Source organism: Nomascus leucogenys, chromosome 22a, assembly GCF_006542625.1.
Source record: "Nomascus leucogenys isolate Asia chromosome 22a, Asia_NLE_v1, whole genome shotgun sequence".
Taxonomy (NCBI): domain Eukaryota; kingdom Metazoa; phylum Chordata; class Mammalia; order Primates; family Hylobatidae; genus Nomascus; species Nomascus leucogenys.
In genome coordinates, this window is record NC_044402.1 from 106,148,549 (window position 1) to 106,436,906 (window position 288,358).

The window sequence follows — 288,358 nt, forward strand, 5'->3', positions numbered from 1 at the left end:
CATGCCTAGCATACATGAAGTTCTATAAAACTATTTTGATGAGTAAATAAAGCCTATTTCTCAAGATATTTTTAAATGTTTAGTCCCAGCAAACAGCCTTCTCTGACTTACTGCCCCAACCAGAATTCCCAAAGCAATGATGATATGGCTATGTGATCAGTCAGGGTTTTCAATCCCTGTCACCATTGGCACCCCTCTTAATCCATGGTGCATGCAGAATTTGCATAATAACTTATGCTAATTATTCTAAACAAGGCCATCCAGATTAGGAAGAGAAAGATGTGTTTGACTTATAGATGCTTGTGATAAGCAGAATAATGGCCCCCAAAGATGCCCTTGTCCTGACCTCCAAATTCTGTGAATATGTTACCTTAAATGGCAAAAGGGATGTTTGCAGATGTGATTAAGTTATGAAATTGGAGATGGATGGACGCAGAAGGTCAGAAAGGAGAGAAAATGCCACACTGCTGGCTTTGAAGATGGAAGAAGGGACCATGAGCCAAAGAAAACAGGCAGACTTTAGAAGCTGGTGAAGGCAAGGGAACAGATTAGCCCTCTAAAGCCACCAGGAGGAATGCAATTCTAACAACACCTTGCTTTTAGATTTCTGACATCCAGAACTGGAAGATAATACATTTATATTGATGAAAACTACGAAGTTTGTGCTATTTCACTATAGGAGCAACAGGAAACTAATATGACACTTTATACAAAAGACTTTCTCTGATGGAACATGAAAAGCTCAGAGGCATTGACTTCGCAGCAGGATGCCCAGAGAGAGCCATACCCCAGATGGAGAAAAGAAGCAAAGAAAGACTGTAATTTTTAAGAGAAATATTTAATACCATCCTCTGGTCTTTTTCATGATCAACTAGCAATGAGATCATTTGCCTCTGGTCACAGATTGTACCTGCAATTTCCAGTAAAAAATGTGTTCTTTAGAATATATCTAAGGAATATATTAGTTCCTTGAAAAGTTTCATTTTTGCTTTGTGCCAGGTCTTCCACTGTTTTTGTTGACTGTTATCTAAGTCTTTCATTTACATTTTTACAAGTTTACATAATAGTACCAACAGCTAACATTTATGGAGAGCCTTCTGTGTATCAGGCACTGTCCAAAGTATTTACATGCATTCAGTCATTTAGTCCTTCACAATAATTCTTTAAAGTCTCTACTGCCATTATGCCCATTTTTCAGATGAGAAAACTGAGGCTCTGAGAGGGTAAGTAACTTTCCCAAAGTGATACAGCTAGAAAGAGGAAGAGCCAGCCTTCAAACATAGGTGGTGTGGCTCTAGGGTCCATGAGCCTAAGCTATACTATCTTGCTTCTCAAAACACTTAACTTCCTAAGGGCCAAGACTCAGTGTTATTCTTTCTTGTTTATCTCCCCTACTTCTGCTCCACCATGCCTAGCACATTTATTGAGCACCTGTTATTATTAGTCCATGTGGTGGATACTTCCATGTACATTACTTCATGTAATCTACTACAACCTCAAGTGCCTTGTCCAAGGTCATACGAATACTGACAGGAGGAACCTTAAGCCTATGATCATTCCAATCCACCATGCTGAGTTTCAGAAATAAAGGCACTGGAGTTGGAGCCAACAAGCCTGATTTAAGGCTTAGCTCTTTTACTTAATTCCTAGCTGTATGAATTGTGCCAATCTCTTCACCACGTGGGCCTGTTGTTTCGCCTCCAAAATGGAGATGATAAAACCCACTGCTGTGGTTTGAATGTTTGTCCTTTCTAAGACTTATGTTGGCGTTTTATCTCCAATGTGGCAGTATTAAGAGGTGGGGCATTTAAGAGGCTCTATTAATTCATTCATGGATTGATGGGTTAATGAATTAATGTGTTACAGAAGCGAGACTGGTGGCTTTATAAGAAGAGGGAGAGGAATCTGAGCCAGCATGTTTAGTCCCCTTACCATGTGATGCCCTGTGCTGCCTTGGGATTCTACAGAGAGTCCCCATCAGCAAAAGGCCCTTACCAGATGCAGCTGCTCGTCCTTGAACTTCTCAGTCTCCATAACTGTAAGAAATAAGTTCCTCTTCCTCATGAATTACCCGGTTTCAGGTATTCTGTTACAAGCAACAGAAAACGGAATAAGACACCTATCTTGTCGGGAGGGTTGTAATCTTCCTAGCTCCTGCTGGATGGGGCTGGTGGGACACCAGAACTGGGAGGCAGAACTGGCCTCCCTCAAGGCAGTAGTGGGCGTCTGAGTCTGGCTGTTAGAGCAGAGCTGTGGGCAGTAGCTCCCTCCTTATGAAGCCGGGCTCTGGGCCTCCCCTCTTGCCTCTTCTGAGAGAAGTAACCATCCGGTTGGAGGGCCTGGAGGTTACTCCCTCACCGGGAGCGGCACTTTATCGCCTGCCCCGTCTCCCCTTCCTCATTGTTTCTCAGGGCTGGCTGCATGTTCAAAATCACTTGGGGAGTCTAAAGGGAATATGAACGCCCAAATCCTGCCTCCAATTAGTGAAATCAGAATCTCTGGAGCCAAGTATGAGTATTTTTGTTAAAGCTCCTCCAGTTGTACCAATGGGCAGCCAGGCTTGGGAATGCCAAGAGTAGCAGTTAAGAACTCAATCTTTGGAATCAATGAGACTCACATCTACTCACATCTATGACTCGCTACATGGTGATGGGCAAGTTACTCAAGTGTTCCTTGGCGACTAATTGGTAGAGCAGCATTTTCCAACCTTTTTCATGACACGGCACACAAAGAAAATAAGAATATTTGTAGAGCATCCCAGAGTAAATAAATGGGGCAGGGAGACCTTCTCAGACACTCTGGCCATCTTGAGATCAGAGAGGATCTGTATCTGTGCACACTTGTGCCCCTTTCAAAACAAGCTGGGAGGGAGGCTTTACAGAGAGGAGCAAGTGGGGAGATTTTTATCAAGTCAACTCACCATAGGGTATTAGAGCTAACAGGGATCTTAGTAAATGATATGTTCCAATTCCCTCATTTCACACTGAGGAGTAAACTGAGGCTAGAGAGGTGGGGTGACTCACTTGAAGACTGTGCTGGAGTGGTGTCAGCAATTGCCCTTGGTCAAAATCAAATGCCAGGCCGGGGGGCCGTGTTCCCTCCTGTTGATCACAGGGCAGCCATCAAAGAACCGCCCCCCTCCCTTGTCAGGGGATCTCACTTACATCATCCTGGATGACAGGTTGATTCATTGGCCCTACACAGCCCAGGAGGATGGCTGAGAGACAACCATCTTGAAGTGTGGGTGCCTATGGGGAATGACAGCGAGCAAGTTTCTTTGCTCTTTTTCTTTTTCTTTTCAATCTGGAAAGCTGCAATCAATGAGTGTGTGCAGAATTAAAGCCAGATTATAGGAACAGAGGTAAAATCAGAGAGACTGACAAGTCGACCACTCAGCATGCTGAAGTCATTTGTCTAGCTAGAGGATCGTTTTTCCCCTTGAGGTTTATTTAAGTTGTGGAATGGCTGAGGTTTGGGGGAGCTGTTAGGGTTCTGACACTGGAGCTGCTTTTGCACTGCTGATTTATAACAGACTCATGATGCTGGAAATGCTGGTTGCCCTGTTTGTATGCAGCCCAGAACCACCCACCCCCTCAACTCCACACCTCCATGCTGCATGGAGATGAAAATCCAGAATGTAAAATATGAAATCTGTTGGTGACAAAGAAGGGCTAGGAAGCCACTGGTTACAAGGGTTTGAAAGCGGAAGCCAGGTGCATTCTTTCCAGTATGGCTGCAGACTGTCTTTAAAACAGATGTCACCCGCTCCCCTGCCATTCTCTTTGCTTAGGGGAGGCGCAGAGTTCCAGAATGGGAGACAATAGGCATTAATATCCATTGGAATGACAGCTGTTTATGACTTGCTTTGCTCAGGACACGTGTCCCCTAAGCAGAATGATTAGCACTGCAGCAGAATACGATATTTGTGGGTAATCAAAAGCGAAAGGCAGATCATTTGGACTAATGGGAAGCAAGGTCCACGCCAGCCTTTCTGGAAGTTCCCACTAAGAATAAATAATAAAATGAGTTCATAGCAGTAGCCTCCCTCCCCCTCGTAACATGGTGGATTTGTTTAGTGTATCCTGGGAAAACTTACCTGCCTTGCCAGGGTGTTATGAGGATTAATTAATGTTTATAAAGTGCTTGGAATTCCACTGAAGAAAGGTACCTTGTCGATGCAAATTATTATCATTATATAGTGCCTTTCATCCCAGAATCTCCTAGTGCTTCCCCAACAATTAATTAAGCCTCACTACACCCCTGCGAGGGAGGAAAGCATCATTCTGTCCACACTAATACGGCAGAGTTTCTGCACCTGAGTCACAGAGTCTAATGTTCAAGTCGCCCTCCAGGAGGGAGAGAGACTCCATTAGTGAGCATCCCTAAGTGCTTCATAATACATGAGTTGCTAACAATGCAAGGCAAAGCACTATACACCCATACCTATGGCCATAAGGGCTTGTTTAATTTTGTTTGGTTCCTAATTGTCTGGGCTGCTTGTTTTATTTTTCTCCCTTCTTTGTAAAGCAATAAGGTGCTTGTCAGAGGAGAGCCCAATTAGCAACTGTAATGAGTTACGGTGTTTTGAGACACCTTCTAATCCTATTCCTTAGCATCTATCACTCCAGAAACAGGTTGCACCCTTCCCCTCACCATACAGCCCTCCCCCCGCAAAAGAAGTTAACTTATCTTTAGCAAAAATCATAAAGGATTTACTAACAGGATGGACAGTTAGACGCCGTGTTAGCAATCTGGAAGCTGCATCCTCGTCTAACATGTGAGCATCTTAAGTGTGTATTGTAATTCTTTTTTCATTACAAGTGCAGTAATTCATAAACACAAATCTCTTGTATTGGCTGCTTTTAGAAGGAGTCTGAAAATCAAGTGAGCATGTATAACATTGCAGGGGGATGGTATGTGCTGGAGAAATATCAGCCTGCACAGTCCTTACCAAATGCATTTTGAAACAGAACTTTTTGGCATTGGTTCTGTATAAGCTTTAAGACAGGAATTTCCCCACAAGGCCAACTTTCTAGTCATGAAAACCTGGGAAGAAAAATCATGATTTCCAACTCTAATTATATCTCAGAGGTTGAGTCATCATGTGACCTCAGAAACATTTCCTAAACTCACATAAAGCTTCCAATTTCTCTTGTGCACATCTCGGAGCTAGAAGACCCAGTTTCCCAGTTGGGTTGACCACTTACCAGTCATGTTACCCTGGACAAGTCACTAACCTTTCTGAGGCCCAATGTCTTCATCCATAAAATGGGAATAATGGTGGCTCCCCTAACCTAACCTATGTTTTATGTTGTATAGATGAAATGAGGTCATTTTTATGTGGGATTGCTTTGTAAACCATGAAAGCTATGTAAGTGTAAGTGACTGCTAATAGCAGGAGTCAAGTCATCTTAAGAACCCTGCAGTTATAGGAAGACAGACTTGTTCATAGTCATAAATCACACCGAGCAGTAGCCACCTCTAAGGTGTGGTGTGCTTATTATCTATGCTAAGTAGCACTGATAGGGAAGTTAGAGAGTTCTAAGACTGAAAATCTTCAGCATTATCAGATGGATTATAGAACACGGTTTTGTTGGTCTAGCCTTTCCCCATCTTACCCCACCCTGCCACCACCACCTAGTCTCCTAATTCCATTGAGGAATTATTTCCTAACACCATGTAATCCTGGTTGGACTTTTATGTGTGGAGTCTCCTCCACACCCTCATATAGGGTGGGCACCCAGGTTGGCCAATCAGAATATTCCGTCTTCTGGCCTAAGGGATGGGTGTCAACTCAAGCATGGCCAATTGGGGGTATTTTCAATGACTGATGTACAAGTGTTGGGAGAAAGTCCGCTGAAATTGCTAAGCTGGGAGGATGTGAGTTGTCTACTACTTGAACAAAGCCTGCTTGAGAGTGTCACCAAGCAAAGACAAGCTGAAGCAAGACAGAGATGATTACTGAGGACACATGTGTATGATTGGGGAATGGTTTAATGCCTTCACAACATTACCTGTGCTCTTGAATCAAACCGTGCCTTGACTCCTGATTTCCCAAGTATATAAGCCAATGAATTCCCATTTTATTTAAGCTAATTTGAGTTGAATATCTACTCCTTGCAATAGTAAAAGGCTTACTGATACTGTCATGAGCCGATGAAAAGCAGATAAGATTTATCAGTTCACCTTTGGGGGAAGGTGAGCCACATAAACGTAACCTTCATGATTAGATGAAGCAGTTGCTTTGTGATTCTTTTCATGGTACCTGTGAAGTGGATAGAAAAAATGATTTGAAATGACCTTGTTTTTCAAAGGGAATATAGTTGGCTTTCTCACATAGTCAGCAGAGCATCATTAGAAACTTGGGGTCCATTCTCCCTGCCTGCTTCTTATATTTAAAGTATATTGTCAACCAGTATCCATTTTCCTAATATTAGTTCCTCTGTTTGGGCTTCCCCATCTCTTTCTACTCCGACCGCATCAGAAGTCTTCATTCTCTTCTCATTGCTCTGCCATTTGCATCATATTCGCAATAGGGTTAGGTACTGCCCTGTGGATAGATTGAAAACTCTTTGGAGAAAAGTTTGGAACTCCTGAATGTTTAGTGCACTGCCTTATACATGATGGGATCTTGCATTTGCTAAATTGGTGTTGGATGTGACATACCACTCAGTAGATTTAAGGGAAGGCTAAAGCACAAAAGAATATTTTATTCTGAGATCAATCTGATTGGTTACACCAGCCAAAGCACTCAAATGTAACTGGTGTGTGTGGTGGGGGGTGTGTGTGCACATGCACGTGCTTTAACTCACAGGCTTTTTGTTGACTGGTTTGAGGTACATGCGTACTAGAGTGCATAGTTATAAGCTTCAGTTCTGGCACCCATCGGCCTGGGTTTGAATCCTCACACACTGTGTGGCTTTTGGGTGAATCATTATATAATCTCTCTGTGTTTCATTATTTTTATCTGTAAAAAGAACAAAAAACCCCTCATTATTGTGAAAATTAAATTGACTTGCACCAGTAGAGTAGCTAGAACAGTGCCTGGATCACAGCAAATACTCAATAAATTTAAGCTTGTATTATTATGAATGAACTCTGGCTTAGAGTATTCATTCATCTGAGTGTATAGACACAGAATCCAACAGCTCCTCTCTACCACACAAGGTGCACTTCGTATTGTTCTTGATTGTTTTGCCTGAGAGGTTCAGCTGCTCGATTCTCCATACTGGATCACCATCCTGTGGGGCTGGGCAGCAGGTGGCATGCTCATAAAAGCCTATCATGGTGTGTCACCACCACGGCAAGTCACAGATGGCGTCCTGAGACACCGTGATGCAAACCGGCAAGAGGAGACTGAGATATCCATCAAGCTTCCGTGAAGAATCACAGAGCTCCTCATTTATGTGCTTGTCAACATTTTATCCACGTTTATTACCATCGTGAGCGTTTATTTTTCCTTATCATGTCCCAGTGGTAGATTTTCAGTCTCTATAGTTATGGACATAAACTTTCACATTTTCACCAATTTCCTTCCCTGTCAGCCCTCTTCTGATCTGTATTTGCATCCTCTTTCTTGTGTGAGAAACATAGCTTGCTCACAAGTGTCGAATGGATGACACGTTTCTCATGGTAAGGCAAGTTTATATGTCCTCTGAGATCTCCTCAAGGCACCTCCTGACCTCCACGCACTTCATTCATAGAGCTTTGAAATTTGTTCAACTTGCTAGCAAGTCGGAGAGTATTTACAGAGCAGGGATGAGTCAAATGGGGAACATGAACAGATGGAGAAGAGCCAGTTGTTATGCTTCAAGTACGTTTCCCACATTGGAATGTGTCAAAGCCTGGCGGTATACATTGCATGCGAGTCACCCACATAGTATAAAACTGATTTAATTTACTACCAAACGCCTTCATTTTGCCATTACATAATCATAAATGTGCCCCCAAAGAGGCAGTGTTAGAACATAAGCCAGGGCGAAGAGCCAACCAGACATGAGTTCTAGTCCTAGTTATGCAACCTCGTTCATGTTCCTACAAATCCTCAGTGGCCTTTCAGATCTGTGACAGGACATACCTTGACACCACTCTGGTCTGTTGACTTGTCTGTCATTTACCTACCTGGTGAGCTGTGCGGTTTGGCAGCTAGATTCCTGGGCATGCTGGAGAGATACTGGGGAACTGACACTGGTGCCTTGAGATGTCGTGGCAACTCTCAGCTCCACCCGCCCCCACATCCTGTCTACTCTCTAGTGAAATTGCTGCTCTAAAAAAAGAGCTCAGAGCAGCTTGAGAAGGGCCTGGAGAGGATGGCCCTCCTCACATTTCCCCCCAAGGTCTTGCTGTTAAATCTCCCACAAGCTCTAAGAGCAAATTGTCAGTGATCCACTTACCCGGCCCTAAACACCTCAGCCACATCTACCCGGATGAAGGAAACTGCTTTCAGGGATAGATGCATCTCAAGAAAGTTGGCTATAAAATGGATTTTTATAAAGAGAATTCCATTTTCTCCTGGCTTCCATTACAAAATTGGAAAATTTGTCACACTGGAGGAAAGAATCCTCTCAGGAGACAAAAATGAACATTTGGGATGAGAAATTAATGTAAAGCCATAGCAATGACACGTCTCTCATTGGAACGCACCAGTGCCTGCTGGGAACCACCTCATGGTTCACTTTCCCTTTGAATCATTTCCAGTGTTTTGTGGAAGCGTTGGAACTCATGAACCTAATACACACTGTCAGTCCTTCCCCTCCCCCACCCAAGACTTAGAATTGTCTCCGTGAGCAAAGGTTCTATTTCCATGTTCTTGCATCTCACGGAACTTGCTACTGCTCACTCGTATTAGTTTGAATATGGCTTTAGGCTGCAACGTAACATTTTATTCATTCATTCACTCATGTATACCCCACTTCATTCCTATAAATAATTTGATGTGGCTTAAACGAATAAACGAGATAAAATGGTGTATTTGCATTTCAGATTTAATTCTACTTGTTTCATTTTTACTTGCATTTCAGATTTAATTCTACTTGTTTGCCCTAATTAAGTCAATTTTGACATTTTAATGTCATGAGCCATAGCATTAAATAATAAATATTAATCTATTGGAGCTGAAAGAGTCTGATAGGTCATCTGGGCTACCTCCCACCCAGTACAGCTTCCACCATAGCCTGTCCAGTGAAATGGAGTGGTCTTTCTACCCTGGCTCTATAACAGATCATAAGAAACTGAACAAAACTTTTCCCATCATGTGGTTCATGAGACGCCCTAGTTTAAGATCTGAAGCTTGGTGAGTTTCCCAGTAGGTGGAGAAGAAAAGTTCTATTCCATCTGGAAAGACTGTCACCAATTACCCAGATAATTTCCCACTACCAGGGCATAAACAGAGTTTATTCTCTCAGTAGCAATACCTGGGGCATTTCTAGCTTTTTCTCCTTTTTAAGGTTCCTAGAAAAGCAATAAGCCTTTGCTCTCTGAACCCTGGCTTTACGCCACCTCCTCACCTCCAGATGAAAACTGCTTATTTCATTGTCAGCCACACTTGATTCAGTGGAATTTCCCAAACTTTGTCCACAGAATCTTCCTGCTCCAAACTTCCCATTTGGGGGTCTATTCCCTGGGTTATTTCTGCTTTGAAGACTGTGTAATTGTGAATAAGGCACTAGGTCCTTCTCTTACACCCACAAGGGGTTATTCTGGCTTTCCCCTGGGAGTGTTGGGAGGATGTGGGCAGAGACATTGAGCTGACAGTTTAGCTGCCCAGCTGAGTGCCAGAGACTTCTGATCTCTCTCTGCCTATTCTGTGCGGGTCAAGGGCACCTTCTTCTGCCAGTGGCACACAATCCCTCAGAACTGTGAAAAGTGCCACCCGTAGCATTGTTCCAGCATCACAGGGAACATCCACATAATGCAAAGTTGGTGTGTCAGTCTGCATTCACTAGACTATGCTGCTGGAACCCCCAAACCTCAGTGACTTACAGCACAAAGATGCTGGGACTTATAGCATGGCCCGTCTGCAGCCCAGCTCTGCCCCTCACAACTGCTGGGGATCCAGGCTGATAGGGATCCCTTGGCTGGTACGTGCCATTGTCATGCAGAGGCAAAGAGCAGTGTCCAAACCTCATGATAGCTCTCCCAGTATCTGCTCATAAGTGGCATATGTCACTGTTAGGTTCTAGTGGCCAAAGCACATCATATAGCCCTGTCTGATGTCAAAGTGGTGGGGATGAACACTACAGCTTAGGGAAGCACAGATACTACTCTATCCAGCAAAGGAGAGATGTATAATCCTTTTGCAGCGAGAGAGGTGAATTGGGACCAATAAAGCAATCAACCTCAGTTGGTGACATTATAGTTTGGGGAAGGCTCCCATGGAGGAGCTAACTTGTTTACACCAATTATAACCTATCATAGAGTTTCACTGTCCAGATTTGGGGGGCATCAGCTCACTGTCGTTTCTTCCAGAAGCACTGAGCATCCTCCGTAAATTTTCCTGACCCTTCGTCATGCCACCCCCTTCACTCTCTGCCTCGCCATCCACACACGCTCCCATAGCACCTGGGTTTGCTTTTTTCTGCTCTCCCAAATTTTCTACCTCCCCTTCTTTTCCAGGCTGTTATCCTTCCCAAAGCCTCCTCTAGTGCCTAGAGGTGTGATACACAGATGTCCTTGCCTGCTCCCATTTCCTTTGCTGGGTGAGGTAAGGGGAGGCCTCAAGTCCTTATGGTGAAGGAAGGACGGCAAGACATAGCATGTTCTTGACTGCAGGAGGCAGCTTGCTTTCATTTGCTCTCGCTCTGAATTTCTTTAGTTATGATCACATATTTAACATAAATCAGGTATCTCACACTACAAGAGTTTACCTTCTGCCACTGGACTTCCCTGAGTTTATAGATGAGACTCATATTTTCCCTGCTAGCAAAGCTTCTGTTCCTTCTTTTTTGTTTATTTTTTATTTTTTATTTTTTTGGGGATGGAGTTTCACTCTTGTTGCCCAAGCTGGAGTGCAACGGCATGATCTCAGCTCACTGCAACCTCCGCCTCCCTGGTTCAAGTGATTCTCCTGCCTCAGCCTCCTGAGTAGCTGGGACTACAGGCATGCACCACCACCATGCCCAGCTAATTGTTTGTATTTTTAGTAGAAATGGGGTTTCACCATGTTAGCCAAGCTGGTCTTGAACTCCTGACCTCAGGTGATCTGCCCACCTTGGCCTCCCAAAGTGCTGGGATTACAGGTGTGAGCCACCGCACCCGGATCTGTTCCTTCTTATGCTAAGATGTTATCTGTCTCTTTCGCCATCTTTGGTTATGTATGCATTGCTTTCCTGTTAACTTTTCTCTGGAAGATATGCCCAGTGATTGCACTTTTAAGATTTCTCTCTCTCTCTCTCTCTCTCTCTCTGTTTCTGTGTGTGTGTGTGTGTGTGTGTGTGTGTGTTCCAGTTTCTATTTGTTTTCCCTGGACTGCAGTGGATAAGTAAATTCATTTCTGCCACTCAGTCATATGGGAGCCCTGAGCAGGGTATCATCCACATCTGCTGAACTGTCTCACCACCACCACCACCACCACCACCACCACCTTCCTCCCCTCTTCCAAAAGTGCCACTATTTCTTTATAACTCTCAGGACCATCCTCCTGCCCAGAAGATGCTCAGTACAGATGAACATTTTCAATCTTATGTCCAAGTGTGCTTCTTCTGGCATTGCACTGTTCCTTATTGTTGGTGCACAATTTCATAATTCTGTTTAAGCCCCCATATAATGTAGAGAAATAGCTCAGGGTTGTTGCCACACAATGACACTTCAAGATCATCTCCAAAACAATGCTTCTATGCACCAGGACCTCCATGGTTCCCTTTACCAAACTGTCTGTCTGTTTATTTTTAAATTTTATTTTAGGTTCAAGAGTACATGTGCAGGTTTGTTACATAGGTAAATTGTGTGCCACGGGGGTTTGGTGTACAGATTATTTTGCCACCCAAGTAATAAGCATAGTACTTAATAGGTAGTTTTTTTTTTAATCCTCTTTCTCTTCCCACCCTCCACCCTCAAGCAGGCCCCAGTGTACATCATTCCCTTCTTTGTGCACCTGTGTTTTCAATAGTTAGTTCCCACTTAAAAGTGAGAATATGTGGTATTTGGTTTTCTGTTCCTACATTAATTCACTTAGGATAATGGTCTCCAGCTCCATCTATGTTGCTGCAGGGTACATGACCTCACTCTTTTTTATGGCTGTGTAGTATTCCATGGTGTATATGTACCAAATTTTCTTTATCCCAGCATGTAGGTTGATTCCACATCTTTGCTGTTGTGAATAGTGCAAACTTTCTCTTTTTTTTTTTTTTTTTTTTTTTTTGAGATGGAGTTTCACTCTTGTTGCCCATGCTGGAGTGCAGTGGTGTGACTTTGGCTCACCTCAACCTCTGCCTCCCAGGTTCAAGCAATTCTCTTGCTTCAGCCTCCCAAGTAGCTGGGATTACAGGCATGCGCCACCATGCCTGGCAATTTTTTTGTATTTTTAGTACAGACGGGCTTTCTCCATGTTGATCAGGCTGATCTGGAACTCCTGACCTCAGGTGATCCACCTGCCTCGGCCTCCCAAAGTGCTGGGATTACAGGTGTGAGCCACTGCGCCTGGCCAAATAGTGCAAGTTTTCTATAGCTACTTAAAGAACTCCAGTTTGAACACTGCATACCCCGCCCAGTCTCCTCTGATGGATCAGACAAGGAGCTCCTCTGCCCCAAGCCTATGACTCACAGAATACTCTGGCAAGAGGGGGCCTTACCACTGGCCCAGATCAAGACCCTAGTGCAATTTAGGTAAGGAGTTGTCTTGGTTTCCACCCAGAAAGGTTATGACCTTTGACCCTCATGATGTTTGCATTCCTGCCCCTATGCCTAATCCTGCTGTTTGGGACAAAGGATGCTAACCTATAAATTGCTAGTTTCTTTCTTCCAAAGTATGGCCAACCATTGAAATCATATAAAGCCAACCACCTCATGAAAGAACACACATTGAGAGAGGGCTGTTTAAACAAATGTTTAGTGAGCTCCCGCCTCACAGAACCATGGAGTAGAATGAAGACCAGTCTTCTAGAGAGAACAATTGATTCCAACCCTTTCATTTTATAGAGGAAGAAACAGAAATCCAGAAAGTCAAGTAAAACTTGCTTGCCAGGCTGACGAATGACAGGAAGTAGATTTCTTATCTCTTAAAGCTTTGCCATGTCCCGCCTTAAAATAAGCACAGTAATTTTTTTCAGGAGACAACAGACTCACAAAGAGATATGTTTTATTTTTATTGCTGCATAATATTTGTCCATATTTATGGGTACATGTGATATTTTGTTACATGCATAGAATGTGTAATGATCAAGTCAGAGTACTTAGGGTATCCAGCACATGTATTTATCATTTCTGTGTGTTGGAAACATTTCAAGTCCTCTCTTCTAGTTATTTTGAAATACACAATACGCTGTTGTTAACTATAGTCACCCTACTCTACTATCAAACACTGGAACTGTTCTCACTGTCCATTTGTATCCATTAACTAACCTCTCTTCATAACCCTTAGCCTACCTATATATATTTCCTAGCATCTGATATCTATCATTCTACTTTCTACCTCCATGAAATCAACTTTTTTAGTTCCCACATGAGTGAGAACACGTGATACTTGTCTTTCTGTGCCTGCCATATTTCACTTAACATAATGACCTCCAGTTCCATCCATGTTGCTGCAGATGACAGAATGTCATTTTCTACAGCTGAATAGTATTCCATTGTACATATATGCCACATTTTTAATCCATTCAGCCATTAATGGATACTTGGGTTGATTCCATATCTTTCCTTTCCTTCGGATAAATACCCAGTAGTGGGATTATTGGGTCATATGATAGTTCTATTTTTAGTTTTTTGAGAACTCTCCATACTGTTTTCCATAGTGGCTTTACTAATTTACATTGCCACCAACAGTGTGTAAGAGTTCCCTTTTATCCACATCCTTCATCTGTTACTTTTTATCTTTTTAATAATTGGCATTCTAACTGAAGTAAGATATCTCACTGTGGCTTTGACTTGCATTTCCCTGATAATTAGTGATGTTGAACATTTTCTCATTTCTCAACATTCTTCAAAATCTCTCAAATTTGGGGCCACTTCTATGTCTTTTTTTTTTTTTTTCCAAGACAGAGTCTCGCTCTGTCACCCAGGCTGGAGTGCAGTGGCACGATCTCAGCTCACTGCAAGCTGCACCTCCCAGGTTCATGCCATTCTCTTGCCTCGGCCTCCCAAGTAGCTGGGACTACAGGTGCCCGCCACCACACCCAGCTAATTTTTTGTATTTTCAGTAGAGACAGGGTTTCACCGTATTAGCCAGGATGGTCTTGATCTCCTGACCTTGTAGTTCACCCGCCTCGGCCTCCCAAAGTGCTGGGATTACAGGCGTGAGCCACTGTGCCCGGCCTTTCTATGTCTTTTTTTGAGAAATGTCTATTCACAACCTTTGCCCACTTTTTAATGGGATTATTTATTTTTATATTGTTGAGTTGTCTGAGTTCCTTGTATATTCTGGATATTAGTCCCTTGTCAGATGAATAGTTTGCAAATATTTTCTCCCATTCAACAGGTTGTCTCTTTACTCTGTTTTGTTTCCTTTGTTGTGCAGAAGCTTTTTAGTTTATTATGGTCCTAGGTGTCTATGTTTGTTTTTGTTGGCTATGCTTTCGAAGTCTTAGCCATAAAATCTTTGCCTAGATTAATGTCCTGAAGTGTTTCCCCTATGTTTTCTTCTAGTAGTTTTATAGTTTTAGGTCTTACATTTAAGTCTTTAATCCACCTTGAGTTGATTTTTGTATATGGTGAGAGATAGGGGTCCAGTTTAATTATTCTGCATATGGATATCCAATTATCCCAGCATCATTTATTTAAGAAGATAACCTTTCTCCAATGTATGTTCTTGGCATCTTTGTTGAAAATCGTTTTGCTGTACATGCATAGATTTATTTCTGGGTTCTCTATTCTGTTCCATTGGTCTATGTGACTATTTTTATAGCAATACCATGCTGTGTTGGCTCCTCTACCCTTGCAATGTATCAGGTACTGTGATGCCTCCAGCTTTGTTCTTTTTGTTCAGAATTGCTTTGGCTATTTGGGCTTTATTTTGGTTCTATACAAACTTTAGGATTATTTTTTCTATTTCTGTGATAAATAACATTGGTATTTTGAAAGGGATTGTATCGAATCTGTAGATTGCTTTGTAGTTGTCATTTTAACAATATTAATTCTTCTAATCTATGAACATGGAATGAGATAAATGGAATGTCTTTTCATTTGTATGTGTCATCCTTAATTTCTTTCATTAGTGTTTTGTAGTTTTCCTTGCAGAGATCTTTTACTTCCTTGGTTAAATTTAGTCCTAGGTATTTTATTTTATTTTTTGTAGCTATTGTAAATGGGATTGCCTTGTTGATTTGTTTCTCAGTTCATTCATTTATTCATGTATAGAAATGCTATTGATTTTTGTATTTTGATTTTGTATCCTGCAACGTTACTGAATGTATCTATCAGATCTAAGAGCTTTTTGGTGGAGTCTCTAAGTTTCTTTAGCGATAAGATCATGTCATCTGCAAAGAGGGATAATTTGACTTCTTATTTTTCAATTTGGACACCTTTTATCTCTTTCCCTTATGTGATTGCTCTGGCTAGGACTTCAGGAACTACATTGAATAAGTGTGGTGAAAGTGGACATTCGTCTCTTGTTCTAGTTCTTGGATAAAAGGCTTTTGACTTTTCCCCATGATATTAGCTGTGGTTTTGCCATATATGGCCTTTATTGTGTTGAAAATGTTCCTTCTATGCCTAGTTGGTTGGGAGTTTTTATTATGAAGGGAGTGTATTAGTCCCTTCTCATGCTGCTGTGAAGAAATACCCAAGACTAAGTAATTTATAAAGAAAAGAGGCTTAATTGACTCATAGTTCTGCATGGTTGGGGAGACCTCAGGAAACTTAAAATCATGGCAGAAGGCACCTCTTCACAGAGCAGCAGGAGAGAGAATGAGTGCAAGCAGGGGAAATGCCAGACACTTATAAAACCATCAGCTCTCGTGAGAACTCACTCACCATCATGAGAACAGCATGAGGGCAACTGCCCCTCTGATCCAATTATCTCCCACTGCATTCCTCCCATGACATGTGGGGATTATGGGATTACAACTCAAGATGAGATTAGGGTAGGGACACAAAGCCAAACCATATCAGAGACAGATGTTAAATTTTATCCATTTTTGGGGGCATCTATTGAGATGATCATATGGTTTGTGGCCTTCATCCTATTGATGTGATATATCACATTTATTGATTTGCATATGTTAACCCATCTTTGTATCTCTGGGATAAGTCCCACATGATCATGGTATGTTATCTTTTTGATAGGCTGTTGGATTTGGTTTGCTGGTATTGTGTTGATGGTTTTTGCATCATATTCACCAGGGATATTGGTTTGTAGTTTTGTTGTTGTTGTTGTTACGTTCTTTGTCTGGTTTTGGTATCAGGGTAATGCTGGCCTCATAAAATGAGCTAGGGAGAATTCCCTCCTCTTCAATGTTTTGAAATAGTTTGAGGAGAATTGGTGTTAGTTTGGTAGAGTTTGGCGGTGAAACCATCCAGTCCTGGGCTTTTCTTTGTTGGGAGAGACTTTTCATTATGAATTCAATCTCAGTACTCATGACTGGTCTGTTCATGTTTTCTGTTTCAATCATGGTAGGTTGTACGTGTCCAGGAATTTATGCACTTCCACTAGGTTTTCCAGTTTGTTAGTTATTCATAATAGTCTCTGATGATCATCTAATCAAATGTATTATTTTGAAAAATAATTTTGAGACTCATTTCTGTGATATCAATCGCAATGTCTCTTTTTTGTTTCTAATTTTGTTTATTGGGTCTTCTCTCTTTTTTTCTTGGTTGGTCTAGCTAGCAGTTTATTGATTTTGTTTATCTCTTCAAGAAAGCCAGCTTTTTGTTTGATTGATCCTTTGTATTTTTTACATTTCTGTTTTGTTTAGGTCTGCTCTGATCTTTACTGTCTATTTCCTTCTATTAATTTGGGGTTTGGTTTGCTCTTGCCTTTCTAGTTCCTTGAGGTACATCATTAGATTGTTTAGTTGAAATCTTTCTACTTTTTTGATGCAGGTGTTTACTGCTATAAACTTTCCTCTTAGCACTGCTTTTGTTTTATCCCATAGATTTTGGTATGCTGTGTTTTGATTTTCATTTGTTTTAAGAAAATTTTTTTTTCCTCCTTAATTTCTTTTTTGACCCAATGGTTATTCAGAAGTATGCTGTTTAATTTCCACATACTGGTACAGTTTCCAAAGTTCCTCTCTACAAGAAAATCTTTGAAATATTCTGATTTTTGAGAATGTTGCATGACAAATAATGGCAACTTGTCCTTACTTAGATAGCAGTTGGTTAGTTGGTTTATTTAACTTAGTTCCCAGTGGAACTAGTGGAAATAACATTCAGTGGTTCTCCCCACCTAAGTACACCCTATCTTCTTGTGCCTGAAAGAGATCTGACACAGCAATAAGCAAGTTATCACCCAGTAGTGTTTCCCTTACTATCCAAGTAGGGCATGCCTGGGGCCATCCCTCCAGTGCTCACTGGCAGTCTATGTGTCTAGGTGTGTCTATGCTTACAGATACACTAAAGGAGGAGTTGTTTCTTTGCCTGGCCTCAACTATGCCCCAGGAGCAATTAGGTTCTTAGTAAATGCTATTGTAGGGTAACATGTTTTTACTACAGTGATAAATACATATATATATTTTTAATCAACATCCTGGTGACAAACCCCATGTTGGCCAGCTGATGCTAATTTGTGGTATGCTGCAAGATTTCTTTTGTAATCTATTCCTAAGTTCTTTTGCAGACACTTGAGTAAATAAACCATGTGGAAGAAAGGTAGGAAGAGCTGGAGTTTGGAGTCTGAATGAAGCCCTCTGGTGAGAGTACAGAACTTGGTGTCAGAAGTTTAGAGTTTAATTTCCTGCTCAGCCAACAACTCTTTGTGTGATAAATAAACTGACATCCCCGTACCCGTAGGCAGAAAGACTGTCTAAACAACTCTAGAGCAGGGGGGATCTGTTTATTTTGCAATTAGCAAAAGGTAAAGGGTCTTGTCTGAAACACTTAGTTAGGATACCAGACTTGACACTCTTTCCACTGGCTGTGCGTGCCTCCTTCTTTAAACAAACCTCCCACCATCACCTTTTGAGAGATTCTGAGAATTTAAAAAATTCTAACAAATACCACAGCAGCATTTGTTCAAATTGACTTTTAAAAATCACTTTCATTGGATCCAGGGTTTCTTCTAACATGTTACCCTTGGAAATGAAGGATCAAGATATGAAAGCCATCGTAACAGCATTTCTGATGGAATCGCCCTGGTGAGGATTTTTTAAATAGTAGCAGAGGAGGCTTTGATTTCTTCCCGTCACAATGTTGCAAATGAGCCTAAATACAGCTTTGCATTTGTTTAACTGAAAGCTGCCATTTCTCAGTGTCAGTTGGGTGTTGTATCTCAGAATGACAAGTGCTGTTAACTTCAGCTACCAAAAAAAAATTACCAATCTTAGCATATCTTCACCAGAGTATAATTGTTAAAATGATTCTATGAGAGATTCTGCAAGAAAAAAAATGTACAAAAATCGGAATTACTTGGGGAAATGGATGGGATGGATTTGCATTTGATATGACTTACAGTTGGCAAGGTGAGGAAAAGCATAAATACATTGAATTTCCCTGACCTGGGCAAATTCATCACTAATAACAGGAGTAATAATAACAACAATACAAATAAAGATCATAGAATGATACAAAGGCCTTTCAAAGATTTTTACACATTTTTGTCTAAATAATGGTTTCAGAACCAATTTCAAGCAACTATACTTAGTTCCATGTCAATCTAAACTTATAGGGTTGATCAATTCTGGAGCCCTTAGTCATGTTAAAAATTTGGGCTCCCTTCAAATAGTGCCTTTTTTAGATTATTTACATTTTGATTCACAAAAATGTGATTTTCTATATCATATCTCAAAAGTACAGTTTTGCATAAGCCAAGGTGCCCCTTAATAGAAACATGACTGTGTTATTGGTGCCTTCTGGATAAGCAGTTGCCTCTCATCTAGAGTGCCGGCTTACTGATGCTGCTTCTTCGTATATATATGTCTGCCTCATTGGGGAAGGTGGGAGGGAATGGATTTAGAAGATAGGGTATAGCGCTGCTAAACTCTAAGTCAATTTGCCTGACCATGTATTTTCAGGCAATTAAGGAAATACACTTGAAAGTTAACTCATAGGAATGTGCATTGGGCACTGAGCAAGGTCCATTGACTCATTTCTTTCTTAAGGATGATGTTTCATTGATTCCTCAATGGGATCTCCTTGGTCTGGTTCTCCCATCCCAATGGATGTCAACAAGGGTTCCTGGAGAGGAAGGATGGAAGACTTGGGTCATCTATTCTCTAATCAAATGTATAATTAAAAAAATAATTTTGAGACTGAGAAGCCTACTACTTAAGCCATAACTAAGGAACAAGTGTGCATTAAAGTAAAATTACTGGCACGCTAAAAAAGGTGGCTTAAGAAATCAAAACTCGCAAGGCCAGGGGAATTCTTAGGAAGGCAGAATTATCTGGGTCCTCAAGGAAAAGAAATAGAAAAATTTCTGCACTAATTCTTTTATTTCTTTAAACAGTCTAGAGGTTTATTGAATTACAGTTATAAGTAAGAAAAAAGCAGTTTGCCTTTCTTGGGGAAGAATATTTTAAGCTCTTATTTTTTTGCTTCTAATATTAACAGAGTTTCTGAGAATTCTAAGAAAAGGCTGTTCCTAGTATCACAAAAAGAAAGGGCAATAAAATTTTGAATTTGGTTTATACGGCTGGCATTTAGGAAGATATAGTAAATTATTTTGATGCATTGACTGGTAAGTTTTTTGGTGATTCATATCAGGTTGCTGTATTTATTTTAAGACCTAGTCTATAAATTTCATTTCCATTAATTCAAAAAACATTTATCAAGCACCAATCATGTACCTGAAACTGAGTTAAACACTGCGATTCTCTGATGAGAGCAATACTACTATTTATTTAATGATAAGTAAAATCAAATAAAAACTACGCTACATTAGGCCCTTGCTATAAAAATTTAATAGAATCAGAGTTGGAAAGCTTAAAAATATTTTAGAGGTCATCTAATCTATAACAACTCATTCACACAAAAGTATATTTTACATGGGACCCAGAACAGTTGTGTATGTTTATATGTATATTTCATATATATATATCCTTTTATATACATATTATATATGTATGGATATATATATATATCCTTTTATATACATATTATATATGTATGGATATATATATATATGTATGTACAAACCAGTTTCCTGAAACAATACATACTCTTATTCTGATTTATTACATTAAAAATGCTGATCACAATTCTCTAAATTGATTTTATAACCCATTAACGAATGTCAGTCTGAACTCTGAAAAACACTAATGTGACACAACAGCACGACCCCTTATCTTAAAGATGAGATTGAGCCTGAGCCAGGTTACTTGCTTACATTAGAGCCTTGGTTAGTGGAAGGGCTAAACCAGATTTCCTGACTGCTGGTTTCCTGGTCTATCACATTATCTTATTTTCTTCTTAGAACTCGTTATCACCATCTGAAATGATCCTGCTCATTGCTGCCCTGAGTGTTATCTGTCTCTCCCTTAAGGAAGTGAAGCTCCTGAGAACAGCCACCTTCACAGATGTACTGGCTGTTATTCCACTCATGCAGAGCTTGGCATATAGCATATGTTCCATACATTTTTTTTTAAATCAACGAGGGCTGTAAATTGGACCCTGCTTTCTATCAAGTGTAGATTCAATTGAATAGTTTGGAAGGGTCATTGCTGTGGAATAACAACCTGCCTTTTATGAGGGAGGAGAAAGATGAAACGATGTACCCAAGGAGCACACAGCATCAACACAAAAGCCAGAACCAGAGTCTAGGTCTCTTGACCCCTGTTCAGGGCCCTGAGTTCCCTATGATATGTTGTCTTATACTTTTAGTCTAATAATATTATTAAGTTGACTTGCCCCAGAATACTCCTCTCCCCTAAAGTGTAACTCTTTCATTTTCTTTTTTCTTTTCTTTTCTTTTTTTTTTTTTTTTTTTTTGAGATAGAGTCTTGCTCTGTCACCCAGGCTGGAGTGCAGTGGCGTGATCTAGGCTCACTGCAACCTCCGCCTCCTGGGTTCAAGCGATTCTCCTGCCTCAGCCTCCTCAGTAGCTGGGATTAAAGGCACCTGCCACCATGCCTGGCTAATTTTTGTATTTTTAGTAGAGATGTGGTTTCGCCATGTTGACCAGGCTGGTCTCAAACTCCTGACCTCAAGTGATCTGCCGCCTCAGCCTCCCAAAGTGCTGGGATTACAGGCGTGAGCCACAGCGCCCGGCCAACTCTTCCATTTTCTAAGGAGTAGGGGAGCTCAGTGTTGGAGAAGCCACACTATTTATGAGAATACTGTCAGTCAAATACAGCAAGAGGAACACATACTTCCAGGTGTGTTGAAAGGTCAAAAATTACATTTATTCCTTCTAAGTTATAATCAAATGAAATGAGAAATCAAATGGGAAATATTTTCACATCCTAGATCCTTGCCAAATTCTAGCAAAGAAACACAAAGTCAAGTAAATATGTAATTTAACTTTAGGGTACTTTTTAAAGGGAAGCAAATTGCTTCTGGTCAGAGATTTTTGTTTGGACAAGTTTCCAGTATGAATTTTAAAACATTTTAGAAACTAAACTCTGGGAATCCATGTCACAGAAAAGGGGAATGAGAGAGAGAGAGAGGTGGGATTAGAGACAGCTTCTCACTTTAAGCTACAGGAGAAACCTCACATTCTGGAAAATGACCACTGTTCAAAATAGGTCAAATTGCAATTTACCGTAATTCATCAAAACTCTAACGGCCACTGGAGAAAGCCCCAGCTTGATCTGGCGCAGGACTTAAGGGTACCATACCCAAAGTGGACTCTACCCATCTTGGATCTTCAGTAAATATATGCGTCTAACAAATGTAACCAAGAGCCAGTGCCTTTGATCCCAAAATAAAAGTTTTCACTGAATTTTGATGAGTAGCATTGGGCACAGAGTTTGGGGCAGCTTGGGGAGTATTCTACCTTCTGAATCAGATTCAGCAAATAATAAATGGAGGCATATGGTCCATGCTTTATCTGGTGACTCTAGACCAGAGTTTCCTAAAATTGTTGTCACTTTTTTAAAGGTGGGGAGGGAAAGTTTGGATTAGAAAGCGAGGACAAGATACTAGCTAAAAGTGATCATATTTATTGTGCTCTAGAAACAATTTCCCATTTAATATTATTCCAGCATAAATGTTGCCCCTGCATTCCATCCACAATGCAAAACATCAGGGAACGGAGCTCCCATGAGAGCTTGTTTCTGCTTAATGTACCCTGGGGAAAAGCCTAGACAACATTAAAGCAGTAGCTAGGAGCTTTAATGAAGTTAGCCTGCTGAAACCAGGGGAGGTATGCCCGAAGTACACCTGAAAGCACTTTGATTACGGCATCGGCTTCAAAAGAAGCCCCTTCCTTCGTTTTTTAGCTCTGCTGCCCTGAGAAATAGAATTACACCTTTATATTCAGGTTAATTTTGCTGTCTTGCTGAGGCCTGAAAGCATTTCTAAGCATTCTGAAGATGTAAGGGAAGCGGGCTGTTCCTCTCCATCGTGCCCGCCACATAGCAAGCCCAAATGGACAGAGGGTGCTCAGAACCCTTGTTTGAAACAGGTCCTAAGAATGTAAAGTCCAGCACAATAAATGCCTTCCAGTTCTGAAAAAGATAACTTCCTACTTTCTGCTAACATTGAGTCAATCGGGTTCCACAGGTTTGCTTTAAAAAAAAAAACAAATCAAACCAAAACAAAACAAAACCTCAGATAATCCCTGCCCTTCATAAGCTATCCCTCCCCAACACACGCGCTGCCTTTAGCTTTTTAATATCACCACCTCGCTCTCCATTTCCTTTTGTTTTATAATGCTTGTGTTTCTTTCTTTCTTCTTCTTCCTCTTTTTTCCATTTCTCTCTTTGGCTAGTCTCTCTGCTTAGCAAGCCTTTCATTTCCTTTTGCATCTGTCTTCCTCTAGGATTTTAGTTCCTCATTTGTGCTTGTCGTTTCCTTTTCTGGTCACAGCTGCCCCCTAATGGTTTTCAAGATCATTACTGCTTTGGACTAGAGGAAAGAGGGAGGGAAAGAGCTAGAGAAGGAAAGTTAGAGAGAAACATAAAATGTGTCTTTGCTTTTTACTTTGCAATACTGTCTCAATATCTCTGGAAGAATATGCAAAACCTGCATCAATGGGGATGAAGTGAACTGGAAAACTAAGGGACAGGTATGAAGTTTGTACAGGATACTTTTTTGTGTAATTTGAATTTTTAAAAGATGTATGTGTACTACTTATTTTCTTTTTTATTTAATTTTGAAATCAATACATAGTATCTGAGTCTGGAGACTGAAGAGGAGACTGCCTCTATAAATGATTTCTTGGTTGCAGCAGAAAGCAAGCGCCATTCCAGCCCCCTCCCCATCAGCGTGCTCATCCAGATACTAAGGGTTGATTGGCAGCTCAGTAAACTGTGTAGGAGTAAATATGAAGGACGAGAGTGGGAACTAATGACTATGGTGGGTGTGAATTAACCCACCCTGGAGTCTCCTCAATAGCAAAAGGTCAGCTCCCTGACTACTGCCTTTCCATCAAGACTTTCATGCTCAAATTAGCAGCTATTGCCATCATAATGTAACAATCACCTGACATGTAGATGTCTAATTAAGGCACCATAAGTCACAGGTTACAAATTTGAAAACAGCAATAGCAACAATAAAAAAATCCCTTACAAATCTGTGGGGGATTTGATAGGGTACATATGCATGTGAATGAAGGCAAAGTAATGTGCACTCGTGGGTGGAAGATTCTTCAAGTTTCCAAGAAAATTCATCTATGAATTCAGTAAGAGAATGGGAATTTTCTCTTCAAAATATTTCTGAATGATTAAAAATTTCATATCGTAGCCCTAAAATATCCAATCGCATAACCTATAAGTGCTATGACATTACAAATAAATTCTTGGCCTTTGGTTGTGATTACCAAGTGGAATCTGTATTTTTATGATAGGCTAGAAAAAGCCTTGTTGAAAAATATCTCCTCAAAAAGCCCTGCCAAGATGCCTGACATACTCATTAGCACTCGCTGTTTGAGAAAAGTACCCAATGCAAATACTATGATGATGGAATATCCATTGAAGCCCCATCTATAGCATTAACAGTTTAAGGATAAAAGAGCATTAATTTCAACTTGCTTGGGTTGGCCTATGGAATTCAGACTAAAACCAGTTTTAAATCCATGAGCGAGAATGGGATTAGGAAACAGTCACAGCCAAAACTCAAAACCAGACAAGGTTAAAAATCATTCAAGTCAACCCATCATTCTGTAGGGGAGGAAAGTGGTTCCAAATTGGTTAACAGAATTTTCAAGGACACCCAAGTAGAGACTGAAGGTCCAGCTGCCCTGTCCTCAAGGCTTCTGCTGCCCCCACCTGCTTCTCTGCGGTGGTCTCCACTGACAAGTGGAGCTGAGGCCCGAAGCCAGGAGAGCATCATAAAGACCCTGACTCCTGGTGAGTGCTCTGGGAAAGTCATCTGAGAGAGCGTAGAAAGAACACAGGCTGGTAGACAATAATGTGAACGTAAGCTAGCCCTTCTCTTCCTTAGCCAAACCGACAGTGAGCATTTTCAAATGCTGCCTTGGTCATCAGAACTTCTGCTGATACTGGGGTTCCTTTCTTGGCAAACAAGTATGGTAACCACAGAGATTGATAAGGGTGTGAATTTCTATGGGTTTCTATGGGAATTATTCAGCTCTGGTCTTTTGATTCTGAAGCTGAGTTGTCCAACATGGTAGCTGGTAAGCACATGTGGCAATTTACATTTAAATGAATAAAATTAAATACAACCTACAATTCAGTGACTCACTCACACTAGCCACATTTCCAGTGCCCAGTAGCCATGTGAAAGCACAGAGACCACCGTCCTTGCAGAAGATTTAATGGAGAGTGCTGTTTTAAGGGAGAGCGTTGACTGGGTCTTTTCGATACACTTATGCCTCAAAGGTAGAAAAATTAATGTAGCGTAGGAAGATCAGACTCATGCGAAAGCCAGGCAAACTGGAAGAAGCAATAGGGCTTCTTTAGGTTCTTTTTCCAAGGATTCCAGGGAGGTCCGAATGAATTTTGCACATTTTGCTGCTGCTTTTTAAATTTTGTCTCATAAGGGCCCCTCCTACCAGATCCAGTGTTTGTGTCTGAGGAAGAAATGAGATATACACACAGTATGGAGTGAAGGAGATTTCAATATTTTATGGAAATCTGTAAGGATTCCAGAAACCCACCAAATAGAATATACTAGAAATATCAATTTAGAATAGAAATGTCAAATAGAAACTACTGGGCAATATTCAAGTACGCTGAAAAAAAAAAAGTTGATTGTTTAAAAGGCGAGTAAGAAAAAAAAAAAACAAAAAAAAACCTTAGTGACCAGAAACCTGGACTTTGACATCAAACAAAAGAGAAGATAATAAATTAGGACCTATTCCATTTTAACTGAAGCTTTGCTTCTGAGACAGATGTAGCTAAACCTTAACTAGGGCAGTGTGGTAAATTACAGATTAACATGCAATTATGCCTTAGATCTTTCCTTTTTCAGGGTGAGAGCTTATTGATGTTAGGGCTCCGATAAGGGGAAGCACTATGTGACACGTGATATCTATTGTGGAAGCATGAAACTTCTGGAGCTTTTAGATCCTGTGTTCCCGAGAGGCAAGACCTAAATCTCTGTCTTGCTCGCATACCTCTGGCATAGTCATGCATCCATGAACATTTCATAAGTACAGTGGGATGAACACAGATGGAAAAGCATACCTGAAACGAACTTCTAGTAACCACCAATGGTTGAGTGGGCTGGTGGTGAAAGGTCTGGCTCCAGCTCATAAACCCATCAGCCGCTACTTTGAACAAGTCCCTGCAAAGCTCCTGCCTGCATGAGGCGAGGCTTTTGGTGTTTTCAAATTGGCTCTCTGCAGTTGCTGCTAAAGGTCACAGGTAAATCCAGGAATTCCACCACTGCAGCATTTTCGAGAACTTGTTCTTGGTGGTTTTTCCAAGAAACCTGAAACATCTGCCCCATATTGAAAAGTACCCAGAGAGGAAACGTGAAGGAATACTTGTCCAGGTTTCCTTCAATGGAAGAGCGCTTATGGAAGGCTGAGTGTAAATAGAACACATCAGATCAGAAGTTCCCAACTACTGGTCTGTGGGGGCTTTGCATCAGAATCACCTAAAATGTGTGTTAAAAATACAGATTCCCAAAGACCACTCCAGACCCAAGGAATTTCATCTGCAGGAAAATGGTTCCCAGGGATCTGAATTTTTAACACATGCTCCAGGTGATGCTGGTATACCCCTAAGGTTTGGGACTGTCTAGCTAGGAACACTTAACTTTCCACGGGGGTGTGGCTTGGCAACAGCTTTCTCTTAGCATCATTTACCAACCTGTTTCATGTTCCCCCACATCCCTTCCCGTCAAAGGAATGGAATGTGGGGTGGATTATCTAGTATTATTTTACAATTAAGGATAATGACATGAAACATCCTAGGTGAGTCAGTGATGTGGCCAGGAATCTCAGCTTCGCTAATTAGCTATCTTCTAGTCAGCTCAGTGTTTTTGTTCACAAACCCGATTTTTGACACTGGCCTTTAGGTAGGCAGGCTTCCCTATAGGCCAGGGATATGGACTCACAAAATACTGAAAATCACGGTGCCTACCTAGCTCTTTACTACTATACCTCTGGTGGAAACCAAACCAACTGCAGTCAAACCCTGAGATCCCAGTCTAGAGGGAAACAAGACTGGCAGGTCTGAACCAGTCCCAGTGTGAAGAATTTCCCTAAAGATTTGTTTTCCATGTGGCACATGTGAGATTTGTGTTTAGTTCCCAAGAGTCCTTGGAAGTCTTAGGTTAAAACAATTCTAAGCCCTCCCTGGGCCGGTGGGGTCTTGTTCAGAGTAGGCTGGGGAAAGATCGGCCTCACTCTAAATCTTCTCTGGTCTGATAAGGGACTTTGAACTCCTTGGAATTAAAAGCACCACCAGAAGTGTGACCCTAGGTGGTGTTACCATTATTTATTGAGTGCTGCCCCCTAGAGGATTAAAAAATGGTCTGGCCGCTTGAGTCCCCAGAGATGGAAACCTGAGACTCACTCTCTGTCCAACTGCAGGAAATGAGGCCTTCACTCAAGGGGAGTGGGAAGTCTTGCAGCCCTGGTACAGGGGACTCCCAGGAAGTAAGTGAGCGTCCCCCGTAGGACACCGCTGAAAAATGAAAAGTTATAGTATGGGCAACCAGGTCCAGGAACAAAAGTGATTCTGACTTTTCTGTAATCTGGAAGCAGCCTAATGGGGACCTTCATCCCTGAGACCCCAAGACCAGAAGTCCAGGGTTGTCATTCTTACGGTTCTCCAGTGGGCTTAGGTTTACTTTTTCTCTCTTCTTTCCCCCTTTCACAGTGCCCTTCACCTAAACCCTGGCTACATTATTCTCAGAAACAGGAGTCTCCCACATTGGGCACTGGCTAAAATGGTTTGGCATGCCTGGTGAGTGGTGGGGAGAGGTGATACTAAATGGCCCTCTCTATTCAGGGACTGTCACTACAGATAGTGTTCTTTGTCCTTAGATTAGCATCTTGGCAATGACATAAACCGGGATCTCTGCTTAAGGTTAATAATCCAAACTGCTCTTTTACTTTGTTAAATATTTAAGGCTTGGAGTCATTCTTTACAATTGAGCTTTAAAGAGGAGAAATGTAAATCTGGAGTTTTTAATAATGTAGATGTGTTCTCAAGCCTAGAAAGGAAGGAAGAAGGAAGGAAAGGAGGGAGGAAGAGGAAGGAAGGAGGCAAAGAGGGAATGTAAGGTAGCATTTAGGCTAGCCAGGAGACATGCTCCCTGGAAGAACTCAGAGGCCTCTGTTCTGTGCCTTTCCCAACCAGGCATCTGAGATTAACAGTGTGATACTCAGCCTGCGGGTTTCCACTCTAAAATCCCACCCCACCCCCCAACACAGCTTGGCTCAACTATTTGCAAATCACTTCTGATTCAATTTTGTTTTGGTTATCTCAGTGTAAATAACAGTTAAGTGGGAGTTACAGATTTTTCAAACACTAAAAGTGATAAACAAAGCTAATGGGCAAGTCCAGATAAGGAGGGAAACCACCCAGAAGAATCCACAACTACAAGCCAAGAAGAAAATGGGTAGTCAGGTGTGTGTTTCTTGTCACTGAAACTGTATTTTTCTTAATCTACAGAAAATTTTACTTTCTTAATTAAAAAAAATCTTAATCTGTAAACATCTTTCCGAATTTTCTTATTTTTCATATACCTCTTTTGTGGCATAAAATGTGTACATGTGCAGGGTGTAATTTAGGCTGTTTCGGTGGGAGTCTTTATGATAATGTAGTAATAGGTGTCTGGTGAAGCAAGACAGTTTGGAATCCACAAAGCCATTCTCAGAAACAAAGATACAAGTGTTTCCCCAACTGTTAGCTTGCAGTTCCCTCTAAACAGTTTTCACGCCTCCATTTAAAAATAGTTGGCATAATGATGTTTTCTTTCTCTGGGCTTTGTGACCACGTTTCCATGGGGGAAAATGTGAATAGACGTAGTTACAGTAGCATTTGGATGAGACGCCTTCAAGCATCTATACTTTTTCAGGGGAACTTGATGGAATCCAATTTAATTACCTGAAGAAATTCTTTGCTGAAGAAAGTCTTTCCTCTTTTTAGGATAGTTACAAGTTAAAGGCGCAGGGGTAACGAAATCCCAACCCAGAGAGGAGCAGAGCATGTTTGGGACATAACAAAGGATCTGAGTAGTAAACGCAGCGAGTGTTTGGGGTTTTATTCAGACCCGGCTGACGGTGTGTGTCGCCGCCACGCACCGCTGCCTGTTCGAACGCATGGCTGAGCTGCCGACCGGCTCGCTACCCCAAACACCGTACGCCACCCAACTCCTCTTGTAACGCCATTGCGCGTGGCATTGTGTTGGGTTCCGCGTGTGTGGCATCGGAGTCGTGGAATTTACGGGGAACAAGGCTTTTCCCCCCTTCCCCCCCGAGGTCTCCCTCGGGTGGGGGCGACACGGCCAAGGGCAGCGCGCCCGCCCTGGGGGTGCCTGGGGGCGCTTCTTCCCCAGGGCGTTACGCACCGGCGGCCCGGCGCGGAGGTGCGCGAGGGCGATCGGGAGATGCGGGGCGGGCGAGGGGCGGTGGGGTGGGCGCCGCCTTAACTTCGATCCTGCGGCGGCCGGAGAGAAGCCGCCGCCGCCCCGCCCGAGCTGGGTGCCGCGGCACTCGGCTCTGCGCCGCGCGTCTCCGCGGCTGCCTCTTTAATCAGGAACACAGAAGGGGCGGGCCCTGAGCCGGCGCGTAATCGGATAGCTCTGCCGCGGCTCTGACATCCACATGCTGCTCGGCCTGAAAAGGCAGTGGGGAGCCGGAGGGGAGGCAGAGATCGCGAGCGAGGCACCAGCCTGCAGCCGGCCACCAGCACATCCTCAGCCGCGCAGACACTCGGCGAGGTGGAGGTGAGGGCGGGCGCCAGCGAACTCGGAGAGGGGCTCGCTCACTCCCAGGCGATCCCAGCCGCCGCCGCCGCCGCACCAGCAGCAGCAACAGCAGCAGCAGCTTCCTTCCTCAGACTCCCCTCGAGAGGCTGGCCAAGCGGGTGTAGCCGTTGGGGGAGGCTCCCGCCGGGGGAACCCGGCGAGGACAAGAGCAGGGCGGCCACCTTCCACTCGGGCTGTCCGGCGGCGGCTGCCTCCGCCCGCGTGTCCGTCAAGGGTGCCGCGGGATGTGTCAGTTTACGCCTCTGAGATCACACAGCTGCCTGGGGGCCGTGTGATGCCCAAGGCAAGTCTTGGCTTTAATTATTATTATTATCATTATTGTTACGCTTGGCTTTCGGGAAATACTCGTGATATTGTAGGATAAAGGAAATGACACTTTGAGGAACTGGAGAGAACATATATGCGTTTTGTTTTTGAGAGGAAAACCGTGTTCTCTTCCCGGCTTGTTCCCTCTTTGCTGATTTCAGGAGCTACTCTCCTCCTGGTGAGGTGGAAATTCCAGCAAGAATAAAGGTGAAGACAAGCCACCAGGACTCAGGAGGGAAACGCTGACCATTAGAAACCTCTGCATAAGACGTTGTAAGGAAGAAAATAAGAGAGAGAAAAACACAAAGATTTAAACAAGAAACCTACGAACCCAGCTCTGGAGAGAGCCACCTTCTCCAAAATGGATATGTTTCCTCTCACCTGGGTTTTCTTAGCCCTCTACTTTTCAAGACACCAAGTGGGAGGCCAACCAGGTAAGCCACTGAAAGTTTTTTCTATTTATTGCAACATGGTTTCGCCTTTAAAAGCGACCGCTAAAGCAGGAAGGCCACGCAGAACGGCACAGAAGAAGGCTCCCTCAGTACTCAATCATTTAAAGAGAGATCCCAGACGGCCCTTCCTACACCACCACGGCTGCTAAAACCAACTTTCCTCTCCTGCTAGGAGTGTGTGTGTGTGTGTGTGTGTGCGTGTGCGTGTGTGTTTTGAAACAGAATTTGGCGGTGTTCAGATGTCACATATGGACTGAATCAAAGGTTTAAAAATACAACAAAGCCTTTGCATTACAGTTTTTGGGAATTTTTTTTCCCTGTCTTGAAGCAGAACACATCTCCCTTGAGTTTCTCCAACTAGCCAGTGAAATATAAATCATTTGCATTCCCTCCACTTAGCCACATTAAGCAATGTTAACTGAAGGGCTTGGGAAAGACAAGAGTTTAGTTTTGGTTTTCAGATGCTGTAGATGCTTTGGAGAATGGCTGGTTATGCCTCAGAATCATAAGGTTCAGGCTGGTGGAGCAAGTTGGCTTGTGGCTGAGATAGGGGCTTGGGGTTGGGCGCTGCTGGCAACCAAGACGGTTGGTCTCTTCTCTCTTCATCCATGTGTTGTCTGGGAAAGTAAATCATATGTTCTTTTAGAAATTACTATTAGCTAAAACAAATTGCAGGCCCTCGAAGGTCTCTCACTCTTGTGAAGTGGTTAGAAACTTTTGAGTGGAATTTGTTCTCAACCACTGCCAAAAAGGGTGTGTGGACAGGCTGCTGTGGAGATAAGCATTTCGAGGCCCAGAACAGTCTGGGGACCGCATTTGTGGGGAGCGGCAAGGGGTATGCTCTGGAAAGGGGAATCCATGGGGAATGCAGTGGGGTTTGTGCTTCCTTCTGGGACCACTCTCTAGAGTGAGCCTCTCTACCCCACTGACGACAGTGTCTGGAATCTAACAGCAAAACTCTTAGCAGCTGCTACAGGTGATTGGAGATGGAGAAGCCATCTATGGAGGAAATGGGTGAAAGAAAGGCGAAAAAGCCTTCCTGAAGTGCCCTCACCCAAGGCACTTGCAAGGTGATGGCGGCAGTGGTAGGGCTAACTCTGCAGCCTCCTGGGCATCCCCAGAACATCAGCTAGTGGGTCCTAGCCTTGCATCTGGTACTGTCACCCTTCCTTCTCCTCACGCCCCCCCACCCAGCACACACACCACTTTAAGCTTGGGCATTTATTTGAGGGGGGAAGAAAATTCAGAAATGCCTTTGCCACCCAGATCCGCACGTTTGCAGCTCTTTCTTTGCCATAAGTGGTCTTCAGGGCAGCAGCAAATCCTACCAAAGGGATGGGTGGGGGTCCCACTTGGGGAGATTTTCTGGGCCTCCCCCGTTCCCTCTTGCCTTATCTCTAAATTCCCAGCTTGAAGCGGAATTAAATTACCTCTCACAGACCTGGATGCTGCGTAAATTATGTATGTTTGTGTGATTCGCTGTGTGCGTGTGTGCACGCGCGCGCGCGCCGTGAGGATGCCCACAGTATATTATGTATTCAGACACGGACTCCGGTAGGCCCCAGCGCGCGAGCGCGCACACACTGGCACTCACACTGGCGCGCACACACATGCAACTTCAGGTTCCGTGTGCTGTGCGGAGCGGGAGGGGTCGTGAAGACTCAGGGGCCATCTCCTACCCCAGATGTTCGCACATCTGTCCCCGAGCGCTGCTTGGAGTGTATGTACGTGTGTGCGCGACACCCGCTTGGACCCACTCCCGCTCTGCCACCTGCCTCCCGCGCTCTCTGCAGAACCCCCTCCCATCCCAACAGTGCTGCGTCACTTCCAGAGAAGCACAGAGGCGCGGAGTTCGGGGCAACCTCGGACCCGGGGTGGGATCTCAGGGTGGGATTCGAAGCTGGGACCTTCCAAGGACCTCCAGCTCCCCAAAATGCAATCTCAAGCCGTGAGCTGCTCAGACTTTCAGGCGGAGCAACGCACTGGCACCCGGGCAGCCGGCAGCGGGTGGCCAGGGCGAGGCCAAGCTACACCTCTGACTCACCCGGTGTGCGCCGGCCGGGAGGGGAGCCTGGTTCAGCCGCCGCCGCCGGCGACAAGAACCAATTCTGGGAAGGAGCAAGATGGGGCAGAAGGTGCGCGCGGGGGAGCAACTGAGCGAATAACACGGCGGCCGCGGCGCGCGGCACCTTGGGCTGGCGCGTGGCTGGGAGGCCGCATGGGCGACGCGCACCAGGCTGCCCCTCTCCTCACTGCGCCGCCTCGCCAGACCGCAGTGCAGCCGCTAGCCTGTCTCCCTCCCTGCCCCGGGCGCCCCCGCCAGTCCCCTGCGCTCCGCTCTGCGCGGCAGGCTCGCCGCGACCCCTAGAGAGACGGCTTTGAGTGGCGGGAGGCCGAGGCCGGCTGGCTTGGGAATCCAAGCGCTGGCCCAACTGGGTGATAGGAAACTGGGGTGGGATTTCGGAGAGGAGGGCGGAGAGAGGCGGGAAGCAGCCAGCTTGAGCCGCAGGAATGCGCGCAACTTGCACAGCCTCTAGAAGCGCGGCGCGCCCAGCGCCCGCCGGTGCGCAGGAACAGGTGAAGAGCACGCGGCGCGCGGCCATCCACGTGGTGGGGACGTGATAGCCCCTCAGCTCTCCTCCTAGCCCTCCCTCCCCTTCCCCGCCCCCCAGCGCCGTCTCTAACGCCGCATCGATTTGTTTGGGCTACGCAGCAGAAACAGAGCCCAGCGATCCATAAACATTCTATTAAGCAAAAATATTCCCAGCGAAAGCAAAACCGAGGCTGAAGCCTCCGCGAAGTTGGCCGCCTCCAACTACTCCATGCTTGTGCTCTCCTCCTCCTCCTCCTAAGGACACCCCCAGGGAAAAGCCTGCGGCATTTCCTCAACGCTGCCCGATGCCGGAAAGTTAGGTCTTGGCTGCAGCTCCGGTCTCCGGAGAAGCCTCTGCCTGCAGTCGCCGGCGGGTTCCCGCCTCCCCTCCCCAGCCGCCTCGCTCTTTGCTTTTCCACGTGAGAAAAAGAAATATTCACGGCCGATGCTTCATTTTCACTGATTGATTTCTTTTTAATATCAACACAAGTTAATGGAGGCAAGGCGCGCTGTGATTAAAGGGCTACCCCCGCCCTTCGACTCCGGCTGGCCGCGCTGCGGGTCTTTCTCACCGGGTCTTTCCCACCGGGTCGCAGGCGTCCAGCTGCTGGGTGGCGGGCGTCGGTAGCCCTAGCGTTTGGAGGTGGGGGAGGGATTTGGGAAGGACTTCTCGCCCCTCTGGGAATCATCTGGGTTGGGGAACCGTCGGGAATCAGCTTTCCGGACCAAGTTTTAGGGGATCTGGCCCATATGCGTTGCGGCTTCTGCGGCTCCGGCTGAATTTCTTCTGAAGGGTAGGAGATCCACGCTCAGGTTTATTGGCGTGTGCTCCCTGCTCGGCTCCCCTCCCTCCACTTCCTTTCCTTTCGGTTTCAGACAGAGAGGAGAGCCCCCTGGCGCTAGCCATTCCCGATCAGCGCCCACTACGAATGTCCCCTTTGCTAGAGTTAATCATGATCTGCGGGGGACTGGGTTTTGCCCAGAAAATCATTCAAGTCCTGACAATGGGTTTCTTCAAATGGTGGCAACTCCCAACCCTAATGTCCCCACCTCCGGGACACATCGCTTGGGGCCAAAAGAACCCAGACCCCATAACCATCTACCCCTCCCCTCCTCGTCTGGAGAGCTTTGATCTATGCTTGGGTTTTAACGCCATTACCATGGACACGCGCAGATTCTCGGTCAATTCACCCTTCCGTCTGGACTGGATGATCAGATAAGAGGTGTAAATTGGCTGTGGGAGACAGGTCTGGGTTCAAACAAATCCTGAAAGAGAAGCAATGACGGTCTAGGCGCCGGATAAGGGTTTGAAGTGTTTCTTTTAGCCTGTCTCCCCAAAATGTGAGATGGCCATTGGCGAGCATAATAATTTGCAAGTAAACTGTAAACTCCTAGATTTTACGCAGACGGCCTGCTCTAGGCTCTAGGGATTGGTCTCATGCCCACATTAAATGGGTGCCCAGTAAACGTTTCCCCCGTGATCAGCTCCTGGAGGTAGGGAAGCTGTGGCCAGTTGCCAGCAGAGCACACAGTGCAAAACAGTGGCAAGAGGAGCACTCCCCAAAGGGCCCCGGGCAGGCCCCTACTTGTCCAAGTGGTGCCTGGTAGAATTGTGAATGCGCGAGCGCACATCAGGTTTGGAGTTTTATGTCATCCCATAGAGCCCTCAGACATTAAGCCACGGAGCACTCAACTGGCAAAATGAAAGATTGGAAGGCTGCAGTGACTGGAACCCAGGCTACCCAGACAGGACTCCTGCTGTCTACCAAATGGCTCTGATCCCCTGCTGTTGAATGTATCAAGTCCACGTTCTGCAGCAGAAAGGCCAGTTCCTATCTTCCAGGCATAGAAAAAGCTAGGAATCCAAATGCCAATTCATATGCAGTGAGGCACAAATACAAATAACAGTGAGGGAGGGGTCTGGGGTCAGTGAGGAGAGACACCAGGGACCAGATGATTCTGGGGACCCTGGTGTTTTTCATTTCACTCAAGTCTTCCTTAAAGCAATCAAGAAAATGAACTGACTCAGGGTGACCTGAGTGTAAGACAATTCTGAGTTGACAGAATTCAAGAGCCAGGTAAAGAGGTTTCCAAATATATTCTCCAAAGGTCCAGTTTGGAAAGACTTTAGGAACTTGAGCTGAGATCTTCCTTTTTTAAAAGATAGAGCAAAAGCAGAATATCTTTTTAATTTCTTGAACTGACAAGAAAGGACTTGAAAAGTGACATCTGGGCAATGGCTTGTAGTGTTATTAACATATTTGAGATATTTTATTATCTGACCATCATTTGCAACTGGATAATCTTTGAGGTACCTTCCTTGAGTGGCAGATAAGTATATTGATCACGAGAAGTTAGTCTTTGTACTGTTCCTTCCGGGTAAGGACTTGGCTATTTGCTGGTTTTTGTTTTTTAATTAACCCATTTCTGGAAGATGCTGCAGAAGTTTGTCCTGGAGATCCTACAGTATTTTTCAAAGCTTTATCTGCCTTGATGAGCAATGGCCAAAGGCTTAATGGTTTCATTGCCTAACAGGATTCAGCGGAGTTGGATTCCAGGACACAGTGGCCTTGTATCATGGCTGGCCCTCCAGGAGAAAGCATCTTCTAAAGGTTTAGGAAGCTGTCAAGTTTAGATAAGGCTGAGCTCCGATCCTCTGGGACCTTGGTTGTATTAATAAGGAGAAATTAATTTTTAACCACTGGGAACATTGCCAAATTATGTGACCTTTGGCAGACCAGCTGTGCTATAAAAATAAATCCCCCATTTCTGAAAATGCTACTCCTATCCAGTAGAACAATAACAATGTGGCATTTAGGATAGAGAAGAGTAGGATTGAGAAGAAAGGAGAGAAATAGGAGTTGGCAAAAAACAAAACAAAACAAAAAAATGAAAAAACCCTTCAATGTTGTGATACATGGTTTCAGACCTGAACGTCCTATATCCATCACCCCTCCTCCCCGGCCCCATGCCTAGGGTTTCCAGAACACAGGAAAGAGGGCCAGGATGACAAGGAGCTGAGTGCCTGTGTGTACAGGGAGTGGAGAAGGTGTTAAGTGCTTCCAGCCCACTCACACCCCAGCCTCAAACACATCTCTCATTGTTCACACAGACAGAGTACTGGCACAGGCAGAGAAAAGGGGGTTTTCAAACAGGCAAAATGTTTGTCTTTTCCTAAATGCTACCAAGTAGGTTTGCCACTGAGAAGTTTTGTGGGGATCATCCCTGGCCTTCCCACCTTCTGAAACACGGGAACTAGACTGCCTGGGTTTAGAATCTAGCTCAGCCACTTGCTGGCTCCATGATCCAAGTATCCTGTGTGATCAGATACTTAGTCTCTGTGCCTCAGTTTCCTTGTCTGTAAATGTGTTTGGTAACAATACCTACTTCATAGGGTTGTTAGGCTATGTCAGATTATGTAGAATACTGTTTGGCACATATGAAGCCTATTCTGAAGTCACTGAGTCTTTAAAACTGTTTCAGTGGGGTTAATGGAATCTCGTGATCATAGAGAGCACACTATAACCACTGTGGTAAGTTGATTTTTATGAGAATTTAAAAATAATTCTTATTCTCAGTTCTTCCACCACCAAACCTCTGTGTTTTGTGAGCACCATATTATCTCTCGCCACGCTCTTCTTCAGAGAATATTCTCTGCTGGGTTCTTATCTTAGATTTATGTCTCCCTTGCATTTTTTTCCTCCTTCTTCTTCTGTTTTCAGTATTCTTACCTCCTATTTTCTTTTTAATCTCTCATTTCCTTTCCTTTTCCTCCCCTTCCATCCTTCAACACTGAGAGTGTGCTCAGCAGGGAACACTGTGTTTAAGGCGCTCTCCCGAATGTGTAATAACTTCTACTCTGGCACTAAGGCCCTTCAGCAGCTGAACTCAAAAAAATCATCATAAAGACAAAATAGCTTTTACCCAGCAAGACTCTTAATAATCCCATTTCCCTCTGGGTCTTCATAAAGGAGTCATTATCTAATCCAGAAAAAAAAGGAGGGGCTGGGAGTAACAAAAGAGAAGCTCTCAGTAGCGCAGAGTGCACGAGGCTGCTGGCCAGCTGAGTGCACGTGGCCGTGGTACCCTGCTCCCGCCTCCACAGATCCTGTGATTACCAGTAACCAGTTCTGGAGAGTCTTTCAGCAGAGAAGATAATGGGAATTGCAAATTACTAGACCGAATGCTAATAATAATTGTTTGGATACAGGGGAAAAAATAAAACAGATGTGCCCCAAAGGCATTCTAGGGGCTAAAGAAAGGAAAACAAGGAGGGGTTGAGTAAAGAGAGGTGGGCTGAAACCAAGCACAAGAAAATCCAATACCAACAAATGGCTTAGTGATGAAGTAATAGTCAGCATCTTCCTGGTGGTAGAGATAACCAATATTTAAAGTTGCCTTTGGAAGTGTGGGGGTTGGAGTGAAGGGGACAAAACCCCTGAGATAAATTAATTTTACTAATATTAAAATTAAAATGGCCGAGCGTGGTGGCTCATCCACCGTACTTTGGGAGGAGGAGGTGGGCAGATCACCTGAGGTCAGGAGTTCGAGACCAGCCTGGCCAACATCCAAGATCCCATCCCTGCTAAAAATACACACACACGCACACACACACACACACACACACACACACACACACACAAAATAGCTGGGTATGGAGGTGCGCGCCTGTAATCCCAGCTACTCGGGAGGCTAAGGCAGGAAAATCACTTGAATCTGGGAGGCGGAGGTTGCAGTGAGCTGAGATTGTGCCACTGCACTCTAGCCTGGGCGACAGAGTGAGACTCCATCTCAAAAAAATAAAATAAAATAAAATAAAATGTGAATGTGCTTTGAACTTTATCATTATTATCTGCTATAGGGTGTTCTAGCAGACATAGTTCACACTAACGCTACCTTGACCTACTTGTGACTAGGTATTATTATCCTAGACCAGTTATTCAAACTCTCAATTCACCACTAAGACGCATTTGCACTTAATAACAGCTGGGGGTGGGGAAGGAAGGGCAGTAACTGTGGCCGCAGAATAATTTCTGATAGAACTCTCAGAGTCTGTCCTATCTGGTGATACTTTCGACGTTCCTTTGGTCACTTCTTAATTGGTTAATTCACCAAATCTCGATGAGTCTGACTTTTGGGAAAGGCTCTGGTTTGATCCTGTAAGACTTGCCAAAGATGGATCAGCAAGGAGTCATGACCTCAAGTTGCTGGTGGCTCAGTAGACTGGATGAGGCCCTCCGGAACTCTCACACATCTCAGAAGATGCTAAAGAGCTTCAGCCTCTCAGATGCACGGAGGAGAAAGACCACTCCCAGTATGGGAGAAGAGAAAGGGCAGAGGCAGCCTGGAGTGAGAGGGTAGGTGGGATTTAGAGCAGAGAGGGGAAGGGGAAGATGTGAGTAGAGAAATGGATGCTGGGTTGGTTTGGGGAACACTCAGAAGCTGCAGTTTAGAATGTATGGTGGGAAATAATTGCAAACAAGATTAGAAATAATAGCTTGGGCTCAATTCAAGGCCCAAATTGCTAGGCAAAGAGGTTTGGGTTTCACTTGCTAACCAATGGGGGAGCCATTGATGTTTCAACATAAGCTTCAGTTAATCAAAATAAATGAAGACAATATTATATTACCTTTTTTTCTCCTTTGGTTTTTGGAGAGACCTCAAAATTATTCTTCTGTTTCCTTCCCCAAATGTCTCCTAAAATGGTCAGGAATTGTAATCCCAGATCTCTCATCAATGGCATCAAAATTGCATTTGCAATGAGGGCTGGAAAAGAGCGGACATAAATATAAACTAATGACATTATATCGGCTGCCCTATTGGAATTGCATTTGTTTATGATATAAGATGACAAATAACAAGGTTACCACAGGTGGCATGACTCGAGGTCAGGAGAGGTAATCGCATCAAACTTACATTTTACCAATTAAATGAGGCTTCATTTTTAGAATCTAGATTGAGGGGGGAGATGTTCTAAAGGCCCCAATTTCCAGTTCTCTCCTAAGTGAATTCATTGGAGGTGTTTTAAGAGAGGGGATTTGCTTTGTTCTTTATTCATTTCCAAACTCATATGCTGGCTTCCTCTCCTGCTCTCTGCTTCCCTCTCTCCTTCCCTCCTAGACGGCCCTTTTATTCAGATTTTGAACTTCATCATTGCAAAAGTTCAGAAGGATTTCCATTTGCTGTGCCTTCAGGAGTGCATCATTCACTGCCACCAGTCTCCATAAATTGAGTAGATTGCATCCCTTCCCAGTTGCCTTAGGAAGTGGTCAAACAGCCACATTCCTGGGCTGATGGATTGGCTCATTTCTTCCCAGCTTAAGCCAAGATACAGATTTTATGAGACTGTCTTGTGACAGGCTGAAGTTGCTTTGAATAAAACAAAATCCAGCCTCAGCTCACATAAATAATTCTTAAAACGCAGCTTATCCCGGGTTGGTGAGCAAAATTTGGTTAAAACCCTGAGCCAACGACTTAGATGATCTGGGTGAGGGATTCGAAGAAACTCCTTTTGGTTTTTCTTTTCATGCATCACTGTTGTTGACATGCTCACACACAGAACTGTGTATCCATAATATTTATAAATATGCAGCCACAGACTCAGTTACAAAAAGAAACTCGTGTTAGTAGACCTGATGTGATTAAAGGAGACATTTGAACTCCCCATAATGCAAGACAGACATGTTTTCTGAAGAATCCTGCAGTTTTGTTTCAGGCTTACCAAGCAGATAGAACAGGGGTAGCACCTTGAATAAATGTCTTATTGTCTAGGAGGGTAGAGAATCTTTTGAATTTTTGGCTCAATGTATGGGTTATAAGATCTATTCCTGACCTCATTATATGGGCTTTGGATTTTAGCACTGGAACTGACCTTTAGAATCACCCCTCTCATTCTATAGATGAGAAAACGAAGGCTCAGAGTTGTCTACTGGCTTACCCAAGGTCACACAGCTTGCTAGTGGTGAGGCTAGACTTGATTACTAGGCTTTTAAATCCTGCCAGTGCTATTTCTAATAAACTTCCCGGTGGAGTAAGCGGCAAGGTGACAACCTCCTTTCTTTTTAAGTAGAGCAAAGAGTTTCTTCTTTGCCTTGCTACCAATAATTAAATGAAAACAATGCTGTGGAAATAGGGACAGGTTGGGATGATGCTGTAGATAAGAAATAAATTATAAAGTAGATAAAGTGTATTATTTTCAGAGGAAATGAGACCGATTGCTTTTCTCCACTAAGTGCCCTCAGGTATACATAGGAAATAGATGTCTCCTAGTCATCTGCTCTTTCTCTTTTCCATAGCATGTTAAAGTAACAGGGAATCGAGATGCCCCATTTAGGGGGCTTCAAACCATGTTCCAGGAAGCCCCAGTGGACTTGCGGAGAAGCCCTTCTGAGCTGACGGCAGGAACTAGGAGGCTTGGACACTACACTGCTTCTGGCCACCTCCCTCCCAGCATCCAAGAAGAGCTCCCTTTTGTTTTCTTTGTACATGGGAGGTCTAGGTAGAGTTTTGTTCAAGAAAAAAAAAGGTACTTCAAAAAAACAAATAAATTTGAAAGCTACACACCTAATTCAGTCCATTCATTGAATTACAGTTTGTGAAGCTGAGCCCTAGAAAAGTCAAATTGAGTGAGTTAAGAGCTGGGTGCCATCTCCCATCTTTCTGCTAATGTCGATCCATCCCTCTCCTGGTAACCCAGTCCCATCACCCCAGACTCACCTTTTACAACAACTGGGCCCTCTAATCCCACATTCAGCCAATGGCCAAGTTTCCCTGGTTTTGCCAAGGACTTTTTCCTTCAGTTCAGCTAAAGTGAGGGATCTGATTGGTCTTTTACCAAGGTGTCGTGAAGTAAGCTATAGTAATCAGATTATTCACTACAGTCAGGCTTCAGTATTTAGCAAATATTATTGTCAAGTTCAGGTTATACAGTGTTCCTTTAAAACAATGCCAACTACATTTTTCTAGAAGGCAGACCAGATTTCTAAGAGATCTTCTTTTCCCATTCTTAATACTTCTGAAAAATTAAATATTCACAAGGAAAGTGATTGGGTTCTGTAGGAAGGTGAGTTCCTAAGTGAAGGGGTACAACATCCCTTGGCCTTTTCAGGGCTACGTTACCCCTAGGCAGTGGCAGATGGTACTTAGGCTACCAGCAAAACAACAATACTTAAGAAGGAGAAAAAGAGCAAGACAGAAAGAGTTTAAAACAATCTGATATTTTACATTTCAAATAAAAACACCTAAGTAGTCATTATAGGAGGAAAATCAGAACTTGGTGACTTCAGAACTTAGTGTTCTCTTTATTTCCAATTACATCTGGAGATGTCACTTTATTCCTCTCAGCCTTGGGCCTTTCTCAGACCTGACCTGGCTCATCCCGTAGGCTTCCCTCCCAGATGTAGGAGAAAATGCTCTAACAGTCCAAGCCTGGGTTTCGCTATCTCTCTTCGGATGATGAATTTGCCCCAGGTGAAAGGTATTCACGAAATAGTTGCAGAATGAAGTCTTTTGTCAACTCACTGAACGGGCTCAGTAGCTCAAACAGGGTCAATTTCCCCTCCGTATATGGAGATTGGCCTTAAGGGTTTTGCCCTGGAGTTCAACTCTCCTTTGGCTTAGCTTGACTCCTCTGAAACAGGACAGCAACCATGTATAAAGTTCATTGTGGAACACAATAAAGACCTACAAAGTAATGGATGGTATAGCTCTTCAGAAGAAATTTTAGCTAATTTCTATTGGGACATATTTGTATTTAAGAAATGATGTGTCCCCAACCATAGAAAGGAAAGATCAGTTATCAAGAGGAGATGTAGAATGATTAAGTGTGTTTTCTTTACAATTTTTACTGATATGTTTCAAGAATTCTGTTCTCTCCAAGAAAAATAAAAACAGAAATTCTAGTATTTATCTTTGTGGATATATGTTTGTGCAAATGATGTGTGATATTTTACGAGAAGGTGTGAACGTGTGTATAGGACTAAAGTGTGAATTACTGATACGTATATGTACTTGAAGTATGTTCAATATCTATGTTTGTGTGTGTTTCTGAGTGTGAATGCAAGCCAAACAAGAATGCGAATTTATAAATTTGTGAGTATTGAAAAGGTTAACCACACACAACTGAAGCAGATGTTCTAATGAGTTCTCTGATACTTCAATAAGTGCCTTGATTTTCTTCAGGTAAAGAAAGGATAGAAAAAAAGAAATGGATGACTCCTTTTTCTTTTGGTTTAACAGCAGACAGTACAGACTATCAGCTATGGGATATATATAGTTTAATTTTTTTTTTTTTTTGGTAGTGGAGAAATGATCGTTTCTGCTGTAGATGAGAAATTAAACCTTCCTGTGAAGAAGTTTCCTGTCTTTATTGCTGATCTGTGTGCCTGGTCTAATTACTAAAAGCTTAAACCTGGGGTGTGGGGAATTGAGGGAGAAAAGTTCCCCTTTCAAGAGTAATTGGAGAGAAGTAGAGGAAGGGATGGGGAAAGGAGGGAGAGAGTGTGGGTGGGGAGAGTGGAGAGTATGTGGAAACCATAACAGTTACTAAACAGGAGCTCAGCTCAGGTTTCCTCTGATGAATTCCAAGGCAAAAAAGTGTGGTTTGGGGTGAGTTGGTGGCAGGGCTGCAGTTTTCTGCAAAATAGCTGGTGGAGGAGCTGGACCCGGTAGAAAATTCCCCCTTCTGCTAGTTGAGTAAGAGCAGCTGGTGATCTATATCCTTACACCTCTGCCTTGTCTCAGAGGACCACTCCACCCTATTTCATATGCATAAGCCAGGACCAATGGGCCTCAATTTGGCTGGCTAGATGACATTGGGTTCCCAGCATGGGTGAGTGGTGTGGGCACCTGGAAAGCCTGTGGGTATTGGCTGCAGAGGAACTGGGCCTCGTGGCTGGCCTCATGTGGTCTTGGTGGAAGGGATGAGCTCATTGTCCTCATGGGTTGGGGTGGGTGCAGGGTCATTAGGTAAGAAGATGATGTGCTGTGTACCAGCCTGAGGAAATGGCTGCTTTTGTTTTCCACCCAGTAGGAAATGGACCTGAATTCATTCCATTCTGGGCAGTTCAATACGGCACAGTTTGAGCTTGTGGAGGCTTGATGCCGAAAAGGCTACTTGTGTGGATTTGTGTCCCAACCACCCGTGTGCAGCGTGCCCATCTTTTATGCATTTAAAGCCTGTCAGGCCGGTAGTCTAAAGCAGAGGTCTGGGAGACAGTAATGCCAACAGACATGGGGAATAGTAAAGTGCACCTGTAGAGTTAAAAAATGCATGACCTGTTCCCTCAAAGAGTGAACACAGGAGAAAGACCCATCCTGGAGGGCGACTGCTGAGTCGTAATACATAATTCACGGGCCCATGCTGCTCCATGCAGATGGCGATATTAAATCGTGATTGATGCTAAGAGACACACACATCTCAGGAAGGTCTCCGAGAGGCTTCTGAATATTTCCATGTCTCATGTGCCTTCCCAGCTTCTGTTCTACCGTGGTATTTAAGCAAAGCTCCCTATTTCCCAAGAATCCCTGCTGGGGATTGCAGAACTTTACTCCCGAATAGATGAGATTCCTCAAATGTCATCACCCACCTTTGGAGCCTTTGAAGGTGGCTCCCTTCCCTCCTGGGCCACATGAAGCTGTTTGCCTCCAGCCAGGCACTGCGGGTACAGGGAGCCAGCTCTTCCTGCAAACGGCCAGTTATGGCTGGACAAAGCAGCAGCACACTCTGGTGGTGGTGACCAGGCAGGAGGGACAGTGGGCAGACAGCGCAGAAGAAACAGATGTTCATTCAACACAAAGCACCTTTGTCGAAATTCCAAGGCTAGAGCCAGTAGATTCTCTAATACAGATTTTTCCATTCGGTGTATAATGAAATAATAAATCAAATTTGCGGTATATGTGGAATTAAATGTTTGGGGGTTTTGCATTTTTTTTCTTAAAAAAAAAAATGTAAAAAGGCTGCAATCACCCTCCAGGGCCTGTTCTGGCCCAAAGCTGAAAGTGCTTCCTCTGCACCACATGTAATTGTTACCAGGCTCGCTTGTGGGTCGGCACCACAAAACCACCATTGTCAGTTCCCAGCGCCCTGACTGCTGGCTGCCTGGGCTGGGCTGGGAGACACCGAATAAAATGAAGAATTTATGAGATAAAGATAGAGATGGGAGGTTGAATGAGGAGAGGAAGATGGGCCAAGGAGGGGAGGCAGGAAAGGCAGGGAGGCATGTTGAGTTTGCAGTCCTCTTGTTTTTTTAATCACAGACCATGTAATTGAGAATATTTATGGCCATGTTCTGGAATACTTTCATCTGTGTGTGTGTGTGTGTGTGTGTGTGTGTATAGTCGGGTGGGTAGGGGGAGGGATGAGCTGGAATAATCTCTTCCACCGAATGAGTAAGTAGGTTAGTCTTCTGGACTGCCATAAAAGGTCTGTAAAATAGTTTTAATCAGACACTGGTACAGAAGAGAAGGAGGGAGTGTGGGGGGAAGAACGCTGTAACATATTTGAAGTTCTTTGGGTTGTTGATTTCTCTTTCAGACCCACCGTGTGGAGGTCGTTTGAATTCCAAAGATGCGGGCTATATCACCTCTCCCGGTTACCCCCAGGACTACCCCTCCCACCAGAACTGCGAGTGGATTGTTTACGCCCCCGAACCCAACCAGAAGATTGTCCTCAACTTCAACCCTCACTTTGAAATTGAGAAGCACGACTGCAAGTAAGCACCGTCCTGTCCCACTGTGTATCCCATCCGTGAGATGCACACGCTCTGCCCCCACCCCTGCTCTTGTCACTTCTATCACCCCTCACCCCAAGACCTGCTGCTAACCAGTGGTGGATCCTGGCCCCAGAGGAAAACCTCAAGGGGCATTCCCTTTCCAGGGAAATAAAGGTATGGCTGATCCCACAGTATGGTGGAAAGAGCCTTCTTGAGTGAAAAGTAGAGAATATTAACCTACCTCCAAAAGCCGGTAGTGGAGGAGAATTCCCCTGTGGTGGCAGGGTCTGGACTACAAAACTCCACCTCTTGACTTTGGGTTACCTTGCACTTGGACATCTCCCCATTTCCACAGCTGCTACATGTATAAAGCCCACCCGCTTCCTTAATAAGATAGTAGCTGTATCCCCAAGTGGAGACTTCCCCCACATCCAGCCACGCAGGACCAGCCTGTTACCTTATATAGTGGTAACTGGTTCCCTTATAGAAAAGAAAAGGGTGAAAAAAAAAATCTAAGTAGTTCTAAGATTCATATTGGTTCTTGATAGCTGTGCTACACAAGTTAGAGTCTCAAAGTCAGTGTCATGGATTTAACAAACACTCTTCTAATTGCATTACAAATATTAATCCATTTACTTTGCACAGTGGGCCCTGGGAAGTTAGTGCCATTATGATCTCCATTTTGCAAAAGAGAGAAAACCGAAGCACAGAGAGGTTAGGTCAGTCACCCAAGGTGACTCAGCTGGTCCTACAACATTGGTTCTGCCACCCTGGAAATGTGTGGCTTAGGAACTCCCAAGTGGACATTTAGACGCTTGGGAGTACTTTAGAAATGCCGTGTTACCACCGAGGTCCCTCAAAGTTAAGGGTGGGAAGCAGGCAGCATGTCTAGAATGCAGATGTGCTGTAAGCTGTCTACTGAGCTCCATCTTAAAGTCTTTTCTTATTGGAAATAAAGCGAGAGTTTTTGTGCAGAAAAGAATGTGCCAACAGTCATATTCTGCCCCAAATGAGCGCCTACAGCATGCTGTTACTCTGATAAGTATTCAGTGCTCCCATGTGATTAATAAATTGTCTAAGCCTTCCTTGCTATTAGGCAAGGAATTGCAAATACTGAAAAATTATTAAAGGGGCCAGCTGGCAGGACAGGTACCAAGGAGAAGGCAAAACTCCTACAGGCCAGGTCTGGGCCAGCACTTCCTCATGGAGGAAACAAGGCCCCTCTTTAACTAGTGCTAGACTGTGAGGCTCAGTGAATTGATGTCATTATTATCCCCCTAGGACTAATTTGCACCTACATAATGGTTTTCTCCTAACAAGAGGTAGTCTTTGTTGAAAACCAAAGGGTTTCCCGGATGAATGCCTCATGTGACGAAGAGTCATAAGATGAAGTTTCTAATCCCAGATCCACTCTTGACTCAACGGATGACATAGGGAAACTCACCAGTTCCTCTTTGTCTAAGTTACTTGAGTACCCTGGATACATTTGCTCAGCATCCCAAGCCTTCTGATTCCCTGACAGTGAACTTTATCAAAGATTTCTGTTAGAAGAGCTTCTTTATAAGGTGTTTTGGGCTCTGATTCCTCTGGCTGGACTGCAGAAGGTTGGCACAAACAGAAGCATAATGTACAGAGACAGCCTGGGTCTGAGCTCAGAGAAATTTGACTAAGCACCTCTCTCTACTAAGGGCCAAATTCTGTTACGCTTATGCCAGCAAATCTCCCAGGGAAATTGCCAAGAGGTCATCCTATGTGTATTCATAGTGGCAGAGGGAGAAAGCATGGCTTTTGGAAGTAAAAACTTAGAAGCTAGTAAGCATGGCTTAAAACATGTTGGGAAGGACAAAAGGCCAGAAAAACACGCTCCTGCCCTGACTTTGGGCTGCAGGGTACCCCTTCCATGGACAGGACTCAGTCCCAGAGATGGGGAGAACTGAAGGTTGCCAGAGCCTCTGACAAGGGGAAGAAGAAGGCATTGCACCTTGCTGGAGGTGGAGTAGGGGAAGCCCGCGATTTACAGGGTTATCTTCTGGCTTATCATCCTCACTAAATCACTTCCTGTTTTTCTTCCCATTCCATGACCTCATGTGTCTGGGTTGAACCTAAAAAGTGAAGGAGGTCAGAAAAAAATCTTTCTGGGGTCTGTTTCTCCCAGTGCCAAACTGTCAGAGAGGCTCTGTTGGGATTAAGCCTCATCCACTTAACCTTGTCATTAATTCTGTTCCTCCCCCCATTTCTCCCCCACTCCCCATTTCTCTCTCTTTCTCTCTTTCATTAATTTTTGTATTTAGAAAGACACATCTGGTTTTCTCAGCCTCTCACTCTTCAAGGTATTTTTGACATTTCCCCTGGCCATTTGCATTTGCAATAAATGGGCTTCCCCTCCCCACTGCCTTGTTTCACTTTCTTGTGAAAGGAACAATTAATCTAATTGAAGTCCTGGAAGTTCTGTCTTGTTCCGGCTCTCCCTCTCTCTTCCATACTGCATTTTCGTTCCAAGGGAGCTCCTGGGTTTGGAAAGCACTCACTCTCCAAGGAAATTAGCCTGCTTTCTCTTTTTATTTTGGGTGCATGCTTCAAATTGGATTTGGCTCTGCAGGCCCATAAGGTGGATAATTCTCAAAAGAAAACTGCCTGGGCTGGTCTTCCTATCACAGAGCACAGCAGCAATGCCCCAGCAAAAAGGGGAACTGAGCAAGAAAGTCAGGAGAAGCAGCCAGCTCGGCTGTGGAGACAGAGCAGTGGTCAGCACGCCCAACCTCGTGTTTGCCCGGGTTCTTCCTACGTGCAGGGTTAACTGCAAAGATTGCCCCGAGGCCTGGAAACAGGGCCCTGATATGAAAGAATTTATCCTGGGCTGTGGCCCCTGGGCCCTTGGCTCCCTGTATACCTTGAACTCTACATCCCAAAGGTTGAGACGGTTGCTGAGTAAACCCCAGATAGACCTTTTCCCCTAACCGTTGCTTGTTAACTTTGTTCCATCGAAGCTTGCTGTCTGCTTGGAAAATTTCACTCACAAGCCGCAGCTCTGCCTGACTCAGTGCAATCCAAGGCCACCATCTCTGGTGAACTTCCCTTGACTCCTCCCTCCAGTCACTTGCAGAAATGCAAATCCTGGGCACCCACAGGCTGTTTTGGGGCCTGTATAGAAGCTATGGGCAGAAACCAGAGACCACTGTGGTACTGCTGGACTCCTGCGGCCAAAGGACAAAAGGGCGAGACTACGGACCGTCTGGGCAAACAGAGAGAAGCCACTTTATTCCCTGTGGAGTGGAGGATGCTAGGATGTTGCTGCTCCGGGCAGACAGAGGCCTTTCGCTTGAGTCATCAGCCAACAGACTGAATGTTATGGTTTTAGAAACCCATACACAAAGTTGAGTGTTTTTTTCCATTTCTAAAATTTAAAATGTATGTATTTTTAAAACACCCACCTGCATATAACACACAGCTTGTTCAGTTCTCAAACAGCCCCAGCACCCACCCCATCCCAGAGGCTCAACCAAATAAAACCAAAACCAAGAGGCTGGGTCCTTTTAAGCATTGGTAATTTCTACCTGTAATCCCAGCACTTTGGGAGGCCGAGGCAGGCAGGTCACCTGAGGTCAGGAGTTCGAGACCAGCCTGGTCAACATGGTGAAACCCCGTCTCTACTAAAAATACAAAAAAAAATTAGCCAGGCTTGGTGGTGCGCACCTGTAATCCCAGCTACTCTGGAGGCTGAGGCAGGAGAATCACTTGAACCTGGGAGGCAGAGGCTGCAGTGAGCTGAGATTGTGCCACTGCACTCCGGCCTGGGGGAAAGAGTGAGATGCTATCTCAAAAAAAAAAAAAAAAAAAAAAAAATTGGTAATTTCTAGATGGGTATCTCGATGGGTCTCAGAAAGTGCAAAACCCACTAGCAAGAAATGAAAGAACATTTCTTAGGCTAAAAACCTCAAGGAAGTCTACATAAATGATTGTATGTGCTATGTTCAGCACAGCAATATCTCATTTACCACATATCATTGAAGAATGACATTCCGTTTAGGTGAAGTGTCCAGATACTGAAATATCCACCTTTAAAGTTCTTTAAAAAGAACTTTAAAGAGTTCCAAGAGTTCTTTTTTAAAGGATTTCTAATAAAGAACATTCTAAATCATGTGCTGCACTTCCCTGTCTTTTTAAAACCTACATTGAGAGGAGTCAACTTTTTCTCAATGATTCAGGCTTCTCTTTTGTGACAGCAGCCAGTATTGCCATAATTGGAACAGGCAGATTAAGATTTGAATTTTTATTGACCTTGTAAACTTCCCAGGACTCAGTTTCCTCATCTGCAAAGCTGTCATAATAATAAATATTTTGCAAGATTGCTCTGCCTTTTTATGTAGGTGTCCCAATAAGTTAGCAACTGTGTTAGCATCATTGGACTTTGTCAGGGGACAGTTTGGGACTTTCTATCAATCCTCCTGCTTTCACACATCCTATTACGAGTATGCCTGTCTCCTATAGCCTTCCCCTTCTGACTTGTTTTTGCTTTTTTATTGGGTTATCAATTTTGCTTCAGGAGCCCTTGCTGTCTCTTGGGAAGTTTGAGTTATGGGACCTAAGCTTTGCCCAAGCCAGTGCAATCCCAAGGCCAGCATTTCCAGTTGGCTTCAGCCAGCCAAGCTTGCAGCAGAGTTAGGACTGGGGAGTGATCCCAAAGTGACAAAGCATAAGAGCAACAGAGGATGGAGTTCTCAACATCAGTGTAGCTGCTCATAATCTTTTCTTCTAGGCTCCCCCACACCCTCGTATTCTGCATATTTAAGGTTTTGGATATTTGCCTCTAAGTGTCCTAGATAAACAAGGTGCTCTTGTGTTTATTTACAGCCAGAGGGGCCCTCTATATCTTAGAAGATGTGTCTGTTTCTCCCAAAGTAAGAGATGATATCTTAGAAAGGTAGCAGTTTCCCAGTTGATAGCCTGATCATAATAAACAGAGATCAGACCAGACCTCAGTCATCTGGCCCTCCCCACTCAGCCAGCAGTGTTTCCCTGTGCTCAGTAAACACCCTCGATTCCCTGCAAACAACCAAGCGTACTCTTACATCTGCATGAGCCCCCTGAATTCCCAGGGCTCCAGCCCTCCTTCCCCTCCCCCCACGGTGTCCAGCTGCAAGCTCCCATCTTCCTCCCCTGAGTTTCCTTGCTTCCTGCTGTTCTCTCTTATCACCCCCTCCTCTGAACTCCCAGAGCACTTGATGTTGCCTGAGTCCCTTGCTTTTTGTTCATATGTGGTCATCTTGAGTTCTCAGCAAGTAAATTCTACAAGGGCACAAAGCACGTACTTCATATCTAAACTCCCATGGCGCCTAGTCTAGGAGGGTGCTAGGCAGGTGTGTGCAGGTGATTTAGTGATATTTTTTACATTGGAAATGCCAGGCAATAGGTCGGCATGAACTGAATCTGTGTTGGAAGGCAGACAGATCTGTTTTCCCTATTTGTCCATCTAGGAATATGACATAATCTTAGGGGGTAGGACACAGGCCAAGAATGTCACTAACTGATTTGGGACATGAGTCTCTCACCAACAAAATGGTAATAGACCATTCATTCATTCATCAGGAAATAGCTATTAAACACCTACTATGTGCTAAGCACGTTGGTAGTATTGGGAATACAGTGATGAATAAATCATATTCTTTTCCCTAAAGTCACTGTTACTCTTTCCATTTTACAGATGAAGAAACTTGGACTCAAAGAAGTTAAGCAACTGGCCCAAGTTTCCACTCCCATAAGTGGCAGAGAAGGGTTTTGAAGCCAGATACCCTAGTTTTCAATCTCTGCTTTACTCTTGTGCTGTCTGCCTCCCCGGCATCATGCATTTGGCAGAGGATATGATATGGACCTGTTATGTGGGCCCACAGCATCCAGGTCCAGCCTAAGCTGGGAAGATCAAGGAAGGCTCCCTGGAGAAGGTGACGCCTATATGAATTCTAAAGAAGTTGGCCAGGCAGCAGGGAGTGTGTTTGGCTGGTGTCATAGGCAGACAGCAGCATGCCCAAAGACAAGAAGGAAGGAGGGTTTGATGCTTTCAGGAACCAAAATAATTGAACATGCCTGAACCCAATTTCTTAACCAGTGAGCATTGTAAGGGTAGAGTAAAAGGGACTGTCCTTGTGACTTGCTGACACAAACCCTTTTCCCAGTGAAGAGGTGCCTGAGCAATACTATTTAATTGTATTTCCTGGCCAGACAACTTCCACCATCTCCTTAGGAGACAGGGTGGTCAGGAAGCAGGAAAGACTGAGATGATGGGGACTCTCTGCTGTCCCCACCTTCCCTGTCCATCATAGGGTCTCTGTAGCCTCATACCCTATGTCCAGCGACCCCCCAGTGGAAGGCCTGAAAGTGGGGTTTGGCCTGGGAAAGTCCAGGTAACACTTCAGATTAAGCTCCTCTTGTCAATTTCCTGCTACACAAGACTTTCTGAATCCAAGTCTCTTTCCTATGAATAGAGGGCGGGAGGCCAGATTGCCCAGTTGGAGGTGTGGCTTCAGCTGGTGTCCGTTGAAGTCTGAAAAGCCAACAAAGCATAGCGAGAATTCTGTGTGGTTCAAGAGGGTGCCTTGTGCTTGTTGAGGAGAGGCTGTTGGCTTGATCACTCACGACACTATTACTGACGTTATTATTTACTGCCTGCCCAACCACAGAAATATTCTGATTCCCCTAAGGAGCTAGTGAGCAGTAATACTTTTGTGTATTGCAACAATCCTCCTAATGACAGAAACAGATCCACCTCCAGGTACGCGGTGGACGAATGGGAGCAGCTGGCTGCTGGCCCCACATTTACCAACCTTGACCAAAGGGTCCACCCAGCAACTCCACCTCGCCCATGGATCAAGAGGAAAAACAACTCACAGACTGTTCTCCTCCTCTTACCAAGGTTAAAAAGCAGCTGGAATTACTTTGGGCAGTTTGTTTTTAAAAATGAGTGTTGCAATTGTAACTGTCTCAATGCAAGCTTCGCTGTGGATGCCCTTTCTTAACAATATGCTTTATCTTCTGACTGAGAAAATCACTTGAGATTTGATCATGCACAATCTCACTTGTTCTGCCTCTCCAGCCTGGCACCTTCTCCAAACCCAGAGATCCCAGAGGGCCAGCATCTCACCCCATGTAACTCCATGTAATTCTCCCATCTAATTACACCGGCTGAGAGTCTGTCTTAAGAAATTCAGTGGGAGCTCCAGGTGTGGAGGGGATAAAGAAGAGATGGAAATATACCAAGTGAAAACATCAGATTTTTCTAAAAAGGGATTTGTGTATTTTCCTGGAGTCATGAGTCCTATAGAAAAAAAATTTATATTCTTTTTGTTTTGTCCTTTTTAGTGGCAAGGGATTTAAGCCTTTGGATTAAGAGAAACTCAAAAGATAATTTAATTCCATTCTTATACTTCTGCCTGGATAAATAATTCCAGAAAAAAGAAAAAGATATCAGCTGCCCTTGTCTTTCCTTCCAGAAAAGAGCTTCTGTAATCGTCCTTCATTATGGGACATCGTGCCTCACAACTCATCTCAGTTGATTGCAGAGTAGATGGTTGTATTTAATTTACATAATCAAAATTTTTTTCCTAGAAGGAGAATCCCTGAAAAATGTTAGCTGGGTCAAAATAAAATTTTCTAAAAAGAAGAATGAAAAGGAAAAGGAGAAAGAAATGTGAGTTGGGCTTAGGTTTGGGAGGGTAGCAGAAAAGCATGACTTTTCTATGCCTTTTTCGAGCTTTGTAGCAAGCATCTTGGCAGTCTCTAATATTTTTCTACTTTTTTCCACTGGGGACTCAACTGTATGTTTGTGGGTCACGTGGAGGAACTCTCAGAATTAGACAACAATAGCAAACATTTATTGAACTCTGGCCAGACATTAGGTCCTACCCTAAGAGCTTTCTATGTTTAACCTCCACAGCTGGTATTGGTACTACTGTTATCCCATTTAACAGATGGAGATACTGAGGCCCTGAGAGCTCACACAGATAGTAATCGTGGGGCTGGGTTTGAAGCCAGGCAGCCCAAAGCTGCCTTTGTATACCTGTGTCAATCTGCTTGGAGCTGTCATCTGCTGTCCCAGTGCTTAGGTATTTGGGGCCTCTCTGATTTCTTTAGATATCCTTGACAAGCCTTTTCTTTTCCTTTTCTCTTTTTATTCCTTTTCTTTGCCTCTTCCTGGCATGCAGTCACCTCCGGATGCCAGCGGGGCAGTCAAGGAGAGAGATCTCTTTCTGTGTCTTTAAATACAAGCCGGAGGCCTCTCAGTACATCGTCTCTCTCTGCCTCCCTGTCGTCTACCTCCTACTCCCCCAATCCCCCCGCAGCCCCGCTCACCATCCTCTTCAAATTCCCTGCCATCCTCACCACCACCTTCACTCTCCATCTGGAGTCCAAAGATGTGAGGGCCAGTAATAGAGTGTCAGCGGAAGTAATTGATTCCTCACACCGAGAGAATTCGCCTGCCTTTAGTGTCAATGGAGCTGAACCAGAGTCTTGGAGGGTGAGCGAGACATGTAAACAGTCCATGGCCCAGCTGTCAGGACGAAGCCAGACACACCGGAGAGTGAGCGAGGGGGGAAATGGTGGAACAAATAATTGTTTTATTGGAAAGGAAAGGAGTAAATAATATTTCAGCCCAGGAATTGGCAGTTTGAAAGAGATGGTTGAGAGCTCGGAGCAGAAGGATTCGTGATGCAGGTTTTTAATGCAAGAGATTTTCTTTGTCTCAAAGTAGGAGGTTTCGTCCCCACCCGACCCCCCCTCCCATTATCATCATTATTATCATTAAAATAATTACTGTAACAATTACAGTTGATGAGACCTCAGGTTTATACAGCACCTTTCATCTAAAAGTTCAAAGCGATTTATCTATGTGTCATCTTTTGAGAGTGGTAGGAGGGTAAGAAAGTATTATTTTGGGGGGGTCATCTGCTGGGAAACTGAGGTCCAAGCAGATACAAGATTTAGTCCAAGCCTCAGGGCAGGCTGCTGGGTTAAATGTTGGGGTACTGAGTTATCTTCTGGGGGCCTTTTCTGCTATACTCTTCCCTGCCTGGGCCTTTATACACATGTGGCCCTTGAAGCTCATCCCTGGCACCGATGCCTCCTCCCACGCTGCCAGGGCCCCCACTGGTCGCCACAATATTGTGGCCAACCAGCCAGAAGCTCTGTGCGCAAAACAAACAGCCTGCTTATGGCTGTGAGATGAATAAAGATCCTTCAAGGTCTGACTCACACAGCTCCCATCCTGCTCAGAGACTTCCTGTAATCTGGTTCCCTTTCTTGTAGAAGCTCATGTCCTTTCTAAACATCTTTCTTCATGGTCTTATGAGGCTCTAGCCAGGAGCACCCAATATTCCTAAATGCTTGCTTCCTCCACCCCCAACAAACCCCGACCTGTTCTCTCAGAATGGAAAGGGCATTTCGGGGATGGGGAGAGAAGGTGAGTGCTTTAACATGCCTCACGTGGCCCGGGCTGCCTGTGCATCATGATGCTTCAGAATGCAGCTGTCGAGAGCATAGTCACAAGCGGAAGCAGTTCCAGCTGACTGGCCCCTGAGTGCTAGATTCAGAATCTCCACCCTGGCGTGGCAGCAGCCCCTTCCTGCTTGGACATTAGTGCAGGCCCATCATTTCCACACCATGGTGTTTTTTGCACAGTAGTGACAAGTTTGCCCCTGGAGCCAGGAGAAGCTCCAAGCTCTGTAATCTGAAGCTCCAAGTAAATGAACTCTAAAAGGGGGGCCCATCACACCTGCCACCTACTCCCAAACTGTCCCCTACTTGGATTTCTGCATGGCACGTTTTTCAGATGAGTTTTGCATCTTCCAAGTTTTGTTAGGGAGGCTGCATGCCAGCAAAGGGGAATAGAAAAATGATATGGAGCCTAAATCCCTGGAAAAACAAAAAGGACTTTTCTGTTGCTGTGGTGGATTCCCCGGTGCCCAGTACACTTCCGTTCCCAGCAGGCTCCCGTTTTTTGGACAGATGGGGAAGTTATGATTTGCCCTCACAACTGGATCCCTGGGAGCCAGAATTAGTGTGAACACCTATTCCGGAGGGAACTGTTCACCCTGCCGAGTAAAGGGGCACTGCCAGCACACCAGGGGCCCCAGACGCTGTGCTCTGATTGCCCTTCAGTGGTCACCCATGCAGGCAGCCCCACCAGGCACAAAGGCATGATTCCTGTTCCCTTTTGTCAAATGAGGCAAACTGAGGCATGCAAGCGTGATTGACCCAGGCCAGCACAGGAAAATTTAGTGAGTCCTGGCTCTGCTGGGATTCACCTTTACACCTGCTAGTGCTGCTGCTGCTTCTGCTGCTGCTGAGAAAAACAGAAATGGAAAGAAATTGTGGACTACTCTTCCTTTGCACTCTGGTATCATTCCAGAATGCTAGCAAGGGGCCCTTTAAGTTGACTGCAGAGGGTGAGGATTTTATAGATACAGAGCAGACCAACGAAAGACCCAACACTCATGCTGAAAGCAGCCTGCCCCAAAGCCTTAAACTTCACATTGGCACCAGTTGCCTAGAAAACCATTCCTTACATAAGCAAACATGTTTCATCCAAGTGGCCTCCAGTGTGTGTGCTGGTCCAGAAGCAGAGCAGACCTGTGACCACACAGCCTCAGGAATGTGCCTTGCTGGCCAGCCGGGTCAGCGAGGGAAATGGTATTCACCCAAAGGACCAGTACAGAAGTGGGGGAGGCTTTGTTGTGTGCCCTTAATTCTCTGAAAGTTCACCTTCAGAGAGACTTATCAGACGCGCTGTCTGGAGTGGCCTCCTTCCTCACGTCGGGAGGCATTCTTGGCAGCCTGCTCCATGAGGAACAATGAGATTGGCGGGGCCCTCACCATCATCGCAAGGCCTTTGCGGAAAAAGAGCCAGCAATTATAAATAGATGTTATTTGTCGTTTCCATTTTCTTGCCTTCAAGGTTCTGTGGAATAATTCCTTCAGTTTGTTTTGGGTTATTCTCTCCATGTACTTCCTTTGGTGGGTGGTCAGACTTCCTCCTTTCTGAAGAGCCGTGGTGACCCTGGTTGTGAGGGGATTGTGGATAAGCAGCTCAAAATATCAGCGATTTGTGGTGGGAAGAAATGAAGGAAGAAAATGCAACTGCAAACAGCCACTATTAAAAAGGCACTTGGTACTGATGCAGATACACAAAGAAACACAGAGTTTGGGAACTGTTGGAGCCTTTGGCGTTAAATAGCAAACAAGAATAACAGCAGCAGTAACAACAAACGGCTATTCATGGAGCACGTACTGTGTGCCATACACTGTGCTGACCCTTTTTTTTTTTTTTTTTTTTGAGACGGAGTCTCAGCTCACTGCAAGCTCCGCCTCCCGGGTTCATGCCATTCTCCTGCCTCAGCCTCTCCGAGTAGCTGGGACTACAGGCGCCCGCCACCACGCTCGGCTAATTTTTTGTATTTTTAGTAGAGATGGAGTTTCACCGTGGTCTCGATCTCCTGACCTCGTGATCCACCCGCCTCGGCCTCCCAAAGTGCTGGGATTACAAGCGTGAGCCACCGTGCCCGGCCTGTGCTGACCCATTGATGGGCATTAACTCACCAGCCTCTTGGGAGCTTGAGCACCTTGCTATCTAAGACAGCAGATGGAGGACGGGTGGTTTTGAACATAGCCTGGGCTCAGAAACACAAGTTTGAAATAAAATCTCGAAAACTCAAGTGTCTGAAACACTGTTGATGGATTTGTGCAGGGGGATGATTTTTTAGAAACCCAGCCCCAAGAAGGGGGGTATTGAGACTGCCTCTAACTGTGCTTTTCATTTCATCTTCTCCTGTATGGCTCCCAAGGTGTCATGTGTGTGTAACTCTTCTCTTCTCCACATCCACCATCCTGTTTTGTTTTACGCTGGTAATAATAAAAATAGCCAGGGGCTCTCAGGTGCTTCCTAAGGCATCTGGCACTGTGCCGGGCCTGCATGTACCTTCGCAATCCTGCCACCACCCCCAAAGGTGGAGACTGTTATTATGCCCATTTTGTAGATAATGAAACTGAAACTCAGAGAGGTTAAATACCTTGTCTGTAATCACACCATGAGCAAGTGCCAGAAAGTAGCTGGGTCTGTCCGCAAAGCCCACATGCTACACTTCCCAGGTTACACAACACCCTCTTAGGTATGTTTCAGTTAACAGTAATGTAACGTTTCTTTTGTCACAGCCCTTTTCCCTAGAAAAATGTGCCTACTCACAAACACAAAATTTCAGCAAACAAAGGTAGAGCTTCCCCAACCCACTTACACTTGTGTGTAGGCCCTAGTAGAAATCCCCGCATTTAAGAATATGTGCTCTAGATGATAGCTTAAGAGCTTATAAATATACGGGATGCTGCTTTCTCACTCCATGGGCCATATGTTCACATATGGATATATATGTGCTTATAAAAATACTCCACTTACAAAAATTAATATGTTATCCCATCTGAACTCTTACAAGCTAGATTTCTGCTGGGTGAGTCTTGAAATCATGGATTCCAAATCCGCTCACTTTTCCTGTTGGTGATTTGTCTATTAATTTTGGTAAGTCCTTCAGCCTTGTTTAAACGGAACAACTCAAAAGAGCAAGATTCTGTTAAGTCTCTTACATACCTTATGCCCATTTTGTGGAAACCTAACTGAGGCCATAAGGATTCTTTACACCTGGTACCTGCTAATGCTATTGTGCTATGGCAATCTGGTATTTTCATTGCCCTCAGATCTTCCTCCCACAAGGAGACAAAGGGAGGAAGGGGAGGTCTCTGTGCCCTGGAGTTTGACTACTTGGGTTCAAAGCCTGTCTCTGACCTTTCCTCCTCATGTAACCTTGGGCAGGTCACTTAACTTCTCTGGGCCTCAATGTCTGCATCTGCAAATGGATAGTAATTGTAACAGGGCCTGGTTTGGATGAAATGAGGATTAAATGAAATAATATCTGAATCAACGGCCTGGCCCATAGTAAATGCTCAATAAAGTGTGAACAGTTTGCAGATATACCAGCTTTTTAGTAAATGGGTGGTACAGATGCAAGGCAGAAATTCAAGGAAATGAAATTTACTTTAAAAAGTCTGACCTGACAGTGAGCTGACTTCTCCATAAAGCCCAGGTGACTGTACTGAGCCTAAGGAGCAGGTGGCCTGGCTTCAGGCCGGAACCGAGCAGAGACCTCAGCACTGTGCAGATCTGCCTTGCAGCCTTTTTAGGCATCGTGCAGCTTCTTCGTTGGGAAGTTGTGTGTGACAGTGCTATTTTTTTCCTCCCAATTTCCTCACAGGTTTTAATGTAAGGATTAATAAGACAATGTTTGTAGGTGTCTTTGAGCCTCCTGGAAGAAAGGCACTCCAGGAGGTGATAAATTCTCTGGCCTGGATAATCTACTCATGAAATATGGAACTTTGAAAGTGTGAGAAAAATCTCAAATCACTTTGACAGCATTTTAATTATAGTTGATTTGTTTGCCGCTAATAGTGAAAATGCTGTCAGCATGATTTGAGATGTTTCTTCCACTCAAAATGTTATATTTCATGTTTTTGAGTCACCAGGCAACATTTTGGTTTTCAGATACAACCAGAATAGCTCAGTAAATGTGTTGGGGCACAAAGACAGAGAGTATAAAATGGATCAAACTCCACGGAAAGCATCATCGTAGCACGCATTCTTCTTAACATGGAACACCAGCCTCAAGTCCCTTATTCGTTTACATTTATTTACTCAACAAAAAGTGAATGAGACCTCCTACATGCCAGGCACCAAGCAAGTGTTGTAAATTCAGCAGTGAAAAGGCAAGGTCCTTGCCTTCATGGTGCTTATTGTCTAGTGCAGAAGCAGATCATTAACAAATAGGTATATTGACAAGACTTTTCCAGACTGTGATCATAGCTATGAAAGAAGTAAGACGATGGTGAGATAGAGAATAAGGACATGCCATCTGAAATAGGGTGGTGACAGCAGGCTTCTCTGAGGAGGTAACATTTGTACTTAAGCCTGAAGGATGAGCAACAACCATCCCTGGAAAACAACAATGAGGAGTATTGCAGGCAGAGGAAAGAGCGCTTGCAAAGGCCCTGGGGTTGGAAAGAGCTCACCATATACAAAATGTCTGCAACATCTTATGATCTTATGATGAGCGGTGTGAAAGGAGGCCTTGCTTGGTTGGCAAAGGTTATGATGTCAGGACTTGGGCAGAGATGTTCTGATACGTACACCCAAAAGAAGGGGCAGAGTATTCTTCCTCGGAAGACCTAAGTACTCTTATCTTCAATACAGAAATCCCCTTCCAAGTGGTTCTGTGTGGCATCCCTAAAGCTGGATTCTGACAAGGGCCAGACATTTCGGTGCCCTGAGAGAAGGACCTAAGCTTGGTGAATCTTCCAGCACAGGCTCCGTTGACTAACCCAGCCTTTGGTGCCCTGCTGGGAAGTGTCAAGCGTGGAGACAGTTATGGAAACTAGAAAGCCCTTTTTCATGTTTGCCTAGTGATGAGAGGAAGAGATGAGATTGTTGCTTTTTCATATCTCTCCCATGGACTCTTAAAATTAACTTCACTGTCAAAATTTCCCATGGCCTAAATGTAGGTTTGGGGAGAGAAATGTAAGACTTTGAAGTTGAGAAAGAAAGTAGAGAAAGCATTCTCTAGACAAATGCTTACCATGCAGACGTCAGAATTTGTGAGGAGACAAATAAAAAGGCACTCAGGGAACCATTTTAGAGAGAAAATAAAGAACTGGGAGTAGAGATGGCTACTTCAGCTCAGGAAAAAAATAAATAAAACAATACAAGGTAGTGTTAAAGCTTTGAAAGGAATTTTTCATTTAGGAGAGATTATGAATAATGAAATGCAAACACTCTAGTTAATATGTCTGTTAGCTGGTTGATGTTGCCTTCTGGAAAACGAGTGATACGTTCTAAGAGGAGCAGCTTTTCAAGTTATCCTACTTGACTATCACTGGGGTGAGCTCTGAGTCTGTACCCCAGATTCCTTTACCAAACACTGGATATTAGACACTAGATGCAAAGCCGTATTTATTCCAAAGCCAGAAACTTCCTAAGCCTCTGCCTAACTCTTCACAAATGAACCTGACAACACTGAAATTTCTAAGGAGATTTACTCCAGCTGTAGCAAATCCCTCATAATAAAAAATTTCCCCAAATGAGTCAGTCACACAGGAGGTAAATGAGACATTCTGTATGAAGTCAGCATGTCATTTGGAGTGTGCCCTTTATATAAAAGGCCCAGCCAGAAGACCATGTGGTTGAGTGGGGCTTGTCCACAGGGCAGAACCAGAACACTGGAAGTTGGGGGGATTTCAGCTGCTGAACTGTAACTGTGTCACTTCCCCTCAAGCAAACCTTATAAAAAAATCTAGTTTTTCTAAGAAGTTCAAGTAAGGTTTGTTGATTATTTGCTTCACAAAAGGATTCACCGGAGGGGTCCTTTAACTAACAAGCTCAGAGAAAAAATTTGTAGTATGATTGAATTATGTGAAGCAAAATGCATCAAAATGCATTTTGAAGGGATCAAAAATGCATCCCTTCTCTATATGTGTGTTAGATACATAAGGATGCATTTGTCGCAGGCAGCATTACAAGAAGGGATTTGGGGTGGTCTATATCCGTTGAGTAAATTGAGGCAAGCTTGTAACAGTGGCATTTGTTGGGCAGCCCTGCTTCATTGCTGATTCTGTTAATCCCCTAAATGACTCCATGGGTGATTAGGCAACCAGATAAAACCCTCTCACTTCTGATGAACAAGCCAGTGGGATGTCAGGGCCTCTCTTTGTCCTTCCTAGAGAAACTGGCAACACAAAGACTGGAACTATCTGGTGATCCTTTAAAAAAAAGTTTAAAAAATTATTTATTGAATGTGGGTCATGTCCCTGGCACTGTTCTAGATGTCCCGGCCTACTGTGTCTCATTTATTCCTCACTCCAGTTCTGTGACATGGACGATGATGGTGATGATGATGAACTTACTTCTACATCTGCTAAATCATGACAGCTGGATTCTTTTACAAAAAAAGAGAGTAAAAATTACCAATTATCCCACCACCCATGTCTGTCGCCATTGTTCATATTTTCGTAGTCTTTCAGACTTCCTCTGTGTGTTTATGTAAGGAAATGTATGTACACCTTTTAAAACATACTTTTAAAAAAATCTCCTTTTTAAAAAGTTAACACTATAGCATGAACATTTTTCCATAAAAACAAAAAATTCTAGACCTGCAGACTATTGATTGTAGCAGGAGAGTATTCCATTTTATAAATATCCCAAATGCATTCACCCTCCCTCGACGGTTGGGCTTTGAAACCATTTATAAGCAAAATATCCTCCCACTTTTTATATTTTTTCAAAATATATGCACAAAGATGCATATGCGTCTTTGCACAATTGTCTGATTATTTTCTTAGGAAAAATTCCTAGCAGTAGGATTGCTGGATTAAAGGCTATGTACATATTAACTTTTGTCACATTTCACCAAAATGCCTTCCAGAATGTTTGAACAGATTTCCATTCCCGCTGATACTACACCTCTGCTCATTTGTTCCATCTCTTAAAACAGGGTCGCTTCTGCTCTGTGGCTCAGCCTCCTCGCCTCTGAAATGGGTGTGAGAATACAACAAATCACAGTTCACATTTACTTAGCACACACTGGGTGCCAGACTATGGACTAACACTTTATATAGATTAGATTTTGTCATTTAAGTCTCACATCAACCCTGGGAGAAAATTGTAATATCCCTACTTTACTCTTTTTCTCCCCATTTCTCAGGCTCAGAAAGGTTCAGTAACTTGCCTGAGGTCACCCAGCTAAAAAGTGGCCAAGCTGGGGTGCAAGCCCAGCTCCGTCTGCTTCTGGGATTGGGACTCTTGCGCTCTGGGCCATGCATTTCTTAGTCCAGATGAGTTGTCTGATTAATGAACATGGGTGGCAGAGCCTCTCAACATTTGTGCACATTGCCAGGGCATCACCATTGCTCACAGGAATGTGTCTGTCCAGCAGTGCTTGCCTTAGTGTGAAAGTAGCAAGGAGGGGTTTTCTGGAAGGTTTGGGAGTTTCCCCTGAGAACAAATGAAGCGTCTTTTTACTTTTGTTTTGGAAATGAGGAAGCATGTTTTCAAAGTCAGCACCATCTCCCACACTGAAACCACAGACCTAAACAGATTCCCCAACCTCACAGCCTTCTCAATCTGTGACCATCTCTCCATTTCTCCCTGGGGGTTGCAACTGCCATTTTGACTTCTCCAGACTCTAAGGAGATTCAGCGCTTCTTTTTGGACTGTGGGAGTCCAGCCCTGTGGGGTCTAAGAATGAATTAATCCTGGCCCACTCCTTAGACTTCCTTTACAGGCCTATTATTTGAAAGTGGCTAAGTAACATAGCTCCTGGGGGCTGAAGTGAGGCCTCAGGCCTCCCCAGCTCACACCAGCCACTCCTGCCGGCAGCCGGCAACCCCAGATCCTTATATGTGACAGGAACCATTGGCAGGCACATGCCAGAGAAGGGTGCATTCCCAGCCCTCTCTTTTCCCGCAAGGAAGAGATTTCTTAAGTGTTGCTTTAACAGGTTGATGCAAAATAAATAAACAGAAAAGGAGGGAGAGGGAGATGGATGGTTTTCAGTAAATAATGCAGCGGCCAGCAGTTGGAAGGGAGCTGGTGGGGAGGAAGTTTCCCACCTAAGCAGTTATGACAGGAGTATTAACTGGGAGCCCAGAAAGCAGCACAAACGCAGCACAGTGAGGACTGCCAGAGCACATAACGGGGCTGGAAAATGTGTGTCAAGATAAAATGGTGCATTATGTTTGCACCTTCCCATGAACGGAGCCAAGGGTGTCTTTGAGGTGCCTTCTTCCCAGCCCTGGCCAGTTTGACTGTGCTTCAAATGAGCACAGGCCTCCACTTCAGGAGGGCAGCCTGCCCTGCCTCTCACTGAGGCTAATAGTTGTGTGCACGTAGACGGTGGGCCCCTGGAGACTCACCCCTGCTTTTGGAGAAAGATTTTTATTGCCTTATCTAATATGAGGCTGATTCCTTTTAAGAACACATGTTGACTAGACACTGCTGATGGGAACCTCGCAGAGTCATCTTAGGGAGGGTGGTGGCCCACGGATGGGGAGTCTTTGTCACTAACGATTAAAGAAGGGATGGCCCAGGGGAAAATTGAAACGGGGCTGGAGGGAGATGGGAAAATAAACAAATGTCTCTGAAACATCCCCCGTGTGCCTGGCACAGTGCCTAGCCCCTTACGTATATTTTTTTTCATTCTATCTTCTCCCCAGCCTTGCGGAGTGGATATTTTTATCCTCATCTTACAGATGAAGAAATTGATGCTCAAAGGGGTTCAGCAGCTTGCAATGTCACAGAGCTAAGAAGGAGAGACTAAGATTCTGAGAGAGCATAATGGAAATAAAAATGGTGCTATTGAAGGAAGAAAAAAATGTGTTTTGTGATATTTGATAGAATGATGCTCCTGCTCTGACGTGGGCAAGAGATAAGGCCTTCCAGCCATGTGTTTATTCACTCTGTGGCTTTCACAAAGCACAACAACCTGCAATATCTCTGTTTGCCAGTCTGTACAAGCAGACATAAGTGCCCTTCGCTTATCCATCTGAAACACCTGAACGTCTGCAAATGAATAGAGAGACATGAGTGGGAGCGACACAGCGGTCCTTCTCATGTCCTTCGAGTGATCTTTTCTTGTCTGTGCCATCCCCACCCAGGTATGACTTTATCGAGATTCGGGATGGGGACAGTGAATCCGCAGACCTCCTGGGCAAACACTGTGGGAACATCGCCCCGCCCACCATCATCTCCTCGGGCTCCGTGCTCTACATCAAGTTCACCTCTGACTACGCCCGGCAGGGGGCAGGCTTCTCTCTGCGCTACGAGATCTTCAAGACAGGTCAGTGTGGTCACACGTAGGGGCCGGGAGATGGGCGTCTTAGAGAAGAAGGAGGGACAGCACCCAGTGGGCTGAGGCACTGGGTAAGGGTGACAGTGTCATCCAGCTTGAGCATGGTGAGAGGTCCAAGGTGAACCCAGAGACATCCTGAGAAGAAGAGCCAGCTCAGGTTATCCACCAGCTTAAGGGGGTGGGCTGTAGAGTGGAGGGGGGGTCAAAACAGCCATTGTTTGTGGTATTAGACAAACAGAAAAACACTTCTTGAAAGAATCGGATTTTTGTATGTTTTTTAAAATCAAAATCATCTTCATGGGAAAAAGCAAAACTCTGATGACTTTCTCACGATTACTTCATGGTTTAATGTTGTCTTTATTTGGAACTACATGGGGCTAAGGACATAATCTTTTCATTGTCTGGAGTCTCTAAAGATCTTGCCATGACCTCCCAAACGGGGTCACACCATAGCTTTTAAATTAAAATAAGGTTCCTAGAAATTCCCCTTGGCAGTCCATGTTACCACCTCTGTCCCTTGAACCCCTACTCTCTAAATGCCAATGAACTTGACTCTCTGAAAAGCAATCAAAAAATAGCAGAAAAAGAGTCAGAGGGCACCGCACTTGCTTTAAGTTGACTGCTTGATTTCCATCAGGTCCCCCTTAGATTACTTTAGGGCCTGAGAATATGGGCCAGTGCTCATTTCCAAAACTAAATACAGCAGACTTTTATTCACAAGACCCCACTTCATCAGCTACACTCAAGCTCTCCCAGTGGTGTGTCCTCTTCTGTGATGTGTGGAGCTTGTTATCTCGAGGCTAAGGGAAGCATGTCCTCCAATCCTCCCCACCCGCCACCCACTCCCTTCCTCAGAGGCTCCCCTTCCATCTATGTGTGTGTCTCCCCTCTCCCCCGAGGAGCCCAAGTTTTACAACTAGTGGATGGAGTCTGGTTCGAGGGGAGGTTGTCAGCCTTGTCATCAAGAGGCCCAAGACCGGCGCCTGCTGAGTTCAGTGTGAGGGGAACTATTCATATATATTTTCTTTTTCACTAAACAGTTCTTGAAAGGAAGTGGTAGCTGCTGAAAGCACTTTTTATATCCACTCTGTCTAAATATTTGTCGGATTTGTCTGCCTGAGAACAAGAACGTGGAATCAAATGAAGGGGTGGGGCAAGGGGACTGTGTCATGCAAGAGTGGCAGCCCAGGCTGCTGCAGGGCACAGGTCCCAAGAAGGTCTGTCTGCCTTGGGTTTTCATGCTCCTGACTATGATGAGGTCACAGGGGCTGACAATCTGTGTGTCCAGTGGCTCAAGCTGTTGTGAGGCCTCTGAGTAGCTTGATCCACATTCCCCTGAGTCTTGTGCAAAATTCAGATCAATGCCACCAGCACCAGTGGAGAATCCACTGCTGCTGAGCAGTGGGGAGAATAAAAGAGAAAGAAATAAAAGAGGGTGCTTGCTCTCTTTGGGTTGGAGAGGCAGGTGTGCAAACCCTTTGCACGTAACAGATTCGCAGGTGATGTTATTGGATGAGTATGTATGTAAATTGAAAGGAAAACTATGATATGAGGCAGAATTAATAAGTGCAAAGTAAAGGTACAATTGACATGTGGTGGTTATGAAAATGGGGGAGCAGTCAAGTGGCTTAGCAATCGAGGGGCTCCAGAGAATCTATTCAATAGTAAGGTCCCTAGTGCTAATGCTGCCACTCGGCTGCACTGGGCCGGCCATGAAAGGAAAACAGCTCCAAGCAAGATCTTCCAGGAAGCTGGCCAAGGAAAGTCAGAACAAGGGTGAGCAGGGCCATGAAAACTCAGCCTTGGTCTCACACCACCCAGCTTAGTATTTCACAAAGCATTGTGCCACATTCTCCAGAAAGCCACAGGAAAAGTCAATGTTCACTCTATCCATCATGCAAATTTGAAAGGAGGATATTAAAAGATAAACCATGTAAGAGGGTATCATAAATTCAACATTGCTGTCTTGAGGACATGCCGAAGCAGGATTTCAAATGAAGCAACAAGTCTGTGAACTGCCTAGAAACAATGGTGCCAGCCAACAGAGCTAGGTGGCTTCAGCTTGGAGAAATGGGGTGGCCTGCTTTAAGGATTGCGGTTGCCTAGTGAAGAGATTGTAAGAGAAAGCCCTGCCAACAACAGCCACACTCCTGGCAATGTGAGAAAGCAGATGAGAGCCCATAGAGTTCTCAGGGCCACTTGTACCTTCCATCATACCCGCCTGCTGCTGGAAGAGCAACTGTCCGCATGAAAGTCAGTCTTATATATGCCGGGCATGGTGGCTCACACCTGTAATCCCAGCACTTTGCGAGGTTGTGGCAGGCGGATCACCTGAGGTCAGGAGTTTGACACCAGCCTGGCCAACATGGTGAAACCCTGTCTCTACTGAAAATACAAAACTTAGCTGGGTGTGGTAGCACGTGCCTGTAATCCCAGCTACTTGGGAGGCTGAGGCAGGAGAATCACTTGAACCCAGGAGGTGGAGGTGGAGGTGGCAGTGAGCCGAGATCATGCCATTGCACTCCAGCCTGGACGACAAGAGCGAAATTCCATCTCAAAAAAAAAAAAAAAAAGTCAACCTTGTATAAGGTGCAGAAATGTACAAGGGAGCAAAATTCAAAACAGAGAAGTTTAGAAAAATGAGCATTCATGCAGGTGCCTTGTCCTATACCCACATTTCCATTGTTGGAGTCAGGAGAGAAAATATACAAAGTTTACGTCATCCACAGAACATGAAAGAAATGGGTGGACATGCTGAAGAAATCCAAACAAACACAGCTATGTTTGCTAGTCGGATTCATAGAGGGGAAGAAGCAGGGGAAACTGTAAACACAGATACGCAAATAGCCATACAGAGGGCTCTAGAAGCCTTCGATGGTACATTACCCTGGTGAGGCTCTGCTGTACGACCCACAGTGTGAGTGCAGACCAGGGCATGTGGCTGGCATGGAAGGTTCATGTCTGCCCTAAGTGCAGTGGTGTATAAAAGATTCTATATGTTACCAGACTGTCTACATTTAAAAGGGTAAGCCAGAACAACTTACATACTTAAAAGATCTCAAATCAAGATATCGTGAGCAGAAGAGAAAAAGAAAGGAATTTTTAAACGTAAAATGTCACACTGAAAACAAAATCAGTGGAAAATGTGTGTGTGTGTGTGTGTGTGTGTGTGTGTGTGTGTGTGTGTGTGTTTGGTTTTTTCCAGAAGCTCCTTTAACCATAAGTTCAAGATCAGGTTTTCTTTCCTGTTTGCCCGTGACACTTCAGAAACTGACATTTCTGGGGTCATTCACAGAGGTAGAGAAAACTCGGAGTGCCTACTGCCTCCACTTCCTGAATTCAGGAAGTGGATTCACCTTCTGCGGGGAAGGCAAACTCAGCTTTGGGTAAATCCACCGTGTTTTAAATGTCTTGATACCTATAGATTCTTCTACTTGCAGAGTTATTGTAAAATTCACAGCGGAAAAACAGAGTGGACATTTTTCATAGCAGAGTCCTTTCCTATGAAATCATTCGCTGCAACCCAAATCCCCCAGCTTCTGTGGACAATCTTAGCCTTGAGTGGGCTTGAGTATTTGTTGACTTGAGTTCTTCGTTTAACCTTTAAACCTTCTAACACATCTCAGAAAAGGATCTTGGATAAGGCAGATGTCTGCAAGAGCCAGCCAGCTTCTGCCTCCTTTTCTGAGATCTCTTCCTGGCATCTGCTATTCAGCTGCTTTTGTGATGCTGCAAACTGTGAGATGGTATGATTAGAGATGAATGCATGATGTTAACAGACAGGTTTGGTTTTTCTGCATAAAAATAGATAAAACTGGACAAAAGTTTTTCCACCGCCTTCAAAATAAGCCAAAGGATATACCCATTTATAGCCATATATCAGAAATGCTTTTTTTTTTTTTTTTGCCTTAAGTACCTAAGGTTGAAGTTTCTTTTCAGTCAAATGCAGGAGCTCAAAACCCTGGGAACTATGGATACTTTCGAATTTCACATTCTCCAAGCTTCTCTTAGACTCACTAGATGTCCATCGTGGAAGCACTTGTGCCCCACCAATGACAGGAACCAAAGAAAGATGCCGCCAGAAAATTCCCCACTCCCAGGGGGGTGGACATTCCCCTTGCCTTCTAAGGGAATGACAATAGAGCAAGCTCTAAGAGGGCATGTCAGGATGCTTTTTCTAGCTCTCAAGCAAGAAGTGAATAGGGAGTTAATTTCCTCCCAACCATGTGTGAGGCTCAGCTGAGTGGCCCGCATGAAGAATGCTGCACAGCAGCCATAAACTCTAACCTTTTCAAAATTCCTCTTGGCCCCCTGAAGACCCGCCAGCTGGCTTGGCTTTGCTGAATTGCCTCATCCCGGGCCATTGAGGAGGCCCTCAGGAGTCTGAAGCCCAATCATAAACAAAGCTGGGGGAGGCGGCCCCAGCTCATCCCTCCAGGACTAGCTGCCCATTGAAAATTCTGGGCCTGCCCTGCTGCTGCCATGCATATGAATGATGGGGTGCAGAGCCTCTGAGATTCGCTGCTTAGAGCCTCCACAGAACCCATGCAAAGGTTAGCCCTTGCCCTCGTGTGTTCCTAGTCCCTACCCTGCCAAAGCACAGCACAAGGCGGAAAGTAGGAAGTGATGGATGGATAGGTAGGAGATACTGGGATTTTCTGTCTGGTGCTGAAGAAAGTTGCAACTCCTCCATCCTGACTTATTTGCATGGCACTTCTTCCAAATCAGACATTTACCTCTTTCCAGAAAGCTGTCATCAATAAAAAGACTCAATGAGAGGCCTCCTACAGGAGCTGTGGATAAAGGCATCGCTGCAGGCTCAGATCAGTGTATTGACATCACCTAGTTATATTTCGGTGTGAGTCCCAGAGGACACTTCCTGCCAGTAAACACCTAGTTTATCGAGTATTTCTGGTTGGTTGTGTTTTTTATGCTTAGAGTGTCTATTATCCTCCTCAAAAATCCTGCTTCCTTTTCTTCTCTTAAAATCTGAACATAACGAGTGAAATCAATTCTAATTGTCCAGCATTTTCATTCGTCGCGTGAATGTGCATGAGCTTGTGCTCCGTGGGTCCATAGGTCTGGGTTGCAGTGCTCCCGGGACCCATCTGTGGTGCTGCCCTGGCAAATGGTGGCTGGTTAAAGCACAAGGACCCTTTTAATATGACTCCACCTAGAGGCATTAAGAGATAGGGTGGCTGTAATCCTCTTATGAGCTGTTCCTGCTCCTGCTGCCATCCAAGCTTGCACCAGGATGCGAATGTGTGCCGCATTTAATCGGGATGCCTTCTTGCGTCCCAAGAAAGCAGACACAAGAGCTCAGGAGAGAAACAAGGCCATCCACACCACAAAGGAGCCAGAAGCCTTCCAAATGTCAGTGCACTGCTGCATTTTTCCAAACTTGTTGCCGGAGCGGCCTTTAACATCCCCAACGGCCTGCTGTGATCCACCAGCTAAAAACATCGATTGTTAATTGTCCGACCACTACAGAGCAGCTCGTTTTAATATAGTCATGACATGAATGAGACCCAAGCTCCCCTTTGCCCCTCCCCTGAGGCACCTTGGATCTTGGAGGGAGAAGGGGGCACTTCGTTGGCTGTGGTACAATAGGGGCTAGTGTTGAGGTCAGCAATAAATAAGGGGTAACATTGTTTTCCCTGCTGGCAATCAGCAAGGCTTCCTTAAGGATTGAAATAACTTACATTTCTGGAGTGAGCAGCTGAGTAATTGAGAAAGAAGACTCTGTTCCTCTTTTCAAGAGAATCCCTCTTTCTCTCTCTCTCTCTCTCTCTCTGTCTCTCATACACACACACACACACACCACACCACTTCTCTGTACCCCCACCCCACTCCCCAATTCCTCAATTGCTGCTCTCACTCTAACATGTAGGGCAAGCCAGCTGTGCCTCCCTAATTTATGAGGGCTTGAAACGTGCATGTGAAGAGTATGTTGCTTCAAGGGCCACTCCAGTGGCAACAAAAACCTCAAGAGTAGGGGGATTTGGGGCCAAACATTTAAATAACCCATGTGACAGAGGCCACGAAGAAAGGCATCTTCTTCTTAGTGCTACAGTTCTCTTTTACATACAGGCTCTGAAGATTGCTCAAAAAACTTCACAAGCCCCAACGGGACCATCGAATCTCCTGGGTTTCCTGAGAAGTATCCACACAACTTGGACTGCACCTTTACCATCCTGGCCAAACCCAAGATGGAGATCATCCTGCAGTTCCTGATCTTTGACCTGGAGCATGACCCTTTGCAGGTGGGAGAGGGGGACTGCAAGTACGACTGGCTGGACATCTGGGATGGCATTCCACATGGTGAGTGATGTCATGAGGCATTCCTCAGTAGCTTGGCCTTTGCCTGTTAATTGCTTTAGTGATGATAAAGAGGAAGAATAAAGACTTCGAAGCTCCTATGAGTTCTTATATGACCCATGGTGTCTTTCTCTTCTTCCCCTTCACTAAGGATAGCTTGAGAGAAATTGCAGGAAGGCTGTCTACTTTCTTGGAAATATTTCTTTAGAAAAGGATAGGAGACTAAACAGACACTTGGAAAGGATGAGAAAACTTATAGTGTTCATTTCTACTCCAAATTGTCAGGATAGAAGGTGGCTCGGTGGCCAACCCCTGTGACCAAACAGAAGGACTCCAGAGCCAGACTGGCCGGGCTTAACTCCTGGCTCTGCTACTCACCAGCTGTGCAACCTCAGACAAATTCCTTACCCTATCTGTGTCTTATCTGTGTTAAGTTAGCTGCTATCATCATCATTATTACTATAATTTTAAAATTATTATTAATATAGTCATAAATATTGAAAAGATACATCACCCAAGGCTAAGAGCCACCAGTACTTCGCAGGTGAAGACCAACATAGATCTTGGGTCTAATCAGCATTGGAGAGGAACAAATCTTTCACTTTTGTAGTCATTGTAAGTTTTTTCTAATATAAAGGAGACTTGATAACTAAGCAAAAAGAGCAATTTCATTTCCCGGGTAAAGCACAAGACTTAGTCAGAAAACCTAGGTTGGAGGCCCAGCTCTGCTATTTCCTAGCAGTAAGAATAAAGAAATCACATGTGCTCTCCAAACTTCAGTTTCTTCCTCTGTAGAACAGACATTGTAACGATACTTTTCCAGCTCATCTTCCAGGCCACTGAGAACAGAATGAAGCCAGTGAAAGCGGCCTGTACCTTTTTAATGAAAAAGTGAACGTGCTTTTTAATGTGCAAGAAAAATATTAGCTATTGTTCTTGAAACGTATCTTTGGTTTTTATGGCAAGATGTACAAAGTCTGCTCCACTGAATAAAATGCAATGAGGGGAAGGGAAAACGGAGTGAAAACCAAGTTTGACATTTTGATTTCCACTGACTTCTCTTTGTCTTGAATGTCCAGTTGGCCCCCTGATTGGCAAGTACTGTGGGACCAAAACACCCTCTGAACTTCGTTCATCGACGGGGATCCTCTCCCTGACCTTTCACACGGACATGGCGGTGGCCAAGGATGGCTTCTCTGCGCGTTACTACCTGGTCCACCAAGAGCCGCTAGAGAGTGAGTTGGCTGATTGGGAACCTCTGTCCTGTCCTTCCATCAGGGCTGTGAGGGTGTACAGGTGAAGAGGGGCTGAGCTCTATGAGAGAGGAGATAGGAACTCTACGGAATTTATGGTGGCATCTGAGTTTAGAGGCGCCCACATCCTCTTGCCAGGAAGAGGTTGATGAGAAAAGAACACATTTCAATCTGGGTGCTTATTTCTTTAAAAAATATATATATGTGTGTAACAAGAATTAGATATTTTCAGGGAAAGTCATGGTACCATCTCATACCTCAGTTTCCTCATCTATGAATGAAAGAGATGCTAGTTAGGATGATCTATACAGGGCCCCTCCTGCGCTAACATTTTTTTAGTCTGTGGCCATTTTTTTCCCTCTCAAAATCTCAGGGGCCATTGTCACAAAACTGAACCATTTTAAACCTCTCTTTCTCTGTATTTTTTGACATTAACCATCTCTGGGCCTGGGTAATGTTTTCCTGACTAGATTGGTACAACTGCTTAGACTTGGACTTCACCCTTCCACCAAAGATAGTTTGTGGAGCTTCTAGTATGTGCCAGGCACCAAGCAAGGAATTAAAAACTATCACTCTGACTGCAGCTGCAGTGGAACTTGAGGTCCCTCAGCACTGAGCAACATCTTCAAATCAGCTGCTCTTGGACATGTGTTTCAAATATACTGCCATTTCTACTTAAAAACCCAAACGATAACTTTTGGTTTTTTTTTTTTTTTTTTTGAGACAGAGTCTCTCTCTGTTGCCCAGGCTGGAGTGCAGTGGCTCAGTCTCAACTCACTGCAACCTCCACCTCCCGGGTTTAAGCGATTCTCATATGTCTCAGCCTCCCGAGTAGCTGGAATTACAGGCATGTGCCACCATGCCCAGCTAATTTTTGTATTTTTAGCAGAGGTGGGGTTTCGCCATGTTGGCTAGACTGGTCTCGAACTCCTGGCCTCAAGTGATCTGCCTGCCTTGGCTGGGATTATAGGTGTGAGCCACCATGTCCAGCCCCAAATAACTTTAAAGACTAAAGAAGTACTTTTAAGAATGCTTCAAGCTATGGAAATCCTGCCCTGATTGCAGACAACTCACCATATATATAACTACAGACACGGCAGCCTGGCCTGCAGGAAGGTTGCTGGGTTTTGCATTTGTGTTTTCATCAAAGAGCTTCTGAAGATTGAGTGACAAAGAAACAGTATGGCAAATTGCACCAGGTCCCGTGAATGGCCAGTGCAGTCACAGAGTAAAGAATAGGTTGATACCTGATAAGGATTGCTGGCCCATCTTAGACACATACACACACACATATCGATCAGTGTTCATGGCATTCATGGAAGGACAGCAATGCAACTGACAGCACAGGGCCAGAGTAAGTGACTTCTGGGTCTATTTGTCCAGACAGGTGGTGCAGGGGAATAGAGAGTGACATGCATGTGCTCAGGGAGAGATTTCCCAAAGACAAGTATTTATGCTTTGTAATGTCTGTCTTCTGTGCCAGAACTCAGAAGACAGTTGAGTGAAAAAAGAAAGAAGCAAAAGTGCCTCCTGGGTGTTTACTAATAAAGCAGGCTTCCCACGACGTATCAGCTCACCCAAATCGCCACGAGTCTATCTCACATTTACCTGTATTGCAGTAATGGTGCATCTGGCATCTGTAGCCTGCAGCAGTAACAATTCTTGTGCTTTAGATTGTATTTTTAATTTGTATGATGATTCTCTTATTTATCCATAGCCTGATTTCTTTTAGGTCCCATTTAGTTTCTTTCAGAGCCAGAGGGGTTGTCAAGCTCCCTTGGTGTAGTTGTTTTTATAACTTGGTGTAGTTGTTTTTAAATTTGAGCATATAATTAGGGTCTTTTAAATGAGGAAGTGCCTGCAAGGACTTGTCCCTAGAAGGGAGGCAGCATTTGGGGGATCCCGGGGTATGAGGTTGGAAGGCCTAACTCTGCATTTGACCGTCTCCTTTCCCCAGACTTTCAGTGCAATGTTCCCCTGGGCATGGAGTCTGGCCGGATTGCTAATGAACAGATCAGTGCCTCCTCTACCTACTCTGATGGGAGGTGGACCCCTCAACAAAGCCGGCTCCATGGTGATGACAATGGCTGGACCCCCAACTTGGATTCCAACAAGGAGTATCTCCAGGTACTTGTGCAGACACCAGAGGATGTGCAGAGTGTGTATGTATTGCTGGGGTAGCTCCTCAAATACAGTAGACAGAGGACACAAAGAAAATAAACACAGCATACCTGAGAACTCCATTCATCCAGACAGATGTGTATGCCAGGCACTGGGTTACATGCTGGCATACGCTGATCAGAGGGAGCCTGCCCCTGCCCTTGTGGAGATTACTGGGCCTGAGGAGAAGTTGTTTGGCCAGGATGCTGTTTGCCCTATCACTATAGATATCCAAGGAACATTCTATAAGCTGTTTGGATCTTCCTCATTCTTGGCACAGGGAGGCATCAAGGACATGGGGGCATTCTCCTAAGGGGAGGTTTGTTGAGGTGCTAGCTGCACATGACAGCTTCTCATGATCTTTGCTATTTGGAGAGAGCCCTGCCAGGAAGGTTTTGCACAGAGCTATCAGAAGAACACACAGGAAAATGTCACTACCAGGAACAGAACTCAAGGCGCCCAGATGCTCAGCAGCATCTCTTCAGACCATTGTTTGCTTTATTCTGAATAAACCTTGCAGCTCATGTTGAGTAATCTTCCCGCACTGCACACTGCTCCAATTCTCATCCCCTGGGAAGAAGTAAACAGGGGAAAAGCAAGCTACTAGTTCCACACCAGAGTAGTGACTGCTTTTATGACACACGTAAGAGAGCCTTGTGACCCACTGACAAGCCTGTCCTAGCTCTGATGCGACACAGTGACCTCTGCTCTAAGAAGGATGTTGCAAAGCAGACAACAGGAAAGGGAGAAAGACCACTTAGAAACTCCAGGGAGTCCACAGAGGTTCTAACAGCAAGCCCTGGGGCCATTTGTCATTGTCTCTTCTCTCTGCCTCTCCAAAAATCCATCTCCTCTCAGCCTGCAAAACTTCCAGAAAGTTCTGTATAACTGGCATCCCCTATCTTTGACCTTAATCATACACTGTCTCCTATTGCCATCCACCTGTTTCTCATACGTGTAGACGGCCATGTGTACTTATTCGAATGTTTAGTAATACTGAGCACATTGTAGGTCACCAATAAGTGCTTACTGAATTGAATTTAGCCAGTGTGTGCTAGCTACATTTTGGTCATTTGGAGACTGCCATTAAGAAACACCATGGCCAGCAAAGGAATGACATCCAGCAATTTCCAAATGGGTTTGGAATTGTGGGAGGGGAAGTACCTTAAAATGTTGGCCATCCTCCTCATGGAGCAAAAGGTCAGGCCTTGGTGCATAAGCCTAATTGCTTGGGCAGACTCTACATGCCCTTTGACCCCTCTGTGACCTGCGCAACTAAATACACAATGGAGCGAGAGGGTGTGGGGAGGGGATGCCTCTATGAGTGTGACTTTTGGAACTAGGGCATTATAAGTGAACTGGATTGAATTGGACAGGAGTAGAGTGGAGTAGATTCAACCTCGTTTCTTTAAAGCAGCATCTGCTTCCATGGTCCAAGGCAGGCCATCATTTACTAAGAAGGGATTATAGCTCTAGATGTTCAATGATTGAGAAAAATTGAGTATTGTCCCTTCATGTTTGCAAAAGAGAGAAAAAAGAAAAATAACCTAACTTTTCAAGGTGTCTGATTTAGTGTAAGATAATGAGAGTTTAATCGTCCATTGGAATTGCAAACTGCTACTAATTACAAGCACATCTCAGTGAATCACAGATACAGGTTGGGAGCAAAGTCTAATGATTGTGTCCTTTGGAAAAAAACAAGACACTGCCCTGTGTCGAGAATGGTGTTCTCTTACTCCAGCCCTCTCTTCCCCAGGTGGACCTGCGCTTTTTAACCATGCTCACGGCCATCGCAACACAGGGAGCGATTTCCAGGGAAACACATAATGGCTACTATGTCAAATCCTACAAGCTGGAAGTCAGCACTAATGGAGAGGACTGGATGGTGTACCGGCATGGCAAAAACCACAAGGTAAATCCATGATCCTACCTTAAAGGCACATTGAACCAGGGCAAGAGGGATGGGATCAGGGGAGCTTTAAGCCGACCTCCTACAGGAGAGAGGGCCTTGTGTAGTCAGGCTCAGATAATTGATGGAGGCAAGGGTCGTGCTGGCCTTGAAAATCTTCTCTCTTAGGCTAAAGCGATTGGAAAACACTGTTGCTCTGACAGCCAGTTGCTGTTGCATCTTGCACAGCAGAGAGAGAGAGCTTGCAGAGTGTTCTCTGACTTCAAATGAAGGAGAAAATGCAGCCCCAGTCCACTTCTCCCCACACAGGATTCACTGAACATTTATGGCCTGAGTCCCTTCCATATGCTGGGTTAACAATCACAAAACCACATGATACTATAGTTCAGGAGTTACCGAGCTCTGGAAATGAAAGGGCACAAATCCTGAGAGGGAATCACAGTGTCCTGGAGAAGAAAGAGGACCATAAATAATGAGGAGAAATTCAGTTTGTTGGGGATGGGCTCTGAACTGGCAATCATGCTTAGCGGCGAGGCATTGAATTCTCTCTGCTGGTGCCTCCTGCGTCTGCGGCTCCCGGAGGTGTGGTCTGTGTGGGTGATGCGGGGCTTTTGTTGTATACATATGGATGAATGTCTGGCACTCCACTTTCTTAAGACACATGACATTCTGGGTCTGCAGCTGGCACGTGCGATGTGCTGGCTCTATGTGTATATACACAGCACACTCAGCCCATGGGGGCTTACTGCAAACAGCCAGGGGCTTGTGTTGGTGGGATTGGGGTATCTGTGATGGGAACACAGGGCATGGTGCCCCCTGCAAAGCAGGAGCTGGTGCAGAGGTCTGGAAGGAGAGTGTGATGTCCGGGGGATTCCTAGGGGCTGCCTCTCCTTCCCTAAAAAGGAGGTAGGGAGGGAGGAAGAGGGTCTCTCCTGTAGCATTACAGTTCCACCAAGCCCTGGTCTGTCAGTGTGTGAATCATCAAAATGGGGCACATGTGGCCAAGCCTAGGGAGGCCAAAGATCTTTTCCAAAGGGAATCTCCTCAGCCCCTGTCACTGCCCCGAGGCAGCTTGCTCTGGCTGGTGCGGCTGGAAACCTTAGACCCAGAAAATTCTGAACTGTGATGTTGGCAGTCTCACTTGGGAAATGGGAAAAGGAGTAGATTTTTAAAAAATCAAAATCACCATAGTAACGGGGCACCACTCATCTGAAAACCATGGCCTCTGGATATTACCAGGTATCTCACACACATGCACACAATTGCCCGATTTCCACGATAAGGAAAGTGAGGTACTTAGCAATTGAAAGATGCGCCAGGCCAGGTCTGGTTTCCCACTGACTTGGTTTCAGAAAGACTTGCCAAGCATCTGTCGGGAATGGCCAGCCTGAATTGACACTGGGTACCAGGAGCTTGGGGGCTGACACCTGGTTCCACCCCACCCTTTTCAATTATAAACCGGTAGATCTCGGAAGCTCAGCTAGCAGACGAGGGCCAGAAGCCAGGCAGGGGTGGTCCCCGGGGAGAGGAGCGGGGCTCACCTGATTGTTTCCCTGTCCAGGCGCAATGACTAAGCGGCATGGGCCCAGAGGGATACTGTAGCATAAGCTGTTTTAAAAGCATGCAGATGGACCAGGATGCTATTTAAAACATCATTTGTAGGAAATCTGCTTTTGGAAATACCTTAGCACTGCACATTTTCATAGAATGCTGTCCTCCCTGGCTTTATCCCCGGTATTCATTCTTCAGGAAAGATATTCCTGAAATTGAATTTAGCTTTCTTGTTTTCAGAATTATTTTTCTCAACTTTTTCATAGTGGATATATTCTCTCTCTTTTGCCTCCTCTTTCCCCACTTGGCTAGATTGATTTCCCCAGGAGCCAAGGGGTAACTTGAGAGGTTTTTTTTTTGTTTTTGTTTTCGTTTTTGTTTTACTGAATTAGTCGTGCCCAAATAAACGGAGTTGGGGCAGAGGAAAAGCCCTTTCTCTTCCCCATTAGAAATTCATCCTTTGTGTACTTAGAAGGAGGCAGGAAAATGGAGAGCCTGCCAATTAGGCATCGCCCCACTCTCCAAGCTCCTTCACCCCACTGCGGGTGTGGTGGGCACCCAGGGGCTTTCCTTGTCTCCCCTGCAAGGATGGTCTCAGCTGCCCCTTCATTAGCAGATCTTTCGTTCAGATATCTGTATTTAATATGCAGATTCCCCCTCATTCACGGCGCGTCAGTGCAGCTCTCTGGGCTGTTGGGGTTGAAGTAGTTGAGTGAACCGTGCCAAATAGATTTGTCAAGTCTGCCGCAGTTTGATTTGATGCCATGGGGGGAGGTGGGGGTTGGGGAGGGACTCGGGGGCAGTGGAGGAAGAGGCTTCGTCCACGCCGAGTGCCACCACTGAGTTTCTCTTTGTAGCTGCTGGATGGTGGGCACTGTGCCAAGCTAACTGGTGCTAAGTGGTGGGCTTGAAAGTGAAATTCAGACAACAGGAGTTAGCAGAAAAGCAAAGCAGAGATGAAGGCAAACGCCTGCTCTGCTCTGCTCTGCTCTGCTCTGCTCTGCTCTGCAGAGCAGAGGGAAGGTTTGCAAATGCCTTCCCAGTGTGCAGGGAAGGAAGAGGGAATAGTGACATTTGGGACAGAAATGTGGGAACTCAATTTCAACTCCCTGGTCACTGTCAACAGCAATGCAGCATACCAAAGACCAGGGAATTGGGGAAGTCAGAGAAAAACAAGATTAATGAGCACTCAAGGTGGCGGGGGAGGGCTGTGCTATGTCTTTGCAAAACACTGTTTACAATGTGGACCCAGACTGGGCTGAGACAAGGCCTAGGCCTCTGAAAGAATGCCTTCCTTCTTACTGCCAGGGGGTGAGGAAGACTAAGGAACTCTTTTCCAGCCTCCCCTAGCCAGGGAGCAGCGTGTTCTTGGTCTTTTCCCATCCAACAGGTCATCATGAGGTCGCCTGTGAGAAAGTGGTCAGTCACACTGTTGCTGGGGCATTGCCAGCCTCCTCCTGGCAAATGCAGCCTGGTTACACAGGCCACATGCACAGCACATCCCAAATCTTTATCCAATTCCACATGCCATAAATATGGAACCTCTGATTCTCATACAGGGCGGGTCCGCCTTATGTATATTTATGGCATAAACACAAGGCAGAGAGCTCATCTGCCTGATGGAACCCATATCCAACCCACGTGCTCCCTTAGATTATACAAATTGCTTTGCATACATTTCTTCAGAAACCACAAGCAGAAATTACTGCTTTTGGTTTCCCCAGCTATATTAATAACACCCTAGATGCAGACATGGCATTGTTAATACAATAGTAGAAGGTTCATGTATGTTTATGTAATTATAGGCACAATTATGTACATACATAGCAAGAGGGGTGCATGGAGAGCAATGGGAAGAGCTCAGGGGCACAAGGTCTTGGTCTAGGTCCTGCCCTCCTGAGATGCTGATTCCATGATTCTGCACTGGGGATAGGCTGTGCCTGGGGAATGGAACCACAGCTGGTGACAGGACATGGGAGAGAGACTATTGCCCTTATTTGTCTAGGCGAAAGCCCTTATCTTCAGTTCCCCCTCATTCAGTAAACGTGGGGATCTCCCTTGTTGACATAGCTCTGGTTAGTCACAGTGTTTCTGGGCTATTCTGATGTATTTGGAAGAAATCTGGGCTAAAAGAGAAAGTCTGTGGGGTGCCAAATGCATGCTATTGGTCAGATCGGGGATGGATGGGTGAAGATAGGGATGAGGTAAGACTTGGGTCCAAGAATTTTCAGAATTACCCCACAAGGAGTGGAAGGAATGCACTGAGCTCATCACATTAATGTAAGGATGACCTCCAAGGGACTCAGAAAATCCTCAGGCACCAGCTTATCCACTAGAGAATTTCACAGTTTCACAACTGTGGAATTGAAGCTCTTAGAGATTAAGTGCCTTGCTGCAGGGACTAGGAAACTGGAGCCTCCATGGATGGCGCCTGGTCACCAGACTTGGATGTCCAGACTGGTGCTCTCCACAATCCGGCCTAGGCCTTACTCTTCATCTTGAGGGAAATTGGCTTCCTACATGTTCAGCCCAAGGACTGAGAGGTACACATTTTCCTGGAAAGCCTCCTCTTCAGTGAAGTTCTGCATGCAGGATGAGCCTGTACATGGCTTAACCCACTAGGCTCATTGTTGTGGAGCTGGGCTTCACCACAGAATCATGAGGATGGAGAGTTGAAAGGAGTTGCCATTTGTTTGATTTGGCCACATCCCTTCAAAACAAATAAACACTCCACTTCAAAAATCCTCTATCCCATATTTATTTTCTAAATTAAAACAAATCATTTTTAAATCAGAGACTTGGGAGGACAGAAAGAGTGGTGTCAGAAAACCAAACCCTCAAATCAGTTGGCTAACAGCTAGAGGCACATGATGTCTATTTTCAGATCTTCTTAAACAGGGCACCACGTGACCTTGGAAATATCTCTTGGTGGCTCCACGCCTCAGTGTTTCCACCCAGTCCAAATGGAATGGCGCTGCGGCTGCTATCAGCAAAGCACCTTGAGATCTGTAGATGCAAGGCTCTCTGCGGATATAATTAATGGAGTAGACCCACAAAGCTCTTCTTGAGCAGAAGCAAGTTATCAATTTAAAAAGTAAGAAGGCCCCATGGGATATTTATGGGCCTCTTTTAAAATCATAGGCCTGGAATGGACCACGATAAGTCATCCAGACCTTTCCCTGCATCTGATGGGGCCTGCATTGAGCTGCCTCAGATAAATGTCATCCATCCCAGCCTCACTGTTCTCTTAGGGATGCAATTATGCCTCCACTTGATCATTTCAGTTTTCAGGAAAATCCTTTTTTAAAAAAACCTCCTGGCAGATGATGGGCTTCCCCTTATTCCTTTTGTGGTAGTAATTTTGTTTGTTGTATATGAGATTAGGACAATACCTCACACTGTAATGGGCTCCAGCCTTCAGAAGTCGTGGATAGAACAGCATCATCTAACCATGGTTGTGTGTGCTCTGAAGGGGGCTGATACCCCTTCCAAGTTCAAGTCCTTCAGTTTATCTGACCCCCTCAATTATAACGAAGAAGAATCCAGTGCCCTAGGTAATTAAGTTTGTCCCTTATCCATTTGCCATGGGATGAGCTCAGACCTTTAGCCTCTCCACTTAGGAAGCTCAGGGGAAAATTTCATTATACAGAAGCTTGAACCTTTTCTCTATCAGGCTCCCGCGGCCAGCGTCACCCAGCTCCTGCGGGTGCTGAACTGTCTCCAGTAGCTGAGGCGCGCCTCCCTGGCGCTGATAGCCTTGATGTTAAACTCCCAGGCCCCGGCTGTGCACAGAGGCCAGTGACAAGGAGCACACAGAGGGGATGTGGAAGGGCGCTGTGATTTTGCTTGGGCCGAGGAATCATGTTCCTTGCCCCAGCCTCCACCGGAAGAGGCAGGCAGGTGGCAGAGGTCTCTGGAACCTCACCCCGTTCCCTCAATCTCTCCCCACCTGGGAGTTAAAGGCGCCTCCTTAAGAAAACCCAAATATCTGTGTTAGGAGGTTTCCAGGGGTGGAGGGCCCACCCCACCCAGCTAGAATGTCCTAGAATGTCCGAGTTTCTCCTTCCGTCTTCCTAGGAGGACATTGGCCGTTCCCCCCAAGCCCACTCATTGCTCTGATCCTGTGTTCCTCCCCCGCCTGCTCTTCTCCAGCCCCACCCCTGAGCTGCCCTCCTCCCCGCTCCTCCCTGATGCGTTCCTGTCTCAAATCCTGAAACCCTAATCCTGTTAGTATGCTGTGTTCCAGGGCTCAGCGTCTCGATGGGGGTAACATAATCCCGCAGTAAATCTAGCGAGCCCCGCAGGCCCACACAGATGGGGATGCGCACATCCCCGCCCCCCAGAACGCAGCCGCCCCTGTGCCTCTGTCTCCTCCTTCATGTAGGAAAGCTGCCTGATGACAAAAACAGCCCGAAAGTGAAGGAGGATGAGAGCAGAGGTCATCAGAGTCCTAAATGTGCATTTGGTTGTTAGACAGCTTCTTTGCCTACCGGCATCCCTACCTTCTCTTAATCTCTCTCTCTTTTTATATATATATACATATATCTATGTAATGTATACACGTGCACACACACACACATGCCTCTGACTCTATATCTGGCTAAGTTCCCACATCCACTGGAATGAAAGAAGCTTTAAAACAAGTTTTTAAATTGTCTTTAAAGGGGAGTTTTAAAGGAGAAAGATCAGGACCATGATTCACAAACAACAAAAAAAGCCCATTGCCTTCATGTCATTTACCCCCCATTGCAACAGTTCCCTCCCCCTACTTGACTGTTTTGTGCAACAAATTAATTAAACAGGATGGCATTCATTGATTAGCAATTTATTTTTACGTGTAGACCCAATAGCTGGTTTTAGAGCAGATGCAAGGGAAGGGGGTGGCAGAGGGAGGACACACAGATCCGCAGTCAGGGTGAGTGGATGAGTCAGCACATTTGTTCCTGACACTAGTTTTAAAAACATGTTTCTGGTTTCCCCCAGCCTCTGCCCTGTGTTCCTGCCACTTTTCTCTTCTGCCTGCTTTGTTTTCCTCCTTCTTGAGTGTCTGTGCCAAGTACATTGAAAGGGAGAACTTTGGAGGCAATGAAACATTTATTAGTGGAGAGAAATATTTATTTTAAAAAAGAAGAGGAACAGCTCATGCACAATGTCTACCCCAGGGCTCCAGCACTGCGCTGTCTTGGAAATATTTCCCTGCTTTCTTTGCAGTCCCTGGAGCTGGCTGACTTCAGATATTTACAGCAAAATAGAAGTAAACAGTAGTTCACACCATAGGTAATGAAGAGATGGGAGTGTGCAAGCTGAACGCTGAAGCCCTACGCACATGAGAGGTGGTGCACGTAAGGAGAGACTGTTTTTGTCCGCCAAAGGGCCCGCCTCATTTGGGAAGGGTGAAACAGCCAGCCGTGTCTCTCCTCCAAGGAGCTCAAACACTTGGACAGAATCTTCATCTTAGGCCCCAGAGGCAGGCATGATGACGGGTAGCATCTACACTGTCCTGGCACATGGGTATTGATAGCAAAGATGAATGGTATATAGGAAAAGGCTTTAGGCTGGACAGAAAATTCCTCTGCCTAGAGGCCTAGAAGGTAGGAAGGCTGCAAAGCTCACTGTCCTCAGCTATGTCAGTCACTGCATGTTCTTCAAAGACAACTTAAGGAGGGGTCAGCAAAGAAGAGGTGACTGTGACTAGAAATGGGGTGGGAAGCAGAGAGAATGTTCTGAGATGGCCTCAGAAACCATCAGTGATGCGTTCTGGCTGGATGCTTCTTATTAGATTATATATATATGTAATTATATTATAGAATATATATATTCTATATATTATGTACATAAAATATTATAGAATATATATTCTATAATATTTTATATATATAAAATATTATATATTTTTATATATTTATATATTATATATATAATATATATTTATATATATTATATATATAATATATATATTATATATATATATATATTATATATAATATATATATTATATATTATATATATAAAATATTTTATATATATAAAATATTATAGAATATATATTACATTGAATTATATTGTCCATGCCTTGCGGACCCACAGGAATGGTCAAAATGCACTATTTTCTTTGCCTGGGAGTGTAGATAACAACCAAACTGGGATGCTGGAGAGCAGCTGATTTAATTGGCAGGTCCCCCCCTCCCCTAGAGGTGCAAATCAGAAAATTCAGTAAATGCTGATGGTTTTCAGGTTCTGTGCTACTGAAAAGAAATCAGAGGTCTCAAGAATCAATTGAAAAATGCTGGATTATATTCAGAATTCAGAGAGGCACCAAATGGATTATCCAGACCACTTTGTGCCCTGAATTGCTTTTTAAACTTGGTTTGCAGAGATGCACTTGAAGAAATCTTTCTGTTCAACTTAGCTCTTTTTAAACACGCACACACATATATTTTTAATAATTACAACATAATCAACACTTGAATCAGAAAGCTAGGGTCACCTTGAACATACTTGTGATTTTCCTTTGGGTAGTAAACATCCATACTAAGATCTTTCTTTTAAAACGAATAAAAAATGGGCCAGGCATGGTGGCTCACACCTGTAATCCCAGCACTTTGAGAGGCCAAGGCAGGCGTATCACTTGAGGTCAGGAGTTCGAGACCAGCCTGGCCAACATGGTGAAACCCTGTCTCTACTAAAAATATAAAAATTAGCCAGGCATGGTGGCGCATACCTGTAATCCCAGCTACCAGGGAGGCTGAGGCAGGAGAATTGCTTGAAACCAGGAGGCAGAGGTTGCAGTGAGCCAAGATTGTGCCACTGCATTCCAGCCTGGGTGACAGAGCAAGACCCCATCTCAAAAATAAAAAAATTAAATAAATAAAAAATGTATGTCCTCTGTGACATCCAGCTTCTAAAGCAGATGTTAACATTCCTATCTGAGTATAACATACAAGGCAACCCACCGATTTTTCTCAGACACCTCACTGCAAAGTTGTCGTCTAAAAATTGTTGGCCTGAAGGTGGAACTTGGGAGTAGTCATGGCTTTTAGAACTTAAACTCTCCCACCTGTGCAAAGACCCACTTGTTACTTGTAACTTGGCTTACACGCTAACATTTGTCCTGGGTGCTATGCAAGCCTTGGAGGGAGGGCCAGTAAACTTAAGTGTCTATCTGCAAGCCTATTATCGACTTTATTTTCCTGAAGGAGAAACCAAGGTATCTAAGGTTTATTGATTTGCCTATAGTGATTCAGTGAGTCATCAGGGAATAGGGAATAAAACCAGTTTCCTGGCGTCATTTCCCATGCACACAACCCCTTACCTTGCAATGCCTAGACTGGAAGCCAAGAATCCATCTCAGTGAATTTGATCAGAAAACATATGAAGGATGATTCTAAAACCACAGAAGCATTGAGAAAGTCATAAAGATGTATAATATATGATAGCGTTTACTAGCTATAAATAGGGGAGATGCAGGGAGAAAAATAGAGACCTTGTAAACCCATTGGGTCAGGATAAATAGAAACTGCTTAATATTTCATTAAAAATGGATTTTCATAAATTGCACTTTGATATCTTTGGGCAAAAGACGATATGTAAGGACTAAGGCGTTGTTATTCATTACTCTTTGTTATTAATAATTTGAACTGATATTGAACCAACACATCAACAAGGTGTAGTCGCCCTGTGAATGGGGCACTCCCCATGTGTTCTGGGCACTGTTCAAAGTGTATTAAAAATCCACAGCAACTGTCTGCAAAAGCCCTTAGGCTGTAAGGGACAACGGGTAACTAAAGTGCCCTGTTGCAAAGTGGACACTGTTAGAGCAGTTCAAACCACAGAAAGTCATGTGAAGAAAGGTTTAGAAGCAGGGGGCCAGAGAGAACCCTACAAATCAACTCATACAATCCCCTCATTTAACAGAGGAGGAAATTGGGGCCCGAGGGAGGTAGAGATATTTGCCCACACTTATGAGCTAATTAGCAGCAGAGCGCAGCTCCTGGCTTCTGATGCAGTAGTGTTTTGTGTGTGTGTGTTGTTTTTCCCATTATACCACACTCGGAGTGAGAGGTGTGTTAAAAAATCTAATAAGATGGTGTTCCTTCAGCATCCAAAGAACAGAAGGCAGATATGAACACAAAGTCAAGTGCAGACAAGAAAACAGTTCAGGAACTAGGCTTGGAAACGTGAAGGGTAATTTGAAGCTAAGTTGAAAAGATCCTTCATTTGATTCAAGGGTGGGAGAAGAGTGAGCAAAATGTAAGGGCAGAGTGAAGTTCAATTGAAGCAGTCAGGTAGATGGCCTAGGGGACAAAAACTGTGTGCTTGCCTCCCTTCCTGAGTGATGCTACTGTAAGCAGAGATTAGGGGGTTCACCCAGAGCCTGTGGCCACATGTATCCATGGGAAGACTGACCCCCTCCCTCAGCTCATACATGTGAGTGCACGTAGCCCATGCCCATGTGAGCCACACTCATGCACACACCGCCATCCCAAAGACAGTCCAAATACACAATCATTTAGTCACTGAGGAAAGAAAAGGTCTCTTAGTGTTGCCTGCCAAGGCTGAGAAATGCAGGGGTCAGATAAGATAAAATTGGATATTAACAACACATAAGACATGCTGTGTTTCTAAATGGTACCAGCGTGGTGTGTATACTGTGGATTAGCAGCACTGTTAAAGTTCAGATCCACTCAACTTTCCAATTACGCATTCACGTGGCAAGTAAAGCTTTTTTCCCCCAATGTGAACTCCTTAGCGTCTCCTGATGGCGACCACACACACAGTCCCCATCACCATCTTCAGAGAGCAGGCCAGTGGAGGCCCCCCCGCTGCTGCTCACAGCACCCATCCGAAATAAGCAAAGTGCTGCATTTGCTTCTTCCTTGCCAAAACAAAACAAAACAAAACAAAAACAAACAGAAAGCCTCTGCCTCATGCTGAATTCTCAGAGAACTGATGAATTTCTTTTCTTTGGATCCAGTTCCCCATCCCTTTCCTGAGAGCTGTGAAGCCCTTCATCAGTACAAAGGAAGTAGGGTCAGGCACCACTCCCCTTGGGCCTTCTCCAGGGTGTCTGGCCCTAACTCTCTTTCCTTCCCTTTCCTTGGCTTTTCTCCTTCCCTTGCTATCTTGGTCTTCTCACTCCTTCTCATCTACAATCTCTATACAGGAAGCAGCAAAATCAAACGTGGGAGAGAGGCGTGACTAACAAGTTCTTTCCCGGTGCTCCCTGCTGTCAACCTTAGGACCCGGGTGGGAGGACATCCCAGGGGAGGAGAGGGAGCAGCCGGCTGGGTGGGCTGGGGGCACCCCCAGATTTGGTGGACTTAGCACCAGAGCAATGGTTTAAACTGAATATGGGGGACCAGCGAAAATCTGCTTCCCTGTTTGTCTTCAGCAAGCCACTTCCCTTCATTTACTTGCAAAAGGTATGGTGTCTTCAGTGGTGTGTTATTAAATGGCTCTAACTTTTAACCTTAGCAAGCAGGAAATAGGGTTGTTAAATGATGCAGTTCACAGTTCATGGGGAAGAAGGGACTGTGTTGTCAGTTGGCTCTAGACTTCTGTGCTGCTCTTTGCCATTACTCAAAGCCATTCTAAGGTGGGATTATAAACTCACACTGGGAACACATCAGGGGACAGTGACCCTACCTCCATTCAGCCCATGCCTGGAGACTTTGAGGGCCCCATGACTCCCAGCCACCAGCATAAACACTGCAAATGTGTTAGAAGAAACTACAAGCTTAAAACCTAAAAACTTGGCAAGGATGTTGGATCCAGACAGGCATCTCTGAGCCTCAGTTTCCTTATCCAATAAAGTGGAGATAAGAATATGTACCTTCTGGGGTACTATAAATATAATTGTTTATACTCAAAGGTATTTTGTTGCATCTGGCTGAAAAGTCTTCAAATATACCAGTTTCCCCAGTCTTCTTGTCCCAGCCCTGTTGGTGCCCCCAAACACTTGGCATGGCCTGAATATCAGGAGCCGAAGCATCTAGTTCTCCTAAGCAGGAGAAATCGCTGATGGTTGCAGAGTTGGCTGTAAGTAGATTTTACAGAGTCCCTTGGTTGTTATAGCTATGACAGATATGATTTAGAAGTGATGGTTCGTTAGTTGGTTTTTCCCTCTACCCTTATTCAGGAAAACCAAGGGAAACTCACATATACTTTGCTCTAGTTACCTTTTTTTTTTTTTGAACAGAGAGCACAAAAAAGCATAAGGTCCATATGGCAGTTATTGATCTGGGCCATCTGGAAAGCCAGGACTTGCTCCCACCATGTTGGATCAGAAGCTGTTCCAAAAAGCCTTCCCTCCCATAAGAGATGTATTGGTCAGATGGGGACAGGGATGGATTTCATTACAGGGCGGGACTACAGTGAGAGGAAGCTGGAGCAGGACTCTGAAGGACTGTCTGCAACCCTGACCCTGCCACAAAGATCAGAGAGAACCAAGAAAGTGTTGATTGACACAGGGCCATTGTAGGTAGAGGGTGCCCCTCATCATCTCGCCCGCTTATGGGTAGGATGGCATCAAGTAACTAACAAAAACAACCGTGAAGCACTTTGCAATTAGAAAATGCTCTGCAAATATTCCTAGGTGCCTGCAACATGAGGGAGAGGGAGTGTCAAGTTCAAGCTAGGGAGTGAGGTCTGGTAGCCCTAAAAGATGATATTTTTACTTTATTTTAAACAGCTATTCTACTTTTCTCTTTCTTTCTTAGCTTCTCAAGTGTTTTCCTTCTTCTGCCTGCTCTCAGCCTGGAGGCAAAATTTTCCTTCCCTCTAAAAGTTTCTGGGAAGACCACTGATAATTTTCAAGTAGAACAGTGTGAGAAATTAATTTTTTTTACAGTGTTTCTTTAAAAAGCCCAAAACAACACACCCACTGATTATTTTTAAGCTTGAGGGAAAGAAAATTTGACAGAACTTTCCCATCCCCTCCAAAGACAGCTCAAGTGGCTGAACTACAAACAAGGGTTTCAATAACATGGTTTTGCATCTTACGCTACAGGTATTTCAAGCCAACAACGATGCATCCGAGGTGGTTCTGAACAAGCTCCACGCTCCGCTGCTGACAAGGTTTGTTAGAATCCGCCCTCAGACCTGGCACTCGGGTATCGCCCTCCGGCTGGAGCTCTTCGGCTGCCGGGTCACAGGTGAGGTGGGGGCTCCAATGAGGTTGGGGTGCTGATTGAGTCCTAGGTTCTGCGCCCTTTCAACTCCCTGCAGACAGCATGACTGCACCACATGACCTTCCCAGAAAGACTGGTTCAAGGACTCAAGTCCTACCAGAGTTTGTCTTTTCATTCATTCATTCAGTATATATTTATTAAGCATCTACGATTTCTATTAATAGCTAACATTTATGGAATGCTAACTAGGTACAGATGCCATTCTAAGCACCTAAGATGTAACATATTGTATTATCCTCATAAGGAGTCTATGGGTATTATTCTCCTCACTTTACAGATGAGGAAACCAAGACTTAAAGAGCTAGGTCACTCACCAGTAAGTGGTAGAGCCACGGTTTGAATCTAGGCAGTTTCAGTCCAAAGCCCTTGCTTTCAAATAACACTCTCTGCTGCCTCAACCGGGGGCCAAGAGCTGTGCATGGTGCTGTGGACACAAAGGTGGGCACAACAGACTCTGTTCTGTGTGGGCATATGGACAAATTGGGCACACATACTGATAAACTCATAAATAAATATAAAATCAAAACTATGATCAATGTCTGGAAATAGAGGCTTATGGTCCTTGGAAGTACATTGCAGGGGATTTGACCCAGCCTAGGAGCTCAAGGAGGACTTCTTTGAGGAGGTGATGATTGAGGTGAGGTTAGAAGGCAAACAACAGACATTACCTGGTGAAGAGGGGAGGGAAAGTGCACCAGACAATGGTCACAGCTTTCTCAATGGCACGGTGGCAAGAGGGACCAAAAGAGGAAGTGAGGGGTATGGACACAGCTTGTGGGCTGAAACCCAAGGCATGTAGATTGGAGAAGACCAGAGTGGGAGTTGGGACATTATAGGAGGCTAATGCAGGGGGTGCAGATGGGAGATGATGATGGCTGAATTAGCCCCAGAAATTTATGGACAGACCAATCCCCTTTATCTTGTGGGCTCAGCCCAGGGCAGGCAAGTTGCCTCTTTGACCCGGAAGTGTCTTCAGTGTACATCCATCCACGTGCCTTTCCCCTAATCATTCCAGCTCTCATAGGGAGTATTCCAAGGTCTGACCCTGTTTGAGGCTTCTAGTTAAAACACCTTGTGTTTGCACAGTCTCTGCATCTCCACATGCCTTTCTTGTTTATCATCTTGCCCACGCTTTCTAACAACCCTGTGAGGTAAGGTGGGCCAGGGACTGATGAGGAAACCAAGACTCAAAGAGGCTAAATAGCTTGCCCAAAGTCATCCAACTAGGAGGTGACAAGCCAGGATCTGAACCCACATTTTCTCAATTCAAATTCTCTGCTCTTACCACATTTACACAAAGACCTGTTTTCTTTTAATGGGATCGGTTTATGCTAATCCTGTCTAGGGGACTATTTTCTGTCCCTTCCCTGTTGCTGTTCCAGGCTAATCAGCAAAGATTTAGGTAGAGTCATTCTCTGGAAGATTGAAAGGAGAGAACCAGGGATTTTGAACAACCTGGAGGATCTTTTTTATCCATAGCTCAGTTTGCAAGTGTGAAATGCACATTGACTATAGACCCTGCCTTGCCTGACATCATTTATTCATGCATTCTCCACTTAATCATTTGTTCCACACATCTGATATGTCAGGCACACACTGGGAATGGGACATAGAGACAGGAACAAAACAGATGGGGTCTCTGACATCGTAGAACTTTCAGGCTAGTGAAAAAGATAGATAATAAACAAATGCAAGTACTGGATAAACTAGAATGTGCGTATGAAGGAAAACAATAGGGTGCTCTGAGGGAAACCAATTTAGTGTGGATTGAAAATTTGGGGACAGCCTTTCTGCAGATATGACACTTGAGCTTGGGGGTAAGAAAATGTTAGTCTGCGGGTGACTGAAGAGAAAAGCATTTTGGGTCATGGGAACAGCATGTGGGAAGGATCCAAGGCAGCAAAGAGCAGTTATTTGGGAAGTAAAGACCTGATACTGATGCCAGGAAGGTTTCCTTCTACTTGGCAAAACAATCACTAGGAAATAGTTCAATGCTTAGCTCAGTTCCCCTGTGCTCGGTTCCCTGAGAGGGTCAGTGGGGACTAGTGTCATCGACAGGGATGTGCAGACACACATTCTGAGAGTCCTTGGTTAGAGCTGTAAGCACAAATAGTTAATGGCCATTGGATACTTAAATATGCCAGGCACTGTCCTGTGAGCTCTTAGTAACTAACAGAATCCTTGCAACAGCCCCCAAGAGGTAGGCACCTCTATTAGCTCCCCTTTAGATCTAAAGAAACTGAGGCAAAGAGCAATTAAATAATTTGCCCAAGGCCCTCTGACTAGTAAGTGGCAAAGTGAACATGAACACAGGCAGTCTAGCTCTGAGTCCAGGCTCTTAACCACAGTGCTGTATACATTCACCATGCAAAGAAATTAGTGCTGACTTAGTATTTGACAGTTGGGCTCTTTTGCAGCTCCCTCCTTATAGGGGGTGGTCCCTGGTTAGCAGGTGTCAGCCATGACCTCTTGTATCTTCCTCTCCTCTCTGCAGATGCTCCCTGCTCCAACATGCTGGGGATGCTCTCAGGCCTCATTGCAGACTCCCAGATCTCCGCCTCTTCCACCCAGGAATACCTCTGGAGCCCCAGTGCAGCCCGCCTGGTCAGCAGCCGCTCGGGCTGGTTCCCTCGAATCCCTCAGGCCCAGCCCGGTGAGGAGTGGCTTCAGGTAGATCTGGGAACACCCAAGACAGTGAAAGGTGTCATCATCCAGGGAGCCCGCGGAGGAGACAGTATCACTGCCGTGGAAGCCAGAGCGTTTGTGCGCAAGTTCAAAGTCTCCTACAGCCTAAATGGCAAGGACTGGGAATACATTCAGGACCCCAGGACCCAGCAGCCAAAGGTAGGCTGTTCTTGGAGGGCTCTGTAACGTTACCCTCAACAGGGAGGCTAAGTGGGGTACAGGGAGTTGAGACCGATGATGTCCCATCTAAACAGTCGTCATCCAACTCCTGAAATCCAATAAAGCAAATATCACTTGAGAGATTACTTTGTGCCAGGCACTGTGCTAAATACCTTATTTTTGACTCTTTGTTTGTTTGTTTTTGAGATGGAGTTTCTGTCACCCAGGCTGGAATGGCAGTGGCCTGTTCTCGGCTCACTGCAACCTCCGCCTCCAGGGTTCAAGCGATTCTCCAGCCTCAGCCTCCTGAGTAGCTGGGATTACAGGTGCCCCCCCACCACACTTCGCTAATTTTTGTATTTCTAGTAGAGATGGGGTTTCACCATATTGGTCAGGCTGGTCTCGAACTCCTGACCTCAAGTGATCCACTTGCCTCGGCCTCCCAAAGTGCTGGGATTATAGGCATGAACCACCGTGCCCGGCCTGGACTCTCTTTTAATGGTTACAACATCCGTGCAAAGTAGATCTTTTTGTCACTCCCATTTTAGAGATGATAAACTGACACTTGATATCATGCCCATGGTCACACAGTTCACCTGTGATAGAGCCGATTCAGAAACCAGAAGTCTGACTCCAAAGTCCAAATGCCTAACCCCTACTGAACACTGCCTTTTTATAAAGTTCAACACTGTTTATACACTCTTTCAGATAAAGTTTCCTTGAAATTGGCCAGACATCTAAAGGGGATGTGGTTTTTGGAGGCCAAGCTATAGAAACTAGAGGTTGACTTCCAAAAATAACGATGTTTTTCTGAATGTCGCTGCATTCCTTTGTATTCTTCTAGTTTTGACTGCTTAGATCTTTCCTGCCTCTCAAACTGAGGCAAGGGAGAAGCAAGAGAAACTCACCCTGAGCCAGAAGCCCAGGCCAGTACAGCTTACTCCCCTGCCACCAGAGTGAAGAAGGTCAGCCTTCAACACAGACACAAGGAGCCCCAGAAGGGGAGGAGACGTCATGCCTCTGTCCCTCCCTGGATCTCCTGGCCAGGCCAGGCTCTCTGATTCTTATCTCGTTACCCCTTGTTTTTCTCAAAAGAACAGGTCCCTAAAAAAGGAGGGAGTGTTGCATGTCTCGGGGCCACCTTTGCTAAGCAAATGTTTCCATTCTGAATACAGAGGCAAGAGCTGGGTTGGAGGTTTTGCCATGCTGAGGTAAACTCCCAGCTCTCAACTCCAGAGGCTTAGAAAGGCTCAGGGCTTGGTAACTGGAACCTTGCATCGATGGAGCAGAAGTTGGACCGCAGGCTTCCCCAGGGAGAGCTGAGCCTAGTTTTTCTTGGGAAAGAAGTTGTTCTTTGCCATCGTGGGAGACAGCCCTATCCGAGACAGTGCTTCCGGTTCAGAATTGTGGACCCAGGGCATCCTGAAAACTGGAGTGGTCCTGCAGAATTCCTGGGGTCTAATCAGCTGCAGGCCCTGGCCACCCACTCCTGTCCTTCCCCTGGATGAATGTCTCCAAGTGTACTCTAGGCTGGTCCTCCACCCTGCTCCACCAAAGCAGCCCCCTGCTCCCCGCATCATCAGTTTTGTGTACTGGGGCTCCGTGTGAGGTTTCTTTTGACAGGAGTGCTTTCCCTAAACAAAAGTTTGGGAAACAGCCTAAGACTATCTATGTGTGACCAGAAGACAGTGTCACTGGCCTAGGGGTCATTTTCCGGTAAGGTTCTCAGTGAGCTAGGAACTATCAGTCAGCTTGGGCTACCTCAGTTGAGGCTTTCACGCATTAGAAAAAGAAGTGTCCCTTTCCCGGTAGACCAGGAATTCAGAACGGTCAAAGATCACCCAAACTGCCTTCCCCTCTCTCTAGCCAAAGTCAGCTGAAAACACAGTTGGAGCCAAATTCTTCCCCTGATACTCCATTTCAGTCACCAGGTAAAAGACACAACCTGGAAATTGCCACCTTTGTTTACTTCCTATTTTCCATAATTCTGGGTCCCTAACCACCTTCCAAATGAATAAAATCCTTGGTCTGAAACTGAAGCTCGCGTGGATCAGAATGTCCCAGTGACCAGCAATCAACTAGTAAGCTGCCTTCCTAGCAGGACGTGTGGGGCCGGGAGGAGAAGGGGAAGGAAAGGGAAGAAGGTGATAGGGACTGGGTCTCACACCAGAAGGGCTGAGTGACCTCTCTCCCTGCAGCTGTTCGAAGGGAACATGCACTATGACACCCCTGACATCCGAAGGTTCGACCCCATTCCGGCGCAGTATGTGCGGGTATACCCGGAGAGGTGGTCGCCGGCGGGGATTGGGATGCGGCTGGAGGTGCTGGGCTGTGACTGGACAGGTAAGATGACATTTCCTCCTCTTTGCATCTCACCCACTTGGTCCTCTGACCCTGACATCCCACGAGGCCCTGGGAGGGCTGTGGAGGGGGCAACCATCCCGGGAGCTGGAATTGCTGCAGATCCCTGCCATGTTCTCCTGCCTCAGACCACGGGTACCGCAGCCTCTGGACTCGGGACAGTTTCTCGAGGGATGTACTCCGTCTTTTTTAAGGGATCATTTCAGTTCTCCAACCCGAGTCTCTCAAAAACAAATCATAACCACACACCACCCACCCAAATTCAATTAGACCCTGGCTCTTCGGGCCAGAGGGCTGTGGCTGTTGATTTAGGGAAGAAAAAAACCCCTCATGATAATAAAGTAATCGGTTTATGTCTGAATCTGGCCTCCAGATGTCAGTGGCTAAGAGACTTCATTTTCATTTTGGAGCCACATCTGTAAAAGGCATTTATTTGTTCAGGAGGGACCGTGTTGCAGGGAGCTGATGGGGGCAGGACTCCTTCTCATTGTCCTGCTCATTCCTGCCAGGTGGCCCAGGCCTGGGGGAACACCTCTCATTCTCCCAAATGAGGGTGAGGCCCACGGAGGGCGCCCAGCCTTCCTGATTTCCAAGGGAGGGCCCTGCCCTTCTGAGTCAGGCCCTACCTTCTGTTCCTTGGGGCACCGGCCCTCCTCCCTCAGCAGAGCTGGCACCAGATCTTACCTGGAGCTCACTCACTGCCTGCCAAAAGGAGTTTGTGGGAGCCACTGGGGCTCAGGGACTGAGCCTGATGCCAGCAGGAGCAGCCACCAGCCTGAGCTATCCTGCCCTCCTCCGCCAGGGCCCCAGGTATCCCCATGTTCCTGTCTGTGCCGTACCTGTCACCGGCTCAGCCGGCAGGATGGCATGAAGGACTAATAAAGGCATGTCAGAGAAGTGCTTTTGGCTCCCAGGGAGAAAAATGCTGCCTGTGTGCTGGCTACGGCAGTGCAGAGGAGCCCTGTTGAGGCACACAAGCTGGGAATTGGGCCCAAATTAGCCTCCTCACTTTTGAATTGAAGGCAGCCCCAGCGAACACATCTTCATAGGAAGACACTTTACTCCCCATTACCTGGGGATGAGGCCAAAGTTCCCTGCAGCCTGCTAAACATGTGTCACCTGTCCTCTCACAGGTGCAGAAAACCTCCCCCCGATACAAGCTGGCTTCATTTATGTGCCCCGGAATCAGGGGCTCAGCGCTGTAGGGGATCCAGGAGCTTGTAAGCCAGTGGCTTTCACACATTTCTGCCCATGATACACAATTTAAAATAATTCTCCTTCACAACCCGCTTCACTTATAAGCACTCACACACAGTGGTGTATACGGGGTACGGTGTATGTGTAAGTGCTTGGACTCTGGAGACAGATTGCCAAGTTCAAGTCCTGCCCCTGCCACTCACTGGCGGCATAACCTCAGAAAAGTTAGTCTCTCAGCGCCTTGGTTATCTTCGCTGAAAAATGGAGATGACAATAATCTGTCTACACCCTGTAGGGTCATTATGAGGATTAAATGAATGAATGGATATGAAATACTTAGACTACTGCCTGGCACCCAGCAAACCTGTTACGATAAATAAATGTAACTGAAACAAAAGCTTCCCAAAGCAATGTTCATCTTAACCATGGAAGTGCACTCCAAAATATTATAGTCGATATGTTTTAAATGCTGGTCATGACCTATTCGATGGATTCCACAACCCAATGATGAGAGCGTGCGTGGTTTGGGAAATATCACAGACCTGGGCCAATTCCTCTTTCATAGACAAGGAAACAGCCCCAGCGGGTAGAAGTCACTTGCCAGAGGTCACTCAGTGGGATGAAGTCCACCTCATTCTTCCCCCCATCACTTGCCCTTTGGTGCCACGCCCTCCCAGTCTGGCCAGTGGGACAGTTGCTAATGACCTCTTTCCCTCATTGCTCCCCAACCCCAACCTGCCGCAAATTACACCGGTGATGGTCAGCGACAGGTTTCTTATTTCAAAGCCCTGCCTGGCCATTCCTTGGAAGATCGGAGTTGAGGAGCGTTCCCCTCTGCCCAGCCTCCTTTCCTTTGAAGTCTCTGACATCTGGTTTCAATTTCAGGGGGAGCGTTGCTGTTTGATGGGCAGTTACCTTGGAGCGCCCAGTACAAACACAGTACAAACAGTATAAACACCGAGGCCTCCGTGCCTGCCGTTCCTCCACTTTCATTTACACGCCCTGCCCTGCCCTCTGGTGCCTCATTGGCCCCTGGGTTTAACATTCTCTACACCAATCAGCTGACCCATTTTGCTACCTAACATTTCCAGAAACTGTTCTCCATAGGTCATGTGGCTATGTTTGCTTTTCGAATTTCCATCTGTTTCTCCCACTCATCTTTGGTTCACTTCTTCATCCCTATCCCAAAGGATAACAGGAAAAATAATGGGCTGGGCTGGGCTGAGCTGCTGCAGCTAAATACTTTGACAGGGCTGCTTCACCTGTTAGTTGGTTTGTTTGTGTTTCAGATAATTATGTTTTGCCTTACTGCCCTATAGTTTGCTTTACAATCGAGTGTCTATGACACAGTGACAAATTTGAACTTACAAATTAGGACGCTTCGAGGTTATTTGCTATTTACTGTGAGCAAAAGGCAGACACAGCAAAGGGAAGTATGAAAGGTTATGTGCGTAGTATTTAATAGCAGAAAGGTGGGAAGTCGACCGTGAGAAAGCTATTCAGCGTATTTAGCAATTTCCTCCAGCTCCTGGCTTTATTAAATGGTATCCTGAACGGTGCCTGACAAAGGCACCTAATCACATACAGTAGTGCAAAGGAGCATGTGTAGAAATGAGAGGGACAAGGCACCGGCATCCTGTTGGGAGGACAGCTCCGGGATGAAGACACCACCCCAAAACACATGGACTTGAGCACCAGTTTCCAGAACCCCTTTCACCCCACCCAGGGCCTGACTCATAGCTCCATTCACTCCCTCAATAGTTGCTGAATGAATGATGGGCGTGAGCAAATAAGCAAATGAATCGGTGAATGAATCACCTAGAGCTGAGGTCAAAACCCCCTGCCTGCAGCCAGGTTTGGCCTAGCCAGGGTTCATTGTGTGCTACTTAGTATAACATTTTTAATAAGTTGCCAACATGTAGAGTCTGGAGATTTTACTTAAGGATTTTTGCTTTCTTGTTGGGGGAAGAAAAGGGGGAAATATTTGGAAGACCTGGCCTGGCCACCCTGGGCCACCTCCCCTCCAGGCCCCAATCTGCTGGAGCCAGTCATGGAGGCCACCTTTAAACCAGGCATGTAAGATCCCAGCTGTCACCACCTCCTCTGTCTCCAACCTTCCCCTGCCCTCACCACCACGTCTGCTTTCCTCACTTACAGTAGGTGTTTGGATCCAGGAAACACTTGAACTTGCCACACCCTGACCTAAAGGCATAGCCCCAAATCACTTTCACCATGTAGAGTCTGAGCCTCTTTAAATCCATATTCCTGTCCATCCAGTTTTGTGCAAACATGAGCCAGAGTGTGCTTTGGTCCTTCCTTGGAGTCAGCGTCGCCTGTCGCCCTCTCCATTATTGTCTCGTGGCCTTTTGTGCTAACCTCGGGGCCTCTGCTGTGGAGTAAAAAATGTGGGTTTGTGTCCCTACCTCTGTCACTGCTGGTTCTGCAACCCAGGACCATTCTCATTCTACTATGGCGATGCCCCTGACTTCATTGACAGCACACAGACATGACTTCAGAGTTTCATGCACATGTGCGCATCTTCTTTTCCTTCTCTAGAGATGTTTGGCATCTTCCTCCTGCTGGGTTGCAACACAGGCTGCTACAGCATTCTCTTATCTTCCTTTGCCCTTACACAGACTCCAAGCCCACGGTAGAGACGCTGGGACCCACTGTGAAGAGCGAAGAGACAACCACCCCCTATCCCACCGATGAGGAGGCCACGGAGTGTGGGGAGAACTGCAGCTTTGAGGATGGTAAGCAAGTATTGCATCCAGGTGGCATGGGTGCAGACTAGTCAGAGTGGGAGCTGGCCTGTGGCTGGGCAGGGACCTGGGGGTCCCCCAGATCAGAGATCCAAGGGATCTCAGGGAAGGGGTAAGAGAAGTGGGGGCACTTAGGGGTTTGGGGCAGTGGCTGTTTACAACCAATGTAGAAGCATTTGGGTAGTGTAACAACCAGTGCAGCCCTACTGGTGTGAACCCACCTAGACATCAGGTGAGACAAGGATGACTCCGAAGAGAACTCCTCTTTTAAGAAGTCTCATTTGTTGAGCCCTCACTATCTTGCTTGTCTGCTAAAGGAAAACCATTCTTATCCTTAGAATTCACAGCTCTGATACTTTTTCCTGTTAAGCCATGTGTGTATGCTACAGCCAAGTGAAGATATGGCAGTCATCTGGGTGATGGAGCGCGATAGTTGGGTTAATCCAGCAGTTAGCTGTGACTTAATTGTGTTTCCCTGTGTCTTTCACTGCCACCAATTTGAAAAAGTATAACAGTGATGATTCTATAAGATAGTGCACTGTATCCTCTATAACTGGAGTGCAGATCAGAGACAAAGGCAGAAATGTAAAAAGGCATCTTCAACCATTCCCTCAAAACTCAGGGGCTCCACATTTCTGAATGGGTCCCATCACATGGGAAATTCCTTTCATTTATCTTGGGAGTATATCCAAGTTAGACAAAAACAATAATTGGCAGAATCCAAAAGTCAGTCACATTTTAAATCATACTGCTAAAGTCACCAAGTATGAGGACATTTATAAGAAACCACAAATTTTGGAACACCTGCCATTTTGGCTAGAATGTTAAAGCTTGACAGCCTCAACTTACAGTAAATTACCGATCATTATTAAATGTTCATTAAACAAAATGAGGGAAGATTGGCAAAGAGACTAGAGAAGTGATGGAGACATAAAGATGTAGGTAGATGGCAAAATCTGTGGAACCTGCAAGCACAGCCATTTGACAGAGGAACTGCACTGATGGAGCGGATGACTCCAGAAAATGGCTACAAAGAAGAATGGGAGGAAAGCCAAGAATAAATGCTGAAGTTATGTGACTGAAAAAGCAATAATTTAGTGCATATGCTTTGGGGATTGTGCTTTCGTATTATTGTGTGGGTGGGGGACACTGTTGGTCGGAGTTAGTTGAATACAGAATTCTGACATTTTAATGAACTTATTTTTGTTTTATGGAGAGAAGCAGGAGACTTGGAGAATCTTCCAAGCCATGTTTCAGATAGTTTGAGAGCCAAAAGTGGAATGCATAGGGAGTTAATATACGATATTGGATTTACAGAGTTAGCTTGTCAGGGAACCTGGAGTGGGGGTTCTAGCTAAATGACAATCAAAGGAAAAGTTAAGGGTTCTGCTGCAAAATTTCAGAAGTTTATTTTTAATCTGATTTTCCCGTTTCTAGTGGTTTGTTTCATTTGAGGTTTCTTTGATGGTTCCTCCCTTTTCTTTTGCAAAAGTTTTTTTTTTGTAGAATTTGGTTCCTGAGATACAGTATACATGTAAACATTACAGAGGACTTATGCTATATTGAATTACTTCATATTTTTGAAGGGAAAAATAGAAATTCAGAAATTGTCAGGAGAAGGGGATGGTAAGGGCTAAGGGCTGACTTTTCCAAGCCACAGGTTGATGCTCCTGTAATAGATTCCATGTGTCTCTTCTAAACTCAAGCTGACTTTGGCCAAGGGTGGGCAAACATTAAATATCCTGTCCTGGAAAGGGAAGGCATTTACAGGGCCTGGTGGCAATCTTCCTTCTCCCTCTGATGCCAGCAGTGCCCTGCCCCCTGTGAGGTGAGCCCTCCTCACCCCTAGGGTGAGTAATTTGTTTCTACCAGTCTGTGGCTCCCTTTAGACTTCCTAACCTGCATGCTAAGCCTTCCCCAGGGAAATTCCTCTCTAAGAACCCTGGGAAGGGAAGTGAGAAGGGCAGAGACCCCACTTCCTCCCTGCTACCAACATTAGCCAACATTTTTCCGCTGTCTCCGCAGGCACTGCCGGCCAACAACCAAATTTGGGTTCCCATTTCCTCTTTCCCCACCTCCACACCACCCCCACTTAGTCACATATTTGGCATGAGCTCATACTGGATTTTTGGAGCTGGGTAGAACCTCAGAAGAAACTCTCTTGGTTCTGTCTTCAGGCTCAGGCAGGTGAACCACCAAAGCAGACAGGACACCATTGTGTCATTAGTTCCTGGATTCCCATAGGGAAAGCATTCTCCAACTCCCGGGGTCACAGCCTCCAAGGATTCAGCACGATGGGAAATTATTTTTCCTCCTGGTCAGCACTGAGCTGAGCAGCTGGCTGGTCTGGTCCCTTCGATTTGCTCTTACCATGCCAAATTTCCCACCGGGCCTACCTCCCCATGGAGATGCTGGACTGTCCCAGTCTTCAGAAATAGAGACGGATCACAAAGAGGTGAAGTGTAGCAAACAAGCCTGCCTTGTTTCTGAGGTCACTTTCTCCTCACTGGGCAGAACCTCCCAGGGATTTCAGTCTCTCTGGATGCTAATGGGCTGCCCCATCTCCTCTGAGAGCCAGGTTGGCAGGAGATGAGATAATACTTTTTTTGGGAGCCAGCCTTCCACCAGGGCACTGGGGAGACATTCTTCTCTGGCATTTAGGGAACAGCAATTTTCACATTTGTCTGCTCTCCGAGGTGGACAGAAGAGGCTGATTAGAGCCTGAAGCCATTTGGTGGCCTCATTTATAATTGCTTACTATGGGAACCACTGGCAGACTTGGCTTTCATGCCTGGGAAGGATGAGACCAAAGCCTGACCCGAAAGCCAGCGATCGCCAAAATGAGTTAAATGAATAAGCAAAGGAAGCCACTTCTTTCTCTGCTCTCCACTCAGGCCTTGCCAGCCATTTAAATAGTACCGCTGTGGCTGTTCTCTGAACCCATTTCATTTGCCTTCCTTTGGGTTATTGTTTTCCCCTTTTAGACAAAGATTTGCAGCTCCCTTCGGGATTCAATTGCAACTTTGATTTCCCCGAGGAGCCCTGTGGTTGGATGTATGACCATGCCAAGTGGCTCCGGACCACCTGGGCCAGCAGCTCCAGCCCGAATGACCGGACGTTTCCAGGTAAGCCAGCTGTGACTGAAGAGATGAAAGAGTTAAGGTTAGCCTGTTCCACATACTTCAACCCCAGATTCCCTTACAAGCTTCATAACTTCCCACCGCACAGCAATCCTCTATTCTTTGCCCACAAACCACCACAGTCTTTGCTCAAGACGTCACCTCAAAGAATAGCCAGTTGGTGGTTCCCAGCCTCTCTTCTGATTATAGCACAGCCTGGAAGCTGGGAGGGAGAGGGGGAAGCCAAGATAGAAGAAAGAGGAGAAAGAAAGAAGGGACAATTGGGAGGCCCTAGGAGATGGGGCGAGTCAGTGTCCTCTTGTTCCCATAGCCAGCACCCACTGCTATTATCACAGAGCCCCTTGTCAACTTTGAGCTGGGTACTGTTCCTAAAATGGCTCGTTGGGAGATGACTGGCCTTGAGTTTGATTTATACATCCTGAGGTTGCCATTGCTTCTACACCAAGTCAATTTGAGGGACCAAAATGCTGCCACGCCCATGGGTATCTAGCAGAGCTGCCTGGCACTTGGCCTCTAGAAGAGTATTGCTCTAAGTCCTGGATACATTGTTAAGCCCACCCTTTTAGTTTCAGAAAGCCAGATTTCAGAAGCTTCTCCTGGCACTGCTGACAAGAAGGGGTTGCCTCTATCCCTTCTAAACAGGTAGCAAGAGTTGTCTGCTATCTCCGCTGTTACGTGCTTTCACAGCAGTATGATGGTAAATGTTTAACAATAGGCTTTTTAGGGATTAAAAAAAAAAACAACTGCTTTTTAATGTTTGTCATTTTCAGTGGTGTAAATACCCTTACCATAGCTCAGCTTAAGCTACCAACACAACATCGATGGAGATGGAGTTGAGAAGTCAGTAATAGAGCATTATATATATTTTTTTCCCTATTGTGCAAATACAGTAGACACAAATGACTCCAGAAGTATAGCTACTGACGAAATGTATTAAGATAACTAGCAAGTGTTGAGTTTTGAGGATTTGTTACCTTTGTTTTTTAATACAATTTATTGAATTATAGCTTTATATAATTTTTACTAATGAATACATTTAACAACTGGCTTGCAAAACACTTGACAAGCAGCTCTCACAAGCTGGTACACCTTGGCTCTAGCACAGCACTGAATGACTTTGAATTCTCCCGTACCTCTGGCCTGGACCTGAGACCTCCATAAGCACTGGAGAGGAGAGGGGTGAATTCTGGAAATTTAGTAGATCAGTTTGGCAGGGTACAATAGGAAAAGGCTAGAAAATAGAAGAGGGAAAGGCACCTTCCCTTCTGCAGGCTTCCTTAGAACTGCTTCTCACCCCAAGCACTGGCGTGTCCCTTCTTCCCGGTGGGGGCAGTGGGACAGATGCTAGGAGAGCACTCAGAGCTGGCCTCCTGACACAGTCCACACTTGCTTCCCCGGAGGGTCACAGTGCCTGATCCGGAGAAAAACATTTTCATATTTCAAGTGTTTATCTCTTCAGCATTTGAGTGCTCAGAGAGATTAATATCTGAAGATCACCACGGCCTCAGGCAAAAGAAGAGAACACTTACCCCAGTCCAGCCTTAATCACCCTCCCTTCTCTGTTCGCTGCAATAATGTTTAATTAATATAATGAGCCTCCTGCACGTTGGGAAAAAATACTTATTTTTATAAGCCAGCCTGGATTTTTCATTTCATTTCCACTCCTTTGAGACTGCACCCAATTAATTCATGGTTGTTCCCAACCCCCATGTTTTATCTGAATGTAAAGAAGGTTTGTGGGGTCTGTGTAGGTGTGGGTATTCTAGTGTTAATGTGTGTGTGCATGAGTGTGTTTGAGGTTTCTGTGCATGGGTGTGTGTGTGTCTGTGTGGTATGTACCTCAGCAGAGGCACTTTGAATAAAAGGATCTAGCCGGGGTCCTCTGCAGGCTGGGGAGGTTGGCTGGCTCTTATTCAGTGTCTGTCCTCAGGTTCATTCTAATGATCTGGCCTCCTCCCTTGTACTCTTCTAAGCATATTTTCTCTGGGAGTGTCTGAGGGCAGCCCTACCCAGGCCACAAGGCCACCAATTACTGAGTCACAGCTCTAGGGGAGCTTAAGTGACCTCCCTTTGACCCTGGTCTGGACCTCTGTTTCTTCACCCATTCACCACCGCCTCCTCCTCGTCCAGTCCTGGCCTTCACCCAAAATCCCCTATGGTTGACCCTTGCTACTGGTTGGGAATTCTAGTCTTTGTCCTCCTTCCAGTTGATTCATTACACCCTGTGGTTTGGGAGGGCTTTTCAGAGCAAGCTCACAAAGTGGGCAGAATTCCAACCTTTGGCTGAATGGATGGGGACAGAGAGAAAATTAGGGCCATAAGGAACTGCTAAATCTAATGTTGTTCCTCCCTTAAGATATTGAAAGGGAAAATAATTATTTTCCTATTCCAGAGGAATCCCTGAAGTTTGGGAAAGTGGCACTTGTAACCTGCCTCCAGGAAACAAAATCATAATATTGTTCTCAGAGCCCTTCCCTCTATCCTCTGATGACTTTATGAACTGTTCTCTGTATTTCCCATTTTCCTTCTCCTTACCGAGTTTGATATTGGGCTTTGAGCAGGAGAGGAGAGAAAGCCCTTTCTGTTCAGGGTGGTCCTTTCTTCTTCTTCATAGAAAAAAAAAAAAAAAAGGACAGGGGAGGCCCTGAGGGGATTGGGGAGAAGGGAAGCAGCTGGCTTGGTTGGGGGCAGAGCAACTGCTAATGGGTTCAGAGCGGCTGGCGCCCACGGAGTCAGCCTGAAGGCCTGTTGTGTGCCACACTTTGCCATCCACAGAGGGGACTGTCCCACTCTTCACGAGCGTCTGCCATATGCTTCATCCCCTTATGAGACAGGCAAACAGAAGTAATGAAATTTAAGAAAGGCGGTGTCTCTGTCAAGTGTGGGGGGCATCAGGGTGAAGAGAAAGGTGGATGGGAGAGGAGCTAGCCATGTTGAAGTACCCAACACGGGCCCTATGATTAGAAGGGCCTGTGGAAACTGCTTACATTCCTTGGATATTTTCTGATTTCACTGTTTTCTCATATTTTCTTTCTTTTTTTTTCTTTCCCTTTTCCTTTTAAGTAAGCAATTAGTTCTGTTCTTTTTGGCCAGTGGTTGCCTAAGGCTGAAAAGACACCCACTGGTTTCATTCCACTGTTGTTGTTTTTCAAGATAGTCTTTCAAGCCAATCAGAATTTCTGTTTTTAGCTCTTTGCTTGTGGCTTAGCTGCCTGGAGTGTGTTCACACCAGCCTCTGGGGACCCTGTTCCAAATTCACTGACCCCTGCTAGCTGCAGAGGAACACTCAGTGTTCTCTAAGAGGCCACTTTGGCTTTCCTCTGTAGCTACAATGACATAGGAAGCGCCCCCTTACTAGGAGATGGCATGTTTCCTACATTCTCAGGTGCTTTGAACATAGACAGAGTTTTGAGAATGATCAGGGCCCAGCCTTTAAGAACCGAGACAAAAACTCATAGGGCGGGCAGGTATCTAAAGCTGCAGCATTGAATATGGTAGACATGAGCCATGTGTGGCAATTTTATTTTAATTAATTAAAATGATTACAGCCAAAACTTGGGTTCTGCTGTCCCACCAGCCACATTCCAAGGCCACAGTAGCTACACTGTATTGGTCAGTGCATAGACAGGGCATGTCACTGTATACACGGCATCATCACAGAATGTATTGGCCAACGCTGCTCCAGTGCTTTGGACATTCACATGAGAGTAACCTCCAGGGGCCCTTGCTGATACTTTAGTTCCCTGGTTTTAGTATGAACCAAGAAGCAAGTAGTGGAGGGATGTGTCTTCTCTGGGATCCCTTGATGGAATGTTCAGTGGCTGGTATCTTTATAGCTGTCTCATTCTCCCCCACTGGATAGCTACGGTAGACCATCCTGGCTAACACGGTGAAACCCCATCTCTACTAAAGATACAAAAAATTAGCCGGGCGCGGTGGCAGGCGCCTGTAGTCCCAGCTACACGGGAGGCTGAGGCAGGAGAATGGCGTGAACCCCGGGGGGCGGAGCCTGCAGTGAGCCGAGATTGCGCCACTGCACTCCAGCCTGGGTGAAAGAGCGAGACTTCGTCTCAAAAAAAAAAAAGTAAGCAAGTAACATGGCATTAGATGGTATAGGAACTATCGTGGTTAATCAAAAAGAGCACTGTAAGTAAGTATTAATACTAAGTAAGGTCAATAATCGTCATCATTGTGATTGTTGTAGTCATTATTATTGTCAGGAATGAGAAAAAGAAGATGAGATAAAGGGTACTAGGCCAGGTCAGCTTCAGAATCCTCCAGTGTGTGTTCCCCCTAAATGTGTGCTCTTTTATTCGTGGGTTGGCCTTGTGAAATCTGATTACAGTATTACTTCAATGACTTTAAATCACGAAAGTGATAGATAGAAAACAAGCGAAGCTGATCTTGAACAGAGCTTTGACTGCCTAGTCAAAGGCTATGGGATTGAGGGAACAGAACCTTTACTCTAGGCTCAAAAACAAGCTCAAGTGGGAGTAAGTCGATAATCTTAATGTTATAAAATACCCAAATTTTACAAACGGTGGCTGGCTATTCCTTCAAATGTAAGTGGTAAGACTGTTAACACCTCATTGGGGCTATTTTGATGCAGATTGGGCCATTGAATGAATTCCGTTAGAGTGGGAGACCAGAGCCGTGATTCAGTGTGGAGGCGCACACAAGAAGATTAAGTGAAGTGTGGATGGGTATGGTGAGTGGATGGTTGCAGAGAAATCAGAGGAAATAATTGATGAGTGAATACACGCATAATGGACTTGATTTTTGACAGTGAGCAAGTGGTGACTGAATTGAAAAGCAACTCTGAGTTCAAAAGATCAGGTGGGACCGATGGCAGCAAACAATCCATTGAATTGCTGTTAGATTGAACTGTCTTCAGAAAGAGGTTGCTGTGGCTTGGCTGGTGCACAGACACTGCAAATCCAGAGACAGAACTTACTGGGCTCTGGACCATGATAGATAATTAAAGATCAGGAGCAGCTTGGCTAAAAGAAAGCCAATAGTCAAGGAATAATTTCATCTGGAAAAGAAAAGGATAGAAGGCCCTTCTTTAAGGAAGGTAGAAAAACATCCCTGGCTTTGCAGAAAAAAATAACAGCAGGAAGAAGCTTTCTTTACCCTTTTTTTTTCCTGCAAATCATGATTGGTTGAGTCCCCCAGCAGTGTGTGGATTGATAACGAAGGGACAGAATGACAAGACTGCCTCAATGGCAAAACCTTCATGAAAGCCAGCAGAGTGAAAAAACAGCTCTGGGTAGATTCCTGCAAGGACGAGGACTGAAACCTTCATGTCCACAAAATGGTCTACTGTAAACCTTGAGAACATCTTGCTAAGTTTATCCAAAGTCAGTGTTTCCCTTAACTGGTTGCTAATTTGAAGACCTAAGCAGAGATAGGCTGACCTTGGAAGGCCAGCTGAGGGCTGACTCATGTTTTAAGCATGGACTATGCAAAGAGACTACACCTCCTACAGCACTAAATATTCTTTCAGATGGTCGTTCTAGTAGGAGGGCAAGATGCTAGCCAGGAGATGTGCGTGTTGGACAGATGGTGTGTTTGGCTTTGTGATAGCCAGGAGGATCAAGCTGGTGATTTATTTCAGGGTTTGGTGAGGTGTAGACACAACTGATTCCATTGCTGTTGGGCCAGCTGCAGTCACGTGTTCACATGACACTTAAGCAGCTGAAGCCAGATGCGGCCGTAAATCGCCAGGTGAAATATCAAGAGACCTTTCCAGAGACAGCAGCAGGTTAAAATGCTGAATGGCCCTGTCCTCCGTACTTCCTCTTCACCCTTTTGAACTCCTGTTGTTCATTCCCAGGCGATTGTTTTCCCTGTATCATTGGCAACAACAGATGTTTTGGGTCAAGGACCCAGCAAAATGCCTCCCAGATATGTCTGGTCCAGGAGGAGAGGGATTGTATCTCTGGGACATTATTTCTTCAATCACTTTCAGCAATGGAACATATTTCCTTTCCATTGTCTTTTTCTTGGAAGCTGTCCGTTGCCGGCATCATAGCCATCAGCTACAAGAACAAGAAGGCAGCTTACAACAGGCAGGGCTGGTTCTTAGCTGGTCACTTGTCATGTTCAGGCAACCTCTTGACAATCCAAAGGGCTTTACCTCAAGGTTCAAGTAAATAAAAAAGTAGCCCCCCGCCCCCACCATACCAGCTCTTTTCACTGTCCAAGTAATCAGTAGCCACTGTATGCCCAGAACATCTTCTGTGTCTGACAGTGGTGGGCCATAAATCGGGAGATTCCAGAAGAACAAACTTCAGTTGCAGCACATGTCTGATCTCAATATCTATGTGTGGGTGCCAAGACCTAAAAGAGCTGAAGCATTTATAATAGCTTGGAAGAAGGGTCAGTGGAAAACCAACACTGCCCTAGAAAGTAGACATTTGAACCATGCCCCAGGAAGTAGACATTTGAACCATGCCCTAGGAAGTAGACATTTGAAGGGGCAAGGGTTCCTAGGGAAGCAAAGACTATGAGTCTTAATTCTTCACCAGTGAAAATGTCTCTCAGTTGGAGAACAGAAATTGGCTATGCTCCATCAGGGGTAGAAGGAGGACATGTCTCTAAATGACAGCAGGAAAACTTTAAACTGAATTTAAGAAGTTCCTGATGGTTAGGGTTGTAACCTAGAAAACACACTACAGACATGCCTATGGAAACTCCTTCTCTGGAGAATTTAAAGCAAAGGGTAGACGGCTGTTCTCAGAGGCTTTTGGCACGGTTCCTCTGGGAGGCAGGACTGGCCTGCCCTAAGATCACTTGAGGTCCCACTCTTGTTCCAGGATCATGTAATATTTTATTTCATCTACTGTGAAGCAACACAAAAGACCTGTGGTGATGGACAACTTGGGGCCAGCTGGTTTCTGGAGAAAGAGCAGATAAGGGGAACCAGTCTTATTCCAGAGAACATCTTTACTGCCCTCATGCGAAACATACTTCTTTTTGAATCTTGGATTGGCCTTCCTGGGTTATTGGTGGTCTTTCTATCCTTTTTGTTTCCAAGTAAAATAAAGGCAAGCATAGGAGGGAGTGTGTAGAGTGATATTAATAGTAATAACTTTTCCTGAGCTCTTAATGTGTCCTTGTCACTGTGCAAAGCACTTTACATGGCTCATTCCATTTACTCTTCCCCCAACTCTATGCAGTAACACTGTCTTTGTATCCATTTTACAGATGGAAAGACTGAGGCTTTAAAAGCTTAGTGAGTTAGGCTGGGAATCCAACCCAGATGAGAAGCTATGCTCTGGCAGGTTTACTCAGTCCAGTGAGGATTCACATCCTACATCACTCCAATTCTCTGAGCCTCAGTTTCTTTTTGGTGAAAATGGAGAAGATGGTATTTATTTTGCAGGGCTAGATTTCACAGGGAAGATGACATCAGGGGAGGCAGGTAAAGCCTCCCGTGCGATCGCGCACAGGCAGCAGGTGTTCGATGTGTTCATTCCTTTCCCCCTGCTCTTCTTCTCCCTTCCTTGGGCTTTTCCTGATCTGAGTCATTCCTTCATGATGTCCCTGGTTCTAATCAGGCCTCTGTCAGTGACAGGCGCTTTGCAGCTCAGCATCTCTCTGACTGATGTCTACTGCTAATTCCTTAAATTTACATATCATCTTTCTTCCCTGGAGCTCATAGCACTTAACAGACAAGTGGGGCACAAATGATTTAACGAAGTGAAATCCAGAGGCCTGCTCGTCTGGAGATTCTGCAAACCAGTGGATTAGCTCAGATGTCAGCACTGAATTATGATCCTTCAGCTGCTTGTGCTAAGCATGCCACTAGCATTAACTCCCTGGTCTTGCAATGGTCGCTTAAATCATGCATAGAGATTGTCATTTTATTGTGAGAGGGAGAGGGGAGAGAAGGAGAAAGGAGAGGAGAGGGGAAGGGGCTACCTCGGGGGGTGGGTCACTGGAAGGGGCAGACTGTGAAACCTTTGGCCTGGCTGTACCTGGAGTTTTAGTAACAGGATGGGTAAATAGAACAGACCCAGACACAATCCATTCAGCCCAGTTCTTCACACCTCCACACACATTTTACTTACCAAATTCTAACCATGATGCCATGATTTCCCTGCTGCTTAAGAATGTAAATTCACACAAGTGACAGTATCTCTGCCAAACAATTTTCAGGCAGCAAGTGGGTCTTATTTGCGAAACTGTGAAGGAAGAAGGCTGAATAATAAATCTCTAAAATCTGGTTTCCTTTATATATGAGGTGGCAACAGTAAGGGCTTGGAAATTACCGGGAGCGTGGGAGCTCACTGTGTGTCTCGGTACACTGGGTGCTTCCACAAGCCACCTTGTCATCACTGGTGCACCTCACCTTTGAAAGGGGCTGTTGGCTTGGGAGGGTAGAGGGAATTGTGAAGGGATTATATCTAAGGGATTATGAGAAGCTAGCTGATTCTCCTGTCCTCATTTTCAATGTATAGCCTCATATCATTCTTTAACCGTGTATTTATCATTCTCCATTCATCCATTCATTCATAGAAACAAAATTTTCTTCAGGAGTGGCATATACATAGCACTATCTAGGGGTAGAGAGAAGAAGCAATGTTAAACCTTATTATTTGTAAGACCAGCATTTCCAATATAACTGGGGTGATAAAAAAGACACGAAAAAATCAGTTAAATTATAATGCCAGGCAGTGAGTGATTACCTGCTGAAAAACATGGAAAAGGGCCTGAAGTCCTTTTAAAAACAAAGTAAAATCAGCAGTACAGTCAGTAAATGCTAGAGTTGTTGAGAAAAGAAGGGGATTAATGTTGCATGTGCCAGAATAGTTAGGAGAAGAACTAGCCAAAGAGACGGGGTAGGTGGAGTGGTTCGGGGAGTGGAGAATTACAGCTAAGAGGAGAAAAAGCAGCAACGGGCCCAGTGGGGAAGCCAGTTTGCCTCAAACAGAGTGTGACTGATTGCAAGGACTTGGGGCAAGCTACCTGCAGAGCAGCTGAAATAAAGAACTTATTGCATGAAGGTGGAAAACCTGCAGTCAGGTCTGGGCTCTGCCATTGAAGTTGCCTCTCTACCTTGGACAAATCCCTTTAAACTTTCTGAGCAGTTTCTTCATCATGTGCAAAGTAAGGTTAGTAAGTCCTATCTCACAAGAATACAGAAAGGATGACATGAAATATTGCATGTAAATGTGCTTGTAACCTGTAAAGCATTATGCAAGAATGAGCTTTAATTATTATCATTAACAGCAGTAATAGTAAGATCTGATAGGGGAAGCATAGGTTTAGAAGATCTTTGAGGGTCTGATTTGGCATCAGTGTATCCTCCCTCAGCAGACACCTTTATTAATTCTCTTCTGTAGACAGCTGCCTTTTAGTTATCTGTGCTGATTTTGGCCTTGCAGAGGTCACACCTTATGGGGTATGTAGACAGACGTGGCTTTGGATGGTCGAGGAGACACAAACTGGAATCCCACATACGCATACTAAACTGGTCTCATTTGACTTCAGGGGAGCATAGCTTCTGAAGCACTCATCCCAGAGAGTCTAAACAGGAAGGGGCTTAGGGGAGCAGGGAGGTAGGTGAGGCAGCTGGGGAGCCGAGAAGGAAAGAGCTGTTTCTGGGCCACTGATGGGAGTTCCAGCACAGGCTCAGCTCTCACCGAGAAAGGTGAGGTCAGCAGGATTAATAACAGCAAAGCAGCGGTCCAGGGAGTACTGCATTGATTCTAGGCTCTAGAATCCTAGCCCATCTACCCTGACAAGTCCAGGATATTCACAGTCCCTGTGGAGTAAGAAAGCTCTGTGCACCTGTCCCAGGTTAACATGACCTCACACTAACATGATCCTAAGGCATCTGACATGCCCACGTTCCATGCTGCATATGTGGTAGAAAAGTGGCCCTGCCATCTTGCAGAAGTATTCAGCCTAAGATGCCCCTATGTTTCAGGGCCAAAAAGAGGTAGTGAGATTTCCTCACCAAATGCCACCTTGTTCTCTGTACGAGTGGCAAGAACGGTCCTGTACAAGTTGGATTTGAAGGTGCAGGATACACCTGTGTTCTGCGAGGCATGTAGTCTGCCAACAGCAACAAGAACTCAGTCTTCCACATGAGTGTCTGATGAATTTGAAACTAATCAGCCAAAAAGGCCATTCTCCAAACATTTGGATTGGTAAACCCTTAATTTCCCAGAACACATATATTCTCTGCTAAACACACAGCCTTTGTTAATGATAATGACAGCACCTTTATCACTGGAGCCATATGTGCCTGGCTGTCTCAGAAAGGCCAAGTTAAAGCCTCCCTGAATCATCCCTTTCAGCTCCCACCCTCTATTCTGCTTGAAGGTGACACTGGGTTTCTGAGTCACAGTCACTAGAGCCCAAGCATCATCTAGGAGCACTGATGGAGACAGAAGGTTTTAAATGTCAGCCATTTGGACAGTGCCCAGCCAAGATGGCCAGCGCTGGAAGCATCAACCACCTGGTCACAGTCACCCTCCAATCTAGCAGCCCCTCACCCCCTATAATCTGTCCCCTTGTAATTTAGTTCATCAGATTGCACTGGCCCTTTGGGTGAGTTAATGATGAATAAGATGTGGGTCTGGACTCTCAGAATCTACAGGGAGAAGAAGGGCACACACGCAACCAGCCAAGACATAAGGCAGCCGTGCCAGGTGCTCCACGTGAAAGAGATGGAAAGGAAATGATACCGAGAAATAGGCAGGAGGGACCGATTTGACTTAGAGACTCTTAAGAAGACACAGCATTTGAATCAAGGCTCTGAAGGAGCCTTAAGAAAGGGTCACAGAGCCTGGAGAACAAAGACATGAATAAACCAAAGACACTGAAACTCAGTCCCAACTTTCCCTTGGAGAGGCCACAGCAGCACACTGATGTCTTTCCCAAGTGTTTATCGAGAACCTCTGTTTGGGTTTGTTTCCGCCAGATGACAGGAATTTCTTGCGGCTGCAGAGTGACAGCCAGAGAGAGGGCCAGTATGCCCGGCTCATCAGCCCCCCTGTCCACCTGCCCCGAAGCCCGGTGTGCATGGAGTTCCAGTACCAGGCCACGGGCAGCCGCGGAGTGGCGCTGCAGGTGGTGCGGGAAGCCAGCCAGGAGAGCAAGCTGCTGTGGGTCATCCGCGAGGACCAAGGCGGCGAGTGGAAGCACGGGCGGATCATCCTGCCCAGCTACGACATGGAGTACCAGGTGGGGTGAGCAAAAAGGGAATCTTGTGATCCGTATTTCAATATTTCAAAGGGCCGAGCCCATTCATCATTAGGGAACGTGGTTAAGCGCTACTGTTTTCATTGTGTTTCTCACGTTGCTATGGAAACTGAATGACACTCTTATTTGTTATTCAGAATATGCCTATCTCTACACCCAGACTTGGTTCTTTGTTCCTCCTGTTGCCTTTTATATTGCTGAAATCTTCTCCAACAAATGCTTCTCCTCTCCATTTTATTTTAGATTGCTATCAGGTAGGCTGACAAAGCGGCACAGAAGTCAGAGAAATAAACACAAACAAACCCTCCACACACAAGGAAAGAGGCCTGTGGAGCCCCTTCAGATCTGGGGAGGAAACAGGATAATCTCCCAGACCTGTCCCAGGGAGCGTGAACACAGGAAGGGGAGCAGGGGCTGTTGGCGCTCAGTGGCCGGCAGACGTGAGAGGCTCCTGAGTGAGTGCTCTCTCTCTCTCTCTCACCAGCTCCCGGAATGGAGTTCTGTTATCTCTGCCCCACAGAGCAGGAGACTGAGGCACAGATGGGTATGTTCAGCCGTGGTTGCAACTTGGGTAGGAGTAGACACCCTGTGGAAGAGGTGACTGAGAACCAGCCAAAGCATTAACCTTCTCCTCCCCAGACGAGGAGCAGCAACAGATGGCTGGTGCCGCAGCCAACTGCTCACCCAGCTTGCCAGAGGACATGTGCTAGTTTGCAGAGAGGAGCCTGGGGAGGGCGAGCATGAGGAATGACTGAAGACCACAGAGCTGAGGGGCTTCTGTGTACAGCCTGCAGTCCCTGTCCCTTGAGGCTGCAAGGCATCCTGAGACCCTCCCCACCCCCATCTGGGTTCCCACTTACTCACCTGAGTGCGTTGTATTGTAACTACCTGTTTGCATTTGTGTCTCAGCCATTAGGTGGGTGAGCTTCTCTGGGCAGAGATCTTGTCTTACTAGGTTTTGTTACTATCCTTATGTCCAGCACATAGTAGGTGCTCAGTAAACGGCTGGTGAAAAAACAAATTCTTTTCCTCCTAGTTGTAATAATGAAGCCCTAAGGCAACTTATAATAAGGAGCATAAATCAAAACCTATGTGCTGTATTTCTCACATTACCCCCACCTACTTGTGTCTTCTGAGTTTTCAAATACCTGGATTGGGCATTTGAAAGATTTATGAGACAGGAACCTCGAAAATAGTGAGGGAAGTTTCAACCCCCCTTTCAATAGTCTCTGATTATGGCCCTTTTAATCAATACATTCTAGTTACTGGACAACAATATCCACCCCCTTGTTATATTTTCTTATCCCCTTAAATATGCATTTGATTTGAACAAACTCATTTGAAATTAAGATTTCAAGAGCTGTAGCCATGTGGTCAACAGATGTGTACCAGGTGCAATAACACACACACACATACACACACACACACACACACACACACACACACGCTTTAAGCTGCAGCTAACGGAAACTTGGAAATCCTTGCACTGTTTGGACTAGGAGACTCAGTTAACCATGGCTCTTATTCTTCCGGCTTCTAGATTGTGTTCGAGGGAGTGATAGGGAAAGGACGTTCGGGAGAGATTGCCATTGATGACATTCGGATAAGCACTGATGTCCCACTGGAGAACTGCATGGGTATGTGAATATCTGTCTCTTCATGGCTCTTTCAAATAAGACCCCAAGGGCTGGGATAAGCAAGAGGAGGCAGGACACCATTTTCCAATGCAGTCATTACCCAGTGGGTGGGGCAGCCACAGTCTCTGCAGGAGGTAAGGTATGGGCGTACTTGTGTCTTAGGCTGGGTTCAGGGTGGGAGGGGGTGTGAGGTGAGGGGACGGCTTATATCCCTGTTCCCAATCAGAAATAGATGTGCACTAAGTACATAGAGGTTCAGGGTGCCAAGACCCCATCAGCAAACCCCAGCTTTTAGCAAAGAAAATGCTAGAGGATGAGAGCAACTGCCAGTCAAAATTATATGCTGGAAAGGTTTGATGGATTTAATGGAAGTCTTCACTGGTGAGCAAAAATAGTACATATGTTATGTAAGAGTGATAACACAATTACCCAAGTAGTTCTTTTACGTGAATGAATTGCAGAGCAAACTGTGGCATTTGAAGTAAGATTTCAGATTTTTCTTTAAAACGAATACCCCTAATGCCCAAGATCCCAAAGTTGTTGTAGGATTAAACATTGCAGGCCAGGTGACTGGCACGAGAAAGATATCATAACGATCATCTTGGTCAAAAGCACCTGAGCAGCCAGTCCACCTGAGACGCACACATTTTCTTCGGGGTCTCCTGCCGCAGATGAGGTCACCCTGACTGTGTCCCATCAGAGCCATGGACATTCCCCAAACCAAGAAGGGAACCCTGAGAAGGCATGAGGGCTGCTTTCAGTCAGCAGAGTGGCTGCAGTAACTCACCAACTGCCTTTCTTGGCACACGAGCCCTGGTGTGTGTGTGTGCTTGATGATGTCAGAAGCACCTGGGACCACCCCAGTCCCTCTGGGCAACTCTCAGGCCCCAGGCATCTAAAAGTAATTCAGGCTCTGAGAAAGTAATCAGCAGTAAGTGACTGATTACAATACTTTAGGGACCCATTTCTCTATGAAGGATTTTTTGTTCCAAAGCAACTTTGAGAATCCCACCCCGCCCCTCCGCCGCCAGCACCCCATGATGATGATGTGTTAGAGCCAGCCTAGAACATGTGGAAGATGTGGGGCACTCTCCATGGAGTGGTACAAAAAAAACCTAGTGCAGTCATGTTTATCATCATATTCATCTAATTATTCACTCTGTTCACCCAATTGTTTCTTCCCTTTAACTAAGTCCAATTTTTTGTTTGTTTTTTTCAGAACCCATCTCAGCTTTTGCAGGTGAGAATTTTAAAGGTAAAAAAAAAATTTTTTTTTTGCATGCTTTTTCCTTCCCCCATGTGATGTGAATTTGGTGGGGGGAATCAACCTCCAAATTTGTCAAATCTCGCAAGAGAAAAGAGACGCCACACCTTCCTGCCACTAGATGGCACTAGCAACACCTGTAGATGCGGGGAAGCGGATTGAGATCCTCACTGTCTCTTGTTTAATTAAAGTTTAGAAACCTATTAAATAGAGACAAATAGGTTACAGATAAACCTTTCAGACTTGCATTGTCCAATGGGGAGCAATGAGGCTGAAAATGCAGGGGTGGTAAGAAAGGAGAGACTGTGGGAAGACTGAACCAAAAAAAAAAAATCAGTATAAATTAAAAGTGAAATGAGGTGGCAATGATTTATTTTAGCCTGAAGATGGTTTCTTTCCAGTTCCAGGGTACCAAGGCAGCAGTCTCAGTTAATTACAGAGCCGAGGGGCTTCTGTGTACAGCCTGCAGTCAGTACCTGCAGTCACCATACCTCAGTGAGGTACGGTAGCAGGCCGCTTGCGAGGGGAAGGAAGTTAGGAAAGAGACACAGAAGTGGTGGCCTCAGGGGGAAGAGTTTCCAGATTTAGGACCTGGTGTCCAGTCAAGGGAATAAGGAGGTGCATTTGATGACTGGAGCTAGAGCACTTTAAATGCAGGACTGAAAATCAGAAAGGACGTGTTCTCCCCCAAGAAAGCAGAGAGAGCAGGGCAAAGTGAGAAGAATTGGGGATGCTTGCCTTATCCAGGTAAAAAAAAAAAAAAAAAAAAAAAAAAAAAAGGCCTCCAGCCTTGGGTGATGACAATGTTGTTTGTGCTGTTACAATGCACCATATTTTACATTTTGCCCTCTTTGCAATCCTGTTACCTGACACTGCTGAAGTTCCCACACTGGTTTCTAATGCCAAACATTTAGGAGCCACTCTAAACGTGTCACTGCAGTTGGCCTGAGTGTAAAAGCATACACAGAAACACCCTCACCGAATGATGGGAGTTCTTCATGACCTGTTTGATGCCAGCAATTGTGAGGATTGCTGTGCCCTCTTTGTACTGGCTGGGCTTACCCCTACAAGTGGCAGCATTGCAGAGATAAGGGCAGCCATTTTTATATCTGCCGTCTAGACTCGTTATCTTCACTCTCATTAATCTGTCCAGCTCTGGGCTAGAAAGAGATGAATTCCTGGTTTGCCACCTAGATGTGCTCCCTGACTCCAAATCATCTCACCCAATTTGCCACTCATCAGCTCTAAGCCAGTGAGGAACAAAGCTGCAGACGACAGGGGAATGACAGACCGACATAGAATATATTGCCTTTCTTACCCTTCCTCTCGTCCCTGAACCCCATGCCCACTCCCTGTCCCACAGTTCTAAAAGTATTAAGAGTATTCATGTGCATACACTGGTGCTCTCTGGGGGTGAGGTTTATGTTAATGTAAATCCAAAGTATTGGAAGGAAAGCTGAGAGCCAAACTGAACAACTTGGATTACAGTCGAATTCGAGTTCTAACCTTCAGGACCCAAGGTAATGCTTATGTTGGTGAAGTGAACCTGTGGATGCTGTTTCACCTGACTCTCTTTGGGTTGTGGAGACACATCTCCCAGAAAGGCTGGGTAAAGACGTGCCAGCAGCTGCTGCAGACACTGTTCTGTGTGCACACCGTGACAGGCCATGACTGACAAGTACAGTGGCTAAGTGCTAAGTGCTTCACTTCCATCAGAGAATAAGCAGACCAGGGCATGTACACTCTCCTTGAAACTGTGCTTACCATGAGGCTTCACAGGCCAGTCATGCTCTCTTGTAAAAAATATATACATAAAATCTCATCTGAGTGGCAGTGCTCATTTAGCCAAAATAAACACAGGGCTTAGTAATTTGAAGGTAAGAATTTCCAGGGTGCTCCTGGTGGGCTGCTTTGAGGCCAAGCAAAGGTAGCGCACAAGTTGCATGGATTGGGCCATGGCTTTCGTCCTGGAGGATGGCAAGCATCTTTGGGAAGAAGAAACCAAGGCTTGGGGAGCAGAGACTTGGCCAATGGACACAGTAAAGAGCAGAATCTGAATTGGGAATGGAGAATTTCATTCACCTTGGCACGTTTTACATGGAGATCTGAGTTGGTAACCAGATGAACCTAGTGCCATGGGTCTCTTCTTTCTGGCTGAGACATGTTTGACCACAGCATGCAACTCTGCCTTGAGCAAACTTTTCTGTTTGAGAGAGGAGAGGACTGTGTGTTCCATCTAACCTAGTGACTCATATACTATTCCTCTTATGGTCAGGGCAGCAGGAGTCCTCTCTTGATCAGGGCATAAAATCAGCCTTTTCACTCAAAAAATGGAAACAGAGAAATCAGGTTTGGGCAGGCAAGGTATGGAAAGTTGACGTTGAAACACTGCCAACCATAGGCATTTACACTGTTATACATTTTTCAAATTAGAGTGATTTTCTTTTCCCTTATAAATTAATCATACAACAAAAGTAATCTCATTCTTTAGGAACAATCAATGTACAGGTAAATCTTTAGGGAAATACAATAAAAGTGGCCTTTGGACCCGGAGTTATTAGATGGTCTCAATCTTTTATATTTTGAAGTATCTTTCATTTTCCGCCTCTTATGATTTCTTGCCATGCAATATTATTTTAAATTTAAATCATCCTGTGTTTTCTGCTGTGTGTGTGTGTGTGTATATACACACACACACACACACACACACACATTGTGTGCCAGGATGTGAGTCAGTAATGAAGAAAAGCCTGGAAGAAAAACAGATCTGTGCTGAGAAGGGAGAAAGAGAAGAGAGAATGAATAAACTGTGTTGTCATGTGATTTTTTAAAAAGACCCTTTTTAGTGGTTGTTATGAGTCACAGTTTAAACAATGTAGCCTGGGTGTGCATTCTTTTCTTTTCTTTTCTTTCTTAAAGCAGTGGCTATAAACATGGTGCCGTCATGTATCTTTTTCTAGGATTTGAGCTTTAACGAATGAAAAACCGTGTGTATAGAGGAGGGAAAAAAACGGAAAAGTGGTGTAATTAAGGTGATGGATTATTTCCTCTTACCCAATACTTTCTTTTTTCGATAAAAGAAACAAGAACAATAAAGAAGCCAGTAAAAATATATAAAGCCCATAATCAGAGTTCTGGGGTTGTTGACCAGGTGGTTATTTTCAGCAGCTCACCTTGGAGGCAAGAGTTTTTGTTTGTGTTAGAGGCTGTGGTCTCTGAGCAAAGCAGGGGCAGAGAGACGATCTGGTGCCCTACCTGTTAGAGACTCACGGAAATCCCAGCTGGGTGCACCTGTGGAAGGTGGTTGTCAGAGGGAAGGATTCAGAATGACTGTCCTACGCTAGTGGATGATAAAAGGAACATCAATATTTCCTGTTTCGGCTGGGAATGTGGGGTTTATGACTCAGACCATTCCTAAGGTCCAGGGGCCCCATTTCTTGGGTCTCCCTAGGGGCCTTTCTGCAGTTCTCCACAGTTCTCATCCAGACAAAACCAGGAGAAAGTGCACATCCACAGCTGTCCCTTGGGCATAGAGGGGAGCAGTATTAAGAGAGGCCCATTTTGGGGGTAATGCTGGCTGGCATTTGACTCTATTCCTTAGGCTTTAAGTTCTGTTTCTTTGGTGCCAACTGGCCAATCTCTGCATTTTGCACCTCCATCTCTCCTTTCCCATTCCCACCCTCACCCTCAATAGAGGCTTTGTCCGCCAGGCCAAGGCTTTGTCTGCCAGGCTAAGGTCCCCCATCCCAGGGCCTGGCCTCACATTCCCTTTCTCCCTGGACTCCCTTCCTCCCACGCCTTCTTCTCCTAGAAGCACTTCTGAGATACAGAGAGGGTTAAATGGTGCTTTTGCACATAACCATCTGATGAAAGGCAGAGAAGTGTTCCTAACCCCTGCCAGGGTTCCAGATAGGCAGCTGTAGTGTGTGAATCCTCCTCCTTGTCCCTACCCCCTTATGTCTCCAGCTGCCAGATTAAGGCTAGGTGTTGCTGAGCAAGAAAGCATGGAGATTAGATGTGTGAAGCGGGTAACTGCTTGGCGGCCATCCTTGCCCGGGGGACACAGAGGTGTTCTTTGTGAGGTTTGCTGGAGCATGCTGCCTGTCCTGCTACAGAGGCCTGACACGTCCCCTCTCCATCAGTTTACCACTCATGTAAACAACTGCCGAGGCCAGCTTATCTATGGGTGGAAGAAAATGTTTTTCACCAACTTTTCTCTCCAAGAACACAGGGACAAGACTCAGTTTACAGAAAGTAGCGTAAGTGCCACCAAAGAGTGTGAAGCGTCCGAGACTTCAGCCAGTCAGAAATCTGAATTCGGAGGCACTTAAAAATGCCTCTAGATGTGGGAGCAATCCACATGGTTTCTGCCAACTTACTGAAAACATCCCGGCGCCTCCCGCCACACCATGCTCATAAGGCAGATGGAAAGAGTCGTTTCTCAGGGATGCCTTTGTGCTTGTGCGTCTTTTTTCCAAACACATCAGAGGGCGTGACCGCATTCTTCTACTATCTTCTGTAAACTTCTCTAGGGGAGCCAACCTTTTTCGTTTGTTTAATCTCACAAATTAAATAAACCTTTTATCTGAAATGTTCCTTCACCAGCACTTCATTTTTAACCTGTACAGAAAGGACTGTGCAGACAGGCCAGTCCTAAAACAATTCTGACATGCAATGAGCCTTTTTTGAAAGAGAAAGAGAGAAGGCTTACCCTTGGTGTCTTTCAAAACACTTCTTTTGGAAACCTGGGTGACTCCCCCAGGTCCAGATGATATATCATAAATGCAGCTATAGTACATGCTTTCTCATTTCAGTGATTCAGTGAGAAACTGACCTGACTGAGACATGCCAATCCTCAGACAGGTTCAGACAGAAATAGGAGGCAGAAAGGAAGAGGACTGTTTCCTCTTCCCTCCCTACTTGGTTAGAGCGAGGAATCTGCAAACTTGTTCTATAAAGGCCAGATAGTAAATATCTTGGGTTTTACAGGACATACTTTTATGTGGCATAAAAGCATCCATAAGCAATATGTAAACAAATGAGGGTGTCTGTGTTCCAGCAAAACTTGATTTACACAAACAGGCAGTGGGCTGGATTTGGCCCATAGGCCACAGTAAGCTGACCCCTGGGTTAGAGCACAGGCTGGGATTTTGTCCACTTGGTTCCAGCCGTGACTCTGCCACTTGCTAGCAGTGTACAGTTCCTCAGAGGACCCCGGGCCATCTCTTGGGTTTCACTGAGTGCTGTTCTGCCCTTCTCCACAATTATCCTCCAAGTGAAACCAGGAGAAAATCACTTGTCCTCTCAAGCCCTCAGGTCTCCCTTTGGAGGGTCATGAGGAATGAACAAAATGATTCATGTGAAGCCCACTGACCAACGGTTAACACACAGGAAATGTCCACTCAGGGTGGCCGTTGTTACAGACACATTTCCCAATTGCATAGTGACCCTATCTGCAGGTAGGAATGACAGGAACACTACCTCTTGTGTAATTGTTTTTCTTATTTTCTCCTATGCCTGGTTTCTCAAACTTTATATAGTTTCTCAAAATTCAAATTCTTTGTGTTTGCATTGCTTTTCTCTAGGGGGCTCAGAATTTTTACAGATGGGAGCCTGTGCAACCTTGCAAATGCACTTGGAGTTGAGTTATTGACTATTTAAGTATCTGTTTCTCATTATCTCACACAATGGGAAAACTTTGTAGAGAATTTGGGGTGGGAATTAATGAAAAATAGTTCAGGAACTGAAAGCGTTTTCCAGTTGTAAAAAGACATGTGAGTAAGCGGTAGAAATTAGATCAATCAAAGGGAAAAATTCAGGTCAACAGATCAACCAACTCCAGGCAAGGTTGAATTCTCACCTACACTTTCACCCACCTAGCCCAGGCTCCTTTTTTGTCAAGCAATGGCTCGATCACCCCAGATGGCTGAAGGGGCAAGTGAAGCTAAAATTGCACAACTCAGCAATTCGGGCATCTGGTGCAGGTGACATCTGCCTAAAGTGGGCGCCTTTTTCTAATTTCCCATAGAGGTGCCATATGAGCTAGCAAAATCTCTAGCACTTTCTGAAAATAACTCTCCAGGGAAGTACCAGTAGGTCATCAACATTTTCCAGGAGTCTGAACATTGGTCCAAATATATTCCTCTATGCCATCCGTCCATTTATCCGTCCACCTATCCATTCATCCATCCATCTGGCATTCATTGGATTGCTGCTGTTGTCTGGGAAGGTGCTCTGGGTGTGGATTTAACCCCTATTGATTTATCATCTTCCTTTTCTCTAGTTGGCAAACCACAGCCTCATTAGCATACAGCTCTCCGAGGCTGGAACAGAGCCAGATTCTAAACCAGCACACTCCACTTGCCTTTAGAGTTGAGTCTTTTTAGCTGGTGAATGTTCTCAGAAACTTCTAGCCCCCAACTGCAAGTCAACCAAGAGTTGCTTGTAGGGGATCAGGAAGGGGTTGCTAGTGGTATCCTCTTTTTTCTAACATTAACGTTATTTCTAACCTCTTAACATTAAAAGCATGAATTCACATAGTACTATTTCTCATTTCTCCAGACAAATGCCCAGAGAAAATGTTTAAGGAGCCAGTATAATGTCCCCCAAGTAGCTTTTGTCACTGAAGTTTTCTACATGTTGATAATTTCAGGGGAGAGAAGGATAAGTAGAGAAGGGGAAGAGGGTCTTACCTAAAGTGGAGTTTGTCTTTCAAGTAGAGCAGGATTCTGAGAGACTATGTCTGTGTCTCTGATTCTAAATACGTAATCCATGTACTAGGATTTCACCTTCCTCCAGCAGGTCCCCTTGATTCTCTCCATTGTGCCCTAACATTGTCTTTTATCATAAGAAACACTGTAAGAGAAGCATGAAGGCTTCATCCTTCTCCAGCCTGAGCACTTTAAGCCATAGGTGGTGTATTTTGTGTTGGAAACCAGCATTTTGGCTGAACGGAAGCAGACTTTTGAACAAAGATGATGTAGTGATGGAGGGAATGTGGGTAGTTGTGACCATGTTCTGCTTGACAAAAATTTGTGCTCCCACCTTTGTGGTCTGGTCAGGTACTTCTTTGGAGGGAAAGCTAATCCTTGAGGATTTATCACCTCCCTTTTCTTGATGGGTGAGCTGCGGCCTCATTAGAGGATGGTTCTCACTGTGGAGCCACATGAAAATCAGAGACAAACCCCAGGACACCCTTTGGGGAGAGAAGGGATGTCTCTGAGGAACTCCGGGGGCATCCCTTAACACTTTGATGTTTCCTGTGCATTTTTGTGAGCTCATATAGAAAATCCAGCAGCAGGATGGTTGCCAGGCAGCAGATCCTCTTGGTGACCTGAATAATGAGTTGACACCAGTTCACTGTGACTTGCAAGCTGGCCATTTCAAGGAGCCATTTCCAGCACCTTGCTTTCTCTTCCTCTCTGATTCTATGCATAATTTCCACCATGGCCACAAATATGAGAGAGAGAGAGGCCTTTCTCAGCTATGGTAATGAAACTAGTAAAAGACAGAATTAGTTTGGGGACAAAGACAAAGAGGGTAGGCAATAAGGTGGGAGAAGATGAAGATGTATAAAGGGACATTCAGGGGATCCTGGGATTCTGGGATCATTTCTACCCCAGGGGATGTGGATGTGGCTGTCAAGGTGTGTGCAGAGCAACACATCCTTGTCAAAGCTCTGCCAATGTTGTGGGACTTCTGGTCACCCAAGAGGTACCAATGAACCTGCACCCTAGCGGAAGGGGATTCGTACAGCAGGAGAAAGCAGTGATTAAGAGTTAAGAAGTTGAGCAGGCTTTGAAATATTTTCCAAGAAAAATGTTCTCATTTTTCTATCACTTCTCAGAAGACATTAGAAGGTCTGACCCACCTCTCACCTATTCCCCAGATCAAAGAGAGGAGTTCTGATGTTCAGGCTGCAGGAATTAGAGAACACAGACTCAGAAATAGGAGTCTTAGCCTCAGTCCAGTGTGTGATTCGCCAAGCATTTATTGAGTGCCTTCTTTGTATAAACCCTTAGGTATGGATGAGAGCAAGTTCCTCATGATGAGAGTGAGTTCCTCTGCTTAAGGAGCTCTGAATCTCAGGGTGGGTAGTGGAAGGAGGCATGAAAATATAAATGAGCCCCGTTTGCCTCTTGAGCAGAGGGGGACCACCGTCTGCTCACAGGGTAGGACCACCAATGCATGAAGGAGCCAGCAGCACTTCCCACCCATGGCTCCCCTGCTGGGGCACCCCATGAGTAGAGAGGATGCATCTTTCTGGCTTAATGCAAACAGCTAGGGAGGCACTTTTCATAGGAGAAGCATATATCATTTTTCAGAAGTAAAGATCATGTCTGGTTTTGGCAAGCTCAAAAGCTCCTAGTCCCTTTCTGGGCCAGATTCTCATCTGATGCAAATCTTTGGGAGAATCAAGTTGTAACACTGCTTTGCATCAAGTGGGACTCCAGCCAGTCTTTCCCCAGAGTTACCCTGGGCTTAAATCTACTACATCATCTCCATAGCAACCAGCAGCGGCCAGTGAACGTGGTTGCCTTCTAAATACTCTGCCAGCTTCTCTTCCCTGCTCTGTCTTTTCTGTCATTAAGAATGATTTCCCTCCCTCTCTCTCTCACTCACTCACTCTCGCTCTCACATACCCTCTGTCATTTTGTGCCCACATTTTTTTTGTTGCAACTTCCCTTCCAATCTGCTTTTAAAAATCCTCCATCCAATTAAAAAAATGAGGATGCATTAGTCATGACTTAACAGTGGTGATTGACCTGTCTAGGCAAGACCAGGCTAATTTCAGTGGGCACAGAAACCTTGGCAAGCCAAAGTGGAATTTACCTTCAAGTCTAGCCAGCCTAATTAATACATTGTTGCTGAGAATGCTGGCCAGCCAGACCAAATATGGTGTTTCCACCACTCAGGAAATCTGCCTCACTGAATCCCGGAAGTCATGTCAGCATCATTTACTTGTATGTATTTGTGTATGTGTATGTGTGTGTGTGAGAGAGAGAAGGAGATGGAGGGAGAGAGAATTATAACACTTCCATATATTATAAAGTAATTGTGGTTAAACAGAAAAGAGATGCGTAATCCTACCGTTCTTGGTTGAATCCCATACTTACTATTTAACTAGCTGTATAACCACTTAATTTAACCTCTCTCCGCCTCTGTTTCCTCATCTGTAAAATGGGTCTGACAGTAGCTACCTCCCAAGGGGGTAAGTAGGAAATAATGCAATCATTGAGAGGTGCTTGGCAGGTGCTAAGGACTGAGTACCACCTTAGTCCCCCAGCCCCTTCCCTGTATGTCCCAAAGCATGTGTGTGTTTCTTTCTTTCTTTTTTTAAATTAGTCTTTTGATTAGTCTGCATGCTCTCAGCCTAGCAACACTCTTCTGTGTCTCTCCACCAGGGGGCACCCTCCTGCCAGGGACCGAGCCCACAGTGGACACGGTGCCCATGCAGCCCATCCCAGCCTACTGGTATTACGTAATGGCCGCCGGGGGCGCCGTGCTGGTGCTGGTCTCCGTCGCGCTGGCCCTGGTGCTCCACTACCACCGGTTCCGCTATGCGGCCAAGAAGACCGATCACTCCATCACCTACAAAACCTCCCACTACACCAACGGGGCCCCTCTGGCGGTGGAGCCCACCCTAACCATTAAGCTAGAGCAAGACCGTGGCTCACACTGCTGAGGGCCGAAGCAAGAACAGCACCCAAAACAAACGAGAAAGACTGCAAACACGTTGCCTCGATTTTGCACTTTTTTTCTCCTCGCCTAGTTTCTGTGTGAACTCTCAGACATCTCTCTCCCGGGTCCCCAACCCTGAGCACTCTTATCAATCCCAACCATCCTCCTTGGGTTCATTTTGGTTTTTGATTTTTCTTTTTCCTTTTTGTTGATTCCAAACCAACAAACCCAACTCTAATGCTGCATCTTGGACTATCCGAAGAGATCCACCCCCAAGCACTCCACAACTCAAGGCTCAGCTGGTTTTGTTCCAGAGACTGGTTCGCTTGTTTCTTCCCCTTGCCTTATCCCATACCTCCTCTCAGTGGGCAGTCTGCCAGGAGACGTGAGGGGAAGCCTGGATCTGTGTGTATGTACACAGTAGACATGTGTGTGTGTGAATAGCTCTCTGTGTGTGGGTGTGTGTGAGAGAGGCTGGTTCATTGTGTGTTTGGGCGAGGGGTGAGTGTTCATAGAGGGCCCCTTTAACTCTTGTGTTACTTCTCCTGGGGTACATTTTACAAGAAAATAATATACTGTACAAGTTTTGTTTACTTGGAGAAGAGATTGAAGCTTTTTGTTGCCTTATCTAGCTCTAGGCTGGGTTTCTGTTGGCTGTCATTGTCATCTCCAGGTACCTAAAGAAATAGAGGCCACATGGGATGCAGTGTGGCCTCTCCCATCCCTATCCCCATCCCCAACCCACCTGACCCAAGAGAAGGTTCCCCTAGCACACTCAGACAAGACCCCCTTGTCTTCTGGTGTCTTTGAAATGTCAAGAAAACAGCCATTGGGTGTCTGCGGAACCACCTCTCCAGCCCTGAAGCAAATCTGTCTCATGTTGCCTTATAAAAGAGAAGCTCATAATGAATGTTTAGTTTTATCAGTTACGTCCAATCTTGGAATAAGTCATAGAGAATAACAAGTCTGGGACTGATGTAGGAAAAACAGTAGTCTGTTTTAGAGAGGAGGAGGAGTTGGACAAGAGAAGGGAGGAGAGGGAAGAACTGAAATGTCTCCTCACCCAGGGTGGTTATTGGGCCCAACTTGGGATTGGGTTGAGTATGAAGGTTAAAAACCATATACTTTGGTATTATATTGGTCATTGTAATAGCAGTTGTAAAATATGGGGGAAAAAGGGATCATTTGCTTTCCTTTCATGGTGTTAATGTGTGCCCGAATCTATAGCCGCTAAAATGTAAGGCTGTCCACCTGACTTATTTAAATATTATCAGAGAATAGAAAGTAATCATTTTTTAAGTGTACCAGTGTGCTGCCCCTTAAAACATTCATGGCATCTGGCAAATAGACCCTTGTAGGCTGGCCTGGCATATTCAGATGTTGCTGCATCATCACAGAGAAGGTCTAATGAAGATGAAACTATTGCTGCTCAGGTGTCTTCTCTAAGCAACAAGGGGAGTGGGATGTAAGAGAGAAGTTGCTAATGATACTGTACAAAGGACAGATTAAATAATGAAGTCAATTTCATTGATAGAAAATGCAAATTTTAAGATTCTCAGTGTACGAGGGCTCAGCCTCGGGAGCATTTATTTTTTACTTTCCTGCTAAAAATCCACTGGGGAGGTATAAAATTCACTCCAAAGAAGTTTGCCTGGGCCAAAAGCCTCCAGGTTCCTTCTGAGAACAAAATACTAATGATTTTTTTTTTTTTTTTTTTTTGGCTGCTTGGGAGAGACTTTCAGCATTCTTTCACGATATCCAGATATGTCCCTTCAGCACACACACTCAACTTTCTCATCTGGTTCGTTTCATCCTCCCGAAAGAACGATGCTCTCCCACTCTTATTCTATTTCAAAGAGCTACTCTGTCTCAACCACAGCAGCCCTGCCAAGAAAAGACAAGATGAAAGGCTAGAGCATGTGCTACCTTGAGATTTCAAGAAGTGTCCTACCTCAGCTGAAGATGGAGAAAGAAACGGGGAGTGGAGAGGGGATCAGCCCAGGGTACCATGTGATGACTAATATGCCACTCATTAAGGGCTTTTATCTTGGCTGCCCACATCCAGTCATGCATTTGGGGCCAGGCATGCCTGCAAAATGATTGACATTCCTGTAGGCGCCCCATAGAAGTGTGGCGTCGAGAAATTATATCTGGAAAATACAGCCAGTGTAGTGACCAGCTGAGTTACCATATACCCTGATGATTCCCCTTCTGTAATAGAAGATGACAACAACTATGTGAACTTTCTGTATCTTTATCTGATGCCCCTAGTGGCATCATCTTTATGTACATGCCTTAGTTGAGAATATGAGACTGCTCTAATCTTTGTGAATCCCTTCACACTTCGGCTGAGGATGTCACCTTCTCTGTCTCTCCCTACCCCGCAACCTCTGCTTTTGCTCTGTCTACCCCAGCAATTTTCATAGTGTTATCCAACTATGCTAAAAGGTCAGGTCTTCTGTAAAATGCCATGCTTCACAGCTTTAAAAAGCAAAATTCTGTATTTCGTGGAGGGAGGGAAGGGTCACTCTCTTCTAAGAAAAATAGACTGGACAGGCGAATGCATGCATGCATGTGTTTAGAGTTGCTTCTCAGAAGACAAAGAGATGATAGCAACTATTAAAATATGAATGAATGAATGAGTGAATGAGTTGAAGGCCTAGCTCGGGCTGATAAAGCTTTTGCCTTAGTAGAGGTTTTATGTCAACACCTTCAGGAGGGAAGCCCTTATTTCTGGGCTGAACTCCCCTTCCTTGATATCATGCTAGCAATTGCCATCACTTAGTTCCTGGCGAAGGCAGAAAAAGAAAACAAAAAAATCAGCATTGTCATTGACAAAACTGGATGTTGAAGATAAAGTAAAATTGTCTCTTCCCTTGTCCCACATTTTTGAGATTAAAGCCAGAATTGAATAGGAAATACAGTACTATTTCTGAAGTTGATAGCCTATCTTTAAGAAGACCCTGTCTTTAAAATGAAACTAGCAGGCAAACACCTAAATAATCGAAAATTACCAAAGAACAACAACGAAACAAGAAAACCTAAAGATCTTTACTTCCTATTCTTATTCTCCTCTCCTTATTACTGTGACACCCCTTGCGTTGCTCAGTTGCCTGTGTGTCAAAATAACTTGTGGACGTTGGAAATTATTTGAAAATGTATTGTGTGGAATGTAATAAAATGATGATATTTTTATACAAACATGTGAGGTTTTTTTTCCCTTTGCCTGTGAGAACAAAGTTGAAATGTAGGCTTTGAGCAAACCGATGCTTCCAAAGTTTACACATCACCTTCTGAGCTACAGGGCATTTCTGTGGGAGGTAGGTGGGTTTTCTCCTTGAGGCTGAATGCCAACTTTTCCTTCTTTTTATTTTTATTACTGCTTGTTAGGATTTTTATCCAATTTGTGCAGCTGAGACAACTTTTATGATTGGTGTGGGATTTTGCAAAAGTTGCTAAGTGCTAAATTGCTAAATGAGATTCCACAAAATTTCTCTTGATGACAAATCCCGGGAGATTAGATTCTACTTTCAAAGGGCTCCGGGGGAGTGGTACCAGCTAAGCTGAATCCTGTACTCAGCTCTGCAGAGACAGATCACTTCCTTTGAAGAAGCAGCAGTGACATCTTACCCCTCACCTACCCAATTATTACTTCCACAGGGACGTGAATCTCCCATTTACGAGCGCTTTCCCAGACAAAATGGGAACTTGTAGCATGTTCAGGGCTGAAAGATATTCTAGACTTCATTTTTGAACAGGTAATGATGATAATTAGATGATGACTGTGGACATGGAACTATCAGAGTAGAACATTTTATGAAAGGAACAACTATAAAACTTTGAGAAGAGGCACTTGGGGAAACTTACTCAAAAGGCCAGGTCTTTCTTGATGAGTATTTTTCTTTGGTCCTCCTCTTTGGATGGTGGCCTAGTTATATAAAATATTTCTATCAGAAGGGGACTGGGTTGGGCGGGGTGGGGGAAAAGCTAGGAAAGACAACCTCCCAACAGTTCATGGTTTCTAGATAGTGGTCAAGAAGAGGTCACAGTAATCTTATTTGCAGATAGGATTTCTCACCAACCCCATTCATGGGATTTATCAGAGGCCTTCTGACAACCTGGGAGCCCTCCTCAGGGGTCCGAGAACCATCCTTAAAGGTCCTGAGAAAATGTACATGTTCAGAAGATCCTATTTCTGCCAGAGTCCTGCTTTTCTTCCTATCCAAACCTAGATCCAGCAAGGAGTGCTTTTTACAGCTGTAAAACCTGTCCAAGTGCTGCTAAAAGGAGACAGGCTTCCGGTTTTTAGATCTTACTGGAAGTTGTTAGTACAGATGGTTCAGTATAGATGTCACTATCTGTCCTTTGCAGGAGAATAAAGTAGAACGTCTGTGATCAGAGCATTTTTTGTTTCCCCAGTGACAAGCTCAATTACCCCTTTTGTCTAAATAACATTTGGCTTTCCTTAAAGCCATTTGTTCCCATTAGTAAAGAATGAAATAAAAACATCTCAAAAGTGTTTATGTCAAACAAAGACCCAGGCTCAGTCAACATTTCCTTGAGCTGACCTGGGACCAAACTGGCCGGACTGAACTAAATTAGCCATCACTTATGCTTTGTTGGCATTACTGTTTTTGGAGCCACGTTTGGGAATTTTCCCACCTTGGTTCTAGTCCCAAGACTTATTTTAAGGGTACTTACTCCCCCTAAAAGGGCAAGGACTGTTAGGACTCCGATCTTAGATGTCAAATAGGGTGCTGTTACCACCAAACCCTCCTCAGTGTGGCATTTCATGTGTAGCCCAAGCATAAATGTTCAGAAATTGTGTTTCCATGGATCATAAATACCAGATGTCAAGGCCTAGGCCGGTCTGTTTCTGCTCCTACCTGATTCTTTGTGGTGGTTTCAGTGTGTGTTCTCTCTTCACCCACTGCCCTGCTAGCTCAGATAACCGAAGCCCAGCCAAGCTGAGGTGGCACAGTGTTTATTTTCCTCACCCCTCTTCACGGCCTCTGCAGTTGTTCTGCACAAACTTGTGGCCTTTCTGTAATCTCTGATGAAAAGAGCTACATCCTGAAGTTTTGACTTGCCTGCATTGTGGGCTACACATCTGAGCCGAACTGTAGATCTGTAGGTGAAGGCTTGTTTATTCTCTTTAATTGTGCAGATCACTGGGGCTCTCACAGCTGTAATTTGCCTTTCATCCACTTTAGTGACAGCCCAAAGAAAACACAAAACAAATCCAACCAGAGAAAAAGGGGGGGTGAGGGGAACACCAGCTGATGATCTTACAGTCAGCAGGGAAAAGAACTGCCTTATACAAATAAATTAGTAGCTAGGAATAGTGCAGGATTTAATTAAGCCTGACACAGATCAGGTGCACCACAGTATGTATAGAGGTCAGATACAATCAGAAACCCACACCCTTAGGGGTCTTCAGGCCACAAGCCTGGGCCAGAGTATGTTTGCCCTGACTGCTTGGAGGTGTTCCGTTTGGATCCAAACCTAAACACTGAAGAGAGACAAGATTTGGGAAATCGCCAAGAGCAAAACCTTATTGAGCATGGTATGGAACAGTGGAGAATCTAGGTGCTTCAGCACAACCAAGCTGAAGACATTCTTGCCCCAGTCCCAGTGGATACGAGACCTAGAATCATCTCCTCTCTACTGGGTAAAACAGTTGTTCTTGGCCTTTTCTGCCACTGACATCTGAGAGCCCCAAAAAGCTAAAGTCCCGTGGGCATTGGACCGAGAAATAGGAAGACCATTTGAACCGTCAACAGCAGAGGTGCTGGAGGGAGGACTCAGTGTTATGTGGGAAAACCTCTTTTCTCGGAGTTTCATTGCTTGAGAGTGTATTGATACTGATGATACAGGGAGGCTGCTGGCGGGGGACTTCATAGTAACTGGCTGGGTTTCTTTAACTCACAAGTTAAACATGCTCAAAAAGTACAATAATACAGAAAAAGCAAAAGTCGATTTCATTGCTGACCAATCCCAGTCGCCTCCCCAGAGGTAACTGTGAGGGATGGTTTGAGGAGTTTGTTTCCAAGCCTTGTTTTATACCTTTACAAACATGTATGTTCATGTTGAGTTACGTGGTTTGGTTAAGCTGGGGTTTAGTTTGGTTTCATTTGGTTTTGTGTAAATGGTAGCACAGTGTTTGCTTACTATATTGGACGACTTGCTTCTTTTCATTTGACATCTTGAGGGTAATTCAGTACCTACCAATGCATCTACCCCATCCTTTATATCTGCAGCATAGCATTCCATATTGTGTTGATATGCCAGAGTGTGTTAACTGCTCCCCTGTTGACGAGTGTTCAGATTGTGTCTAGTTTTTTTTACTATTATAAACAATACTGCAATGAACATCCTTGAAATTGCTTCTTTGGGCACATGTTTTACAAAGGATAGAATTTCTGGGTCAAACACATCCCTGTTTTCATTTTAGTAGGTGCTATAAATGGCTGAGGTTTGCCATTTAAAATGAACCTGTCCCTGCTTGAGAGCATAGCAGAAACTAGTGGACTTCCTGGCTGTAGAGCCCCTGCCACATCTGCGCAACCCATGCGATCTCTATGCCTATCTCTCTTTGTCTACAGTGAGTGTGTTGCTTGCAAGAGAAGACCTTGGGCACTTTTAGCTGAAGTGAATTTTAAACTCAGGGAGTGTTTCTTCAGAACTTTCTTTTTTTTAACGGCCAACTTATGGGGAATACGGACCTGGCTCTAAGTGGCAGCTCCCCAGAGCTGTGGCAGCTGTGTCACTGGAGTTAATTCTGTCCCTGGGTTCAGCAGGCAGAGTCCTGTTCTCCATGATTAATGAGTTCCACTTGCTTTCTTCAAAGAATGCCTGTGCTGTGCCTTGCTGTTATTTATTTATGTTTTCTACTAAAAAATTTATGTAAAAAACATCCCTTAAGGTCAGTATGCAGTATTGTGCTGCAGACTAAACTATTCCAGCAGCCGGAGGTAAACCTACACACCAAGAAAAAGTCTCAAATTTGAGAGGCCTTGGACCCCAGGCCCCCACTCTGGCCCTGAGAAGAGCAGACCTTGTGGACTTCCTTCTGAGGAAGTTCAGGGCTGCAATACCCAAAGGAAAGGCACTAGGCAGTGAGGTGGTTTTCTAGTGGGATGTTTATAGGCATAGGCAAAGCTACTAACCCCCACAGGGGCCAGTAGCAAGGAATGGTGGGTGGAGGAGAAGTCCAGAGACCTGTCAGTCCAAACACCATTTCTAGCAAAAGCACTGCCCTCATTTCTGTGGTGTGCTGAGAGAAAAGGATCATAATGAAGTGGCTTTGACTTTTAACATAACGGAGTGTCTGTGGCTATAGAGGTCCTGTGTGTGCTTTCCCTGACCTGCCAAAAATCGAGGACCATTGCATCCTGGGCATGAGGCATGAGTGTTTAATTCAGGAAAGAAAGCAGCATGAGTTGAGATCTGGATGAACTAGAGTGCATCTCTCTCACACACACACACACGCACACACACGCCCAGTGCCTGTTTTGTCTTCTCTGTGTAATTGTGCAAAATTAAATCCTTTAAATATCATGAACATTCCCAAAAACAAAGGCTCTGCTCCAGAATTGGAATGATAGTATAACATGCCATGGCTTTCAGCAATGCCAGTTTCTTTCTCCAGCAGCAGGACTCATTAACAGGATGCCTGGACTGGACTTCCCTGCAAATTATTAAAGAGCAGCTAGCTCCAGTAACGACGGGCGTGCAGAAAGCCTTGAGCCAGAGGCAGCCTTGACCAAAGTCTCATTCTCCAAAGCCTGCTAGTTATTGAAGCTTCATTTAAGCACAAAGAACCTTTTTGTCTCTTTGTGTTTTCTTACTGCCACCCAGGGCCTGTGAGAACAGGCATGAAGATTTCAGCGGCTGGTGTGGGCCTCCCCATGGCTTCTCTAGGGCAGCCCCACAGCTGGCATTGAGAGTGAGATGGTAGTTATTACAGCCTAGATGGGGCCAACATGGGTGTGTGAAAGCAGCCCCAGAGATGCCTCATTCACCTTGGCCAACTGTGGCCTAAGAGTGTGAGCCCCATATTAGTGTTTACAGGGGCCCTGGGCCCACAAGCCCATCACTGCTTTCTGGCTCTGCACCTCCTGATGTGGCCACTGTCTCCACCTCTTTCTCTGTGGAGGAGCTGGTCACTACTCATCTGCCTTTGTGCCAGGTGCAGTTTGTCTCCAACCTCCAAAATCCCCTTTCTGCACCTTCCCTCTCTCTTGTTGACCCCTTTTCTTCTCTGGCATCCTTACACTTTCTCTTCCCCTTCATCCATCAACGCCTTCTTCAAAAAAGCATGGGTCAGATTCCTTCACACAAATGCTGCATGGCTACTTCCTCCAATAATTGCATTTTTACAGGGGACCACACCCAAAGCCAGGTCTCTTAGTAATTACGGTCCTTGGCCACCAGCAAGCTACTGGGGGAAATCATCTCTTGAATGGGCAGAGAGAGGTTCATTTTTGGTAGCTGTAAAATGATGTCACAGAGTCATTCATTCTCATTCATTCTTGTGTTCAGAAGAAGAGCCCATCTTTTAAGTATAGTGAATTCTCTTAGTGACATACAGGTGTACAGTTTCTTTTCAAGGACCTACAAAATAAGAGGGGCTATCTTTAAGAAGACATTCTTCTTCACATTGGAAGTAGATGCAGTTTTGATTCTTCAACTCCATTTTCTCACTTGTCCAAGGTTGTACCAAACCATTCTATCTGAGTGACGTAGTGATGTTTCTAACATGCACACCTCAAATATTGGAACTAGAGGAGGGGAGAAATTTCAAAGCCCACTGGAAAAAACTCCCTGAAATATAAAGATATATGACTTTTTCCCCTAGCACCTCAGGAAAAAATAAAATGACAGAAGAGGGGGAAAAAACAGCAGGTTTTCCCTGAAATGCTCTGTTTTTCCCACCCTCATGCCCTAAGAGAAGGTAGCCAACAAAAGAAATGAAAAGCGCCAATTGCTTGTTCACATATCTACTTACAACAATGGAGAATAGCTGATTTTTCAAATACTTGAGGTAAAAAAGAGGTTCTAGAATTTTCTTTCATCAGCTTTGCTGTGTTTTTCCAGTCTGCACAATTGTGAAGCCTATCTTTATAGCCAAACATGTCTCTGGCTGCATTTTTCCTCTTTTCATGCCATTGTTGGGGCTCATTGGAGACATTCTGGCCTCAGCTGCTCATCCGCCTCCACACTTGAAAGTACTACTAGGTCATTTCACAGTCTTCTTGTTTGCAGTCAGTATTTCCAATTCTTTTTAGTGTTTCCTTCTAGTTATTCAACTAAAAATAATAGAAATGAATGGCTAAATTCAAGATCAAACTCTTCCAGTAATTTCATACCAAGCCCCCTCCTTTTTTTTCCACACTTGAAACCATTTGAAAAATTCCAAAAAATATTTTTTCCATGACCTTGCTTAGATTTGGCTGTAGCCCAAGAGATAAAAGCCTGTGATAAAGGCTCTTCTGATGGTGCTTCTAAACTCAAGCCAAACCCAGCAAGGAATGAATGGCTCTCAAGTAGCCCAACTTCTTAACGGAGGAGATTTGGCAAAGTTTAGATCAACACCTGAACGTTTGGCTCCTTATTGCAACTTGGATGAACAAACTGAATTGGGAAATTAAGTGTGGTGGGGAAGGGGGACCTTCAGCCAATACTAAATATTAAACTGAATTAAACCGAATTTTGAAGTGCCAAGAAGAATCTCCTTAGTCCTTTGTTATTTATCTTTTACTGAGGTCTCAGTGTTGTATTTCCTGCTGGGATTAAAAGAGAATGGCTGAGAGAAGTTTCTGGAGGCTACTCATCTGAAAAATCCAGCAATTTAACTGGCCCATGGGGTTCAGAAACTTGGAATCAAGTTCAACAAAGGCACTAAGTGGCCAAGAGCCTATCCCAAATAAATCACAGCCCCCAAACAAGGTGTTGAAAATCTACGGCTTACTCTCAGTTCTACTGCTGATTTATTCAATGACTTATTGTGCTTCTCTACCCTCCCTCCTCAATTTCATCTCTAAAGTCAAAGTGATGACACCTGGTACCTGTGAAAATGAATGATTTCAGTGGTTTCCTGTGTGTAAGAGGCTCTTCGATCCTTGCCTTCAAGGCTGGTTGAAGTGTGGTGGGTTAAGTGGATGCACTAAGACTGGCTTTCCATGAGGTTTTCTCAGCCCAGCCTCAGTTAACACAGAGGCTTAAAACTATGGGCACAATTTACCCACTTTATCAGTTCCTCAGTCACCAATTAGCAGGACTGAGTCCTGAGCCAAACGGGCAAGTATTGAACACATGGAACCTCATGGGTTCTCTTGACCTGTCCTTTTAGTGGTCTTCTCTTTCTGTGCACACCTTAAAACAAATGGTTTCAGGGAGTGGCCACTCCCAGGAGAGGACAGAGTTAGGGTGAAGAATGGGGCAGTGAGCATCATGGGGCAATGGAGCCCTTTTGTTCAGAAGTTGCCTTGTCTCCCTCAACCATCACCCTCTTCAAAGAGCCCTCATCAGAAAGTCCCTCATACCTTTCTCATTTCCTTCCTGTAAAGACAAGGGAATTCTAGAGGAGAGGAGAGCATCAGTGTTTACTTTACAGAGGAGCAAACGGAGACCCAGGGAGGTCAATGACTTGTCAAGGCTCTGACACCTGAGGCAGAACCAGATGGGAGGTAGGCATTCCGCCCCCAGCCTAGGGCCCTCCACATCCCACGCCGCTTCCTTCAGTGCAGGGGGATGCTGCCACTGACCAGACTTCTGAGTGTCTGTGCTGCACACTCCAGATGACAACCCTGTCATCAGCTTCAAGCAGGCCTCTTAATCCACTGCTCAGGGTTGGCATGGAAGGGACTCTTCAAAGAAACTAGCACGTTAGTGACCTGAAATGATCTGTGCCCCAGGGCTGTCTTAAATCATTTATCCAAAAGTAACCAGTGGTTTGGGGCAGACTTCTCACTTTCCTGGCCATATTGTGAAGCTCCTTTACAATGCAGGAAGTAAACAGTGTCAAGGCCAATATACTCACACAATATGCTCTGTGTAGACACAGAGCGAAGGCTGAGAATTTTCTGTAGGAAACTGCAGAAAAGCAAACTAATGAAGGAATGCTAATCCCAAATACTCTTAACTTAGAAGAAGGAAGAAAATGAGGGAGAGAGGAAAGATTAAAAAAAGTGTGTGTGTGTGTGGTGTGTGTGTGTGTGTGTGTGTGTGTGTCAGAGAAAGAGAGAGTGAGAGAGAGAATGGAAGGGGCCATGAGAGAGGGCCTTCTTATCTGAGGACTAAATCATGCTCAGTAGGAATTTCCAGGCAGCAGGTTGGAGTGTCTTGGGGGTGTTTCCCCTGAGCAGCATGTGTGGTCTTACACTACCAGGCAGTGTTCCAGGGAGAAGCTTATTTCATTAGAAGAGGTTGGGTTTGTGACTGGATATGGCTGTCCACCCTTTGTGCCATAGTGTTGCAATGTATTGACAAGCACACTAGAGAATATTTGACTCTTCTAGGGTGGAGGGTGTTTCTGGAACAGTCTTGTGGGGTGTTTTCATAACTAGCCACCCTGGTCTCTCATTCCAAAAAATCAGGACAGCAGGAGATGAGTGAGACCTTGAATCATGCCTCACCGTGTACCTACTCTGTTTCTCGATGATGTAGAGAAGGGACACTGACCAAAATAAGGTGACTTTTTGGCCTGAGACTGATCTCTATATGAAAATGACTAGAGTTTTGTGAAGTTGGGTTGTATTTGTTTTTAAGCAGTAGCTACTGTGCCCACTTGATTACTCAAGCTCTGTAAAACCCCTTCCCGTCATTCATTCAGAGTTGACCTCTTTCTCTCACTGTGCTGATCTGCAACAGCTGGGGAAGGGGATAGGTGTTGGGGATTGGGAGGGCAGAGGTCTGACTCACATAGATATATGCAAGATGGAAGATTTGTGGCAAAGCTAGGCGATCTCTTTGAATTCCTTGATGAGCCTGATACGAATGAGTGCAAGCCAAAAGACAAGAGATCAGGCACCATGTTTGAAAGCATTTCTATCAATCAGAAGATAAATGGGACAGAAATCCCCCAATGCCCAACTTGCAGCAGCCTCAATTCCACAGTATCCTCCTCTCCACTCTCACATTTTCCTTCCTGATAGTGGCTCAGGCTCATTTGCCCAATCCCTGCCCTAGACTCCAGCATCACTTGGAAGTCCTCTCCGCAATGCCTCACTTTCTTTCATGCTAATTTGGCATGGATGAGTCTTCACTTCCCAACCACACTGAAGGGCCTTGATGGTAGACACCTGGTCCCTTACATCTTTATTTTCCAAAGTCGTCAGTTTGTTTCCTGGGCATGCAGTGAGCCCTCTTACTAAGTGGTGTTAGGCTGGTTAGTTGGTTAATGAAAACTGCCCTTTGAAGAACAATGTAATTTAGTTTCCTGCTCTGGGTGATGCCTGTCATGGAAAGCATGAAACCCCAAATTTCAGATCCCCACATCTTCATGTTCATGAGAAGCCCCTCAAAGCCCTACTCCATCAAAGTAGTGAGCCAGTGAAACAGGCAACCAAAGTGTGTATCCAGCCAACCCGGATCTGAGATAAGGCAGACTCTTTTATTTTATTAGAAGGGGGCAGTAGGGATATGGTGGTAGTTACAGTGTCCCAGCCACACCCAAAGAACTTGAATGCAGACTGGGGATCCACCCTGGCCCTAACACAGTATTTGAGAGTAGTATTTGTAGTCAGGCTGACCTGAAACTGAATCCACATGGGGGCCTAGAAGGAAACAGGGTCATGGGAGCACAAAGGTTGAAAGCGGAACTCATGTGGGTGGTAAGATCCCTTCTTGACTTGCATTCTTCTAGAGGTGTGGCCCATTCCACCCTCCCTAGCCCATCTCACACTCACAAACACACCCACCCACTAAAACAGAGTCTTGTAAGTTCCTCTTCAAGTTTTCCCTGTTGAAAACAAAATTCTGAGTCCCTGGTTCCTTTCTCCCACTCTCTTCTGATGTCTGCCCTGACTTTGGCAGCTAGGTCCGCCATCCTGTGGCTGCCATTTCCCCTTTCCAGGGAGCTGCGACCTCTACCCTCTGCCTTGGGCTCCTAGCTCATCATTCTACCCCCTGCCTCCCAGAGGCCATAGCTTTACCCCTTGGTTTTCCTGGTAGCATCTTACCTGCCACACCTTGCCTTTTCTTTGCTAGAACTACAGGGACCTGATGGGAGAACCACATTCCTTCCTGCCGGCCTCCTAAGGAAACAGGCTGCAGTTTACCTACCAGGCTCAACAGAAAAGGAAAGTGGCCGGCAAAGGGCAAAGACGCTTTTGAGAGAGAGAAAGCTCTTAATCAAACACAGATATCAAGAATATTAGCAAGGGGACTAGAGAAAATTGCTATCAAAGTAAACGGTTTTTTGTACAAATGTTCCCTTTATTTGTGTTTTCCCCAGTGTACCATTCTTTCTTTAAGGCTTGGTGAACAGATGCGCTTTTGAAAATGTTGATTAACTTATCCTTTTTTCGACCCCCTTCCCACTCACTCAAACTCAGGGGAGCAGTGATTATATAAAAAGCCAAGTCAAGCCACTGAAGTGTTCTTCTTCACCTTAAGCAGCCTTTGATTCTCCAGGTGCAGAAATCTCAGCTGCATCTGGGCAATTGATTTCATTGAGTCTTAGAAATGGGGCAATTCTTAGGAAATCATCTCATCCAGTCCTCAACCTCCAGAGACAAGAGGCCGTGATCTCCTGTGATAAAATGTTCTCAAAATCATTAGCATCCTTTTACCCTTTTTCCTTTAAGATCAATGCCACATTCACCCCTTTCCAGCCAGTGATCTATGGTATCCTAAGACTTCTTCCCTGAGGGTGTGAGATGGAGCAACATGGCATTCTAGCCTCCAAGAATTCATCACATCCTTGGCAGAAACAAGATCCCTAAAAGCAAGCATAGGATTTGGCCCAGAAGTCACTGGCAGGAGCCCCGTGGTTCTCATCCTAGGCTGATTCACATATTCTTATCCAGTGTTCTGCCTCTTTTACTGGTGAAGATGTTAAGACATATGAGCAGCCCATCAAACCAATTAATTGTTGGAAATGTGACGGTTTTCTTCCATGTTGGGTTTTTTTTTTTTTCATATGGAAAAAAACCCTGTGGGTTGACTTTCACAAGCTCGATTTGATCCCTGTGACAAACACCACCTGCCTCTTGTTGATTCATGTTCACATCTCCCTTCCAAGGAAACAACCTGCTCTGTCCGGGCCTGGAGGAGAATGCAGGGAATGGGTGTTGAGGTGGGGAGGCTGGCGTGGCCTGCAGGTGCCAGTTGCTGTGCTTTAAACATGCCAGGAATGGGCTGGAGTTATGGAGGATTAGTGCCACGTGGCATCAATCTTTTCAAGTGGGGTCTTGGCAAGTTGTTTTGTGCATCCCTTACTAGTGACCGAGGGAGATGAGAATGTGCTTTAGCACTTTGGCCAGAAATGAGGAAGAGTTCTAATCTGATTGAAACCATGGCCTCCAGGAAAAGACTGAATTTCAAGTGTGACAGTGATGGATCAATGCTCAGTTCAGATCACAGTCAAGTAGATCTTCCCTGAGATGTAGTGCTGATGAAGGAAGCTTTCGGGATGGTCTAAAGTTCTTTTTCTCCCTCGTCTGATACTTCAGCCGTTTGGGATTTTGATTTTCTTTTAAGCCTTGATTTTTGGATTTCAATTTATAGTAGTGACTTCAAGATTGTTTATCTGACTTGGTGGAACAAAACTCTGAGAGGGCCATACACATTCACTGGGGCTGTCTTGAGCTGACAGCTTGGAAAGGCATAATTAGCTTGTGAGATAGGAAGAAATGATAAGATGCTGCTCTTTGCCATGCATTTGATGTTCTTTATTAATGTTTTACCATTTTAGACAGATAATTTTCAGTGGTTCTGATTTCTATAAGTTGGACAGCACAGTGAATAGAGAGACCTGTATTATCACCCTCCCAAATTATCATGAAAAAGAAAAAGATAGTGATAATACTGGAGAAAACTCATAGTAAATTAACTTAGCCTGGCTAGTCAGATTGGGTGCCCATCTTTGATCTATTCTAAACCACGAAGAAAGCTAATAGGAAAAATAGACTTGGGAAGGATGAGAAATACTAGCACAGATATGTGAAAGTCAACAGGCATTATGACATGCCTTCCATTTCTGCTCTTAAATTAAAACATATAATGATGAAACAAGACTTCCTTAAACTACCATATATTTACATGAAATCCAGAGGAGAAAGACTCTGATGCTTTTGTGCCCACTGAGATGTGTGCCTATGAAGCGGTGCAGCATGCTACACTAAATGGACATCCCAGTAAAGGCAGCTGCTGTTGGGCATAAGATGCCATTGAAGGTGCCTTAAATGAAACCTGTGTTCCTAATGAATGCCAGTCATTAAAAAGGCACAGTGGCAGGGGTTTCTTGGCACTGAAGACCCAGAGTTTCTTCTTATTTCTGTGTTACTGGTTGTGGTTGGAGGAAGATACAGGTCATCTGAAGGAGAACAATCCAGTAATGTCCATACTGAATGATCTAGAAGTGGAGGTGATTCTCTAGCTGCCTGCCAGAATGGGGAGTCATTCTCGTAAAGATTGCCTCCCTGCCTTTTAGCCATGGTGATAGAACTTGTTATTAACTTGTTTTTATTTTCTTTATATTATAGTGGACATCCCAGAAATACATGACAGAGAAGGATATGAAGATGAAATTGATGGTGAGTATTGTTATGATTTAGCAGATAATCGTGAAATTCAAGTTTGGTTATAAAGACGCCAACAAAAATAATGCTCAGGGTATCGGAGGGCCAAAATTTAGAACTATCAGTCAGAAATATATAAAAGAATCTGGAGAAAAATGAGGGAACCATCAGTGGATCTGTCAGGGTCAATTTTAGAGGTTTAGAAAGTTCATTGAGTTCCTCTGCCTAATCTGAAACAGATCCCCTCTTTCCAGTAACTTTTTACCTGGATGGACTTCAAATCTGAATAAACCCTTTACAAGTGAAAGATCAGCTCCTCTATATGTGTCATTGCCTGAATCTTTTGACCTTCTCCCAAAAATGGCCTGAGTGAATGAGCATAATGTGAATATTCTCCCAGACCTGCTGTGGTTTCTGGTTCCCTGGCTTGGGGGAAACCTTCCTCACACTATTCAAGATTCCAATTTGGAGCTTGTTGCAAGATTTCAGTTTCTTTTTCACACTGACCGTCTCGTATCTTTATATTTATTCCAAGTTCTATTTTTCCACTGCAAACACATATACTTCAAGAGGCTAGAGGGCCGCTGAGCAAATATGTAGATGTAATTTCTTCCCTCAACTCAGAATAGCACAAGTCTCTCTCTGGGCTTCTCTGAGTACCAGAGTTGATCTCCAACAGACTCAACAGCCAGATTCCACTTAAAGAATAACTGTAGACTAAGATTGATGCATTTAAGAGGAACAGTTTATAGAGCAGCTGCTTTTAACCTGCCTTTAATCAGAAACTTCATGCGTAGTTATAGAAACTGGAGCGACTAACCCAAACAGCACCTTGTTAACTGACTGCAGACTCTCCCTGCAAAACCCAGTCCAACACTCCTTTTATGGGCAAAAGTGCATGACCAACCTACATGGAGAGATTGCAGTAGATCAGGCAGAGGCGCACTGGGATGGAGTAGAAAGGGCAATGGGTAAGGAGGCAGAAAGCCTGATCTCCATTCCTGCTTTAACTGCTTGCTAAGCCTGTGACCTGGAGTGAGTTACCTAGTCGTCGCCTAATTTCTTTAAACCCCAGTTTCCTCACCTATTAAAATATATATAATATCCTGCCTTCTTCTTGAGATTATTAGGATATTTCAAAAAATGATGCCCAGATGTGGGCATGCCTTGGCCACAGTGTAGAAACGTAATTAGATTAGTCCGCTAGGGCTTCCAGAACAGAGCACCACTGACTGGGTGGCTTACAACAGACATACATTTTCTCACAGTTCTGGAGGCTAGAAATGTAAGATCAAGGTGTGGACAGGGTTGGTTCCTTCTGAGGGCTGTAAGAAAGGATCTATTCTAGCTCTCTCTCCTTGGCTTGGAGATGGCCATTTTCCTGTTCATATGATGTTCTCTCATGTGTGTGTCTCAGAATTTCCCCTTTTTCTAAGGATACCACTCTTATCGGATAAAGGTCCACCCTCATGACCTTATTTTAACTTGATAACCTCTGTAAAGGCCTTATCTCCAAATAAGGTGGTGAGGGTTAGGACTTCGATATGAATTTAAGTGGCTGGGAGGGGGATACACTTCAACCCGTAACAATAAGGCACGATGCCTTATTATTAAAGGAGGTCTGATGGCTGGGAAAAATCTGCTGCTTATATGGCCAGGAATGCCAAATTAGGAAACTCATCATGTGCAAATAGTCCCAGACTGTCCTTTCATTAGCTTGAGGAGGTTGGAAAGGAGGGATGTAGAGGTCGCCTTGAACACAAGACCATCCCAGGTGCTGCAGAGCCACCCCAAAGGTGCTGTTAAAATCAGAGCTTACCTAATGTAAGTCAAATTATTTAAATATCGGATACTTAGTACTTACCATGTGCCAGACACCAAGCACTTCACAAATATTTGTTCATGTAATCCTCCTAACAACCCAGTTGAGGCAGATTTTACTATTATCCCCATTTCAAAGAGGAGAAAACTGAAGCAAAGAGAGGTTCAATAGCTTGCCCAAAGTTACACAGCTAGGATGCGGCGAGGCTGGGCTTTGAACCCAGGCAGTCTAATTCCAGAGCCTCTGCTGCTAACTGCTGTGCTCTGAAGAGCCCCTGGGCTGGGGAGGCTCAGTCACTTCACCCTGACATAGGCAGTACCTGCAGTCTCTCACGAATTTTATGTATCGCAGATGAATACGAGGTGGACTGGAGCAATTCTTCTTCTGCAACCTCAGGGTCTGGCGCCCCCTCGACCGACAAAGAAAAAAGCTGGCTATACACACTGGATCCCATCCTCATCACCATCATCGCCATGAGCTCACTGGGCGTCCTCCTGGGGGCCACCTGTGCAGGCCTCCTGCTCTACTGCACCTGTTCCTACTCGGGCCTGAGCTCCCGAAGCTGCACCACGCTGGAGAACTACAACTTCGAGCTCTACGATGGCCTTAAGCACAAGGTCAAGATGAACCATCAGAAGTGCTGCTCCGAGGCATGATGGATTGCACCTGAATCCTACCTGACGTTTCATTCCAGCAAGAGGGGCTGGAGAAGATTACATTTTTTTTTCCTTTGGAAACTGAATGCCATAATCTCGATCAAACCGATCCAGAATACTGAAGGTATGGACAGGACAGAAAAGTGAGTCACAGGAGGAAGGGAGATGCAGCCACACAGGGGATGATTACCCCCCCCAGGACCGCGGTGGCTAAGTCATTGCAGGAACGGGGCCATGTTCTCTGCTGGGACAAAACAGGAGCTCATCTCTTTGGGGTCACAGTTCTATTTTGTTTGTGAGTTTGTATTATTATTATTATTATTATTTTATTTCTTTGGTCTGTGAGCAACTCAAAGAGGCAGAAGAGGAGAATGACTTTTCCAGAATAGAAGCGGAGCAGTGATCATTATTCTCCGCTTTCTCTTTCTAATCAACACTTGAAAAGCAAAGCGTCTTTTCAGCCTTTCCATCTTTACAAATAAAACTCAAAAAAGCCGTCCAGCTTATCCCATCCTCTGATTGTCTTATGACTTAAGGGATTTACTGTGGTGTAGGTTCTGCCAGCCAACCCTACAAGCTGCCATTTCCAGTCCTAGCATTTAAGTAGGATGTTGTTGCCTTTAACTTTTTTTATCCAGGGGAAAATTGCCATTTTAGGGTCAGCATGAACAGCTCTTTCTTGTATGCGATTTTAAACAAACCGGAAAGGAAACTTCACACGTCAAAATCCATAGAAGTGCCGGGACGAGCCTTAAAGTGCTTTGTGAGTGAATAGGAGCCATTCGCTAATTCTAGACCCACAGTGTCTGGTGGTGGGGCTTCCCTTGTGGGGCTTCTGGTGGTGGTTTTGCCTTTTCTTTTCCCTGCTCCATGTTCTTCTAAAACATATACATATATACACACACATACACATATTCTTCAGGTCTCTAAGCCCCTGGAAGCAGCATTGTGTGATATTTTCAGAGGCAGAGGAAAATAGAGGGAAAAATAGAGACTATTGGTATGTTCTCCCCATCAGTGAGATATTGTAACTGGTCACCACTGGACGGGAAGGAGAACAGTGGACAGGGAAACAGAAGCCCAGCCTCTGTGATCATATGAGGGCCAAGGCTGAGCAGTGTAGACAGAGACCCTTTGAAATGCATGTGTCTCTCAAATAGACTAGTAAACACCGACTTCTCCCTTGGGTTACAAACACCATTTCAACCTTTCAGGAGAGTCAGAGCTAGGATGTACGAGAACTGATTTTAACCAGAAGTCCGCAAGTATTGTGGACAAGAATGCTTAACCATGCTGCTTCAGCCTTGAGAGACCTAGGTTCTTACACATATGCACACACACATACACACATGCACACACACACGCACGCACGCACGCATGCACACCAATTTATGTGTTTTTTATTAAGTGCCTTGAAAAAATGAAGAAAAATGTATTTTCCCTCTATGTAAAAATTAGTGAATATCTTATGAATTAAGGCATTCCTCTTTCCCTAACCCCGATGGCTCCATTCCCAAGTACCCCAACTCACTGCTGATCCTACTAAAGGAATGACCCCTTCTACCCGAGTGGTAGTCATAGCCCTAGATGACTCTCAACTACTCTTCAAAGGGAGGCATCAGGAATAGAATGAAACTGTGTGAAGGATAAGATTGTTCGCATCAAGATCCAAATCTTGATTTCATATTAATGCCTAAGGATTGCCTGTGTGCTGGAAATATATTTGAAACTCAACCAGTATGCCCAGCCTATTGCATATCAATGTCAGACCATTTTTGCTGCTGTGGTCACCCATGATTTCATTTGTCTTATACCCAGGTGAATGGGGAAGGGTGAATGGGACTGGCTGGTTCCTTTAAATGTTAACTTATGGAAATGCTAGTTCAAATGGTAATGTCACAGTGTTTTGTATGCAGAGAGCAAGAGTTCAACCAACAGCTATTTATTCATGTGTGTATGTCTTTGCTGCTTTGAGTTCTCTGTATCTACTGTGTATGTGAATGGTCATGTGGGACTCAGTGGTGGTGTTGTGACTTTGACCTAGGGTCCGAGTGTCACAGCTGATCTTGGCACTCGGCACTCATTGGCACAGTGGTAGTTAGAGGTGAAAAGTAGAGCTGTCAAGCCCAAGGGCTTAGCTTTAGGGCTCCCCCTGAGTTGGGCCCGCAGCAGAAGCAAGATTTTAACTAGCCCCTTTCCTCTTCACCCTCCCATGATGCGCAGTGTTCAGAAAGCTGGTAAGTCCTAGGGATTTCCAGAAGTAGCCTGCAGAAGAAGTTGGAAAGTCACTCCACGGGTCCTGATGCTGTCATGCCCAGTGAGCCATTTTACAGTTCTCCAAAGTCTAGCCCTGTCTCAGACCTGCACTTCACCTGTAAGTTATGTATAACTCAACCTACAACCCTCTAAAAGTCCTATATCCATATTCACCATTGGCTAATTTGAGGTCCTAAGTGGGCCCTGAATGCTAAACAGAAGCAGGGTATGCAGGGCTACATGTAGATACCTCACCAAGGCTGGAGGCTGGTCTGTCCTAAGACAGAAAGAAAGACAGCTGGGCCCAATTTTGACTTGGCCAGGGGACACCTTGGTGTGTTTGTTATCTTTATCTGTGGGTAGGCTAGCTGACCCATCTTGAGTCATTCCCTTTGGGAAACCCCACTCCCAGTATTGATCTCCTTTTTGCCTTGTACTAAATGACACATTACCTCCACGCTCTCCTGGACTAGGCGGTCAACAGGGCCACAGGGTTGCTTTCTGTCTTTGGTGGGGCAGGGGAGTTGACAGGGATGAGGGTCCAAGGAATAAGCATGAATGACAAGAAAACAAGAGAAAGAGTTAACCTGTCACATAGCAGGTTAACTTTTCCAGGGTTTGCAGTTAAAGGTATTCGACCATTCGCTGGCTGAGCCAGATCACGGGAACTTGAGAGCTTTTACTGTGATTCTTCAATGTAAAAAATAAACAACAATGTCAAACTGTGTTTATATGATTTGTATAAAGCCTTTTTAAGATTACTATTTAAATAAACATTATACCAGAGATATTTTTCTGCATCGTGGTTTTTTTTTTTTTCTGCATTGTCTTTATTGGAGACAAACAGATCTGGGATAAGGGTGACCAAACTGTCCCACTTTGCCTGAGACTTTTTCAGGTTTTTAGCACTGAATGTACTGTTGAAATGGGATAGTTCCCTCAACCCCTTCACAGGACTCATGATAGGGTGGACTGCTTACTCAGCCTGCAGCTCTCAACCCCTTGTGGGAGGGGGAGAACACAGGAGAGCAGGTGCAGAGGCCAGGATGAGCATTTTTGGGCAACCAGCAGGAGCAGAACTCTGTGAGAGCCCGTGGCAGAGTCTAGGGGTTGCCCATGACCCCTGGCACCCCAGAGGGCCTGTGTTACAGTGCACTCTTAGCTTTGCCATCCATGGATGGCTTAAGTGTTAAACAGCCCAGTGTAGGGTCACGATGACAGCCTCTTGCACCCGCACTCAGGCTCTTGTCTAGCATCCAGGAGGAATGAGGTTTCACAAATTTGAGGTTGGTGAATGTGGAGGATTTTATTGAGTGGTGGAAGTGGCTCTCAATGGAATGGGGAGCTGGAAAGGGGATGGAGTGGGAAGGTGGTCTTCCCTTGGAGTTTGGGCATCCCTAGCCAAACTCTTCTCCGAGATCCCACTATCAAGCTGTCCCTCTGAAGTCAAGCTGCTTCTCTCCAACATCTGGCTGCTGCTTCTCTCCTTCTCTGCCACTCTGCTGCTCTGCTGCTCTGCTGATGGGGCCTGGGGTTTTCTATAGGTACAGGATGGGGGACAGGGCAGGCCAGGGTGGTTTTGGAAAAGGTAACATTCAGGCAGGAAAACAAGAATGTATGTTCTCACTTTGGGCTGCAGGTACCAAAGAAGAGGGTGGTACCCTTACCAGATACCACCCTCTTCTACCCAGTATTTCCCTGCCTCCTGTCCATATCACTGTGTCCTGGAAAACCCTTTGTCTGAGTGAGCTTGGTATAACAGGCTACCACAGACTTGGTGGCTTAAACAACAGACATACATTGCTTACAGTTCTGATGGCTGGGAAGTCCAAGATCAAGGCACCAACAGATTCAGTGTCTGACAAGGGCTCTCTTCCTAGCTTTTAGATGGCTGCCTTCTCTCTGTGTGCTCACCTGGCCTTTCCATAGATAGAGATCTTTCTGTCTTCTTCTTGTAATAAGAGCAGTAATCTCATCATGAGGGTGGGACCTAATGACCCACCTCATGACCTAATCTAAACATAATTACCTCCCAAAGTCCCCAAATCCTAATACCATCAAAATGGTAGTTGAGGCTTTGATGTATGAATTTTAGAAGGACACAAACATTCAGTCCATAATACCCCTCAATCCTGGGCAAACTAAGATGGTAAGTCATCCTCTTGGGATAATGTTTCTTCTCAGCATTTGAAGCAGTAGGCTGATGGGCAGGTTGACTTCTTATAAAATGAAGATAGTGTGGGAATGGGTGATGGGCCATCTGGCCAGATGGGCTACTTTAACTCAGAGTCCTACCTGGTAGACTTCAGAGGCTGTGACCCGTAAAAACTCTTCCTCCCTGGACATCACCAGGCCCTGTAACTTTAGATTGTTTGCTCCTTCCTTTGTGGTCAAACCCTTGATTGTCAATGTCTCTGGTGTTTTCAGCATCTGTGATGATGCTTCTCAAAGTGTGGTTCTTGGCCAGCAGTGTTAGCATCATTGGGGTACTTGTCAGAGGAGATGTATATGCTTAGGTTCCAGCCTAGATCTACTGAATCAGAAACTCTGGGGGTGGGGTCTAGGGATTTGTGCTTCAGCAAAGCCCACCAGGGGAATCTGCTGCTCTTTCAAATTTAAGAACCACTGATCCAGTAGAAATGAAAATGTCTGTATCCTCCTAAAATTCCTACATCAAAGTCTCAATCCCCATCATGATGGTATTAGACAGTGGGGTCTTTGGCAGGTGATTCGGTCATGAGGTGGGTCATTAGGTCCCACCCTCATGATGGGATTAGTGCCTTTAGTGGAAGAACTATCCTGGCCTTGGGTGATTGAGGTGATTGAGGACTTTTTCACCTATTGGTTATTGGATTCAAAACTACCTAGGTAGTACAATAAGTTCCCAGGCAAGGAGGAGGGAGACACTTCATTATGAACCTCCCTCCCCATGGAAGCTCTGAACCTGAGCCAAATTTGCCACCATCCTGGGGCTCTGTTCACCCTGAAAAGGAAATTTGTTTCAGTCATTTATTTAAGAAATGTTTTTGAGCAGTTCTTGATTTTGTAAGCTCTTAGAGCTTCCACTCAGGGAGGGGACAGGAAGCAAACAGCCAAATGCAAGAGCATGATCAACAAAGGAGAAGGGCTGGAGATGGGGCAGGGAAGGTGAAGGGCCAGGGCACACTGCACCTTAAGGCCCCAGTGAGGAAGTGCTCTCTCTTCTGTATCATTCTTCTGCTCTTTTTAATTTATAAAAAGGGGCAGCCCCCAGTACCACCCATTCCTCACTGACCAATAATGTTACCACAGTCGAATCTCTGCAATTTCCCTCTTTGCCCCTCCTGTGATCTTACGATATCTTGTGCGTCCTGGGATGCCTGGTTCTATCGTATTACTGACCCTAGCAACAATAACAGAGGTTAAAATGAAAGCAAATTTCTTCTTTCCTTTAGTTGAGCTTTTGGGTATTTTTAAAGCCCTAATAAACTAATAATATCTCCTGGTCCCTAGCCAGCAAGTGTTTACATAAGACCTTTTTTTTTTTTTCTAATCTACATCCTTCTGGAAATGTTTACATGAAACTCAGGGGAGGCAGGCAGGCCAGTGAAATGAGGTTGGAACAGAACCATTGTTGAAGAAAACAGGACCCATCTGGATGCAGAGGCCGCCTTTGCCCCTGTGACGTTGGTGGTGTTGATGGGGGTGTGGGAGGGAACCTGAAGAGGTTGAAAGATGACTCAATTTCAGTTCTCACAGCCTTCAGGCTCTAATCCCAGGCTGAGCTAAACAAAACTCTTGGGAAAAATCTCTCTCCACCAGGGAATAAAGGGTGTGAGATGGGGAGTGGGGTGGTGGGAGGGGGTGATGGTCAGAACAGCAAATGCAACCAGTGGTGGGGGCTGAGAGCTACCTCACCATCCACCCTAGGGGCTCACAGTAACTTAACAGTCATTCCCATCAACACGATGGGAAGAGTCCTGGAAGCTTACAGGTCGCCCCAGGCTGAGGCAAAGGCAGGGCTTACCCCTGAATTCCTATCTCTCAGAACTCCTGAGCCACCTTCGCCCACTGCCCACCCCACCTTTCAAGGCTGGTCCTCTTCCTTCCTGCGTTTTCTCAGTGACCCTCAGAGGCAGTTCCTGGTGGAAAGACATGCCTCCCATGTTCTCTCTGGAGGCCCAAGCAAGAGACCTCCAAGGGAACTAAGAGCCAGATTACTTCTGCAGCTCATCCAGAGAACAACACCTGTTTCCTCTCCCTTCTCTGCCAGAAAACCCTATAGGACAAGTGTGTGCGTGAGTGCATGCGTGTGTGTGTGTGTGTGTGTGTGTGCAAGTGCTGTTCCTGTCATTGCAGTTTTACAAGTGCTGTAAGAAAAGGAGGGCCTCTCACTAAGAAAACATATCCCACCTGGCCACAGTGAGTCTGAGCCGTCCCTCACCCCCTCTCCTACCCAGTGGCACCAGTGCAGGAGGGTGCCCTCTCTGCAGAGGACACAGCCCAGCCCAAACAGGGCCCACACAGTGTTCTGACCTGAGGCCCTGTCAGGCTTACGTGCACAATGAGGTGCCCAGGCCTCTGCAGAACGCCCTTCACCAGTGGAGAGGCAAAGCCCCAGGGACCGGGCATTCAACAGGTGAGGATTTGGGGTGCTCGGTTCTAGGTCCCTTAGCAAACCCCTCACCAGACCAGCAGGCCCCGGCAGCTGTGTTCAGGCATGGACCCTTCTTTACCCTTGAGACTCTAACAGCCTCCCCAGAAACAGTGCCGTTCAGTCTGCAAGGTGCAGGCTGCAGCCTCCACAGCCCCCCAGGCTTCTCAGAACCGTCTGCAAGGCCAGGATGCTGTGGTTTGGAGCATAGCCCCACTAATTAATCTCATCCTAAAGCCCTTGACTGCCTCCGCTGGGAATTGAAGCACAGCCTTGCTGCACCTCCGCCTTGCCAAGCCTCACGCAGAACTGCCCGACAGGGCCTTGACTCCAGAACGGGTGGCAGGCGGCCTTTCTAGATTTGCCTTCTGTCTTCACCTTTTTTCCTCCTCTCACCCCTCATCTCATCTTGCCTTGAACATTCGTGTTTCTATTCCCAGCTGACTATTTTTAATGCCTGTGGGAGTTTGAAGAAAGCTTTGTAGGGTTTTGAAACCCCTCAGTGCTCCTTTCCCCTTGAATATGGACATGATGAGGAGGCGGAGAGCACTGTCTCAGGGCTTGGGAGACCAGGGTTCAAGATTCGGTTCTGCCTCTACCTGTGTGACCTTGGGAAGGCCACAACACATCTTGGCTTTCCCATCTGTAAAGTGGACGTTTGGGCTACTTGGATTTTGAGCCCCCAGCTATGCTATGACATCCTAGTCCATGAGGTGGTTCTGGCTGGTTGTCTGTATGTGTGTTGCACAGCCCAGCAAGGCAAAGCTCTCCGGATGCTCCCTTCCCAACATTCTCTCAGGCTCCCTTCTGCACAGATGATGGGGATGGCATCTTTGGGCTTGACTTGATGTTATTGTGGAGCTGGCCCCCAATCCCAGCTCCCCAGAGGCAGAACTGCTCTTTTCCCCAGAGCCCTTCACTCCTATCTACTGACATAGAAACTGACATGCTTATTTATCCCCCATGACCTTTCGAGGGAAGAACTGATGTATCCATTCATTTATATAATAAACCTATTTTATATTAAATGTCTAAACTGTGCCTTGCTAGGTGCTAGGAGATGTGATCAGCAAAACAACCTGGTTCTGTCTTCGGGGACTTACAGTCTGGAAACACACAAGTGAATCAGGAAACCACACAAATATAACAGTATGGCAAGAGCTCCAAAGCAAAGTGCAGAGAGCTGTGCGTGTGTAAGCAGGGACCCGAGCATTGTGTCCTATGGGAGCTGAAATCCTAGGATGAGTCAGGTGAGCAGGGGCAGAAGGCAAAGATGCTGAAGCCAAAGGAAACTTGGCTAGAGCAAAGTAGGGGGTGAGGAGGAATGTCTCATTCACCTTTGCATCAGGACCCCCAGCTCACACCTGTGCATAATAAATGTTTGTTGAATGAATGAATACATGACTTGTATAAATTCCTCTCTGACAGGCATCAAGCTGCCCAGTTTGTACAGACTAAAAGATGAGTGTTTTTGTTCTTGCTTCTTGCTACCTGTTCTTCACTGTAGTAGAAAATGTGCAAGTAACCTTCCAAAAGTCTGTATGGAGAGATTATGCCATAAGTTTCAGCAGGGAAATGGGCACTATTAGTTTCTGTTTAAATATGATAATTTGGGCTAAATATAATATTCAGATTAAAATCCTGTTGAAACAGTTGGAAAGTTGCCAGATTTAGCAAATAAAAATGTCCCATGCAGCCACAGTATAGCAGTTCCTCAAAATGTTAAACATAGAATTACCATATGATCCAACAATTCCACTTCTAGGTATATATACCCAAAATAATTGAAAGCAGGGACTGAAACAGACACCTGTGCACTGATATTCATAGATACATTATTCACAATAGCCAAAATGTTGAAACAGCACAAATACCTATCAACAGATGAATGAACAAAATGTGGTGTGTACATACCATGAAATATTATTCATCCTGAAAATGAATGACATTCTGATACATGTTACCACAGAGATGGACTTTGAAAATATCATGCTAAGTGGAATAAACCGACACAAAAGGACAAATATTATATGATTATACTTATAGAAAGTACCTAGAATAGGAGAATTTCTAGAGACAGAGTAGATTAGAAGTTACCATGGGCTGGGGAAAAGAAAGAACTGGGAGTTATTTTTTAATGGGTGTAGAGTTCAGGTAATGAAAAAGTTCTAGAAATGGATAGTGGTAATGGTTGCACAGCACTGTGAATATATATAATGCCCCTAAAATGAATACTTCAAAAGGGTTAAAATGGTAAATGTTATGTAGATTTTACCACCATTTTTTAAAGAGCACCTTGATTTTTTTTTAAGTCTCCTGTAATACTTGGGACATACTTAAACTGAAAAATTGCTCATTATCTGAAATGTAAATTTGACGAGATGCCCTATATTTTACCTGATAATCCTAATTGAAGAGCTTTCTCTTCACCATGGGATTCCTGGGACCTTCCCAAAATTTCAGGGCTGTATTTCCCAAACTAAAAATTTGTGCTTATGATTTGATAATAAAGAGTGTAGAAAACAGTTGCAGAAAGTCAGGAGGAGTCGTGCCTACTCTAATTATAGATTGAACCATAGAGAGAGGCCACAAAGTGACTCCCTCAGCTCTTGCTCACTCCATCAACGAAGAGGTAGAGATTAGAAATCTTGGTTGGGTTTCCCATCTGTTGTTTAATCATCATGATCCACAAATGCTGTAAAAGCTGGTTATAAACCCCTTCTTACGATTGACCACGTGGCTAGAATTACAGTTGCAGATGGCGATGCTCGTGCGTGTGACTCAGACGATAGCCTTGTCCCCCGCCATCAATGGATCTTCACACCAGAGTTGGTAAGAACCCATGGGGTGCCCAGATGCCTAATTGTACCACCATTTGCACCCGTGTCTTCTCAAAGAAAGAAACCGCCTGAACAGCTCATTGTGCAGCACGAAACAACAGGTGCAAAAGCCAAAGGCCACTTTGGAGCCATTTGGACCAAAGAACGTGACTCTGCATAACAAGTGCCACAAACTTGGTGTGCCCGCATCAACCTGCCAATGAGATGGGCTCAGCATCCTGCCACAGCCCCAGAGTCTACAGCGGTGTTCCAGGTGGTCCCACCTTCTCCCTCTCTCAACAGAATGAAAGGCAGCTGGGAGGGCATAGCACGAAGTGATGGGTTGCGTCCAATTCATTTTTACTAGGTGCTGACAAGTCACTGCAAAAGTCTGGAAATGTGTAGCACAGCAAAAACACAAGGGTCACAATGCACTGGTGAATGATTACCACAGGAGAAATTCATTACAGGCTGCTCTCAGCTCCCATCACATAAGGAAGTGTTACATTAACAAGATGGAAGGTCCCTGTGGTCCCCTCCCCAACACAGCCCCCACTGCCACCGCCTGCCACCCCACTATTTCAATTTGTGTTGCATGGTGGGAACAGAGCCCACAGGCGGGGGAAGTTAATTCTGCTGCACTAATCAAAAAGGGGGTCGCAGTGGCAGCCAAAGCCAAGCGAAGCAGATTCGACCTGTGCACTGCATGAAATCCCTTCTGCCAGCCTGCGCCAGTTAGGACCATCATCTTTGGGCACCTAGATGTGGCATGAACACAAGGTGAGTCTTCTGTTAGCTGTTCATGTAACTTGCTTCCTATGGAGAGGGCGTGTTGTTTCCCTATACCCTCATCCCTGGCCCTCATCCCTATTGGCACCCGAGTTCCCTTGGGTTTTTAACCTTTCCTCACACAGACACTGACGGGGAACCTAGTTGTTGCCAGAATGGAAGCTGTGCTGGAGACTGTGGAGTGGCCAAGAACAGTAAGACATGCTGGGCTTGGAGCTGCTCTGGAACAAGTTCTGGGGTGATGGGGACGGAGCACCTCCCATTTGTAGAGGTTGATAAATCAAGTGGCCTTTAGGTCCTTGCTCTCCAGTGTCACATGCAGTCTATGTCTGGTTCTTCCCTCTAATCTCCCTTCTCCAATTACCACTTCCCACATTAAGGATTCACGGGCCACAAATGGACGGTCAGCAGAGAGGCGACTGCGTGAGACAGAAGGGTCAACAGTTCTTCCTTAATGGGATTTCTGCTCCCTCAAGATGCCATTCACATGCAGAGGGGCCGGCCAAAGGGACCTGCTTTTAAAGTCAAATGCACGGCCAGGCCCAAGATGGACGGCTCTGCCTGGGAAGGGGGCTCTGGACAGGTGCCTTCCTAAGGAGCCCAAAACACTCAGTGTCTTGGCCTCACTCCTGTGCCCCACCTCTCACCACTGAGAGGCCCGGTGAGTTCCTGTAGCAAATGTCAGCCTGAAGCGGATGAGCCAACCCCAGCGCACTCACCAGCCAATGTGATGTTAAATATTAAACCTCCCCATAGCCGACCTGGGCTGAAAGCCGCCATTTCATTACGCAGCTTTCTCTGGGCTTAAGAAGAAGAGAGCTCACCTCTCCCAAAAGGTCACAGTGGAGACGCACCCTCAGCCTTCTGGGCATCAGGGAAACCTTCAAAACTGTTCAATTTGTCCAAGCCCATCTATCTTTAATGTCACAGTCTACATTTTCTCCCCTCCTCCTTTTTCAAAGCAGCCAAAAGGAAAATGTCACTGCATTTGGGGCCAAAAGCCAGGCTTAGACAAATGTTCTATTTCGTTCTCCCCAGCCCCCGTGTTTTTATCTCCTGTGGTGTTTCCAGGGACTGCACCTCGCCCCACTCCACTCCTGTGTTCACCTGGTGTCTTTCTGGTCCCCTCTATTGTGTGTCTTTTGCTCACCTTCTTCACTTCTCAGAGTCCTCTTTGTGACTGAGCCTCTGCTAGAGAACATGATGTTGATTGTGTTGTTTTTGTTTTGTGTTTTTGAGAGTCTTCGTCTGTCACCCAGACTGGAGTGCAGTGGTACAATCGCGGCTCTCTGCAACCTCCGCCTCCCGGGTTCAAGCCATTCTCTTGCCTCAGCTTCCCGAGTAGCTGAGATTACAGGCGTGAGCCACCATGCCTGGCCCATGATATTGATTTTTATGGGGGTAGTGGGGTCTCCCTGGGGGGATTGCCAGGTAAGGCTGCTGCCACCCCCTTCCACTTCCCAACCAGGGTTAGAAGTTCAGCAGCTGATACATGTAAATGTCCCCAGTTCTGCCTTTTAGAAACTATATTCTCCAAATTTGTCCAAAACACATGGAATTGTCCCCAGCTGTGGCAGATGCAGTTAGGAGCACTGTCGGCACCTCCCCTCCCCTGTGTGCCTTAAAAAGACCATTTAAGCTGTGCAGGGCAGGTGGCAGCTCAGATGAAGATGACAATCAGAATGCATTGCTGACAGTCTCTGGCTCACCGAAGAATAGAGAGCCAAAGCACTGATTGATACCTGAGAGGGCAGCTGTCTTAGGGAGGACACAGAAGAGAGATAAGGGACTCAATCAGTGTCAGAGCCGTCCCGACACAACACAGCCATTAATCACTTTGGGTAAAGATTCTCGGCTGCTGAAGTGGAGAAGGGTGAGCAGGTAATAGAAAAAGAGAGAGAGAAGCAGCTGTGTGGGCCGGCCAGCTCCAGGATGGACAAGGCGCTTGGCCTCACCTGGATGGATGGACAAGCAGGCCTGATTTGGAGATCTCCATCTGTCCATTCTCAGCCCAAGGAAAATGCCCACAGGATTTTCCTGAATTCATTGCACAGAATTAAAATATAATCCAGGGTGAACTTTAAAGTATGTGAATTATGTCTCAATAAGGCTATTATAAATATATAGACTCCAATCAGCAGCCCAGGACAGCTGCAGGGGAAACCCTCCTTCCCGCCGCCCTCCCACCACATGGATGCAGAGGAGACCACTGCTGATTGCTGATATTCTCTCCTTGTCCTTACCCACTGGTACCTGAATGAGATGCAGCATGTGGTGAACCATGAGGAAAACAGGGCTCAAAGGCTCAGCATTTTCATGAGAAAAGATCCCTCCCATTCCAGAAAGCCGCAAGACTGCACTTCAGCAATTCCCAACCATATTACACATGTGATTAGTACTGGCCGAGCCCATTTTAGAGACTGTCTTTCAACGTGTTTTAATTAGACATTTTAAAACAATAACTCTGTTTTTTTGTCCAGGGAACAGAGATTCCTAAGTTGGAAATAATGAATGGATTAGTGATTAATTCATTGCTGACAGGTGTGGGGAGAAGCTGTCTGTAGCTTCTTAGCTTTTTTGTCCCCATTCTCTCTTAAGATTGTTCTTTCTTATTTTAATTAATTTTTTTTGCCACCCCAGCACTTCTCTTATCAAATATTCAAATAAACTAAACAAGTAGAGTATACTGAGACCAAAGTACTCAATATGGTGTTTAACTGGAATTGTAGCCTGTTTTCTCCCTGAGGGGTATCAGATACCTGGAAGCTTTCCCTGGGAGTGGAAATGGACTCCAAAAGTGCATTTTTAGCATCTAGTTAATCTTCCTTTCAGGTGCCGAGCGCACGGCTTCATTGAAACAGGGAGCAGCCATTGGGTGCTTTGTGGTTTCTCCTACCTTGCCTGGTAAGGAACAGAAGTGAGAACATAGCGAGGCTGTGAATCTTCTCTCCATTCACTCTGCTCCACTGTTTGCATGCTTGTGTCTGTGCCACATGAATGCTCGACACTGGGGGCATGATCCAGCTGTTGGACATGCCAGGTCTGGTGACAGCTGCCTGCCCTCGGCTGCCAGCATCTCACTCAGCTCAGCAGGAGGGCTGCCATCACTGCTGATGTTTACAACCAAGTTTGGCACAAATATCCTGCATCCATGTCCTCAAACCCAAGCCACAGTCAGCGGGGAGGGGCAGGGCATGTGCTCATGTGCAAGGGCCACAACACTAGCCTCTCAGCGAATGGGAACTTTATGCTCTGTCCTTTTCAAAAGAACACTGCTCAGAACAGCTATGGCGCAGTGCACTTTCTAAACTCGGGACTATCTTGAATGAGTGAGCAGTCCTGTATGACACTAGGTCTGCAATGGAGCCAGAGCTGTTGGCTACTTCAAAATGAGTTACAGGTTTCAGAACAACACTCAGTGCCTTCTAACAGTTGTGAGATCCCTTAGCAGAGACAGCCTTTGGCTACCTTCTCAAAAGCAGCCACGTGGTTGAGCCCTGACCATATATTTATCCATAAATGACGGTGAATACTAATAAAGAAGGAATGGAAGAGGAGTTTTTAAGGTGGGTCTCTGGAGACCATGGTTTCATTCAGCCCAAAGTATTTTCCTCCAGATTGAGGCAAAGACAGAAGTAGCCTGCTGTGGCTAATGGAGCTCAGGTGATTCCTTGCCAAGCATTTTAATAATGGGGTGGCTGACAGGTGGAATAGAGTGGGGATGGTGGAAAAGAGCAATGGACAGTAGGGACATGGTCAGCGGTTAGCTGGTAAAGAAATGAGCATTGCTTCCAAAGGCTTCCAAAACCAGGCAGCGGGGAATGAGGGATTCAGCCAGAGGAAAGATTTCCTGGTACTTCCCTCCATTTTTTTTTTTTTGTCTCTCCCAAGTTTGGAAGCATCAGAGAGCTGGAAAATTGGGACACAGATCCCTAAAGGAGTTCCTATTTGGTGACCATGTATATAGTTTTTAAATTCTCAAGGATAAACTACTGGATAGCTATGAAGAAAAGGAGAAAGTTCTTTATGTATAAATATGAAAAGATCTTTAAGACATATAGTTAAACAAAAAATCAAGGTGAAGAACCATGTCTAATATGCAGGATGTGTAATGTGTAATTTGCAGAGTCCAGTGTGAAATGAAATTATAGGGTTCAAAATTATTAAGAATTTCAAGCCAGTGACAGCAAAGCATGAAATCAACTGCACCACCCTCCTGCACTCAGAGCCCTGTGTACCTTCCACACTCCCATGCAGTCAGTCCTGCCGGTATGTTTCCATTGCAGTAAACCTAAAATGTTAAGTAAGAAATAAGTACAGTTTTCCTATGTGCAGGGGGGCTGAGAACTACGAGGAAGGAGGACAAAAGAGGGAGGAGAATTTCCACTGTATACCTATTTATATTTGTCAATATTTGAATCATGGAAATGAATTACCTATTCAAAAATTTAAATAATTTTAAAAAACTCCTCAGGGCTCCAGAAAACCCCATGCAGACCCTAAGCAACAGATGGAATCCCATTCACATTTATCAGTGATTACATGTTGCTATGTGGAGGTCCTGCACATGGGAAGAAGCTATGAGAACAGAAGCATCTGATTATAATAACTGAAGCCACAGCTATCCTCTTTCTCACCCAGTCACTTGCTTGCCACTGGACACAGATTTCTATGAAGCCAAATAAAACAGAAAATGTTTTCTCACTCTGTGATCTCCATCACGTTCCCCTCACCCTTGTGAACTTTGCTAGGCCTCGGGCACATGGGCTACTGCTTATTTTCACAGCTGCCCTATAGGTTAATAAGTGCTACTCTTCTGAGCAGAGACTCTAAATCTCATTAAAGGAACGGGTTAGATGAATGCATCCGCAGTAACAGTAATAATCAGAAATAACAAGATGCTTCCAGTTTGACAAGACCCACTTGTGTGTCTCCACAATGGTGCCACTCAGAGAAATGGGATGCACCTTGTATTAGTGTGTTCTCACACCACTATAAAGAACTACCTGAGACTGGGTAATTTATCAAAAAAAAAAAAAAAAGAGAGAGAGAGAGATTACTTGACTCACAGTTGTGCAGGCTGTATAGGAGGCAATGGATGGGGAGGCCTTAGGAAACTTACAATCACGGGGGAAGGCAAAGGGAAAACCAGCATGTCTTACGTGGTGGGAGCAGGAGGAAGACAGAGAGAAGTAGGAGGTGCCACACACTTTAAAACAACCAGATCTCGTGAGAACTCTATTACAAGACAGCATTCAGGGGATGGTGCTAAGCCATTAGAAGCCACCCCTATGATCCAATCACCTCCCACCAGGCCCCACCTCAAACACTCGGGATCACAATTCAACATGAGATTTGGGTGGGGACACACAGCCAAACCATATCATTCCTGAACCACAAATAATCAAGTCAATAATAGTTTGCATGTATTGAGTACCTACAATGTATTAAATGAATTATTCATTTAATCCTCATGATTCCTGCAAGGCAGATTCTACTACTTTTTGCATTCTATAGATAAGGAGAAGTCCAAAAAGGAGAAGTAACTTGCCAAACATTGCCCGGTAAGTAAAGGTCGGAGCCAGATTTGAGCACAGACATTCTAGCGCCAAAGACCATACTCTCAACCATTAATCACGAAGAAGAGAAGCCTCGCTTTTCATGTAAATGATCCATATAATAAAGATCATTGGCTAAAATGTAATACATCATCTTAGCCAGTCCACTCAACAAAATCTTCTACCCTCCAGAACACAATGGAGATAATTTGGAAGTAAGGGCTACAGATTTTTATTTCGGTAAATATGGCTATGAATTCTTTTGTGCCATCAAGTCAAATGAATGCTAGGCTTACCATTGTTTGAGGCCTGCATTAATGTTCAGTATGGCCCTGAATTCTCTATTCTTTGGAAACAACATTTCTAAGATGATGGCAACTTGACAGCTCTTGGGAACAATTTCCTAGGGACTTACCCACAAGATCTCCAAGTGATGCAAGAGGCTGCGGCAGTTAAGAGTGAGGGAGGAATTACTTCCAAGAGTAAAGATAAGTCAAGAAAATAATCTAGAGTCACAGAAGATCAAGATCAGAGGCAGATTTTCACATTCCTGGGCTGAGGAAAAGACTCCAGGGCTTGGCTCAAATTGGCCATAGAAGTTGTATGAAGGCGGAATTAAACCCCAACATTCCCTGGAAACTTTCCCCCTTCTAAGTTGTCTAAGACACCAAGAACAAGTATCAATACAAGAGAACTGTACACATATCTGTACTATCTATCTTGTCCTGCATTTATCTTCTACCAAATTGTGGTGTCTACTTTGATGAGAAAGTCAATTTCAGATCGTTCTGTCTCAGAACCAAAAACACTACAAGGCACAAGATGGGTCCTTAATATATGTTTGTTGAAATGGCAAATGAATGAATGAATGATTCATCAGTCAATTGATATACACCCTTAATCCTTAATAGCCATGTTATGCAAGTGATATCTCATTATGACAATTCAACCCCTCCCTGCAGCTCACCAATAAAATATTCAAATGTTTTTTATTCTAATGACACTTTGTGATAATTGCTAGAAATCCTACTCCCAGGAGGCAGGAGCCAAAGATGAAACCAAACCAATATCAGATTTTCTCATCAAGACTTGGAAAGTGAAAACAAAATGACTTGAATGCAATAAAAGAGGAATATTTTGCAGATCAGCTTAATATATTGCCCTTGAAGTGCTTAAATGTGTTTGTGTGATGTTGTCAAGTAACTACTCAATAAATACTTTAAAGCTTGTTTGGCTTGTTGAAATTTAAAATATTAAGAAAAAGAAGTTTGGGCTGATTTTTGCAAATTCAATACCCAAAGTAGTGTAGAAGAAAATAAAAGCAGCTGGGATTTGTGTAGTTGCTAATTTAGTTGAAGAATAATCATCCATCTAAGCAAAAATACTTCCTCTGCCACATCTGGAGAAACCAGTTGTAGAGGGAAAGTGTGGGTTGGTTGCCAAAAGGACATATTCCATATTGAAGAAAATCTTAATTTTATGCAAATTGCATTCGATCTTTTATTTTTTTTTCTCTTTCCTCTTTCAAAGCAATGAAACACAGGAAGGAAAAAGGTGGTTTGGAGACTTTTATGGAATTGATAAAGTCATACTTTCTTAGGAAAGAGATTAGCTGAAACTTGGCCAGGTGATAAGACATTACAAGAAGGTCAAAGTATTAAAGATTTCCAATAAAAGCTGCAGGATAAGAAAGTCTGCCAGTAGCTTATAAGAAGAGACCAAGGGATTGGGGATTTTCAACATTAATAGGAATTGAAAATCTGGACCTTTACTTAAAGGAAAAGTAGAGTTACCTTTAAACAATGATTGATAATAATCAAAGTCTAGTGGGATAAAGAACTTAACCTGAAGACAGATTTTTTGGTAGAGTATTTCTTTGTATGTTGTTCTACGTTGAGTATTACTTTCTATACTGTTCTTACTATTTTATATTTAGATTTTTTTTTTTTTTTGAGACTAAGTCTCGCTCTTGTCACCCAGGCTGGAGTGCAATGGCGCAATCTCGGCTCACTACAACCTCCACCTCCCAGGTTCAAGTGATTCTCCTGCCCCAGCCTCCCAAGTAGCTGGGATTACAGGCACCTGCCAACCCACGCCTGGCTAATTTTTGTATATTTAGTAGAGACGGGGTTTCACCATGTTGGCCAGGCTGGTCTGGAACTCCTGACCTCAGGCAATCCGCCCACCTCGGCCTCCCAAAGTGCTGGGATTACAGGAGTGAGCCACCGTATAGTTAGATCTTTAATTTCCATTTCTGTTTTTCTCAAAACAAGTGATTCGCAAAACTTTATCTGCATCAGAATTATCAAGGAAGCCTTTTAAAAATGGAGATTCCTAATCCCAGATAGTCAAATTCATTGGGTATAGGGTTGGGGTTCAGGAATCTGTGTTTTAACAAAGTAAAGGTAATAGGACCTGGATAATTTAATGCAAGTGATTCACACCTCACTTTTGAGAAGTTACTGTTAAGTATGTCCCAGGTACTGTCCCGGATCTCTGCAGCTGGAGCAACGAAGCGCCACCTACTGGAAATTTACCAAATTACAGGCATAATGGAAAGGAGAACTGAGAACTCAGTGTAGTGATTTTGTCATTTAACTGTGATGTTGTCAAATAACACTCTATAAATGTTTCAAAGGTTACCTGGCTTATTCAAATTTAAAATATTAAGAAAATTAAAATGGGTTTGAATTACGTTCACAAATTCATACTAAAAGTAATGTGGGAGAAAAATAAGCAGTGGATTTGTATAATGACTAATTTATTCAAAAGTTTCAGAGTCCAGCACACATGGAAACAGGACACAGGAGGAAGGTTGGAAAGCTACAGAAACACATTTTACCTACTTTTCTATTCTTCCTGCTTCTTGCTGGACGTAATGGGCTGATAATTAACCTCAAGCCAATTTGTTATGCTTCATTTTTTTTTTTTTTTTTTTTTTTTTTGAGACAGAGTCTCGCTCTGTCACCCAGGCTGGAATGCAGTGGCGCAATCTCGGCTCACTGCAAGCTCCGCCTCCCGGGTTCACGCCATTCTCCTGCCTCAGCCTCTCCGAGTAGCTGGGACTACAGGTGCCTGCCACCATGCCTGGCTAATTTTTTGTATTTTTAGTAGAGACGGGGTTTCACCGTGGTCTCGATCTCCTGACCTCGTGATCCGCCCGCCTCGGCCTCCCAAAGTGCTGGGATTACTAGCGTGAGCCACTGCGCCCGGCCTGTTATGATTGATTTAAGAAGTCACCATTTGGCTGCAAATCTGTTTTGCCCCATTTGCACATCTCTCCAGGTAAGGCATGTCCAAACCTGCCTTACTCATTCTATGTATGTTCTTCTGATTCCATTGCAACCTCTCCCTCATTTGAGAGGATGTGGGAAGGAAACTGAATTGAATGAAAAGGAAGTCTGTACCAGACAGCATTTTGTCCCCTCCCAAATACATACCATGACAACCATCAAGGAATAGGAGCTCTGGGTGACACAGCTTCCTCCCATGGAGAGGTGTTTGACTTGGGAAGTAAGACACTGCTATACCAACCTCTCATTTCTCCATTCATCAGCAACAACAGATGGCACAAGGCATCCAACCCTTGCAGGAAGCAGCTGCCTTACAGCATGGCATGAAAAAGCATGGAGCATTTGGCTTTAGACAGTAATTTACATGACCAAGGGCAAATTACTTAGCCTCTCTAAGCATCATTTTCCTCCTCTAGTAAAGGGGTATTCTTACCTTCTGGGGTTGTAAGAATTTGAGTAATATATGCAAAATGCCTGGGATGTAATAGGTGTTCAATAAATGGTAGTTATTATTTTATGCATGAGACTTGGGCTAATGTATGTGTGAGCATTTAGTTATTAATTAGAAGGTAAATGAAAGCTGGCTGGAGGGAATTGCATTTGACCTTTAGCAAATTATTTCATTTAGATGCGCTGATGCAAAACTATCACGTCTTATGAAGAAAGACAAAAATAAATCGGGCTGACAAAAGACATTTTAATAAATACTCAATCTCCCTCCAACATCCTCTCAGTCTATGGCCACCCCACTATAATTTATATGCCATCTGAGGAGACGTTTGTGCCTTTCCCGCTCATGTCATAGTCAATCGCTGGCTGATCAGGGGCCAGACTCAGCTGTGAAAAACCTTTTTGACAATCTGCGTCTAGTGACTGCCCCAAAAAAGAACTCCTAATGCTTTTTGTTTTTCCTCCAAATAAGCTTGCCATCAAATAAGCTTAGGTGTATTGCCTAAATTATCCCCAGGCTGAGTTTGGCACAACTGGTGCAACATGATGCAGGGGCCTGAGGCATTTGTTTCTCCAAAGGACCATTTTATTGAACGGGAAAGAGAACCTGCCACACTCCATGTAAAGCACCTTATGGGAGCCCATGTTAGGGAAGTCCGTTTGTTTGCAGAACCGTGGTCTATTACAGGAAGGGCAGAAGCATCTGTGCCAGCCGATGAGAGGAAAGGGAAAGGAGAAAGTGACAAAGGCTTGTGGCAGACTAGAAACAGATGAGACACATAGACACATCATGACCTTATCTTGCAAATTCTTGGAAGTCCACTATGTGTGCAGGAGTTCTGAGACTTGACAAATCAATGGGAGACAAAAGAAGGAGGGTTAATGAGAGGATGAGGATCCATGAAGGTGTTTCCATGGTGGAGAGCAATGCATGAAAGAGGTAGCAGCTTGCAAGAGACTAAGAGCGATTAAAAGGCTGGGGCTAGTCCTTTTTGGCAGAAAAGTTAGTGACAAAGAACTGACTGACAGCAGTAGGGAAGAAAAGAGCTAAGTCTACTGCACTTAAGGGAAAAAAGAACTAGAAAAGAAAGGAGAGCTGTAACAGGAAATCAATTGCTGATACTACCCTGCTGAAAATATTGCAGATCTCACGACTAAAAGGAAAGAGATTGGTGTTTTTCACATGTGATTCTCTCACGCTGTATAACACATGGGTAAATGGTGCTATCAGGGGACTCATCTTCAGTTTCTCTGTCTCTCAACATAGCTGGGATGAGGATGTATTAGAAAGTCCAACCCAATGAACTTTGCAAAAGGGCTGTGATTAGCTTTGGAAGGCTCTGACTGTGCAAGCAGCCAATATAATAAGCTCACTTGTTGTGACTGATTACAGCTATTACCATGCCTGCATATTTCTGCCTTCTAATGCCCACAGAGGAGCGGGAAGGAAAGTCAGGCAAGCATCCCTGGGACTGGCTTATTAAGCTAATATACCAGGCATTGCCCATTTTGCATCCTGAGAAGCCATCAAGCCCTTTGAACTTAGCATTTTCATTAGAAATCATCTATTTTAAATAATGATACAGTGAATCTTTAGACTGCTTTTTATCCAAGGACCTCAAAATACATTACTATTACTGCTGATTCTTAGCATTTGGAAGATGGTATTACATTAATTTTCTAGATGGTTAAACTAAAGCATCTAATGGTGAAATGCAAAATCAGCTGCAAAGGTAGGGAGAGTTTAGAGTACTCAGGGTGGAACTCTTCTCATTTATCTCCATAACTCCATTTACTGTGCACATGCCAGTATCCAGAGGCACAATTATGAGCTAGGAGCACAAGACTTTATGAGTGTCCATTTGTAGAGGACATTGGTCATGTTGGTGGCTGCCTCACAACTTTCAGGTATGCTTTTGTTTGAGGAGGAGCTCACTTTCCCAGTTTCCTTTGCAGGGGCAAGGCAGACATGTGACCTGGAATCTACCAATCAGATGCTCTGGTGAAAGCAACAAGTCTGATTTCTGGTGCAGAAGTTGCACACAGCAAATTATAGTGTCAAGGCCATGACGGTGGCAGCAGAAGCTTCCCCATCAAACCAGTTTGACAGCACAGTCGTAGGGATGTTTCTGGAAGTTTAATCTCTCACCTGGTTCTTCAGCTCTTAAAATGATTTTACATACTCTTTTTAACAAACACTTTCTCTGCAAAATTAGCCAGACTCAGCTTCTGTCACTTGCATCTAAAAACCTGAAAAGTATTCCTATATAGCCCATGAAAAATAGAGGTTTACAGACCTTTTTTAGTACTTTTAGACAGGTTGAAAACTGATTATCAGTCCATTTTGAAACTTAATTTCAATTTACTCAATTAATATTTGGTATTTACAAATATCTAGTATTTATTAAGCACCTACTATGTGCAAAACACTGTGCTAAGTATTGTGGGAAATATTTGCTGAGTGCCTGCTGCACAATACTTAGCACAGTGGCAGACATGGCCACTACCCCCAAGATCTTACAGTCTATAGGGATCAAACAGGAGCAGACAGACTAGGTCAGAGGCAGTTTTAGTAATTCAAGAAAGAGTTGATGGTAGTTTAGACAAGGGAATTAGGGGTGGAGATACAGGAAAAAAAGGACAGACCCAGAAGATATCTAGGAGGTAAAAATAGAGGGAATTTGGCAATAGACTGGATGTGGGGAAATGCAATGGGGTCGTAGACGACTCCTGGGTTTGTCATTTGAGCCTCTGGATAGACAGTGGTGTCCATCCCTGAGAGAATGTTGGAAGAAAACCAGATTTTGTAGGGACATGGCAAGTTTAGTCTCAAATGTGGTAAATAAGTTGCCTTTGGGGCATCCATGAGGCAGTTGCATATTAATGGATCTGGAACTTAGAATCCAGGACTGGGCTGAAGGCATGAAGAGTCCTTGCGTAATTGACGTAACTGTGTGAATGGGATTTCTTAGGGAATAATATAGCCTGAGAACCAGAGAGGACTTTGGATTTGTTCTTAAGGAGTATCAAGTATAGGTCTAAAAATTAAGGGAGCCACTCATCAATGGTTAACAAAAATCTAGTTCACCTATGTAAAAAAAAAAAAGTAAAACACATTAATCGAAGAAACATGTCTTGATTCTCCAAGTACAAACTCCTCTATAATAATGATCCCACACTCAAGAGACTGGCCCAGTCTACTACTAAGTTAATGGGCCAGGTAGGGCCTGTGGCACACAGGAAAGGACATGTCCTGTCTAAAGAGAGCAGCTGATTCTAAGCTCAAACAAGTTACTCCCATATATAATACCTATATCCAAATCCCTCTATTAAATTCCCCACTGTTTGAAATAATTGCCATGATTTTACATTTGTCTGAATTCACCTTGACGAAAACAGCATTAACCCAGATTTCTAGAGTCAGAGCCCGATTCTCTGCATCTGACTTGGAAACAATCTTCAGTTACCTTAAATTATTTTCCTTACTAAAGTCCCCTATTTTTGTATTTCCAAATGGCATTGATACCCACAAAAGACAGCTCTTCTACTGCGAGTGCTTTTCCTAGCTTCTAAAACTTCCCAAAATTATCTTCCAGTGTCTAAGACTCTAACCACAGTTGTCCCACCCTACAATCCCCTTCATTACTCAAATTCATCCTAAAAAAAAAAAAGGGTAACTTGGTATTCTGCCCCATGGTGTGGAATGTAAGGAAAAGCGATCAGCTGAACAAAGAGTAATCATCTCCTGGCCCCGTAAGACAGGTTGGGATTAGGAAGCAAAAGAGTAGGTTCCTATGCTCCTACCAGCACATCTGAGTGGTGGAGTCCAGGTCACATATCTGCATTGCAGCTGCAAAGGAGACTGGGAAGGTGAGCTCCTACCTCAAACCTACGGATGACCTTTGGAAGCCAGAGACAGAGAGAAGGACAACAGGTTCTGGAGCAATGTTGAAGATTACCTCAGGCACAGGAAACAACGTGAGGAAAAACAGAAAGAGTGGGAGGAACTGGCTCTCAAAGTTAATCAATTCTGGCCTCTGATACTTTTGCCATTCAACATCAGTATATTTTCCTGAAGGACTGGGAGATATATATATATCTCCCATATATATATGCACACATACAGAGTCTTGCTCTGTCACCCAGGCTGCAGTGCAGTGGCACGATCTTGGCTCACTGCAAGCTCCGCCTCCCGGGTTCACGCCATTCTCCTGCCTCAGCCTCCCGAGTAGCTGGAACTACAGGCACCCGCCACCATACCTGGCAATTTTTTTGTATTTTTAGTAGACACGGGGTTCACCGTGTTAGTTGGATGGTCTCAATCTCCTGACCTCGTGATCCGCCCACCTCTGCCTCCCAAAGTGCTGGGATTACAGGCGTGAGCCACTGCACCCGGCTGAAGATATTTTTTATTATGTGCATTCAGAATTTTTTGCCTTCTCAATATTCCTCTGCAAGAGTACATTGCATGTACTAATTATAACTGCCAGCTATTGACTAAATCTGATATGTAGTTGAACTGGATTTATTTCTTAGCTTAGTGTTACAACACACACACACCTAATCAAGTTCTCCCTCCCCCTTCCCACCTCCTCCAATCCCAAATTATAATCATTAAACCAAGAAATGTGAAACAAAGCACACCATCAACACATGTGTGTGGTAAAGCAGCCACTGCGACTTGCCCTGCTTCAGCATCACCAGGTGAGACAACCACACATCTTGCCTTGTATTGCAGCTTCTAAGGCACACATCCTTCAGGAAACACGATACAGGACCAGAAACAAGAGTATAATTAAAAATCTGTTGTTATTTTCTGCAGAATCTTGGTTGGGGTGAGTAAGAGCTTGCCTCCAAAATTCCCTTTTTGTTGACATTTGGCAGGACTTCTGTCAACAAAATTACATCAACCAACACCTAGCAGTATCTGGCATGTGGTAAATACTCAATACCTGTTTTTAAGAATCAGCAGAAAATCCAATGAAAATGAGCCCTGTCTAATCTCATAATACGTGAAAAAGTTAAAGCAGTTAGTATAGCAGTTAGTGCCAAGTACGTAGTAAGTGCTATATAAGTATGAGCTATTGGGGTTATTATCATTATCTAGAGTCACTGTTGCTTCTTGTTCACATTCCGGTCATCCAGAAGGCCCTCTCCCATTTCCCTCTCTCCTGTCCTCCCTCTTACTTAATACTATCAACTACAAATAAAAAATAATAAAATAAAAGAAATACTATCACAACTTGCAAGGAAATTTAAACCACCCCCTCCTCTCTCTCTCCTCTCTCTGTCACACACACACACACACACACACAGTAAGAGAGCATAGCCTCACTCTCATACACTGCTGATGGGAGTGTAAGCAGCACAACTCCTACAAAAGGCAATTTGGAAACAGCTATCAAAATTACAAATGCATGGCTAGGCATGGTGGCTCACGCCTGTAATCCTAGCACTTTGGGAAGCCAAGGTGGGCAGATCACTTGAGCCCAGGAGTTTGAGACCAGCCTGGACAACATGATGAAACCTCGTCTCTATTAAAAATACAAAAATTAGCCAGGCATGGTGGTGCATGCCTATAATCCCAGCTACTCAGGAGGCTGAGGCAGGAGAACTGCATGAACCCAGGAGGTGGAGGTTGCAGTGAGCCAAGATCACACCACTGCACTCCAGCCTGAGTGAAAAAACAAAACTCCACCTTAAGAAAAAAAAAAATATATATATATATATATATATTTTAAATTATAAACACATAGACTTCTCAACCCAGCAGGCTGCATTGGAGAGTTTATTTTACAGATTAACTCTGCACCCATGTGACATGTAATATGTACAAGATTGTTCATTGCAGTCTTGTTTGAAATGGCAAAATGGAAATAAGCCAAGTGTTTACCAGTAGGGAACTCACTAAATAAACTTTGTAATAAGCATAGAATGGAATATTATACAGCGATGAACCAAATTTTCAATGAGGAAGACCTCTATGTACTTACATAAGAAAATCTCCAAAATATATTGCTAAGTTAAAAAAAAATAAGGCACATAAGGACAGCCTACAAAACATCTCAAGTTTTGTATAAAAAAGCAGGGAATAAAAATGTATATTCCATTTGTTTTACATTAATAACTCTGGAAAAATATGGAGGAAACTAAGAGGAATGATTGTCACAGCAGGGAATGGAGAATTAGGCCAATGAAGTGGGTGAGAGGAAACAGGGTTAAAAGGAAAACTTTTTACCATAAAACTTTTTATTGTCTATTCAATGTAGATGAAAGAGAGAGAGAGAGCATGCACCATCTTTTTTTCAAGGAAAAAAGAAAGAAAACCTGGTCTTCTATCTGAGGCACTTATTTGCCTGCCATGCGCTATGGTTGAAGTTGATGCCCTGGAAGTTCGCCATCTTGAACAGTCCTAGTCCCCATTTTCCAGGCGTCTTCCCCTCCACACTTTGGGCTGGTCTGGGAAACTGTCCCTAGAGAGCTGGATCCCTGTGCTGACTAGCTTAATACAGTCTGTTGGGCTATGACCCTATGGGCACATGCATGTATTCCTTCTGGGACACAAGAGTATAAATTAAGAAAAATCTCTTGGATCACAGACTCAATATTATAACTCTTCATTTCTTTGCTTTCATTGGTTTCAATTCGGCCATTTAATATGATTTGCAAATAGCTTTGTGTGGTATGATATTAGAGGTCAGAAGACTTCTCAATCCATCTAAAAATACATAAACACGCCACAACAAAAATCCATTAAAAGTAGAAATAGCTAATCTTTTACATAAGGAGAATAAATAATTCACCTCCAGGCTCTCCCACCATAAATCAGTTGTGCCCTTATCAGACACTGGTGCTGGAGTAGAAAAGTACAGCAGCTGTATTCAACTTCCGCAATAAAAAGAGGAGGGTGGAAAAACTAGGGATGAAACATTTATTTTCCTTCCATGTACGTCTCCAAACAGACAACATAATAAATGAGCTGGGAGAGACCCACGACTTAATTCCATGACCAATGAAAACCTTTTCTAACTTTTTACCCCAGGTAAAGGGTCTCCAGGATCTATCTGACTCACACCTTAAGGGGAGCAGCAGTGCCATGTGCCAGTCCACGGATGTGATTGGGGAACCTGCTTGGCTCACCCCTGCTGCAGTGAAAGGCTGACGAGGAAGAACCCGCCATCTTGGCCCTCTGAAGCTCAGCTGGAGGAGGAAGGGAAGACTCAGGGACAAAATACCACAGGACTTGTCTGTACCACTGATCCCCACCCTCACAGAGCTGTCCAAACTTAAGCCCAGATGGGTCCACAAAAGGGTCCTAACGGAAAGAACTGCTCCCACACCTCCTGGAGAAACAGTCAAGAAGGCTATGGAAAAGGTTGAGAGAGAGAGGACCCGGCCAGGAAACAAGGCTCAAGTCAAGTCAGCCACTTGAATTCAGGTGACCCACCCCCAACCCCAACCCCTGCCCATGTGCAGCAAGATTTTTTAAACTTAGTTAACAAACATTGGTGTGTGCTCTGTGCCAGGTGCCATTCTAAAGGCTTCAAATACCAACTCCTTAAGTATTCACAACATCCCTTTGAGGTAGGTAGTACTATTAGCTCCATTTTTCTGATGAGGAGACTGAAGTGCAAAATGATTAAAAATCGTGCCTGAATTTATTTAGTCATGGATCAGGAAGCGAAGGATGCTTCAGCTCGTCACCACCTTCACAGAAGAGCTTGTCACCACCACCTTCACGTCTGTTCTGGGCCCTGAGTGGGCTGCGTATAGAGAAGGAAGAGAAGAAGTGGCCAGAGACAGGCTGCAAACTCAGCATAAAGGTTAACAGAGATGTTTTGTATCTTAATAATTATCATTAATACTAGGAATTGTTGTTGAGAATTTTTTTTTTGAAGAGACTTTTAATCAGCTTACTTCTCTTAGCATTCCCAAACTTTATCCGTATCCAACTGAGGATCACAGTGAAAAATGGTTGGGAGTCAGCTCTTCTCCAGGACCAACTAATAACATGTATCAGGAGGAATGTGAGGTTTTCTCAAGACAACCACATCCTACTTACTCATTTAAAATGAGCCTCCAAAATGCTGACTCTGCATGGCACCTCAGAACATGGTATGTATCAGCAGTGAGAGTGCATGAGATGTGAAGTAGAAAAGGTAAGCTTTGCATCAATTATCTGTTGCCACAACAAAGCTGTGTGACAACCTCAAAACTCAATGGCTTTTCTTGGGACAACTAAATATTTACATGTAACAACACCAACAAAATAAAACAACTTAGGCCCTTGCCTCTTATTACATACAAAAATTACCTCAAAATGAATCAAAAACCAACATGTAAGAGACAGAACTATAAAACGTTCTGAGAAAACATAGGGGTTGGCTGGGCACAATGGCTCATTCCTGTAACCCGAGCACTTTGGGAGGCCAAGGTGGGGGGATCGCTTGAGGCCAGGAGTTCAAGATCAACCTGGCCAACGTGGTGAAACCCCATCTCTACTAAAAATACAAAAATTAGCCGGGTATGGTAATGCACACCTGTAGTCCCAGCTACTCAGGAGGCTGAGGCAGGAGAGTCACTTGAACCAGGAGGTGGAGGCTGCAGTGAACCAAGATTGTGCCACTGCACTCCAACCTGGGTGGCAGAGTAAGACTCTGGAAAGAAAGAATGAAAGAATGAAACAATGAAAGAAAGAGAGAGAGAGAGAGAAAGAAAGAAAACATGGGGTAAATCTTCACGACCTTGGATTCCTAGATATGACACCAAAAGCATGAGCAACAGAAGGAAAAAAAAAAAGATCAATTGGACTTCATTAAAATTAAACATTTTGGCTGGGCATGGTGGCTCATGCCTGTAATCCCAGCACTTTGGGAGGCCAAGGTAGGTGGATCACCTGAGGTCAGGAGTTTAAGACCAGCCTGGCCAAGAGGGTGAAACCCTGTCTCTACTAAAAATACAAAAATTAGCCAGGCGTGGTGATGGGTGCCTGTAATCCCAGCTACTCAGGAGGCTGAGACAGAGAATTGCTTGAACCCAGGAGGTGGAGGTTGCAGTGCACTGAGATCACCCCATTGCACTCCAGCCTGGGCGACAGAGTGAAACTCCGTCTCAGAAAAAGAAAAAATTAAACATTTTGTGCATCAAAAACACAATATCAACAAAATAAAAGAGCAATCCATAGAATGGGAAAGAATATTTGCAAATTATATATCTGATGAGTCTAGTATCCAGAATATATAAATAACTCTTTCAACAATTAAAATAAACAAACAAAAAAAAAAACAGCTAAAAATGGCCAAGTTACTTGAATAGACGTTTCTCCAAAAAAGATATACAAATGGCCAACAAGAACTAGAAAAAGATGCTCAACATCATTAGTCATTAGGAAAATGCAAACCAAAACCACAGTGAGATACCACTTCACACACACTATGATAACAGTAATAATTTTTTTAAAGAAAGAAAATAAGTGTTGGTGAGGATGTGGAGAAACTGGAACCTTCCTACATTGCTGGTAGGAATATAAAAGGGTATATCCACTATGGAAAACAGGTAGCTCCTCAAAAATTAAATATAGGATTACCATATTACCCATGAATTCCCCTTCAAGGTATATAGCCAAAATAATTGAAAACAGTTGTTCAAACAAAACCTGTACAGGAATATTTATAATAGCACTATTCACAATGGCAGACAGGTGTAAACACCCCAAATGTTCATCAATTTGGTAACAAAATGTGATAAACCCATATAGTGGAATATTTTTCAAGCACAAAAAGGAATGAAGCACTACATGCCACAACATGGATAAACCTCAAAACTTTTATGCTAAATGACATGAAAGGACATATATAGTAAGATTCCATGTATGTAAAATATCCAGGATAAGCAGGTCCTTTGAGACAGAAAGCAGATTACTGGTTGCCAGGGGCTGGGGTGGGAGCATTGGGAAATGACTGCTCAAGGGGTATGGGGTGTCCTTTGGGGGTGAACTAGGAGTGGTGATAATTGTACGACATTGTGAATACATTAAATGCCACTGAATAGTCACTTAAAAAGGTTAAAATGCTCAATTTTATGTTAATTGTACTTCGATTTTAAAAAAAAAGCTTGGGCCAGGCACAGTGGCTCCCGCCTGTAATCCCAGCACTTTGGGAAGCCAAGGCAGGAGGATTGCTTGAGCTCAGGAGTTTGAAACAAACCTGGGCAATATTACAAAACCCCATCTCTACAAGAGGGAGGGAGGGAGGGAGGGAGGGAAAGAAGGAAAGAAGAGAGGAAGGGAGGGAGGGAGGGAGGGAAGGAGAAAGGGGAAAGGGGGAAGGAGAAAGGGAAAGGGGAAAGGGGGAAGGGAAAGGGAGAGGGAGGAGAGAGAGAGAGACAGAGAGAAAGAAAGAGAGAGGAAAAAGGAAGGAAGGAAGGAAGGAAGGGAGGGAGGGAGGGAAGGAAATTATTTGGGCATAGTGGCATGCGCCTGTGCTCCCAGCTGCTCAGGAGGCTGAGGTGGAAGGATTTTTTAAGCCTGGGAGGTCAAGGCTGCAGTAAGTCAAAATTGTGTCACTGTACTCCAGCCTGGGCAATAGAGTGAGAACCTGTCTCAAAAATAAAATTAAAATTAAATTAAATTTAAGTTTTAAAAGGGCAATGGCTTTTTTTAAGAAGTATTTCTCAGTCACATAATCTGTGGGTTGACTGGGGGTAGGGTGATCTAGTCTGAGCTAGGCTGGGCTTGGTTTGAGGCTACAAATTGGATCCAGGTCTGCCTCACATGTCTCTCATCTTCCTCAGACCAGTAGACTAGACAGGGCATGATATGATTTGGCTGTGTCCCCACCCAAATCTCATCTTGAATTGTAGCTCCCATAATTCCCATGTGTCATGGGAAGGACCCAATGGGAGGTAATTGAATCATGGGGGCAGGTCTTTCCTGTGCTGTTCTCATGATAGCACATAAGTCTCACGAGATCTGATAGTTTACATAAAGGGGAGTTCCCCTGCACATGCTCTCTTGCCTGCCACCATGTAGATGTGACTTTACTCCTCTTTTGCCTTCTGTCGTGATTGTGAAGCCTCCCTAGCCATGTGGAACTGTGAGTCCATTAAATCTCTTTTTCTTTATAAATTACTCAGTCTCGGGTATGTCTTTATTAGCAGCATGAAAACAGACTAATATACGGCATATTCTTCTCATGGTGGTAGCAGAAGCAGAGGGCAAGGCCAATACACAAATGCATTGAAAGCCTTGGCTTGCATAGTGTCTGCTAACATCCTGTTGGCCAAAGCACATCACATGGCTGTGCTGAAGGACAAGGGGCAGGAAGTATACCCCACTACTGGTAAAAGGTGCTTCAAAGTTGGATGGCAAAGGGCAAAGATAAAGGGAGGGGGAAGAATTGAGAACTCTAACACAATCTACCTCAGCTCTCCCCCTACACAGGAGACCTCTTCATTCTTCACTCCCAGATGGTAAGGATCCCTCCCTAGCTTTTCTACCAGCTTTCATAATTTTCTAGAGCAAAGGATGTTCTTCTAAGTAATGTGACCCAATTCACTCAAGGTAACTCTTATTATATTGTAGAAAACACAGATCAAAGTAAGTGTTTACGAAGTTCCCTGGGCTTTTCTAATGCTTAGCAGAGGAAATGCATGGGTTCCAAGACAATTATGAAGTCCTCACTATCAGATAAGACATTTTCAGATGCATTAGTTCTCCCCTCCATAGTTCGTGGCAGATTTTAAAACTGACCATTAGTCAAGGGAAGAAAGAGGATATGGGAGATTGTGTAGGAATTTTATGGGCCAGTCCTGGAAGTAGCAGACATCACTTCTATCTCCGTCCTATTGGCTAGAACTCAGTCATACAGTTGCAAATTTTATAGCTGCAAAGAAGACTGACACATGCAATCTAGCCATGTGCCCAAGAAAAAAAATGAACTGCTTAGCCAGTCTCTGCCACATTCTATATTAAGCTGCCTTTATTTGAATGTCAAATCACCTAAAGTCGGCTTTCAAAATGTGTTAACCTCTTATTTGTGGGGGTTTGGGGAACCACTTCTTCAAGACTGGGGGAGCAGAGAGGAACCCTGGCAGTAGGTTTGAGGACAATGGCAACAGCAACAGCTAGAGACACAGGGATAACACCAGTAGGAACAAAATTCAGATCAAAGCAGTGGAAGCCTACACCAGTACTTGAAGTAAATGCATGTGAAGCATCAGTGACCCCAGGATTCCAATGCCTGGAATCCAAGCTAGAAAAGGGAGTGGGTTCCTAGAGACAAATGCCATCAAAGGACAAAAGCCTTGACCTCATCCGAGTCTGGCCTGGGGAAACAAGACTTCCACGTATTGCTTACATATTTCAATGGTCCATTAATGGTTTGCTCCTTCGACTTTTACAGTCACCCTGAATAAATTTCAGATCCAACAAGCAATAGAATCAAAGTGATTTGGACACAAAAGTACTTCTTTCCTTTCTCTCCCACTCCTTTTGCCAACCTTCCTCCTTATTATAGCTGCCCTGAACCAGGAGAAAGAAAAAGCTAGGCCAACGGTGCTGTTAACACCTCCAAGGCCAAGGAAAGACAAAATGAATTCAAAAATCGTACTTCCAATGTACTCATTGCGCTTCCTGGAGCTGGCAAGCTCTTTATTTCTCTGCAATGACCTACTCTTCTCTCCTGAAATTTCAAGCCGGTTGCCATTTCCACCCGTCTAACTGGGGACTTTATTATCTTAAGGTGTGAAAAGTTTCTTCGGCAGAAGTCTGCCTGGGAGAGAAATCGGAATGATTTAAGCAGTGCCCATGTGTATAGAAAATGGAAGAGAATCCCCAGCTGACACATCAGAAAGGAAAAATGGAAGCTCAGATGCATTTATTAAGGGAGGTTGAATATTGGCTCAGCAACTTACCCCCCACCCTCACTTTTTTTAACTCTCAGATACTATTTTAATGTAAAGGTACCACAAGTCCTCGGCAAATCACAGCTTTGAAGGAAAATGTCAATTCCTATCAAACCCTGAAGAATTGTTGGAGCTGATGGAAATCTAAATTCAGCCTTTGGTTTCCCCATTTTCCCTTCCGTCCCTTCAAACCAATCCCCTCCTCCGCCAACTTGCCCTAAAGTGCAGGAACAGAGCTGCAAATCAACGCCTGGGGGACATCCCATCAGACAATGGGAAGGTCTGAAGAAAGGTTAAAGCAGAAAGAAAACTAAATTTATAGACTTAGCATTAAAATCTTAAAGGACCTTAGGAACAGCAATGAATCTGATGTTAGGAAAGGCAGGGGCTCTCAGAGGCCACGGCAGGACGGCCTGACAAGGGCTATAAATCTAACCGAGGAGAGGGAAAAAAATAGGCATCCTTTCAGGCTGAGTCAACGTGATGAAAAGATCTGAATGTGGACTTGAAAGAGAGGCAAGGCCGCAGAGGCATGGCGGGGAAGAAGCGGACTGGGGACTGCAAATAAAGGATGAAAAGGGCAGCAGATCGTGGGGGTGGGAGAGAGGAGCAGGCTGGGGCTAGCAGAGGCCTACAACAAAGACACCAGCAACACACTTTGGGCTGTGGAGGGAACTTTGAAACCGATCCCCAAAGAAAGGAAACAAAATATGTGCTTGCTCCTTGCTGTATAGATGAGATGGAATGCAAAGCAACCTTGTAAGCAACCAGAATCAACATGGAAACCAGGAAGCCCAGGGCCAAAGAAGATGTGGAGGGGATTGGAGAAAGGCAGCAGCATCTAATGGTTAGAACACAAGCCAGAAGGCTGAGAACTCCCAGGAGTATTTTTAATTTTCATTCACTCATTCTGTGTGTTTTTGGGTTCTTGGTTTTTGATTATTTCAATGATGCCCTCTGGGGTCCAAGTAAGATACATTACAATGCTAATTAAAATATTAGACATAAGCCAGGCACAGCGGCTCACCCCTGTAATCCCAGCACTTTGGGAGGCCGAAGCAGGTGGATCACTTGAGGTCAGGAGTTCGAGACCAGCCTGACCAACATGGTGAAACCCGTCTCTACTAAAAATACAAAAATTAGCTGAGCATGGTGGCACACACCTGTAATTCCAGCTACTCAGGAGGCTAAGGCAGGAGAATAGCTTGAACCCAGGAGGCAGAGGCTACAGTGAGCCAAGATCGTGCCACTGCCTTCCAACCTGGGCGACACAGCAAGACTCTATCTCAGAATAAATAAATAATAAAATGAAAATTAAAATTAGACATAAGACAATTACAACTGAAAATAACATACCATGAATTATTATAAAATGCCAAGTTCAAGTGGTCTTCCCCTCTGGGCAGCCCCCATGGGAAAAGCAGGATTGGCATCACTTTGCCAGGGCTTCTGCCAGCTTCACTTATGTCCTAGAGTGAGACACTGTTTCCTCTGCCTCAGTTTCCCCCAGTGGAAAGGAAGTTGGCAGATCTGTTTCACAGTTGCCAGAGAGGATTAGTTAAATTAATATCATCATGGTATATTTCAAACCCTTGAGATTAAGTTTAGTTGTTCATGTACACGCACATAAATATACACACACCCATGCATGAAATGCAACCTTTTCAGTTTTTTGAAATACGAAAATCAGTTTCCCTTCTACATATATCTGACATATGTTTCCACTCATTTGCTTTCTACATTTTCCATTTCCTCTCTTTTTCTAGTTGCTTATCCCTTCTTATCAAATTTCTGTCCACTTTTTCCAGCTTCTGTCTTCTCTCGTCTGGTGTTTTGACTCTCCTCAGTTTTGCATTTCTCCCAATTTTCTTGGAAGCCAGAGTGCATCTCATATTCAAGGCCGTTTCATAGGTGACTACATATTGCCATTAATATTCATTAGCTTTCTTAATCTGCAGTAAAAAATAGAAAAAAAATACTACCTTTCTGTGTGTCAGACTAGTTGATTAGTAGGTTCTACTTTTAAAGCATCAAATTCTCATTCTAAGAGAACTTGGAGGTCTGAAAGCTCTGGTGTGGTAGACAAATTTCCTTGGACCAACCAAGGAGAAAGAAATTAGCAAAGCTGAGAGATGATCTTGCAGGAGAAAGTTAAGCTTCAAAGTGATAAGCATCATTATAACCTTCACAGGTGAATTCACCTAGGTGTATTTCCCAAGAATGGTGATCACCTTTCACAGCCTAGACACTAGCAGATCAAAGGGATTTCCCTGAAACATTAAGAATTTTAAACTCTGGAACCTAATAAATGCCTTCAAGAGTTTTCTATTGCCTATAAAAAGTCAATGTGGACCAGATGCAGTGGCTCACACCTGTAATCCCAGCCCTTTGGAAGGCCGAGGTGGGTGGATCACTTGAGGTCAGGTGTTCGAGACCAGCCTGGCCAACATGGTGAACCCTCGTCTCTACTAAAAATACAAAAATTAGCTGGGCGTGGTGGCAGGTGCCTGTTAATCCCAGCTACTTGGGAGGCTGAGGCAGGAGAATTACTTGAACCCAGGAGGCAGAGGTTGTGGTGAGCTGAGATCATGCCACTGTACTCCAACCTGGGTGACACAGCAAAACTCCATCTCAAAAAAAGCAAAAAAGTCAATGTAGATCAGGAAAAGCTGGATGTTGCAACCCAGACCTAACATGTACCATCTTAAAACACAGAGAGAAGCCAAACATATCTGTGTATAAGGTAAAGGTGTATAAAGAGTAAAAATAAAATAAAAAGATGGAAAAGTAAACAACATCTTAGATATTTAGAACCTCTCATAAGAAATAATTTTTTTTTTTTGCTTATGTCAATGGATCCATAAAATACATGGACTTAACCTGACTTCTAATTCATTTGGTGAAAAGCTAGTAGACTAGAGGTTTATTTGTAGAACTGGGATCTTTCAGCAACTCAGTAACAGGCTTCCTGTTTGACTTTGGGCAAGTTATTTAACTACTTGATATCTAAAGTTACTCATCTGTAACATGAGTAAAATAATATGATAGCCATGTTATTTTTGGCCCTCAGACTGCTCCCAAGCTAGAATGTGTAACTAAATCTCACAGAGGAATTTCACAGAATTAATTAATATCTGCAAATGCTATAGGCCCTCAAGTCAAATGCTCTCTTCATGGTCTTATCATTATAAAGTAGACATTAGTAGCCCCAGTATCATCACCCCTCCCCTAAGTCATCTCTCTCCTGTCTGGTATGACCTCTCTGTGTTTAAGAACATGTCAGTCCCTCTAGTGGAAAGGCTTTCCCTCCATTCTCCCATCTATCAGAGTCCCTACTGAGACAGCCAAGTGCAAAGGGGTTCCCGCAAAAACTCCAACTGGCTTGTGCACTGGGAGGAGTACGCATTGAGGGGTAGAGCCACAGAAGTTTGTACTGTTTGCAGCGGGGAGAAGCCCGGCCCCTCCTCTTCCTGGGTGGAACCTGGGATTCAATCTGCCCACTAGCAGGACTCTGGCTTTGTGGAGAGTCCCTGTTTCCCTTTTTTCCTTTTTGTCCAATAAATTCCATTATTCTCACCCTTCAAAGTGTCTGTGAGCCTAATATTTCATGGCCATGTGACAAGAATCAAGCTCTTAGCTGAATTAAGAAGGAATTCCTACAACACTACCACATCTTTCCTCTAGAATGCATAGGAAATCATACTAACTTTGATTTGTCTTTTCTTCCTCCCTCCTTAACACCCTATAATCTGGTTTCTGTCCGTCACCCTATATGGTTTTGTTTGTGTCAAACTCAATCACTTTCCTATGTTACAGTCCTTTTGCAAAGGTGTGTTCTCCCTTCCACTTCTAGAGCTGTGATGGTTTATGTCTAGATTTCAGAGATGATTCCAAATAGTAGATCACCTCCAACCTTTCCAATAATACCTTGGCAGAGTCATGTCTCTTCCTGCTCAGTGACCATGTCTTCTAATTCTTCTCCATTTCCAATAAGTGGTTTGTAATCAGGTGGTTTTCCCATCAATTCTATGTACAATTTCCAGCTTCTGTTTAGCTCTTTTAGATCTGCAAGTGAATTCTGTCCAAGATACCTGTGCTATCCATTGTCATAATAATAATGCATAACAAACAATCTTAAAACATAGTGGTTTAAAACAGTCACTGAGTTTTATTGCTCCTGAGTGTATGAATACTCTGGATGGTTTTGTGATCTGGGCCTAACTTGACTGATCTCAGCTGGGTGTGTTCACACATCCATGTCACATGGTGGGTAAGAACTGGGTGATCTCAGATGGTCTCAGAGGGGACAACTGGGGTGACCTGGCTCTGCTGACATGGTTTCTCACCCTCTAGCAGGCTCACCTGGATTTGCTCATATGGTGATGACAGGGTTACAAAAGAGTAAACACACCTGTGCAAGGCTCAGAACTGTAACACTGTTACTTCCATCACATAATTCTAACTGACCAAAGCAAGACACATAACCAGCCCAGATTCAAGGGGTGGGGAAGAAGGTGCTCCTCTTGATGGAAGGAGATGCAAAATCATATTTTAAGAAATATGGATTCAGAGAGGGAAATAATTGGGACAATTTTTCCAATTATTCTACTACAACACCTCTGCATAAATGTCCGGCCATCATACACAGACAAGCAAAGAAAAAGCTAACCTCCTTCTCTGAACTTGTTGGCAGTTCTATCAGCATTCCAAGACCCTCAGCTCCCTAAAGTTTGAACTTCAAAACCATCATTCAGCCTACTTTAAAATCTCAGCATTGTCTGATGATATCACATCCTGGCTAGGCTCTTGAAATCATTTCCTTACAAACATCTGCATTTCCAGGGATCCATCACCCCTGCAAGTCATCTACCTTCCCCTTCTGGGAGCATCACTTTGACCCTCTCCACCTCTTGCAAAAATCTCTGCTTCTGGTCATGCCCTTCCACCAACATTTGCATATATGTACAGGCTAGTGTGCACATCTTTAAAATGAACAGTAGAGGAGAATCAACAGCAGAATGCTAGAAAATGAAAAAGGAAGAAAAGGAAGAACAACATTTAATGACACAATAGTTGAAATCCAGTTTATCTATGTCTTCTCGTTGAGTCAACCCCTGAAGAACTCTGAGAATGGCAAATTAATATCTTCCATCCATTCAATCATGCTGTATATCCAACTCTAACTACATATATAATTGTTGGGAAACTCATTAATCTAGATCTTATTGATATGCCTGCTATGAAAATTAATCATCTTGCTGGGCACGATGGCTCAGGTTTGTAATTTCAGCACTTTGGGAAGCCAAGGCAGGTAGATCACTGGAGGTCAGGAGTTCAAGACCAGCCTGGCCAACATGGTGAAACCCCATCTCTACTAAAAATACAAAAATTAGCCAAGCATGGTGGTGGGTGTCTGTAATCCCACCTACTCAGGAGGCTGAGGCAGGAGAATCACCTAAACCTGGGAGGCAGAGGCTGCAGTGAGCCGAGATCACACCACTGCACTCCAGCCTGGGTAACAGAGTAAGAATATGTCTCATTAAAAAAAAAAAAAATCTCAAGCAAGATAGTTTTCCCTTTGCTAAATTCATTACAGCCCATGAGTAAAATACATGTTGTGATGGTTAATACTGTCAACTTGATTGGATTGAAGGATGCAAAGTATTGATTCTGGGTGTGTCTGTGAGGGTGTTGCCAGAGGAAATTACTATTTGAGTCAGTGGGCTGGGAAAAGCAGACCTACCCTTAATCTGGGTGGGCACAATCTAATCAGCTGGCCAGGATATAAAGCAGGCAGTAAAACATGAAAAAGCTAGACTGGCCTAGCCTCCCAGCCTACATCTTTCTCCCATGCTGGATGCTTCCTGCCCTTGAACATCGGACTCCAAGTTCTTCAGCTTTGGGACTTGGACTGGCTTCCTTGCTCCTCAGCTTGCAGACAGCCTATTGTGGCACCTTATGATTCTGTGAGTTAATACTACTTAATAAACTCCCCTTTATATATATATCCTATTAGTTCTGTCCCTTTAGGGAACCCTGTCTAATTCACATGTGCCTAGATTTTCAAAAGTATGTTTGAAAATTATAACAAGATCCAGACACAGTCAATAATTTGTAGAACTAAAGCCTGTAGTTGAGATATGGTGTCCTGCTTGGGCTAAAACATGGAAACATTTTTCATGAATTTGCTCATTTTTATTCTCAACCCTTGCTTGCTGTTCTACCAAAAATGCCCACCTCCTTGCCTTATCTCCTGTTTAGCCCATTTCTAGAGGACAAGGATTTTGTCCCTACCACCCTTCTCTTCTCCCAGCTTTCCCACATTGTTCTGGCACATAATTGAAATTTAACAAGTATTTACTCCTTACTGTGGTGGTATGGGGCCATTTCAAACAGACCACCCCTTGTTAGTAAACTTCATAAAGGCACAAACTTGCAGTGGGAAAGTGCAGTCTTTTGAACATCTGGAATAAATGGCAAGACTCTGTGCTGAACATTCTTCCCTAGAGATTTCAAATTTGTATTTGAGTTTGTATGTGTGTGGTGGTAGCTATTGTTCTCGAAAAACCAATGTCTGGTGCTTCTTCTCTGGATTTTAGACCCATAGCCTTAAACTAACTTTAACCCATTAACTGTTGACCTCTATTCTTTTTTTTTTTTTTGAACTTTGTTCCCTTTTTATGCTTTCCTCACTCTGTGTCTTTTAGAACCTCAAATTCCAGGTCTTGGAGCAAACATTAAAAGTCCTTGGAGGGAGAACCCCTCATCCCACTGATTTTGTTTAGCATAAATCTAGCCCTTTTCCCTCTGTGTTTTCAGTGGCTCAGTCGTTATTAACCGCCATATGTAGTCTCGAATGCTGCTTCTCTCTATATTCTTTCAGGTATCCAAGCCCAGTCTATGGGGATCACTGGATCCTCTTTGGTTTTCTTTGACTCCTGAATTAGGTCATTGATTTTTTTAGTTTCCCCTCCTATTTTCTATAAGAAGCCAAGCAGACGTAAAGCCAAGCAGAGAATCATAGCCACCAACCAAGAGGAGAGAACCAGGGTCAGAAAGGACTAAAGTTCCCAGATTGTTTCCTTTTCTATCACTCCATTTTTAAAGGATCCTTCTACTACGTTGACTTCAAGCCCCATATTTTACACAGCTTCCTCTAACAGAAGTCACCTTAGCCCTCTTCTCTTCTCTTTCCCACACAGTCTTGAGGCCCTAGAAAGTCTTTCTTCAATCCATACAGACAAACAGTTCCACTTATTAGTTTGATTCAATGCCAAGTTACTTTTCTGAAACACTTTCAGTCTGCATTATAAACCAACACTCCCACGAGAACTGGCCTGCTTCCTTCCCACACTGATAGTGTAAGGAGGGAAAAATCCCCACACAACAGAGAGCAATCCCACCCAGGTCTGTGATTGGTTGAGAGACAATAGAGGGCGTGGTTCTGGGTCAGCTGTTCAGCTTCTCTATCCACCCTCTTTAGACTGCAGAATGGAATAAATGGTCAACAAGAAAATTAAGCAAATCAAACAAGATGAATTAAATGAGCTTGTCTTTCCACATGATAATCTGCATAGTGATGGGGAGCAGTTTCAAATCAAGATGGGAGCAGTAGCCAAAACTATTAGTAGGTTGGGAAATGGGGTGCATCAGGGGTCAGATTTACAAAACAGTGCTCTTTAGCCAAACCTCTGAAATACTAAACAAAAACAACACTCAGATACATTGAAAAGACCAACCCAAAGCATCTGGTTTCCTTAGCTGGTGCACATAGCAGGGGAAATGTTGGCAGAACATTTGATTACCATAAAAGAGAGAGCTATGCAGAAACCACATTAGAGTAAACTCAACCAAAACAAAGTCAAATGTTTGAAGTGTTGTGAATAGATTATGGTGGAGACTTGGAAAAGGGTCTAGCCTGGATTAATGAGAAATGCAAATGAACTCGCTCAGAAGCAAACCAGCTTCCCCTGTGATGTGACCCTTTGCCTCTCAGATTTGGGGGTGAAGTAAATACCTGTCATCTTCAGAACTGCTCAGAGGCACATCACATCCACATGACGGGTGGCTGGACCAGGCATGTTAACCATTTCCAGAGAAGTGATAAGTCAGCTTGATGCTGAAGTGTGTCTGCAGAACCCGCTTAACTGCCAACTCCACCTCTCTCTTCCTTTCAATGAAGAACTCCACGGAGCAGCTGGTTTTGATCATTTTGTCCATGGCAAAGACTGTGAGAAACACATTTGTTTTGGTAAAACACAGCATACATATATATATTTGCACATATATATTTGCACATGCTTTTTCTCTGGGTTGTATAGATGTCTATTTATTGTCCAGGGTTGGCAATAAACTTCAATCCATCTTTCAGAGTGTCCTCTTACGGGCTATCAACAAAACCTTTCCTAATTTGGGTTTTTGGCAGCTGAATCCAACCACCACTGGAAACCAAACTGCTGGGCTTTAGAAAGCCCAGCCCATCCATCTGGACAGGCCTTTCTCAAAGGAACCCTGACCTCCCCTGGAGACCCTCCCCTCTAAGCCCCTCTTAGCATTATTGTGTTAAAAGAGGTTGTTGAGAAACCAATATTCGTTTGAGAATATGCAAGTGGTTCTCATCATGCTCTCCAAACCCTATCCGGAGTGGGAGCACAGAAAGATTCAATGACTTGTGGGCTTAGAGGTTCAATGAATCAGGAAAATTCTCCCCAAACTAGTGCTAACAAAAAGAATAGGGGAGGGAGTACGAAATTAGGTTGACAGGATGACTGGGAGTGTTGGTTATGGTTCTGCCTTCCTGTCAGGGGAATGAGCGCTGAGTAATAACCTTGCTGATGGCGAGTTATTTTCATGAGGGCATTTTAAATGGCTGCTCTTTCTCCCCAGATAGCCAGATTGCCTTATGCCAGGGAGCCACCCCACCCCCGCTGCTTCTGCTGCCCGGTGCCTGGATTGAAAAATGTGAGGCAGCTGTGGGAGATGAGAGCCAGACATCCTTCTATTTACTTATTTAACTAGTCTGCTGGCCTGGGTGCAGTCATGCAGTTTTCCATTTACATGATGTGCTAATTGGATATCAGTACCTGCCCAGCCTTAGTCCATTCTTAGGGGCCTCTAGATGCAGGTCTCGACTCTTTCACTCAAAATATGCCCTGGGTGCAAAGCGTGGGCAGGTAAAACACTTGAGAACAGTGTTCTTGATCTTTAGCATGCTTGAGAACCACCTGTGAACTTGGTAAAATACACATTCTCAGGCCCACCCCAAAAGATTCTGATTTAATATGTCTGGAATAAGGTCTGAGCATTTACATGTTTAACAAGAACTTGGCATTTCTAACAACAAAGTGATGCTGGCGTTGTTGGTCTGCAGATTACATAAGCCACTGCCTTTGAAGGATGACCTAGCTACCAGAAAAGTTTAGTAATGTGTTCCTTAGGCCAGGTGCGGTGGCTCAAGCCTGTAATCCCAGCACTTTAGGAGGCTGAGGCGGGCAGATCACAAGGTGAGAAGATTGAGACCATCCTGGCTAACACAGTGAAACCCTGTCTCTACTAACAATACAAAAACAAAATTAGCCAGGCATGGTGGCAGGCACCTGTAGTCCCAACTACTCAGGAGGCTGAGGCAGAAGAATGGCATGAACCCGGGAGGCAAAGCTTGCACTGAGCTCGGAGATCGCACCACTGCACTCCAGCCTGGGTGACAGAGTGAGACTCCATCTCAAAAAAAAAAAAAAAGAAAGAAATGTGTTCCCTTATCTTCAATAAAGTCAACAATGGATGTTAATTGGAAACTAATTTTCTCCAGGGAAGAAGAAAGAATTCTGGGGTCCTACAGGTACAGGTGCTTATCCCTCCCCTACTCCTTCCACTTTTGATCTAATCCTTTAGGGCTTTGCTTGAGTCCCTCTGGAGCCTCCACCAGCTCCTGCAACCTAAAGTAACATCTCCTTTATCTGAATTTCTGCTGCACTTCAACACACTGCCGCCTGCTTTTGTCCTTAATTATGCACTAATTTTTCCCTGCACGTGAATTTTGTCATAGATCTGAACTTTAATGCAATTGGACAAAGGCCCTCTCAACACTCACAGAGCTAGGAGTAGGCACAGAATGTTCTTTAAAATACATTTCAAAGATCAAAGCAGAGCTAAATGAGTGTGCCTCGGAATGTAAGAACAGGTAACGTTGGAGAGCTGTGACCATAAAGGAGTCATCAGATCAATCCATCACCATGTCATTTTGGCTGAGGTTCTAAATTTTTTGTTTGAAGTGGCTGGCAGGAGATAAAGTGCAACTCTGCTGTGTAGAAGAGCAATTGACTTGTATTTTCTGGTATTTTCTCTAGACAGAAATTAGTTCAAACTATTTCTAAGATGTTCAAAAATTGGATGTGGCTGCATGAAACAGGTTAAAAAGTTAGATATGGTAGGGACTGACTATGGAATGGCAATGTGAGGAGTGTGGCAGACCCTCTCCCCAGGTAAATACCACTTAAGTTCTGAAAATTATAAAAGGATAAGTAAAAAATAAGATGTATTTTCAAGCCCTAGAGCAACCACGAAGAAAACAGTTCAAAAAATATGTAGTTCAAAAAATATGTAGTTTAAAAATCATTAAGGGCCTTAAAATTTTCTGCTAGAAAATATTCACTTAATGAAAAAGAAGACAGCAAAGGAATAACAGAAGAACAAAAAAAAAGGAGACATACAAAAAAAGAAGTAAATTGGCAGACATAAATCCAACCACACAATAGAAACACTAAATATGAATGGATTACACAATCCAATCAAAAGGCAGAGATTGCAGACTGAATGAGAAAACAAAACCCAAATATATTATGTCAACAAAAAATATATGCTAGATTCAAATATACAAATGGTTGAAAGTAAAAAAAAAATGAAAATAAATATACCATCCAAACAGCAATCATAAAAGAAATGAAGTGGCTGTATTCATATCAGACAAAACAGACATTAAAATAAATAATGTCACTGGAGATTAAAAAAGACATTTCATAATGTTAAAAATTATCAACCCATCAGAAAAATATAATAATTATAAGCCTATATGCAACTAATAATAGAAACCCAAAATATATGAAGCAAACATTAACAGAATTGAAGGAAGAAAGATAATTCAATAATAGTTGAAGACTTCAATACCTCAATTTCAATAATGAATACAGGAGCTAGAGAGAAAACTGACAAGCATATAGAAGATATCTAAAGAATATACCACCCAACAACAGAAGAATACATGTCCTTCTCCAGCACACGTGGAATATTCTCCAGGATAGATCGTATACTAGGCCATAAATCAAACCTCAATGAATTTAAGGGGGTTGAAATTATACAAATTGTTTTCCAGCCACAGTGGAATTAAATTAGAAACCAATAACATCAGTAAATTTGGAAAATTTAAGAATATTTGGAAGTTAAAAACACACTCTTAAATAATCGATGGCTCAAAAAAATAAATCATGTGAGAAATAAGGAAATACTTTGAAATGAATGAAAATTAAAACACAACATTCCAAAACAAGGGGTGCATCTACAGCAGTGCTTAGAGATGAGTTTATAGCTATGCATGTCTATGTTAAAAAAGAGGGCAGATCTCAAATCAATAACCTAGTCTTTCACATGAAAGAACTGGAAGAGAAAACTAAACCCAAAGCAAGCAGAAGTCAGAAAATAATAAAGAATAGAGCAGAAATAAATGAAATAGAGAATAGAAAAAAATCAACAAAACTAAATATTGGTTATTTGAAAGAGCAATACAATTGACAAACCTTTAGGTACCAAGAAAAAGGGAGAAGATTATAATTACTAAAATCAGGATTTAAAAAGAGGCATCACTACCGACCTTACAAAAATAAAAATAATTATAAATTAATGGTATGTTATACCTTATGTAATTGTGCCACAGTTCTTAAATATTCCGTTCTAATTTTTTCATTCATTTTTATCTTTGCTTTTTCAGTTTGGAAAGTTTCTATTGACATGTCTTCTAGCTCACTGATTCTTTTCTCAGCCATGTCCAGTCTACTGATTAATGCACCAAAAGCATTGTATTAGTCCGTTTTCACACTGCTGATAGAGACAGCACTAAACTAAAAGTAGCACCAAAAGTAGAAATAAATATCTCCCGCTGACATTCAAATGTAGGATGGCTGGATGCTGAGTTATTTTAAATAAAAAAATTTCATATTATATTTTCAAAGATTTTGTGTTAAAGCTATTAATAAACCATTATTATAAGCTTATTTCCGATATTTTTTTTTTTTTGAGACGGAGTCTCACTCTGTCACCCAGGCACCCAGGCTGGAGTGCAGTGGCGCGATCTCGGCCCACTGCAAGCTCTGCCTCCCTGGTTCACGCCATTCTCCTGCCTCACCCTCCTGAGTAGCTGGGACTGCAGGTGCCTGCTGGCATGCCCAGCTAATTTTTGTTGTATTTTTTAGTAGAGACGGGGTTTCACCTTGTCAGCCAGGATGGTCTCGATCTCTTGACCTCGTGATCCGCCCGCCTCGGCCTCCCAAAGTGCTGGGATTACAGGCATGAGCCACTGCGCCCGGCCCCCACAACTCAATTCTTTAAAACCCACTTTAAAAATAGGCAAAGGGTCTGAATAGAAAGTTCCCCAAGGAAGATACACAAATGGTTAACAAACACATAAAAATATGCTCAGAATCATTCACCAATAGGGAAATACAAATCAAAGCCACAATGAAATGCCACTTCACACTCACTAGGATGCCTACAATAAAAAAGGCAAAAAAAAAAAAAAAAAAAAAAAAAATAGGAGGTGCTGGCAAGAATGTGGAGAAACTGGAACCCAGTGCATTGTTGGTGGGAATGTAAAATAATGCAGCCACTTTGGACAACAGTTTGGCAATTCTTCACAAAGTCAAACACAGAGTTACCATACAGCCCAGCAATCTCTCTCCTAGGTATATAGCCAAGAGAAATAAAAACATGGCCGCAGGAAAATTTGTATACAAATATTCATAACAGCATTGCCCATTCATCAGCTGATAAATGGATGAATAAAATGTGGTATATCTGTACAACAGAATATTAAGATAACGAAAAGGAATGAAGTTCTGATACATGCCACAACGTGGATAAACCTGGAAAATATACTAAGTCAAAGGAGCCAGTCCCAAAGGCCACATATTATATGATTTCCTTTCTATGAAATGGCCAAGACAAGCAAATCTATAGGGACATAAAGTAGATTAGTGGTGCCTGGATATGGGGGCAGGCTAAGAAGGAATGAGGAGTGACTTCTAATGGACATAATGTTTTCTGGGGGTGATGAAAGTATTCTAAAATTAGATAACAGTGACTGTTGCAAAATACTGTACATATACTGAAAACCATTGAATTGTACACTTTAAAGAGATTAGCTGTATGAATGTGAATTATATTTCACTAAAGCTGTTTAAAAAATTAATGTAGTGAGTCTGATAGCTCAGAACCTCCACACACACAGGATGGTTGGAAGTGGGAAGGCAGTGGATGCCTAAAGTGGTATGCAGTCTTCTCTGGCATGGCTGGATCCAAATGCTCCCGCCATGTCCTCAGGAATCTCTCTCTCCCGGGACTGCTCTCCTCTGAGTTTACCTTGTTCTCAGGCAGACTGCCTCATCAAGCAACCAGCAACTCCAGGATTACAAGCCTACAGTCCACCACTTTACCCACTCCAGTAAAAAGACTGCTTTTCTCAGTAGTTACAGATGAAGCCCTCAAGCTGCTTCTCATTGGCCTGGCTTGGGACATTTGCCTCCCATTGAGTCAGTCACTGTGGTCTAGGGAATGAGGTCTGACTGACCTGGCCTGGATGCCATGCACATTGCTAGGTGGGTGAACAATGGATTATCATGTGTTGTGGTCTTTCCTCCTAAGAATTTTGAGGTGCTGATAGTAGAAATGAGTATGGGTGTTGGGACCCACTACAGTGGTAGAAAGTATAATTTAATAAAGCAGTGTCATTAAACCTTCTGAGCGTAGCAATGAAAAGATCTATTATGATCCCTGGAAATGATTTTTAAACCCATGTGAAAAAAAGGGTGTGCCCAAGGTTGAACAATAGACTTTGATTGAACATCCAGCTTCACAGATGGCAGCTCTTGGAAAATTTCCAAAATGAGAGCAAACAGTTGAAGCTCTCTATGGTTTTGATAAATCTCATCCTTGGGATTCTATAGCTAGACTTGGCACAATTTTGACATATAGTTCCTATTGCAACTTTTCCATTTCATCACAGTATATACAAACCTGACTTCTACTAGCAAGACTGCAGAAGTAGAGGAGCCTAACATGTCCCCCAAATTAAATGAGGGAGTGGGATGAAGAGAAGAGCTGCAAATACAGGAAATTGTAAGGATATTATTTTACACTGGGAGCTTTCCCATAGCTTAGCATTTTACGTGCATTAATTTCTCTTCGCAAATAAGGACCAGATGCTATCTTTTTTTTTTGTAGCTTCAATAGCAATTCTGCAAAGTAGATGTAAAAGAAATTTTTCAAAATATACTAGTTTGATTATTGAGAATGTTATCTTGCGTGGGAATGCTACTACTACTATTACAGTTAATAATATTAGCTAATAATTATTGAGCACTTACATGTAGTAGCTAATTTAATCCTCACAAAACTTTGAGAGGATGGTATCATTTCAACAATGAGCATACTCAGAGAGGTTAAGTGACTTATCCAACATCATAAAACTAGTAAAGGATGGAGCCAGAATTTAAACTCGTCTCCTGGTCACTTCTTTTCACCACTTTGCTGGTGTTTGAGGGAATAGCCTGTAAGTTATTAGATGCATCAGAAGACTTGGTGATTCCGCCATGAGGCCTAGTTACTGCAGTGACCTCAGAGACACACACATGAAGCAGCACATGCACACACACATGTGTACCACAACCCACGCACACTCCCAGACTGCTCCTGTTCCATCTCATCTGACATCCCTCTCTCACTTCTTCAGTTCCTCAGAAAGGCAGCCAACACTCAGATGTGGAGTCAGAAGTCAATGCCATTTCCTTCCTGGGCACCCCTTTATAAATTGCTTAAACCTTCTAATCTTCAGTGCTTGTAAAAGCATTCTGTCTCCCCTACTGTCAGGATCGAATAAGCTTATGTTGGGGCAGGCACTTTGGATGTATAGCTGTAGCATTTGTATCAGAGGAACGTTGCATTTGTTCACCTTTCTCAGAGTGGCTACAGAAACGGGGCCCTGGGTGGGCCCCTGCTCCCTGCTATCAGCAGCCCTTGACATTCAGAGTGTTGGCCACATCATTAATTCTTCCTGTCTCTCAGGAAAAGAATATAAAGAGGTTAAAAAAAAAAAGTGGAACTGGGTGTCTTGACTCGATGACAGCCTAAAGGGGCATATCCCAGACTCTTTCTACTCCATGATAGGTATTTTGGGTCTAAAAGTCAAAATAATCACCAAAACTCTGCAGCAGCCAGTTTTTGGAAAGGAATAGTCACCTGTAACAAGCTGGTATGACTGGGATCTTGTCCAACCTTTGCAGGTTACAGAAACGACACCAGACCTAGTGTAATCTCCATTGAAGGAGAAGGCTCTACATTTTTCCAGGGCTAGATTCAAAGAAGACTCCACTGCTCAGGGACAGAACCATAAACCTGGCTTGCAGGTCTTTGTCATGAACAGATGGAAGAGAAGGCATAGGAACTCAGAGAGGCTGTGTGTTAGAAGAAAGAGGGTTCCCCTCCCAAGGCCAAGGAAGTGGGTACCCTCAGAGACTCACCTATCAAGTTTGGAGGTGTCTATAAGAAAGCGAGGCTAACAGGTTGTTTGATTGGTTTCTTAGCCCTTAGGCTTTCCAACCTACCCAGCCTTCCCAACCCCAGGTAGCCATAACCAAGGGAAGATTGGTGGCAGTTACCAAAAAACTTACGATGGATCTACCTGCATCTGTAGGTCCAGCAGTGAGGCCAAGGAGCGTGGAGACTGGGCCCGCAGGCTAACCTGACTGGGGCTGTGGGATAACCAAATGAGGCATGGACAAAACTGGGGAGACATCAAAGAAACGTGGCATGAGGAGTCCAGCTGGGGGTATCTGAAATATGTAGTCCAGGCTCACAAAGCTCAGAAGTGGGCAAGCTCCATCAACAGGCCCTTGAGGGCTTGTTGGGGTTTCCATTCCTCCATACCAAATCCAAGATCAACAAACTTCACCAATGTATAACCTCCGGAAAAGAGATAAGAAAAGGCCACCTAGGAAGAGCCTTTCTCCTCCCCGCCCTCACCAAAGACGGCAAAGCAGAAGGAAGGAAGGAAGGAAGGAAGGAAGGGTACATGAGAAGTCACAGCACACCCCTACCTCCTCTCCAAGCCACTAGGCCCATGCACATAGCCAGTGCTGGGAGGCAGGCAGAGCTTGGAATAGAATCTCAGGTTGAAGTTGAAATTGCAAAATGCATGAGATTAAATTCCAATAACCAGAATGAAACTGATCTAATAAGCAGAAGTGAGTAAAAAAATTATGGAATCTAACTGAGTAGTTGCTAAGGGAACCTGCTGCCCCAGCAGGAAGAGAGGGGCTCAAGGCCAACAGAGCACAGCTGGTAGGAATTATTAGAAAAACAAAGCTGTTTCATGTCTATTCATCAATAAGGTGAGATCTCCAGTCTAAGCTCTCATGTACCAAGGGCTCCAGTTTAAAGCACATTTATTCTTGCACATATGACCCAAGAGTCAAGGTTGCCAGAGCAGTGATTAGGTGTAAAGCCAGCCTCAAGTTAGAGAGAATCGGGTATGAGCCCTGGCTCCACTGCGTACTAGCTGTGTGACCTTGTGCAAGTTCAACTCCTCTATGCCTCAGTTTCCTCATTTGTAAAATGGAGATATAGAATTTTTGTGAAGATTCACTAAGAGAACTCATGTAATCCATTTAGTCCAATGTCGGATGGATACTAAGTCCTTAAATACTATTGTTCTTATCAATCTCTGCTCAGTAATCCACAGCATGTTCAGATGCTGTCATCTTCCTCCTCACTCAGCACTCCTCTCCCTCTCTTCTCTTGCCTTCCCTGCCACTATCCTCTCTGGCTTCTTCTTCTTCTTCTTCTTCTTTTTTGAGACAGAGTCTTGCTCTGTTGCCCAGGCTGGAGTGCAATGGTGTGATCTCTGCTCACTGCAACCTCTGCCTCCCGGGTTCAAGCAATTCTTCTGCCTCAGCCTCCTGAGTAGCTGGGATTACAGGCACAAGCCACCACACCCGGCTAATTTTTTTTTTTTTTTTTTTTGTATTTTTAGTAGAGAGGGGGTTTCACCATGTTGGCCAGGCCGGTGACAAACTCCTGACCTCAGGTGATCTGCCCACCTTGGCCTCCCAAAGTTCTGGGGTTCTTAATCTCCTTGTTAGCATGTCCCCCTCTACTGACCTCTTTGGGCTCCGTCTAGGTCCTCCCCTCTCTCACCTCCACAGACTCCTTAGGTGACTGCACTGATTCTCACCGCTTTAAATACCATTTGGGAACCATGGCTCCCAAATACACAGCTCCAGCCCATACTGTTTTTCCTGAGCACTAGGCTTCCAGGCCCACGGCCAGCTGGATGTCTCCCTTAAATGTCTCATGGGTGGCCAGGCGCGGTGGCTCATGCCTGTAATCCCAGCACTTTGGGAGGCCGAGGTGGGTGGATCACGAGGTCAGGAGATCGAGACCATCCTGGCTAACACGATGAAACCCTGTCTCTACTAAAAATACAAAAACTTAGCCAGGTGTGGTGGCAGGTGCCTCTAGTCCCAACTACTCAGGAGACTGAGGCAGGAGGATGGCATGAACCCGGGAGGCAGAGCTTGCAGTCAGCAGAGATCATGCCACTGCACTCCAGCCTGGGCGACAGAGCGAGACTCAAAAAAAAAAATGTCCCATGGACATCTCCAAATTAACATGTCCAAGTAGGAGCTCTGGGTCTGCCCCCTTCCACCACTCCCCACATGTACTCTTCTCCAGTCTTCCCACCTTCCTCCTCCAGCCCAATTAATTGCTCAAGTCAGAAAGTAAGCCTTTAAGCCTCTCTCTCCATTACCCACTGCCCACCACCAATCCATCACCATTGTACTCTTACTTCAACTCCCAAAATACATCCCTAACCCATTCACTTCTCTCCACACACACTCCACCACCATGTCCAAACCATTTAGCTACCACAAAGACAACAGAGATAGATTCCTAACTGGTCTGATAGCTTTCGCTCTGCTTTTGGGGTGTGTGTGTGTGTGTGTGGTAAAATACGCATAACATAAAATTCAGCATTTTAACCATTGTAAAGTCTTCAATTCAATGGCAATTTTGTACATTCATAATATTGTGCAACCATCACCAGTATCTAGTTCCAGAGATACATTTTAATCACCCCAAAAGGAAACCTCATACCCCTGAAGCAGTCACTCTCTAATACGGTTTGGCTCTGTGTCCGGGCCCAAATCTCATGTCAAATTGTAATCCCCAGTGTTGGAGGTGGGGCCTGGTGGGAGGTGATTGGGTCATGGGGGTGGTCCTTCATGAACGGGTTAGCACCATCTTCTCGGTGCTGCTCTTGTGAGAGTGAGTGAGTGCTCACAAGATCTGCTTGTTTAAAAGCATGTAGCACCTTCCCTCCACCTGCTCAGGCCATGTAAGGCATGTCTGTTTCCCCTTTGCCTTCCACCTTGATTGTAATATTCCTGGGGCCTCCCCAGAAGCTGATGCTGCCATGCTTCCTATACAGCCTGTAGAACCATAAGCCAATTAAGCCTCTTTTCTTTATGAATTAACCAGTCTCTGGTATTTCTTAATGGCAATGCAAAACAGATGAATACGCTCTCCATCCTTCCCTCCGTCTAGCCCCAGGCAACCACTACTCTGCTCTCCATCTCTAGAAATGAAGCTATTCTGGACATTTTCTATAAGTGGGGGTCATACAATATGTGGCCTTTTGTGTCTGGTTTTTTCACTTATGTCTTGTGTCTGGCTTTTTCACCTAATCTTTTCAAGGTCCATCCATGTTGCAGCATGTATCAGTACCTCATTCCTTTTTATTCTTTGCTTTGACTCTTTCTCCTTATTTATTTTCACAAAGATGCCAAAGTAATCTTTTGAAAATAGGTTATTCTCTCATTTAAAACTTTTCATCAGCTGCCCATTGTGCATAATATAGAGCACAAAAATTCTTTTTTTTTTTTTTTTTTTTGAGTCAGAGTTTCACTCTTGTTGCCCAGGCTGGAGTGCAGTGGTGTGATCTTGGCTCACTGCAAGCTCTGCCTCCCAAGTTCAAGTGATTATCGTGCCTTAGCCTCCCAAGTAGCTGAGACTACAGGCACGTACCACCATGCCAGGCTAATTTTTGTATTTTTAGTAGAGATAGCGTTTCTCCATGTTGGTCAAGCTGGTCTTGAACTCCTGACCTCAGGTGATCCGCCCATCTTGGCCTCCCAAAGTGCTGGGATTACAGGCCTGAGCCACTGTGCCGGCCCAATAGAGCACAAAATTCTTAACAAGACCTTCAACAGCCTGTATCACCTGACCTCTGCCCTTCCCTCCACTATCACCTTCCTCATCATCTCCCCCGGCTCACTTTGTACCAGCTACACCGACCTTCCTCGGCTTTATTGAAGCTTTTTCCAGGGGTGGAGCCTGTGCACATGTTTCTTTGGTCTGCAGTGCTCTGTCCTCTCCCCTCAGCCTATCTGTGAGCACCAGGCTTACAGATCCTGATCCCTCAATCTAAATTACATCACCCCACTTTTTATGAGAGAATCTTCTTATTTGCTTTATAGCACATGTCACCATTTCTAATTAAGCATTTATTTGAGTCTTTATCTACTTAACATTTATCTTCCCTACTAGACTGTAAGCTCCATGAAGTCAGGAACCAAGTCTGTTTCCTTTACCAGTGTTTTTAACATCTAGCATTGTGCTTAGCATAGTAGTTGTTCATAAAATATTGATGACTGGGAGAATGAATGAATGAATTTTCCAGAGCAGAAAGAGAAGGAAACAGTAATTCAGCCACTTCTGGAAAAGCCACTTCTGCTATTAGAGAATCTAATCTAAAGTTGCTCAGACAGGCGTAAGCTCTCATTTACCCTCATCATCACCACTATCATCAACAGCGACTTCCTGCTGACCTAATGGTGGCTGTGTTGAAGCAGTCTTGGAAATAAAACCACACTTTGTGGGTAATTCCAGTTCTCCTCCTGCAATTTGCACTCCAGGCAGCTGGAAGCTAAAGGCTAGAAGCCAGCCCCGTGAAGAATGGCTGCAGGACAACAGAGAGAGACACGGAGTGACTTCCCGGATTCCCTTCTGTTGGCCAAGTTGCCCTTACAGTGGTGGTGCTCAAACTTCCCCACTCACAGTGCTCTTCAGTGAGACAAAAGACACCCTCTTCACAGCTCCTCCTTACCATCCCAATGGAAATGCAGAATCCAGGAGAATAATGGCCCTGCTTTAATAGAGACACCAAATGAGGACCATCATGTGTAATTATGAATTCACACCAGCAACAAAAGCTTAACATGCGTATTCATCCTGTGGGAGACTGCCTTGCAGACCACCAGAGAACCTGGACCACACTTCAAGCACATCTATCTGAAAGGATTTGGGAATTTCCTGCAAACCTCCCTGACTCTATTATTGTAGTCCCAGATGAGACCTAACCCAGTTAAGTTAGCATCATTTTTAAGTAAAAGCAGAGCCAACCTCACTATGGGCAGCTCCCCATTCTCTGTCCTGCCACCTCACCATCCCTGCCTTTGGTGCCTGTGTCAGCTGGCACCATCTTCCGTCTCTTTTGACGTGGCTCCCTATTGGCTCATGTCTTGGTCTGAGCACATCTGGAACACACAAACTAAGTCCATTCATGCTAGTACTCCAGGGCTTAAAAACAATCAGAGGCCACAAGTGGATTTTTAAAACAATGAGAGACCAGAAATGGGGCTTTTAACATTTGTCGCTGCAGCTCATCCCTACAAATGAGCCCCAGGTCCCAAAGAACATTGAGTAACACGTTCAGCTAGTCCACCAACAAATATGTGCTGAGCATTGCTAAGTGCCAGGCACCGAGTTGGGGACTGAGGATGCAATGATAAACAAGACAGATGTAGTCTTTGTCCTGATGGAGTTGATAGCCTAGTTGGAAATAAACAAGTCAGCGACTATACAGCTTAGCAACTGCTGTGATGAGGGAGGTAAAGGATCCTTTGGGAGCTCATAGCAGGGACCACTCATCAAGACTTGGGGAAGGGAGTTGGAGAAAGTAGCCCAGTGGAAGTGACATCTAAGCAAAGACATGAATGATAAGTAGGATTTAACCAATGAAGCAGATGGGATGGAATAATAAATGTCCAAGAGAGAGGAAACACAATGTTCGTTGGACCAGCAGTGGGAGAATTTGAGGAGCTAAAATGACGTTTGTGCGGGGTGGTGGGGAGAAGAATTGGAGAATGATGCTGGAGAGATCAGAAGTACACATATTATGCAGGGTCTTGTAAGTTACTTCAAAGAGTTTGACATTGATTCTAAGGGCACTGAGGAGCTAGAGCAGGATTTCAAACAGGATGGGGAAATTTTTGCATTTTGCAAAGATGTCTTTGGCTGTGGTGTGGACAGTGTATTAGAGGAGAGTGATAATAGAGACAGAACCAGCCAGAGGCTATTCCAAAAATCCAGGGGTACAGAGAAAAGAGGACGGAGTTGTTAGGAGCAAGAGCACTTGGTGATGGGATGGATGGGGGATTGAGGGAGAGAGGATCATGATGATACTCAGGCTCAAGTCAGTAAGTGAATGGTCCTGTAATTCACAAACACAGAGAACCCCAGAAAACGAGCAGGTAGGGAAGGAAAAGTCCAGTTTTGTACACATTGCCTGGTAGGTGTCAGGGGGACATTCAAAGATGCTCGTCATGCAGGTAATTGGACATGACATGTGAGTTCAGAACTCAGAAGAGAAATCTGGGCACTATAACCACATTTGTAAATTGAGAGCATGTATGTGCTTTTTGAAGCCATGATAGTTAATCAATCCACTCTAGGAAACCACTTCCTGGTGGAGGCTACAATTAAGCAGAACCTGAAGGATAAGTAGTATGAACAAGTGAAGTAGAAGAGTTGGAAAGAAAAGCATTCAAGACAAAGGGAGTAGCACATGCAAAGGACCAAAAGCAGGAGAATTTGAGGAACTAAAATCAGTTTGGAACAGTGAGAACATAACGTTAGATAGACCTCACAGGAACACCAAGTTTTAACCAGTGAAGAAAAGCCTGAAAATGAGACCCAAGACTAACCAGGGAAATAGGAGAAAAACACAGAAGTCAGGGGAAGCAAGGAATTCAGAAGAACAGTCAACAAGGTCAACTAGTGTCAGGAGGCTGTGTCCCTAGTGCCTAGAACAATGCCTAGAACTAAATAGTTGAATTAGATGAAATAACTTACATAAAAAAAAGTTCACTGGACTTAGCAACAGAGCTCATTAGTGGCCTGAGAAAAGGACTTTCACTGGGGTGGGAGCCAGTTGTGGTGGGATGAGGAATAAATATGGCATATGAAAATTGATATTGACAATGCTCACTGAGTCCTAAAGGGGCTCCTGGCCACCCAACTAACTTCACCAGCTGACCTAGTGCCATCATCCCCTCGCTCAGTATGACTCAGCCACACGGTCCCTCTTTTGGTCCTCTCTCAAACTCAGGGACTCACCAACAGTTCCCTCTGCCTAGAGTTCAGTCTTCCCTCCACTCTTTCTCAATCTCGAGCCCAGCCTACTCCTACTCATCCTTCACGGCTCTGCTCAAATGGCATGGTCTTGGTGGCGGCTTCCCGGACTTCTCATCCTTTCTGCCAGTTCCCCATGAAGTTGAATGCCAGTTTTACACTCTTTTTACACACTGCACTTTTCCTCTGCATCACTTAACACAAGTGCAACATGTTCGTGTAGATATTTGTTTAAGGCTGATCTCCCCAGCTAGACCAGAAGCTCCCCAACTAGCAGTGTGAAGGAGCTGAGAGATAGTGGAAGGGCTTTTTTAAAAAAAATAGGAAACACCAGGAAAGGGAGATGGAACAAAAAAATTTTTTTAATAGGCTGGACACTGTGGCTTATGCCTGTAATCCCAGTGCTTTGGGAAGCCAAGGCGGGAGGATCACCTGAGGTCAGGAGTTCAAGACCAGCCTGGCCAACATGGTGAAACCCTTTCTCTACTAAAAATACAAAAATTAGCCTGGCATGGTGGTACGTGCCTGTAGTCTCAGCTACTTGGGAGGCTAAGGCACGAGAATCACTTGAACTTGGGAGGCAGAGCCTGCAGTGAGCCAAGATCGCACCACTGCACTCCAGCCTGGGTGACAGAGCAAGACTCCATCTCAAAAAAATAATAATAATAATTAATTTAAAAATTAAAACTAAAATAAGATAAGAGGGACTAATGTATATTGAAATCTTCATGTGAAGAAAGAGGAGATGACGAAAACAGTGGAATCCCTGGGGAGGCTTCTGAAGACGTCAGATGGAGGGATGGCCCTGAGATGGAGAGACATCTTTTTCACCAAAGCAGGAAACAAGGGAAGAATAGGTGTGGATGCAGGTTCAGTGGCAGGAAGGTGAGGAGGCACCTGTCTGTGGACTCATTTTTTCTGTGAAATTTTTTAAACTGACGTCTCTTAATTTTAAACAGCTTATTCGAATAGTCCCTTCAAACTTTCTTTTGAAATAAACAAAAGGTAAAAGACCTACATGAGGAAGGGAGATGGAAGATGAATTTGAAAGTACTTGGCAATGGATTTGATGTGGCGACGATAGAGAGGAAAGTGTTTCATTTACCTTTTTTTTTTTTTTTTTTTGAGACAGAGTCTTGCTCTGTTGCCCAGGATGGAGTGCAATGGCACAATCTTGGCTCACTGCAACCTCTGCCTCCCAGGTTCAAGCGATTCTCCTGCCTCAGCCTCTTGAGCAGCTGGGACTACAAGCGCCCACCACCATGCCCAGGTAATTTTTGTATTTTTAGTAGAGATGGGGTTTCACCATATTGGCCAGGCTGGTCTCGAACTCCTGACCTCGTGATCCACCTGCCTCAGCCTCCCAAAGTGCTGGGATAACAGGCGTGAACCACCACGCCTGGCCCTTTTAGTTTTTAACAAGGTTACATGAGCACATACTTTAAAAAGTCACATAGTTCTACAAGACTTGTTGTTGCCACAAATAGTAGTCCCTGCCCCCATTTTCCTTCCCCAGAGGCAACTAATTCTAATTCTTACCATTAATTTTTTTTTGTTAGTATTTGTGTCCATATCAGTACATAACATGCTTGTATGTCTAATTACTGATTGGCCTGTTTTAGGTACTATCTATGAACTTCCCGCTGGGGAAGATGAGGATTTAGCACTCCTGCCAACTCCCTTTACCCCTAACACACACACATGCACTCCCCCTGCCCCACAGGTATCTAAGACATGACATCACATTTTTCAGATAGATTAATATTCTGTATTTATATCTATGACTAAATGCTATTTACAGATGAGCCACGTACCATCCTATGATTACTTTTCCTTGCCTGCACACATTTTGTTTTGCCTGGAGTTATCTTATTTTGCTTTCTTGTTATCAATATTGTTGCCATTAATCCAATCCCAGGCTCCCCATCTCTCAATAAGTTTGGATGCAATAGAGAGACTTTCGAGGTTACCTTATTGAGTGAAAAACTCCCGTAGGTCCTCCTGACTCCTCCAGGTTGCCCTCAACTCCTTGGTTCTGGGTGCATAGCCACGGTCCTGGCTAGTCCCTTCTCTTCTCTCCTTTATTGGGTCTTCTGTTAACTATCTCCCATGTCCTTGGTTTGCAACCTCAGTCTGGTGGAGCACATCTTCCAGTAGCTTCCTGAGAAAAAGTGCATGAGAGTAAAATGATTGAAACTCTGCAGGACTTAAAATGTCATTCACCCACTATCAGGTTAAAAGAATATGTAGACACATAATTATTTCAACAGATGCAAACAAAGCATTTATAAAATTCAATACAAATTCAAAATTTGAAAAGAATTTCTTACTGCAGAATTATTCACAATAGTCAAAAGGTAGAAACAACCCAAGTTGAATGAGTGAAGATGAATGAATAAACAAAATGTGGTACATACATATAATGGAATATTATTCAGCAATAAAAATGAGTGAAATTTGGATACATGCTACAACATGGATGAACCTTGAAAACATTATGTTAAGTGAAAGAAGTCAGACACAAAAGGACAAATATATGATTTCACTTATATGAAATATCTAGGCTGGGCACAGTGGCTGACACCTATAATCCCAGCACTTTCAGAGGCCAAGGGAGGAGAATCGTATGCGTGCAGGAGTTTGAGATCAGTCTGGGCAACGCAGTGAGACGCTGTCAGAAGGAAGGAAGGAAAGAAGGAAGGAAGGAAAGGAGAGGAAGGGAGGGGGAGGGGGAGAGAGAGAAAAAAAAGAAAAGGAAAGAAAGGAAGGAAGGAAGGAGAGAGAGAAAGGGAGAAAGAGAGAGAGAGAAAGGGAGAAAGAGAGAGAGAGAAAGAGAGGAAGGAAGGAAGGAAGGAAGGAAGGAAGGAAGGAAGGAAGGAAGGAAGGAAGGAAAGAAGGGAGAGAGAGAGAGAGAGAGATCTACAGTAGACAACTTTATAATAAAGACAGAAAGTAGAAAAGAAGTACCAGGGCCTGGGAGAAAAGGGGAACAGGATGTTCTTGCTTAATGGTTACAGAGTTTCTTTTTGGGGTGATAAAAAACTTTTGGAGATAGTGATGATGGTTGCACACATTGTGAAGGCAATTGATTAATGCCACTGAATTGTACACTTCAAAATGGTTAATACAGCAAATTTGTGTTATATATTTTTTACCACAATAAAAATTTTTCAAAAGAAAAAATTCTTTCCAAATTAAGAATAGAGGAAACTTCCTTAGTCTGAATAAAGAGTACCTACAAAATAATAACTTTAAGGCCAGGTGTAGTGACTCATGCCTGTAATCCCAGCACTTTGGGAGGCCGAGGCAGACAGATCACTTGAGGCCAGGAGTTGGGGACCAACATGGCCAACATGGCAAAACCCCATCTCTGCTAAAAATACCAGTATCAGTCAGGCGTGGTGGCACACGCCTGTAGTCCCAGCCACTCAGGAGGCTGAGGCATGAGAATTGCTTGAACCAGGGAGGCAGAGGTTGCAGTGAGCCAAGACTGCACCACTGAACTCTATCTAGCCTTGTGACAGAGTGAGAATGTGTCTCAAAAAACAAAAAGTAACTTTAGAACACAATTCTAAATGGGGAAACATTAGGATATTTTCCTTAAAGGTCAAAAATAAGGTAAGATGGCCTAGTCTTATCATTTCTATTCAGTGCGATACTGACAGCCCCAGCCAGCACAAAAGCAGAAGAAAAAGAAAGAAGGAATGAAAAGAAAGAAATAAAAGTCATTATTTTCAAACAAAATAACTGTTTTCACCAAAAACCAAAAAGAATGTATGAGCAAATTATTAGAAATAATAAGAAAGCTTAGCAAAAGGCAATTGCATTTCTGTACTCTTGGAATAAACAACCAGAAAATGTAACTAAAGAGAAGACAACACTTACAGTAGTTTCAAAGGATACCAAGAACCTAGAAATAAATATAAAAATACACTGGAGCCCTCTATAGGGAGAACTATAACACTTTATTAATAGCCAGTTAGATGACCCAAATACATTGAAGAGTATATCACACTGTGAATAAGATGATCACACAGTATTGTTCATCTCTCCAATTCAATAAAGTTCCAATCAAAATGCTAACATGTGTTTTTAAGGAACTTGATAAGCTGCTTCTAAATTTACATGAAATAATAAAAGGGAAAAAAAACAGGCAGAACTTCTGTCAAAAAGATGAGCGTGGAGGAAAGACTTGCCCCACCTAATAACATGCTTTTTTATTTCTGAAACTACAGTAATTAAGACAGGATGGTATTGGCACAGGGACAGACAAACAGACCACAGAATAGAATAAAGCACTCAGAAATAGACATCCACATGTATGAAACTCTAGTATATGTAACAGAGGCCTGCCAGACTGGTGGGAAAATAAATTGAGCTGGATAAAAAAGGTTATCCCTACAGAAAAACATGAAATTAGATCCCTACATCATACCATATACCAAAATTCATTCCAGATGGATTGAGTGCTTAACTATATTAAAAAAAAAAACACTTTAAAACTCTTAGTAAAACTCTTTTAGACTTTGAGATAGAGTAGGATTTCATAAACAATACTCAAAAAGTGTTAACTATTTTTAAAAATTGATAAATTTGACCATACTAAAATTAAGAACCCCTATTTGTCAAAACAAAGTGAAAAACAAGCTACAGATGACAAGAAGATAAGGGCAAAATATATCATTATTCTTGGACAACAAGCATAACTAGGACTGTCCTACCCACCCTCTGGCCAGCAGTTCTACTCCTAGTGTAACTTTATGAGAGGCTTTTGCCCATGAACACCTGAAGCCATCTACAAGAAAAGTGTGTTCATATGAACACTGTTCACAATAGCAAGGCCTGGAAACAACCCAAATTCCCTTCAACAAGACAGTGGATGAATAAATTGTGGTATATTCACACAATGGAACATAATAGAGCAGTCAACAGGAATGAGCTATAGCTGTACACCACAGTATATAGAAATCCTAAAAATATAATGTTTTTAAAAAGTAAGTCCTGAATGAACACATACAGCATAACATGCTTTTTATAAAATTAAATAACTTTTTTAAAAAACTAGCTTTAGGCCGGGCGCAATGGCTCATGCCTATAATCCCAGCACTTTGGGAGGCCAAGGCGGGCGGATCACGAGGTCAGGAGATCAAGACCATCCTGGCTAATGCAGTGAAACCCCGTCTCCACTAAAAATACAAAAAAATTAGCCAGGCGTGGTGGCGGGTGCCTGTAGTCCCAGCTACTCGGGAGACTGAGGCAGGAGAATGGTGTGAACCCAGGAGGCGGTGCTTGCAGTGAGCCGAGATAGCACCACTGCACTCCAGCCTGGGCGACACAGCGAGACTCCATCTCAAAAAAAAAGAAAAAAAACTAGCTTTGTAGGAATACCATTGAATGAGCACAGATGGACTTAGGCTATGCCAACTACCTAAGCCGGAACTATACTTCCCAGAATTCCCTTTCCTGCATACTTCTAATTAGCAGGGGCCACAGAAGATATTTTCTATATCTAATTTTTTTTATTATTTTTTTTTTAATTTTTTCCAAGACAGGAGTCTTGCTCTGTCACCCAGGCTGGAGTGCAGTGGCACGATCTCGACTCACTAGAACTTCTGCCTCCTGGGTTCAGGCAATTCTCCTGCCTCAGCCTCCTGAGTAGCTGGGACTACAGGCATGTGCCCCCACATCCAGCTAATTTTTGTATTTTTTGTAGAGATGGGGTTTCACCATGTTGGCCAGGCTGGTCTCAAACTCCTGACCTCATGATCTACCCACCTCGACCTCACAAAGTGCTGGGATTACAGGCATGAGCCACTGCACCCAGCCTCTGTATCTAATTTCCCTGTTATTCTATCTCATTCCTAGGGTTCCATGATCACACTCTGACTGATACAAGATGAAACAATCTACAAAGGAAAGTAAAGGAATGCCGAATACAATATCCCCACCTCCCCCATGGTTTTACTTTCTACAGTACTGTGGTCAACTGCAAATTGAATATATTACACAGAAAATTCCAGAAATAAACTATTTATAATGTTTAAATTGCATGCTGTTCTCAGTAATGTGATGAAATCTGCTGTCCTACTCTGTCCTTCCTGGGATGTGAATCCTTCATTTGTCCAGCGGGTCCACGCTGTCTACGCTCCCCACCTACCAGTCACTCAGGACTCATCTTGGTTATTGGATTGACTGTCATGGTACAGCAGTGTTTGTGTGCCAGTAACCCTTATTTTACTTAGTAATGGCCCCAAAGTGCAAGAGAAGCAATGCTGGCATGTTGTTATAAGTGTTCTATTTTATTATTAGTGATTGCTGTTAATTTCTTACTATTGCTATTAATTTCTTACTATCGGAGACCCAATATACCTGGAGACTCCGTACACCTGGATACCTGGTTATACCTGGTACATCTGGAGATTGCTGCCATTGATCTGGATCTTTAAGAATGTAAAGCTCTCTCTTTACTTCGGTTTCTTCATCTATACAGTGAAAGATAGTAAAACATTATTTCCAAGTTTTTACTTCATGATAAGATTCTATGATTCAATTTAAGCCAAATTGATGGTCAAACAAGAGAAACCCCATAAAATTCATTCCTACAACCTAACTTCCAAGTACCAGTGTGTGCCAGTTTTGCAGCCTTCTGTAAATAGTAAGAGGCCGGGCTCAGTGGCTCAGGCCTATAACCCCAGCACTTTGGGAGGCCGAGGCAGGAGGATTACCTGAGGTCAGGAGTTCAAGACCAGCCTCGCCAACATGGTGAAACTCCGCCTCTACTAAAAATACAAAAATTAGCTGGGCATGGTGGCAGGCGTCTGTAATCCCAGCTACTTGGGAGGCTGAGCCATAAGAATCACTTGAACCTGGAAGGCGGAGCTTGCAGTGAGCCCAGATCGTGCCACTGCACTCCAGCCTGGGTCACAGAGGGAGATTCCATCTCAAAAAAAAAAAAAAATTAGTAAGATGATCATTGTGGGTTGACTCTGTACAAAAAACATAAAGATGGCAACAAAGGTGAGTGCTCAGATTTCCCCCCAGCCTACCTGGAAACTCACCCAAAACCAACCTGATTCAGGGGAAAAGGTGGTTTGCTTTTATCTAAAGGAATTCTGCACAGGTAAAACCAGGCTGCCTACAGAATTTCCATCACACCAAATTCGCACTTTCTACATAATTGGATTTCTCTTCCTCACTGTCATCACCATTACTTCTGGAAGGAAGAGTGGAGAGAATGGCACATACAATCCATTGTTCTTTTATGAAGATTCAATAAACAAATGCCAAAGTTGGAAAGAGATGATGCTGCGGTTGGTTATTATCGCCCAGCTAATGATACAGTTGAATAAACGCAGCAGTGTTGCAGAAAGGGAGCAGATTCAAGGCTCTGCCTTTCCATTAAGTTATGATGATTTCCCAAGACATCCAGGGTGGAGCAGAAATGTGGTTGATAAAATGCATGGCGTGGATTGAACAGCAAGAAGAAAGCAACTGACTGCAGCTGTCTGTGTGATTTGGCAACCCACAACTATTCAGACAAATCTAAACAAATCACCATCCCTGGCTTCCTGATGCCTCCAGGAAAGTCCTGTAATGACTGCTCTGCACTGGCCTTCTAGTCAGGGGTGAGGAAAATATGCAGATTCCACAAGTTTAGGGCTTTCCTGGGGCATCTGTTCAATGCAGCAGCTGCCACCCTTCCACAGATTTGGCTGCTTTCTGCAAAATCCAAGTTTACATTAACTAATCATACATTTGCAACCCTTCCCACTGTGCCCACAGCTAGCATGGTGGGCACCAAAGCCCTGTTTCCCCCATAGCCCAACCATATGAAAACACCCAACAGGTAGCCCAAGACAAGAGAAGCTGAGGTTTGTCCTCTGCCCACCTAGCCACGCCTTCCTAGCTCCATTTCCAAGGCTTAAGTGGGAAGCATTCAAAACTGGTCCATGCACATGACCATCGCTTGGGGGCACATCTCCAGCTCTGAGTCCTGACAGCTTCCCTCCCCCAGCTTTCCTGCAGCTGCCAGAACAGCTGTAGCTCTGCTGTGCAGCCACAGTCATCTAGTTAGACACGTTTTGCCAGGGGTGAGGGATGGATCTGCCCTTGCCAGCCTAGAACACGACTGGAATGGATGGGTGGGAGAGAAATCCTGTCACTGAAGCCCCTTCCCCTCAAAAGAAAAACAAATGGAGGATATTTTGGGAAATGCTTTTTTTTTTTTTTTTTTTGCCCCAGTGGCATTTCAGAGAGCAGCTCTGGAGAAGGTCATGACAAGAAAGTGTGATTGGCCACTGGCAGAGACTGCTGGGTCCCTGCAGGGAGAAGTGTGGCCCTGCTGGGATGCCTCAGCTTAGGAACACTGAGAAGGGAGAGAGTGCAGGCAAACCCCGATCCTGAAAGCCAGCACAAGGGTGGCATGCTCACCCCACTCAGCAATCTTCGGGAAGAGCACTGAGAGGGGTCTGAATGGCAGCCCAGGGGGCCAGGACAGCAGAACAAGAGGGTTCCCCCTGGAAGTCAGCTCCCCTAGAAGCAATAGAGAGGGAGAGAGGAAAGGAGAGGGGAGAGGGAGAGAGAGAACAGTGCTTCTCTATATGGTGATTATAAGTCAACATAATCACAGAAGAAACACCTGAGCACCTAGTTCGTTGCCATGTACACAGCAGGTGCTCAATAAAAACTTGCTGGTGATGGCGTTACATGTGACTTTCTAGACAAAACCTGCTTTACTGTAAGTGAAATAAATATCTGTTGGATTGAATTGAATTGAAATAGGCAGTGGGTTAGCAGTGTAATTTGAAGAGCAATGGAAAATTTGGTCCCTTGCCTCAAATCTCTCTCCTACTGGAACTGCCAGAGTGCTGGAAATTTCCAGATTCCTCTTTTGGGTTAATGGGGTAATGAAAACCTTGTTGAAAGCAAATGTTTTCTGGGAGGGATAACCAATGAGGCAACTATGATCTCTCATTCATCCACGATTGCAAATGGAATTCAACTCAATGCCCAGCCCTGATAGATTCACAGGAGCTGCCTGGAGTTCTGTCCTGAAGACCCTGAGGCCACAGCTGGCTCAGCAGAAAGCAGTACTGTGGGGAATACCGATGTCTGCCACAGATGTGGAAAGGGGCTGGATACTAGGGGTGCCATGTATTTGCCATCCCTGCCTCTTAGCCTGAATTATTCGAATATATTATCCCCAACAAAGAGCAGGCCCCTAAGGAAATGTAAGCTGGGATGGACATTCTGGAGCGATACAGATGGTGAAAATTTTGCCTGAAAAGCAGGCCAGGGAATATACCGCTGATGTGCAGTAGAAGGATACAAGAAGCCCCTGTGAGTTTGGTGGTAGGGGGCTGGGGAATGCCTACCAGAAGTCTAACTTCACCTTTTTCCATCTTGCCATGAGTGAGCGCTAACCACAGACTCTCCAGTCAAGAGGGTAACTGTAGCTCTCATCCTCCCACCGCATGAATTTGTCTGGCTCTTGTCAAACTTTGCCATCACATTCCCCAACAGCAGAGAAGAGTGAATGGACCACTCTATGGGAACCCAGGGATAAGGCCAGCAGCCTATCCTGAGCAAAATGTGTCTTTGGAACCTCCGTTTTAACTTGAGAATTCATGTAAAGTTTGCATTCTATCATTAACTATTTGCTTTCATATAGAAATATTTAAGTTACTTAACAGTCCTACTAGAGTAGCGCCATCTGCTATGATACATCAAGCTCAAAAGCTCAATAGTGAGACTTTAGACATTTATTTTTCACAGCATAAAGTCCAGGTGAGTGTGGCTGGTCCATGGATAGCCTGGCCCCTTGGTCTTGTGACTCCACCCTCTTTCAAGGACTGTAAGTCCTTCCCATTCAACTAGCAGATGAGGAAAGGCCAATTAAGATGGTCTCTTAATTATTTAAGCCCAGAATTGACAGCCATTCTCCCAACATTCCTTGAGAAAGAATTTGTCACATGGCTCCACTTAAATGCAAGGGTAGCTGAAAATATAGTCCCTGACTACCTAGCAACACTCCGGGTAACTGTTAATGTTTTAACTTCTCTATCTTCCCAAATCTATGGGATAAGTTAATCTTTAGAAGATGCACTGAGTTTCATCCCACATCTTTACTCAACTGGAGCACGTTGCCACATATTCCCGGAAGGGCATCTACTATTGTTTAAGAAACCACATAGGTAGTCCATTTTCAATAAGACCCAGTTTCCACTTGTAGCCTCAGTGAAAGCCAATTTTAGTGGACCACTCCATTTTACCTCTTCTTCTCTCTGCTCCCTCTTTCCCTGCCTCTCAAGCCAGTTAGATACCATCAGGATTTTTAAAGTAGGCCCAAAGCCATGTTGAATATTGCCAGGAAATGGCTGGCTGGCTGTCCACCAAGAGACATTCCAAAGTGGCATTATCTTAATGAATTTTTCATGGTCCAAGGTCTGGCCAGAAGGCTTACAGGTCCAAAACTTCAATCTTCTTAGTGTTCCAGGATTTGCCTGACTTAGGAGGGCTGACTTGTGCGAACTAAAGTCACAAAACTCCAAAACTACTCACCAAAGTGTCAATACCTCTCTTGACAAGAAGATGTGTGACTATCAAGGAGATCAAATATTGAAATTATTGTCTTCACCACTTTTTCTCCCTGAAGAAAATCTACTAAGGAGGTCAAATTACAATCAAAAAGCTCCTAGGTGAGTCTGGAATCAGAGCATGAGTTATTTAGTTAGAGGAGTTGGAAACTTAATGTCACCAGGCTACTAGGGCCTGATGAAGCCATCACTGCTGGAATAGTCATGTCATGGGCTTCCTTTGGTCTGTCCTGTCTTAATTCTGTGCTCACCTGCTTTCTCTCTGATTAACACATCCTTTAGACACACCAATGCCATCCATCAGTAGAGTTACTGCCAGATCTGTACTCTACCTTCTTCTGGCATGGTGGACATTTTGTCTCTAAGGTACACTTGTATATGGCTGGCATCATCCACTGTGTTAAATTTTTAATCAAGCTCACAAAGCTAGGAAGAAGAAGAGAAGAGAAAGGGCAGGGGACTTACTCTTGTCTCTGTCTACGCCAATTGATGTTATTGTAGAATGAAATGTAAGAGCTTATTTGGAGGTCTCAGTAGAAAAGATTGGATATTTATAGATCCTTGACTGAAAAAATATTTCTCTCCCCTCTTTCTCTCCTCTTTTTCTAGGGCCACAGCCGACCCAGCAAGATGCCTGCAGTTCTCTCATTCAAGGTTGTAACCCAGAGCTGCTGGCAGCAAGTACACACCGAGGGATGAATCCCAATCAAAGCCAAGACAGGTTGCCAAGTTCAATGCCAGGGAAGGGTATCAAGTTTCAGTTGTACTGGGTGAGAAGTAGACGGTGCATAGATCAGGGAAAGGTCACTGGCCATGGTGCAAGAAGCAGGACTGGAAGCCAACAGCAAAGAGGGTTCAAGTGAAATAGAACAGGGTGGAAGCTCGAAAAAAACAAGGGTACCAGGAAGCTCTTTCTTATTGGGTATTGACTAGTTGAAAGCACAATACTGAGTGGGGCACTGAGCTATCTGGGAAAGTAACCTTCTTTAATTGAGTTTGCAACATCAACAGCTATTTCATGGGATAGTGAAGAAAGGGACTCAAGCCTAGAGAACCATGAAGGACAGGCCACAGCCAGATGGCCCTCACATCCAAACCAGTTACATTAAAGTAAGAGACTTGCTTTGCAGTTTTAGCTCTGACAATTATGGGAAGCTTGACTTCCTCAACTCACTTTACCTCTCTGACCCTTAGTTTTCTCCTCTGTTAAATGAGGCAATTGAAATCAGTGTTTTGCAAAGCCCTCCTGATGTGTAATACTGTGTCTACAAAGATAAAGCACTCCCCTAACCAAACATCTATTCAGATCCTGCACTGAAAAGATCAACCTTCTAGAAAAGAGTTTAGAGTAGTGTTTTTTTTTTTTAACCTACACTTACACAAAAATGGGCAAAATAGCCCGGTAACCAGCTCCCAGATTAAGAAACAGGACTCTTATTAGGATCTTAATAGCTTCCCTATTTCCTTTCCCTGTCACTACCTTCCTGCAAAAGTAACCACCATTCTAACTTAAAACAAGGTGACAGATTAGTTTTGTCTGTTTTAGAACTTTATGTAAATTGAATCACACAGTACGTACTCTTTTGTGTCAAGCTTTTTAAATTCAATTATTTGTCTGTGAGACTCACCCATGTTGCTGCACGTAGCTGGAGTTGGTTATTTCCTTGTTGCTTTACAGTGTTCCATTATGCCACAGATTTATTTATCCATCTTATTGCCCACAGACTTTTAATTGTTTTCTATTTTGGCATTATGAAAAATGTTGCAGTGGAAATTTTTATACATGTCTTTGGGTACATATTCGTAGGCATTTATGTATTAGTTATCTATTGCTGTGAAGCCAGTTGCTGCAACAAACTTAAAACAGCACATATTTATTATCTCACAGTCTCTGTGGGTCAGGAGTTCGAACGCCACTTAGCTGGGTCTTTTGTTTCAGGGTCTCTTACAAGGCTGCAATCAGGTGTCAACTATGGCTGGGATCTCATCTGAAGGCTCAACGGGGGGAGGATTGTGTCCAAGCTCACATAGTTGTTGGCAGAATTCAGTTTTTGGAAGACTGTTGGAGTAGGGGCTTCATTTCCTAGATGGACAAACCATCCTCACTTCCCTGCCATGTAGGCTTCTCCAGCATCAAAGCATGCAAGCCAAGAAGAATAGAGTCTGCTAGCAAAACAGAAGTGAGCATTTTATGTAACACAATCACAGAAGTATATCCCATCACAGTTGCTTCTATAGGTTAGAAGCCAATCACAGATCCCATCCACCCTCAGAGGTACAGGATTACACGAGAGAATGAATGCCAGGAGGTCGGTATCACAGGGGGTCATCTTAGGGTCTGGCTGCCACAATTTCTGTTGGGATTATAACCGGGAATGGAATTATTTGGTCACTGGTCCATATTCAGTTTTGAAAATTCACTAGTTTTCCACTGTGATTATACCAATTGACATCCTCACCAGTATTTGCTCCCCATCTGGGATTGGTTTTTCCATAGCTTTCCTTCTGGTGTGAGTTATCAAATTGTTCCTGACAAAAGAAAAAAATGGCTTTGTGCACCACAAGCTGCCTTACTCCCTGACTGAATCGGGAGGCAGAATTTTGAATTTCCCAGCCTGGAACTACTCACACCTTTTCTCTACTCTCCTCAGAGGAGACAAATCCCTGAAGATGCAGAGTCAAAAAAGGTGCCAACTCCAGCATCACCATCAGTGTTAGTGGCCACCAAGCTGAGGGGTGAGGGATGCTGGAGAAAAAGTGCCATCAACTCATTTACCAAAGTCCCCTGAATATTAGTCACCATTTATCCAGCCTGGGAAGAGCCACTGGGAATGATTCTAATTCAGTCCTGAGCGGTTAGCCAATTCTAAAGTAGTGTTGATGTACCAGCATGAAAAGTTCCCACCATCAATCCTATTTCATGGCAAATGTATTAGTCTGTTCTCACACTGCTAATAAAGACATACCTGACTGGGTAATTAACAAAGGAAAGAGGTTTAATTGACTCACACTTCCACACGGCTGGGGAGACCTCAAAATATGGTGGAAGGTGAAGGGGAAGCAAGACACATCTTACATGGCAGCAGGCAAGAGCACTTGTGTACGGGAACTCCCCTTTGCAAAACCATCAGATCTCATGAGATTTATTCACTATCATGAGAACAGCACTGGAAAGACCCACCCTTATGATTCAGTTACCTCCCACTGGGTCCCCTCATGACACATGGGAATTATGGAAGCTACAATTCAAAATGAGATTCGGGTAGGGACACAGCGAAACCATATCAGCAAGGTACGTGGTAGATGTTCAATAACTGTTTAATTAGGATAGAGAAGAAGTAAAAACTAACCTTCAGCAAGTGCCCCCTAGATTCCTCTATTTCCAATGGCGCACAGGCCCCAGATGTAAAAGAATTTGGGGGAAAATGGAAATGCAATGGGTCAAGGGCATTTCTGGGATCTCCATTTCATTAATATTTCTGCCCAAGTGTGTCTAGCAGGGTTATGTTCCTGAAAGCCACTAAACAGTGGTAATAACAGCACTGGGGTGACTGAGCTGCCTGGATTTGAAAAACTTTGCCTGCCTGGATTTGAAAAACTTTGCCAAATGTGTTCAGAGACGTTCTAGGGAACAATTGATTTGAGTAGGTTCTGATAAAACACCCTCCTGTGGACACCTGTGAAATGTTGAGGCTAATTGGGGCTTCTGATACTGATTGTGGAGGAGTTTGGGGGTTGCTGTTTTTCCTCCACTGAATTCCGTCTTCTTTTCTACTTTACCCTTTCATTGGGGCCGTTAGTGTATCGGATGTAAGAGTATTACAGGGAAGTGTGCTTTTGTGTGGAAGTCATTACTGTGAACACCTGTTCACTGTTGAGTTTAATTGGACTACAGCTGGTGCTGATTGTATGTGAAGGGGGGGGCTGCTCCTCCCGCCGAGGAGTTCACTGTCAGTGGTAACAGTGGGGAAGTCAGCACTACCAAGTTCAGCTCCCACACTGTACAGTCAAGTACTCTACGTCTTGTATGGTTAGTTGCCTCTCAGGTGCACTATGGTAACTGCAGACAGGCAAGAAAAAAAAAGTGCCCATATTTTTGGTCTGTACTATTAAATCAGTTCAGTTCTGCATATGAAAATTTAGGGAAATGTGGGCGAAATGACTGATGTAAACTTGGCATAATTTTTTTTTTTTTTTTTTTTTTTGGAGACAGAGTTTCACTCTTATTGCCCAGGCTGGAGTGCAATGGCATGATCTCGGCTCGCCGCAACCTCCACCTCCCGGGTTCAAGGGATTCTCCTGCTTCAGCCTCCCGAGTAGCTGGGATTATAGGCATGCCCTACCACGCCAGGCTAATTTTATATTTTTAGTAGAGGCAGGGTTTCTCCATGTTGGTCAGGCTGGTCTCGAACTTCTGATCTCAGGTGATCTGCCGCCTTGGCCTCCCAAAGTGCTGGGATTACAGGCGTGAGCCACTATGCATGGCCCACTCAAAGTAATTTTCTTAGCAATATAAGCTGTTCGCCTATGTCCAGAGATGATAGGGACTGAACAAGCATATAAATAGAAACCCTGTAATGTAGCTCAGGAGTAGGTAGGTAATGACACATTAAGACTGCATTCCTGATGGAAGTATAGAAAAAGAATATGTCTGTAGCCCTTAATAACAATATTAAGAAAAAGTTCTAGTTGATGCACATATGCTGACGTGCATATTTCAGTTTAGATGTAATTCACATTATTCATTTAATATAAATGCATTTAAACAATGAAACATTGTATCTACTTTATAAAGGCCCTTGCTTCATATTAATAATATTAACATCCATGATTATGAGGATGACCCATGTGTCCTGAGGATGGCAGTAACTCCTGTAAAGCATAAACCATCCACACTAAAGCAAATCTACTGATTTTTGGCTTTGGCTGTTCAACAGGGTCTCATTCCTCTTTGTGTGCAGCTAACAGTATTGTAAATGTGACCCACCTTTGGAGGAGATGAAACGGAATTGCTCCTGAGAGCAACAAGTCAGATGAAGAGCTGTATCTAAAAACTATTCCAGTGGCCAAGCATGGTGGCTCACGCCTGTAATACCAGCACTATGGGAGGCTGAGGCAGGCTGATCACCTGAGGTCAGGAGTTCGAGACCAGACTGGCCAACATGGTGACACCCCGTCTCTACCGAAAATACAAAAATTAGCCAGGCGTGGTGGCAGGCACCTGTAATCCCAGCTACTCTGGAGTCCGAGGCAGGAGAATCACTTGAACCTGGGAGGCGGAGGTTGCAGTGAGCTGAGATTGCGCCACTGCACTCCAGCCTGAGCAACAAAGCAAGACTCCATCTCAAAAAAAATAAATAAAATAAATAAAAACTATTCCAGAACTGCATTTTTTGTTGTTTCAATATTTGCACAATCCCTTTATTCATAGAATTTGAAAAGCTACTTGATACTTTTTACTTGCTGAGATGGAGATCCATGTCATCGTCCTAAATCCAGGAGGTAAAATGAAGCTAAGACCTTCCCAAGAGCAGATGGCAGGGCAAGATGTAAAAATGCAGACCTCCCCTCCTCTGAGTTCAGCAGCCTCTCCACCATTGTAACACCCTTGGTCTTTGGAGAGGCAGCTGCCCCTGAGCTGAATGTGGAATCATCAGAGCCCGATCCAGCTTCCAGGGTGCCATTTTCTAGCTGTGCGGTCTTGGGTTCATCATTCCACCCCTGTGGATAGGATCAAATGAAAAAAAAACTTTGCCAAAATCCTTTGTCAACTGTGAAGAGGCTTACAAATATAGAGACGATTATGACTCAAGGGGCAGTTTTTCAGTCAAACTGAAAACAGATTTTTCTGTGTGAGAAGCTGTGTTCCTGTGAAAGGCAGCATTGCCCACTGTGAGGGTGGGAGTGTCTGCCCTCTCTTCTCTTCTCTGATTGCTTATGATGAATGATTCTTTTCCAGCAGACACCAAATACAGCTTTGCTGCTGATCAATAGATATTCTTTCCCGACTGTTTTCATTTTAGCTCTCTACTTTTTAACTAATTATTACAATTGTGCTCTTTGGGGAATTGCATGCAATGCACACATGCACACACATACACATGCACCTCCTCTACTTCCCAGCACAGATGGTAAGCAGTTTGAGTTCATATAAATGAGGTCACAGATACTTCCACGTATGCCGACATGGCCTTTCTATGGCTCCGCTAATCCCCCGAACCACCCCAACCTCAATAGCTGGAAAACATTAGATGCCCTTGATTAGACGATGAGAGCAAATCACAGGGTGCAGAACAAGAGTCCTGGGGAATTGCACTCCTGGAACAGTACCCTAACGCTTCCATCTCAATGCTCAACCCCTAAGTCACCTTGGCATCCAAAGATGATGCCTATGCTGGGTCAACTATTTTGCTCTTAAATGATCAGGCACCATGGGGGTCAGGCCAGAAAAAAAAATAATTAATGTTCATTTTTCTTGAGAAATAAAGCCACAGATGGAGAATTTTTGAACTAGAACTTAAACTATTCCTCGTGTGGTGACTCGGGCCTTAATGAAGATGAATGCTGGGCTGATTGCCTCTCTGGGCAAAATCAGAAATTCAGCTTGCTATGATCTATACAAAGAGGACATTGGTATCTACCAAGAGCAGTGCAACAGAATGCTGTGCTTTGGGTTGCGGTGTGCAAGGCTGTTTGACCTCAAGCAGGCTGTTCCATATGAGGAAATAAACCAAAGCTGTGTCTGCCAGTGAGCCCAAGACCATCTCACAACACTAGCACCCAAAAAATGCCTAAAGAATCTTGGACATACGTACTTGGTCAATTCAGGAACCATGAAAAGGAGACCCAGAATGGACACTATTGAAGCCATCAAGTTTCTGAGGTTGTATATCATCTGAGGGGTCAGCTCTATCTGTAGCAAGCTAAGCACAGCTCAGTTTTTTGCCACTGGCTGCCACAAGCCTGGGAGAATTCTTGGGGCCACGCACCTGACACCTGCAGGTTTGTATCTGCTCTGTTCCAGGTCCACAACTTGCAATTAGCCCTGCCCGTTCTGCTTGATGGCATGCCCAAGCCACTCCCACACAGCTGGTTCAAGTCCTCTTCCCCCTGGCTCATGCAATGAAACCTACACATTTTCCTAACTTGGCAGAGCAGCCTAATCTTCCTCAGCCGGTGCCACCTCTCTCTCCATCCCAACTCACGTCAAAGTCTCTCAGGACCAGCCAGCTGGTCTGGTCAGATTGCACATGGAGAATGGGTGGGCACATGCACCTCATACGCAGCTCCCTTCTTGAGCAAAGCCACATGTTCCCCCTCCCCAGCGCTGCTTGGCTTCGCTCAACTAATTTGCAACAGTGATCTTCACACTAGAAAATGCTCTTATCCTGCTCTGTGGCCTGGGTTGCTCTGCCTGTGGGTGGACCCGCTCAGCTGAAGCAAAAAATTATCCACACGGTTTGCTGATTAGTCACAGCGTGCCCTGGGCTTGGTGACTTCTTCTGTGTCCTGTAGGAGGGGACATTCTGGCAAAAAGACCTGCATAGCTCTCCTCTTCCCGCTCCAGCTGAACCATCGAGCTAGTCTGCCATACCCCATCCTGAATCCTTCTCGTCTCCTGAGCACAAGGGAGCTTTGAGTCATTCCATCAGCCCAGTGGTGCTCAAATCCTAATGTGCATCAGGAAATTGTAATGGAAATGCAGATACCTGGGCTCTGGATCTAGAGGTTCTGATTCAATAGACTGGGTCAGTTGCAGGAATCTGCATTTTTAGTAAGTACCTGCTCCAGGTGATTGCATTGTAGTGATCCAGTAACCTTATTTTGAGAAACCACCTCAAAAGCGGGGAATGCCATGAGGCCAGGGATCAGAATCCCCCAGCTCCTGACACAGCATTTGCTCACAATAGATGCTGAGCAAATCCCTGTACTGGATGAATGATTGAATGATGGTGACGAGAGAGGTGTCCCAGCTCCCCGGGGTCAGGGAGTATTGAATGCATCTTTTGGGAGTAACCTGGGAACTTGCAAATACAGTAACACAGTTCAGGCCCTTTTACTTGGCAATTGTCTTGGGGAAGAATATACATTAAAAGTATAATAGAAAAGTTAGAAAATGGCATTGTGTGGTTGGAAAAATTATTTACGTGAGAGAAAATTTGGAATCCCACAGACATGCAGCCAAAGGATGGTCTCTTATGATGTCTTCCCATGAGAGACTCCGACCAGGTACCAGCACGCAAGCTTGAGCCAGGTGAACGTGGAATGATGCAAAATGAATGAAGCAGGACCCAACACCGTCTGTTCCCACATGGCACACATGTGCACCGACGAAGCTTGAACATACGCAGGGACGATTGAGTGGCTAACAGTTAATGTCCATTTGGTTCTTTTTATGGGCAAAACAGCCTACGTTCATAGAAACTAAATAAAAACAAATGAGGCTGTTGCCACGTGGCTGGCCTCAAGCTCCTGGTAAACATCTGAAGAAAATGATGGCAAGAGGCAGAAAGTTGGGCTCAGAGTAAAAACATCTGAGAAGTGCATTGGCTTTGACAGACAGAGGAAATCATTCACAGATGCCTGGGTGCGTTCTTCTCCAGTTGCCTCCCTCGTGCTCCCCTGGCAGGCTCCTGGGGAGGCATCAGGGTCCTCTCTCTCCATCCTCCCCTTCTTGCCCTGGACCGTCTCTGTCACACGGGATTCCCTTAGCCTGGTCCCCAAAGAACAAAACAAGACCTCCGTCCTCAAGAGACGGCTCCTCTGCCCAGCCCTTTCCAGCACCCCGCGGTAGATGCAGCTACTGACCCTGTACAGGTCTTAAAGGATCCACAGAGGAGTGGATTCCTAAGGGTGCACCCTGGCCTAACCTGTTATACCTGTCACGTTTCAGGCAGTTCTCTCTCTCACCACTCCATTCTGGGAGGTCTAAAGGTCAGCTCTCTAGGCACCTGGCAATTCTTCCCCAAGGGTCTGTTGTTTAAACAGGAACATCACCAGAGAGAGAAACTGTCAGTAGGTTGCCTTGTTGCCGACACCAGAGTAGGCCTGGCAAAGAAAGGTGCATTCAGGGGAGTGAAGCAGGAAAAGCAAAGAGAAAGTGGTTTCCAAAAGACAATGCAGCCAGTTCAAGCCAAAGAGCATTAGCAGTAGCATCTCTCTCAAAAGCCAAAGAAAGACGGAGCCAAAGAAACAGCGTATTTCAGCACTGTGGCTTTGGCCGTTAGTGCCTTAGAAAACCAAAACGAAATGTAACAACGTCGCCGAGCCTATGTCTGCTAACAGCTCTGAGATTGTCAACCTGGGAATAATGTACCAGGCTTTCTCTTTTAAAAGGAGGAGAGAGTTTAATGTTTTTAACACCATCCCAGAGGTCTCACGGTGGATTCTTTTCCCGGCTCCGGTGCAGGACATCGAGGCAGCAGATAGCCATTGCATATAGGGACGGGGTAGTTGGGGGTGCAGACTGTGGCACCAATTTACCTCCCTCAGGTCACATGCTGGAAATGTGTGAGCTTGTTTTGAGGATGGAGAATCCAGACATTCTGCAAGAAAGGCGCTGTCCCGCATGACAAAATACTGCCTGATTTTTCAATGTCCCACACCAGACAACCCTCCAGGGAAAAACCTGCTTATAGTTTATCTTCGCCTAGATCCTAACTTGGATTTGCATATAAACACCAAGCATTTTTTACATGGTTTTAATAGTCACAGAATTTTGAAAATGCACTTAATCTGTAAATCAAGGGAGATTAACTTTTTTGTTTATTTGAGATGGAGTCTCGCTTTGTCTTGCCCAGGCTGGAGTGCAGTGGCACGATCTCAGCTCACTGCAACCTCCGCCTCCTGGGTTCAAGCGATTCTCCTGTCTTACGTTCCTGAGTAGCTGAGATTACAGGCATGCGCCACCACGCCTGGCTAATTTTGTATTTTTAGTAGAGATGGGGTTTCACTATGTTGGCCAGGCTCGTCTCAAACTCCTGACCTCAGGTGATCTGCCCACCTTGGCCTCCTAGACTGCAGGGATTACAGGCGTAAGCCACCGTGTCCAGTCTTTTTTTATTGAAGCAAAATTCACATAATATAAATTAACCATCTTAAGGCGAATAATTCAGTGGCATAAATACACATTCACATTATTGTGCGGCCGCCATTGCATCTAGTTCCAAAACATTTCCATCACCCCAAAAGAGAACCCCACATCCATGAAGCAGTCACTTTCTGCTCCCTGCTCAGCCTAGCCCCTGGCAACCTCCAATCTACTATCTCCGTGGATTCACCTATTTTGGATATTTGTTTCATATAAGTGGAAATATACAGGATGAGACCTTTTGTTTCCTCTTTCACTTAGCCTGTTTTCAAGGTGCATCCACGTTTATAGCATGTATCAGTACATTACTCCTTATGGCTGGCTGAATAATATTTCATTACACATATAGTCTACATTTGCTTCATCCGTTCACCCATTGATGGACATTTGGGTTGTGTGCACATTTTGGCTCTTATAAATAGTGTTTCTATGAACATTCATGGATGGGTATTGGGTTGGATACCTGTTTTCAGTTCTTTGGGGTTATATACCTAGGAGTGCAATTGCTGGGTCATATGGTTATTCTATGTTTAACTTTTAAGCAATCTGTACTTTGTTTTATATGAAACTCTACCAAAAATTGCTCATTATTTCAGAAAATCACCCTGCTAATGAGTATACCTAGATCAACCTACATTCATGGCTGCTGAGTTCCTTTTTTGTTTTGTTTTGGTTTGTTTGTTTTTGAGACAGAGTCTCATTCTATTGCCCAGGCTGGAGTGCAGTGGCACAATCTTGGCTCACTGCAACCTCTGCCTCCTGGGTTCAAGTGATTCTCCTGCCTCAGCCTCCTGAGTAGCTGGGACTACAGGTGTGCGCCACCACACCCAGCTGATTTTCGTATTTTTAGTAGAGAGGGTTTCATCATGTTGGCCAGGCTGGTCTCAAATCCTGGCCTCAAGTGATCCACCTGCCTCACCGTCCCAAAGTGCTGGGATTACAGGTGTAAGCCACTGCATCCGGCCATGGCTGCTGCATTCCTGATGACTAACATACAGGTACCATCATCTGACTATGGTATTACATCCAAGCATTTACATGTTGAAAAATGTTATTTTACTATAAGAATATCTCCCTTTTATATTGTAGCCAGGTCATTATATTATTTTTTAAATTATTTATGATGGTAAGTTGTATTATCTATACAGTTGATGAAAACGAGCATTACAGTATTTTTAAAGAGAGGAGTTAAGTCTGAAAGAGTTGAGAATCACAGCCACAGAATGTTGAGCTGCATGCCAGTCTTTGTATCTGTGGGAACAAGATGACATTGATAATAACATACTGGAGAGGCCAGAGAATTTACACATTTTTCTGACAAAGCCCTGTGGTTTCTATATCTATAGCCCAAAGGTTACAGGTATGGTGGCCTAGAAACAGTTAAGTACCAACTTGCAGATAATATTTATGGTGGGGATGATGGTTCTACTCAGACGGAGAAATATTTTCAGGGTATCTCTTTCTAAAAAAATAGTTCTCTTCCACAAAGCCTGGATAATAATCCCCTCAGTAGCACACCATATAGAGAGAGGAAAGCTAGTCACAAATAATAGAGCAGAGAGAATTTTGAGACGGTCAGCCTCCTTAAATTTCAGTTGCTGATCTGTGCAGCAGTAAATTAGAAACAGGGAAAAATAGAGCTGTAATGAAAACACTATACTTAAAATATCATCCTACCCACTAAATTCATGATGGTGATTGCCTCTGGGGATGTAGGGGGAAAAATGCATTAAAAAAATACTTCAGGCCGGGTGTGGTGGTGGCTTACGCCTGTAATCCCAGCACTTTGGGAAGCCAAGGCAGGTGGATCACCTAAGGTCAGGAGTTTGAGACCAGCCTGGCCAACATGGTGAAACTCCCATCTCTACTAAAAACACAAAAAATTAGCTGGGCATAGTGGTTGATGCCTGTAATCCCAGCTACTCAGGAGGCTGAGTCAGGAGAATCACTTGAACCCAGGAGGCAGAGGCTGCAGTGAGCCAAGATCGTGCCACTGAACTCCAGCCTGGGTGACAGAGTGAGACCCTGTCTCAAAAAATAAATAATAATAGCAATAAACTTTGTAGAACACAGATTAGCATGTTGATATTTGTAAACTCTAGGGAAGCGAGAATATGGTTTTTGGTTATGTACTAGGTTGGTGCAAAAGTAATTGCGGTTTTGGCCATTAAAATTTACAGATACCTAATAGTAGCTGTAAACTTCTGTATTACTTTCTCAAAATGAAATATACCTATGTGTCTATGTGTCTAAAAAAAATCTTAGGGCAATCCTAGTCAGAAACTGAGTATTCTTGATAGTTTATATAAAGGCCCAAATATGACTGATCTAGCTGAAACTAATGAGGATCATAGAGATGTGGAGGACATAAGAACAGGATATTGAGAGAAAGATCAGACAGGACCAGACCAGAGGCATTTCTGACCCTTTCTGGAGTCTGGAGAAAGGTTCTAACAGTTCATCCCTCATACAGGATGATAGGCATTAATGCTAGATCCACATGCAATAGTAATTCCAGTCTGTGGTTTTATAGGCATTTAAATTATTGTTTTGTCTAAATGGGTTCAGTCATTAATCTTTTATGTTTTCTGAGTGGCATCCAGAGCTAAAAGAACTTTTCCAAGCATTGCTTAAGATAAATCTGAGGCCAGGTGGGACACAACTGACATTTCGGCTAAGAGACTGATGTCTAAGAGAGCTGACCAGTAAGATGCCTGTGGTAGATTAAAGACAACCATAAATTCTTTGCTTTTCCTTTCATCAAAAAAGTGGAGCATTTTCCATTCCCTGGAGCCTGAGCTGGCCATGACTTGCTTGATCCATAGAATTCAGAAGCAGTGATATTCTAGAACTTCCAAGGCTAGGTTATAGAAGTCTTGTAGCTTCTGCCATGCCTCTTAGAAGACTCAGTCTGAGAGAAGCCAACAGCATGTAAGTCTGACTACTCTGAGACTGCCATCCTGTGAGGAATCCCAAGCTAGATGAGCAGAGATGCCTTGTGGAAGGAGAACAATGACCAGCTAGCCCAAGCTGCTCCAGCTGTTGCAACCCAGGCACCAGACATGGAAGCGAAAAAGTCACTTTGGACATTGCAACCCCAGCAGACGTGACATGGAGAAAAACTGAGAAACCCAACTGATAATTGGAAACATAGCCTCAGATATATATCCCCAGTTGAACTGTTCCCTCCATCTCCAGCTATGTGAGCCATCCCAGTCATCAGGGAACAGAGATGAGCTGTTCCCTCTGAGCTCTGTCCAAATTCCTGACCTGCAAAATCTTGAGTGTAATAAATGTTATTTAATGCCACTAAGTCTTGTGGTGGTTTATTCCTCAGAAATTGATCACAAGAACACTAGCCCTAGCTGAACAGTGCCTTGAGATCTGCTTGCTGCCTAAATTGGCAGCAATTCATATGTACCTTAAATATCCATCTCAGGTTCAACATGAAAATAGACTTATTCTTGACACACAGATAATTACGTACTTTTGCTGTGCATTCATATCTTGTCTTATTGTTTTTATTTTGTTATTTGTATGTCCAAGGACAAACAAAAGAGTTTATTTTATGGACAGGGATTCTATGGGGATGGGAGGAAGGCAGGAAAATTCCAAGGTTTTTTAAAAAAAAAGGAAAAGGTGGGAAATGCTTACATATCAAAATTAAATAGGTTTCATTCTTGCAAGACTTCTCAAAGCTCTTAGTATATAAATGTGCATTATAAATTGCCAAGAAGTAAACAGAAGATGAAGCACTTCCCTAAATCTATTTGACCATGAAACAGATTTTTTGGTCCAGCACACCGTCTTGCAGGATTAGTGTTTCACAGAACAACACCTCTTGAACAGAGCATCCAAGCCACTTGCTGGCAATGGTGTGTCGGTCTTGGTTTACAACCATTCAGTAGGCAAATGTGTATGTGTGTGTTGTTCTGGAAGCACACACAGAGCAGTGTGCTCTGGGAGGTGCACACTTCACATGAGCCTTTTGGAAAGAAGCCAGAGGACAGCACAGACTTGAAAGTCACCGGGTGCACCCAGGCAAGACCGTATCCCACGTTACACCCACCATCTCTTCTGAATGGTCAGTTCAATTACCACACTGACGGTTAAATGTTTTTACCAACACCCCTGGGATTATAAAGATTAGGAGGGAGAAAGATGCCAACAGTACTGGAAATGGTCATGCCACCCATCCTGTCATTGTTAAAAAATCATTTTGCCTTTGATTCTGGGAAGCACACGCCTGGGAGTACTCCCCTGGCCTCTCACTTGACCCCAATAGAACTGTCCCTTTTATGCCACCAAATGAGCTTCGTGATTAGTCATGCCTGTTTCAGCTGGCTAAGTGCCCAAGCAGTGCCTGAGGCTGGTCCAAGTGTTTCTTCCACCAATTTGAGCTGTCAAATCCACTCATTTTCCTAGGTTAGTAGTGGCAGTACAGTCATCCTCAAAAGAGACATTTCCTGAGGGCCAAGGCTCACATGTTCCCTAGAATCACATCCAAGTCCAGTTCAGCCTGGTGTAATGCAGGCTGAAACCATGATTAGGAATTCAGAGAAGCAAATCCAGCTGCTCCACACTTGGACCATTCCACTCCTGACGCTTGTTCCAAGTTACAGCTGACAGGCTGCCTATGTTTTCCTAGGTTCCCCATCCACAGATTTAGATAAGAGAGAGGTGTTCTTGCTGTAGTCATTGACTTTATAATTTGGGAGTTTTCATATAATTGGGGGTTTAGGTTTTTTTCCACGGTTCAAGCTGGTCCCATATTTTACATCCCTCCCTCTCCCTATTAGGGCTCAGGATGTTGGATTGTGATTTTGCATTTGCACATTTGTATCCTCCACTGGACCGCAAGCGTAGTGACACTAGAAAGCCCCTTGTTCACCCCTATGTCCCCAACCCCCAGCAGAGAGCTACTAGGTGGCTGCATCACCCTGGGTGTCTTATCTGCATTCCAAGCAGGAAGCACAAGAAAGGAGAAAAGATGAAGAACAAAACACATTTGTCAGCTAAGTCCACCCCCACTTATCAGGAAAAAACAGTATCTATCAGTTCTTGAAATCCACTCAGAAGTCCTTACATCTCATTGGCCAGGACAGTATAACTTAGCCCCCCTGGAGTAAAGAAATCCATGCAAGGAAGGAGCAGATTTTGTTTTTTTGAGATAGGGTCTCACTCTGTCACCCAGGCAGGAGTGCAGTGGTGCAATCACGGCTCACTGCAGCGTTGGCCACCCAGGCTGAAGCGATCCTCCCACAAGAGCCTCCCAAGTAGTTCAGACTACAGTTGTGTGTCACCACGCCCTGCTAATTTTTTTTTTATTTTTTTGTAGAGACACATTCTATGTTGCCCAGGCTGGTCTCAAACTCCTGGCCTCAAGCTATTCTCCCACCTTGGCCTCCGAAATTGCTGAGATTACAGGCATGAGTGACCATGTCCTGCTAATTTAAAAAAAATTTTTTTGTAGAGATGAGTTCTAAGTTGCCCAGGCTGGTCTCGAACTTCTGGCCTGAAGCTATCTTCCCATCTTGGCCTCCCACATTGTTGTGATTACAAGCGTGAGTGACCACTCTTAGCTGAGATTTTTAAGTAGGCACATGTTTCCCCTAAACAAAATATGATTCCTTCATAAGGAAGAAGACAGAATAGATGTTGAATTGGTAACTGCAATGTTTGATGTTGACTGAAATGAAAAGACTGGGCTTATTTTTATTCATAAAAACAGGGTTTTTAAGAGATGTGTTTCGGCATGTCTATCCACAGAAAAAGATATGACTTAATTTTATTTATGTAAAATTCTGCTGAGAAACTCATACTCATCTGGCCAGTGGAAGTATCCAATTAGGGGGTGCAGGGCCTTTCTTTTGAAATAAATCACTCAGTTGTCAGAAATTAGCACAGCCCCTCATCATTTGGGTTCTTTCATGAATCATCAGGCCACATCCTTTTCCATTTATGTGACTGCGTTGTGTTGCAAATTCAGTTTTAAAAGACATTTTTTTTCTCAAAGAAAATTTGAAGAATAGAGTACCCCCCACAACCACCACCCAGGATAATGAACTATAGCTGCTGTCATTCCAGGAGGGCTTAATGACAGTGTTCGATGTATGTGTGGACAGCCAAGGCTTTCCTCAAAGTTGTCTCTGTGAATGGGCTTCAAGATGTTTTGACTATTATCTGTTACAAAGAAACTTACTATTAATTGCATATTGTCATAGCTCTTAGTCCAACATAACTGTTAGCCCAACAAAGCATTCTCTCCTCAGGAGAAGGGGATGGGGACACAGCCTAATTTTCTTCCACTGGGTAAGTGGTTTCTCTAAGTTCCTCGCTGCTCCATTCCTTAAGTTTCCTTGGAGAAAATCAAGTTGAGGAAGGACTCATTCTTCCCTGTGGATGACTTCAGCTCTTTTCCAGGCAGGAGTGAGGATGACCCTCCATCATCCCAGGATCCACCTGTGTCCGGGAAACAGCAGGAGCGGCATTTCTCAATGAGCTGTACAGAGGTCACCAGGGACACAGGCATTAGGGCTACACATGCTTCGGGTTGCTCCGATGGTGGTGGTGACTGCTTCTTGGCCTCTCCTCCATACTCCGTTCTACCTCCCATGTGATCTAATGCTGGAGAAAGTGTGGTTTGGGGGGGGCTGATAGGGAAGTCCTGTGGGTAATGAGTCAGAAAGAGGAGGAGCAAAAGTAAGATAGAAATGCTTACAATGTTTAATTGGAGGGATATTAACTGTGATATAACTCCAAGAAGAAAGTAACAACATCATTATTGTGCAAGATTCAGGAGTTTGATTCCATGTTGGACAAATGCAGGGAGGTGAACCGATTGCAGCCCTGGTCCATTCCCTACATCTCCAAAGACTGATCTTAAAACACAGATCCACTCACATCCTTCTCCTTCTTGTTTATTTCCAAAGGCTCCCACTGCCTGCTAGATAAAGCCCATACCTCTCAGCCTGGCATACAAGTTCTCACACAGATGGACCAGACCTTGTCTCCTAGCATTGCTTCCACACCCCCAGCCCTCCCACAGCCACACCGAGGCCACAGTGAACTGTCCCTGTCCCCAAGCTCAGTGGACTTGCATGCCTTCACACTCTGGCTCCTGCTGCTCCCTTTTCCTAGATGTCTTCTCTTCCTTCTTACCTAATAAACTCCTGTTCATCCTTCAGCACTCAAATTCAATGTCATTTCCTTTGTAATGACTGTCCCAAGCCAGGATTCATCTTACCTCCTCTGGGCTCTCTGCACTTGGCTCTGACCTCAACCACAGCACCAATTATATTGCATCATCATATTTCTAAGTCCTCTATTAGGTTTTACATAATCTCCTTCTCATCAGGAATTATGTCTTATTGACTGGGATAGTCCCAGTAACCAGTACAGGTAGAATGAAAAGTAGAGTGTGTTGGGGGATGGGAGGAGGAAAGGATGGATGGATGGATGGATGGATGGATGGATGGATGGAAGGAAGGACAGAGGCATGGAAGGTAATTTGTATTATATTAATATTAGGTATCTTAGACTATTGAAGAGGATCTACGTGCCTATGAACCTAAAGAAGTCTGTAAACAAAGAATCAAATCATTGAACTGAGACTCAAGTGATCCCAGTCTTAGTTGCTTTACAGGTCCCAGTGTCCCAATCTAATAAGTGAGTAATGCAGCTCCTGCTCTAATGTTCTGTGAGCCAGTGATAGTCTAAATCATTGCCAACCAATAGCACCTTCTGCAGGAATGGAAATGTTCTAAAATGTATTCTGTCCAATAGGGTAGCCATTAGCCACATGTCACTATTGTGTACTTAAAATGTGACTAGTGCAACTGAAGAACTACATTTGTGATTTTATTCAACCTCAATTAATTTTAATTGAATATTTAAACAGCCACATGTGGCCAGTGGCTACTATACTGAACAGCACAGGTATAAACCACTATGCTCAAAGCCTGTGTTATACTTCAGTGTACTGCTACTTAACACCATCAAAGACATTGCTATATAGGCTCAAACTGCACAGATTCTTCTTGATGTGTTGATAAAGACACCTATGTTGGATAAAGTGAGCGGTGTTCTACCCTCTCTCATTTCTCAGCTAAACATAACTCTTCCACTGACTTTGGCCCAGCCAGCCTATCACATGTACCTGGCCTGGATCCAGACAGTTAGAATTATGAGGATCAGCTCAGAGATGTCCAATCAAGAGATCAAAATTTCCTGATAAATCTCAAAATATGACTTGATATAGCTCTAATTTCCTTTGAGTCCTGTTCTTTAAAGTTGTCACCCCACTGAGGGCAAAAATGGTATCCTGTTCATCACATTTCTTGTAACATCTAGAGTCATACCTGGCAATTAGCAAGTGATCATTAACATTTGCTGAATTAATTTACCAGGATTGCAAATGAGGAGAAGCATTCTAGTGATAGACTTGGATTCTCATAACCAACAACTGTACTCCCAAAAGCCTATCTACCCATCAAAGATGATCAACCATAAAACCTACTCAACATTCAACAACAGACAAGTCTTAAACACCTTCTATGTGTCTAATCCTAGGCATTTGACCATTTGCTCAGGACCTGAGATACAGAATACATAAGACAAAGTCCCACCCTTCAAAGAATTCAGTTTAGTAGAACTGAGAGACACACAATTAATTCTAATTTTAGTAGCCACTTACTTCAATAGACATGCAGGTAAGGAGGCACATAAGAGCTCTTCATTTAATACAGTTTAAGGATCTCTGGATTGGACATTTTGGTGGACACTGAGTTGTACCATGCAGATTCCCTTTTAATCAAAGACTCGCTGGCCCAGTTGCTAGGAGTGCTGTGGGCAGGCAGCCTCAAAACCAGTCCTTCAGAGAGCCTTCATCCAGTTACTGGACAGTGTAGGAGTATACGGACCCAGCCATCTCGTCCCCATTCAGATAACTATGAAGTCATTTTAGCTCCCAGAGTTGAACTGACTTGAGCTGAGACTGTCCTTGGGCCTGCAGCAGCAGCTCAATTTCTCCCTCTGTGCCCTTCTGCTTCCTTCCTTTTCCTTCCTGGGGACCATCATTAATAAACCTCCTACATGCTAAACTCCATGCTCAATTCCCTCTGGAGTCAGCTTCCCAAGGACCCCAACCTGCAGCAATCAGTACCACCAATGTAAGAGAAAACTTGAGAAGAGATCAAATTTGGGACTGTATTACTTCCCATCTGGCTGGCAATGAGACTCCAGCACTCACTGGTGGATGGTGGAACACTGAGCCCCTGGCACAATGCAGCGGTCCAATCCAGTTGTAAAATCAGGTGCTGGTAGATTATTGGGATATACACCAGCAGAGGGGGATGCATTTGCTATTGCAATGTACAAGATATTTGACACAAGATGGCCATGTCTTCATACTCCTACATTGTCCGGGAACTGGATGAAGACTCTCTGAAGAACTGGCTTTGGAGGCTGCCTGTCAACAGCATTCCTAGCAGATAGGGCAAGCAGAAGTCTTTCACTGAAGGGGAATCTGTGGTACAACCCAATGTCTACTACAATATCGAATCCAGAGATCCTTAAACTGTTTTAAATGAAAAGCTATTGTCTGTCTTCTTACCTGCACATCTATTAAAGTAAGTGGCTTCTAAAATTATAATTGATTGTGTGTGTCTGTTTCCTACTAAACTGTGAATTATTTGAGGAGAGTGGTTTTGTTGTATGTATTCTGTATCCCAGGTCCTGAGTAAATGGCCTGGGTAATATGACAGTAATAGTAATTACAAGGATAATGATGGCTATTATTAAGCTTTGCTGATACAGTGGTCCCCTCTTATCCTTGGAGGATACATTCCAAGACCCCCAGTGGATGCCTGAAAATGTGAATAGTACCAAACCCTATCCATATCGTGTTTTGTTGATCTGATAACTGAGATGGCTACTAACTGACTAACAGGTGGGTAGCATCTACACCATAGATCTGATGGACAAAGGGATAATTGATGTCCCAGGTGGGATGGAGCTGGACAGCATGAGATACCATCATGCTACCCAGGATGGCATGCAATTTAAATTGCATGCATTGTTTATTTACGGAATTTTCCAGTTAATATTTTTGGACCATGGTTGGCCACAGGTAACTGAAATCAGAGAAAGCTAAACTTGGATAAAGGGGGAACCACTGCAGTCTGGAAAAGAGGAAAGAAAAAGCTGAGAGGATTCATTCCAACCTTCTCAGTAGGACAGAAAGAGGTTCTCGTCTGCTGCAGTGGGAGGGCACAGAAAACTGAAGACCAGCCACAGGATGCAATTGTCAGAATAGCTGAGTCCAAAGTTTAAACTCCTAACCTAGGAAGATCTGCTGTGCCAGGGTCAGGGCTGTGGTTAGGATAAATTAGGACCCTGACTCAAGGAATTTGAATAGCTGGGTTAATCCCCCATCTCCCAAATTTTCCAAGCCTGTAATAGTGGCCCACCTTCCCTATTAAAAAGCAACACTCCACCACTGGATGGGGATTATAAGTCTTCCCCCCATAAGGCCACAAGTGTCTTACACAAGACATCTGCCCTCACCTCCCTTCTTGGCCACTAATCCTCTAGCTAGGGTTAGTTAAATTACAACATAACCCAGCCCAGGACATACTGTGCCTGATATTGGAAAAAAAGGAATTATACCCTTGAGAAGCTCCAAGACCTAGCCAGCATGTACCAGCAGAACTGGCAGGGCACACATGGAATTATATTTTGATGGTGCTTAATCAGGAGGTTGAAATATAAGGCTGGATAAATAAGTGTTGGTACATTTGAGAGCCTCTCCCAGGATGAAAGATCTAATACTCTGGCAGGAACCATAGAAAATAGAAGAACCACACTTAGATGGCTCCTAGAACAAAAAAGGCAATGCTCACATGAAGTGAGGTGGAAATGCCGGATTTGCCACGGCTGATGGTGGAAGAAAGGATTAAAAGTCTCAGGAAAAGTGGAGAGGCTGGAGTGGATATACCAAGACCGACCAGGAAAATCATAAAAGATGATTATGTTCCAAAAGACGACCCTAAAGAATCTGCTGGCGAGAAGGGCCTCAGTGTCACTAAGAAATTCAGTGGTGGCTCTCCTCTCTCGGCCAACAGTAGGAAAAGCCACTACAAAACTACACTCTCTAATATTAATGGGATGAAAGGACTCCTAAACAGAAGCAAGTTGACAATTCAGAACCATTAGCAGCCAAGTGGATTCAATTACAGTAAGTGGCAAGACTGGCGCAGGGAGGTTGGAGGAGGTTGGCCTGCAAAGAGATTATGCAGGTAATTTCTAGAACATGAATACCTATGGGCAAAATAGGCAGACAACAAGGGTACTACTCAATTGATACCAACTAAAGAAATCACAGATGGATAATCAGATGACTAAGGACAGTTATTTCAATATCATCATCCCTTGTCCATTTTTATGACCAACAGCCCATTGACTGAAGGAGAGATCAGGTATCCACGAGAAAGGACTCTGTAAGACCACAGCAGGAACACACTTTTGATGCCCCCAGTTCTTCCCCAAAAGGACCTTTGACCATTTACTCAGACGACTGAATTGGGGAAAAGAAGATAACCCAAACATTTTCAGAAATGTTGGACACAAGATCCAAATTGACATTGATATCCAGAGACCTTCTGGAGTAGGAGCCTGTGGGAGCTAGATGATAAATGGAACCACGGCCAAGGTTTAAGACATACCAGGTCTGTGTCCGGAATTTATTCCTTTTGGTGGGTTCTTGGTCTTGCTGACTTCAAGAATGAAGCTGCAGACCTCGCGGTGAGTGTTACAGCTCTTAAAGGTCATGCACCCGGAGTTATTTGTTTTCCCCGGTGGGTTCGTGGTCTCGCTGACTTTAAGAATGACACCGCAGACCCTCGCGGTAAGTGTTACAGCTCTTAAAGGTGGTGCAAAGCCAAAGAGTGAACAGTGATAAGATTTATTATGAAGACGGAAAGAACTAAGCATCCACAGGCTTGAATGGCACGGCAACTGGTTGGCGCTGTTGGCTCGGGGGGCCAGTTTTTATTCCTTTATTTGGCCCCGCCCATGTCCTGCTGATTGGTCCATTTTACAGAGTGCTGATTGGTCCGTTTTACAGAGTGCTGATTGGTCCATTTTTACAGAAGGCTGATTGGTGCATTTATAATCCTCTAGCTAGACAAAAAAGTTCTCCAAGTCCCCACCCGACCCAGAAGCCCAGCTGGCTTCACCTCTCAGGTCCGCTGAGACTACAGCCCATCTGTTGGTTATTTCCTCAGCTTCTGAATGTGTAATCAGAACCGATATGCTTGGTGGTTAGCATGCACATTGCATCTTTGGTTTGTAGGGTAAACGTCATCCCTGGGGGGAAACTTCTACCTGCTACCTCCTAGACAAGAAAATAAAAAAATCATGCCCAAGGAGTGTGACAAAAAATAGGCCCTCTTTCAAGGATCTAAAGCTGCACTGCCCAATGTAGCCCCAACCACATGTGGCTATCGAGGATTTGAAACTTTGTTAGTGCACTTGAGGGACACATTTTTTATTTTATTTTATTTTTTTTTTGAGACAGAGTCTCACTTGATACCCAGGTTGGAGTCTAGTGATGTAGTCTCCACTCACTGCAACCTCTGCCTCTCAGGTTCAAGTGACTGTCTTGCCTCAGCCTCCCGAGTAGCTGGGACTACAGGTGCCTGCCACCACACCTGGCTAATTTTTGTATTTTTAGTAAAGACAGGGTTTCACTATGTTGGCCAGACTAGTCTCAAACTCCTGACCTCAAGCAATCCTCCCGCCTTGGCCTCCCAAAGGGCTAGGATTAGAAGCGTGAGCCACTGCACCTGGCCTTCTTTTATTTTAATTAGTAAAATGTTAAAACTTGTGTGTGTGGCCGGTGCGGTGGCTCACACCTGTAATCCCAGCACTTTGGGAGTCCAAGGCAGGTGGATCACCTGAGGTCGAGTTCGAGACCAGCCTGACCAACATAGAGAAACCCCATCTCTACTAAAAATACAGAATTAGCCAGGCATGGTGGCCCATGCCTGTAATCCCAGCTACTCAGGAGGCTGAGGCAGGAGAATTGCTTGAACACAGGAGGTGGAGGTTGCAGTGAGCCGAGATCGCACCATTACACTCCAGCCTGGGCAATAAGAGCGAAATTCTGTCTCCAAAAAAAAAAAAAAAGCTTGTGTGTGTGATTCAGGTATTGGAAAACTTTTAAATATTTTTGGAACGAGTATGTGAATCTACTTTTTCAATTGTAAATTTCATGAAAACTAAATATAAATCAGTTTTTCTGCTAAAACTTTATATGGCTTATAATATACTAGAAGTATTAATACTTAGTACCCCAAAAAACTGTAAAATATCTCATTAATATTTTATGTTTATTACATATTAGATTTATTTTAATAGATTGAGTTAAAATATATTACTAAAGTTAATTTTACTGCTCCTTTTTACCTTTTTAATGTGGCTATTAAACATTTTTAAATTACATATATAGTTTGTGTTATAGATACAATGAAAAGCATTGTTCTAAAGGATGCAGAGTTTGTGGTTCCAATCATGTCTCCATTTAATTCATCAGCCTGGCCCCTGCAAAAAGCAGACAGATACTACACCATAACTGTGCTCCACCACAAACTCAACAGGTAGAGGCCCAAGTTGCAGCCACCATGTGCTTTCCCTCCCGGAACAGATTAACAGTGTCTTAGGTCCATGTTGTGTGGCCCTTGACTTGACAAATGTGTTCTTCCCCATCCTTATTAGAAAAGAGCATCAGGGACAATTATCATTCACATGGAATAGGCAATAGTACACATTTACAATTTTGCCACAATGGACTCTGACCTGGGTTCAAACTCCAATTCCTCCCCACTGTGCCTTTGGGAAGTAACCTCCCCAAATCTTACATTGTTCCATATGTAAAATTAGATTATGTCCACATCACAGGGTTGCTACGAAGACCAACATGAGCTAAGATGAGCTAACTCTAAATCATAAAGTAAGCAATCCATAAATATAGGTCTCTCTTCCTCTCAGTGGCCAGAGAGAAGATCTTGGATGCTAAGGCATGTAAAACACCTACTTACGTTAGGGTAAATAGAATAGTACTTCTATTTTGTTATGATACATACTGGTAAGTGCAAGGAGGGCTGGAACTTAGCCTATCTGCAGGAATATATTCTGTAATCTCAGTTGCATAATAGAATTACTTTACGAAGTTTTTTAAACAGCCCAGGTACAGTGACTCATGTATGTAATCTCAGCACTTTGGGAGGCCAAGGTGCGAGGATCATTTGAGGTCAGGAGTTCAAGACTAGCCTGGCCAACATGGTGAAACCCCCATCTCTAATAGGTGGGTGTGGTGGTATGCACCTGTAATCCTAGGTACTTGGGAGGCTGCGACAGGAGAATCACTTGAACCCAGGAGGCAGAGGTTGCAGTGAGCCAAGATCGTGCCACTGCACTCCAGCCTGTGTGACAGAGCAAGACTTTGTTGCAAAAAGAAAAAAAAAGAAAGAAAGTTTTCTAAAGAAATGGATGATCAGGCCCCAACCCCAGAGATTCTGACTTAATTTCAATTTTAAAATTTATGCTCAATTCAGTTATTGGAAAACATTATTATTATTATTATTATTATTACTTTGTAGAGACAGAATCTCACTATGTTGCCCAGGCTGGTCTTAAAATCCTGGGCTCAAGTGATCTTCTCAACTACAGCCTCCCAAAGTGCTGGGATTACAGGGCGTGCACCACCTCGCCTGGCCGGAAAACTTTTAAATACATTCAGAACAACTGGTCTCAGGTAACACCCAGGTATTTTTCAAGAGTTGCCCCAGCTGATTCTAACATGCAGCCAGGGTTGAGAGCCACCTTTCCTACCTGGTCATTTTGTCATAAGTCTTGAATAAGTGATCTCTCTTCTTGGCTGCCTCTCTAAATTAAAACTGAATGCCCATCAGTCACAGATAAAGATTAATTAGATAACTGCATTGAGTATGTTGTTTGAGATCCTTAATACCAGAAGGGAAGTTCAAGATATCATTAGGGCCATTGTCATTATTATCGCTTCCAGTTTCAAGTAGGAATTAGAAGTCGGAGACAGATCCCTTCTCCCCCATGCTCAGCCTTCCCCAGTCCTGGATGTATTATTCTGAGTGTGTTGTGAGGGGTGGGGCCATCAGAAGGTTCTGAAGCATATTAATGTGGAGGCCAGCCCAGCGCAGGTGTGAGCTGGGGTCCGATGCTGTTTGCTATTAAATACAGCAACCCTGGTGTCAGCATATTTGCAACACATTTCAAGATTGGGTCAGGAGGCCAGGAGCTGATGATGGATTTTTTATTTATTTATACATTTATTTTGCTTCACTGGCAAATTTGAGATTTGTAGGGTTCTCAAGCAGCGGCCGTCAAACCATCAGGTTACAGAGAATAGGCACCAATGGAGAGGGAAGAAAATAGATTCTGGTTGCGACATTCTGTCTGGTCAGCTCATCACTCTTCCCCCCAATTTTCCTACCCCATGGTAAAGCAAGGCAGCAAGGGCTGATGGCTGAGGCAGAGGCAATTGTCATCGGCCTGCTGACTGGGACATTGGCAAGAGACACTTCTGCAGTGGAGCAGCAAATCAACTTTCCATTTTGTGTTATTTGTTTAGCTGAATTTTCACAGCTGCTTGGCACCCAAAATGGGTGTGGTCAATTACTACCAGGACCTGTACTGACAACGTGTATTCTACCTTTCATTGCCAAGGCCTCCTCACTATGCTGATATAGAGGGTCAAGAAGGGCTTAAAGGGCTGGGCGTGGTGGCTCAAGCCTGTAATCCTAGCATTTTGGGAGGCCAAGGCAAAACGATCGATTGAGATCAGGAATTCAAGACCAGTCTGGGCAACATAGTGAGACCCCTGTCTCTACCAAAAGAATCAAAAAATTGGTTGGGCATGGTGGTGTGCCTATGGCCCCAGCTACTTGGGAGGCTAAGGCAGGAGGCTCACTTGAGCCCAGGAAGTCGAGGCTTCAGTGAGCCGTGGTCACACCACTGTACTCCAGCCTGGGCAACAGAGCGAGACACTGTCTCAAAAAAAAAAAAAAAAAAAAAGGGAGGGGGTGTCTTACGGTCTTCAAGGGGAGGGGCCAACCTCACACTGTTAGTTTATGGTTAACATGTGTCTCACACACACACACACACACACACACACTCACACTCACTTTGGGGAAATGTTTAAGTCATGCTATTTCTAATATCTATCTTTTTACTGAAAACAGAAAGAAAAAGCCACCAATTCTCAGAAGAATCAGAAAATCTTGGCAGTGGAAGGACCTGAGAGGTGAACTGATCCGAGCTCCCATTCAATGCCATTCACATCACCCTCCCTGAGGGAGGCATCTTCCTGTCTTGCTTGACGGTCTCCTATGACAGAAAACTCACTTGTGGCCAGGAACCCACTGGAATATCCAAGGCCCTTGTGGGGGTCAATGGGAGTGGGCCACATGGTGCCAGAGGAAACACTGTTTCTGAGTATATCTGCGGATGTTTCCAGATGAGGTTAGCATCTGAATCAGCGGACTCCGTTAAAATAGATTGCCCTTTCCAACGTGAATTGGCCTCATCCAGTCCCTTGAGGGTCTGAATAGAATAAAAGGCCGAGGAAGGAGGAATTTACACTCTGTTTTTTCCTGCTTCTTCTTGAGCTGAGACAGCTCCTCTCACCTTCTCCTGCCCTCAGAAAGGGATTTACACCATCGGCTCCCCTGGCTGTCGGGCCTTCAGCCTCTGACTGCATCACACCACTGGCTTTCCCGGGTCCCCAGCTTACAGATGGCAGAAGTCCTCCATAATCACAAGAGCTAATTCCTCACCATAAACCTCCTTTTATAAATTACGTGTATAGAAATCAATATCTATAACCAATAAGATCTATTGCTGTGTTGCTCTGAAAATCCCTGACTCAGCCCTGTCCCCAAGCAACCTTAAATAAATGTCTTCACTGTGGTTTCAGAATACAGTACCAAAAACTGTTCAAGTGCTTGAGAGAGCAGAGCGATCCGTGCAGCTGCCTGGCTCCCCGCACTGAAGATGCCCAGTGGCAAATACAGAGTCAGTCATCGCAGCCACGGAGCCATCGGACACCTGGAGCCGCTCAGCGCGCACAGTTTTCAGCTGCCTGGAAAATCTCCCTGGAGAGCAGCGCAGACGGGGCTTTGTTTTCCTCTTTCACTTGTCATTTCTCTTTTTCTCTTTTCCTTTGAACATTTTCAAATCCTTTTTTCTCTTCCCACCCATCTGGCAGCCACTGCCGGTCCAAAAGCTTTGAAAGCTCTGTGGCTTCTCAACCCACCTTGCATCCTGCAACCGTTTCTGCTCTAAGCCCCGAGATGATGCCTCTTGCTCTCTGCTGGAAGGGCACGTATTGTGTGTGGTGCAATGTAAGGAGAGAGAGGTTTGGAGTGACTGAGGATTGGACTCAAAATATAAGCCTTCCACTTATAGCTTAGTGTCCTTGGGAAAATTAATAAGCCTGTCTGACTCTCTATTTTCTCCCGTGTAAAATGAGGTTGATACCTATCTTCAAAAAGTTAAGAAGGCGGGAAAGGTTGCTCACGCCTATGATCCCAGCACTTTGGGAGGCTGAGGTGGGAGGATCCCTTGAGCTCAGGAGTGTGAGAACAACCTGGGAAACATAGTCAGAACCTTCCTCTACAAAAAAATTTTAAAAATCAGCAGGGCATGGTGACACCTGACTGTAGTCCCAGCTACTCAGGAGGCTGAGGCGGGGAGATTGCTTGAGCCCGGAAGGCCGAGGCCGCAGTGAGCTGTGATCTTGCCACTGCACTCCAGCCTGGACAATAGAGCAAGACCCTGTCTCAAAACAAACCAAAAACAAAATCTGCCCCTTCCTTGCCTGGATTTCTTTACTCCAGCGGTGGCTAAGTCACTCTGTCCTGGACAATGAGATGTAAGGATTTCTGAGTGGATTTCTAGAACTCATAGATATTGGTTTTTTCCTGATAAATGGGAGTGGACTCAGCTGACACATGTGATTGGTTCTTCATGCTTTCTTCTTCTGCTTCCTTCTTGAAATGCAAATGACACACCCAGGGTGACACAGTCACCTGGTAGCTCTCTGCTGGGTGCTGGGGGACATAGGGGTAACAAGGGGCTTCCTAGTGTCACTACGCTTGTAGTCCAGTGGAGGAAACAAATGTGCAAATGCAAAATCACAATCCAACATCCTGAGTCCTATGATAGGGAGAGGGAGGGATATAAAATATGGAATGAGCCTCAACCATGAAAAAAACACACCCCAAGTTATATGAAAACCCCCAAAGTATAAAATCAATGACTACAGCAGGAACACTCCTCTTTCTTATCTAAATCTGGGGATGGGGCCAGGAGTTCAAGACTAGCCTGGCAACATGGCAACACCCTGTCTCCACAAAAAAAAACAGACACACACACAAAAAAGTAAATCAGGGTGTGGTGGTGTGCCCGGGACGGAGGGTCACTGAAGCTGGGAAGACCGAGGCAGCAGTGAGCTGAGATCATGCCACTACTCATTCCAGCCTGGGTGACAGAATGAGACTTTATCTAGGAAAGAAAGGGAAGAAAGAGAAGGAAAGGGAAGAAAAGGAAGGAAGAGAAGGAAGGAAGGGAGTGAGGAAGGCAGTGAGGGAGGAAGGGAGTGAGGAAGGCAGTGAGGGAGGGAGGGAGGGAAGGGAGGGAGGGAAGGAATGGAGGGAGGGAGGGAAGGAATGGAGGGAGGGAGGGAGGGAGGGAAGGGAGGTAGCGAGGGAAGGAAGGTTGGTTAAGAATAAAACTTCCAAAGAGATTGGTTGAAGATTGAAACAAATTTTTTAAAACTTTGTGTCAAGACTTTGGTATCAGACAAGTGTGGGTTCAACTCTCACCTTTGTGTTTTACTCCATCTTTAAATGAGGGCAATTTATATAAAGATTCCTATGAGAAATAATTGAGGCAATATATGCAAAGTGCTTGGCACAAAGTGCATGTTTAATGAACCTTAGTAATGAGGATGGTGTCCCCCAGGGGTTAAAGGTGGTAGAGATTACTTACGAAACAGAAGCAATGTTGTAATCCAGAATTCAAAATTGAACCAATAACATACTATTTTTTACCTAACTGCCCACTGACCAACACTGATAAACATCTAATACCTAGTATTGGTGAGAATATGGGGAAAAAGGCCCTTTCATGCAATGATAATAGGAGTAGAAACTGATACAAACTTTCTGAAGCCAATTACAGCAACTCACATCAATAGTCTTAAAAGCGTATATACCCTGTGACCCAGAAATTTTACTTCCAAGAGTTTATCTAAGGAAAGAATCAGGGATGTGTGCCAAAGACAGATACCCGAATACATTCACTACAGCATTGTGAATGATTAGCAAAAGTTGAGGGGGGTGGGGGAGGAAGACCCAAATACCCAACAAAGAGAACTAAAGTAATGATAATAGAATACTCAGAAGCCAGGCCGGGCACAGTGGCTCACACATGTAATCCCAGCACTTTGGGAGGCCGAGGCGGGCACATCACTTGAGGTCAGGAGTTCGAGACCAGCCAAGCCAACATGGCAAAATCCTGTCTCTACAAAAAATACAAAAATTAGCCAGGTGTGGTGGCACTTGCCTGTGATCCCAGCTACTTGGGAGGCTGAGGCAGGAGAATCGCTTGAACCCAGGAGGAAGAGGTTGCAGTGAGCCGAGATCCCACCACTGCACTCCAGCCTGGGCGACAGAGCAAGACTCTGTCTCAAAAAAAAAAGAAGTAGTACTTGGTAGACACTGACAATGACATCGTAAGGAGTGAAGGACACAAGAAAATTTTTACAATGTGTTTTAAAATTTAAGACGCTGGTTTCAGAACAGGGGGAAATTTCTAACATTCAATAAGAAAAATGCCATAGAGACACTAAAATATTACAAGCAGCCATCCCGAGCAGTGGGAATAATAGCTACAATCATCCTTTAATTATTGGATTTACAGGTTTTGAAACGGTGCCTTGAAAGAACATATGTTGTTTTTTGCAACTTTTAGGAATAATGAAGAGAAGAGGAAGTCCTCCCTCAGCACCTGTGGCCAACCCGATTCCTGGGGGTCGGCCCCGCCCAGGCCCCACACGGGACGGAGATCACACCCCCTGCTTGCTTCTCTGCTCCATGGTTTCTAGGTTGTTCATGGAGTAAGGTCTTCTCCTTGTGAAGATCAATTTCAGGGAATATTTATGTGACCACTTCTGAAAATGCCTATAAAAAGAGATTTTTTTTTTCCAAATGTGATTTGTTCTTTAACAAGTACAGCAAAGCAAGAAAACACTATTTTTGGAAACAAACGGAATATATCCAAAAAAACTGTGGAATGTAGTGGTAGAAACAAATACATTTCTATATTTGTGCATCCACTTCTCTCTTCCCACCTAGCATTTGCCAGTAAGGGAATAATCTTTGTAACCTCCAAAAATGTCATGGGAGGGGCATAAGTGACTTGTTTCAAGGGTCAGGCTTGAGTGCTATGAAAGTGGGATTCGGCTCCAAGCCCTGAGGCCGGCACAGTCTTCAAAGTTCTACAGAGAAGAGACCGGAGGCCTTTTTGTTATGTTAATAGCCTTTAGCTGAATGCTTTTTTGCTGTACTCTTTGTTTTGGAGAAATAAATTAAAGGTGTTAAGCTGAGAAGAGTTATAACTGATTTCCTCTTTGTGCTTTTCTATATTTTCCAAATTTTCTAAAACAGATATGAATTACCACTGAGACTAGGTTATTATTTTTTTAAGAGAAGGGTGAGGTGACTGTTACAGCTACCTCATGGCATCATTTCAAGTGCCCTGCAAAGATCTCCCTAATCCCGAGGCTCCCTGAAATACTTTTCACTGAATATAGGGACCTTCATTTCAATGAGATAAAGCTTAAAATTCAAAATTCTAGACCAGAGATGGGAAAAGACATATCTCTATTTGCACACTGTGGTATAAATGACTAATAATACTTTGCTGGGCTGTACCTTGGGAATGGGCTGTTTATTTAGGGGTTCATAGCTTCAGCGTCCTAACTCCTTTTTTTTTTTTTTTTTACCCACCCACCCCCTGAGACAGAGTCTGGCTCTGCCATCCAGGCTGGACTGCATTGGCACAATCACAGCTCACTGCAGCCTCAACCTCCCAGGCTCAAGCAATCCTACCACTTCAGCCTCCTAAGTAGCTGGGACTACAGGTGTGCGCCACTATGCCCAGCTAATTTTTGTATTTTTTGTAGAGATGAGGTTTCGCCATGTTGCCCAGGCTGGTCTTGAACTCCTGGGCTCAAGCAATTCACTCGCCTCAGCCTCCCAAAGTGCTAGGATTACAGCACAAGCCACCGTGCCTGGCCCCTAACTCTTAACACAACTCTGTAGGTCAGGGGTCCCCAAGCCCCAGGCCATGGACCAGTACATGGACCACTACTGGTCCATGGCCTGTTAGGAACCAGGGTGCACAGCAGGAGGTAAGCAGCTGGTGAATGAGCAAAGCTTCATCTGTTTTTACAGCTGCTCCCCATGGCTCCCATTACTGCCTCAGCTCCGCCTTCTGTAAGATCAGCAGCAGCATTAGATTCTCACAGGAGCATGAACCCTATTGGGAACTGTGTACCCAAGGAATTTAGGTTGCATGTTCCTTATGAGAATCTAATGCCTAATGATCTGTCACTGTCTCCCATCACCCCTAGAGGGGATTGTCTAGTTGCAGGAAAACTCAGGGCTCCCACTGATTCTACATTATGGTGAGTTATATAATTATTTCATTATATATTACAATGTAATAATAATAGAAATAAAGTGCAAAATAAATGTAATGGGCTTGAATAGTCCCGAAACCATCCCCACACCCTGGTGGGCCCATGGAAAACTGTCTTCTGCAAAACCGGTCCCTGGTGCCAAAAAGTTGGGGACCACTGCTCTAGGTCATGTGGGTTGATTTTGCTCTTCCTTATTGCTAAAGAAAAATGACTACCCAGGCATTGGTCATGTGTGGGCGAGAATGGTGCCTTACAATTAAACCAAAGTGCGCTGTGCACGGCGCTGCTCTCCCTTAGCTCCAACAGAGGCATGGGGTCAGCTTGCCTGGCTCCCTGAGTCTGGGTTCCCCCTGTCCCTTGGTCTCCAAAAGGTACTGAAGCCCTGCATTCAGCTGGATGAGGAACCTCTTGGACCTTAGTGTTCTGCAGAAGTGACCCTAAAGCCGGACTCACTGCCCAGGTCCACTTGAATGGTCTCATGGGTTGTTACTGAAATGGCCCAAGGTTTGAAGCCACTAAGGCGGGCATCAAATCCTAGCTACCCTCCTCATCTGGGTCACCTTGGCCTCGCTCTTCACACTCTCTGACCTCAGCTCCCTCACTGGTAGTGGAGGACATGGGTCAGTACATTGTCACTATTATTGAAAGCTCAATACATTGTGACTATTATTCATGAATTCTTTAGCTGCTTTATTTCCACTTCCGGATGCAGACTTGTTTACAGCCCTGAATATAAAGGAATCAAAGACCAAGAACCTGATGACTATTAGGTTATATTTGTTACAGTTCTGATCATTTTTCTCCTCAGGTCCACTGATCCACAAAAAATACGTATATAAATAACAGGCAACCAGGTGCCTCATGCAAGGTGGAAAAAATCTTAAATAATCTTGTTTTTGTGGGTTTCTATTTTCCAGAAAAAAATTAATAAATACAAAAGGATTAATTTTTTCTGCTTTAACATTTTTTAAGTGCACCAAAAACTTTATTAAATACACAAGTAAATATATGTCACTTTAAAAAAAAATTATAGCCAGTGCAGGATAAGAGGGGGAAAATCCATTGGAAAAGAGGGCGCCGCGGGACAACCCTAGGATAGGAGATGGAGCCATGGATGGGCCCAGAGCTGACTGTGGCATCCAAGAGATACGCAAGGAAAAGCAGTGAGAGGCTGTAAGGAAGAGGTGGTGAGGCAGTCCCTGAGGGAAAGGAGAGGCTCTGCAAGGAAGGAGAATGACGGGGAAGGCAAACATCTCCTCCTCCGTCCCACACCCTCTGCGGGTTTTCCCGCTCTGCCTCCTGGCGCTCTTTTCCGCCCAAAAAGCAGGAGCCCCCCCACCAGTCCTTCATGGCGGGAGAACAGCGCCCTCGTGTGGACCGCCGAGTTCTTGGCGCTGGAGGCAGTTTGGGTCCGTTGCCTTTTCACTACTCCGGACACACGTTGTTTTTCAGCAAATGAGAAAGCCGCGTAAGCAGCATCCCAAGCAGTTTCTTTGTAGAAAACTTGGTAAGGATCAAACAGAAATAAGCCAAGTCCAGCGATTTCCCTCACCCACATCATTCACCTCCGGCAAGTATCTGACTCTATTTCCCTTTCAAATGCCCGAACTTCGGGGGCGCTCATCCCAACAGGGAGTAGCTCCTGTAGCAGCCCAGCCGTGCACCCCTGAGAGGCATAAGGGCAGGGAGCTGGCAGAGCCATGGGGACATACGTGGGGACAGTCTGGAAGGCGATGTGATCGATCTAGGATGCAAAGGGTCCATACTGACATAGAGAGGAGCTGGGCAGCCTCTGGATGCACCAGAAAATGCTCTGCCCTCCCCAGGGCAGTGGGGGATTCACACATAGGATTCCTCCATGGCTCTGGTGTTGCTGGAAATACTTCTGGAAACGCTCCTTCAGGAAATGGAGGGGTGCACAAAGATTTCTTTACAAAGGTGTTGTTTGCAGCTTGATTTGTAAATCTGCCATTTTGGAAGCGGCCTAACAGCCAATAGGAGTGGCCTGGTCAGATACAGAGCGCTGCTCCCATCGGTGGAATGCCGTGGAGACATTAAGAATGATGTGGCAGGCTAGGTACCATGGAGAAATCCCGTCTCTAAAAATAATACAAACATATGTGTGTATATATACACAAATAATACAAATATATGTGTGTGTATATATATATGTGTGTGTATATATATGTGTGTGTGTATATATGTGTGTATATATATGTGTGTGTGTGTGTGTGTGTGTGTATATATATATATATATATATATATATATATATATGGCCGGGTGTGGTGGCACACACCTGTAGTCCCAGCAACTTGGAAGGCTGAGGTGGGAGGATCGCTCGAGCCCAGGAGGTGGAGGCTGCTGTGAGCCGAGATTATGCCACAGCACTCCAGCCTGGGGACAGAGTGAGACCCTGTCTCAAAACAAAACAAAACAAAACAAAAAACAAAAAAAAACCCACAAGATACCGCATCCAGCCATCCACTTCCAACCTGCGCACTGCTCTGCGGTCATATGCTTTCCTTCCATTAAAAATAATAATACTAATACATTTAAAAAATAATGCAACAGTCTATTTAACGGCAAATGGGCACATATGCTCAATGTCATATTAAATGTTAAAAATACAAATCTGAACACGGCATTATGGTGTAGATTTGTCTTTCTTAACCCCACTTTTAGTTTGTTCTATCATTTTTTATGTGCCTTTGTAATCCATGCTGAATCCTTTAGAATAAAATGGAGATTTAATAAATAAGGAAAATTATATGTACACTAGATCCACCTTCCAAAATGTATATATGCATTATATACATATAAGGAGGACAGAGAGGCACAAGATAAGTGAAAAGTGCAATCCTGAAACATTGTGACAATCCTTACCTCTAGCTAAGGATGGCTGATCATTTTTATTTACATATTTTATATTTGTTTTCATTTTCTACGCTGAATAGGGTTTACTTCTTAAATCAGAAGAACAGTCCATTTTTTTCAAGAAACAGAGTTGTGCCCTAGCCCACCTGCCTGCCATTCCTACCCATGTCTTAGGCAGGTGAGCCAGGCAGACTCTCTCGAAGAAAATCAGAAACATCTTGGGAAGTTCAGCTGAAGGAACAAAGGACTCCTCGCATCCAGGATCTTCCAATGCCGGCATTTGAGCGATGCCCTAAAGAATCAGCCTTGTCCCACACAGGAGGTATCATGTGAAGCTGTTATTGTTTACAGGTTAGTATAAAAGCGTTTATCGGTGTCATGTAATAGTTTTGAACCGGGCTTGGAGTCCGGGCTCAGAACTTAAATTCTCACTCTGTTGTTCACTAATGTTTGATTTGGAGTGATGATTTATTCTCCTCATCTGAAAAGCGGAGATGTAATCTTTATACCTCTCAAGATTGCTGAGAAATTAAATGTGGTAGTCAGGCTGCACCATATGAAGTTGGTGGTTTTGTGGGTGTAAAGTGGGTGATCTCCGGCCATTTCTGGTTCAGTCCGCGTACATTGGGAGCTCAGCACAGGGCTGGCAGGTGGTCAGCGCTTGCTCAGCCTCCGCACAGTTCCACCCCCATTCCACAAATCAGGCTGTACAGGGCGGAAAGTGGGAAAAACAGGGCTGCAGGAAGGCATGCAGGGCCTGGGAGGGAGCTGTGGGGAGGAAGGAGGGAAGAAGCCTCAGAATGCTAGAGGCTCTCAAAACGCAGCGTGGCCAAAGCTGATGCAGCATCAGCCTCCCTCTTGCCATTTTAAAGATACTCCACCCCCAAACACACACACACACACCCCTCACCCTTCTGACCTCATTAAATTTACTTCTACATGGCAGAACTTTCTCCCCCAGTCTGAGCCCTCTGGGATCCACCTTGTGACCTCAGAAGGCTAATGTCACAACGGTGACCCTGAACCCTCGCTCCAGCTTCTCCCCTGGGCACATGTTTGCTGGCAGGTGCCAAGGTGGTAGGATATGCTTCCTCCCAACCTAGGGAAGGTACAGAGGCTGTGACTGAAGCAGCCTGGCGTGGGCTCCCCTTGGTCCTAATTAACTCAGTTACCATAAGTTCCATTGCACCCAGGACTGAGATACTGAAGTCCAAGGAAAGGACAGGAAAGGAGAAAGCCACCACTAGTCAACCTGGCGGGACTTCCAAGGACGGTAATTCAAGGTTAGGCATTTTCTTGGGATATCAGAGTCTGAATCAACTTTCATCTGAAATGAAAGGTCTGTCCTGCCCCAGCCAGAGCTGCCAGTGCCTCCGCCCCTTTAATAGGGACTTGGTGCTTTCTCAGTGCCACCCTTGAAACTCAAAATTGAGTAGGGGCATTCCACTGATGGTTCGGGGGTTCAGTGAGAAGGGAGACGGGGTGTGGGAGAAATGGTGGTTTCAAAGACTCTTCCATCCTTGGGTTAGCCACTCTAAGAATAACATGTACAACCATTAGAAGGAAGATCCCCACGGCTCATGTCATTTAAGGCCCTAACCAGCTCTGTGTGCAAGAGTCATAGCCATTTTTAGTGGGTACATGGGCTGAGAGATCATGGGCTAAAGATCATGCCCAAATTCACACACGAAAGATGTGAGAAGCCAGGACCCAAACCCACACTCCCTGTCTCAAAATTCATTCTCTTTTTGAATTGCCACAAATTTGCAGGAGAATAATTGTTCTAGGATAGAGATTCTCAAACTACAGGGCGAGAAACCCTTGATACTGCCAAGTTAAATCAAGGAAGCTGCTAATTCAGATTGGACATTAAGTATGGCCCACAAACTTAAAAAAAAAAAAAAAAGAAAAAAGTATGTCTTGCCCAATCACCCCTTCAGGCATCAATCCAACTGCTATGTACCACTATTTTTCGAACATCTATAGATGTTGTTATGATTATTAAGATACAATTCATTGTACTGCTGCTTCCTGTTGTTGCTTGGTTACTGCGGTAACAGGCAACCGCACAATTCCGGTGGCTTCCAGCACCCAGCATTTATTACTCAACTGATTCCATCCTGGCTGCAGGTTGGCTGAAGCAGGCTCTGCTCTGCTCCATGCGTCTTCTCATTCAGGCACCCAGGCTGAAGAAGCAGCCTCTGACTGTGCCGTGCTGCACGAAACCTAGCTAAGCCACAGAGTCGCATCTAATCACATGTCCTGTCATGGCTGATAAGTGGGGGTGGATGGCCACTTCACCTACTGGAGGCACAGGAAGGGCAGGGTTGTATTTATTTTGAAAGCAAAAAATCATGACTGGGTGTGTGGTTCACACATGTAATCCCAGCACTTCGGGAGGCCAAGGTGGGCAGATCACTTAAGCCCAGGAGTTCAAGACCAGCCTGGGGAACAGAGTGAGACCCTGTACCTACAAAAAAAAAAAAAAAATTAATCAGCTGGGTGTGGTGGTGTGCACTTGTAGTCCCAGCTACTAAGGAGCCTGGGGTGGGAGGATTGCTTGAGCCAGGGAAATCAACGCTAGAGCGAGCTATGATCATGCCACTGCACTCCAGCCTGGGCAACAAAGTGAGACCCTATCTGAAGGAAGGAAGGAAGGAAGGAAGGAAGGAAGGAGAAAGGAAGGAAGGGAAGGAGGGAGGGAAGGAAGGAAGGAGAGAAAGAAAGGAAGAAAGAAAATAATCATGAACAATAATGCAATCTACCATTTTATGCATTTTTTTAATATGAGACATGGTCTCACTATGTTGACCAGGCTGGTCTTGAACTCCTGGCCTCAAGCAGTCTTCGCATCTTGGCCTCTCAAAGTGCTGGGATTACAGGTGTGAGCCACCATGTCTGCCCTTTATCCATTTTTTCTATGAGCAAATACTTCAGGTAGAACTACAATGAGGAAGCCCTCGCAGTTAAAAAAAAAATTGGGAGACTCCTGTTAGAGGAGTTAAGTTGAAAATGTAGTTCTACGCTTATACCTTAGACACTGTTGGTGGGAATGCAAATTTGTTCAGCCCCTGTGGAAAGCAGTTTGACTGTTTCTCAAAGAACTAAAAATAGAACTACCATTTGACCCAGCAATCTCATTACTGGGTATATACCCAAAGGAAAATAAATTGTTCTACAAAAAAGACACTTGCACTTGTATGTTCATTGCAGCACTAGTCACAACAGCAGACAAGGAATCAGCCTAGATGCCCATCAACATGGATTGGATAAAGAAAATGTGATATATTTACACCATGGAATACCACATGGCCATAAAAAGGAATGAAATCATGTCCTTTGCAGCAACATGGATGCAGCTGAAGGCCATTATTCTAAGTGAATTAACATAGACACAGGAAAACAAATACTATATATTCTCACTTATAAGTGGGAGTTAAACATCAGGAACTCAGGGACATAAAGATGGCAATGATAGACACTGGGGATTCCAAAAGCGTGGAGGGAAGTAGGAGGACAGGGGTTGAAAAATTACCTGTCAGGTACTATGTTTGCAATTGGGCAGTGGGATCATTAGAAGCCCAAAGCTCAGCATCACGCAACATACCCATGTCACAAACCTGCACATGTACCCTCTGAAACTAAAATTTAAAAAAAAAATTAAATAAAGAAAATGCAGTTCTAAAACACTGATTACCCCCCTGCCTGAGCAACATCAGTAATTTTTCACATTGGTGGAAGGTGGCGTCTCCAAGATGGAATTCAATATTTAAATATGGGTTTTAAGGTCAAACTTAAGTTGTCCCATTTGCATCTGCCCTGAGGAGCCTCTGAAGCGGCTTCAGATGATGGAGGTCCATGGGAATGCCATTCGTTGGCCTCCACAACAAGACAGTGTGAAATGACTTCCACTGGCAACTCTGGGCCAAGAGTCTAATAGAACTGCATAGACTCCTGGGAATTCACCTATTCAAGAAACACTTATATCATGGGGACTGTAAGCAGTGTGAGATGCAAAGATGTGTAGGAAACTGTCCTCACCCTCACAGAGTTTGCAGTGGAGCCTCCCAGCCTCACTTGAGGAGCAAAATCAAGGCTCTGAGTTTCCATGACTTGGCCAAAGTTCACACACCAGGTCAATGGCCACAGGGGACTCGACATCGGGTATCTTTTTGTTGGTTTGCTTTTGAGACAGAGCCTCATTCTGTCACCCAGGCAGGAGTGCAGTGGTGCAGTCTTGGCTCACTGCAGCCTCAACCTCCCTGACTCAAGCAATCCTCCCTCCTCAGCCTCCAAATAGCTGGGACTATAGGCTCATGTCAGCAAGCCTATAGTCCCACAATTTTTTAATGTTTTCTAGAAACAGGGTCTCACTACGTTGCCCAGGCTGGTCTCGAACTTCTGGGCTCCAGTGATCCTCCTACCTCAGCCTCCCCAAGTCCTAGGATTACAGACACTGCCCCCCTGGCCAAAATCAAATTTATTGACTACCATTCTCTTTTTCTCTACACCATATGCTTCCTTAATTAATGTAATCTTCAGCTGAGTTCCCTTCTTAGTTTTGTATTGTGTTACCTTTTTCTTCCCAACAACAAGGCAATGTGGGGCCACCCCAGATAACAAAAGGGAACTGGTAGGGAAGAACAGCACCCACCCAGGAAGCAGATGCCAGCTGCCCATAACCAGAGGCCTCAGACGAGGGAAGAGAACTCAGCACTTTTTAAAGTTATGTAAATGATGAAAGCCACCTTTTGCTACATCCTTTCCATCAGACTCAGTGCATTTGAGGCTTTGATTAATGAGGCTATATCCAAGGATGATATTCATGTTACCCAATAAAGACACCATGGGGTTGTTCCGGGCCCAATTTTGGCAACTTGCTCAATATTCAAGCTGGGTTTTTTCTTTTCCTTGTATCTTATCGACCAGGTACAAAAGGATGTTGTTTAAATGAGAAAATCTCTTCCTTTGCATACTGTTCTAAACTCAGTGGGTTCTTTTTGCAGCCAGGTGACAAAAAGTTGCAATTTCAATGCAGAGAGCCCTTCTGAATGCCTGCGGCCTGGGAGGTATAATGAACAAGCTTCAGTCTTGGATCGGTTCCCAGACCCACAACGCGAGAACGCTGTGGTGTCTAAACAGAAGTCCCTGGCTTTCTTTCAGTCCCAAGTCTTATTAGGTTTGACGCTTCTTTATTATGTTTTGTTCTGCATCTCTAAATCCCCCTTCTAAAGCATAATGCTGCAAACATGGGGTCTGCACGCCCAAGAGCATTGTCCCTTGGTCACCATGGTAACCCAAGCGCATCCACCAAGCACTTTACTCCAAAGGAAATAGCAAGGTTGGGCTATGAGCTTGCACCTTGCACACACACACACACCCCAGTCAGTGAATATCCCCCGGAGGGTTTCTGTTTCTGCACCAGAGTGGGCAAAAGCCAAAGGGGCCAGCGCAACTGTGTTTTATCAACTTTATTAAAATACCTGGGATACACATTCAATTTCTATTTATTATTGTTTCACCTGTGCCAGGAGGGTAGCTGCTGGCACTTGACAAATGGGCTGAGAGGCTGTCGAGTTTCATTCCGGCATTGGTGGGTAACAGATGCCGAAATGTGGTTTCGTAATAGCGGAATAGGACTTTGTACTTTTACAGTACTTTTCATAAGTGAATCTCAAAGGCTCCCTCATTAGTCCCCGTGGCCCCCTGGAAAGTAGGTAAGTGGTGATTGGGTCCTCCAACATGGCAAGCCCAAGGCAAGAGGAGGCCTCGGGCTAGTTGCCTAGACTTAAACAGGACACAGAAGCACAGACAGGCCATTGGAGCCCCAGTCAGATGAAGCTGCTCTAATCGTGTAATTACCCTGCAATCATGCCCATCATTTGCATTTTTAACTCCACTCATTAAATGTGTGGCTTCTGTTTGGGGAGACTTGTCTCCACACATCTCAACGGTCTGAATGCCTGTGGCTGGCCTTTTTATGCAGTAACCAGGCATCCTGATAGACAGGTTGGGGGAAACATTTACTTGGTCCCACCATAAAAGAGCACACGAGTTACCTAAGCAGAATAGCACAGGGTCAGCAGTGGCTGAGAAATGGTTACTTTATGGGAACACAAAACGAAGTCAGTTCTGAAAGTCCCCATGCCCAAGATTGAGAAACTTCAGTAAATCCTAAGTCATCTAAAAACTTCCTCCCCACCCCAGACTACATCTCAAAGTGTTAAAAGTGAGCGGAGTCTTGGATAATATCTAAATACAACACCCACACTTTCGGATGAGAAAATTGAGCCCCAGAGGCATTTCTCGATTAACTCTCAAGCCCCACAGCTGGTCAGTGGCAGAGGGGATCCCGGAGCTCAAATGGTTCACCCTCCCTATCTACATCAACCGCAAGGTGCTATGAGAAACTTACGTGGAAACATTTCCACAGGTGCATTGCTCTTGAATATCAGCAACATATGCTCCTTCTGAATAGTGATTTTGTCTGTTTTTTTCTCTGGTGTATCCCAGAAAAGAGAACCTAGCACATAATGAATCCCCTATAAGTTTTTGTTGATGACTGGACGTCTGCACGGATCCTACTCAACACAGGTCAAGAAAGAGAATAATAAGGCCGGGCATGGTGGCTCATGCCTGTAATCCCAGCACTTTGGCAGACCGAGGCAGGTGGATCACCTGAGGTCAGGAATTCGAGACCAGACTGGCCAACATGGTAAAACCCTGTCTCTACTAAAAATACAAAAATTAGCCAGGTGGGGTGCTGCATGCCTGTAATCCCAGCTACTTGGGAGGCTGGGGCAGGAGAATTGCTTGAACACCTGAGGCAGAGGTTGCAGTGAGCCGAGATCACACCACTGCACTCCAGCCTAGGCAACAGAGAGATGCAAGAGAGAGAGACTAATAGACAAGGAACCAGAAAAGCATATTTTCCCCATTTAAGATTCAGTTCAAATGTCACCTCCTCAGAGAGACCTTTTCTGATCCCCTTGTTCATTGTTTACCTCCCTCACCCTAGTCATTCCTTTTCATTTGGTTCCATTTCATTCCTGTTTTGTTTTCATTATAGCAGTTATAAATATTTAAAGTGACCTCATTTATTTTACAACTATCTCCTCACTTTGATAGAAGCACCATGAAGTCAAGAATTTTTTTCAGTCCGTGAATAGACAATTCTCAAAAGAAGATATACAAATGGCCAACAAACATGAAACAAAAATGCTCATCATCACTAATGATCAGGGAAACGCAAACCAAAACCACAATGCGATACCACCTTACTCCTGCAAGAATGGCAAAATCAAAAAATCAAAAATAATAGATGTTAGCATGGATGCAGTGAAAAGAGACACTTCTACACTGCTGGTGGGAATGTAAACTAGTACAACCTCTGTGGAAAACAGTATAGAGATTCCTTAAAGAACTAAAAGTAGATTTACCATTTGATCCAGCAATCCCACTACTGGGTCTCTACCCAGAGGAAAAGAAGTCATTATATGAAAAAAATACTTGCACACGCATGTTTATAGCAGCACAATTCGCAACTGCAAAAATGTGAACCAACCCAAATGCCCATCAATCAACGAGTGGATAAAGAAACTGTGGTATATATACATGCAACGGAATACTACTCAGCCATAAAAAGGAATGAATTAATGAAATTTGCAGCAACTTAGATGGGGTTGGAGACTATTATTCCAAGTGAGGTAACTCAAGAATGGAAAACCAAACATTGTATGTTCTCACTTATAAGTGGAAGCTAAGCTATGAGGATGCAAAGGCATAAGAATGACACAATGGACATTGGGAACTCGGTGGGAAAGGGTGGGAAGGTGGTGAGGGATAAAAGACCACAAATTGGGTACCAGGTATACTGCTCAGGAGATGAGTGCACACAAATCTCACAAATCACCACGAAAGAACTACTCATGTAACCAAATACCACCTGTTCCCCAATAACTTTAGAAATAAAAATGTTTTTAAAAAAAGAATTTTTGTCAGTCATGTTCAATGCACCATTGCCAGGGCCTGGACCAGTGCCTGACATATGTGAGATGCTCAACAGATATTTATGAAGTGATAGATATATAGAGAGAAAAAAAAATGAAAGTGCTAAAAATCATCAAAAGTATTTGTTTCACAGTAAGAAATGTTCGGTATTATTGCATTATTCATCTTTGTCAACATTAGCAGCAAATCAGAGTTCCATAAGCCCTCTTTAGACTTGAACAAATTTCCAGTCAGTGTGTGTATACAAAACACATTGGTACAACGTATCATTATCTTCTTGGTTCCAAATGATCCCACAGTTGATGTTCTCCGTGTTTGTCTGAGCCTCTGGGGCTTTATTAATGTAATTATAGACACAAGTCACCAGTTGGGTATATAATTGGGTGGAAGGGACTATCTATATAGGACAAACCACTGACAGGTAGATTAGAGCCAGAATCGCCCAAGGAATCAACTGGCTCTGCTGGTCCACTTTACGGATGTGGGAAGGCCCTGAGAGAATAAGGGACCTGCCCTAAGCCACCTACATGCCTAATCTGGGGAGAGATCAGAAAACTTCAAAGGAACAAGTCTGTCTTTTTTTATATGAATGGAAGTTGGATTCGACAGATGTAAATTAAACTGACCTTAGTTGAACACATTCTCAGGGACACTTCTTCCCTCTTCCAACTGTAAGAATCAGTACCCAGACAAAAATCATCCTCAGAGGTGACACGTCACACAGTGTCATCCAAAAGGAATACAGGTGCAGAAGCACGCATCGCACTAAATGTCCCAGGCAGACTCTCAGCATCCTTCCCAGCATTTCACACTGGAAACACTATGCTGCAACAGTCTTCACCAATAGCCTCCCTCTGCCATAAAAGAAAAATAGCATCATCAAGCCAACCAGAAGCACACTATCGGACTGTCTTGGATTTGGGGGGGAGGCGGAAACATCCAGTACAGAACTCAGAAAACGCTGACAAATCTGTCTTCTATTAAGGTGCCCTCTGTAGTCTCAAAAATGCCCCCTCTCTCAGCTCCTCACCCCCAGGCAAGCCAGGTCCCCACAGGGCACAATCTCCTCTGGGCTTTTTCTTCTTGCCCTGGTGGTATAAACTCTCAGGCGACCTGCTCACATCAGCCCCTACACCAGTGTCTCCACCTCTCTATTGGAGAACAGCATACATTCTGTGTCCACTGCAATGCTTCTCGCTGCTATCTGAGTTGCTAAGAAGCAGTGGGATGCAGCTGGCAGTCTCTGAGATGCAGGGCAGGTGGTGAGAGCCTTTCCCTTGCCTCATGTCAAGGGTCATGTGATTATTCTATTACTGTCTCTACCCCCTCTCTCCTAACCTGCAGTCAATCTGACAGTTTTCCCAAACAGGGCTGCCCCGTTTCCAAATATTCACAAGTGCCATTCACCAGGGCCTGCTAGGGCAGTGTTGATTGCTTCAAGATGTGTGTTAATATCAAGTGGCTTTGCAGCATGGGAATATGCTTGGCTGGGCCCCTCTGTTTACTGTCCAACCGATACCTTGGAATCCTGCTCTTATCAATGTTCTGTTGTGTGTTTTACTTAACATTTTTGAAAACACCAAAGTTAGCCCTATATAAAAACTGATTGGTTCCTCTGTGATGATCCAGGTACTCACAATGCTGCAAGTCTGGTGGCTGTCACTAGTGGCTAAGGTGCTGTGGGCTGAACAGAGTTCTCCCCGGGCACAGGGAGCAACTCTTGGTTGTCTCTGTGGCTCAGGTGCCCATCTCCTGCTAAGTCTGAGTCCTCCAAGGACAGGGACTTATCCATCTTTAGAGCCCACAAACCCATAGTGCCAGGTACATAGTGAGTGTCTCTCTGTTGAATGAAATGCAGCCTCACTTGTTTTTCTATTAGAGTTAAAATACACATAACATTGACCATCTTAACCATTTTAAAGTGTACAATTCAGTAGCATTAAATACATTCACAGTGTTATGCAATGTCATACTTTTTATTCCTTTTATTTTTTTTTTTTTTGAGATGGAGTCTTGCTCTGTTGCCCAGGCTGGAGCACAATGGCGCAATCTCGGCTCACTGCAACCTCCGCCTCCTGGGTTCAAGTGATTCTCCTGCCTCAGCCTCCTGAGTAGCTGGGACTACAAGCATGAACCACCACACCCATCTAATTTTTTGTATTTTTAGTAGAGACAGGATTTTACTGTGTTAGCCAGGATGGTCTCAATCTCCTGACCTCATGATCCGCCCTCCTTGGACTCCCAAAGTGATGGGATTACAGGCTTGAGCACTGCACCTGGCCTTTTTTTTTTTTTTTTTAAAGGTGCAGTGCTTCATTCCTGTAATCCCAGCTCTTTGGGAGGCCAAGGCGGGGGGATTGCTTGAGCCCAGAAGTTTGACACCCATCTGGGCAACACAGTGGGACCCAGTCTCTACAAAAAATAAAAAATTAGCAGGGCAGGGTGGCACATACCTGTATTCTCAGCTACTCAGGAGGCTGATGTGGGAGGATTACTTGAGCCCAGGAGGTCAAGGCTGCAGTGAGCTGTGGTTGCACCACTGTACTCCAGCCTGGGCAACAGGACGAGACCCTGTCTCAAAAAAAAAAAAAAAAAAAAGACTCCTCAATAAAATTACTCTAAATAGGTTAACAGTTTTTTCTAAGAAATGAAAAAATAAAAGATAAAATATGGAGCCTGATTTCAAGGCAATCTAGACAACAAGGTGTGAATACTGTTCTCCACTAAATGCAACTGTTATCACTTCTTAGCTCTTCTGTGGTCGTCTCCTAGTGCTCAAAACGTAGTCATCGAGCAGATGTGTTGAGCACTCTGTTGGATGCTGGGAATAAACAGATGAACAGACATGGCCAGTGCCTGTGAGGTGCTTAAAGACCAGAGAAGAAACAGATGCTTATTTCTAATTCCCCACATTATACTGCAAACCTCGTCAGGGTAGGGGTTTTTGTCTTTTTTTTTTAATTCCCTGCTTTATCCCCAGTATATTGAACAGTGCCTGGCATGCTATAGGCATTTTAAAAATATGCATTTAAAAAATATGAATGAATAAATAATGAAAATCTGACTGGGGAAGTAGGAGAAAGCTTCACCAAAGGCCTTAGTTGGGTTTGTTCTTGAAAGTATCATTTCTTGAAGAAAGAGTTACAGACATCCTCACAGGAGAAGAAGGTCTTCTTGGAAGCCTGGGTACAGAGCAGGTGGCATGACGGGATGCTGGAAGAGCAGGACATGGAGAGAGAGATCAAATCACAAAGGACTTTGTATGCCACCTTGAGGAATCTAGAGTTTTGCTTACATCTTGTTAAGCGAAGAATTTTAAGCAAAATGTTTGTACTATGGTCTGAATGTTTGTGTTCACCCAAAACTCATACATTGAAACCTAATCGCCAAGGTGATGGTATTAGAAGGTGAAGCCTTTGGGAGGTGATTAGGTCATGAAGAGTCTGCCCTAATGAATGGGATTAGTGCCCTTATGAAAGAAGCCCCAGAGAGCTGCCTTCCTCTTTCACCATGTGAGCATAAAGCAAGAACGTGCCATCTATGAGGAACAGGCTCTCACCAGACACCAAAAAAACTGCTGAATGCCTTGATTGTAGACTTCCCAGCCTCCAGAACTGTGAGCAATAAATTCCATTGTTTATAAGTTACCTAGTCTAAGGTATGTTGTTATAGCAGCACAAATGGACTAAGGCAGTTTGCATTTTGGAAAAGTCACAGAATTGTATTCTAGATAAGCAGCACTTATCAAACCACACACATCCCCACCACTTTCCAGGCATCAGAAGCCATTAATCATGTCATATCAGCAGCTAATACTTTGTTTCCATGCAGTCTGCATCATTCCTGCTGAGAAAATTTCCCAGACTTCCCACTCAAGTCCCTCTTCCCTGGAATATCTTCCTTTCATGGCAAAGAAAAAGAAAATGAGGAGAGATGCCTATGAATCCACTCACCGGCCTTTCTGTCTGATATCATTTTGCTGTGTCCCCGCCCAAATCTCATCTTGAATTGTAGCTCCCATAATTCCCATGTGTTATGGGAGTGACCCAGCTGGAAATAATTGTGGGGGTGGTTCCCCCATACTGTTCTCGTGGTAGTAAATAAGTCTCACGAGATCTGATGGTTTTATAAGGGGAAACCCCTTTTGTTTGGTTCTGATTTCCTCTCTTGCCTGCCGCCATGTAAGACGTGCCTTTCACCTTCCATCATGATTGTGATGCCTTCCCAGGCACGTGGAACTGTGAGTCCATTAAACCTCTTTTTCTTTATAAATTACCCAGTCTTGGGTATGTCTTCATCAGCAGCGTGAAAACAGACTAATACACCCTCCCATGGGATTAGTCTTTTAGCTGCTTCTAAGCATTCTGTGTCAGTTCCTGGTTTGGATTCTCCTGGAAGCAGACTCTGAGACAAGGACCTGAGAGTCAATAGCTTATTGGGAAAGATCCTGGAAGGGCAAGAGAATGAGAAGGGAAAGTGAAATCCAGAAGGGAGAAGCAAACAATGAAGGATGACTTGGTGAGCTGGTGAGGAGGCTGCCATGATGGGAGACTCTGGCCTGGCCCCACTAAAGAACTGTAGAGTATACCTCAGAACTTTCCCCAGGAGGGCCAAGGAAGCTGGAATACTTATCCACCAATTCCTAACCCTCACAGGCTGGGGACCACCTCTGGGGGCATTAAATTCTAGGCATCTCTGGTCTGCCCTGTGCTCTGGCTGACAGATCCCTCAGGTATAGAAGCAGAGAGATGAGGGCATCTGTGGTAGGCAGCTGTAAGCATGCACAAGAGTGGCCTTCGCAGCTACAAGTGAACTCAGAGGTGGGCCAAAGGGAAAAGGGCAGGGTTTCAGCAGCATCTTCTACACCATCTGCCCTACCAGAGCTTGTTTCCCCTCTAGAAGACGGTTGCAGAGGCAATGCTGTGTGTCCACCATCTTGTCTCGGGCACACAGAAAGATGACATGTCCCAGGCTCCCCTGTCATTTAAGCCATCTCATTCACAGCTAAATTAGAAACAGAGCAAGACTGGTGCTACTTCTGCCCAGTAGAATATGAACAGAAGTTACTAAAGTCATTTTCAGGCCTGACCCTTAAAAACAACCCAGGCGAGGGCCAGGCATGGTGGCTCACACCTGTAATCCCAGCACTTTGGGAGGCCAAGGTGGGCGGATCACGAGGTCAGGAGATCGAGACCATCCTGGCTAACACGGTGAAACCTGTCGCTACTAAAAATACAAAAAATTAGCTCGGCATGGTGGCAGGCGCCTATAGTCCCAGCTACTCGGGAGGCTAAGGCAGGAGAATGGCATGAACCCTGGAGGTAGAGCTTGCAGTGAGCCAAGATCATGCCACTGCACTCCAGCCTGGGTGACAGAGCAAGACTCTGTCTCAAAAAAAACAAAAACAAAAAACAACCCATGCAAGGATGTGACGGTCGTCTGGCAGCAACATCTGTCACCCCACTGATCACCAGGGTTGATTCGGCTGATCTGGCTGGCTAGGTGGGTATGCCCTCCTGAGCCTCACCACTCCATGTTCATCCCTCCTGAAGCTGCATGCTTGGTTGAAGAAGACAACTTTCCCCAGCAGAAGGCGGCCAATATTTGGTCAAGGGTATATAAGTAGCTGCATTCCCTTGCTAGAACCTCCAAACAAGCTCTCAAGGTCCATTTGTAGGAAAATGTTGGGTAGTCAACCTTCCAAGTCTCCAGACACATCCAAATGAGGTGCTGCATGTGGCCGTATGTGTTTTTTTTTGTTTTTTGAGACAGTCTTGCTCTGTCACCCAGGCCAGAGTACAGTGGCACGATCTCGACTCACTGCAACCTCTGCCTCCCAGGTTCAAGTGATTCTCCTGCCTCAGCCTCCCAAGTAGCTGGGATTATAGGCACCTGCTGCCACACCTGGCTAATTTTTTGTATTTTAGTAGAGATGGGGTTTCACCGCGTTGCCCAGGCTGGTCTCAAACTCCTGAGCTCAAGCAATCCACCCACCTTGGCCTCCCAAATTGCTAGGATTGCAGGCATGAGACACCACACCCAGCCACTTTTCTTAAAAACACACACAAAACAAACAAAACTATGTGATCCTCCAGTTCTTTCTCTTCAGTGACCAACTTGAAGTCCATATGTTTAAGATGGTAGGAATGTAAGATTAAAGGAGTTTTGATCCCTGAGTCACTGAGTGAAGGAGTCCACCAAGGAAAGCCACTCAAATTATGCCAGACTGTAACATGAATGAGAAATAGACAGTTGTACGCAGCCCCTAAGATTTGGAGATTTGTTACTGCAGAAGAGCCTAGCCCGTCCTGACTAACACGGAATATATATTGGCTCTGCTGAGAATCTCTGCATGTTTTGGCAGTATGTTTCTTTTCCCTTTTCCTCTTCATAACTTGAAAAGAATCTTTAATGCAATTTCAGGGCTAAAACAGTGTGCTTCCGTTTCGAGAAACAAATATGCTTAGCTGAGTGATGTTCTTGCGGTTGGCAATGAACCCATGATGCCCAGCCAGTATAATAGTCTTGACAGCATCTCTCAAGGCCCGCCTGCCTGCTTTAGGACCCAGTCTTGGCGACAGGGTTTAGCCTCCCACCGTTCCATTTAACACATCTAGAGAAACTACCAATTACTGCTAAACTGCCTTGTGTGGCTCAGCCCTCAGGTCAGAGGATGACATCCGGGAGGGCCATTTCAATGATTATGTAATTAATATTATCATGATATATAACTGCATGTAATGGTTTTTATCGATAGAGACCTTTTCTTCCTAGGCTATTCTTCAAAGTAAGGTTGTTGCCTGTTCTACCTTTATGACATTCAGGAGCAACCTCTGGCAACATGGTTCGGAGGTTTTATTGTACATCTCTAAGTGCTGTCTTTGAAACCCATGGGTCCTGGAAGTTTTGAACTAGGTTTTGTGGCTCTGCATCACCTTCACAGTCTTAAAATGCACCCATTTACACAAATGACTGCTCACAAGCCACAGAGCGATGGCCACTGACTCCTCCCAAAGTCAACACTTAGATTTACTGACTGAGAAGGATGTAACTGACCGAAACTTCACCCAGCTCAATGTTTGCCTAGAGACAATAAATCTCAACACCGACCCAAACTGAAAGTCGATGGATATGTATTGTTACAGACTTTCTTCTGGCAAGACTAATCCATTGGGTATGGATTTTGAAATAATTTCATTTTGATTGGAGTGTGGGGCTAGCTGGACAGTGCAGTCAGAAAACAAAGTGGGGGATGCGTGATAGGAGCAGTTGCTCCTTGTAATCCCATAGTTAAATGCGGTGCTGTGAGCAGCACTTAAAAGAGAAAAAAGAGCATGTCATCTATCAGGCCTCCAGAAGGGCCACCCTCTGTGAGATGATGTCATCATAATGGCAGAGTGTGTTAAGTCCTCTGTGAATCCCCACAGGGCATTTGTCCTGCATGAGAATCAATTACAGAAAAGATAAATGGTGCATGAGAAGTGTCTTTTGGCATATATTTCACTTCTGATATATGTTGTTCTGCTGAGCAACAAACGATTTAGATAAACCTCAAGGTCATGTTTGGACCAGAGAGATGTTTTTCATTAGCTAGAGAGTGACCATCCTGATAAGAGAAGCAGCAGTTTATGGAAAACTGTAAAACACCCGCCCCTCCAGGCAGCTGAAGCAGCCTACCTGGATCAGGCTGAGTGCCCTGGACGTCACAGAAAGCCATGTTAGCATCGGAACAAGCGAGAGTGACGTCTTCGCCCACCATCTCCCAACGAAAGCCCTTCTGAGTGCACGGAATGATTATTTCTGTAAACTGTAGTTATACTTCAGGCATGGACTCTGGAGAATACGTTTTCCTGGCTCAACTTTTTGTGAATTACAAATTCAGCTGAGTTGTGATTTTTTCTTCCTTTTGAGTCTAGGTCTGTGTTAGCAATTGATTGGCTATCTTGACCACAACCCTTGTCTTTCCTTAAATTTTTTTTCTGAGACAGAATCTCACTGTCACCCAGGCTGGAGTGCAGTAGAGCAATCTCAGTTCACTGCAACCTCCATCTCCCGGGGTTCAAGAGATTCTCTTGCCTCAGCCTTCTGAGTAGCTGGGATTACAGACACCTGCCACCACACCCAGCTAATTTTTGTATTTTTAGTAGACAGGGTTTTGCCATGTTGGCAAGGCTGGTCTCAAACTCCTAACTTCAAGTGATCCACCTTCCTTGCCTTCCCAAAGTGCAGGGATTACAGGCGTGAGCCACCATACCAGCTGCCTTAGATTTTTTTCACGGTTCCACAGGTGAAAAAGGGAAAGTGGTTCGTGTCTCCATGTGGTCACTTCCTTGTCACTGGGTCCTCAGACCCATTGCACAGGTTTTATTCTTTTGAGACAAGGTCTCACTCTGTTGCCCAGGCTGGAGTGCAGCGGCTTGAGCCTTGACCTCTCAGGCTCAAGTCATCCTCCCACCTCAGCCTCCCGAGTAACTGGGACTACAGGCATGCACCCTCACACCTGGCTAATTTATTGTTGTTGTTGTTGTTATTATTTGTAGAGATGGGTCTCCCTATGTTGCCCAGGCTTCTCAAACTCCTGAGCTTAGCAGTCCTCCCACTTCAGCCTCCCAAAGTACTGGGATTATAGCATAAGCCACCGTGCCTGGCCCCATGGGGGTGTTTGTACTGCCTGTCACCACACCCAGCAGGTGCTCCCACAGCCCAGCAGGGCATGCTGTGGTGATGCTATCCTTATGTCATTCCATCCAGTGCCTCTGATCAGCTGTGACTTAGGGCACTGTCCTCCCAGGACCTCGTTGCAGCCTCAGAATCCTTTTCGTTCCACCCTTCTCCATGTCTGTATTCCAGAATCTTGTGTTTTGAGGCACTCAGTTGCCTCCTTGTAAAATGTTGTCCTCCATATTTTCTTAAAGAGGAATTCAAATGTTTTCTCAGTCTTACCCTAAGAAGCTTCCCCTAACCCCAAATCTGGGGTGTCTTCTCTGTTCTTCCATAGCCCACTATCAATACAGACAGTCCTTATTGTACCCACCTGGCTGTAATCTCTCTGAGAGACAATTTCCATCTCATTCACCATTTTATTACCAGTTATAAGCATGGCTCTTGCTTGGCACATAGTATATATACATACTCAATAAGTATTTTAGCAATCATTGAAAAAGTTTTACATTATACAATATCTATGCCCATATTTTTCTACTTAGGGTCCACGCAGTGGGATTAAGAATTTCAGAGATTAGCGTCCATTTTCCCCATTTCTCAAAGTATCAGCACCAGAGGCAGCAAAAGTGAAGGGCCACATTAGGGGTCCAGCACCTCTGGCCCCTTCTCCGTCTCAGGTGTGAGTGTGGACTAGCCAAATAAAAGGAAACAGGCCAGAAAGGTGACTGGTTCCAGTCAAATGAATACTGCTTTCTTGCTTATGAATTTCTCTCCCTTGTTCCTTGCAAAATGTGGAACTGAACAAGGGGGACAGCTATGTGGTCAGCAAGAGGGCAGGAGGCCACTCTCCAATCACAGGCATGGGGCGGGTATAACTTGACCCTCTGTCCCCACAAAGCTGCACAGGTCCTGTCTCTGCACAGTTGCTCCATCACTGATCTTATCACACGACCTTACGACCACTTGGCTATTCTCTTCTCCTTGCCTTGACCCGTGTGTAAATAGCTGATGCTCTAAAGCTAATGTTATTTTAATAGCTTTATAGAGGTATAATTGACATAGGATATTGCACATATTTGAAATGTACAATTTGTTGAGTTTGGATATGTATATACCCATGAGACCATCACCGCAATCAAGATAGTGAACATGTTTATCACCTCTGTGTAAGCCCCTCCCTTTCTCAGCCCCTCCTCCTCCCAGCCTCTTCACTTCTCAGGCAACCACCCATCTGCTTTCTATTACTACAGGTGAGTTTGCATTTTCTAGAGTTTTGGATAAATGGAATGATAGAGTATGTACTATTTGGGGTTGACTTCTTTCACTCGGCATAATTATTCAATCTCCATTCATGTTGTTGCATGTATTAATAGTTTATTTAAAGCTAAGGTTTTTATAAACCTCTCCTGAAAGTTTGGAGACATCCTAAAAATTGGAAAGGATTAGGTCTTGGGCTATATTATAACATAGATTGTCTAGATTTGTTCTAGAATTAGCAAGCCTGCTATCAGCAGGAAACCCACCACTAAGAAGAGACTCAGAACAGGAAAGGGGCAAATAACAAAAGGAGATAAACAGCTAAGAGGACAGAGAGAAGGAGCCAAAAATATCTCCCGAGTTTCCTTCCATCTGTGCTTCTCTCCCCAACCGTGCTTCCCCAAGATCCGCTGCCACCAATTCAGCCTAATCTTTCACTAAAACTATCTTCTTCCCTCTTCTTTCAAATATCCCACCTCCACAACAAATAAAGCCTTTTTTAAAATCACCTACCTTTAGCTGAGCAAGGGAATAGAGTGACATACCTCCCACTCAAAACATCTCACTGGAAACCCCACCTTCTGTGTTTAGAATTTTGAATCCACAGTAACTTGAGACAAATCTTTCCTTCTCAAATTCCCAAGTAAAGGTGCAGAGCTTGGCTTCATCTGCCTTCCCCCACATCTCTGAGACCTCAACCTCACTAGGGACTATCACCCATTGGTTATACAGCAAGTTAATTTCAGTGTTAGCCAGATAAAAAAGGATTAATGTCTTTTCAGGTCGGGGGCTCCTTTTCGGTCTTACCCTGTACAGTGAAAATTCTACACAGGTATGTATACTTCACTTTGTTAAAACAACTTAGTTCTGGCCAGGCGTGGTGGCTCACGCCTGTAATCCCAGCACTTTGGGAGGCCGAGGCGGGTGGGTCACGAGGTCAGGAGATCGAGACCATCCTGGCTAACACGGTGAAACCCCGTCTCTACTAAAAATACAAAAAAATTAGTGGGGCATGGTGGTGGGCGCCCATAGTCCCAGCTAATTGGGTGGCTGAGGCAGGAGAATGGCGTGAACCTGGGAGGCGAGGCTTACAGTGAGCCGAGATGGTGCCACTGTACTCCAGCCTGGGCAACAGAGCAAGACTCTGTCTCAAAAAAAAAAAAAAAAAAAAAAAAAAAAAACTTACTTCTGAGCACAGGAATCATGTCCACTTGTAGGCCACTGCCTTCCTGGCCTCAGCTCTCAATTCTCTTCTATTTTAGAATAGCCTGCTCTCATGCCCTAGTCACCCTTTCGAAACGCTTCAGCGTGTGAAGTGTGAAGTCCTGTCTCCTTCACTTCTGCACAGGTAGGCACCTCAATCTCAGAAGACTGCGTGAGAATTCCAACTTGCAACAGGCTGCATGAGAGATGCCAGGTTTGCTATTTGCTTTGTAAAAAGCCCACTTATCCTCCGCGTTTGTTCCAGGCCTCCTGGCATAACTTTCCTATGTAACGGGCACACTTGAATGCACTAAATAGTGTAGATTCCAGAGCTGTGGTTAAGGCAAAATGATTCCTTAGTAGATAAAAAAAAAAAAGGCATCACTCCAATTACTGTAAAACGTGGCCACAAATTGCCAGGCCCAAAGTAATGCTTCGTCCAGCCTGATGGGGAGTGTCTGGCCACTCCTGGCCTCCTGATACTTTGCAAATGGAGGACTCCTTTTCCCTTTCACTCCAGTAAGCAACCCATGCCGAGAATTTGCTCATGCTTCTAGCAGGGGGTTTAATGACCAGTGACTTCACTGAAGATGCTGTGGCTGTGTAGAGCAGCAAATATTCTGAGGAGTCCAAGGACCCTTCTCTACCGAGCCCTGACCTGTCTCACCTGCTTTTTCCCTTGTCCCTCAAACCCTCCTTCCAAACCATGAAAACACTGAGGGCTTTCTTCACTCTGCCCCTTTTCCAGACCGTCTCCTTTACCTGATTGTCATCCTGTCCCCACCTCACCATCTCTGCCGGCCAAGCCCTGTCTCTTCTCAAAGTCTAGGCCTGAATGCTACCTCATCCTTAATGCTTTCATAAATCCCCTAGCCAAAAGTCACTCCTTTCCCATTTCTCTCCTTCAAACAGTTTATTCCTTAGATGTGGAAGTTGTCCAATTCTGCTTTGCTGGAGCTGGAGCTGCCTCGAGAGCCGCTTCTGTATGGCTAGCATACTTCTCCCAGGCAGACACTCTGATTTCACATGGATTACTGCACTTAATCTTCAAAGATCTGTCTAAGTCCCAAAGAAGTTATTTAACTTGTCTAAGATCACAGAGCTAGTAAGTCACAGATTTGAACCTAAGGCAATCTGACCCTTCCACTTAACCAAGGTACTGAACTACAAGCTCTTAAGGACATCTCAACAGTGCTTAACACGTGCGTTCCTCTAAGTCATAGTCACATAGGTATGTGTATATGCACATATATACCCATATAGGTACAGATATATCTCACATCAATATAATGAATGAAGAGAACACCTATATTATCTTCTTGTGGCTACTATAAAAAAGATCACCACAAACTTGGTGGCTTAAAACAATAGAAATTTATCCTCTCACAGTTCTGGAGGGCAGAAGTCTGAAATCACCATCACTGGACTGAGATCAGGGTGTCAGGAGGCCCATACTCCCTCCAAAGGCTCTGGGGGAGAATTCATTCTTTGCCTCTTCCATCTTCTGGTGGATGCTGGCATTCCTTCGTTTGTGGCTGCACCATTCCAGTCTCTGCCTCTGTTGTCACATTGCCTTCTCCTTTTCTGTTTGCCTTTCTCAAATAAGGACACTTGTGATTGTATTTAGGGCCCACCTAGATAATCTAGGATAATGTCACCATCTTGAGATCCTTCACTTAATCACAATTGCAAAAATCCTTTTTCCAAATAAGGTAACATTTACAGACTCCAGGGATTAGAACCTGCTATCCTGGGGACAGGGGCGGCATTGTTCAGCCAACTACAACACCCAACCTTGGTTCTTTTTCCTAAGTTACAGGTGTCCATGAGCAGCTGATCCTACAAATTAACTTTGTAGGAACCACTTCCTCAGTCCCCAAAATACAAAGAAACATTAAAAACAACCAGAATCCCACAAAGGACTCTCTTTAGGAGAAGCTGGCTGGAAACATGAAAAGCATATTCTTCAATATAAAAAAGCAGCAGCACATTCTCTTCAACAAACATATTGTAGGTCACATTTTTATGGCTGAATCAACAAAATGCTCTCCATAAACTACAATTTTGTGCAGCACCGACTGTTTTAGACACGCTCCTGCTGCCAAGATGAGAGGTAGACATGGCTCATTCTCTTACCCTGGTGTCTCCGAAAATTCTTTCCCACGTATCTCGGGGCTGCCTGTGCTAACAACAGGAATAGTATATCATTCTCCGGTGACGAGCCAGCTACCCCTCTGTTAGGGGCCAGGGAAGCTCAGAGCACAGAGCATGAAACACATCAAGGTTCTGTGGTAGAAACCCCAGACAGCTGTTGTCAGAGGGCATTGCATAAGCACACTAATCGGGGCTAACCTGAAATTGCACGCTTATGCGGAGCCCGCCCAACTCTCTGACAACCTCAATGCGTGGGTCGTGGCTAATAAATTCTCATTTGGGAGACAATTTTGCTAGGAGATGTTCAGACATGGGGAATCCCAATAGGCCTTTGGTCAATATGATTTTATGGTTTGTTTAAAAATGGTTAAATAGCTATTAAGCTTCTCTTTCTGGCCTGTGTCCCTGCCTTCATATAAGTCATGCATGCATTTTCTCCCTCCCTCTGAAACTCTCAGACACATAAACACACACGCTCTCTGTGGTTTGAGTGCTCCATTATGGGGAAGCAACGTCGTGATTTTTCCACCTTTGTTGAATGCTAAGGATTCAGTCCCAACCACGAACATGAGCTCTCAGGCCTCCCGTTACAGGCTCGGTCACTTAAATGAGCCACAGGAGCTCTGTCTGCACTGACATGTGGCCAACGTTGGGGGTGGGGAATCTTTTTTGGATCCATTCTTTGTTTCAAACAGCTCAATAACATTGATAGAATTAGAAAGCTTTCTTTTCCTGGTGATAGTTCAACCTATTCTGTTTTATTTCTGCTGGGTTGGCAATAACTTGCCAGCCAGGTTGTTAACCAAGTTTATTACTCACAGCCCAAGAAGTGTGAGTAAACACAGCCCCGAGAAGGCACCCCAAGCCGTCAGTGCCTGCTGTCTTGGGACCCTCTGGTTCAGACAGGAAGTCTCTTCCAGGAGCATATTTCAGTAGTTGCCGCCTGGATGGCCATTTTGATCAGGAGCCAGGCCCCGGTTCTCTGCTAATGTCACCCTTGGGGGAGGTTCAGCAGCCGTAAAACCTCTCCTGGGACACTGTCATCCAACCGTTACACAGAACATGGTTTTGCCTGACAAGCCTGAAACAGCACATGGCATTTCTCCCAAATCCTTTATCTATGCATCTCAGGAAGGTCTCAGTTGGGCTAGAGCTATATTTTATGCCATGCAGCATATTGGAAATTCTCTTCTTCTCTAACATGTGATTTAGAATAATAGTACATAAGGACCTGGAGTTAATACAGTAACAAAATTCAGTCTTTGCATGAACTAGGGAGAAAGCAGAGAGACTGGGTGATTTAGAGAGCCCACTCTATTGAAACACGCAAACTCGGGGATGCCAAATTTTGACCTTTTGATTCATGGAGCAAATCTTTATTAACTGAACAGATCATACAAAAAGGGTGGTGGTCTCAGCAGTTTAAAAATATAATCTGGAATTCAGAATTCTATTCACTAATTTCTTCACTCGCTGAAACTGGAGGAAAGAAAGGGTTTCATCCACCTCTTGGAGAACATAAAGCTATGTAATTTCTTAGTCACATCTATTCATTGTGGAAAAAAAGGATCCATTTCGCCAAGCGTGGAAGATGTCAGTGCTCATCCTGCTGGCAGGACTCCTTCAGGGACTGGCAGGAAAGAAGAGAAAAGAGACACAGAAGAGCAGCAGAAGCAGGCGGAAGAAGAAAAGACCTGGAGTCTCCAGGAAGCTACTGGCTAAACACATTAGTCTCTGCTAGAAAATTCTTCTCATCCTAAGTTTTTGCCCATTTATTCGGAGGACACACCATTCTAAGTGCAAGAGACAGAATCATCCAGAGGTATAAAGGGAATGCCGAAAAGGCAGATCTGCCACTCCAAAAAAAAGCGCACACACCTCCCCCACCGAAGCCTGATGATCCAGCATCACCAATCTGGAGGTTCAACCCCAGTTTGGACATGTGCTGTGGCTAGAGTCCAGGGAGCGAGGCTGGGAGCGTAGGAGGCACTTCTATGGCAGTGGGTAGAGGTACCCCTTTCTCTTGGCACACTCAGCCCCACAGCAGGGCAACCCAGCTTGGTGATCAGCTCCCACTTTCCTCCTTAGCCAAGCTCCTTTGTGGGGTGCACATGTGCACACAGTATACAAAGAGACAGAAGAGAAAAAAAAACCTTTGGGCCTTTTGGCACTCCCCATTTTCGTTGTTAGCTGAATCCATGCTCCTAGGAAGTTTCCTTCACTTTGGGTCTAAGTATCCCATGGGCTGTCTTCTATTCTATAATGGCTGAGAAACTAGGGCACACACTCACTATAACTGTCTCAGAATATTCTCTATGCGTTTTCTTTCTCTGTACCTGGAATCTCCCATTCTTCCCCATTTCTGTCTCCTAATGGTTTTCCTGTTCCTCTGACATAAATGAGGAACAAGATGGCAGATGGGTTTGTGACATTGCTAGACTAGCACCAAAGACACAGCTCATGAGCCCTGACCATTCTAGACCTAGAAAGACTCTTTGCCTACATCTTCAAAACTCTGGCAGTCCCAGAATCTATTTCACATATAAATCTCTACATCTACTTCCACTCAGCGAGGGCAAAATCAGATATGCCAGGGGAATACACAGGTAGGAAGTGGTAGAACCGGGAATTTGACTCCAGATTCCCAGTGTTCGTGACCCCGATGCCAGTACCACCTCCCAATGAGAATGCGGTGGAGCTAGAGGGTCAGGAAATTCTCCTCCAGGTTTAGATTTTGCCTTGCTGATTTGGCCTCTGATTTCTTGACTCTGAGAAAGTCACTTCAGAGCCGTACACCCCAGTAACCTATCTTCCAAGTGTGGATCATGCCAGTGAGCAACCATGGAGGGTCAAAGTAGTAAGACCCTGGGTACAATAAGAGTAGCCACTGCCATTCAACCAAGACCAAATGTTACTGAACAAATAGGCTTAACTACAGGCAACTGAGTTGGCCAGAGGCTCCTGCAGGACTGGCTTCACACTTCATGGCCAAAAGGATAAGCTCTCAGGCTAAGGAGGACACATTTAAGCAGCTTACTGGGTTGCCTTGCTAAGCATGATAACTACAGACTGGGAGAAGGGACAAGGAATGTCATATACTTTCTCCATTGTCCATAGGGGCTACCTAGTAAGTATTTTCAGTTGATCAAAGCAATATAAAGTAAGCCTCAAGTCACTGTTATTATGCTTGGAAATGTTGTTCATGGATAAGAAATGCTTGGAAAATTCTTATAGGTTTAAAGAAGTTTCTCCCAAGTCTCAGCAAACTTTTTAAACAAAGAGAAAGAACATTAGAATAACCAATATAATTCACCTCCAAGTCATGGTTCCGTATTTGATTTTCCTCTTCTACATCATTGAATGAATACCCCAAATTCTTCTCCTTAGTTTAAATAAAGGATATATTTTCCAGATTAGGTGCATACTTTTTATCATATGTATACATTTTGATGTGTATGTATGATATATATTTTTATCATGTCTTTGAGCTGAATATTCAGCTCCAATTTATGGAAAATGTCTCCCATGAATGTTTTTCCAATGGAAATTTCTCCCATGAACATTTTTCCCATGAAAAAAATCAAATCTTATTTTTTCAACCCAACCAAATCAAACATACTTAAGTCAGAAAAAGCCTAATTTCACTTCGTTAATTCAAGCACGTGTTAATACAAGTACCCATGACAATTTCCTTTATTCTGAGTTCTAATTCTAAAACAAATGGATTGGTGGGTGGATGGATGGATGGATGGATGGATGGATGGATGGATGGATGGATCAGAGCCTATAAGTTTGTTACTTGGATGAAATAAGATGTCATCTCCTTCAACATTTCTTAAAGAGCTTTTTGCTTTGGTCTCATGGGATCCTGCTCCCAACAACAATGCATTATTAAATTGTCCCTTTTAAGGGTGTCCTCAGAGTATTCTCTCTCTGAGGAAAAATGCCAGAGTGGAATCCAAGATTGATGAGAGGAATTGTTTTCTTTTGTAGTATGGGAAAAGGGTGATTAGGAAAGGAAAGTCAAGGAGAACCTGGCAGACAATAGACAGTTTAACACAAGGTACATGTGGAAGTTGAAGCTCAGAAAATCTATTTCCTTATATCTACTCATGTCCCTGTAAAGTTTTTTCCTGTACTCTCAGAGGCATACATATCACAATTTTAAGACAGCTTATCATGTCACACACTCCCTGGGACCTTGTACAAATTCTACAAATGTTAGATTTCAATCTAGTCTCTTAGAAGTACGTTACTATATACACACGTATGTCCTCTGCCCACTTCCTCTGCGCCCCCCACCAGAAAAAACAGTAAGTAAAAACACTGGCACATGATCAGGTAACAGGTGCAATGAAAAATTAAAATACACTGAACTAGAGGAAATAAATGTATTTGAACCTCCTAGGCAGGGAAAGTGCCCACTCCCTGCTCCTTGCATGTCCTATTAATGATGATGATCACTTAATCACATCCCCAGGTGATGGGGGAAAATGTCGTGTTCCCATTCATTAGGTCAAAATAACTTTTTTGTTCACCCAAAGTGCTTGGGACAAGGTTCAGTGCATAAGGTCACTGACAGCACTGCAAACTGAAATCCTATCTGGGCCAGGCGTGGTGGCTCACGCCTATAATCCCAGCACTTCAGGAGGCAGAGGCAGGAGGATCACTTGAGGTCAGGAGTTTGAGACCAGCCTAGCCAACATGGTGAAACCCCATCTCTACTAAAAATACAAAAATTAGCTGGACGTGGTGGCATGCACCTGTAATCCCAGCTGCTTGGGAGGCTGAAGTGGGAGGATCACTTGAACCCAGGAGGCAGAGGTTGCAGTGAGCTGGGATCACACCACTGCACTCCAGCCTGGGCAACAGAGTGAGACTCTGTCTCAGAAGAGAAAGAAAGAAAGAAAGAAAGAAAGAAAGAAAGAAAGAAAGAAAGAAAGAAAGAAAGAAAGAAAGAAAGAAAGGAAGGAAGGAAAGACAGGAAAGAGAGAGAGAAATCCCATTTGAAGCATTGCACCTACATAATGGAGATGTGCCACATCATCTCATGCCTCTCATAATGTCTTCTTCTGCTCCTGTCCTGCGGTCTTGTACCTCAGTCACCAGAAAGTCTGTTTTCTGAAGGGTTTGGACTATTCAGCCATTGTATGCCACAGTGGAAAATTAAACATTTGTTGAATGCATGAATACAGGTGTGCATGAATGAATGGATGAATGAATGAATAAATAAATGAATAAGAACATAGGGTCAAAAAGGGTTTGAGTCTCTGGTCCCAGAAAAGGTCAGAATTCAAAATGAACATACTCCTCAAACTTTCATTCTTCTTGAGCACAGCCATAATTTGGTTGACACTAATTAAGTCAGCAGGAGCTAATGAACTGTTCAATGAAACTAACCAACCTTATTTCCTGACCTCAGCAAAGGTCAAATGATTCAATGACTAACTCCACAGCCAGGTAGCAAAGTCCTGAGAGCTTTGACACGATGGCTATGCCACACAACTCCTCTGGGCTTCAGACTCATCTTGGGTCTGAAACTTGGGTTTCTTGCATTCCTGCCTTGTGGATAGATATGCATATCTGTTTTCCAAACCAAATGCTTCACGTGATCCCTAATAAGTTTGATCAGCTGAGCCTTCACTGAGGGTCCTTCCACTCTGCTAGTTTCCCTCCCTCTGCTTGAAGGAAACACCCAATGTCCCCATACTCTGGCCTCCAAACAATACTCTGATTCACTGATTTTGAGAATTAATTACATCCCTAAAAAGAAAAAGCACTACCCAGACACCAATGAGAAATAAACATGGCAAAACTTTCCATCAATCACTGGGAACCACAACTCTCTTACAGCGAAGAAAGTTTTGTATATTCTACTTCTGTCCCTGAATGTGAAACTGCATCATTTATTACCTTTATCTTGGGATACAACCTAAGTAAGCAAGTCATTTTGGAGTCAACCAAATTTCAGCAGACTTTGAAATGTTGATTGCATCTGGAGATTGCCCAAGTTTAGTTATTTTTTAGCACTTTGGCCTGTCATAAAAACATTCTCTCAAATCTCAGTATTTCTCCTCCACTCGCATAATAACTTGGAAATGTATTATTGCTGAGAGATTCCATTCTCTCTGCCAACAAGTCCCCAGAGGGAAGCACTAGCAGAAGAAAGAAGTTTCTACAGTCACTTCATAAGAGAAAGTCACTCATCCACTGGACCTAATCAAGTCTTCCAAGATGTGGCCCATAGCTGACACCCAAAGCTCCGCTCTTTGTATTTGTGCTCTTTCCTTTAAAAAGAAATGGCAAAAACCTATGCTTTTTCCTCCACAGCAAAACATAATGGGCAAAACAAGGGACCACTATTATGGGAGTGCTAATAGCGATTCTAGCCTGCAAGTAAAAAAGACTTACCGGGACCAGAGGACTAATTAACAGGTCAGCCAGATAATGCAGGAACACAGGAGGAAATGTGTATTTAAGAAGCAGGGCTGAGTGTGCACGGCAGGCTGCTGCTGGTTTGCAGCTGCTCTTTTGGCCCCGTGGAAGAGCACAAGTGCGGGGTGGGGAACGGGGGTGACCTCAGTTCCAGCCCCAATTAATGTCTCCCTTTCTCCTCCATGAATCATGGGTTATATATTAAAGTGAGACCTTCAGAGTTCTGCATTTGGAAATAATGCAGTGATCTCCTTGATAGTTTGATGAGCAGTTTAATAAGCATATCTGATGCTTGGTAGAAGAGTCTGAGAGACACAGAAGGTGATGGTCTCGCCTTCCCAGAGCTTCTAGTCCAAGGAAAGGGGCACAATGTCCACCTTCTCTCTGCGTTCATCTCTATGGCATGGGAGGTTGAATCTGTGGCACGCATGTTGATTCATCTGGCAACTCTTCAAACAGAAACCTCCGTGAGCTGGCAGGCTTGCCTAGTGGCTATCAATGTTCTTAATGGGGATCCGGGGACACCTAGAATCTGCCAATGCCTTCTAAATTAGCAAAGAAATATCACCTATGGGGTTGCTTTAGTGTTGTGTATTTTATTGAAGCTTAAAACATCTGAGAACCCACTCATTCTTCAATGACTTTACTGTGAGCAGGTATGCAAATAACTGATGTCAACATTCTCTGGGATAGCCCTGAGCAAAACAGTCAAAGTGTGTGTATTCGTTTTCTTTTACAACTATAACAAATTACCACAAACATAGTGCTTTAAAACAATAAAAATGTATTCTCTTGCACTTCTGGAGATCAGAGGTCTGCAATGGGTCTCACTGGGCTACAACTAAGGTGTCAGCAGGGCTGCATTCCTTTCTGGAGGCTCTTGGGGAGAACCCATTTTCTCATCTTTTCCAGCTTTTAGAGGCTGCCCACATTCCCTGGCTCATGCCCCTTCCTCCATCTTCAAAGCCAGCAGTGTTGCATCTGGAAATCTTTCTTACTCTACATGCAGCCTCCTTCTTCCACGTGTAAGGACCTCTGTGATTATTACCCTGTGCTGATCTGATAATCCAGGATACTTCCCCTATTTTACGGTCAACTTATCAGCAACCTCAATTCCATCTGTAACCTTAATTTCCCCTTGCCGTGTAGCATAATATTTACACAGGTTCCAGGGACTAGGATACTGACATCTTCGGGGGCCATTATTCTGCCAACCACAGTGTGTCTTTGATGGCCCCTTTCTTCCCCTTATCCCCTACTCAGTAGCATTTCCTCCTGCACTCAGGGCCATCTAAGCAGCAGAAGTCCTTTCATCTGACATGATCAGGATGGCTGATGAATTGAAAATGCAGGTTAAAGTTGTCAAGTTAAAAAATAAAACGTAGGCTGGGCGCAGTGGCTCACACCTATAATCCCAGCACTTTGGGAGGCTGAGGCAGGAGGATCGCTTGAGCCCAGAAGTTCAAGACCAGCCTGGGCAACATGGCAAAACCCCATCACTACCAACAAATTTAAAAATTATCTCAGCGTGGTGATATGTGCCTGTGTTCCCAGTTACTCAAGGGGCTGAGGTGGAAGAATCACTTGAGCTCAGGGGCTCAAAGCTGCAGTGAGCCATGATCACACCACTGCACTCCAGCCTGGGTGACAAAGTGAAACTGTGTCTCAATAAGCAAATACATAAATAAATAAATAAAATAAAACCTAGGCCAGGCATAGTGGCTCACATCTGTAATCCCAGCAGTTTAGGAGGCCGAGGCAGGAGGATAACATGAGCCCAGGATTCGAGACGAGCCTGAGCAACATAGTGAGACACCATCTCTGCAAAAAGTAATAAAATAAATTAGCTGGGCATGGTGGTGCATGCCTGGGTCCCAGCTACTTGGGAGGCTGAGACAGGCGGCTGAGGCAGGAGGATCCCTTGAGCCTGGGAGGTCAAGGCTGCAGTGAGCTGTGATCATGCCACCCTACCTCAGCCTGAGACTCTGTCTCAAAAACAGAAAATAAAATTAAATAAAATAAAACCTTGGGGAGAGAGGATGAGTAGGCAGAGCACAGAGGGTTTTTAGAGCAGTTAGGCTACTCTGTGTGATACTACAATGGTGGATTCAGGTCCACTGCATGTTTGTCCAAACCCAGAGAATGTACACCACCGAGAGAGGGCCCTAATGGAAACTAGGGACTTTGGGTGATGATGATGTGTCAATGTAGGGTCATCAGTTGTAACAAATGTACCACTCTGGTGGGGGATGTGGATAAGGGAGAGATTAGATGTGTGGGGAAATGGGGGATATATGGGAACTCTCCTGTACTTCTTCTTAATTTTGCTGTGAACCTAAAACTACTCTTTATATATATATACACACACACATATATATACACACACACATACACACATACATATATATTTTCAGACAGGTCTCACTCTGTCACCCAGGCTAGAGTGCCGTGGTATGATCTCGGCTCACTGCAACCTCCATCTCCTGGGTTCAAGCGAATCTCCCACCCCAGCCTCCCAAGTAGCTGTGATTACAGGCATGCACCACCCTGCTCTGCTAATTTTTGTATTTTTTGCAGAGATGACGTTTCACCATGTTGCCCAAGCTGGTCTCAAACTCCTGACCTAAAGTGATCTGCCTGCTCCAGCCTCCCAAAGTGCTGGAATTACAGGTGTAAGCCACTGCACCTGGCCAAAAAAAATGTTTAAAAAAAATGATACCTAAATAGCTTATACTAGATCTTCTCAAACTTTATTGTACATACGAGTCATGTAGGGAACTAGTTAAAATGCAGATTTGGATTCAGTAGGTCTAGGCTATAGCCAGAGACTCTGTGTTTTCTAAAAAGCATCCAGGTGAGGCCAATGCCACAGGTACCACATTTTGGGGAGCAAGAACTTAGACAAAGACCTAGCATACTTTCATTTGCCACTTTTTTGCAGAGCCTTCTATGGATCCACTGGGGTGAGCCTGTGATATCTTTTTTCATAAGCCATGCCCAAAATATATCTTCCATGATTTCTTGTTTTTTCAAAAATTGATTTGAAACTGAAAGCCACCCATGAAGTAATCTGACCTCAGAGCCTGCCTAGAGTTTATTTTTTCTAATATAATCCCTTACAGGTATATCACCCACACTTAAATCAATAGAAATTTTTCCAAAACATTAAACTTGGTTTTTACAATAACAAAATGGTTCACTTTTTTGCATGCCTACATAAGTAATATTTATTTAAACCACGTCATTACAATAACAAGTCCAAGTGGTAGACTATTTGCAACAGACATAAGAGGCCTTTGGCTAAGAGGCAACACAGTTGGAACCAGTGAGGGAGGAGAGCAGAGAGCAGAATCCTCACCATGTGCTATGGTTGTAGTTGATACAGCTCACCAAGGAAATGGACTCTGTTAGGGAGAAGCCAGGAAAGACAGCCTCTATTCCATATTCATACCCTTTCCCTCTACCAGTAACCTCGTAAAACTTGGCTGGGGAAAGACCAGGACTCATTCATACAAAGATACAATCCACAATGTGTAATGCATAAACCCTTCCATAAGCATTTTCATTTTAACTCCTGAAGGAAGCCTCAAGTTATAGGAATGACTCCCTAATATGTAAATTTTAGGCATTGTTCAGTGAAAGAGGTACTATGTCACCCCATTAAACAACCCTAAAATCACACCAGCAATTCTAAAGGACAAACTTAGAGACATACAATGCCTTTTCTTATTAAAGCTCCAATAAAAATGCTTGGCAATAATAAATATTGGTATTTCATGAATTCAGGAGGGGCTTTTTGGAGAAAGTCAATGGAAGACACCTCTGAATTAGGAGAAGGAGTAAATTCGTGCTGGGAATGCAAGGATTCACTCTGTAGATCTGACACAGTCAGTGACCTAGACTGAAATCCAGCCATCATTTCAGACAGTGTGCCCTCATCCACTCCATTGAGGAACACAGCTCCAGGGACCAGGGGACCTCTCTTTGGAGGGTCCTGAGTACACAGTTTAGTGCTCCATGGATTCCACATGATATGATTTGGCTTTGTGTCCCTACCCAAATCTCATTTTGACTTGTAATCTCCACGTGTTGAAGGAGGGAGGTGATTGGATCATGGGGGTGGTTTCACCCATGCTGTTCTTCTGATAGTCAGTGAGTTCTCACGAGATCTTATGGTTTTCTAAGATGCTCTTCCCACTTTGCTTTCTCTTCTCTCTCTTGCCACCTTGTGAAGAAGGTGCCTGCTTACCTTTTCGCCTTGATTGTAAGTTTCCTGAGGCCTCCCCAGCCATGCAGAACTGTGAGTTAACTAAACCTCTTTCCTTTATGAATTACCCAGTCTCAGGGAAGTTCTTTATAGCCATGCAAAAACAGAATAATACACCATGAAAGAAGTCAAAAAGTTAGGAGCAAAAAACGGCCTAAAAAACAGTTCAGCTGAGGGGCTTTTCCTCTCAGAAGTCCCCTCTCTCTCACTAGAGAGAGGGCTCTACTCCTTTCTCTTTCTTCTGCTTATTAAACCTCTGCTCCTAAACTCCTCGTGTGTGTCTGTGTCCTAAATTTTCTTGGTACGAGACAACGAACCCCAGGTATTTACCCTAGACAGCCTAGCTGCTTCATATTGAGAACCTCGTCCAGGATAGCAAGGTACAACATTCATCAAAATGGTGAGTAGAGGAGTGGACGCCAACTCTGTCCTTCCATTTCGGGGCCCTCAGCCTCCATTTTAGAACCAAATCAAATCAATAACGGGTATCCTTCAGCCATTAAGAATATGATTAGTGTGGCTGCCGTTCTTAAAGACTTGGATGTGAGGCTTGCTGGGGAGAACATGGAGAATCCCCCAGTACCCACAAGGGTTGCTGGGCATATTGGCCATGTTTGAACCAGCTTCCTTTCACGGAGGACTTAGCCACCTCATGGGGCTGGAAGAGGTCCTGAAGCAACTGAGGATTTCTGGCTGGGGCTACCCCTGGTGTTATCCAAAGGCTTCTGGACTGACCCCAGCCTCCAACCCTCTGGGTTATCCAAAGGCTTCCGGACTGATGCCCAATGGGGTGTCGGCAACAGGATCTTCAACTTTCCTATCGTAATTTCCTCCTTTCCTATCTGCGACAGCCATGTCTCCTATTCTCTCTGTGTATGTAATGCGTGGGAAGTTTTACCATTGAGGAAAGTAATTCCTAGGTAAATCAGACATCTCCTCCTCAAGCCTGACTATAAAATCGGCGCATCCACCGTCAGCCGGGCTTTTCCTCTCGAGAGTCCCCTCTCTCTCACTAGAGAGAGATGGATGTTCTCATTTCTTTCTTCTACCGATTAAACCTCCACACCTAAACTCCGAAAGAAAGAAAGAAAAGAAAAGAAAAGAAAAGAAAAGAAAGGAAGAAAAGAAAAGAAAAGAAAGAAAGAAAGAAAGAAAGGAAGGAAAAGAAAGAAAGAAAGAAAAAGAAAGAAAGAAAGAAAGAAAGAAAGAAAGAAAGAAAGAAAGAAAGAAAGAAAAAGAAAGTTCAGCTGATAAAATGGATGGTAGAATGAAAAGACAAACATGTGGTAAATGGAATCTCCACTAAAGACAGAAAGAGGATGACGGAGGAGGCGTCAGGAGCACTGTATGTAACCATCAAGTTACAAATCTGTGCTACCCAAATGAGAATCACTAGCACCTCATAAAATAGCCAAGGCAGACACCCAGAATGACCTTACCAGGGTGATGGACAGGGGCTACCATTTTACAAATTGTCACTACCTTTAGCTCCCTCCAACAGAACAGTAGACACCCTCAAGCATGACAACCAGTCACAGTGGTTAAGAGCTTTGGCAGTCAGACCTAACTGGGTCTAAACCCCATCTCTAACACTGAGTACATTATTTAACCCCTCAGTACCTATTTCCTCAACTGAAAAATGGTGATAAAAATGATATCCTCTTCATAGTACATTGTGAGGCTTAAATGATACTGTTGGTATAAAAATCCTAGCACAGTGGCTCATAGCAAGGACTGGAGAGATGTCAGTTCTTTCAATATTATCATTCCAGGGCATTTGAAGGACTCATGGTTACCTTTAATCACAGCAACACAGGTTTGTTAGACGTAAGGTGAGATAACCTTAAGAGCGACTTCTAGATTCATAGACTTAGAAGGCATGAAAAGTCACCTGCCATGTTCTGAGAGTAGCTAGAAGGGGACACACTTAGAAATCACTCACAAACCCCAGTGGCCCCTAACTCACTACCCATGAGTGGTCTCCAAGCTCAGAGCTGTGCCAAAAATCCCAATGAGAACCACTGTCCCCAGATCAATTCACCTCCACACTTCCCCAAGGCACATCCTTGCTTCTCTGGCAAGAAATATATAGCATCTTTGAAATAGTGATAGGTGAATGTTGGTGGACAAGTCAGCTCTCAATAATCCTTTTCACAAATCATGAGTCCCCAGACATGTTATCTAAACTGACATTATTTTTACCAATACCATAACAGCTTTGGGCTGGACTCAACTGGCTACAGGATAATCCATTCAAGTCAAATAGTCCACTTTCATCCCGACCTGGGTCTGCTACAGATACCAGTTTACCCAAGACATGAATCTTCCACAGGAAAGGGTGGTGGCATCTAAAGCCCCTTCTTAAGACATGCCTTCAAAGTGCTTGAAACTCTCACAGCCCTACTGCCAAAACCCAGCCACCAGGCATCTTGGGAATGCAATTCGTGGTGGAGATGTTCGCAAAGACATTATTTTGTTGAGACTAAGGGCATTTTCCTCATCAGTAAACTGGAAACAGCAGCCCTGCCCTGGTGATGGTGGAGATGAAATGTGATGTTGCATGAAACAGCTCAGCACAGAGTCCACGCCTGTTGCCACTGCTGCCACTGTCCAGCCTCCATCCAGGAGAAAAGGAGGATGTGACAGAGCTGAGAGAAGAAACAAGCAGCTATTTCTACAGCTTTTCCTTATTCTTTTAAGTGGAGTGTGCACTAATTACCCGCTCTTATGGACATCATCTCATTGAACCTTTCCAACCACTATTTTCACGGACCAGGAACAAGGCCAGGGGACGCTCTGTAACTTGCCGAGGCTGCAAAAGGAAGTCGGGGCAGAGCTAGGGCTCTTGACTCTAACTTCTGAGTCTCTTTCTCCTTGAAGGACATCAGTCCCCTCCCAGAACTGAAATCAGATGCCTCTCTGGGCCTCCCCAGTTTGCCATTTTTATGTCAAGTAAATATTAGTGAGAAGGATCTTTGAAACGTGCAAAGTGCTCTGCTAAGCACAGTACCTGCAATGTCACATGAAATACTCCCAAACACCCAATGAAATGTCAACCCCACAACACAGATGAAGAACTTGATACCCCGGGAAGTTATTCATCTGTGAAGTTAAGCAAGTGGCTCAAGATCACACAGCCAGTAAAAAGAAGAGTCCTAGGATTCCAACCCAGGTCAGCCCAATTTCAAGTAACCATACATTTAGATCAACTGGGCTGAAGATAAAAAGGAACACCCCTAAGAGTTTGCTTTTGCTACACTCACAAAAATCCAGCATGTAAAGGATTCAGGAAGGCATCTAAGAAAAGGACTTGAAATTGCAGAAGACCTAAGTTTGGAGGAGAATCAAGGCCAGAGAGAGACTCGAAAGGCTATGATATTTAGACGTGAACCAGCACTTGTTCAGGCAATTTAACTTGTGAGTTTTTTGAGACAGAGTCTCACTCTGTTGAGTGAGGCTGGAGTGCAGTGGTATGATCTTGGCTCACTGCAACCTCTACCTCCCAGGTTCAAGCAATTCTCCCACCTCAGCCTCCCTAGTAGCTGGGACTACAGGTGTGTGCCACCATGCTCTGCTGATTTTTCTATTTTTTGGTAGAGAGAGGGTTTCACCATGTTGGCCAGGCTGGTCTTGAACTCCTGACCTCAGGTGATCTGCCCACCTCAGCCTCCCAAAGTGCTGGGATTACAGGCATGAGCCACTGCACCTGGCCGTAACCTGTTTAATTTTTAAACAGAAAAAAAAAAAAAATGAAAAGAGAGAGAGACAGTTAAGGTCTTTTTTTTTTCTTTTGAACAGCAAACTACTCAACCAGGGAATGCTCTCTGCCCCCACATCATCCATCATATGATGCTGCACGTTTTGTGAAACCACCAACTGTGTATGAGTGTGGAATTGTTCCCTCAAGGTAAGTGGCTGAAACTCAGTCACATGAGACTCCTGTAACTGTGCTGGACAGAGCTGAGGAAAGACACTCTAGGGAATGCTCTGCCTGGCGGGAGGGAAGGCGAGATGACCCAAGGGTGCTGAGCCCTTCAAGCCTCACATCTCTGATTCAATACACGGCAGCCTGGAAGGGACACATCTCACCCAGCAGGTACACCAGGGAAGGCATCCAAGCTCCCATGGGCCTTGGGGACCGGGCACCACTTTAAGGCATGTCTGGCTCCTCACCAGTATGGCAGGCCCTGTTGACTGAGGCATAGGGAGGCTACAAGGGCTTCTGCCTGGCACAGCCAGGACCACCCTGGGCACCAGGATGCTCAGAGCCCACCCCTCGGCATGCTGCCCAAGCTGATGGATTGCATCCTGTCAGGATATTGATCCTGATGAACTAGGAGACCCTTGGCTGTGATTAAATGAACCTGAGCAAAAAAAAAGTCTTGAGCTATAGATGATACCCTGCCACTTGGGAGACATTGCCAGAAAATCAACTCCAAACAGCTCTAATGGAATGTGATCGAGACTTTAAGCATCTAGGGAGGGGGGCGAGAGGAAGTTCTTCACAGCCAGAGATGCCTTCCAGAGTCTGGAAGGCCCATTCACTCGGCCTGCAAACCCTGAGTCTGTGTGCCTATGGGCAGTGCTTGAGTCCTTCCAGACCCAAGGCTGAGACCGAAGAAACAGAAGGGCCCCTCAATAGCTTCCAGCCATGGAAAAGACTCGTGCGGAAGTGGATAGGGAGGTGGATAATGTGGCATGGCTCTTCAGTGGGATCTGAAAACCTGAATGAAGCTGCATCAATGCAGTTTTCAGGATGTGTCTCCACTGAGGGCAGGTTCTGCGTCCAACTCACCTTTCTCTTCCCCACATCAGATATTCCACCCGACAACACGCTTGCATTCTCACTGAACCCAGTGAAGCTAGTGGGCAGAGTCCAGTGCCCTCAGTCACTCAGTGTGCCTCCAGCCGACACCCCTGAAAGACCTCGGAGCTCTGCCCTACGGAGCCCCCATGCTGGGAGGAAGAACAGTGAAAACACAGCGAGGCCACGGCTAGGAAAATTACAATGCAGCGGGATGGGCACAACGACAGAAGAGCCGCACTCCACGCCCAGGCAGGAAGAGAGGTGCCTGGAAGCTTCTTGGAGGCCCAGCTGTGATTCTAGGAGAAGAGAGTGAGCTCCTGGGTCTGGGGGAGTAGGATAACAGCCACAGGGGTTAGAGCTTATCAGACTTGTGATTGGTTTTCATCACAAAAATCACAACAGGATGTGAAGCGGAGGAGTGACACCATCACATCCACATTTAGCAAGTTTTTTTTTTTTTTTTTTTTTTTTTAGATGGAGTCTTGCTCTGTCGCCCAGACTGGAGTGCAGTGGCGTGATCTCGGCTCACCGCAACTTCCGCCTCCCAGCTCAAGCGATTCTCCTGCCCCAGCCTCCCGAGTAGCTGGGATTACAGGTGCATGCTGCCACACCCAGCTGATTTAGCAAGTTCTGACTGCATTTGGGGAGGGGGTGGAAGGATGGCAGAGTGGGGAGCCTGGAGGCAAGGAAAGCAGGTGGGGGGTGCCCACCTCGGGGGCTGTGGGGAGGTGGGGAAGGAGTACAGATGGAAAGCTCTGTATTGACTGTATTCCCTGCTGGCTGTGGGGAATAAAGGAGGAGAAGGAGGCAAGGATGGCGCCCAGGGTCTGCCTTGGAAGCCTGGTAGCAAATGGTATCATTGGTGAGGTAGGAAATTCAGGAGCAGGGCAATGGAGAAGAAAACTGCATCAAGTCAGGTCAGAGCATGCTGAGCTTGAAATACTCCCGGGAGGACTCTGTGGAATGGCGCCATGGGCAGCTGCCCTCTGGATCCAGAGCCCTAGACAGAGGCGGGAAGTGGGCCGGGGTCTAGGAAGCAGCAGGGGAAGCTGACTCCTGGTAGTCGATGTTCCCCAGAGAAAGCACACGGGGTTATTTAAAACAAGCACCACGGCAAAAGAATAAATTGGTATAGCTAAAACCCAGGAAACACCCACGTTTAAGAAAAAGTAGAAAGGGAAAAAAAAATCCACAAAAGAGACGTTTTAAAAGCCTGAAAAAGAGAATAAAAACCGGGAGAGACTGATGGCATGAAAACAAAGGGGGCAGGGTGCGGTGGCTCACGCCTGTAATCTTAGCACTTTGGGAGCCCGAGGCAAGCGGATCGCTTGAGCCCAGGAGTTTGAGATCAGCCTGGGCAACATGATGAAACCCCATCTCTACCAAAAATACAAAAATTAGCTAGTTGGTAGGCTACTGGGGAGGCTGAGGTGGGAGGATCCCTGGAGCCCAGGAGGTCAAGGCTGCAGTGAGCCATGATCACACCACTGCACTCCAGCCTGGGCGGCAGAATGTAAGACTCTGTTGAAAAGAAAGAAAGAGAGAGAGACCTCAAGGACATGGACCCTGATTTGATCTTCACAGCAGCGTTATCATTCCCATTTAACAAAGAAGAAAGTTGAGGTCCAGAGAGCCAAGAAGATTAAGCAACCTGCACACTCTCTTACTTTAGAAAACAGGCTCACGTCATCCTCCCATAGCTGCCTCCCACGGGCTCTTAAGTAAGTCTCTTCCTTCCCTTCCTTCCATTCCTTCCGTTCCTTCCCTTTCTTTTTCTTTCTTTCATAGAAACCTCCTCTTCGTGGTAAAAATAAGTAACCGGGATAAAGGATTCCACACTAATGTTAAGAAATGAACTGAAGAGATTTCAGGCCTTGGGGGAAGACCAACATTTGTTTAAATCCTTCAGGCCAGCCCCAGCCCATGCCCTCCACAATCCTGGAGGCTCATCCCTGCCAGGTCTACAGGGGTGAAAGTCTGAGAGAAGGGTGGAAACACGTTAGCCCGAGGGACACCCAGACGGCTGTGTGGGCTACGGGACTTCCCGCGTGGGTGGAGGGGTCGGGACCCGGTCCGGGGCCGCTTCGCAAGACAGCCGGGCATCCTCCCTCCCGTGCGCGAGCCTGGAGCGCCACCTAGTGCCCGCCAGCAACATGAACACACGCCAAGGGAGCACTGCCAGCTACAGGGGCTGGGCTCCCGTTGTTTGCTCCGTGGTGCTTCTGTCCGAGAGACCCTGGAGCATTCTCAAATCTCTCAAATCTTCAGTCCAGTGTGGCCAGTTCCGATGATCTGAAAGGTTTATCCAAAGAGATCTTCTGTGGCCTGAGCACCGGGAATGAGGACAACAGCGGGGAAAAATAACAACTACAGGAGTGATTAAAACCCTTAAAAGGCTGAGACAGATGGACAGCCCTGGAAGAGAAACCCAGTGTCTCAGGGAGAGGTAATAAAAAACGTAAAGAGAAGCAAACATCAACCTTGAAAGCAGCCGCCTCGAGCATTAATACCAGATATGCTGAGTGATATATCCAACGGACAAAATTATTTTCCCATGAAAAAAGGGAGAAGCGAGAGGAAAGGAAAGGAAAAAGACATATGCATGTCCATGAGGGATTTTTTAAAGGGTAATAACAATACAGAAAGAGAAAAGTGCATGGCCCTTTGTAGAAATGGGGATGGGGGTGCTTGATTTAGGATTCACCTGATGTGGGAACGATGGAATTTCCCTCTGCACCCTGCATAAGAGTAAATCAGTCCTGAAATGTACCAGAGAAACCGACAAACACAACATTACCTTCTCCTGCATCTCTCATGGAAAGTGTCCCAAAGAGGCTCAGCAGAATGGAATTGAGCTGAGCTGCGATGAGAAAGCATATACGCTGTAAAGGAATATTCTATATAGAAGCAATCAATCCAAGGTGATTCATGCAATCAGCCAGTCAGAGGTGTAAATCCCACGGGGTGCATGAGGTATGCCACAGCCTGGATGCCTATTTTCTGGGGGCAAGGAATGAATGGATTTCTCCCTCCTTCCTGGGCTCCAGTGCTTTTAGCAATTGGCACTGTGGCAGGATTTATACCATGGTTCTTGTAAATTATACCTTCTCTCTCTCCTTTTCAAAGATTTCTTTCAATAAAATGCAGATGGAATTGTTGGAGAGCTGCTTTTCATGTGTTTATAGGTTACTTCTGCTTGGCTGCTTATGCAGGTGCGTGTCTCTAGACCTCTTTGTTTTTTATTTTCTCTGCCTATTAGGGAAATGGAAACATATGGATTCCTTCTTTGGGCCCAGCGGACCTTATAGAATAGTATCCCTGTTGCCTTCCTCACACATCTTCCTGTAATCACATGGCTCTGAATTAGCCTCTTAATCTCCCAGTGGAAAAGCCGTAATACAGGGAAATACAATAAAATGTATATGCATTCTGAATGCCAAAGTATTTACAAAGTAGATGGGAATGTGGTCATTTATACAACTGTGTAAGGAGAGTCTCAGCTGGCATTGGTTACAATATGAATAAAGAAGTAGACATTCAAAATGGCAGACATATCTGGTGGTCCAGTAAGCAAAGATTTTCAAGTCTAGTTGGGAGAAAAGAAAAAATAGTACTGAAGTGCAAAGAAACTGGAGGCTTGGATTTGGATCTGAACTTCCAACATAATCATTTCCAGGTTACGTGAGCAGTTTAAGGCAGAGATTTCATGACTTTTCTTCACCTGGAAGATGAAGAATCTAGAAACATATGCGGAGTGTTCTCAGAAATGCATAGAAACAAATGGTGAAGGCCTGCTATAGGTAATATCCCCATGTTTTAATTCCCATTGTAAATAAAGATCCCATTTACTGAAGGCGGCATATGTTTTATTAATATGCCCCACTACGGCCCTTTAGGAAGAGGCAATAAGCAAATGTTTACCCAAGAGGCTGTCCACCATCCCCAGCAGAGTGCTCATTAAGACTAATAGGAACATACAGCATCTATGTTGCGAAAATTTCACGAAAAGAACAGCCCTCAGCTAGAGATGGTCATTTTGCAGTCCTTCTTCCAAATCAGTATAAGGACAGCCTGGCCTCCTTATCAGGAAGGTGAGGAGGTAAAGTGCACAGAAGACCATCCCTACCATGCCTGGACAAAAAGACAGATGTATCCTGTGGGGTCTCAAGCTTGCAGTGTTATGCGATTGGGAAGCCCCAAATGATGCACAGAGGTTCAGACCAAAATGCGGCTCAGTCCCCCTGTGCTTTTCTGAACCTTTTGGAAACACTGCCAAAGTGGCAGGTGAAGTCACACCCTGGAGCCCTGACAACCATGGCCCCTGACCATCTTCCTGATACGATGGGTGGGAAACCTGCTCTTCTCGATGGATAGATGAGACTCGGGTGGGGTAGTGACTTTCAGACCCTCACAACCCCTTCCCTAGACTGAACCTAGGATAGGAAGGTAGGAACCGTCAGGAAGAATCTGAAGAGATTCATTATGTGTAATGAATGATATTACTGCATCTGAAGACTGGAGAATCATTGTATGTAATGAATGATATGACCGATGGCACCTTTTTCTCAGACGAAAAAAGAGCAAACAGGGAAAAGAACCACCCATAGGGTCTGCATGGAAAACTCTTACAACTGACCCACATGACTTGAACTTGATTCTTCTCCTCTCCAATTCATGAATCCAATTCTATACTAGCTCCTTCTCTAAGGAGAGTAAACACCATTGTCGAGCAGTGAGGTCCTGACCAATGGATTGACCTGCTCCAGTTGTAGCCCCAGCTCAGCTTTGAATGCATAACCTCAGGCAGATTGTGTGACGTTTTCAGCCTGTTTCCAAATCTGCAAAATTAGATGGTTGAGCAAGGTGATTTCTAAAATTGTTTTCAGTCTTAACATGTAGGACTCTACGTATTTTGTTGTTTTGATTTTTTAATTTATATATTTTTTATCTTCAGAGACAGGGTCTCACTATGTTGCCCAGGCTGGTCTTGAACTCCAGGACTAAAGTGATCCGCCCACCTCGGCTTCCCAAAGTGCTGGGATTACAGGCATGAGCCACCGTGCCTAGTCTTGGACTCTACGCATTAACAGTTAAATATTAACTCTTAGGATGTGCTGTCCGTGCCAGGCAAATAGCATACCCATGACTTAGGTGAGCCCAGAGGTGGTTTCCCGACAGAGCAGGGTTTGTCCGCCCACCCTTGTGTGGATTCCCCTTCTGACCCCTCAGCCCTCATTCAAGAGGTGGCTGGCCAGAAAAAAAAGGATTACACGTGTTTTGTCATGGAAGCATTTTCTCATTTGGTCTCTTATTGCCAGTAGGAAGACATAATAAATACTAATTAAAATAACCTGATGCAGCATTTTTCATCTTGACAAATAGCTTGTCCCCCATCTTTACACAAACAAATTAGCAAAAGCATAGGAGGATATATGGCTCTAGACAGAGTAAAAGAACAGGAGCTACACCGTGCACTTAGTATATGCCACCAGTTGTACAGTGAGCCTGTGACTGCAGCTATTTCAAATGTAATTACCTCAGTCACCCCCCACTGGGCAGGGACTCTTAAGGTCTGCTCAGCTTCTAGTGCATGGCTGGTGCTCAATAAATGACAAATGCAATTATAATAATTAATAATTCATATATTAATAATGCAATCCCTTTCCCGTGCTCAATAATTGCCGCCAACAAGCCATGCACACACAGGAACTGGCACTGCCAGGCGCCCGGGAATTTCTCCACACTTCCATAAACCTGTGTCCAAAGGTCACCTTGAAGAGGCAATCACAGCCGCCTGTTAGTCTAACAAAGATGGCTGGTTTAAATGCTTCATTTTTTTCCTATCGCCTTCCCATTTCAAATATTTACAACTCTCTTCGAGACCCAGCCTTGAGAAATAAATGCCCTGTTGACACAGTTGATAGCAGTTGATAGCTGTGGAGGATCCTCCTTGTACTCCCAGGAGGCACTGCAGTCACCTCCTTTATCCCAAAACTGCATAAAGTTCAAGGAATTGAAAGGTACACCCAGACTTGAGAGCCTTGAGGTGCAGACAGAGCCACTTATCTGGGGTGAATTGGTGAACTCAGTTCGGCACATCCTCATCCCACAGTGAACAGATCGTTCATTTTGGAGACAGTCACAAAAATCAAAAGCTCAAGCAGGTTATTCATACCCCAGCAAGTCTTCTCAGAAGAGGGCTAATGCTGATCTCTTTATCTCATCTGTGCTTTCTTTTTTCCTGGCATTCTTTGATTTTTCACAATGCAGGTAATTCCACTCTGTTTGATCAGAACTCACTCAAGTTGCCTAATGAATTTCAATTGCCAGTTTTAGTTTTCCAACTGGCCTCTCCTCCCCGGACATCCATGCGATTTCCAAACTGAGATTAAACATCAGTGTTTCTGACTCCCCACAACCCCATCCCCCAAATCCATCTGCTCTTCCCCAAGACCTTCCCGTTTTCTGTAATAATAAGGCCATGGTCAGCAGGAAGGAAAGAGGCTGATGTCATCAGACAATTCTCTAATCCTTCTGGAGCCCAGAAATGACTGACCTTTTGTTATGCATAAAATCCACTCCTACATCCTAACTCGGAGGGACTGGAAGGCAAAGGAGTCCTTTAAACTGATTGTCTTGCTTCTTACAAATCATTTTTTCACATTGTTTTGTCAGCTCTACTTTCTTTCAGGTTCCCAGTAAAACCAACTAAAATACAGCTTCTGACTTCACCTTCAGAGGATAAAGTATATATAAAACTAACTTTCAAATATAATGTTCTGGGTGTTGATTACAGCACATTCATCAAGATAGTGTTTAATTGGAGAGCTCTGTTAAGCATATCATTGGCACAGAATCGCCCTAAATAGCTGCTGGTAATAAGCTGAGTTCCCAGTTTCCACATGTGCAGGAATGTGTCTCCATTCTGTCTTCAGGCCTCCTGGAGGAAGTACTCTGTTTATGTTTTTGGTACATTTTATGCCTCATCCGGGGCTAGAAATGAAACCCTTTGAATATGAGGTTTTCTCTCTCCCATGCTACAAGTTCAGAGCCAGCGTCAAAAGTATCTGTCTCTGTGTTAGCACTCTTTCCAGAACCCTTATAAACATCTTTGCCTTTGGTTCAGTTTTTCGTTTTAATGAATGTGAGATTTCTCGTTAAATAAATACATTGCTCATCTGTAGACAGATGCATAAGAGAAACTCAATATAACAAACTCATCATCTTTCCCTGTAAATTGCTCTTCCTCTCATATGCATTATACTAATTCAGGAATGCCACCATTCCGCTAGTCCGAGTTGGCCAACTTTTCCTGTACAGGGCCAGAAAATAAATATTTTGGGCTTTGGGGCCTCTGTCACAGCTACTCATCTGTGCTGTTGTAGTGTTGTTACTGATGGAGGGTCTCCAGGTTCTTGGCATCTTGAACAAAGAATTGGACAAAACCCACAAAGCAAGGAAACAATGAAGCAACAAAAGCAGAGATTTCTTGAAAATGAAAGTATACTCCACAGGGTGGGAGCAGGCGGGAGCAAGTGGCTCAAGGGCCCGGTTACAGAATTTTCTAGGGTTTAAATACCCTCTAGAGGTTTTCCATTGGTTACTTGGTGTACAACTGTGTAAATGAAGTAGTGGCCTATGATCAGTCTGCTTGGTTGCAGGAAGGAACCAATCAGAGACTGAAGCAAAGTTATAAAGATACACCCTATGCAAATGTCTGATTGGTTGCAGAAAGTGACCAATCAGAGGCTGAAGTGAAGTTACAAAGTTATACTCCTATGCAAATGAAGACTTGGCCCACAACCAGCCTTATTAGTTGCAGGAGGGGACCAATCAGAGGTACCTTCAATTTCTCATCTGCCACACAGAGAAAGGTGGGGGCGGGGGTAGGAGGGTGGTTGCAAAGGGAGTAGCCTCTGGTCCTTTTGTTACTTGGGTGTGGAAAGTTGGGGTTTTCCTTTTGATTTAGTTCTAGGAAGTCAGCGTGAATTGACATTAGGTTCCCTGCCTGCTGACCCTATTCTCCTGCCTCAGTGTCAGAGGCGTTCAAACCAGAGCAACTCCACAAGATATGGGTCATAAAGGCCTTGCTGATAAAACAGGGTGCAGTAAAGATGCCAGCCAAATCCCACCAAAACCAAGATGGTGATGAGAGTGATCTCTGGTCATCCTCACTGCTCATTATATGTCAATTATAATAACATTAGCATGCTAAAAGATACTCCCACCCATGCAGTGACAGTTTACAAATG

General features: G+C 44.5%; 1 protein-coding gene across 4 annotated transcripts; it reads left to right on the forward strand.

Moving 5' to 3' along the window:
- The first annotated feature begins 29,651 nt into the window (after positions 1-29,651).
- On the forward strand, positions 29,652-145,558 carry NRP2 (neuropilin 2). Of its 4 annotated transcripts, XM_030802716.1 has the most exons (18): positions 29,661-29,775; positions 30,285-30,557; positions 44,702-44,879; positions 63,612-63,793; positions 69,896-70,126; positions 71,203-71,358; positions 73,334-73,503; positions 75,293-75,448; positions 88,005-88,149; positions 90,680-91,029; positions 93,228-93,372; positions 97,224-97,340; positions 100,334-100,474; positions 111,426-111,688; positions 113,247-113,343; positions 114,563-114,598; positions 139,999-140,049; positions 142,208-145,558. In XM_030802716.1, the coding sequence occupies exons 2-18, from the start codon at positions 30,485-30,487 to the stop codon at positions 142,510-142,512; spliced, it is 2,796 nt and encodes a 931-aa protein (XP_030658576.1). In that variant the 5' UTR covers positions 29,661-29,775; positions 30,285-30,484; the 3' UTR covers positions 142,513-145,558. The 4 variants fall into 4 exon arrangements, with proteins under 4 accessions (XP_003254023.1, XP_012356776.1, XP_003254025.1 ...); XM_003253975.3 differs by having other exon boundaries at positions 29,652-30,557; positions 114,563-114,583; XM_012501322.2 differs by lacking the exons at positions 139,999-140,049; positions 142,208-145,558 and adding an exon at positions 124,012-127,489 and having other exon boundaries at positions 29,652-30,557.
- Positions 145,559-288,358: the final 142,800 nt, after the last annotated feature.

What these genes read in the sequence shown, in the direction of transcription:
- NRP2 (XM_030802716.1), top strand. Translation starts at nt 30,485, where the DNA reads ATGGATATGTTTCCTCTCACCTGGGTTTTCTTAGCCCTCTACTTTTCA. An exon ending in CCAGGACCCAGCAGCCAAAG is followed by an intron (nt 91,030 to 93,227) that starts GTAGGCTGTTCT and finishes CTCTCCCTGCAG; the next exon opens with CTGTTCGAAGGGAACATGCA. An exon ending in ATATGAAGATGAAATTGATG is followed by an intron (nt 140,050 to 142,207) that starts GTGAGTATTGTT and finishes TATGTATCGCAG; the next exon opens with ATGAATACGAGGTGGACTGG.